General features: G+C 40.0%; 6 protein-coding genes across 9 annotated transcripts; 3 read left to right on the top strand and 3 right to left on the bottom strand.

The window, feature by feature from the left end:
- Nucleotides 1-22,911: 22,911 nt before the first annotated feature.
- COLEC11 (collectin subfamily member 11) lies at nucleotides 22,912-64,289 on the bottom strand. The gene is made up of 7 exons (XM_082480822.1): nucleotides 64,098-64,289; nucleotides 44,375-44,530; nucleotides 38,371-38,442; nucleotides 26,362-26,433; nucleotides 25,573-25,626; nucleotides 24,177-24,272; nucleotides 22,912-24,001 (listed from the first exon to the last, which is right to left on the bottom strand). The coding sequence occupies exons 2-7, from the start codon at nucleotides 44,502-44,504 to the stop codon at nucleotides 23,610-23,612; spliced, it is 816 nt and encodes a 271-aa protein (XP_082336948.1). The 5' UTR covers nucleotides 44,505-44,530; nucleotides 64,098-64,289; the 3' UTR covers nucleotides 22,912-23,609.
- A 7,755-nt stretch (nucleotides 64,290-72,044) lies between these two features.
- On the bottom strand, nucleotides 72,045-82,344 carry RPS7 (ribosomal protein S7). The gene is made up of 7 exons (XM_082481639.1): nucleotides 82,298-82,344; nucleotides 81,610-81,691; nucleotides 81,236-81,307; nucleotides 79,508-79,651; nucleotides 74,698-74,762; nucleotides 72,803-72,953; nucleotides 72,045-72,160 (listed from the first exon to the last, which is right to left on the bottom strand). Exons 2-7 carry the CDS (start codon nucleotides 81,682-81,684, stop codon nucleotides 72,083-72,085), a joined length of 585 nt encoding a protein of 194 aa, XP_082337765.1. The 5' UTR covers nucleotides 81,685-81,691; nucleotides 82,298-82,344; the 3' UTR covers nucleotides 72,045-72,082.
- Nucleotides 82,345-93,372: 11,028 nt separating this feature from the next.
- On the top strand, nucleotides 93,373-101,479 carry RNASEH1 (ribonuclease H1). Of its 3 annotated transcripts, XM_082481746.1 has the most exons (9): nucleotides 93,373-93,382; nucleotides 93,503-93,561; nucleotides 93,646-93,776; nucleotides 94,372-94,569; nucleotides 95,162-95,261; nucleotides 95,724-95,778; nucleotides 96,907-96,991; nucleotides 98,918-99,042; nucleotides 101,231-101,479. In XM_082481746.1, exons 2-9 carry the CDS (start codon nucleotides 93,512-93,514, stop codon nucleotides 101,315-101,317), a joined length of 831 nt encoding a protein of 276 aa, XP_082337872.1. In that variant the 5' UTR covers nucleotides 93,373-93,382; nucleotides 93,503-93,511; the 3' UTR covers nucleotides 101,318-101,479. The 3 variants fall into 3 exon arrangements, with proteins under 3 accessions (XP_082337872.1, XP_082337871.1, XP_082337870.1); XM_082481745.1 differs by lacking the exon at nucleotides 93,373-93,382 and having other exon boundaries at nucleotides 93,420-93,561; nucleotides 94,375-94,569; XM_082481744.1 differs by lacking the exon at nucleotides 93,373-93,382 and having other exon boundaries at nucleotides 93,420-93,561.
- A 2,836-nt stretch (nucleotides 101,480-104,315) lies between these two features.
- On the top strand, nucleotides 104,316-110,009 carry ADI1 (acireductone dioxygenase 1). Its single transcript, XM_082481028.1, has 4 exons — nucleotides 104,316-104,469; nucleotides 104,924-105,043; nucleotides 106,612-106,791; nucleotides 108,537-110,009. The coding sequence occupies exons 1-4, from the start codon at nucleotides 104,350-104,352 to the stop codon at nucleotides 108,657-108,659; spliced, it is 543 nt and encodes a 180-aa protein (XP_082337154.1). The 5' UTR covers nucleotides 104,316-104,349; the 3' UTR covers nucleotides 108,660-110,009.
- A 9,235-nt stretch (nucleotides 110,010-119,244) lies between these two features.
- TRAPPC12 (trafficking protein particle complex subunit 12) lies at nucleotides 119,245-170,517 on the bottom strand (the record flags this gene model as incomplete). Its single annotated transcript, XM_082481909.1, has 11 exons — nucleotides 119,245-119,557; nucleotides 120,966-121,053; nucleotides 121,861-121,961; nucleotides 125,090-125,188; nucleotides 132,508-132,581; nucleotides 136,313-136,385; nucleotides 142,864-142,976; nucleotides 154,129-154,267; nucleotides 155,132-155,245; nucleotides 164,569-164,685; nucleotides 169,306-170,517. 11 exons carry the CDS (start codon nucleotides 170,515-170,517, stop codon nucleotides 119,315-119,317), a joined length of 2,373 nt encoding a protein of 790 aa, XP_082338035.1. The 3' UTR covers nucleotides 119,245-119,314.
- A 784-nt stretch (nucleotides 170,518-171,301) lies between these two features.
- EIPR1 (EARP complex and GARP complex interacting protein 1) lies at nucleotides 171,302-269,863 on the top strand. Of its 2 annotated transcripts, XM_082480929.1 has the most exons (9): nucleotides 171,302-171,393; nucleotides 187,019-187,102; nucleotides 192,240-192,372; nucleotides 223,823-223,979; nucleotides 240,021-240,120; nucleotides 250,818-250,954; nucleotides 255,649-255,816; nucleotides 257,054-257,221; nucleotides 267,583-267,975. In XM_082480929.1, the coding sequence occupies exons 1-9, from the start codon at nucleotides 171,352-171,354 to the stop codon at nucleotides 267,755-267,757; spliced, it is 1,164 nt and encodes a 387-aa protein (XP_082337055.1). In that variant the 5' UTR covers nucleotides 171,302-171,351; the 3' UTR covers nucleotides 267,758-267,975. The 2 variants fall into 2 exon arrangements, with proteins under 2 accessions (XP_082337055.1, XP_082337054.1); XM_082480928.1 differs by lacking the exons at nucleotides 171,302-171,393; nucleotides 187,019-187,102; nucleotides 192,240-192,372; nucleotides 223,823-223,979 and adding an exon at nucleotides 268,312-269,863 and having other exon boundaries at nucleotides 240,034-240,120; nucleotides 267,583-267,802.
- The last annotated feature ends 18,495 nt before the right edge of the window (nucleotides 269,864-288,358 follow it).

Genomic DNA, 288,358 nt, shown 5'->3' with positions numbered 1-288,358 from the left:
TCACCACGCACTATGATGGCCCCTCATCACCCCAGCAAGCCCAGGGTGGGCACCACGCAGCCCTGCGGCCTCCCCTTGGGGCACAGCTGGGGCACCTTTCAGCCAGAAAATGGTTTCCTACCTACCCCCGCTGAGCCCACCCACTCAGCCTGAGGGAGCAGCCTTTTAACAGGGTCATTTTGGCGTGAAATGTCATTCGCATAACATTTCAGGTTGCGTGCACATGGGCTCTGCCAGGGTGAGATTTACAAAGGTGGTGGCAGTGTTAACACCTCCTGGGGTTAAATGTTAAATATCCCAAGTAACACCGAGAAGGGAAGACGGCAGTTCTGGTGTGGATGTTATGGACTGCTTCCCAGCTAACAGAAAATAAGCTTTTAAAGTTGTTGTAAGACCTACCTGAAATACGAGGCTTTTGTTTCTTTGCAAGAGTCATTCCTTTTTCCCATTTCATGCTTTTGTTTTGTATTTTTTCTCTGATAGGTGCGGAGAGGTGTTTATCGAGCGCTGAAGAGGGCAGCTGTCTTCTTGGAGCTGCAGAGAGGGCAAAGAACGGGGGAGCTCAGCTGGAGCTCGTGGAGAGACAACCATTAAAAAAGGTCATTTGGACTCGTAAAACAAATGATGACTTGCAAAATTTGTCCTTACACAGACAAAAAAAAAAAGTTATTCTTGTTTTATAACCAATGAATAAGTGTCTGCTTAAACAGAAACACTGAAAATGGAAACACAGATGAACTAAACCCCACCTTTTTATAGTAGCATTACACACTACATCATAGCCACAAACTGTAGCATGAACCAGAAAGGAACAGAACACCAGCTATGAAGACTAGGTCATTTCTAGCATGAGATACTAGATATATCTGATTACTAATAAGAAAGAAAAGTCCTGGTTAAAATGCTAATCTGGATCTGGAGATATGGAATCAAATCTCATATTTTCTACAGACTTCCTGTCTACCTGCTATAAATCACCTTGTTTCTGCCTTATTTCCCTGGACAAAATAGATATCCTTGCTCTTGCTTGTCACACAAGGTATTCCAAGCAGAAATATGTTAAAGATTTGCACTCCTTTAATACTATACAGTTTTTAGTTACACAGTCACATTATTATTTCTCAAGTTAGTAGTTTTATATAAACTTTCTCATGTATAAAAAAAACCAAACTATAGCTGTCATACCTATTGTGACAATTTATGTTTCCATATACATGCACAGAACAAATCAAACTAGGTAACAGAACAATATTATTCAGGATTAATTTTTAAATGTATAAAATGGCCAATTCTTCAGTGATAGTTACTTTTAACAAAATCTTCATGTAATAGGCAATTCATAATATACCTTCAGTGGTGGCAATCTTCATGCTATTTAAAATGCAAGTTTGGAAAACACCACATTGTATGTTATGTTGCATTTTACAACAAAGTCAGCGAGTGTCATTTTTAAAAGAAATGCTGGTTCAGAATAGTGTAAACACAACAAAGAACTTGCATTCCATAGCTATCACAAGATTAAAGAAGTGACACTGCATCACATCTGAATGGTCAAAACAGAAAATTATGTAGTAACATTTCATATGAAGGTCTGCCTGAGGTATTACCTCTTTTGGAAAAAAAAAAAAAATTATCTTAACTAATTCTTTTAAAGCAGCTTAGTTATTTGTTTTTACCTTTGCTGATAAAACCAGTTCCTTTATCAAGGCACAAAAGACTCCTTGGCAGTGAAGCCAGAGTAGATCTACCAGGCAAGAGAAAAATCTCAGAAGGAAATGTGGAAAACAAGTTCTGAAGGAAAACCACAGTGATACATGACACCCATGTGGCAAGGACTGTGTTCAAGCTGTTAGCATCTCAGCTATCAGGAAAGAAAAGGGAAGGAGACAGATAGGCAGATTTGCCCTATACTAATACCCCAGTCTGCTTCTGAGGGTGGTATTTAATTTGTTCTTATGTAAGCAACTCTGGGATCCTGTAAGGCAAGTGGTTGTCTGGATGGTTGCTGGTCGCTGGCCTTGTATCCTGTATAAAGGATTTTACTTCATATAGCCAAAAGATATAATCCTCTTTAAAACACTTATTAATGTCAGACCCCACATAAAAGATTTGTATATGTGGCAAAAAGCAATGAAATCAACAGATGTTTCTTCCCTCACTCATTCCCACTGCCATCTTGTCCTTGATACATTGTAGCTATTGCAAAAATACTGTTTTCCAAATGTCATGTTTTAAGGAATTGCTTAAGACATTTACGAACTCCGAAATCCACTTTCTCCTTAAATAACTGTCAACTTAACTACACAATGTAATGATCCAATAGCTCTTTCTCTATGATATCTAGGAAGTTTTCAGAAGTTAGCCTTTTACCTTGTTTCAAAAATTAGTCTTTTATGTTGCTTCAAACACGCTGCTTGAACTGATGCATGAGGAACACGGTTTCCGGCAAAGAAATATTTACCTCTCCTTAACAGATAATGCCAGCTGCTCACAGCTGGGCAACAATATTTCCTGGCTATAAGGGCCATTGTAGAATGGACTTGTGGCACCACAAAAAGTACTCATATATGCATGAAGCTCTTCACAGCCCAGCACAGATTAATTTTACCTACTGGTTAAACAGGAGAAGATGAAAAAAATATCAGTAGTTTCAGGAGTGTTTCATACTATAAAGTAGTTATTGCAAGCACAAGGAAAATTATTACAATCATCAAATAAGAACTGGAAAATATCACAATAAAATTACCCAGTATTATTGCTTCTTTCCATCTCTTTTGAGTGTCATGTAAAGACTACTGTTATTTATAATATGAATGGTATTCAGTTTATTACCTGAAATCCTTCTCCTTGTCTCCTATCTGTCCGTAGGCAGCTATTTATAATGTAATAAACAGAACAATTTTTCCCCCAACATTTAATGTCATAGCTAATTTGTAAGTTGCATCAAGCAAATTATTTATGTTGGTCTACATTAGAAGAAGTAGGGGATGCTCATTTCAGTATGTTAAATTTTGCTTTCAATTCCAAAATATAAATTCACCATAACCGTGCTGAGTTCAGTGAGAGAGTTATATATCTAATATTATAGGAATAGTTTACTTAAATAACAAAGCCTATCAGAGGTAAGGTGAAATTTTCATTTGCTTCTTCAAGGGAAGCCATCAGAAGGAGGAGGTGTCCCAATGATGGTTTTGCACTATTATTTACCCTGTGATGAAAGAAAATGGTAATTGAGGGACAAAACATCTCGTTTGATTCACAGAAATAATTTTCGGCTATATTGTTATGCCTGACTTCTGATTACAGATCAGTACCTTTCAGAAGTTGTTATTATGGCAGTAATGAGCCAGCAATTGAATTACTTCTGTAATCAAAAATCAGAAAGTTTTGTAATCATAATCAAGTTCGTACAAATTCTTTGTCAACTTGAAGAACAGCGACAAGCCAGAGGAAATACGTTTTAGCAGGCATCTGAGCATTTTCACTAGTGCGTTCACTGTAAAACCTACTTTACAGTCACTTTCACAAGAGTAAATGAGAGAAAAGACATTGCTAAATAAGGTCCTTCATTTTCAGACCTACATTACATGTTACTGTACTTGGTGCAATGTGAGTCCTACACAAATGCAAAGATTTTTACTTGGTTTTAGATTTGGAGCTTATCAGAAATTTCCCAGCAGCCGTGAGAAAATAATGGATTTGACAGGATCAAAGCATTCTTCAGGGATATACCAGTTATGTTGCAACCTTTGAAGAAAATATGCTCATTTTGGCCACTCTGCCACCTGCCCATCTCCTGGGTGCTAGGCTGCTAAAGCCCTTTATCTAGCCAACTCCTTCTTTGCTTAATCTCTTTGAGCTCTTTGGGGTTTCTATAAGCAGTCTGGTTGGCAGAGTTCTCAGCCACTATCCAACCTGGTAAAGGAGGTGGTAAGGCTTACCAGTTCCCTGAGCAGCTAGAAATCAAGATAGTACACCAAAGGTGAACTCTCTAGAGCTACTGTCCCACTCTGCAGCCAGCTGGCTCCAGCATGCCACTGACAGCACCAAACATGCTACCTAAACAGTCCCCCAAACCGTCTGAGCTACATGAGTAACCCGTTCTTTAATAACCAGCTCTCTGGATTTTCCCAGTAGCTTCCTTTATCAGCCCCTCATCTTCCTGGCAACACTGCTTCCCAGAAGCTGTTCTACGAGGGAGCTGGCAAAGCCAGGGGCTCATGAGGCGGACAAAAATTTGAAAAAGGCATTTTAATTTTACTTTTTTTTTTCTTCCTAGAAATTCTGCCTTATACTAATTGTTGTGCTTCTGAAATTTTGTCCCAGTATTGGATTTGTTATTTAAATGCAAAAAAATCCATTGCAAGGGCTTTGTGTTCCTATGGCCAACTGGAAGTTGGTTTTGATCTTGATAATTGTCAAATTTCATTGTTTCTCTCATTTTCACCTCACAATTCTCAAAGAATATGCCTACACTCCAAAATACATGTAGCTGTTTTCCTTGTCCAAAGAATAATAATCTTGCTGAAACATTGTCATTATCAAAAACAAAGGGGGATGTAGGAGCAAGAATGCAAGTATTGTTTAAATAATTAGCACATCCTCTATTGAAGTTTGCTCCCTGCAGCCTGCTTAGTTTGACAGTTGAAGTGAGGAGTGAAGAAATAGAGGTTAAACACTCCTAAACTTTCACACCATCTACTGTTTCAAAGACTTCATTGTCATATTGGTCATCGTTTCTCTATCTTATTGATCCTCTAGAGCCATTCATTCTTCCTTTACGTACTTAATGGTTTGATTTTCTTTGAGGAACTTTTGTTTCTTGCCATATTGGATGACAACCAGATGTTCCAAGCTTGCAGTGGAGCTCCAGGATGAAACATAATCTTTAGGAGAGGGAGGCAGCTTATCCTACCTCTGCTTATAGAGAATATATGGAGTTCAACCCATCTCACCTGGAGAGTTGAGATCCAAGAATAACAAACACGAGAAGTAAAGGAACACGAGTACAAAATCCTGATATGTATTGCATAGTTGCCAACTTCTGTGTAATACCAGCACGAACTGCCTACTTATTTATGCACGCCATGGTTACTTTTCCTCTCCCGCACCCCACTGTGATTTATTTGTTTTTTATAACATGCAAACTCTCCAGTCTGGGCAAGGTGAGCATCAACCTACTGCACCTTTAATAGATTTTCTGATGGAGCAAAAAGCTCACCTGTTGTAAACAATGTCTATTAAAAAAAAGAAGAATCCAGAAATTTAATACTTTGTGAAAACTTGTATGTCAAAAAAAAAAATGCATCTACACATCAACTTCCATGCACAACCAAGCACTTTTTCCTTTAAAAAAATCACCTTTCTGTCCCTTGTGTTCTTGGTCTATAAAAGTGAACTAGTCCTGAAGAGCACCTGAAAAAGAAAAGCTCCATGAAATCAGTTCACAGAGGAAATGTTAATGTCTGCCAGCGCACGTGCATAGCCCTGTGTGAAGTCAGCCTTGCTTTGAGCAGGAGGTTGGACCGGGTGACCTCCAAAGATCAGTCCAACCTCCTCTGCACTTCTGCATCTTACTGCGAAGGCCACTCAGCACATAGCATGTCTGCCGCTGCAAAAACACCCTGCCTGATAGCATGTATAATGGGCCCATTACAGGAACAGCGGGGGTGAAATGGCCCCTGATCTCCAGACTGAATGATGGGCTGGTAAGAACATTACCAGTCAGGCTCTTCCCCTTGTTTCTCAGACAGAAACTGCTGTCATTATCCCAGCAGCAAGAGAACCCAATGCTTGTCCACACTTCCGTCACCCCATTTCAGTGTATTAACCCCATCCACTGTGATGAGAGAATTCTGTTAATATGCAAGGTGTGACCAGGAGTGGGTGAACCTGTCCCATTTTGCCTCTTCTGCTAAGTGGTGGCAACCTGTCAGAAAAATAGGGCAGGCAGGAGAATTAACATTGGAAATTGCTGCAGCTAAATCTGTCAGAGCCTTTTCACCAATTTTTTAATATAGATAGGAAGGGTAATTTCTAGCCTGTGGTCCCAAAGCTGCATGTGTGTTTTCTCATGGTCATCAGCTTCTGTATGTGTAATTCCTACTTCTAATACTTTCAGTTAATTCACATGACATTTGCAAGCATTTCATTTCCAAGATACACTTCTGCCTACAACAGCAGCCACTTACCCTTTGTCTGGCAGATACCAGCTAGTTTGAGTTCTCCCCCTTTTGATTTATAAATGATTCAGTAATGCATCATTAAAACAATCTTTTCATTACAACTGATTTTAAAAAACAGTCTCTCTTTTTTCATGCAAACGGATGTAAGTGTGAGGTTTCATAACACAAAGCAATCCAGCAGGATATTTTTTCATCTTTTCATTAATAGTATCTCTCATTTATAGTACATAACTCCACTTACTCCAAAGGCACCCAAAAAACAGATTATGCTACTGACCTATAGGAATTTATGGTGAAGCTAGGGTGTAAAGGAGAGGGTTTTGCCAAGCAAAAAGTAACTCCTTTTTTATGAGCTCTGCTGTAGACTGTCCATGCCCACCCTCAGAAGACATGAACTTGATTTCCAAGCTTTCAAAAGATGTAATACATATTTCAATGACTAATATTAGAAGAATTTCAACCTGCATATATGCTAAAACACCTGAGAACTCTTAAGAAAGAACTTTAATTAAAGCAAAAGACTATGGTGAAGAGTTGCAGGTTTTATTCTGATCTTTAGCACAGGTTTGCAATGATATGGTTCATAAATCTGAAGATTTCTTTGTGCCTTAGTTCCTCCCACATGTAAAATTAGATCATTACCTAATGCACAGGGATGTTGAGAACCTTAATTTTTAGTCTGTAAAACATTTTTTGATCTTCACCTAGAAACCGAAGTTTACTTTTTTCCTTCACATGCTAAGTCATTCAGATATAGAAAGTCAGATAAATACTGAGTTTTTTCTGCTTTGAGATTACTGCCAGTTAAAGATCATTGGTTTAGCATGTCCACAACTTTTTCTCTGCCCTTTCAGCAGCCAAGAAAACTAATAGGCCTGGAATCACGGAATCACGGAGTTTCAGAGTTGGAAGGGACCTCTAGAGATCATCTAGTCCAACTCCCCTGCCAAAGCAGGATTGCCAGAGCACATTACTCAGGACTGCATCCAGGCGGGTCTTGAAAACCTCCAGAGAAGGGGACTCCACAACCTCCCTGGGCAGCCTGTTCCAGTGCTCTGTCACCCTCACCGTAAAGAAGTTTTTCTGCGTATTTGAACAGAACTTCCTGTGTTCTAACTTGTGCCCATTGCCCCTCGTCCTGTCACTGGGAACCACTGAAAAGAGCCTGGCTCCATCCTCCTTCAACCCACCCTTTAGATACTTGTACGCCATAATAAGGTCTCCCCTCAGCCTTCTCTTCTCCAGGCTAAAGAGTCCCAGTTCTCTCAGCCTTTCCTCATAAGGGAATTAGTTATTAGTTTCTAAAAAAGAATTTACACACGTACTCTTGTACTATCTACATGCTTAACAACATGCACATATTGAAAAACATAAAAGGCATGTATTAGGTGACATAGAATTGTAGAATTTAAGTTTTTAAAAAGTTATATTTCCCTCAAGGATGTAAGGCTGATCTACGCTTACTTTTTTATTGCTGAGTCATATTGTCAAAATATACTTTACCACACTCATAATTTTTACTAGTAAGGGTGATTTCCAGAGGGCTTGACAAGGTAGGAAGCACTAAACTAGGGCTGCAGGGCAAACAGGGGGCATCAATCCATGTCCTGCACAATTTAGACTCTAAGATGGCCCAGGTTAACGCTAGAAAATGTTTTTGTACTGGTGTAGGACATTATTGTCTGTGTCAGAGACGCAAGCAATAGATATAGGTAATGGCTGTGATCTTTCTTCGGTTAGAGATTTAGTAATGAACTTCCAGGGTTTGGAGCGTCAGTTGTCATAGCACCATTCTGGAGGACAACATAAAACTAAAGCGATGAGCATGGGGAGGTCCATTTGGAGGTTTTTGGAGCCCACTGAAGCCTTCTAAGAAAAATGTATCCTGTCTTACCTCTGCCTATTCTTTTGGTTGAGTCCAACGGTTGATGCCATCCATCACTTACTTCCCAAGCAGGAGGACATATGATAGTGTGGGAAAAGGAGTAGGGCAGTGGCAGAGAAAGAAGAAATTATAGGGTCATACTCACAGTCCTGAAACAGGGAAGCAAGATCTGAATAGGCTAGGAAGAGGGATGAGTTACAGTAGATGCTATAGAAATCTGTGGATTTGTGACGAGCACGTGCAGTATGGAAAAGACTGACTATTTGTGGTACCAACAGGTAGCAGATAAAGCTAGGTTGGAGTCATGGTCAATACAAGCAAATATTGTGAAACACTGCTTGAAACATTCACAAGATTTCTTCGAAATTACTTTAAAAAACAAATATTTTAAGTTGGAACAATTAATTCTAGTGGAAATGCCTTTATATTTCTGTGAAATGTAATTTACCCTCTCAAAAATATAAATTAGAAACATTAAAAAAAAAATTTATCTTATGCCTGTTTCAACTCCAGTACCCACTAGAGACAGTCTGTTAAGAGATCAAACTAGGGAAAACATTACAGAGATCCCAAAGCAAAATTATACATCTGAGCAGCAAGCAATCACTGGACTTAATATTGATTCTAAAAGGCCAAACATTAACAGTTTATATTTCCTTAATTTGGAGTGATATTGTATGTGTGGGGGTGTAATTCTTTTGGCAGAGTAAACACATATGGCTATTTATATCTTAATATTGCAGCAGTTAGCCTAACGTGCTCACAGTGAGATTTCATTCGGGGCACATATTCCTGGCTGCGGTTGGCCTGTGTTGCACCGCGCCAGGAGCACAGCACAGCACTACCGCTTGCATTACCAGCCACGGGAGACTCACCCGGTTATTACTTGATTTGCCCTTGGTGCTGAGCCAGCCCAAAGGCGCCTGAGCTACAAACAAGACCTGCGAGGGATTTGGACAGGAAAATCAACAAATTCCTCACCGCTGCTGAGTCAGCATAATTGTGCATCCTCGATGCTGGGCAGGCTTCGGTAGGTGGCCAGATCAGCGTGCAGCTGACTGAGAAAAAGACTCAAAATCCATTTTGCACGGTTCTGCTTCGTGCTCATTTTCAAGCACTGTCTCTGTCACGCTACACTCTGCCAGGAAAAGAAGTCATAGCATCACAGCATCACAGAAATACAGGTCCGGAGGGCACCAGACAAAACTATATGGCCCAGTGGCTTCCAAGGGGTGAGGTGTACCAGCCACGACACTCTCTTATGGGCATTTTTTGTTCCCAGGCACCGTTGCTGGAAGTGGCAATTAAGAAGCAAGCAGAAGACAGCGGCAGCGTAGGCTGGTGTGGGGAGGGCAGGACGGCAGCAGAAAGGAAAGGGCTGGGAGGCAGGCGGGGAGCAGCAGGAGTCAGAAGCGCTAGGGCATGGAAGAGGCAAAGGCAGCAGCAGGGAATTTTAGCTACAGCAGTATTAGGAATCACCAGTTTAGTCCGTCCCTTTGCACAGGGGTCAAATCCAGTTTATCTTGCTTTTAAAACAAGCCCAAAAGGGGTTTTTTTGCATTTAATGTGGAAATATTTCCAGTGAAGAACATGGAAATACTATATAGTGGTAGTAGTAGTAGCAGCAGTACTACTACTACTAATAATAATAAAATAAAGATATCACTGCTTCACTAGAAAACCTGGTTTAGATTTTAATTGTCCCTTTTGTTAGACTTTTTCCTGGTATCCAAACCAAACCTTGTTGGCTTCACATTTAACCTATTTTTTTAATGCCATGTCATCAGTGAGCATTGGAAATAATCAGTTATCATCTCCTTTATAGAAACCCTTTACATCTTGCGCCATACACTTCCTTACTTAACTCTTCTAGATTAAATGGAGCTCTTAGTCTTACTTCACAGGTTACAACTTCCAGTGTTGATCAATTTTGTTGCTTCACCTGTGGATTCCCAACATTTTGTCCATATCCACTGCTCAGAAGTGAGCCCCGTATTCCAGCTGAGGCCCCACCTACACAAGGGAAAAGAAAATAACTCCCTTCTATGTCTTTATATACAAGTACATCCCAGAATGAAATGACTTGACAAACCATCAGATCTTCAAATCTTTTGCTGTTTGACCGACGTTAACCCTTAAACCACACAATCTTTTCTGTCTTTCATATATTTTGGGGGCATTTGGTCACTTTTTTTTGATGTACAACACTTTTCCCTTTCTGTCATTGTATTTCATTGGTTCATATCAGGCATTTTTCCACTGAGTAAAAATCAATTTTAGACACGATCCTGTCTCCCACAGTTCTTGAAATCCTCCTTACTCTCTCGTTTTATCATTCAAAACATCACTTTAAATACTGAGTGACCTGGTTTGAGGTAAAGCAAGACCAAATTTGTTTAGTAACTTTGCTTCTTAGCTGGGCCTCTTCTAGCTACTGACATTAACTGCATATTGTGCAGACAGAGTTCACTCTCTCAGAGTGATAAGACCAATTGTTTATAGCTGATGCCCAGGCGTGGTGTGCAGAGAGGCTCTCGCTTATACTTATTGCTGTAACCCCCAAGGCCAACCGACTTTGTTATTTGCCACATTGGAGGGTCGGAAGCGGAAAAGCATAGTGGGGTTCCACTGGCGGGAAAGAGCGGACAGGACAGGTGACCCAAAACTGACCAAAGGGGTATTCCATCCCATCTGTCTCATGCCGAGTATAAAAGCTGAGGGGTCAAAGGATCAGCTCGCTCGCTCTCTCTTTCTTCAATAGCCGACATCTGAGAAGGACTCTGTCTCTTTGTTGCCTTTGACCCCGATCCTGAATCCAGATCCGGAATCCAGTTCCCGTCCATCACTGAGTCCAGTCTGGGACTTCCCCGGAGCCAGCCAGTGTCCTGATTGTCATCTTGGGAGCTTGATACGGTTTTGTATATATTTCATTATTTCCTTTTATTTTATTATTAATATGTCATTAAAGTAATTTTGTTCCTTCTAAACTCATAAGTCGCTTTTTCCCTCCTCTGCCTCTCTCTTTGAAAAGGGGTCGAGGGGAGCATCTGTCGGTCCCATCTGGGGTCCCCCATGTCCCAGTAGCCGATTTGGCCTAAACCACAACACTGAGTAGAATTCTTTTCAGGAGATACCTCACAGAACTCTGTCTTGAAATGCCCTCTCATTTTCATCCCAAAGCACTGATAATGTTTCTTTGATGGCAGTTTTTTAAGCACTGCACTCACTTTATAGGAACTAATCAAAGCTGTTCCCTATTTGGCATATGAGTATCAAGAAATACCACGTTTACTCGTTTTCTCCATCTACCAGACCAGCAAAGAAGTCAAAAATACAAAGGTGGTTTTAACATGACTCATTCTTGACAAATCCTCAGTGACTGCCTCCATCAATTTATTATCTAATTGCTGTCTTTACTTAATTGTTTAGCCATTTGCTCTGGTATCCCGGTTAAGCTGCCTGACGTGTTACTTTATTTTTCTTTTTCTTTAAATACGGGTATTATGTGAAAGATTCTCTAGGGCTCTGAGACCTCTGATCCTCCATAAGCATCTGAAGACAATCACTAATAGTTCAGCAATTGCTTTGGCAACTTTCTTAAGTATTCTGTACCAAATTTCACCTTACCCTGCTGACTAGAACATTTCTAACTCATCTAAATATTCTTTAACCTGCCCTTTCTCTCTTCTGGCCTGTTATTCTCTTTCCCTGTTAAAATTAATTGCACCAAAGATCTGATTGCAATTAACCTTGAGACAGTAAATCTTTCAGCTTTTCCTATTTCATCACAGCAGACCAAAGCTCTTCCCATCAAATTAAAAAGAAATACGTTGTCTATATAGTACCAGCACCTCCGTAAAGCATTTTCATGGTACACCACCAGGCATTTGTGCTCTCCAAGTGATGCTGCTGATTAGTCCTGCGGTGCCAGGACCACACGATGCCTTCGCACCCCTCCACAATGGCAATTTTCCCCAGTGGACACTTAAAAAGGCAGAGATACCACACGCACAGTGTGTTGTAGGGGATTCTTTGCAGCACGTGCCTCCCCTGGCAGCCTAAACCCTTTCAGAAAGGCCACCAAACCCAAATTCTGTTTCACAAAAAAAAAAAAAAAAAGGACAGGATTTTTTATCTCTTTTGTATTAAAAAGTGGTTTACATTATAAACACATTCATGCTTTCAACATACCTTTCACTAAGGAAAGTGTCCTTGGGCTCTTCCTGTCCGAAAGAGAAACAGCACTATGCTTGGTAGAGCTACAAGCACATCCTTCCAGAGACCTTTTGGGCAGTGGACTCCTTTTCTTTTCACCCCCATCAGCCATCTTGTCCTGAGAGCTTCAGGCATGCACTCAGATCTTCCCATCTGAGTTCTTCTTGCACTCTCCATGCAAAAGGAACCTTTTTTTTTTCTCCTCTGTCTCCTAGCTCACAGATTTAGATGAAGGGTTGAGGACCAGCTTATAAAAACCTAGTGCAGTCCTAGCTAGAGCTGAACTGGTGGAAGATGTTTGATTTTACATTTACAAGCAAGAAGCTGTAACCTTTTTAACATATTCAACATGGTATCTTCCCATCCGGGTTATGCAGCACACCCACAGCCCATCTCTGTCAAGCTTTTGTTACTGACACTAGTCAAGCAAGGCACTGTGCCTGGAAGTCACTGAAATGGTCTTTGCCATAGCTGTGCGTGTGGGTTCTTCTTCATGCTGCCCATTGTCTCTCCTGGAGGCTCTATTTATTGCTTTGCGACACAGACTAGGAAAGGCACACACTACAGGTGGCAGGGAAGGAAGAAACAATGCCAGGCAACCATTAATCTCTCTCTCTCATGCAAGAAAAAGAGGTAAGAAGAAATTCTGCTTGCCTCTAACACAGTGTTCATAACTACCAGTTTGGGAAGGTGAGAAAGGAGAGATTTTCTGCAGACAGAGCACTGATTATTTTTTTTCCTGAGTGTGACTCATGAGTCAGTACCATACTGAGCTGTGTGATAGAAGGGGCATCTGGATCCACCATGTGACAAAAAGTCACTTGTGGCAGGTCATGCTCTTCTAGTGGAGGGCACACCTCCTTCACAACCTCATATAGCCTTGTCTTCATAACCTTACATGACAAGCACAGCTGGTCAGCAGGGGAAACATCTGAGTGGCAGCTCTATATAATGGGGATTTTGAGGTGGAAGCTGCTGTGATTTGATGGGTGGGATTCATCTGATCAGACAGAAATGTCTGCATTTTAGCTTTTCACCTTGGTCTCACCTTAAGGCAATGGAAAGAAATGAGCAGTCAGAACAAGGAACATTCCCATCCCAATTTAGACATCTAAAATAGGACAGATGAATCATACCCTGAATGCACTTATTTCTCCCCACAGACTATAAAGAGAAACAGTGTGACTAGCTCAGATGCAGATACCTACAGTGCTGATGTTTAAAACCAGAAGAGACTACTCTCACCCAGCAAACCTGAGCCAAGGGTTCTGGGAAACCAGGAGCAGTCAGGGGAGCAAGGGGATCAGGACACCTCCATTTAAAAGTCTCTATTTAGGTGTTGGCCTATGTGTGTGGAGCATAAGCTCTCACAGCCAGAAGAAATCTCCTGTCAAAGCTGTTGATGGTAATTAGCAGGAGGCTAAACGGATCATCATGATGGGCTCAATTCAGCTGCCTCACACAGAGGCACCTAGTGCCCTTGGAGGGACTCTGAGACTTCCAAGGCTTTCAGCAAATTTATCCACTATCCTCTGTTCAAGGGATGCAAAAACTTGACCTTAGCTAAGCAAAACATCTCCCAGGCCAGGTTATGTACTGTAGTGGGGCTCCCGGCACAGTAAACCCTACACACTGTCACTTATAGCAGGTAATGAAGTCAGGGATTAAGAACATGCAAAGCAATCTGTAAGAATAAGCTAAAAAACTTACCTAATTTGAAGAAATGTTTTTTAAAAAGCCGCCCAGAGTAATTAAGGGTAAAATAGGCTCAACAAAAGCCACAAAAGTAAGGAACTGCCCAGTTAATTATGCCCCATGATTGCTTCCCCTCAATCCTTTTTACATGAAATATTACTTTCTCCTTTTCTAGACTAATTTCACACATAATACCTTAGTTAATATTGATTTCCTCTGTGTGTTTGTCTTTGATTTCTTTTCCTTTTCATTACATACCTAGCAATAAACCTAGTCTGCATAATCATTATCATACTCCTTAAGATCTTTAAAAATTTCATAACAGGTTTAAATATCCCTCTCTGTAATCTTACGACAAATTATTTTTCCCCATCTGCTCACTATTAAAAATGGATTTCTGTGAAGGCAGTTGCCTGTAGCCTCCAATCACACATGTACATTACTTGTTTAAACAGCAGAGAAGGCCTTTTTTTTTTTTGCCTCTCTCCCATCTCAGCATAAACAAGGTAAAGAGTAAGGGAAGAAAAATACAGCCAGTGGGAAAAAGCATAAAACATTGTATAAATACAAACATAAAGCATGCAGCATGCATCCAGCAGAAAAGGTGGGATGCATAGGACTCTACCCTTCCCAGCTCTGTCAATGCCCTGTCTTGCTCCCAGGAGAGCCAGGACACTGCTGACTGGTTTTGAAAATTCTGTCTTCATCCCTGGTTAGTGATCTCAACAAGGGGGGAAAAACGCATGGGATCAGTGTGGGATTAAGTAAAAAAAGGATCAAATATCATTTACACTCAAATCACAGCAAAGCTGATTCAAAGAGACACATATGGAAAATCTTCTCTTCTAGGATAAGAGGTGATCTAATGGTCCCTTTTCACTGCAGTCAGCATAGCATCAACTGGACATCATAGAACAGATGAGCTATTCTGTGAGCAACGGGACAGAGAGAGGCTGGTTCCCTATAGTATCTGCCACTATTATCTCAAGTCTTCAGTGCCTAAAAAGGACAATTTCTAATCAAATCTTTTCCTGGGGTTAGGATTTTGTATAGTCTGCCTCCAAGATGACTCTTTGGTGTTTAACAACAGATGAGTTCACGCTGCAGCCCATTTCCTGAGGAGGGACCGAGGGAAATCTTTGTTCATCACCCACTTACATCTTAACACAAAATGTTTAAAAACTTCAGATCCCTGAGACATTCTGACATGCCTGGTTGAAAATGACTAAAAGGTTCAAAAATTATTAGGAGGAAATATGGCATGGAATCGCATTAGCCTTGTTCTTGGAAAACTGGGCTAACACTGATGAGAGAAGGAGCGGCCAGTCAGGCGCTGCTAGTTAACGATCTGCAAGTGGCACCAGCAACGGAGATTTGGGCCCGTGTAAAGCTGGCCAAATGTGAGGCCCACAAAGCATGAGAGCAGGTATCGCTGGTGTCAGCTAATAGTGGATATGCCACGGTACAGCCTGGTGTCAGCAAACTCCGGCCCTGCTTTATCTGAACTATAAGGTCAAAGGACGCTGACTTCTCGTCTGTTAGCAACCAGCCCATTTCGGTTTAATTTAAAATCACAAAGCAGACTTGTCTCATGGGTTAGATTTGTTGATCTTCTATTTACTCTAAAGCAAAAACTGTCTAGACTTAAAGGAGATTTGTCTTAGCTAATCGCATAAACCATATTTTCAAAGAATTCATTTTAAATTGCTTATGATTCGAAATAACTGCGGAGGCAAATCAATTTACAAGATAATACAGTATGGAATATGTAATATGTTATAAAAGCATATAATTAACTTCCCTTGTGGGTCTGACAAAATGCAAAAAGAAGAGAAGCTTTAAGAAGAAAACTGAGGGCATTGTGGAGACCAGGACAGTGGTCTCAGAGAGTATTTTTAAAAAAGAGGTGTTATCACTAAGTGTTAGGCGTGGTGTCAACACATCAGCTGTAATGCATTTAAGCTTCTGCAGTGCCAGGTTAAGGGATCCAGAATTTATCTTCCACTTTCAGAAACTTCTAAATGGTAAGGCATACCCCAAAATCATCATGAAAATGGAATTGCCTACATCAAGGTCAACAATGAACTTTTCTGCTAATCCAGTGGGGGATATTTAGAAGAGATATTGAACTTTCCCTGAATAAGTCACAAGTTAATATATTAGATTTTTGTTATCTGAGAAGAAGGGAAGTGATGCTGGGGAAGAAGCAGGGAATGGGATTTAATAAAACAAGCTGATATGTATGTGTACAGGGTATTTTGTGACAAGGAAGTCAATATTTTGCATTTTATACCTTCTTTTATTTCAGTGTGTACTACAAACACAGTGAACTGAACATATCGCTCAGTGTCTCTCTTGCAGAACGTTTGTCTGTCCTTATCATTCCGATCATACTAAAGAATGAAGCAGGAACGAAGTTGGATTTGTGGCTCTTTAGATGTGCAACAAATCTTTTCTTCACTAGGTGGCACTCGTCTACTCCTACGATTTAATGTTGAGCGTGGCAAAAAGCGAAGGTTTAATTTTCATAGAATAATATAAAACGATAGAGGACTTATTCTTTATGTTGAATGCTTTTACTGCTTCTTTGTGTTCTGCATCATATCCCTTGTGTACTTTCAAGGGTAAAGTTTCACAGCATCCATCTACTTCAACTGTTTTATGTTCAATATTTGTGTCACAACTGATTACAGCCCAGAAATTCGCATGAGAGATGTACCCATTACACTGCATCAGACTTTGAATAACAGTGGTCAGAATAAATTAAAAACATCAAAATACCTCTCTCTCTCTTCCTTTCTGAAATAAGCATAAATCTAGCATTTATGAACATACTGTGCCAAATTCTCAGCAGGTATAAATCAATTTGGCTTCACTGATGGTGATTGATGCCAGGTGAAGATCTGCACCTGCAATTTTAGATGCTGGCCTGCAGAGCACAGCATGACTTGTTTTCTTTTTCTTAACTCCAAGGCATGATAATTGAACTCATTTGGGCACACTTCTCACTTCTTAGTCAAAACTCCCCCCTGGGCATTGGACTTAAACTCAGTGCACGTCTCTGTTATAAATCAAAACAATCTTTTCACAAAGAAGAGAAGAAAGCCGACTAAAGACTTCAGAGCTTGGAAATCAGTTGTTCAATACCACATCAGTGGTTGCACTCAATATCATGGTAAGTCTGATGCAAGCAGAAGCAAACTACTGCTCAGCTCCATCATTTTGCCTCTTACTGCCACTAGATGATAGTGTGGCAACGCACGTATCATTCAGCTGCACACCAGACCTTCCGCTGCTGAATTCTTGGCAGTGTTCATACATTCATATGTAGAGATTATACAGAAAGGCATCAATACTACATAGCTAGCCTTTGAATAGCAGTGCTTAATTATATCCCCAGTGATTTCAGACATTAATAGACCTCAAGACTAGTGGATGCTATTATTTGGCCACAGACTCAAACTGGGCTTTATTTAGACACAGACACTATGCTAAATTGGTCACCTTCCCCTATTTTTGTAGCTACCCATCCAGAGCTATAGTGAGACATTTTGATGGAAAGGGCAGGATAATTATATTTCCCCAGCAGGAAGCAGGAGAATAGCTGGAGTTAACATTTACATTCTGCCTCATGGGCATCCCGCTCGCTGCCGGTTCCGCACATCCACTCACCGATTCTCCTACCTTTTCCATTTCATGCTCTCCCTCTTGGGAGGACTCCCCACCTAATCCAATTGAAAAGCTCCCGGCTAGGAGGAGACACGCATCCAGAAGAACACCTTGAGCACACAGCTAGCATCCTCTCCACAAACCCCTTCTCTCCCAATTCACAGAGTTTGTACTCTCCTAACACAGCAAAATTAAAAACAAACTGTTCTTTCTCTCAGCTCCTCTGTAGAGTAAATAGTCAAAACCCTTCACTGCACAGTTTTTTCCCCTAAGTAAACCTTAAGACTCTGGTTTCTTTTTCCCACAATAACAGGGTCAGTTGTCCTCTGAGTAGGCTGGACTGCCTCTCCCAACCAGGAACAGGCACCCCATGGAATGGGTGAGTGGCCGGCTCCAGTCCGACACAATATCTCTCACATCACAGGTGGTTTCACGGATATGCTTCCATTTCACGGAGCATTTCCAGCTCCCCAGGTGGACAAAACCCACACCTCTTGGTCCATAATCTGTGGCAGACAGGTTGAGAGACATGGACCTGTTGGCACCACAAGGCAAGCCAAAAACTGAAAATCAGAATCTCCAGTGAAAAGAGATTGACCCTTAGGACAAATTCATGCACACATTTATATAGAGAGCTAAGTCAGCAGAATGCTTGAAAATAAAGGCTAAGGAGAAGCAGTCCAAAGAGTGTAAGGGGTAGAGTCATATATAATCAGTGTTTACAATGTAGGCTAATTTGTCTGCTCTAGGATTTGATTCAGCCACAAGCAGCACAAGTCACTGAGCTTCCAATCAAACCTGGAGCTGGATACAGACTTTGGGGAAACTTGGAATTTCCACTTTACCGGAAATTTGGTCACGTTGACATCTTGTTTTAATTCAGGATGGAATTACATTTGTAAGACTTTCATATTTAAAATGCTTGTATTTATTTGTTTCATATTATTTAATTATTGGAGTCTTGTAATAGTGCATAAACTGCTAGTTTTATGGCATAATCCTTAAATGAGTCATTTTCATAATCAGTATGAATATCTGCTACTTAATGTTACTTCAACTATCCATTGCTTGTATTCAGAGTGTTTACAGTGTCATCGAAGTCTCAGAAGGAGAAACCAATTCAAGTGTCAAACTTTCACTATGACAAACAACAGTACTCTCAAAAAGATAACTTGTTCCAATTGGAAATTAAAACATAAAGAATAAAGTAAAATATTTCAAGCATTATACTGCATGCCATTACTGACATGATATAAAATACATTAACAACAATATAAAAATCAAATCCTTTTATTGGTCAAAATGAAGCTTCAGAACTCAGAAGTGAAATTCTGAAAAATTCCAAAAGGCAACATCTTGGAAAATGTCTACTTCAAAACTTCTTTGTCCATTCTGAACATTCATCATGTTCTACAATAAAAATTATTGTAATTTCATCTTATTTCACTTTTCATCAAAAAATGTAACAAAAAAGTCCAACCAACCGCTATTTTGTAATGCACATTTGAACTGGCATTTCCTGAGCTATGAAAAATCAAGCGCTCCATTTTACTTATATGGATAAGGATGCTCTATATCCCATGTATAAGTATTAATTTTTACAGTTCTGTTCTGTGACATAAAATAGTTTAAAACTCACAGCCAGGGAGAAATTCTGCGCCTAACCTGCAACCTGTCATGAAACCGTATTTCCAGAGATAATCATGTCAGCTATTGGGGCACAGTGAGGACAGGCTGGTCCATGAGGGACAGCAAGCGGGATAATAAGGCAGGTGGGAGCAGCACCTTCCACCAAGGAGCCAGGATGCAGAGTGGCAAATCCAGGTGGCAATCAGGGTCAGACATTGTCCAATGATCTTCTGGGAAATCCACAGTAATGCAGGGCTCTCGCCAGCAAAGGAGCCCCCCTTGGACTCAGCCAGCTCAATGCCGTACCTTTGCCAAGTCATGTCCTGGAAGGGGCAATGCACACCTCGCCCTGACATCAATAACACTACAACATAGCCTTATCATCTAAAGGTACAGAATATACTTGAATGAAATATGGAGTTTATGTGAAGAAGTCATTCAAGAGGATGAACGGGTGACTATACAAAAAAAAAAAAATAATGCTGTTACTGTTGCCTTCTTGAAGCGCACCAACATGCCCCTTAATTAAGAATTATGGCTATATATTATGGAAATATTTATGAGGAAAAATCGTCCATCAAAAGTAAAACATATAAGAAAGGTCTGGGAAACCTCAGTGCATGCTTGCCAGACAAATATGTTCCAAAGGTTTCTGTAGAGCCACACTAAATAGTAATGATATTACAATGCAGGTTTTAATGCACATGGAAAATACCCCAAATAAAAGTAACTTGTTGTTTGATTTTTTACCTAAAACAGTAGTTTCATATTCCACTGACAGTAATGGAAAACTCGTGGGTTGATCCTGGCTGGACACCAGGTGCCCACCAAAGCCGCTCTATCACTCCCCCTCACTAGCTGGACAGGGGAGAGAAAATATAACAAAAAGCTCATGGGTCAAGATAGGGATAGGGAGATCACTCACTAGTTACTACCACGGGCAAACCAGACTCAACTTGGGGAAATTAGTTTAATTTATTACCAATGAAATCAGAGTAGGATACTGATAAATAAAACTAAATCTTAAAACACCTTCCCCCCACCCCTCCCTTCTTCCCAGCCTCAACTTCACTCCCCATTTCTCTCCGTCCTCTCCCCGAGCGGCGCAGGCGGACAGGGAATGGGGGTTGTGGTCAGTTCATCACACATTGTCTCTGCCGCTACTTTCTCTGCAGGGGGAGGACTCCTCACACTCTTCCCCTACTCCTGCATGGGATCCCTCCCACGGGAGACAGTCCTCCATGAACTTCTCCAATGTGAGTCCCTCCCACGGGCTACAGTTCTTCATGAACTGCTACAGTGTGGGTGCCCCACAGGGTCACAAGTCCTGCCAGAAAAACTGCTCCAGAGTGGGCTCCTCTCTCCGTGGGCCCACAGGCCCTGCCAGGAGCCTGCTCCACTGCAGGCTGCCCACAGGGTTGCAGCCTCCTTTGGACATCCACCTGCTCCAGCCTGGGGTCTTCCACAGGCTGCAGGTGGATATCTGCTCCACTGTTAATCCCCATGGGCTGCAGGGGGACAGCCTGCCTCACCATGGTCTTCACCACGGGCTGCAGGGCAATCTCTGCTCTTGCACCTGGAGCACTTCCTCTCCTTCCTTCTTCACTCACTTTGGTGTCTGCAGAGTTGTTTCTTCTCACTCCTCTCTCTGCCTGCAGTTTTCTCTTGCACAGTTTCTTTCCCCCCTTTTTAAATATGTTAACGCAGAGGCACTACCACCATCGCTGATGGGCTCAATGTTGGCCAGCAGTGGGTCCATCTTGGAGGCAGCTGGCATTGGCTTTGTCAGACACAGGGGAAGCTTCTGGTATCGTCTCACAGAAGCCACACCTGTAGCCCCCCCACTACCAAAACCTTGACATGCAAACCCAATACAAAATCTTGCCATGCAAGTTTGTCCTTGCAAGGACACACCAGCTTTGTTCCCATTGCCCAAATAGTAAAATAAGGACTGTTGCAGCCAATGTACACGGCTCTGAAAATACAACTAATTTCCTTTCTATCTTGTATACCAAGAGCTGCAAAAACATGTCCTGAAGAACACAAAAACTGGGGGAAATATTTTTTTTTCCATCGCCTTTATTTTTCATCTTAAATTTTAATAGAAATTGAGACTGCTTAAATGCTCTACACATCAAGGCAATCTTTATAAATGTGGTGTGACTTCCAACTGAAATAGGCGCATTTGGCATCTGAAAAAGCTTCTGACCTCCTCAAAAGGCCTCTTTTCACATTTCTGAGGAAATCAAACATTACAACAGTGACTTTCAAAACCTGAGTGAAAAATAAACAGTTAGCAACTGTAGCACATACACAATGAGGGAGCTCCAGATACCTGTAACTCAAGTTTGGACTGTTTCAATATAGCTACAATGATTTGACAAAAGTTTGTAGGAGATTTAAGCAGTTTCTGAGGATTTCTATAGCAGGCAGGAAACAATCATGATATTCAAAAGGCACTATTCTAACCAAACAAATTGCTCCACTGGAATTGTTAGCTCCATGCAAATTCTGTAAAGAGTCATTGAATATTAGTGTAGAACCATATCCACATTATTTAATAGATTTCAACAGACAGTTGGAAGAACGCCTAACAAATAGGAATCATACCTACCTTTAATAGAAGGAAAGTAAAGCAATCAAAGGACCATTCATTCCTTAGAGTGGTTGCTCTGGAGCTGGGCTGATATTCAAATACTATAGGAATTTGCTGCTGATCTTCAAAATTAATAGCAAACATATATATATACATATAATGGATTTAAATTCACAGAGTAAATATAGCAAGTAAAATGGTTTGTTTTCCTATGTATATAATAATAGCATCACATCAAATATTGCCAGACTCTGTGGATATGAACAGAATTGTATGGTCATTGACTGTTCATATACCACAGCACTGCAAAGTTGATATGAGTTGGTCTTGCCTTGCTGTAGGGAAATCTCTGGGACCCCATGTCAGATCCACTGTGGTTATCCTGTAGACCAATCTCCCATAATGATCAGATGTGTATTTTGGTTACAGTGTTATACAAAGGATCATTTCTGCTTAAAAATCATCTTGAAACACTGTGCAAGGTATTCCTGAAAAAACACAGACAGAGATTTTGCAGTCCTCTTTCTATGCATAACAGCAAGATAAGATGTCATGTAACTGGCTCCTAGGAAGACCCAAAGTAATTCACCATTTCCTTTGTGAAATTGTGGGGTTTGGTTTTTTAAATATACGTCATATTTTCCATCACTTGCAATTGTAAATTGGGTACATAAATTGTTTTTGCAAAATTACTTATTACTGCTATATACATGATCAGGAAAATTTTGGAAAACTTTGCTGCTTTTCAGGAGGTCATGCTTGCAATCTGAGTAAACATGTAAGATGTCTTCCTACCAAAAGGAACTACTAGCTAAACCGTTTTTACAAGATTCATTGTCTATTTATGAAGTCTGCCTTAAATTGTGGAGTGCTGGTATTTTGTTTGTTTTGTAACAAGATGCACCAAGATGATCTTAAACAAATGTGAAACGCGTTTACTTTAAGAAATTATTCGGGCCCTGAAATAGTTCAGGCACTGAATCATTCTCAGCTAAAGAATGCAGAAAAACAAAATCTTACTTTACCTTTAGCCAACCCCAAAACACCCATCTGGCTGGGATCCTACTTTCAGTACTAAATTATAAGACCTTTGTTCTCCCTGAGCACTAAAACTCAGTTTACTTAAGTGCCTCCTTGCCGTACATCTGTGAAGAGTTTAATAAAGAAACATTACAAAATTGGTGGGATTCCTGATTTGTTGGTTTTCTTTGGCTATTTTTCAAAAAAGAAGTTGTAACGTCTTCAACATCCAAAAACCTTAGAGTAATATTTGTACTTATTAACTGGAGTATACAAAATATTTGCCTTGTTGCTGAAATATCCCTGTAGCACTACAAGCAATTAACATTTAGAACTACAAATTTAGCTAAGATAAAAGACTATCAGGAGTCAAATTCTTCAGAAATAATCATTCTATCAACTAGAGGACAAATTCTGCCTTCCCTTACAGTCATGCAATTGCATTTGTTAACTGTTGTGAGGGCAGAATTTAGCCTCAAACCACATTTTTATCTAAATACATATATTTTCCTACAGAAAAAAACAAGCTATGTCTTATTACTGCTCTTCCCTTCTGAAGGGTAAATACTGATATTTGAAATACCTAAATTGTATTTACAGCTGTACAACACCGATGCCACACGCTTGCAAAATATCACTTGTACTCTATAAACATAGGGTAACTTGTACAATCAACTTAAAACCTTTTCTTAAAATAAAGAAAGAGCAGACAAGCTTAGACATTTTCTTTGTCAAATTCACACACGAAATACATGGTAATATGACACGCAACATCATTCCACCCTCCAGACGCCACCATCTCCACACAGTCCTCTTCGTCATAGGCATTGTTGGGCTCCCCGCTGCGCCATTTGTTGAAGGTCTGCATGGGTGACCGGTCAGAATAGACAAAATTTCCCTCTTTCTCTAGGTCGTTAATCCCAATGAAAACTCTGGTGAGCCCAGCTTGGTTGATGTAGGAGGCAATCAGATTGTTGGCAGTCTCATCCTTGGGCATGCTCAGCGTCCCTCCTCTTCCGTGGCAGTAGAGCTGGGCTTCCTTGTATCTTTTCTCTTCCTTCACCAGCAGATATATCTTATTATCTGTCTCACGCACACCAGCAACAGCTGCGGGGGAGGGCAGTGCTGAAAAGTGAGCACTCGCATTTCTATAAACCAACTTACTGTATACCCCAAAATAGCTTCACAAATCAGATGGTGGGACGGTGACGCTCTCTACGAGCAATTCCACCGGTAAAACGCAGCAATAAGAAAGGAAAATATTTATATAAAATTAACCTACCATTTTTTATGAATTTTAGTTCCGTTGTCAGCTGGGCCACTTGGATATCCATTTCACCAATAGCCTTCCTTAGCTGGCTGCACTCACAAGGGATGCCTGTGAAATAACACAGACACACCAAAATAAAAAAAAAACTGGCAGCCCTGGAGAAGGAGACCTGCCTTGCAAATAATGGTCAGAAACCCCCAGCCTTTGCTACCCTGCACCTTCATACGGTTCTTACGGGTGTCTGAGCCTATCCAGAACAGCTCAGGTCACTTCCCATGAAACTTCAGCCCTGCACGATCAGCGCTAACCTAAACACTGACAGATATTCTCTGAAAAAAAAATACAGTTTTTTTTTTTTAACTAACAACATTTGTCAAAATTTCCCATTTTGAGTAAAATTATTCTCTTCAGTCTTCTCTAAAGAGCAATTTTTCTACAGCAAAAATCCACACAGCTCATTGTTCACCTGTTCCTCACAAGGAACATAACACAGCAGATCCAAAAGGCTGATGTTCCAACCATGTAATGCACATAATTACCTGCAAAACATAGTTCTGTACTTTTGAAAGTACAGAATTTACTGTACCTCTTCCAATAAAATAAGAAAATAGAAAACCGTCTATTATCCCAAATTGATATTGGTTTGACAAGGATAATCTGAATGAGAATACTAAAAGGATAATTGTTACATCTATGAGCTCAAATCTCCAAATGAGGATCAATTAGAGTTTCCAGTTCTGTATGCAATTATTCAAATCTGCATTTGACTACTCAATTACTCAGTTTAGGTGTCTAAGTCAGTCTAACCACGGGGTACTTACACTGAAAAACTGTGCTAGATGACAAGGTATATGGTACTCTGGCTCAAGAATTAAGAGTGACAAATTATGTTCTCATGAGAAAACTAATTAGTGCACTTTTCGTGCACCCTGCCCTGAAAAGACAAATTGGGCAAAATCTGAATCTGCCACTTCTGTAAGGCTTGCGCTTCTTATGCCAGGCTTTTACCTTTTTCTCTGGAAGATCTCTATGCTTGGTAATCTTTTGCTCTATAGCAATAATTGATGGAGGGGCAGGAGCTTCCAACCTGCTCCTTTGTGTTGGCTGGAAGGCAGAGTAGGATATGCAGAGTTACCCCTTTGCACTTCAGTTCCCACTAATCTGTAGAGTGATCACACCTCTGAGGTGCTCTGAGACACTGTTTCGACAAATGCACTACAAGTCCCGAAAACACTGCAGCTTCAATAATTTTAAGTAATTTGAAAATATTACGGTGAAATATTACAGTGCCTATGCAAATATTTTTTTTTTCATTATTTCCCCCAGTATGTAAATAGACATATATTTTTGGTCATGATGCATGCATCTTGTAAAATCTTTCACATACAGAAAGTGTGTCATAGATTACCTGGGTCACCATTAGGACCCGGTGGTCCTATGTCACCATTATCTCCTTTTTCACCTAAAAACATGACAAGAATATAAATTTAAGACAGCTTTTTTGATCAACAGTTCATTTAGCTCTTCATTATTTTTTCTCTAGTAACATTCAAATGTGGAAAGTAGAAATATGCCCAAGCAAAAATAAGGATTTTTCTGTCCTTGCCATTCCACAACAAAGGCCAGCCAAAGCTATGAAAGTTGAACACAAAGAATATGTACCAATATCCATTTTTTGACATTCATGAACTTCACAGAACCAATAAGTTCAGATGCTGCAGAGAGAAAGGGGTTGGATACGCTACGCTAGTGCCTAAATTGAGATTCATAATCTAGATGCTTAAGTAGATATTGGTCCCAATGACTTTATCGAATTCACATAGAAAGCCTATGATCAGATCTGGCAAGATCAGAATTCAGGTCTTCTGACTCCTAAATGTCTGCCAAAACGCAGTGCACCTTCCCATCTGCTTCTCTTAATTGTCCACACTTGTGTGATGGTGTACAAAGGTCTTTATTTAGCTTTAAAGCAGGTTTCTCACCCTGATTTGAGGCTAAATGTACTGCTGTCAGAGCAAAAGGTAACTGGCTGTGAGATCTCAGTCATCTGTCTGACTGCTGTCTGAGAAACTCTCTATTATGGTAAACTCTGAGACTTGCTATACCATTTTTCAAGCCACGAAACTTTTCTCCAACATAAAGCATCACAGATTTTTCATCTGGAACACAAATGGAGAAACAATTGTGCTAAGCATACCTTTTGAACCAATAGGACCAATTTTTCCATGCCGTCCCATGGTGCCTTTCTGTCCTTTGTCCCCCATTTCTCCTATACAGAACAGAAAGATGAAAGACACACGGTAGCAATGTAGTCTGATTCATTCAGATGCTTGCAATATCAGTTTTTACAATGAGCAAAACCATGGTATAACCCCAATATTCATTGAACTCCAAAGGTCCAGCTCACTCCTTGTGAAGAAGTACAAGAACCTAGACAGTGATTTAATCTTTGCAAAGCAATTGACACTAAAGAGGCATACAAGTGCAAATGAAAACGGATCTTGGCTAAGAGCCGCTGGAAAAGCTTTTGCAAACTTCTCCCAGATGATCATGCCAGAATTATGTTTAAAATGAGGGGGGATTCCATTCAAACGTGGATCAGTGGATTAAAACTATCACTGAGTTGAGAAGACTTAGAGTATCCAAGCACAACTGATAATTTCATCTAATACAGTATCTCCACTGTAACCGAGGGCTGAATTTGGGCTTAATGGTTTATTTATACAATACAAACACTGTGGACGTAGTCACATCCTCATTCTTTGCTCTTGCATTTGAAGATTACATTAATGAAAAAGGAAAATTAAAGTAAATCTTACATAGACATATATACGTAGACACATACATATGTTCATGCAAAGTCTGACTCAAACCAGCAATGTTGAATGCTACCAATTTTAAAGACAGTTCCACACAATATTTCAAAGTGTAGTTGTAGCAAAGGACCTGCTAAAAAACCATTTTCCTTAACTGTGTTTTTACAAATAAAAGGCAACTATCCACCTCTTAAGGTCAATTGAAATTGTCAACAAATCTGCATGAACCAGCCACTGTCACCTACCTGTGTCCATGAGGCATACCCAGAAATCTAATGTAAGGCAACTTGATTCACTTACTTTGTCTGACTTTGACCTCTTTTCTATTAGTTGTACTTTACTGATGTAAAGTGAATATTAGAATGGCTTCAGGGGAAACAGAATTTGCGCTGGAACAGGCAGTTTCTTTGCCATCACTGTCTTGACAAGCCAAGCTGAAGCACTGTTACTGATAAAATACATGCCACAGTCCAGGTATTGATGTCATTGATCTGAGCTCCTCCAGAGCTCAAATAATAAAACAGATAAAACATGCCTGTTACACCATACATTTTTTCTGGATGGCATTTCTCAAACATCATGAAAATAATTATCTTAATGGTAGGAACCTGAGAGAAGAACTTTAGCCTGTAATAGCAAGGCCTTATTCAACCCCCTGTCTACAGTCCTCATCTGCAAGGTTAGGGGATCAGCAGTTGATATTAACAAGCACTACTCACCTAACAGAGCAAACACAGCAGGCTTACACGTGACTGAAGGTTTTGGCTTAAACCAAACCACTTATAGTCAATAAATTCTATGTAGCCTGAGCTTGTCAGATTATTATTTCTAAATGATACTTTTGTTCTGGCATCGGTTTACAGAAGATTGCCCAATTTGGTTTAGGCAGACTTTCTGAGACCTATCAAAGGAGACCTGTCATTTTGTTACACTCTGTAGTGAATGTGGCAGACTTTGCCTTATGCTGCAGTTCCTATGGCCTGAGAACCCTCAGGAAAGAACACCACACCTCAGTGTACATTGGTGATGCCCTTTCCTGGGTGCAACACCTGAGCAAATCAATGCTCTGCCATCAGATTCAGGACTCTTTGTATCATGATTTCAAGGAGAAACATGGTCTGGAGGCAGCTCAGCTGTACAGCTACATCGTACGAGATAGGTTTCCACTGTACCATACAGTATTAACAGAGAACACTTATGGAGGGACTACAGTGACAAGAAGCCAAATGCCTTCTGAGGCTCCCATCCTGCAGAAACCCAAGGCTGAGACTGCTTTAGGAAATATTGATGAAGTTTTTTCAATGATTGTTGAAAAGATTGTTTCTTTGCTCAAAGCAACATCTGTTATGCACTGTTCAGCTACCCAATGAGACAAGTTAGGAGGAAAATCTACCATAGGGATCCAGCAACTGAACTTGTGTAAATTGTCATACCTCAGCCCCAGTTGTTCATCTATGACAACTGAAGATCTGTTGACCTCTGTTGTTACTGCAACTGAACAGATAGTCATATATTTCCTCTAGTTATTTTTAGAAGCCGGACAATTTTATGAGCCATTTCACCATTACCTTTAACTTAAAAGTGCAATCAGTAACAAGTTTCAGAATATAAATTGACCACCACTGGGCTAAGAGATGTCCTCTGTATTACTCCATGAAGTCTCATGCAACTGTGATTTGATGGCATGAGGCAAGAAGAAATAACTTGCCCTGAACTGAGACATGCTGTATGTGTGTGGCTTGTTGGTCTAATTAATTACTGGTAAGTCCTACAGTCAATTATTTTCCTTTGTTTCCAACAAGGACCAAATTCAGTTACTACTGAACATGGACTCAATTAGGAAATTCTACCAGAAACCAAAAATATTCTTCTCTTATGCTATATATATATTCTGGAATATTCCTTCACTTTCAGAAGAGATTCATGGCTTGCCTTAAAGATGCAATCCGTTGGGCTGTGCACATTATAAAGGTACTATATTTATCCAATATAGATAGCATATTGAGAAGGTATTTCCTTGAAAATTGTTGAAGTATCAGCTTGTAATAAGTTTATCAAGTTCCTCTGAAAGTGATTTTTCTTGCTTTGCATATTTATGAATTGGGATTACCATAACAGATTGTCAGATATTTGAATGCTTTCTCTTTTTAGGCTGCTACACCTGAAATTAAATGAACACATAGATCTAATGCATAAATAAATATAATATATAAAATTACTTCACTTTCTTTCTCATAAATACTGCCTAGAAAATGAACTACATCTCCGTAATAGCCAGAAAAGCTGCGTGATCTGCTCAGAAGTAAAAAGTGTGTTATCTCAAACAATGAAGACATACATTAAGTCTCCTGTGCTCATTAAAAGAACTGTTTGGATTTGGTTTTCTCTTACAGTGACTAACCCCTGCTTCTACTCCAGGGGCTTGCTTATTCTGCTTCTTCTGCAGAATAAATCACAAGGTTCCAGGAGAGACCCATCTGCCTTGAGGGTTTCAAAAGTTTTAATACCTTTTGTAAAGTCCTTTTTAGTGACCCTGTGATTGCCAAAAATGCAGTCTAAAGAGTCTTAATGAAATCAGGAAGTGACAGCTGGAAAGAAATAAGGACAATGAAAGAAATTAAGTCTCCATAGACCAAAAGTAGGAAATCTAACAGAAAGTTTGAATGAAGAACATAAAGCAAGTCACCTATCATCTCGGAGATGAAGGTGCTATACACTGGAACCAATTATAGAAGACTTAAAGGATTTTGGAAGGAACTGAAGAGAAGAAAACTCTAAATGATCTTCTTGGTGGTCTTTTTAGGCACACAAACGAGAAGAAATAAAATACCTGAGATGAATGGTGAGCTGCACAACCAGTGAAAAAAATGAGGGTTTTGGCTCTGTGGAACACTATAAATGGGGGTCTTGACACAATATGGCCAATCTCTTCAGATAGGATTAATTGGAACAGACAAAAAGGAGCGTACCTCCTTAATCTTGCAGCAGTTGGTATTCCCAATGCAAATATTTACCTTGACTTGAATGCAAACAGTATTTTTAAAGGATATAATGATGTTACAGTATGGTAGCAATATATATTCGGGACATTTAATTTCTTAAAACTATTGGCAACTGGAAATCAGAAAATTGTGAATACACCCATAGACTACGGTACTGGTTTACACTAAATAATCTGAATTATCCACACCACAGAAAGTTGGTGATTGGCTAGGGAACAGTAGTTACAGCACAGTTACACCTTAAATGAACAAACAGTGGATAATCCCAGGTGGCATTTTACGTAGTTGGGGCAAATTAATTTCACCCAGTGTTAGCCACCTGAAAGTAAAGTTTTTTGTCTGAGCTATTTATCTAAGCTGCTTTGGTAGGCAATGGAGAAATAAACACCTCTCAGCAATGATCCATACCATTTCTGTTAGACAGGAATCTTAATGACAAAGTGAAACTTCAAAACTTTGCATAACAAACTGGGAATAAAAAAAAGGAAACTATTATGAATCCATATTGACTAGAAATCAGAAAGGCTAGAAAATTTGCAACGGAAACCAAAGATAGTAAGAAAAAAGCCAATCTAGGAAGGCAGCAGAAAAGTTTAAAGTATTTTAAAGTACATTCAAAATAAAATAAATGGAAATAGTATGGTCCTTTCCTGGATGGAAGAGTTTACATTCAGATGCACACAAATACAAACAAATGCCCTTACGAAACACATATCCTGCCAGAATTATGCTAACAACTTAATACCAAGCTTTTTGAGACTGGTGGTCCCCCTAGCCCAAGACTTTGATTACCACAGTGGCAGCAGAAGGTGCAATACAGGAAGATCATGCAGCCCCAGCTACTCTCTCCGCAGTCCATTGCAGATGGAGTTGCTGAATCATCCCCCAGGAGGTTCAGTGAGTGCCTCCAAGTTCAGGTATGATGGGATCTGGTGATTCTGTAACCTCGATCATATCCTTCTTAGGCTACTCTGTACAGATGCAAGAGTTTCAACCTGTCCAGTTTCTCCTTATGAAGCAGCTCCTCCATCTTCACATTTCTGGTGCCCCTCTCTAAACTCTCATGTCCTTCTTGAGAGACAGAGGCCAGAACCACACTCATTACTTGAGACAGCGAATGTCAGGCTTTTATACAGAGCAAAAACAGCTGCAAAAATGAGCTTCTGCTTTTGTCCTGGGTATCTTTTCTGATGATGGGCAGTGTTTTGTTTGCTTGAGGGCTGCTGCTAATGACTTCAGAGCAGTTCTTGAGTTTTAAGTGACAGTTCTGGTTTTTGGCATTGTGTAAGTATGGATTAAATTATGCATCCCTAATGTTCCTAGGTAATGTATTTATTTACACTGAAGCCCATCTGCCACCTTTTTGTCCACGCAGCCTAGCATGGATTTTCTCAAAATGCTGTTGAGTTCAGGTGGAACTGGAAGACAGTTTTGAACCAGATACCCACTTTGTGAATCCACAACTGTCAATGTCAGGACTTTTATATGGAATCCTGCCTGCAGCAGTCCTTAGTGAGCAATAAATTCATGTAAAAGTTGACTCAGAAATTTAAAGGATTGATTGATTACATATTAATGAACAATCAGTAATACTAAAATATAAATTAAGATATTATTACCTCTCTTTAGAATTTGATTATACAAATGACTGAGCACTCTGGCTCCAATCCAATTAAATTAATGAGTCTTCTCTCCTACTTAGGAGGCTATGCCTGTACTAGTAAACTAAATGCCTGGGACTGTTCCCTGGCAGTGGGAACCAGGTGGCAGAGAATGGTACACTCCACGATATTAAATTGTCTTACTCTTCAAGCCAGGATAATCACTTGCAAGCTGCTCATTGTGTTAGCTCCCAAAATATGCCCAAGAATTGCCTGGGAAAGTGTTAGCTGGCCAAAGCCAACATCACTGTGCTAACACTGCAAAGGTAGACAAGTCGTGTTCCAAGCCTAAGAACAGTATATGGCTGTTTCACCTACCATTATAATTAAGTATAAATGAAGTACAACGTATAAAGGCTGAAATTCAAATACTAAAATACTAGATTTTGAAATGGTTATGGCTCTAATAAAATTAAAATGTCTTGAAGAACACATTTTTAATGTGCTGTTCCTTTGATTATGCATTCCATCAGTAAATTCACCCTCTCCTCCTTACTTTGATTGCCATAAGCAGAATCCACACTACTCTGGGAATATTCACAGTATTATATTGTTATTAAAATTTCTGTGTTTAATTTGTATACATGGAAGTTATGGCCTCACAGATTGGATCATGACTCAGTTAAATAATTGAGTCCAATCCTAACATGGGAGTATGCAGTACAGCAATCAGCGCAAGGGGGAAAAGTTACATCTATTAACTTCACACCCCAAAACTTGCGCTGCAGGACACACTACTTTCATCTGAATCAGCCATTGCACTTGATCGAGTGCTCTATGCTTTATGAAAGGCCAACACAGTTTTATATTCTGCTGACATGCTATGCATCATAATTGACCTATACAATTAATTAAAACCAATGAGGAAAGTAAGTGGAATTTAACCTTAATCAGTGCCCAAAGACATTAGGATGTCTGATGTCACCCTGAAACATCAGGACACTCAGAACCAGATTTATTTCAGTTAAGCACCAGAGAGTTTTAATGTTTATCCATTTCTGAACTACCAAAATGTGAAAATATAATGAGGAAAGGATATGATAAAAACATTTGCAGCACTTTCTAGTCTTGATGTGTTCATTTCAGGTCAAATATACCATAAGAAAATCATTTCTCCTGTAAGTTATTTATTCACTGATTATTACATACCTAAGGAGTTCAAAGAAACTAAGCACATTTTCTTAGGATGATCTTGCTTGAGAAATGAAACAAAGAAAGGAAAAAGAGACAAAAAACAATTACCGTGATACTGGCAATGTAAATTAACACACCAAAAGCAGAAAACTCTACTAATGTTGCTGAAGAATTACAATTTCTCCCTCATGTAAACCATCACTTACTCAAATAGCAGAAAAATATAATGAAATTTAGCGGTTTCCATCAGCAGAAGGAGCCAAATAGTAGCCCAACAAGACAACAATTATCAGGTTTCAGTAGAAATACAGGGGGTCAAACACGTGTTAACACAGTGACTACAATTTAACTACTACTGCACAGAAACGGGGCTGCTGTGATCATCCATGTGTGCTCTTAGAAAGGGGCAAATGCAAAGTGAGATCACAATTTTATCCATCTTTCATTACTCACTAGGCTATGTGTTATGTAGCTGGATCACAGGTCTAAGTTTTACACCGAGATTTCAAAATACTTGGCCAGCACTTTAAAGGACATCAGCGGTGTATGCCCATCAAGAGTTCAAAAACAGAGCAAAAAAGCAAAGCCAGTAACAGGTCTCGAATGGCTATTAGATAATCTGCCCAGGAAAAAGGTGATGAACTGGTTATTTCTGAGAACAAAACCGTGAACAAATTATCAGCCTCCAAATGATACTTAGTTCTTACCCCACCATAATAAGACGAACAACCAAATATGAAAAAGACCTCAGTGTCTTGGATATTTCAGTGTTAGCGGCTCACATGATTTTTCCTAAGAATATTGTTATATTTTATTTTTGCCTCTAAGTTCCAGCTTCTGGATAACAAACTGGAAAACCTTGGACTGCTGGAAGAGAATACACAGTTGAGTCACTCTTATTCAGTTTGAGAGCCTAGAAAAGTATTTATACATGAGCTTAACTTCAGGTCTGGGCACTACACACTGCCTGTGAAGGTTAACCTGACTGAAAGGTCAGGGGACTGAAAGGTTTTTCTAGGTCAAGGCTGGATAGCCTTCTGTGTCCTTTCCACAAGGTAGAAATCACATCTGTGGAATCTGTTTGCTTATCCAGTCAACATTGTGACACTCAAAAAATACACTGGATGTAGTATCGTGACGAAATCTGGCACCATGTACTCCAAATTGGTTTTAAGGTAACAATTTCTTTTTCTTTGAAGAAGCATTTGTGGAAAGAGGTTGATGAAGATAAATATCTACAAAATGTACACCATTAATGAAAAGATTAGTTAATTAGAATTCATTTTAAACGGGAGCTTGCTTGTAGAAATTTCTTACTATGCTAAAATAAAGCTGTTTACCAAATATTCCAAGAACATACACATCAAGTCAAATCTGGATGGACAAAAGAAAGCAGAAAAAATACGTTGCTAAAGAAGCAGTAAGAAATTTTGCCTGTGTTTAAACTAAAAGCACTGCCTGGAAAAATACTGATATAGTATGCATTAATATTCAATTTTCTTTCATCACTTTTTCTGTTTCAAGTATGTTTTCTTGCAGTGAATTTTCACTTCAGTGTTTCTTCTTTCAGTCTCCTCAGATTTTTGGACTTTTGGAGGTATGGAAGACTGGAAAATTATCATTATTATTAGAGTTAATCAAGCATTCCTTATGAGAATGATTATCCAAATAAATGCAATTTTGCAGTATAAAATATATAAATGAGATGTTACATCATGGATTGGCCTCACTGAAAAGGAGTACCTCCACTTCTCAGATGGTCCTAAACATTTTGAATTGAATTGACAAAATGCCAAGCTACAGAAACATGCAAGACATTGCAATGGGAGAGGCTCTCAAGCTCCCCATGAGAAAGCAGTATGACCAGGTGCCCATCTCAAACACTTATACAAAATGATTACAGCTTGGGAATAAAACAGGAAGAACTGTGTGTCCATTTAATGACATCAATCACCCATGTATAATGGGACATCCAGAACATCAGGCGTGCTGCAGTGGATGGATATTGGCTCATAAGGAAGGACAGGCAGGGAAGAAAAGGCAAGGGTTATGCTCTGCACAGTGGACACCTCAAATGCATAGAGCTTTGCTTTCTAACAGGTGACTGGTCTGTTGAAAGCATGTAAGTCAGATTTAGAGGCGACGTCAGCAAGGGGATCATCATGGTGGGCATTCACTACAGACTGTCTCATCAAGAAGCAGGACTGGATGTGAAGAGCTCTTTTAGCAACTGCAAGAAGCTCCATAATTGGAGACTAGCTAGCATCTTCTGGGAGAGCAGCACCATAAGGAGCAATCAATCCAGAAAGTGCATGAGGGACAACTATCTAATGCAGGTCCTGGGTTTCCAGCTAGAGATGGTAGTCTCCTAGACCTGTTATTCACATAACCTCTCGTTGTGGATATGATAGTCAACAGCAGCCTTGGCTGCAGTGACCATGACTGTCTTCATGAGATGACAGCTTTCAAGATTCTGAGGGAAGAGAGGAAGGAAGGCAAGCAGCAGGCTAAAAGCCCTGGACTTCTGGACTTTGGCTTGTTCTGGGAACTCATAGGTAGGATCCTAATGGAGGCTCCTATGGAGTGCAGAGGGACCCAGAAAGAGCTTGTCAGTCTTAAGGAACAATTTTCTTAAAGCATAAGAACTATCCATTGCAATGTACAGTAAAATGAGCAGATATAGCAGAAGGTCAGCTTGGCTGAACAGGGAAGTGTTGACTGAGACCAAATGCAGAAAGGAAGCATGCAGGCGGTGGACACCAGGACAGGCTACCAAAGGGTAATACAGAAGTATTCCCTGTGCATACAGGGAGGAAGTGAGGAAGGCCGAAGTTCAGCTGGAGTTGAACTCAGCTAGGTGTATGAAGGACAACAGGAAAGACAGTACAGGTAAAGAAGCAGTAAAAGAGAGACCAAGGATAACATGGGCACTCTGCTCAGGAGGAAGGCAACCTAGGAGACAGGAAAGGCTAAGGTACTCAGTGCTTTCATTGCCTTGGTCTCTACTGGCAAGGTCTGCTCTCTGGCCTCCCAGTTCTTCATGGCTGGTAGCAAAGATTGGGGGAGGACATATTACTTACAGTAGAGGACAGTTGAGTTAGGGACTACTTCCCCTGGATGCGCACAGGTCCATGGCACTGGCCAGACAGTATTCAAGGGTGCTGAGAGGGCTATCTGATGCTGTTGCAAGGCTGCCAAAGTCTAATCAGCAGCTGATAATCAGTGCCATTCCTCAGGAACCAGTCCTTCATCACTGACAGGGAGGAAGAAGTGGAAGGAACCTCTGTGAGTCTGCAAGACACCCCACACAAGCAGAAATAGTTGGTACACTGGAGGGCAGAACTCCCAGTCAAGAGAAGATTGACAAGCTGCAGGAATGTGTTGACGGGAATATCAGGAGTTCAGCCAGACACTAAGTTCCTCACCTGTGATGTACTGATGAAGGCTGGCCAATGGCTGGCTAAAAATCCCCTTTGCACAAAAGGACCCAGAGATTTTTGGGCCCTCATACAAAAGAAGCAAACTAGAGTCCAGCTGAGGAAGATGGTTTTATTTAGCCTGGAGTAGAGAAAGGTAAAGGAGGACATAATTGCAGTCTTCCACTACCTACAAGTGGTTTGTAGAGAAGATGCAGCCCTCTCTTCTCAGAGAGACGTAGCAAAAGGACAAGAGGCAATGATCACAAGTTACAACAAGAAAAATTTCAGTTTGTCCTAAGGAAAAGGTCTTTCACGATAACACTGGTGAACAGACTGATCAAAAAGGATGTGGAATCTCCATCCTTGCAGATTTTCAAATGTCTCTGGACAAGACCTTGAGCAACCTGATCTAAATTTGAAGTCTGCCCTGTTTTAAGCAGGAGATTGGACTAGATGAGCTCTTTATGACCTTTTAACCTAAATTATTAGTACTTTAACTTCTCTTCATGCTGCATTACCTTGCGAGAGTTGAAATTTTAGTTTCCAATATTTTCTATAAGAGTCATCCTTGAAGAGTACATCTCCATATGGGAAATACACTGACTGAACACACACCACTTTCATGGGAGTTATAAATTTTTCAATGCATTGTAGGGGGAAGAACTCTAGCTATGGATTTTGGTCCCAGGGAAAACTGCAGGTATAAGACTCCCATAATTGCCCAACAGAAATACATAATGGATCACGCATCATCATAAGGAAGTATAAATTACCACTGTGATTGCTTTGAAGGGAAGCTTGTAAATTCTGTTCCGTAAAAACTAACTCACTCCATTGTTCCGATGACAGGAATGTCAAATGTTTAACTTCAATATTGAAATAAAAGGTTTTGACTACTCCTAATGTCAATTTTTCAGAATGTGCATCTCATGTAAAACTTACAAAGGCCACATTTCCTCCTTGCTCTAGGAGAAAAACAAATGTGAAAAGACAGAATTTTCTGTAAGACAGAAATGTCATGTTTCTCTCAGCTGTATGAATGAATGCTATGGAGCACCATTCCTCTCAAGAGCTCCAAATATTTTTTAACTTCAATGCAAACAGTGTTACCACCATCTTTCCATTTTTTTTTTCTGAACTGTGATCCAAAAATGTGGAATCACTCATGGCCATCTCTGTCTATTATGGCTTACTACCTTCCCTCAGTGGTTTTAATTCAGGTATTGTGAACGTTTACATTTACAAACAAAAGGAAACAAGAAAATTAAGCCTCGTGGTTCTTTCCCTCTGATCTAATATGAGGTTTTCATCTGCAGAAGGCATTTATGAAGAAGACATTATGATGACTTTCTTCACAGAGACCTTTCTAAAAAATCAAGGATTTTTTTTTTTCCAAAATGAATCATTTTGACCAGAAAGCAATAGTTACTGTACAAAAGAGCGCACACAATTGTACTGGTTTTGGCTAGGATAGAGTTAATTTTATTCCTAGTAGCTGGTAGGGTGTTATATTTTGGATTTGTGACCAAAACAGCGCTGATAACACAGGGTTTTTTTAGTTATTGCTGAGCAGTGCTTACACAGTGTCATGGCCTTTTCTGCTCCTCACAGTGCCCCACCAGAGAGTAGAGTGGGGGTACACAAGACATTGGGAAGGGACACAGTTGGCACAGCTGACCCCAACTGACCAAAGGGATATTCCATACCATGTGACATCATGCTCAGCATTAAAAGCTGGGGGAGGGAGGACGAAGGGGGAATGTTCAGAGTGATGGTGTTTGTCTTCCCAAGTCACCTTTACACGTGATAGAGCCCTGCTTTCCTGGGGATGGCTGAACACCTGCCTGCAACGGGAAGCGGTGAATTAATTCCTTGTTTGGCTTTGCTTGAGTGCACAGCTTTTGCTTTGTTTATTAAACTGCCTTTGTCTCAATCCACGAGTTTTCTCACTTTTACCCTTCCGATTCTCTCCCCCACCCCACCGCGGGGAGTGAGTGAGCGGCTGTGTGGGGCTGAGCTGCCTACTGGGGTAAAACACAACCATACATGAAAATGCCCAAGGATGATTTAGTCACCCAGCAAATGGCAAGAGGATCCCCATCATCGTGGCTTCACAAGAAAAGGCAGCAGTTGGTCAGGAATGACTTTCAAAACAACTTCTTTAACAAAGTTACCTTTTTCTCCTGGAGGCCCAACTCTGCCTGGACGACCTGGAGCACCTTTCTCCCCCTTTTCGCCAGCCTCCCCTGTTGACACAAAAGGAAACAAAAAGAACAATCATATTAAACCAGGACCATTTTCTGCTGGTGGCAGTGACAAGAGTGCCATTCTCCCCAATGAAAATAAAAACCTACTATAACAAGAGGGGAAAAAAATAAAAGCAGATACGATCTGAGTTAACAGCTTTACTTGATGCGTGGAGAACAGTCTCCTGCAATTGGCGCAGACACTGACAAAACCAAAGTGAATACATTACTGAATTCTCATACAATGGGTCTAGTTTTGCGGATGTTACCCATATCATCAACCTCCAAAAAGCCTAAGGGCACGATTCAGTTAAGTAGAAACTTCAGAATTAGGTCCCCAATTTAGCATATAAACTTCTGGGCCTGTGTTCACCAAACACTTCCTGAGTATCTGCTAAGGACATGCTTAAGTCTCAAGTAAAAATGGCTTAACTATAACCTCAAATTAAAAAAAAAAAAAAAAAGAAACAAGTTTATGCCATTTACGGAGTAAGGATGGATCAGGCCTATAGGAAGATATTGTTACATCCGTCATTTAGAGAATCATTTTTAAGCACAGAAGAGTATCTCCTAATCCATATGCTCAGTTATATACTGTGCCTTTTAATCTCTGTGGTACAAACCACTGTGCATTGTACTTACATGCACATGGCTCATGGTGCATTATTATATCCAGCATATTTAAACATCAGTTTCTGTAAACGTTTGCCTCTCTGGTGCCTTTCATTGGAAATTTGGGGATGTTTAGCTTATCTCACCCCCTACTATTGTACTACTGTTGTAGTTCTCCATGGACATAAAATTAAAATATCTTAAACAAATAGAAGTTTAAATAATGATTTACACAGACAAGTTTACAAAAAAAAAAAAAAATATTTATATGAAGGAGAAGAAAGTTCTGTGGCTTCCACAGAAAAGAAAACGCCAGGATCTAAAAGGCAGAGCTCGCACAACACACCTGCTGCCCCAGCGCTGTATTTCTACAGAGGAGAGGGAGCATTAGCTGCTCTCCAGGAGGCTGAAGGGAGCACCATAGAAGAAATGGTTATCAGGCACCCCTCAAGCTCTGCTCTCTGGCATAGCTGCCAGCACTGGTTCAGAGAGGGACCATAGAGGTGACATGTAAAAACAATCCACAACATGGCACGTTTCAAATACGCAGCCTCCGGCTCTCTCTCCCCCCTCATTGTAGACATAGGTGGTTGTGAGCTGAACTCGGCCCTCCATCTGTTATATTTTCCTTCTTCAGGCTGCCAGCAGGCTCCAGACCATCTTTCCTGTCTTCAGACATGCAAAAATAGGCCATTCTCTGACCTTAATGAGGACAAACTCCACATAATCCCCGGTGAATAATACTGTTAGTATGAAACAGGCTATTATTTGGCACATTTGGGAATGTCACTTTTTTTATTACCAGGTAACCAATAGGCTTTGTATGATTGCCTTTTCCCCCTCCGGGCTGGCTATGAGTTCTTTGCTTCCCAAAGATAAATCCTGACAATGACTTCTCCCTACTCTCCGGAGGCTGAGAGCAGGCTATTACAGCCTATTGCTTTACACGTTCTTCAGAGTGAAAGCTGTGCATTAGGGATCAATAAAATAGATCATTCTTGCTTCAGGCCATTACACTTGCCTGCATTTATTCCTATAATAAGATGACACTGCATTCCTTAGTGTGGGTGTTTAAGAAACTTTCCCTGGGAGGAGATTACCCCATTACAGGCCCAGCTACAGACCACTCTGCATTTTTTGTTATCAGCTGTTTTAAGGGGCAAGACTTTGGCCAAGAGGGACTGATCAGTGGTCCAGTTCAGCTTTGCTGTGGTAAAAACGAGTTAAAAATAAGTCCTTATTCTTGCTGTATGTACCCTGAGCACTGTGGAAGCTGAGGAAGCGAAGCCTGTGCAGGTGTCACGGGCAACAAAACAGTTTTCTGTCAAGGAATTTCAATCAATTTAAATTATCACCTATTAACACTAACTCTTAACTTTTGATTCCTGAATTAGGAAAAAAAAAAAGCAAACAAGTGTAGAGAAAGAGACCTCTGGGGCCCCCTTCTGGTCTTCGGCCCTTGTGCCACACATTACACCCAGTCCCTTTGGAGCAGGAGGTCGGGATCAGTGCATCGCAGGCCCTACCCTGTTGCTCTGCCGTGGCGTCCTCCACCAGCCACAGTCCCTTTGCAGTCACACCTCCTGCTCAGTCTCCTCTCCATCCCCTCCTGGGTGGCTCTTTGTTCCAGCCCTACTGCATGAAAGAGTACCGTCTTCCGCGGCGCAATGCAGCTCTTGCCCATGCAGCTGAGATGGGGCGAGGTGTGCCCAGCAGCGCTCCACAGTGTTGTGGTGCCCCACACCCCCAAAAGAAAAGAAATGGGGCTTTGAGCCACCAGGTCTAGTGGGAGGTGTCCCTGCCCATGGCAGGGGAGTTGGAACTAGATGATCTTTAAAGCCCCTTCTAACCTAAACCACTCTATGATTCTATGAAATTTAGCCCTGGTGCTGAACTGAGCTGCAGCAGGATCACAGGTATCAGGCACAACCCTGAGGCTACTAGAAGCTTCTTTGCCTGAGAGATCTTTCATAATTCAGATGATATATCTTACCATTGCTGTCAATTTGCCTCCTTTTGTGAATTCTTTGGGACAGGATTTGTCTCTGATTACATCTGCATCCAGCCTACCTTGAGCTGTAACGTCTACTGTAATGAAAATAGCATGTCAAATATGGTGATAACTTTCTTCCATCACTCATATTCCCTTTGTGAGTAGACACATGGGTGTAAAAAACAAATGGTTGTGTTTTATTTACATAACATCAACTCTTTTATATATGGAGACTATTAAGACAACTCCTGGTTTAGATTCTAGAAGGGAGACAAAACAAGGTGGCAAACCAAGAATTTAAGCTTTGAAGGATTGGTCCATGTTATTTTTTTCTCCACAATAGTAGTAACTTCAATCTCATTTGTCTATCAAAAGGAACTGGACTTTAGAAAGAGTATGAGTGAGCAATGTAGTGAGGCTTCATCATCCATCCCTTCTTCACACAGAACACAGTTTTCCCATTATTAATATTGTTGGCTTTCTAAAACACGGATCAGTCTGCTGTCTGGATTCTCAGAGCCACAGTATTTTTCCCTTCTACATTTCATCTCACTCCTTTATACTGTTGAGGTTATTAAAAAAAAAAAAAAATCGGTCCCTAAGACCTAAGCTGCTGACCTTAAACTCATTTGTGCCTTTTTCTGTTCTTGGTGTCTTTACTGGCTTTCTTCATTTTCTATTTTGACCTCCATTCTCATCTCATCCCCCTTCTGATTCCCCCTTTTATTGTGTGGGGTCCTAATTGGCTTTTTGTCATTTTCTTTTTTTTTTTTTTTCAGTTTCCAGTCTCTCCACTCAGTCTCATTCTTTGTGCCCTTCTTTTCTCTTTTCCCTTTATCTCTTCCTGCTCTTCTAAAATTTCTCCATTATGCTCCTCCACTTTTGGGTACTTTTCCCTGGTGTCTTTCTCCTTCACCACCCCACTGGGGCTCCACTTTCTGCACCACCTCTTAGGCTTTACCCTCCTGTCCTCCTATTTTTTCCCTTTCGCACATCCCTTGGTCTCCCTCATTTCTACCACTTCTTCCCTGTGCCTATTTTCCCAAATCCCAACAGGCTCATGCCCGGCAGTGGTGCTGGGCTTTGTTCCTCCAGCACTGGAGATGTTGCTGGCAGCCCAGCAGAGGAGAAGATGGGGCAGATCTGCAGTGAGCTGCAGTGAGCAAATCCCACCGCATGGGAGCTGAAATTTGGGCACGCGGCCACGTATATGCTCAGTTTAAAGGAAGCCTTGGCCACCGAATTGGGTTGGAGCTGTGCCAGTGAGGGACAGCAGTATCTCATTACCAATTCTCTGAGCCAGTCCCCCTGACAGCGTAGCTGGAGCGTTGATAGCTTTTTAGGGATTTCACATTAACTGGGGCTGTATCAGGCCATTTTGTGCTTCACTGAATTTGTACATCAATCTCTCTCACTTTTCAAGGCTTACATCTCATGAAGCGGAGTGAAATAGTTAACACATGATGGTTTTCAGGCCTCTTTGTTGTCTCCTGGCTCAGGATTGCCACCTGACAAAGGGCCAGGGTCCTCCACTGTTTACACATTTTAAAAAACTCTGCTGAAAATAATAATAATAATAATAATAATAATAATAATAATAATAATAATAATAATAATAATAATAATAACCGTCCTTTCGTAAAACTGGTAATCACAGATGTTAATTTTGACTGATTATATAAATAAGGAAATTAAGGCAAAGAAGTTACAAACCTTGCCAAAGCCTGTCAACTTCTTTGAAATGAAAAATCATTTCAAAGCTTCAGTCCTCAGTGCTGTCGAGTCTGACCCTTCAACTGATCTTCTGTGTAACTTTAGAAAACATATATTTAACTTGATTGTGTTCTCCTCTGTGAATCCCATCAACAGCACTATCTTATGCCTATTTCACAGCAAATATATCAAACAAATGAAACTACTTAAGGCTTACTCAAACCTCAGAAGACCTGGATATAGTGTTGTTCTTTCTAACTAGAACATCTGCAGAAGGTGTAAATATTATTAAGACTTCAAAGGCCACTTATTGAAGTAAAATAAAAACTATATAGATTTTGGTCCAGTTCAGGCATCCAAAGCTGCATCTATAATAAGAATAAACAAAACAGGAGAGGTTTTTTTTCGTCCTGAAGCCAACTGGCCAAGTGCAACCCACATCCCTACAGCTCAATTCCCTTGCTTCCAGCACAGGGCAGCCACAACCAAACTGGACAATGTCTGGAGAGGGCAGTTTACACCACAGCCAAACCTGTGGCCAGGCTGTGCTCACAATTTAACTGTATAGACAACTGCAGGATAGAAGTGAGCCTTGCCCTCACCAATCAATTAACCAGCACAGACAGTGCCTGCAGTCCGTACTGTGGTCCTCAGGCACAGGTAACATCCTTGTGCTACGTAACATTAATGGCATCAATATTGGTAGGTGAGTTTTGTGATACTATAATGCATAACTACCAGAAAAACTGGAAGGTTAGTTGTGCAGTTCTGAAACTATGCAATTTTTTTATTATTAATGATAAACTGGTGGATGTCACGGCGTTTTTTTTTGTCCTTAGTTAACAGGTATTTCCCCATGCTCATAGGTGTTACACTCCAATAGGACTACCATAGCCTACATAATGAGAATTACTGTTGTTGACTAAATAGGGGTAGGATTTCACACCATAATGGATGCTGTTGCTTTAAAATGCTAATTATTCCCAGCTGTTGACTTCCTGTCTAAAGTACTGTAACACATTTTTTGCTATGAAAAGATCAGTAATTTATTATGCTATCTTTTGGGGGCAATAGTTTGGGGGCATATTTTGTAAAAATGTTGATTTTGTCAACAGAAACTATAGAAATGCTAAAAAACTAACTCATTTTTTATTTCTTCTAAAAGGCATTTGAGCATTTAAAAATCAAGGGGAAACAAGCAGAAGCCTAGAAAATACAAAATACTTGCCATTATTACATCACAAAATGGCAATGAAAACCTCTCCAGATATAATGTAGGGCCTGTTTTTACAGTCTTTGGGTACATGCACCATTCATGAGTCTAAACACAGAGAAAGCAACCAGGCAGCGTAACAGGGTAACAAGTACTGGTCAGGAGCAAGTCTGGGAAACTTTGGCGTGCATTCTCTGAACCATGTTCTCATTTTAACAGACTTTAGTTCGTCTTACGAACCTTAAAACTCTGTTTTTAAGGAGGCTCCAAATTGGACAAATAAGAGTACAATTGAAAAGCACCTTATTTGTCTCTGTTAGAAACAGTCAGTGGTACAAATGAGCCTGTTTGTTAGAAGGAAAGGATTAGTATTTGAATGATGGAGTAGACTTCCACATTACCTTTGAGGCCTGGAACAAGAATTTGAACGGAGCAGGACTCCTCTGCAATGTGTTGAGGATATCCAGACCTTAGCAGTGACAGGAAGGCAAGGCTAATTAGAGTCACCAAGAAAACCAGATCTCTCTTCATAATGAGCACTTACAGGTCACTGACTCCTAAACAAAAGAATGAATAAACAGTTATAAGAATTCCAAAGACTTTCAACAGTTTCTGAACATATGCAGCATCCTACTATAAATACAATATACTTTGGCGTGCCATAACCCACACAGCATAAGAAGGACATATGCAGGTCCGCTGAGCAGGTTGTATGTTCCACGAACACGCATGACACATGCGGCAGCGCGTTCAGCAGTTTGTTTTGGTGTTAGGCTGAGTAAGATAAAGCTCAGAAGAAACTTAGTTAAGAAGTAGGAGAATAAGCAATGCTAAGAACAAGCGATGCTGTGTTCACGATTTCTCATTGGAGGCCGGGATCTGGAAAGTGAAAGGAGAAAATATAGCACAGGGGCTTGCACTGAAAGGTGTTAGTACTAAGTTGCCCCTTAGAAAGAGTGCACACTGCTCTGAAGAGGCATTTTGGTAGACACTGAGACCAACCTAAAGGCCTGAAATTTCACTTCCCATCTATCTGAGCACTGAAATTGTGCCCACCAAATTGTCTGATACAATAGCCCTCTTGTAACTCATTAAGGGTGGAAGGGAGATAGTATTTCACTATATAATGCAATGAAGTTACACCAGAGCCTTCAATAAATCCTGAAAAGATTCACTTCTGAAACTACCCTTGTCTAAGCCTACAAGTGAAATGGCTTGCCCAATATCAGGCTATGAACAGATCTCTCAAAAAACAACAGTACAGAAATGAAGTTTGTGCGAAAGGACCACCAAAAGCCGATATTTAGGGGGTCTGCAGACATACCCTTTGACAAAAGTGTTATTTATGTACTTCTGACACGTTTTTCCAGTCCTTCTTTCACCAAGGCTCTGCACTAAACAAACAAGCTGAAAGTCATATCAGGGTTTCGAGAGAAAGTACCTGTATATCATCTTTTATAGCCACAATACAGACACGTGCATTTTACATCCAGAGCAAGAAGATTGGCTGTATTACTCCCCACTTCCTGATTCCCTTGAAAAATAAGCCAAGTAGGATTAGGCAACGGTAGGACCAGTACATGGGTCTGTGTGTCTCAACATGCTGGGGGTCTGGGAGGGCGAGTTGGTTTTTTTGGGGATGACCTGAAGGCATAACTGCCCTTCAGCAGGGTCAGAATAATAAGGCGATTCAGGGTGAGAACAAGATGGTGAAACAGCTACCAAAACTTAAGGGACGAATGCAGCAAAATTCAGTTTCGGCTATGCTATTAAAAGGCCTTGTTCTAGTTTTAAATTCCACCATCAACTCTGATATATTTAATAGATGTCTTAGCAGCAAGGCTAAGTAGATGACTTTGGAGTTGAGGGAATAAATTATCCCTCTGAATTGCTGTCCAGTTGGTGCTTCCATTATCCCCTAGGAGATAAAATGAGTAGACTGCAGCAGGGGGGTCAGATGGGAGCAGGTTTTGCCTCCCTCCTCATGTGGGGAGGGCATGGCAGGAGTTACAGGAGAGACTGCTGCTGCCTCACAACATCCTTGCTGCACCATCTGGTGCTACATCCACACTGCAGGGCAGGGGTGCTCCACACACACACACCCCCCACGGTTCTCACTGATCGTCCACATTTGGGGCACAGACTGGTGTATGCTGTGAGCCCCTTTTGATTCAAATCTCTTACCCAGCTTTCCTTCCAAAGGACAGTACGGCGGAGCAGCAGGACCATGCCTGAAGAAGGTGGTGTCTATGCTTGGACCTGGGAAGAGCTCCTGGGTCAAGGGATCTTGATGTAGTCATAGTCTAATGGGCTAGTACAGTAGAGCAGGAAACCCTAGAGAAAATCATTGGTGCTGGGTAATCCTCCCATGAAGCCAGGGAGGAACAGGGGCTACCTGGGGATTTTCACAGCTCCTGTAATGGGACAGGCATGAACTACTTCATAGACAAGCTTTGCCAACCAGAAAGAAGACCCAGGAGAGTGTGGACCAAAAAAAAAAGGAAGTTTCCACTAAGCTGTAACGTAACAATTTTATTTTCAAGGCCTCTGTTTCAATTTCTTATTACCTTTTAGTCCAGCAGATGACAATATAGACAGTCTTACTAGAGATACATTTTGTACCCTTACCACACACTCCTGCCAGACTATTAAGTACTAATGTCATTTACAAAGTCTCATCTCATAACTTAGGGTGCAGGCTCTAGAGGGACAGCACTCAGTCATATACAGATGCTTACAGTATTTTTTTCCCCTTTCAGGAGCGCTCGGTTCCCAAAATTTTGCTTATGCTACCACAACTAAGATGACTGCAGCTCATACATACACGTCTGAATCAGCTTTAAAATAGCTAGCTCAGGTATCGCTAGGAGCACAGAAACCTACAGAAGTATAAACCTTGGCTGCTCAAAAATTTAGGCTATATTAAGTTTTTTCGCTATTGCAGCAACATCACTCAAGGCTTCTCAAGAGTGCAGGCAAAGCTGAATTTTGCCACCCAAGGATGAGGAACCAGAGCTGGAGAAGAAGGCACATCATAAAGGTGGACGTACAGAACAGCAATAGTTGGGAGGAAAGGAAAGACTAATGGCAATTTGGATGTAAAGCTTCTACTACCACGGGGAAGCAGCAACCAGCCCAGCTCCCCAGGGCTCTGACAGACAAAACCAGCAGGAAAACACCCACTACGTTGCTGTTTTCTGCTGTCTTGGGCTACTGCCTCCTTTGCCTATGCACAGAGCCAGCCTGGACTACTAAAAACCAGGTCAGGCCACTGGCCACTTTACAGCTATCTTCTAAGGTTATACAAACTATTTGACTTCAGTCTTGATATAGTTTTGAAGTATTAGATCTCTGTGATGGCACTCTTCTCCCAAACATCTTCATGCGCATATCAAACAAATTACTTTACATATACGAAGCTTGAATCTGGCCACATCTCTCCAAAATGATATTCCTAACCCCATGGTACAAGGCACCGCGCGTCTTGGTGCACTTTGTGGCCTAGAGGAGCTCACGGTGTCCATGGCAGACTGTCCTGACTCTTTTTGCCAAGTCCATGATTCACAACAGTCAGCAAGCAAAAAAGCTAGTAAAAACTAGCCAAGAGGAAAGGTTGAAGAGAAGGGTGTTTCTCCAGATCTTCCCTTCAAAGGCTTCTAGGACTGGACTTGGCACTTGCATAGCCCGTGCTGGTAGACTGGAAAGTGAGGGGGTCCATGGCAAACACAGGCTTCGCAATGCCAAGTTAGGGACCAACACTCCCTATGTGGGAAAGCAGTGAGTTGCCACTGCCTCAGCAAGCCAGGAGGACACGGCAGAGACTTGTGCCTGGAAGTCTCTTCCATACAAGTGAACATAGGTGTTTAACCCACGGCAGTAGCCACCTTTGAGGGACAGGGAGTGGGACCACCCTGGACACTGATGCTCTGTGGGCTGAGCAAACAGAGAACGTGGGTCTGACAGCCTGCAGCTCCCACCCCAGGAGAGCACCTGGCCACCAGCCTGCAGGGCATCCCACCTTTTCTTTGTAATTGGGCGCACTTCAGGATCCAGAAGAACAGACAGAAGATCAGACAAAGAGGTTTTCAAGCCAAGTGGTTCAGATGCACAGCTGAAAGACTGGAAATGAGACGGTTTCAGCATGAGCACCCAGCAGGCTGGTGATAAGGATTCTCAACTGATGAGTCAAAGAGGGGAATGAAATGGCCTGAGACATAAGAAGGAATTGTAATTAGGAGGGTGCTCCAGTCTCAGTATTAGTGAATAAAAAGGCAGCATCACTTCCTCTGAATGCATTTTATGAGGTTTTAGACGTATCCAGACTACAAGTGAAAGATCAAAGCCTCCAGGTACGTTAAATATTAATCTGCCTTTGCAAACTCCTACACAGCGGAGAGATGAGACGGGCATCGAGCAGCAGAGAACTGTCAGGGCTGCTTGGTGGCTCTGCTCAGCAGCCAGATACGAAGGATTTTCTAGGGAAAACAAAACATCCAATGAAGCTTCATCACATTCCCCACTGCCTGCTGCTGCAGGGTTTACAAGCCTCAGAGACACAAGGGATACACCTCATCCCACCTCGTGATAGCTCGACTCACAGAGAAAATGGACTCATTCTAGAAAACGGAGCTTCTTAGTGTCAGTCAGGTCACAACACCCGGACCCACATGAATACTCTGGAAATTACCTTGGTCTGAGAAGAGCCACTAACAGAGGAAATCTCTGAAGAGGTTGCAGATTAAATACTTTATAGAGTCTGCAGCTGCAGTAAAGGGACACATTAGTAGTAGAAATCAAACCAAAAGCACTTTGGATATCACTTTCTTCATTTTTTCGGCTTTAAAAAGAAACCTCTTCTGCAGCTAAAATTGCCTTACATGACTGAAATAAGGGTTTGATCTCTAGGTATGTGCTACAGCAGTACCTTTCATTTTAAAATCCTGGAAAATTCTTTGCCTTTCTGACCTACCTTCAAATGCTTTCAGATCCAGATTCATAAAAGCACTTAGAAAACTAAATCCCACTGAAATTGGTCCTCAGAAAAAAAAGTGCCAGCCTGTTTTTTCAAACACTGTCTTAGCCCCGGTATTTGGAGTGTCTTCAGCATTGGTAAAACCAATGCCAGAGAGAATCCTAGAGATGTTCAGCACTTGTAAAAGTATGAATATTTTCTCACTGTCTACGCAGGGTTCAGGAGTCAAATTTGCCACACTTATAGTGGCGGCCATCGAATCAGCGTAAGTTGAAAGCTTTGGGGGAAAAAAAGAAGTGAGAGGAAGAGAAGGAAAAGGGAGCATTTACATGGCCTTTCCTTTAGAAAAAAAAAAAAAAAAGTGAAATGCCTCTATTCCCATTAGGAATGGAAATGTACCAATGCAACCAGTACAATAATTTCAAAACAATTTTTGAGACCTGTCGGCTTTAGGGAATCTGCCTCAGTTGCCAAGAGAGAAGAGGTTTTTTAAGCCAGGCTTCAAGTGACAATTTCTTGAGAGGTCATTGGAGAATTCCAGAGGTACCACACGCTCTCTCAAAACCACTGCGGGACCAGCCGGGCCAGCTGGCACCCAGCACTGCCCCGCTTCCCCCCCAGCTGTGGATGGTCCCTTCAGCCAGCAAACACCTCCTGTGTGAAGACCCTGTATCTGCCAGCGGCTGTTCCACAAGGGACGGCGGCTTATAGCACGCCGTTGTTTTGGACCTAGAAGCAACAACACGGATGATCTGCCTAGCTGAATCCAAACGGCTGAGAAAGGCAGAAGGGAAATTATGCTCGCTGGCATTAATGCTCAGCCAGCAAACAGCTACAGAGCGGTTGTAATCCTCCGCATAATCCTACAGGACTCCTCTTTGAGCTGTTTTTATTTCACTATTACAGAGTTGTTTTCATTCTCATTATGATTTTTTTAATTATCATTATTTTTAAAACTATGCTTCATTCTCAGGAATCTGAGCCGAATGATCTGTGTTCTGAATTGAGTATGTCCCTGGTACAGAGAGGCACACAAATCTGCAGAGCCACAGCTGCGGTTGGTGGGCGATTCTCCCAAGCAGGTTTGAGTCAGCACTACAGACACACCAACAGCTTTCAACAGTTTTCACTCCCCTGACTTTTCAAGTCCTCGTCATCTACATCCTGACACCTCCCAGAACTCTCTGGCAGCCTGCGTATCCTCAAATGCCCTGGCCAGCCCTAAGCCCCATCCTAAGGGATGCAACACATGCCCACAGAATCATGCCAGTGAAATGCCAGGCTGTCAGGCTGTGACACAGCCCTCATGCTATTTCAAACATTTTGAACAGATAAAAGCCAAAAAAAAAGAAGGAAAAAAAAATGTAATTAAGTCCCAGGGCTACAAGGGTAACACCAGGGCCCAGCACAGATCAGGGATACGTTTCTGGGGGAAGCAGGAAGAGACAGAAGGGAGAAGCCTCCAGTGCTGTTCATCCAAGCTGCTTTTCACCCCTTGGCCTGAGGGTTGCAGATCCTCCCCTGGAGAAGATGTCTTTCACACGGGAGATGAAACCTGTGTCGCTGACCTCTTCTTTCACCATTACAGCCTTGCTGATCATCCTAACCTACAGATGTTTTGTGTAGCTATGCTTTTATTTTATCTAAGCGTTTTCTCGTTTGTCCTCCCAGCTCTCTCGTGCATTACCTTGGGCAAGCAAGAGTTCACCATTTAGCCAGAATAAAAAGTCAGAATCGATTATAAAGCTGCTATACAATGGATAATCATTTTCATAACATTGCAGTGCTCTGAAGCTAAAGTCTATGTGTTGATTTAAAGGTTAAAGCAATGGGCTTGAAAGATTAAAAAAAAAAAAAATCCCTAAATATTAATACCATAGAATTTCAAAAATGAGGACCATAACTGCTGCTGCAACGAAGTCTCTGTGGAATCTATGGAGCATGGAGTACCATAAAGCAAAGACATAACACATTTCAGGTCCTGATGACGCTGAAGAACAGCAAGGTTTGCTGCAGAGGACAAAAGAGTGAGTCTAAGCTGATGGGAAGCTAACGTTACCTAAAAGCCTAACTCATAGGAAGTCATTGGTTACTCCCCGAAGTACACTTTATTCTGGCTCAATAGAGCTATTTCCTCGGCTCATGTTTGTAAGGCGTAAGGGACTGTAAGTTCTGACTGTACAACACAGGTGTCCTTGTCATACGTAGGAATAGTAGCCTCACTTTTCATCGAGAAGAATGTTTTTAAAAATTGAGACAAATTTCTTCCTGATGTTGTTCTGCTGAAGCCAATGAGTTTATGTCAGAATCAACTTACTGTCATCTGTGCTGAAGATATAAAATCAGAGCTTCAGCAAGGGTAAGATGAAAATAGTGCCAGAAGGGGTTAAGTAAGTTTTCAAAACCTGTAACTAAAGGGAGATGGGACCCACGTAATTTCTTGCCCGAGTGGCAAATCTCTCATAATAGCTCTGTATGTTTTTTTAGATGGTAGAGGGTAATACTCAAGTAGAATTTTATCTTTGTCTGTGTATCTGTCAGAAATAACTAGAAATGCTAAACAAAATTTCTCCCACAGTGTTTTAATCAAAGTCCATATTAGATGACAAGATCTCTGCCGTAACCTGGTTTGCAGCTATAATTTACAGAAATAGTTTGAGATTTTGCGTGCCATTCTTGATATATGTCAAATCAAATTTTCAGTATTCTTAACTACAGCAAAATAAAAAAAAAAAAACAAACAAACAACAGGGTTCAAATATAGGTGTCGGTTCTTCTAAAACCTGTGCCTAAATTGTCTCAGTTCAGCCCCACTCCTATAAAGCATCCACGTGAGAACCTGACACTATCCCCACACACCTATCTGTAGGAACTAAAACACCAAGGATCAGTGAATGATATGGAGAATGTTTTAGGGTACATTTCTTCACATAAATAAGTACATATTATTTACACGTGCCTTTGTCATCTTATTTCTGAAGCTTTAAGGCATCGGTTTTCAGCCCTCCACATCCACAGAGGCTTAGGACTTGCTGCAGAAGTTGGGACATCCGTGCAGTATTTAAGTGCTTAATTCAACCAACTTATGCTTTCCAACATGTTCTCACCCTTCAGGTTTTCCAGGTGGGCCTGACAATTGCCTTCTGGAGGGCACTGGACAGGCTCAAGAGGCAAACTTAACCCAGGGAGGGTGGCCTCAGTCCCACAGCTACGTACTTGGAGGTGCAGAGAAGATGCAGAATAGCCTATCGAGGCCCCATCCAATCACTCCAGACATGTCAGCAGCGGCGCATGCCTTTTGCAAAACGGAAATACCACTCAAGTGTTGATCCGAAAGGTGAGAAGTACCAGCTATGGAACAGCCGTAACTTAAAAGGATTTGAACCCCCAGCTCCAGTTCCCCAGGAGAGTAATTGCTCCCATCAGATGGACGCAGAGGGTGAAATTAGACTATGCTCAGGCACGGCATATTAAAGGATGGAAGGCAAGCAGGGGAGAAGCCTAGTGAAGGTGCCAGCACACTAGACTAAAAAGGGGGAAAAATTAGTGTTCTCCCTTCCCTACTTTCTGGTTTTACATCTCACAATTGACTTGTGTAAACACATGGACAGGTCAGGAATGCCCAGGGAGAAGACAAAAATCTAAGCAAAGCAGTTTGTGAGGCTAGAGGAAGAGTAAAGACAAGAGAAGAGACATAGGATGTAGACTACTAGTGGGAGAAACACAAAGCAAAAGAGAAAAAAGAGAGGCCTGACCAGGGCAGAGTGGCAGAGAAAGGACAGAGAGGAGAGAGAGAGAGAGAGGGAGAGAAGGCACCACCCCAGAGTGCAAGTGGATGGGAGAAAGGTTTGCTTTTGGTTGCCCCAGCATCCTATGCCTCACTGAGGAAAGCAAACAAAACAGAGCAGAAACAGGTTTTGCCCCCATTTTCTCACCCATTAGATAGGTGACAGCTACATTTAAAGGAGGTCCGAAGAATAAAGGGAAGCCACTTGACTGCTGCCCACAGTCTTTCCCAGTGCTGCAAGTATGACACCTCAAAACCGAGCCACAAGACAGAGCACAGCTGGCATTAGGAGGTGCCTATTTATCGGGTTGACTTTGCTTAGATCCAGATCTCAAGCTAGCAGAAGTTATAAGCAGACCCTTGGGAGGGATTCAGCCATTCTGGCTTTGGTTCTCAGTCTGAGGAAAATCACCCTGAGCTCCCTGTACAATCAAGTCAGAGGAAGGCACCTTGGTGTGGCGATTCATTTCATCCTAAAACAGGACAGATAGTTGACTCTGGAGGTACCTATCCATTGCCCAGTATGACTAGCTCAGCCTTGCAGGCATGTAAAGTTAGGTGAGGGGAGTCCCACCATCACTAATTAGCTAAGCCAACCTATGGGAGGGCTAACAGCAGCCTGGGTCTCCCACTGCGGACCCACGTTACCTTCCCCTTCCCTGTACTGTCACCGAAGGCCAGCTGATCCCACCATCAGCTAGCACAAGCTGCTGCACCAGCAGAAAGCTATTCCTCTTTTTGTAATGTTATTTTGCAGTTGATTTAGTTCCTTGGTTCCTGGTGAGGATAAAATGCCCATCATTCCTGTGAAAAATGGTGCCAGCCATGGAAAGAAATGCCCTTGGCAGCAGCTGAGATGGCCTTCAGTGTGTTATAAAACTATGCCCTTGCATGCCAGCAGCACACAGAAAACAGAAAGATGGATAAGTAAAAGAATTAAAAGGACTAAATTCACCAGAAAAAAAAAAAAAAAAAACCCAGCACATAATTAGAGTGAGAACATTTTAAAAGGAGGAAAGATATGGCAACATACCAGGCTGCAATGGAAAATAATATCCAGCAAAAGACAGGGTGCATAGGAGATACAACAACATGAGGCATTTTGCAACAGCATGCAAGCCACCAAGAGTCATGGAAATGATCCAAGAGTGTTATCCTCAAATGACAAGGACATACTTCTCGGAATGATATCCTCAATATAACAACACACCATGGTACATAAGCATGCAGGATCAAAATTTTGCATTTGAACTAGGGCGGTGTCAATGCAATTTCAACAAGGTTATTTTTATTCTCAAGCTGGGGATGTACAGAGACCAAATAACACTCTACTTGTGACCCTACGCTGAACCATCATATCGGCTCCCAGGAGCCTGGGAAAAGGAGGGAAATAAAGCGTATTGGTGATAGAGAGACCAACACCACCTTCAGTAAAACGGCCAAGCCTCAATGCAAGAGAAAAACTTAAGAGCATCAGAGGAAAAAGCAACCCTCACAGGAAATAGTCATGTATCTTCACTGGACAAGTGAAGAGTGAACTTGATAGCAATACAATGTCCTTTCACTCCTAAAGCCCTGAAACAACTTTTCAAGTGCAGATAAGGGAAAGAAGACAAAAGTAAGGGGAACCTACCAAAGTAGCTCCCCAGATTAAGAGAAAATATATGGTTGGTATATACAGATGGTTGTAGAAGCAAAACACAGTGGAAAAAAAAAAAAAAACCCAAACCAGGTTTGTATGAATCTGATGTGACTGAGTAAAAGCACATGCAAAGATGTGTGATTCCTGCAGATAAATAGACATTAACGAACTTCCCAAAAGTAAAAGCATTCTTACACTTGTATGCTACAGCAGAATTTCACTAATCAGTCTATATCATTGGCAACAGTCATGATCCTACTTATAGGGTAGTATGGCAAATGGAAGCCAGCTGAAAGAATATCTTTCAGTGGTAAAGCATCTCCCAGAGCAGCTCTCATACCATGACATGTGCATTCAAAATCCTTTGCCATGCACAATGCCCTGGTCTACAAATATTTAAAAATACTGAGAAAAAGTATGTGATTGCATGTGGGTTTGAATGCTTTTGACAAACTTGTCTCATTTTTAAAAAGAAATGCAAATTCAGAAACAGAATGTGTAGGACACAATTTGCAAAGAAGGGTATTTATCTGACTTCATATAAACTGAAGGTGTTACTTCCCCTCCTATCCGTGTGCCAAGATGCTTCTACTACCAAAAGATTCTTGAGGATGACAACTTCTTTGGGATTTTTTTATTAACGTCCTTTCATCTAACCAACTGCCCTGAGAGATTATTTTAATAATGTACATTTCTAGGAGGGAATATAAACAGCTGTATTAAGTAAGCGATAACTACTGGCATCTCCACCTGCTTTGGTAATCACCATATTCTCTAACAAAAATGGGCAAACGCACATTTAAATATAGAGTTGCTTAGAAGATAGAGTAAAAACTATTATGACCAGGACCGTTAACAAAGCACGTGACAGACCCTGGCATTAAGTGCTCACAGATTTGTTACACGAGAAAGGAGGCACACACGTTGTTGTAGCTGATATAGCAACTTCCCTGGGTGTATCAAGTTGGCATTGCTTACACAAGCTTGACACACGCCATCCAGAAACTAAACTCAGGATTTGCAAGACATGGGATGCCCAAATAGTTTCTTTTCAGGTGGGAGGGTTCCAAGTTGATAGTAACACTGCCCCAGCATCTATAGAGAGCACTCTTTTTCAGCAGTGTATTATGTTCTCATTATACCCATAGCACTATAGAAGTAGATGTAGCAGTGGACATGGTCTGTGTAAAAAAATCCATGGTCATTTAAAGCACTTTTGGCATATAACCTATTTACCTATCTCCACAGAACTTGTGAAGATAACAGTTACCTCCATATATGACATATAGACAGTTTAAACTGAAATAGTCCAACCTGAATAATTCTGGAGACATGAAACTCAAGACATGAATATAGTTGGAAACTGGCAAAAATTCTCACATTCTATCTAAAAAGAACATCATATGGACTTCTTTAGACAAATCGGGTTCTTCTTCACTATTTCCTCAACAAAACAAGCAAAGATTATCTGTGAGTGCTCTGTGGAGAAATACATCTTGTCCTTTCAAAGACTGCCCTTGAAATTTCAAAAGAAAGATGGTACTGAAAAATCTGTAATTCTCCCTTAAGATTTAAACTTTAGGATTACATTCATATTTATTTAAATGGAGCAGACATAAGGAAATACCTATGTATGTTGTCTAAGGATTTTAAACTAATTTTGAACTATTTAATTATAAATTACTGTTAAATGTTCATGCATTCATGAAGATTTTATATAACCTTTATAAAAAAGAAAGGAAAGTAGAAAGTGACTGTAGATTTTTTGGCACTCCACAATTACACGAAAAGCAATTCTGACATAAAGATATTAAATTTTACACTGCCCAGTTGTGAAGGGATGGGGTCAGGAAGGCCAAGACACAGCTGGAGCCGAACTTGGCAAGGGACACAAAAAATAATAGGAAGGGCTTCTACAGGTACGTCAGCCAGAAAAGGAAGGTCAAAGAAAGTGTACCCCCTCTGATGAGCAAGACTGGCAAACTGGTAACAATGGACAAGAAGGCAGAGGTACTCAAGAACATTTTGCCTCAGTCTTCACTGGCAACCCTCTCCCCACACCTCTCAAGTGGATGGACCGCAAGGCAGGGACTGGGGGAGAAAAATCCCTCCCACTGTAAAAGAAGAGGTTCACAACCACCTGAGGAACCTGAACATACAGAATTCTATGGGACTTGATGAGATGCATCCCAGAGTCCTGAGGGAATGGGCTGAGGTAGTTGCCAACTCATTCTCTGTGATATTTGAAAATTCCTGGCAGTCAAGTGAAGTCCCCAGTGACTGGAAAAAGGGAAGCATTGCACCCAGTTTTAAAAAAGGCAGAAATGAGGACCCTGGGAATTACCAGCCTGTCAGCCTCACCTCTGTGCCTTGGAAAATCACGGAACAGATCTCCCTAGAAGCCATGATGAGGCACATGGAGGACATGGCACATTCAAGACAGCCAGCATGGCTTCATCAAGGGCAAGTCCTGCTTGACCAACCTAGTGGCCTTCTACGATGGAGTGACTCCATCAGTGGGCAAGGGAAGAGCTATGGATGTCACCTATCTGGACTCCCATAAGGCCTTTGACATCATAGACTAAATGATAGAATGACAATATCCTTCTCTCTAAATTGGAGAGAGATGGATTTGATGGGTGGACTGTTCAGGGGATAAGGAATTGGCTGGATCATTGCATCCATAGGATAGTGGTCAACAGCTCAATGCCCAGATGGAGATCAGTGAAAAGTGGGGTACCTCAGGGGTCCGTATTAGGACTAGTACTGTTCAATATCTTCATCAATGACAGTTCTGAGGTTCAACAAGGCCAAGTGCAGAATCCTGTACCTGGGTCAGGGCAATCCCCATTATCAATACAGGCTGGGGGATAAAAGGACCCCACCTGGAGTGCTGCATCCAGCTCTGGAGCCCTCAGCACAGGAAAGACATGGACCTGTTGCAGCGGGTCCAAAGGAGGGCCACGAAGATGATCAGAGGACTGGAGTACCTCTCCCACAAAGGCAGGCTGAGACAGTCGGGGTTGTTCAGCCTGGAGAAGACTCCAGGGAGACCTTATAACAGCTGTCCAGTATCTGAAAGGGGCCTAAAAGAAAGCTGGAGAGGGACTTTTTACAAGAGCATAGAATGGTTTAGGTTGGAAAGGACCTTGAAGATCATCGAGTTCCAACGCCCCTGCCATAGGCAGGGACACCTCCCACTAGACCAGGTCGCCCAAGGCCACATCCAGCCTGGCCTTGAACACCTCCAGGGATGGGGCCTCAACAACCTCTCTGGGCAACCTGCTCCAGTGCCTCATCACCCTTAAAGTGAAAAACTTCTTCCTCATGTTCAATCTGAAATTGCCCTCTTCCAGTTTAAAGCCATTCCCCCTCATCCTATTGCTACATGCCCTAGTGAAAAGTCCTTCCCCAGCTCTCCTGTAGGCCCCCTTTAGGTACTGGAAGGCCGCAATAAGATCTCCCCAGAGCCTTCTCTTCTTCAGGCTGAACAAAGATGTTGAACAGTACAGGCCCCAATACCAACCCCTGAGGAATGCCACTCGTCACTGCTCTCCACTTGCACATTGAGCCGTTGACCTCAACTCTTTGAATGCGACCGTCCAGACAGTTCTTTATCCACTGAGTGGTCCATTTGTCGGATCCATGTCTCTTCAATTTAGAGACCAGGATATCGCGTGGGACAGCGTCAAATGCTTTGCACAAATCCAAGTTGATGACAGCAGTTGGTCTTCCCTTATCCACTGCCGCTGTAACCCCTTCATAGAAGTCCACCATATTTGTCAGGCATGACTTGCCCTTGGTGAAGCCATGCTGGCTGTCACCAATCACCTCCTTGTTTTCTATGTGCCTCAGCAGAGTTTCCAGGAGGATCTGCTCCATGATCTTGCATGTAGTGATAAGTGATAGGACAAGGGGTAATGGCTTCAAACTAAAAGAGGGTTGATTTAGACTAGACATAAAGATAACTTTTGTTGGAATTTTCTTGGGGTTGGTGGGGTTTTTTGGGTTTGTTTTTTGTTGTTTTTTTGGTTGGTTGGTTTTTTGTTGTTTTGGGGGGGGTTGTTGTTTTTTTTTTTGTGTGTGTTTTTTTTTTTTTTGTGGTTTTTTTTTTTTTTTTTTTACAATGAGGGTAGTGAGACACTGGCACAGGTTGCCCAGAGAGGTGGGAGATGCCCCATCTCTGGAAACATTCCAGGTCAGGTTGGATGAGACTCTGAGCAACCTGATCTAGTTGAAGATGTCCCTGCTCATTGCAGGGTGGATTGGACTAGATGAACTTTAAAGGTCCCTTTCAACCCAAACTATTCTATGATACGGTGATTCTAACAGCAAAGGAAGAAAACCTCCGATAAAGAGTTTTTTCAGCTGCAGTTCACAACATGAGTCTCATTATATCATCTCACCTCATCTCTGCATTGGCTTTAAACTGCAAGTTCTTTGCACAACTAAAAAGAACGGTTGCAAACACATCTGTAGACACTGCTGACAGACCCACCACTCTGGAGTCTCTGCAGCAAGCAAGCGCGGCACTTCTCTTGCTCTGCCACATGTTCTTAGTGTCTGTTTGCTTTCATTTCTTGTACATAACTCCACTAACCAGTCAGCCATCAGAGACCTGTTTTCTTGTTAACACCCTTCTGATGAGAGAGCTCATTGAGAGACATTTTTCTTTTCCTATGTAATAAGACATTTTTTGTTGTTTCCTGTGCCAGGCCTTTATTACATTCTTGTCTATGTTTTTATTTTGATTGGCCGTAATTACCATGCCATCTAATATTGCCAGTTCCCTTACATATAAATTTTCTTTTTAAGCTCTATAATTCCCAAACTTCAGATGATCTCTTACAAATCCTTCTCTGACGATAATCATAAAATTCTACTTAGATTAAGTAATGTACTCACAAAAACTTCCATGCTTTCTTGTCTCCCCTTAACTCTGATATAACCAACAGCCTTTGCTGTACAAGATCCATTTAAAGAAAGAAGTACTTATGAAGCCTTTTAAAATGGACGTGAGTTATTTTGGTGCCTTCTTTAGTGAAGGTGAATGATTTACGAACCCTTCAGTCTCTGCACAGTGCATTCTTTAGCCAGCCAAGCACTACTGCATGTAAGCTTCATTGTCCAGCCCTCGCAGCACAGAAATGAGCAGACTGCTCCCAGCATTCAGATGAGATGGAGACCAAATCAACCCACGGTCCGTGGTCTCCTGAAGACCCGTAGGCTGTTTCTAAGGAGTCCACTACAGAGAATAAATACACGCCTGTTATCAGCAAGTTTCAATATCTGCTAAAGTCATCAGCACTATCGCAGGAGAATTTGGAGGGAACCACAACTAAGCCTGAAAATCACTCAAATTAAACTAAACATCTTAGAGTGCTATCTGTAGGATTTCTTGTTGTTATTATTTATGCTTGTTCCACAGTGCATTATACTATTGGGACAAAAAAAAAAAAAAAAAAACCAAACACACAAAAACCAGTGAGCCACGCTTAAGACCAAAGACAGGCACCAGGAACCTGAGCACAGCTAGGGACACACCTTCATTCTTCAAGGTCCCCACTCAAAACCAAGCCAGAGTTGAAGCAGTTTTTCTTCCCCATCTCCATCCCTTTCCCCCATTCTGCACCCCTAAACCTCCAGAGAGCTGCTTAAGTCAACACTGGCAACGTTACCGCTGAATCTGTATCTATGGCCTCTTCCCAAGTCCGAACAAAGCATTCAGAACTTTCTCCTAACAGTTCAGCCACCTTAAGAGGCAGGAGGTGCCTGTGGTTTTGTCCAAAAACTTACTTCAATGCCTAAGCATTTCTTACTGCACCAGCCAGAGATGGCCAACAATCTGCCTGAGGAGAGTGACAAGACACTGTTCTCCCACCTAGTCTGTTTATGCCCATTAAGGAAACACATCCAAACTCCTTCCGCCTCCTCTAAGCACACTGTAAGCAGAAAGTTTAAGAGAAAATGCTGCCATTCCCTTCCAAACCATGGTGGGGAGATGCCTCTCTTTTGCAGACTAGCTTCTTACAGGAGTACTCACGCCAAAGGAACAGACTTCCCCGGACTGTTTAGGCTTTCTCTTTTTTCTTTTCGAAAATCAGAGTCAACATCAGAAACTGCCTTGGGAGCTGTGGGCACAATCTTGGATGTTCAGTGGTCCAAATTACTGTGTCCGTCAGTGGCACCTTTCTAGAGGATGGGAGGTGGGGGTTTGAAGCAGTGCAGTGAGCTGTATGCAGATCTCCTGCTTCTCAGGTGAGTGCTCGTGGTGAGTAGATTACATGGCCGGTGAGTAGCAGCAGTCCATTCTTCAAAGAGAACTGTAGAAAACTGTTTTTTCAGAGCCAGTTTTCAGTCTCCACTGCTGAAGGACGACTGGACACATACAGAATCACAGAATGGTCAGGGTTGGAAGGTACCTCTGGAGATCATCTAGTCCAACCCCACCCACCCAGAGCAGGGTCACCTACAGCAGGTTGCACAGGACGGCGTCCAGGTGGGTTTTTAATGTCTCCAGAGTGGGAGACTCCACAACCTCTCTGGGCAGCCTGTTCCAGTGCTCTGCCACCCTCAAAGTAAAGAAGTTCCTCCTCATGTTAAGAAGGAACTTCCTATGTTCAAGTTTGTGCCCATTACCTCTTGTCCTATCACTTGGCACCACTGAAAAAAAAAAAAAAAAAAAGACTGTGGTACAGTCTTTTTTTCACCAATACATTCAAGGTGACGTTCCAGTTTCTGGAACTCATGTTCCTGCAGGCACTTGGCACTGAAGGTGGTGAATTTATCCACTCCCACATCCAGCAGAGGGAATCCCAGATCTCCCTCACAAGTATTTTCCAGCTGGCTGCTGTGGCCATCACACACTTTGCTGGCTGTGGTGAGTCACTTTCTTCAGCGCTTAGCAGTCCTCCATTCACTCCATATAGCACGTAAACATTGCGGATTCTTGGCCTGGAGCCACATATCTAACTTGCAGCACTGTGAAAGGATTTATTCATGTCCACTCTTCGTTCAGGTGCTTTATTGTTGAACTAGATGATCTTAAAAAGTCCCTTCCAACCCAAAACATTCTATGATTCACTGTAGAAGGAAAACAATGTAAACCCTAAAACTCCTCACCACCTGTCTTACTGCTCTGTTCTGGCCTCTGGGACACCTTATGGAACTCCTAACCAATCTTCTGACACAATTTTGAGGAAGCAGCATCCAAACAAGTCACAGCAGCTAAGGATTCTTGGATCCTAATAAACAAGTAAGAGACTGGTCCAGAGATGGAAGAACTTGAGCAGGTCAACTTCAGATCTCTTCTTGCCTACAGACATCACACAACTATAGGCAAATCAACCAGGACTAGTTTGTTTGTTTTTTTTTTTTTTTTTTTTTTTTAGAGGCACTTAGATGGGTGAGATGAGACCTTGTTGGGTTTTCAAAACCACCTCTTTCTAAAGTTTCAGATTCCTAGTAGGTTGTTTTCCACTTGAGTTATTTTCCACTTAAGAGTTTACCTAGCTCTCAAAATCCAGCCATACTCCCCTCCAGTTTTCAGTTCCCAATGTATAAAACAGAACATTTCTTACACAAAAGTTGGTGGAAGCACTAACAAAGTCTTAGAAACTTTTTTAAGTGTTCTCTCCCTTGTACAGGTGTTTCCGTGGCTAAAAACATCAGAAGGCTTTAAGCCTTTTACTGACATATCAAACCCTCTTAAAGGGTCCTACTCTCAAGGCCCACAAAGAGGACGGTCCATAGCTCACATGCAAACTAGAAGGAAGCACTTTAACTTTGGGAAGCTGCCAGCTAGTTATCAACCAGGAACGCAAGGGGCTTTTCCTACAGTTGACACCTCACCAGCCCGGTCTGTGACCCCTTCCACCAGGCCACCTTTCCCAAAATACATCCTAACGCTCCTCTCATCAAGGGAAATGAAAATAGCGAGCCCCTGACCACACGGCCCTACGGGAAACATGGTTCAGCTGTGAAGCCCAGCCAGTAATGAAATGCAACGCGAACCACAAACTACACTTCCCAGGAGACACCATGAGAATATTTTTGGCTAAACTCTTCTGGTTTTCAGCCAAAATACTTTGACAAAAGAACTAAACTACCCCGGAAAACTGATGCATTTCTTTAAAAAGCAAATTTGCCTAAAGCCTTCATACTTCAAAGGAATTCTGGTTCAAGAGTTTTTGGACACCCCTAAAAATGACTAAACAGAGCTTCAGAAACAGTGTAAAATCATTCAAAAGTAATTAGAAAAAAATAGCCTTCAATGTAACATACAATTTATAAATTGCACAGTAGATTTCTGCTGCTTCCACAGTGCAATTCTCTGCTGACTCCAGGACTACACCATGTTTAAAATGCCATTTTGACTATGAATTTAAGTTACATATTCTCTTTACTGTACTAATTAAAACAGTAAGTTCATTTTAACAGATACATCTAAGAATTTTCTGAAAGACAGTCCAAACATTTTCAAAGGAATACTCAACTTGGAAGTATTACTTCTTGTCTACAACATCTGCATACCTTATTTATGCCGCATCAGTAGCGTAATAAAATTTTAGGGATATGTCTAATGAGTTTCACAGATTTAAAGATCCTAATATCATCATTATAAGTGAGGCCTTTAAATCGGTGTTTGTTTTGTATTCTCTGATCACTGTAACGCCTTAAATGTCCATGATCATATAAATGATCATATAAATAAGAAATTTAAAAGATCTCAGCTACAGAGAAGGAAATGGCAATAGTTTCCTGCTACATTTTTAAAATCTTTCAATACCCAAGGATCAAAGTTGTAGTTTTTTTCAGTCCAGAGGCTCTTTCTCTTTCACTGTACAGCATATGAAGTTGGGTATTTCGGTTCTCCACAGTGATTTGATTTTGCTAGAAAACAATCCCTCTCCTAAATTTTACTGCCTGTATTGAGCACATACGCATGTATGCACAGAGGTCAGAATGGAAACTCACAAGTCCCTTTATGAATCCTACTTTCCCTATCTCCTGACTGAAAAGCAAGCACGCGGCCTTCTGGTTCCCAAAGTATGGCTTAGTGTCCTACCCCAGCTCATTTAGACCAAGATTTTACATCCTTAAATTTCATTAAGCATTCCTGCATACTACTTCCAACTTGATTTGGTTTTCACTGAGTTCACTCTTAATTACTCAGTGGTGTAATCTTAGCTCTTACTGGTACTTCTGTCATCCGCTTCACTTCTGCGATGTCAGTCTTTGCAGCTGTATTAAAAGCTCACTTTCTAAAGTAGAAAATAACCAGCTGCTTAGGAATAAAAGTAGAAGGATGGAGAAAAGCACATAATATTTCCAAAATTAAACTCACATAGTGATTATCTGTTACTGGGAGTCACAACCCGTTAATGAACTGCAAGAAGCTTCAATTGTAGGAAAAAATAAAATTCATACTCTGTTTTGTCCTTCTCTGCTCAAAGGAATGCGAGCTCTCTCAGTGGCATTTGTACATTTTAAATACAAACCCCACACTAAACAGGAATTCAGTGATCTAACCCACACGGGGGCTTCTCAACAGAAAGGTCCAACTTTATCCGATAGAATTGAGCGAGTCCTTATTTCCCTTACCTTCCCCTGCTATGTGGGGATCGTCAATCATACTCTGCCACTTACAAGGCAGCCCCCTAAAACCACCCAGGCTTTTTCCTCGACGGGCTTCTAAAGAGTGAAAGTATAAAAGTCTCTTACCTTACGGTTGCTGAGAAAACGGGAACTGCAGAACGCTCTGTGCCTGCAGGGACACTGCACAGATGAACCTCATTGCTGCTGTTTACAGAAGTCTGACAGTTTTTAATTTGAAAAGAGGTTGTCTTTTGCTTTTGGACAGTTCAACAAATCAGACAAAACAGTTGCAAGTGTTATCTGTAAACAGCTTCCTGTTTGAAATAGATCAGCTGTCCTGCAGGACAATAATTAGGGGAGAAGTGTGGGAAAGCTGAAGAGGTCCATGATGTAAGCTTTTTATTTTGGGAATGTACTTTTTTGGGAATGCACTCTTACTTTCCCCTCCTCCTCTCTAGCAGAGAACCCCTTTTTAACCATTTACATCTATCCAGCTCTAAGCCATGCAAAGCACACTGCCCCAGCACAGCACTTTTCTTGCTTTGCTTCAGCAGATATGAAAACACATGAGATGCAGCACTGAACGTGAGCATCTTATGGGGATAATTAACACACTCTCCCCTTACTGAAATTCTCTCCATTCTTGCACTTGGCTGTAGCATTATTGACTCCTTGAGTAAAACATCCAACTATTTCAGAGCTGAGTCTCAACACCGCACGATAACATAAACGCTAAATTATCCACATGGCAGGCTTCCGCACAAAATTTGGGCTTTGTTGGTTGGTTGTGCTTGTTGGTTTGGGTTTGTTTTTTTTTTTTTTTAAAAAAAAAAAAAATGCCTTTTGATATCACTTTCTGTGTCAATGGGAAGGGAAAACAAACAAACAAAAAAAGGAGTCTGAAATCCTTCACTATAGCTTCCAAAGAGCTGTACAATTCTGGGTTTCATGTTAAACAGCTAAACTAGTTTGAGCCCTGGGTAAACCACAGCATTTCACCTACATTTGGGCAGGAAAAAAATGGATCCAGCTGACTGTGGGATTTTGAGAACACCTCCTTTTCTTTGTTACAGCAGATATTACTGGCTTCACTCTCAATTTCCAGGGCGAATACAGACTACACCAATTAATACCCCCTAATGAATAGCTGCTATATTTGTAAAGGTGTAACTCTGATAAGCTTCTGCAACAAAAAAAGTCTTGCAAACCATCTGCCCCCACCACAGCTCATGTCACTGTCCCTCCTCCCAGTTTCTCCAGCTAGGGTTTGAGGGGTCATGCTGTAAGCAAGCACCCAGCGGGACAGGAGCCTGGGTCACTCCCAGTATGTGACCCCTTACTGGAAGACTAGGATTCCCTTTCCATCTTTCACAGTCCCAAGACAAGAAAAGTATCCGAACACCAGAAAAGCTTTTATACTGGGGGACTAGAGAAAGCTCTCATAGGATCATGTGCATGTGTTCACTTCTTTCCCACCCTTCCCCATTCTCACAGGAGGTGCAGGTCCATTCCGTTGAGGATTTCATGCTGTGGTAGGGACTGCAATACATACTGATGACACATCATCTGATGCACTCTTTCCCTGCTCTGCTCACATCATGTCATATCCCCTCTCCCAGCAAACCTCTCCCCGGCCCTGGGGTGTGCAACCTCCTTCCCCACCACAGCTCCTGCTCTGCCAGCCCACAGCACCACACACGCTGAGCAGCTCTGCTGGCAAAGAAGAGAAAAAACAGGTAACATAGATACCACAGCACTGCAGAGATAGTGGTGCCTCATACTCAGGACTCACTGTGGGCTACCTTCATAAAGGCAGACCTCTCCTAAACCACCATTTCCATGTTGGGCTGGAACCTAGCTACCCTCCTCCACTGCTATCAACCCCTGTGCTTTAACACACACCAAATGGTCATGAGAAGGACTCATGATCACTTCCAGATTACATCAGTAAAGAAAGGACACAATGGTAGAACACAAACACAACTGCACAAGGACCACACAGCTCTAATTTGGAAGCTCAGTTTTACACATACACAAGCCCCGTTAGTTCAGTGGGAGCAGAAGGCAATTAACAGCACTGGGCCCTTGAAGCACTCTGTTGGCAGCAACTTGCCAAGGGAAATGTTTGATGTAAAGAATGCAGCAAAATGACTGTAGTCCAAGCCTTTGAAGATCATATTACAATAGCAAAGGCAATGTCCATTTACATACATATCTACTCTCCCTGTAAACACAGGCAAATAACTTTGAGGCCAGAAACAGAACTCAAGGGAGAAATACAGACATTTCAGGGAAAGTTAGTAGAAAAGGTAGGATTAAACACTGGGGAAACAGAAGTGAAAAATAAACATAAATTACCAGAGTTCAAAAGAAAAGGGCAAACAGTACAAATGTAGTGGAAGTGTTTTCTCTGGGAAAGGAGAAAATAAGCAAGTACATGGCTTTCTTTCACCTAGGAGAGAGAAAAGGGCACAGCCCCCTTACAGAAAGGCATAGGCATCCTTCGCCCACCCAGAAAGCCAACTAGAAGCTGCGTGGTCACATTGGTGCACCATCTAAATCGGGCTATGTGCAAACTGGGGTACTGATCCATGGACTGCACGGGAGCAGCTTAAGCCATTACCAGGTCACAGTAGCTGTTGACTATTAAGCTAAAGCTTTTCATTACGTTAATATGCCTGTCTGAGAAACTGTAGCACTTCAGAAGCTGATTCACAAGTCTTTCAGCCACAGCTGGCAGATGGAGCGGGACAGCCTTCAGAGGCTGGGATACACAGGAAGACCAGCTACCTCATCTTGACTCACGGCACAACACTCACACAGCCTTTAAACTCAGGTTAAACACCACGCCGACACAACTACAGGTAGAAGTCTTGGATTGAAACCAACCAAAACCAGGTAAACAAAAGCAAGTTGGTTGTAAAAGGACAAGAACAAGTCTTCTGTTAGGAAACAGGAAAAAATTGTTTATACATTTCAGTAGCCTTCAGGCAAATTCTTCTACTCTTTCCAGTCAGTTGGCATTAACTTTGTGTCTGTAAGAGGATTAAACATAACATCTATTTTAAAACAAAATGGCTATCTAAAAATGTTGGTTTTATGAGAAAATTACAAGGCTCTAATTCTCCCCTTGGTTTGGCAAAACATCCAATGGCACCAGCAACATTCCCAAGCAGATTTTCGCAGGGGGTGGAAATTGGCAATGCCCAAACTCCTTAATAAATCAGTATCTGAGCTCAATTGCTGGAGCTCAGCTTATCACAGACCATCATAAATGCTGTTCCAGTTCTTGAAAGTTAATGGCTTAAGCCCTTAGCAAGCCTCCCAAGGCCAACTCCTGAAAGATGCAAAGAGATGCAGCAGATGCACAACTCCTCCAATAGTACTGATCTGCACACCTGCATGCTGAGTGCATCCCCTCCTCCGCTCCCAAGAGGACGTAATGATGTGTCCCATTCCCCTTGGCTTCACCTAAACAGGAATTGTTTAGCCAAGAAAATAGGAAACAACTTTATAAAACACCAAGGTACACCTAGGAAAAAACAGCCTGTACAGCTGTCCCTGTGAAGGTATCCATCTGAACTTCACTCCCTTAGCGCCGCCCCAGGGGACAGACAGCACCACTGCACCTCCATGGGCAGGGAGACACCAGAAGCTATCCCTACCACCTCTTCTGTAGATGTATGGTGGGAAAGGTCAGTGCAGAAACAGCAACACACGTTTAACTTTGCTTGCAGCTGCGTAAAATCTGCCCTTCAACTTCATTAATGGTGCTGCACTAACCTTTTTTGCATAAAACTTCTGAGTAGCATTCACTGCGGCAGTAGTACAGAAACCGCTTTTTCTGTTACTCCCCATCTCTAATTGGCATAATCTCTCTAGCCTGGCTTTAATTCTATCTTTGCTGCTCCAGGGGCAGATCAAAACTGAGCCAGACATGTCAGCACAATATCCAATATGAAAAACATTAGCTATTAATCATTCAGCAACACCTAGCAGCATCTGTTCATTGCTAAGCTTAGGAATGATTTTCCTGGAGAAAAAAAAAAAAAAAGTAACAGTAACTGGAGGGTAGAGGAGGGGATACCCGAACTTGCAAACTGCAACAAATCCAACAAACTTCATCCTCTTAATCACAAGACAAGATAAGTAAGAACCTTTACATGTAGCTCTCTGTAGGGAACAGAGCACTAGTACAGAGAGATGCTTGTCTCACTTCTTTCTCTCCCTCAGCAGAACGCAGGTTTTTCCACACGAGCGCTCTTAAGCTCTTAAGGCAGGCAGTAAGAGGCACAGCAAAGCCACTTTGTTATAACAGGGTCAACCACTCGCACTGATCAATGCCACAGGCAGGCCCGAACAGAGAACAGGAAAACTCACATTCCCTCAGCCTAACAAAAAGCCTTCTTTTTATGAGACTTCGTGACTTCCTGTAATCAGTATCTTTTTTTTTTTTCTGTCATTCTGATACACCTCTAGAGACCTGGAAAGCACAGCCCACAAAGAGGAAAAGCTCTAAGTTTTTGGCATTGCTCTAGCTTTCAGATATAACAGAGAATCACTCAGGCCTCCCACTTACAAAATTGGGTAAAAATGAAGGCATAGGAAATAGATTCCTTCAGTCCATAATGGACAAGTGATAGGATTTCCTTTTAATACTGCTCAGCCAGATGCTCCCACTTACACGCAAGAGGGGCTAATCCAACACGATGTTATCGTGCATCAAATTATCATATTAATACAACGTGGGTCAAGCACTTACCACCCAAAACTTCAAACAAGTTCTGCCACACTAGGAATTTTAACACATCTACACACCTTTTCAAAGGGAAATCAGCCAGGAGCAGCTTTCCCCACAGAGAAAAATATTCAAAGACATTTGCAAAGGATTCATATGGAATAAACAATGAAAGCTTGAATATAAGGTGCAAGTCTCAAGAGCACCAAACAGATGTAAAGGCCCTGCTCCTCTATCCTGCAGTAGCTCAAAATAAATCAGTCTTTTTATACTCTTCGGTATGTGACAGTCTCTTCACATTGACGCTACCCATGTACTACTGCTGCACAGGGTCTTGGTACAGAGTGCCCCACCGCTTTTTTTGCGGACCAGCTGATAAAGTCCTAAGGAATCACACGTTCAGAGTTCAACTGCACCAGCACATGAAGGGTATAGGAAAAGTCTAGCATCATCTCCTATGGAGTCTGTTTAGGTTAAGGTAACATTTGACACCAGTATTCCGGCAGCCTCATTAGCACTTGACCAGATGGCATCAACTGACTTTCCAGATTGCAGGCGTTCACTTGATGTGCTTGTCAAGGGACAGAGGGAGTTGTCTGACTGTATCACTGACACTTACACACAAGGGAGTCCGTGAATAAAGGTAAACTAGGACTAAAGTCTTTTGCAAAGCTCACAGCCTGGTATTTTTATGCCACAAAAATCCACCTTTACTTGCAGCTTAGTTGACGTAAGAACCATAAATGGCTTTGACAGCATTATCCTTTCACTCAAAAAATTTGCTTATGGGGCCATCATGGGCCTTTGCATTTCACACAGTTCAAAGGGCTTGCAACAAGAGCCAAGAAAAATCTATAGCCAGCTGGCAATGCCTGGGAACATTTGCAATCTTCATATTCAGTTTACTAGATTTCTCCTCCCCCGCTTACCCCCCTCCCGGTGCTTCAAAACTAGAAACGCCGCTGACATTTTTATTACTATGAAGAGATGAAACCCGAGTTGCATTTCACCATGAAACAAGAAATGCTGTCTACTGAAGCCGGCTGTCTGAGCATCACCTCTTCTTGCAGATGTTACACAGCCCCAGCAGACTCACCAACATCTAACTAAAGGTAGTTAACATCTGGTAAGTCTCCAAATACTCCCCAGGCTGCTTCTTCCAACACACACCCAGCAAATATCTATTTGCACAGGCTACCATCTGTCATTGCTGTAGCAGGCTTAGTAACACGTCTGACTTGAGACTAGAATTACTTTGGGGGTCTCGGGGTGGTGTTTCCAACCTGAATGCCCATTTTAACAAGGAAAACTTGAATTCTAAAGCTCTAGCACTCCTTTTGCTACAAAATCTTTTGTGATTACTCTCCACACAAGCAGCCAGGATTTGGGGTTATTATATACCTGCAACTCCCCTCACCTAATTCGAAGGGAAGCTGAATCATTCCAAGATGAACAACAGTCAAAAAATAAAGTTATACTCCAGAGGCAGAAGTCTGAAAAGGAGAAAAAGGCCCTAAGCTATGCCAAAGATACAGCCTGCTTTTTTGTGCCAACATTCAAGCCTTGTCAGTAAGTAGCAGGAAATTAACTACTAGTTGCAACAGGGCAGGTGTGTTTTCCTTGTTCTCTTTGCATTGTCTGCACCAAAAGTAACAGCATATCGCTACCTGTCCCACCCTACTAAACAGAAGTTACAGCATGACTTCAAAAGCTTCACTTTTTCCAATGCAAAAGCAATTGTTTTAACCTTTTAGGTCTTCCCAACCAAAGAAGAGAGGTATCGAATAGTAAGCAAACAAAACCACAGTAAATGGGAAAAGGAAATAAAGGTACAAAGATCCTCAGCCAGCAGCACTTGTCCTCCATCTACTCTCAGGTAGGAAGATGCACGTTATTAAGGGCTCCTGGTACACAGGCTGTTACCTACTAAGCTCTCCACCTAATAGGCTCTGTAATTAGTTGCCTTTCACTGTATTAACCACTTACTCCCAAGTAACAGAATAGAATCATAGAATCACAGAATTGTTGAGGTTGGAAGGGACCTTTAAGATCATCATGTCCGACCATTAACCTAACCTGACAAAACCACTTCTAAACCATGTCCCTAAGTACCATGTCTACCCTTTTTTTAAACACAACAGGATTGGCGAATTCACCACCTCCCTGGGCAGCCTATTCCAATGTTTAATAACACTTTCAGTGAAAAAGTGTTTCCTAATATTCAATCTAAATCTCGCCTGGCATAACTTGAACCCATTTCCTCTCATCCTATCACTTGTCACTTTAGTGAATAACCTGTTCAGTACAGTGAAGTACTAAATTCATATAAATTGCTGAGAGCACTTACATGCCCAATTCCATGCTCCCCCCAAGCTGGAAAAAAAAAAAAAAAAAAAAAAAAAAAACCAAAAAAAAAAAAAAAGAGAAGTTACTTGCTGAAAGTGTTTCTAAACAAATATCCAAGTCAAAACTGTAGTGTTTTCAGGACACTATCATGCAGCCTCCAACTGCTGGGATACAGCTAGTCCTTCCCCACCTCTCCCCATATCACCAAGCATGTACTATGTTAAAACACCATCTAAAAAACCCCCAAACATTCCAGCTTCACCCTGGCATACCTACCCCTGCCTTCAGTTATAAGCCATGAGGAAGGTTAACTCAACAGTGATACATCTACATACTGCTAATATATGGAGATTCAAAAATCCATTATTCCTGAAAGCAAGATCAATGTCTAAAAAAAACTGTAGTTTGTGTCCAGCAAGGCAGTCAAGCACGCAGAAGTAAAAATGTCTCCCCATTTCATGCTGATAAAGGTGAGAAGCTGCAGAACCCACTTTTGGGTAAGAACTGGAATGTAATTTTGCCATTCAAAGAGCAAGAAAGTTACCTCAAATTTAAACTATACCTCCCCCAACATATTTCCCAAAAATTCAACCCCCTTTTTCAGATGCTATCACTCCATGTTTCATAGGTCACACCACCTGCTAGGTAGACTTCTTCCAGTGTCAGGAACATGTAGGTCTCCATCTGGTGCTGTTGTGTGCAAAACTCAGGAGTTCCACTGCCCTACAGTAATTCTCCATTCTCCCCAAAAGGAACATATCAATTCAGTTTGGTTTTCAGTGACAATTATTTTTGCAGACTCTGGACTTTTTTGTCCAGAGTTGTGTTGTGACAGTGCCAAGAACAACCTATGAGGGCTACCATTAAAACGCTGGTGACTTAACATGTTGATACACAAATGTCACTCATCCAGACGGTAGAGAAGTCTCATGAACCGGTTAATCCCCACCTGTTTTTATGGAATTCAAAATTTAAATGAAATTACTCTGTTATATGAACAGTTGTTTATTCAGCCATTTTTTGCACTTTACAGCTGGAATTCTGGAAATTCAAACACCACATCTTTGCCTGTGAGCTTCTTGTAGACACCAGAAAATGTTTCCACCTGTAAAGACAAACAATCTTATTTATACATACTGTATAGGGAAGTAAAATCTATGTTAACATACTTTAGGTACTATACTATTTCCCCCTGTGCCTTCACTCTGAAGTGAACTCTCAAGCTGACCATTTTCTTCTAGATTAAGGCAGCTGAGCATTTCCACAGAAGACATGCTTTTCTGGAGAACATTTGGAACCTCTTTTATTTGCAACCGTAGGACATCCAGAGAGCTGAGCTGTCCTAAACATGTCCCCACAGAAAAAAACTAAGCAAAATGATGGGGGACTTCAGGTTGTACCAAGCACATCTGTTTAAGGTCAACACTAAGTGCTTGACTTAAAACAAACAGAAAAAAAAAATCCACAACACCCAAACAAACAAAAAAACCCTCAACAAAACACTGTCCGTTTCCATGAGGGAACCAATATATCTACTTTAGAATCCAGGGGTTTTGGCAAGTTGAACCAGAACTTTAGTTCAAAACTCTCTTGCCTCATCTTCAGCATCTCACTCTGAATACAAACAGAAGCATCTCCACTGCCACAAGCCAAAAGGCAGTCTTTTACTATATCACATAAGCAGCCTCTTCGTTATGTCAGAATGCTACCACAGCCTGCATGAAAAAGTAAAGATTTTTTCATTTACCTTGTGTTCAACATTGTTCTGTTGTGCTTTGTCCAAATGGACTTTTATGAGCCTGCTGCCGTCCAGTTTTACGCGGATTCTCTTGCCCACGATTTCACTTGGGAAGACCAGGTCTTCAAGAATGGCATCGTGCACTGCAGTAAGCGTACGGCTGAAATGCCATATTTGTATTGTTAAAACATGTCCTCTTGCCAAATTTTCCAGTTCGCTAAGCTTTAAACCTTCCACAGCATGCTTTACCTAAAATTCAGTTGTGTTTTGATTTGGGTTTGGTTTTGTTGTTGGGTTTTTTTTTTAATGCTGCAGTGTGATAATACCACACCATTTTGCAGATCATGCAAAAATAAAAGCTGAATTCGACAGTGCATACAGAAACTTAACGAGTGCATAAGAGGAAAAAGTCAGCAAACAGGTTTCTGACCTTTTAGATCACACGTTGCTTTGCAGCAACGGCCCTGAAACATTCTTTTATTTCTACACATTTAAGGAAAATTTTGTTTCAATCAGAACCAAGTTGTCCCATCTGCAATTCTACCAAAGACACTTAGCGGAAGAGTTTAAGGGTGCAAGTATCTTTAACTACATAGAGTACGTTCACAGGAAACCCAGTTTTGAAAACACTGGTTTCTGCATCTGCCTAAACCCAAGTGGTTTAAAACACCAAATGTATTACTGGAGAAATCTAACTGGTAAGTTTAATCCATGCTTAGAAGACTGACTGATGTCTACGTTTGTAGAAATGTCTGGAAGTGAGCCAAATTGAGAAAAATTAATCCAGGTTATTTTGTGTATGTGTCTAGATGACTAGTAAGATTTCCAGCTTCCCTATCTGCAGTTTTAAGGCAGCATCACCATTAACCAAGACCCGTGTCTACAGCAGCATTTCAAACTTGCAAAGGTCGAGATAGCTAAGGGAGACAAACTTCAATCATTTCTATACTTTGCAATATACATATCACATTTTTACAACACCACTAGTCTGATTTAGTCTCAGTCTGAGAAAGGGATAGCCCTGCACACCCTTTTTTTGCTCCTGCGGAAAGTGGCAGCATGCTAATCAGGTACACAGATGCCAACTTCTCTAGCTGCTGTCCAATAGTAGTTTTAATATAACACAGAGCCCTCCAAAGGCAGGACTTCAGCTAGAGCAGTAACATGAAACTGCACTTTTAAAATCCATGCCCAAAGAATTCAAAATACAGTAACAGATACGATACAGGTATAACACTGGGGCTGGGAGAAGTTACAGGAACACGCCACATGCCATAAAGAGGACAAACTTTTAAGACATGGACTACGTAATGATACAGTAAGATGAAGAACAGTCTACAAGAGGCACTGACATCCACATAGACATAGCAGTGTTGCACATCTAGCAATAAAGAGATTAGATGAGAGCAAGAAGGCCATTTAACACAAATGACTACACTACTGCTGTTAAACTCATGCCCAGCGAGACTACTCGTACCTACACCCTTCCTCAGCCATTCTCTCCCTCACTGCATCCCTTCAGTGTGCCAGCCCTGCCTTCTGTACAGTCTAACATGTGATGTGGGTCTTCCTACAACTTAAAAAAAAAAAATTCTTGTCAGCACACTGTGATAACAGAGACAGCAGGTTGGAGTTTCTTAAACCATTACTGCTGGCTAAAAATCAGCTACAGCTGTAGCTAGACATACAGATGGAGTTCTAAGAAATGCAACACAGCACCCAAAGTCAAGCTTATTACTGCATCCTTTAGCAGTCAAATGCCAGATACTATTTCAAGCAGTAAGGAATAGGACAAGACCACACAATTGCTTCAATGGCTTCTCAAAAAGTCAACTAAACATTACTTGACTTAGCTATCAAGTTACAAAAAAGGCTGTCATATTGAATCAATATTATTTACACACCTCCTGGGACGCTTTTGCTTGTTTTTTGTGCGGCTTTTTCTTGTTGGCTTGGGCAGAATCCTTCTCTGTTAAGGAAGAAAAAAAAAAAAAAAAAAAAAAGGCATTTCTCAGTAACTAATGTTTACAATCAACTCAAAAAACCCCAACCAATACACATGCAAGTTCCCCCCACACACTAGAAAGAAACACATGAAGCACCTAAAAAGGAGCTTGAAGTTTGCCTACAGCTACACCAGACATTGAAAGAAGCATGCGCTCAGTCTGCTAATACATGACTCTATGGCTGGTGTCACCGTCACAATTTTGGGTTTTTTTTGACAATGGGATGGCCTATGTGGCACCAGGCTTGCTGGCATCAGATGGGGTTCATTTTTCTCAAAAGGGAAAGAGGGTCTTTGCTCACGAGCTAGCGGGGCTAGCTTTAAACTAGACTTGATCGAGGGGAGGGTATCATCAGGCTTGCTCATGACAAGCTAAGGGACAATACTCCAAGGTTTGAGGGATGGGGTGCTAGCGAGGGCCTTCAACCTGTTGCTCCAAGATGTGCTGGGTACAGTGCAGCACACTCCAAGTCTTACGGAGATAAGCCAGGGGCTCCTGAGGCAATAGAAGCCAACAGGAAAACACGGATAAAACACCTCAAAGGAAGGCCACCTGGAGAGCAGCACGAAGGATTTGCAGCCACTCCAGCCAGTAAGTCAGCTTCAACAGGGTTAGAGATGTGCGCAAGCCTCCAGGGTTTTGATCTCATTGGCATCACAGAGACGTGGTGGGATGGCTCCTAAGACTAGAGTGTTGGAATGGAAGGATACAGGCTCTTTAGGAAGGACAGGCAGGGGAGACAAGGAGGGAGTGTTGCCCTATATGTCAATGAACAGCTGGAGTGTATGGAGCTCCATCTGGTGATGGATGAAGAGCCAACTGAGAGCTTATGGGCCAGAACTAAAGGGAATGCAGGGGCAGGAGACATTACAGTGAGGGTCTGCTACAGGCCACATGACCAGGATGATGGAGCAGATGAGGCCCTCTATAGACAGATAGGAGTGGCATTGCATTCATAGACGCTGATCCTCATGGGTGACTTCAACCACACCGCTATCTGTTGGAGGGACAACACAGTGGTGTACAAACAATCCAGGAAGTTCTTGGAATGCATCAAGGACAACTTCCTTCTCCAAGCTGTAGAGGAGCCAATGAGGAGGAGGACCTGAGCTATACTGGACCTTGTCCTTACCAACAAGGAGGGGCTAGTCAAGAATGTCAAGCTCAAGGGTAGCCTTGGCTGCAGTGATGATGAAATGATAGACTTCGAGATCCTTAGGGCAGCAAGAAGGGTGTGCAGCAAGCTCACTACCCTGGACTCCGGGAGAGCAGACTTTGGCCTCTTGAGAGATCTGCTTGGTAGGGTTCCATGGGATCAAGCACTGGAGAGGAGAGGGGCCCAAGGAAGCTGGTTAGTATTCAAGGATCACCTCCTCCAAGCCCAGGAGCAATCTATCCCAACTAAGAAGTCAGGCAAAAACACCAGGAGGCCTGCATGGATGAACAAGGAGCGCCTGGACATACTCAAAAGCAAAAAGGAAGCTGACAGAGGATGGAAGCTAGGACAGGTAGCCGTGAGGAATACAGAGAAACTGTGTGAGCAGCCACTGACCAGATTAGGCAAGCTAAAGCCCAGATAGAATTAAATCTGGCCAGGGATAAAGAACTGGCTGGACGGTCACACTCAAAGAGTTGTGGTCCAACCACTCAATGTAGACAGTAAATTATCCATGGCCCAGCAATGTGCCCTTGTCGCCAAAAAGGCCAATGGAATCCTGGGCTGCATAGGGAAGAGTGTGGCCAGTAGGTCGAGGGAGGTCATTCTCCCCCTCTACTCTGCACTGGTGAGGCCACAACTGGAATACTGTGTCCAGTTTTGGGCTCCCCAGTTCAAGAGGGACAGGGAACTGCTGGAGCGAGTCCAGCGAAGAGCAACTAAGATGATTAAGGGCTTGGAGCATCTGCCTTATGAGGAAAGGCTGAGAGAGCTGGGACTCTTTAGCCTGGAGAAGAGAAGGCTGAGGGGAGACCTTATTATGGCATATAAGTATCTAAAGGGTGGGTTGAAGGAGGATGGAGCCAGGCTCTTTTCAATGGTTCCAAGTAACAGGACGAGGGGCAATGGGCACAAGTTAGAACACAGGAAGTTCCGTTCAAATACATGGAAAAACTTCTTTACGGTGAGGGTGACAGAGCACTGGAACAGGCTGCCCAGGGAGGTTGTGGAGTCCCCTTCTCTGGAGATTTTCAAGACCCGCCTGGATGCAGTCCTGAGTAATGTGCTCTAGGCAATCCTGCTTTAGCAGGGGAGTTGGACTAGATGATCTCTAGAGGTCCCTTCCAACTCTGATGATTCTGTGATTCTGTCCATGTGGAGAGCAGTGACAAGTGGCATTCCTCAGGGGTCGGTACTGGGGCCTGTACTGTTCAACATCTTTGTTGGCGACATGGACAGTGGGATCGAGTGCACCCTCAGCAAGTTTGCCAATGACATCAAGCTGTGTGAGGCAGCTGACATGCTGGAGGGGAGGGATGCCATCCAGAGGGACCTGGACAGGCTGGAGAAGTGGGCCCATGCCAATCTCATGAAGTTCAACCAGGCCAAATGCAAGGTCCTGCACCTGGGTTGCAGCAACCCCAAGCACAAATACAGGCTGGGTGGATAATGGATTGAGAGCAGCCCTGAGAGGGATTTGGGGATGTTGGTGGATGAGAAGCTCAACATGAGCCAGTAATGTGTGCTTGCAGACCAGAAGGCAACCATATCCTGGGCTGCATCAAAAGAAGCATGGCCAGCAGGTCGAGGGAAGTGATTCTCCCCCTCTACTCCACTCTTGTGAGACGCCACCTGGAATATTGCGTCCAGCTCTGGAGTGATCAGCACAAGAAGGACATGGACTTGTTGGAGCAGGTCCAGAGGAGGGCCATGAAGATGATCAGAGGGTTGGAGCACCCTTCCTATGAAGGCAGGCTGAAAGAGTTGGGGTTGTTCAGCCTGGAAAAGAGAAGGCTCCAGGGAGACCTTACAGCAGCCTTCCAGTATCTGAAGGGGGCCTACAAGAAAGCTGAAGAGGGACTTTTTACAAGCACATGTACTGACAGCACGAGGGGGAATGGCTTCAAATTGGAAGAGGGGAGATTAAGATTAGGTATTAGGAAGACATTGTTCACTATGAGGTTTATGAGGCACTGGAACAAGTTGCCCAGAGAGGCGGTAGATGCCCCGTCCCTGGAGGTGTTCAAGACGAGGCTGAATGGGGCTTTGAGCAACCTGGTCTAGTGGGAGGTGTCCCTGTCCATGGTGGGGGGTTGGAACTAGATGATCTTTAAGGTCCCTTCCAACCTAAACCATATGATTAGAACCTGATATTACTTACAGTAGCTGAAGTACTCGTATTGATTTATTTCTTATCTACTGATCCTGTATTCAGCACACTGAAATAAAAGATTTGTATTTCATCCCACCCTGCCCCATGAATATCACCAGGGTAGTTTACTGTGTCATATTAGCCATCTGAACACATTTCTTTGGGAACAGAAATCTCAAAGAATTTGACAATTTCTGTTACATTGAGTTTACTACTCTGCTTCACAGCAGAGGCTATCTCAGTCCCACAGACAGCTAGCTGACATCTGAGATCGAAACACTAGTTTGAAGAATGAGATGTATTACACGATCCAATCAAACCCTGGCTTAAACGCAATCTGCTCCAAAGCAGCATCTACAGGTATTTATACCAGCTCAGATCAGAAAAACTAGTTTCATCTACCCTTGCAGACAGGGAAGCAGAAAACACTGAGATGCAGTTTAGATGAAACATTTTAGATGCAGTTGTAGCCAGCCACCTGCAGTATTTTCTACCAACACATCACAGCCTCTGCATGACTGTATTCATGATGATGCTACTGTAATCCAAACTGGGTCACGTCACGTTCAAAAGCAACAGCATTTCACCTACAGCAGAACAGCTGCACGTATTCCCTTCTAAAATTCAGATTACTAAAACAACAGGGAATTCTCAAGCACTTAGTTCAAGTGAGCCAGAGGCACTTCATTAAAAGAAGTCTTCTTGGCCACATAAAGATTCAGGGTAAGGTACTCTGGCTCTTAAAATCATGTTACAAAGAATTTTTGCTAAAAAGAGCTTCAGTCTAACAACCAACTGTCCACTCTGCAGACAGATCTTCAGAATTTGTCCACCCCTTAGTACTGCTCAGAGAGCCCTCTATCACCTTTTCACAGCTTAGCTCCTTCCATAAATTCAGAACTCGAGTCAAGTTTTTCCTTCCTCTCCTATTAACCTGAATTTTAAGTGCTTAGATTATGTAAGCATAGTAAAGTTCCTAATAGTATTTGCTCCCTTTAACTTTCAAGCTTTGCTTCTCAAACTTCTAAAGAAGAGAGGCCAGAACAAGTAAGTTACAACCTCTTCCAAAAAGCTTCACATCTCACCAAGCTTACATAGCCTTGGCTATTTTAGCTTACATCCACAGAAGGACATTCATTACATTTCCTGCTGGTACAAAAATATGCACTATATCATCGTTACCTTGAAATGACAAGACATGACAGGTAGTGCAGCACTGGCACAGGTTATCCAGAGACACTGTGGAATCTCTGTTCTTGGATGTTGTCAGGACTCAGCTAGACAAAACCATGGCTGACCTGATCTAATGTTGGCAACAGTCCTGCTTCAAGCATGAGGCTGGACTAGATGCCCTCAGGGATCCCTTCGAGTCAACATTTTTATGCTTCTAAGCATTTTACCTGAGCAATGAACACCACATGCTTTCCACTGAATTTCTTCTCCAGCTCACGAACTAGCCGCACCTGAATCTTCTGGAAAGATTTCAGCTGAGGAACTGGTACGAAGATAATGATGGCTTTTCTGCCACCACCCACTTCAATTTCCTGAAACAGAAGTAGAAAGTAAACATTATTTAGGGGTCAAGAAGCAGTGTTTGGTTTGATCGTGAATCCTCTGACAGAGATATTTGATAGGCTTGCTTACAACTTTGGAGCGGAGTGAGAAGGAGCATCAGAAAGCAGTACCTGTTTTAATGCCTTTAAGAGCAAGCATTAAACAGAAAAACCTCTGTCAGAGTGCTTGTTTTACTCTAAAGGAGTGATTGGGCAATCAATCCCACCACTCCTTTCACAGTCACATCCTTTGACTAGCAAAGCTCATTCTTTCTGCAGGATGGGACTCAGATGCTAGAATCCTAACTACACTGAATGCTTATCATCATATCTGCAGTGGTACTTAGATGATCATACAAAGTTTCAAAAATTATTTGCCTCTAATGCAGACTCCAGACAGTTTACAATAATAAATCTCTTATTTTTGAGCTGCTACTTCATGGAAGTCATCTTCTGTTCACCACTTGCCAAGGCCTGCATTGCCAGGTTTACAACACACCAACGTGGATTACTTTTTCCCCTGGTTTCTGTCTCCAGCAGTTGATCGAAACCAAAGAAGTTTGTATAGGCTTCTCCTATGACCCCAACTGCAGACATCCTCGTTCTCCTACAGAACGGAAAGCTGAACTGTTTTTCACCAGCTACGTTCCCACATGAGTTAACTCAGATGCCCACAGGAAATTTCTCACAAATAAAACTAAGCACGAACTAAACAACAAAGACATTTTAAGAACTCCTCGTTGAGGACAGTACACATTGCTGTACTTCAGCAGCAAAGCAATTTTTCTGAAGGCCCTTGAACTCATGCACCAAGCCAACTTCTGCATTTCCAGATTCTTAACTTTAAGCAGTCAAGCATCTGTGTCTGTGTGAATATTGGTGGGCCTGGGCAAGAACCAAAGAGCAACCTACTGAAGTTTTTGGTTATAGCAAGCAGCTTCACAAGTTCCATCCAGTCTCCAAGGCTGACAAATTCTAACACTAATTTTCTTCCTCCTTTTCCACTAGTTTTCTTCTTTTTCTTCCTTAAGGTTTCATTGCCTTTATAAACTAAAACTAAAATTTAAAAACAGGCTAACCTATGTGATCAAGTCAGTCTATTACTTCAATCCATCTCCTATCTATTACTTGGTACATAAAAGAGGATTTACAACAAACGGATTTTACAGAGAGTATTACAGTTCATGTTCCTGACAAAGATTCTGTAATGCCTACATTGCCGGCCAATATACACACATAAAAAGTGAGTTTCAGATCTCACGCTCAGTTTGCAGAGATAGAAAGTAGAGCTAGCTTTCTTTTAAATACATTTATTTAAAATACCAAACTACTGCCATTTGAGTTTTGACAATGACTTTTCAGACCAGTTCCAAAAAAAACCCAACCTATGACAAAATCCTACATGTTAACAGCAAATACCAGAAGATAAACCAAAACAGCATACAGGAAAACAATCACAGCCTGTAAGAAACAGCTAAAGACACCATTCAACTCATATGTTAACATTTGCAAAAGTTAAAACACATGCAAAGAGCAAGTCACCAAACCATTCTTTATGGAGAAGGTCTCCCCTACCTTAGCTGCTGTGATGTTTAACTCCCGCAGCTGAGCCTTTAAGTCAGAGTTCATTTCCAACTCCAGCAGAGCCTAGGAAAGTGAAGTTGCAGAATAATCCATTACATACCGTTCAATTCATAAGAACCCTTGGGACTGAGGCCTGTACATGGTGCCTGTAGAGCAGGTATATGCTTTTTACCACAGCCAATATCAAAGATTTAACAATGACAGATGCAACAAGTTCAACTGGTGGGAACACAAGCCCTCCATAAAATTAGGAAAGAGTACACGCTTAGACAGCATCACCCTCGAAGTTTAAGCTCCAGACAACTGTCACAACACTGTGTCTGTAATTTGCAGTTGGTAACCAAACAGCAGGAAAGGACACATACCTGGGATATACCAGACTCGAACTCATCTGGCTTCTCGCCATTAGGCTTCACAATCTTTGCGCTAGAGCTGAACATGGCCTTTCTGCAACGCAAAAGAACACCTCAGTTGTCACCAGCAACACGTCTTCTGCCACAAGCACCGCAAAGACTCTGCGATCCCGGCTGCTCGGCCACATGCTTCGAGCGAAGCCGGACAGAACCCCACACAAGCCCCAGCACGTCGCTCCGGGGCACGTCGACCACCCCAGGTGAAAACCATTCAGGTGAACGCGGGCCCGGCCTGCCCACCGCAGCGCCCCGCCTTATGGGGGCCGGGAGCACCGGGGAGGCCGCCCGGCCGCTCGCGGAGCCCCACGTGCCGCCGGGCGAACCGACCAGCGGCTCTCCCCGCCTCCCGGGGCTCCGCGCCCGGCCCCGGCCCCTTCCTCCCACCCGGCGGCCTAATGCTCCCAGCGCCGCGGCCTCCCTGAGGCCATCGCCGGAGGAGGGTGGAGGAAAAACCCCGCCGGCTCCCCTCCCCCAGCACCGGGCGCCCCGGCGACCATCGGGCCCCGGGCGGGCGGTAATCGGGAGCATCCCCACACCGGGACTGCGGCGGGGAGCGCCGCTCGGCGCCCGACACCCTATGGTGGCATCGGTGGGGAAGGAAAAGGCGGCGGCGGGGCCCGCGCAGAGCCCGGGCACCCACCTCTCTCCGCGCCGGCCTAGGAAAAGGGAGAGTTCTCGCGAGGCCGGCTCAGATCGCGGCCAGGGAAGGCGCTCGCCCCGCCCACGCAGGAGTGAAGCCGCACCAGGAAGAAGGGCAGAGCGAAAACCCGCCTGCGCCGCGGGATTACGACGGCTTCCGCCAGCGCGAAGCCCGGATCGATCGCTCAAAGTCCTGGCACGGCGCCCTCTGATTACGTCATCACCAACCGCTGGAGGCGGGGTGGCAGACGCCGCGGCATAGCGCATGCGCAGTGCTTAGCTGGCGACGCCTGAGGGAGGTTGTCCCCCGTCCTGCCGCCTGCGGGAGCAGTGCTGTCTTCCCGCCTCTCTCCTGCTCCTATGAGCGCTCTCCCTGCGACCGATCGAGGGAGGAGGGAGGCAGAAAAGCCTGCTCCGCTCTGTCCCCCGCTGTTGTGCCCAGCCTTCGCCGCCACTCGCTTCTCTGTGGGCCCGTGAGGCGGCCTCCACCGCCCTGCTGGCCTGAGGGGCTCCCGCCTGCTGGCTCCCCTCACGAGCCGCAGTTCTCGGCCTGCGGTGTGGAAATGCTGCTTCTGTAAATAGTCGGCAGGACCTCGGCCTCGGCAGTGCGGCGCATCTCTCGGCTTGCTCCAGCAATGGCAGGGCCCATAAGCAAAGCGTGTCTGTCTCTTTCTTGTGGAGCTCCCTCGCCCACCTCAGGTGCTGCACAAAACACAGCAGCACACACCAGCTTTAAAAGCAGAGTAGGAGAGCGGACGGTCTTTTTTCTCTGCCTGTCCCTGTTTCATGTCTTCACATTCAGTTTAGCCAGCTGAGAGTTCACCCATGATGTTCAGCCCTTTCAAGGAAGAAGAGACCCACTGGAGCAGTCTCTGGCACAGTCACCCCCTGACCCGTGGCAAGGTGTTGTGCCAAACAGGCTATGGTCAGAACCATGCAGGGGAGCCTGCTGACAACCAGAGAGGACAGGCAGTCGCCTGCCAGCTCAGATCCAAACCTGGGTTTTGTTTTGTATGCTCCTATAAACAGGACTCTTAGTTGCTTCTGCTGAGACAATATCACACCAATCAGAGTTACTAAACTGTCATTAGACTGGAAATAACACACGAGTCTTCAGCTGTGTTCAGGTACTAACTCAAGATACGAGAGCCTTGGGGTCCATGTGTTCTCTCATCACTGGAAGCACTTTTTATTATATATTGTGTTATTATATGACAAGGCATGATGAACACTTCCATTTGCATACTGCTAAAAAAAACAAGCTGTGCTCTAGTTTTGAAAGTGAGTTATATGTTCATTCAGGTTGTAATAAGTAATTTGGCAAAAATTTTGCTTCAGCTAAAATGAATGTGTGCTCGCTATGGCTTCAGCTAAGATGGGTGTGCGCTTGCTATGTTTGGAAAAGGGATAGTGTTAAATAGGATATCAGACGAAAGCAACAGTTAGAACTACCGAAAATTTGCAGAACAAAGGGTGGTGTAGTTAGCTAAAATAACTACAGGAGTGTAAAGAATGAAGAAGCCACAAGAAGAACATGGTGATAAAGACTTCAAGCCTCCCTCCAACGACTACCAGGAAGACCCCTGAAGAAGCATAATGCCTGCACCACTAGAAGGGAGGGGGCGTGCTCAGGGGTGGGTTGCATTCCAAGAACTTATTATGTAAATTGCAGGGTGGGTTGCATTCCAAGAACTCATTGATTATGTAATTGAGGGTGGGTTGTGTTCCGAAAACTCATTGATTATGCAAATTATGTTCCAAGAAGAAACATGAATAAGTATAAGGAATACAAAATAAAAACAAGGGTTTGTAAAGGAAAAATGAGCCACAGGAGGAGAAATCCCCTGTGTAACTCCCAGTGCTGTAATAAATATTCTTTGCTCCACCGAATTTGCCCCAGACTAAAATTCAATACAGTGAGTGCATTTCTCACAAGGTTAAAGTAAGTGTCTGGCTGTGCAGCTAAAGTGGAGCTAAAGTCTTGCCTTGCTGGGTCTGGGTACCCCAGATGAGATTGACACCTCAATGTTTCTCTGTTGGCTGATTTAGAGAAGTTCCTTGCTCAAGGGAAAGTCCTCCTCTAAGGCAGGTGTGCAGCTCTTGGCTAAACATAGGAATGCATTTCAGAGCCCTGCTTCTGTGCTTAGATTCCCTAAGAGCAGCCTTTAGCTTGTAATTCCATGTTCGCTGTTACTATATAGTCTGTTACTTTAAAAAAATATATATATTCCTGTAATAGGAGTAATGAGCTCTTGTAAACAAAAAAAACTGACAAAGACCACCCCCAACCTAATCAACCTTGGCATCTGCAGAAGGCAGCCTGTCATGTTCTCTAACATTTGTGGGCTTTCTGATGAATTTATGATAGTCATAAAAGCAGATCGTTCAGTTTCTATTTTTCTCCAAATTCACTTTTTTTCCTTACATGAATTCACAGAATGGGAAAAACTGCCCAGCTCATACTGATGGTGTCGTGGTTTGGCCTCAGCCAGCAACAAAGAACCACGCAGCCACTCGTACGACTCCCACAGCCGTGGGCAAAATCAGCAGAAAAGGGGAAAACTCATGGGTTGAAATATTATAATTTAACAGAACTGACAAAGGGGAGAAGAAAGAAAACCAATAACACCGGTAAAGGAATATAAGAACGCGATTACAGTACCGCCGCAAAGAGCATCGACCGGACCCGCACGGCCGCAGCCCGTCACCAAGTGGCGACTGACTTCCTCTCCCCGGCTAGCTGCTTTTATAGCGGGGCATGGGTCACGTGGTATGGAATGCTTGCCTCCCCTGCCGGCTCCTTGGGGAAATTAACCCCATCCTTCCCGGAACCAGGACATTATCCACCCCTTATTCCATACCATCTATGTCATGCCCAGATCTTTCAGTTCCCATAGTCTATGAGCCATCCCTTAAAAATGTCCATTAAGCTCACATAGTCCATGACGGTAGGCTCCAGCAGTGAGAACAGTCTCTCAGGGCACATAAGATGATGTGTAGTGCTGAACTGGTGGGTGCTGTATTTGAAGCTCGTGACTGGGGAACCCAATGCAGTCCATGCCCACGGTCCACAGGTTGAAGATGTCGATCTCAAGGAGATTGCTGGGCGCCAGATACTGAGATCAGTTCTTATTACATCATCACACACTTTACTCAGTCTCATCAAAGTCCATCTGTCATTGATTTGGGTGATTCTTCTGTGGTACCATTGATAGCAATGATAATGATAACATACACCAGCAAGGTTATTTAACATTTAACATCATAAAATTATTCACTGGCTATTCTCACCCAAAATCAAAACCCCATGAGGTACACATCGGACCTCCCCATCCTCTCGCATCACCCACCAAGTGCACCTGGGTCCTTGTGCAAAAGCAGTCCCACGGATGGGTTTGCCTTTGCCTGAGGCAGGGCTAACCCAGACTGTCATTCCTAACATATTCTTCATATGCACTACAGGGACTTTATCCCCTTCTACTGTACGTGGAAGTTTTGATTGGGCAGGGCCAGCTCGATTGGCAGATCCCCTAGTGTTAACTAACCAGGTGGCTTTTGCTAAGTGGGTATCCCAATGTTTGAAGGTCCCACCCCCCATGGCTCTCAGGTAGTCTTTAACAGTCCATTATATCGTTCTATCTTACCCGAGGCTGGTGCGTGATAAGGAATATGATATACCCACTCAATGCCATACTCTTTGGCCCAGGAGTCTATGAGGCTGCTTCGGAAGTGAGTTCCATTGTCCGACTCAATTCTTTCTGGGGTGCCATGTCGCCATAGGATTTGCTTTTCAAGGCCCAGGATAGTGTTACGGGCGGTGGCATGGGGCACAGGGTATGTTTCCAGCCATCCAGTGGTTGCTTCCACCATTGTGAGCACGTGGCGCTTGCCTTGGCGAGTTTGTGGGAGTGTGATATAATCAATCTGCCAGGCCTCCCCGTATTTATATTTTAGCCATCGTCCTCTGTACCAAAGAGGCTTTAACCGCTTGGCTTGCTTAATGGCAGCACACGTTTCACATTCGTGGATAACCTGTGCAATAGTGTCCATGGTCAAGTCCACCCCTCGGTCACGAGCCCATCTATATGTCGCATCTCTTCCTTGATGGCCTGAGGCATCGTGGGCCCACCGAGCTATGAATAGTTCACCCTTACGTTGCCAGTCCAGATCCACCTCAGCCACTTCAATTTTAGCAGCCTGATCTACCTGCTGGTTGTTTTGATGTTCCTCAGTGGCCCAATTCTTGGGGACGTGGGCATCTACATGACGTACTTTCACAACCAGATTCTCAATCCGGGCAGCAATATCTTGCCACAGTTCAGCAGCCCAGATGGGCTTACCTCTGCGCTGCCAGTTGTTCTGCTTCCACTGCTGTAACCACCCCCACAGAGCATTTGCCACCATCCATGAATCAGTATAGAGGTAAAGTACTGGCCATTTCTCTCGCTCAGCAAATTTCCAAAGCCAGCTGAATGGCTTTTACCTCTGCAAACTGACTCGACTCACCTTGTCCTTCGGTGGCTTCTGCAACTCGTCGTGTCAGACTCCATACAGCAGCCTTCCACTTTCGATGCTTTCCCACAATTCGGCAGAAACCATCAGTGAACAGGGCATGTTTCTTCTCATTTTCTGGCAGTTCATTATATGGTGGGGCCTCTTCTGCACGCATCACCTCTTCCTCTAGTGATATTCCGAAATCTTTGCCTTCTGGCCAGTCCATGATCACTTCCAGTATGCCTGGACGACTGGGGTTTCCCATTCGAGTTCGCTGGGTGATCAGTGCAATCCACTTACTCCACGTAGCATCAGTTGCATGATGTGTGGCAGGGACCCTTTCTTTGAACATCCAGCCCAGCACTGGCAGTCGAGGTGCTAAGAGGAGCTGTGCTTCAGTGCCAACCACCTCCGAAGCAGCTCGAACCCCCTCATATGCTGCCAGTATCTCCTTTTCCGTTGGGGTATAGCGGGCTTCGGATCCTCTGTATCCCCGACTCCAGAACCCCAGGGGTCGACCTTGAGTCTCCCCTGGTGCTTTTTGCCAAAGGCTCCAGGTAGGGCCATTCTCCCCGGCTGCAGTGTAGAGCACATTTTTAACGTCTTGTCCCGCCCTGACTGGCTCCAGGGCTACTGCATGAACTATTTCCTGCTTAATTTGTTCAAAAGCTTGTCGTTGCTCAGGACCCCACTTAAAATCATTCTTTTTCCGCGTCACTTGATATAGAGGGCTCACAATCAAACTGTAATTTGGAATATGCATCCTCCAAAAGCCCACAACACCTAAGAAAGCTTGTGTTTCCTTTTTACTAGTCGGTGGGGACATAGCTGCTATTTTGTTGATCACATCCATTGGGATCTGACGGCGTCCGTCTTGCCATTTTATTCCTAACAATTGGATCTCCTGTGCAGGTCCCTTAACCTTACTTCGTTTTATGGCAAAGCCAGCTTTCAGAAGGATTTGAACTATTTTATTCCCTTTCTCAAAAACTTCTTCTGCTGTGTCACCCCATACAATGATGTCATCAATGTACTGCAAATGTTCTGGAGCTTCACCCTGTTCCAGTATGGTCTGGATCAGTCCATGACAAATGGTGGGGCTGTGTTTCCACCCCTGGGGCAGTCGATTCCAGGTGTACTGGATGCCTTTCCAAGTGAAAGCAAACTGTGGCCTGCACTCTGCCGCCAAAGGGATTGAGAAGAATGCATTGGCGATATCAATCGTTGCATACCACTTGGCTGCCTTCGACTCCAGTTCGTATTGAAGCTCTAGCATGTCTGGCACGGCAGCGCTCAGCGGTGGTGTGACTTCATTCAGGCCACGATAATCTACTGTTAGCCTCCACTCTCCATTAGATTTTCGCACTGGCCATATGGGGCTATTAAAGGGTGAGCGAGTCTTGCTAATCACTCCTTGAGTCTCTAGTTGACGAATCAACTTATGGATGGGAATCACAGAGTCTCGGTTAGTGCGATATTGCCGTCGATGCACCGTTGTGGTAGCAATTGGCACCTGTTGTTCTTTGACCCTCAACAACCCTACCACAGAGGGGTTCTCTGAGAGACCAGGCAAGGTGGATAACTGTTCAATTTCTTCCGTCTCCAAGGCAGCTATGCCAAAAGCCCACCGGTATCCTTTTGGGTCCTTGAAGTATCCTCTCCTGAGATAGTCTATGCCAAGGATGCATGGAGCCTCTGGGCCAGTCACAATGGGATGCTCCTTGGGGGTATTAACCCCATCCTTGCCGGAACCAGGACAGATGGCCAGGGTCAGTATAGAGATTTGAAATTATCTAAACAACACTGATGAGGATCCAATAGAAGAGTGAAAAAAGAAAGAAAACAAGTAATCATCTCAGCAGTCCCATAGCCTGCATTCAGTTTGTACTGTGTAATCCTTTATGAGAGGGAGAAAGAATAGATGGTGTGCAGATGGAGCACAATTGAACTGTTCAGAGTGCCAATAAGGAAGTGAAGAAGCAACGTGACTGTCTGCAACTTCTCATCCACATCATACTGGTGCTACTGAATTGACCAGCGTGCTACATAAGAGCAATGAGAGAAGGAGGTGTGCAGAGATGTTTCCTTTCTGACACTGACTGGGCATTAGGGGGAGGATGCAGTGTCGAGATCTATGTGGGCTTTACCCAGGCAATGGTGTCTGGTATCCAAAGCAGCTGTCAGGTTTTCAAGAATCATTGTGGAAATGTGATCTTTAAAAGAAGTTATGTGATTACAAAATAATGTAATTAATGAGGGTGTCATGCCATGCGGACTCAGAATGGGGGAGGTGAAAAAGTGGAAAGAATAAATTAGTCAGGTGTGCTACAAAAGTATCCCAACAGCAATAGGACAAGGTCTCATGATGCTGTTAATAACATGATTTAATATAATAAGTGGAAGCAACAGAGACAGAAGGCAAGACTTGTCAGTGTCACATCTAACTCTAGAATCGGAAGCAAAACTGAGTCTGTTGCTAGTTCTCTTCTCTGAAAGAGGCTTGTATAACACCACCAAAGTTTCAAAGCTGTTCCAATGTCCTGGTTTGACATCCTTGGATGCTGTTCCTCTACAGGTCGACTGAAGGTTGTGACGATGCCAGGGGATTACTACTTTGCAGCTTCACTAACACATAGTTTTACACTGAAGTACAGGCAAGTTTTTTGTTCTGCAAGATCTCAGTTCTGAGAAGGAAGGTAAAACACCTCCTTTTTATCTCTATTTTTGGTCAAGGTAATGAGATGGCAATATAACTGATACTTGCAGGTTATGCTAGATAAAGTGACTACCTAGTGACCTACCTACCTAAAAGCTGAGTTTAAAATAGGAAATGCTTGATTCAGGTCATATCGAATTTTGCTTTAAAAGCTTATGTGGAGAACCATATTTTAGTTTAAATGTGTTTCAAGCTAAAATATTTCTCAAACAAGATTGAAATGCTTAGCTAATTTGTACATTACATGCGTTTACGTAGGACAAAGTAATCAGCTAACATTTACAGCGAGTTTAAGTAAAAAAGTCCTACAGACACATGCCCTTACTTAAGTGATGAGTGTATTTTTTGTATACCTACATTAAGTCCTATTTTTTTCTGCAGATTGTCAGTTATAAATACAGAAAAGGCTGCCAAGAATATGTTAAAAAATGTGTAAACAAGTTTTGGTTCACTTATCAGGAGGGGACACACGGGACCCCTTATAAGCTGAATAAGAGGGGCAGTAAAACACTGTGAATTTATAGTGCAATGTGTTGAGAGGAATGTTCACTATCAGGCTGTGGCTCAATGACCACTCTCATTAAACATGGGGCCACCATATTTCCACCAAAACAGGGGAGCTTGCTCTTCTGTCTTTTCCTGTAGCCGCTCATACCCAGTACCTCAGCTGTGGTAGCACAAGCGCTTTTGCAAGCTTTGATTTGGCAAAAATTGGCTAGATGTGTATATCTGATCAGACTATTCTATGATGGCTATACAGGGTTACCTTGCATACCTGCGGCATCAATAACAAATGCTAAATCATTTATGAAACTCACTATCCACCTACACATTTACATTATTCTGTATTCAGATGAGGAGAGCTTTTGTGACTGGACCCTTCAGCTTTTCAGGTGGGATCTAAACGGTTCACTTATTGGTGATTTTTTTCACTCACTCCACAAAACTGTGAGTTACAGAGCCTGAAATGCCCTCTCTGCCCCAGGCTGACTGGAAAACCCCACAAATCCACTAGTGCTACAGCAACCAGAGGGCAAGTACCACAAAGAAGGCACAGGTATTGCTGAGCTTCACGGTGCTAAACAGCAAAGCAGTAGAAATGCCAGCTGTCGCATGAGGAAAGGGATCCGTGTGTCCTGCCACTGCAACACGACAGCAAGGAAAAAAATCAGGAATGGAGATGCAGCGGTAAAGGTAGGGCTGGCTGACCATATGCAGCCTCTGTTTCACCAATGGGGAGCAAAAGCAATGAAGGTAATGTGTATGGTACCCAGTGGACTTCAAAAGTCATTTTATTTTGGTTTGAATCTGAGCTCTGCATGTTGGTCATGACATCGGGAGAGTTACTGTTCAGTCCTTGCATGTAAATTTGATGTATGAATCTGTCTGTTCAACCAGAGAATTAATGAGTGTAACAGAAGGTCTTTTCTTTCCCCATCACTTACTGCTCATTGCTCCTTTAGTAGGCATTGCCCAAAGAAGACTAAGAGTAATACAAATGTGTACACCTGTAAGGAATAAGAATTCCATCTGCTATAGAAAACCATAATTAAAAGAAAAGCTAACTAAGAGCAATAAAATAAAAATATCACAGGTAGGAAGTAGTGAAAAGCCTGAGAGTCTTGGTGGAAACCTTTACAGAGATAATTGATGTAAATAATCTTGATTGGAGAAAATCAGGAGTGTTTTGTAAGAGCAATATGAACTCTCATGAATATGCTGGAAGAAGCAAAATCATAGAATCATAGAATGGTTTAGGTTGGAAAGGACCTTGAAGATCATTGAATTCCAACCCCCCCTGCCATAGGCCTCCCACTAGACCAGGTTTCCCAAGGCCACATCCAGCCTGGCTTTGAACACCTCCAGGGATGGGGGCTCAACAACCTCTCTGGGCAACCTGTTCCAGTGCCTCACCACCCTCAAAGTGAAAAACTTCTTCCTAATGTTCAATCTGAACCTGCCCTCTTCTGGTTTAAAGACATTCTCCCTTGTTCTGTCACTACATGCCATAGTGAAAAGTCCTTCCCCAGCTCTCCTGTAGGTCCCCTTTAGGTACTGGAAGGCCGCAATAAGATCTCCCCGGAGCCTTCTCTTCTCCACGCTGAACAGCTCCAACTCTTTAGCCTCTCTTCATAGGAGAGGTGTTCCAGCCCTCGGATCATCCTCGTGGCTCTCTTCTGGACACGCTCCAGCAGGTCCATGTCCTTCTTATGTTGGGGACTCCAGAGCTGGATGCAGTACTCCAGGTGGGGTCTCACAAGAGTGGAGTAGAGGGGCAGAATCACCTCCTTTCACCTGCTGGCCACACTTCTTCTGATGCAGCCCCTGATACGGTTGGCCTTCTGGGCTGCGATCGCACATTGTTGGCTCATGTGGAGCTTCTCGTCAGTCAGCACCCCCAGGTCCTTCTCCTCAGGGCTGCTCTGCAGCCATTCCTCGCCGAGCCTGTATTTGTGCTTGGGATTACCCTGACCCAGATGTAAGACCTTGCACTTGGCCTTGTTGAACTGCATGAGGTTGGCTTGGGCCCACCTCTCCAGCCTGTCCAGGTCCCTCTGGATGGCATCCCTCCCCTCCAGCGTGTCTACCTCACCAAACAGCTTGGTATCATCGGCAAACTTGCTGAGGGTGCACTCGATCCACTGTCCATGTCGCCGACAAAGATGTTGAACAGTACAGGCCCCAGTACCGACCCCTGAGGAATGCCACTCGTCACATGGACGTTGAGCTGTTGACCGCAACTCTTTGAGTGCGACCGTCCAGCCAGTTCTTTATCCACCAAGTGGTCCATTTGTCGAATCCATGTCTCTTCAATTTAGAGACCAGGATATCATGTGGGACAGTGTCAAATGCTTTGCACAAGTCCGGATAGATGACAGCAGTTGGTCTTCCCTTGTCCACTGCTGCTGTAACCCCTTCGTAGAAGGCCACCAAATTTTTCAGGCATGACTTGCCCTTGGTGAAGCCATGCTGGCTGTCACCAATCACCTCCTTTTTTTCTATGTGCCTCAGCAGAGTTTCCAGGAGGATCTGCTCCATGATCTTGCCAGGCACAGAGGTGAGACTGACCGGCCTGTAGTTCCCTGGGTCTTCCTTGTTTCCCTTTTTAAAAATGGGGGTTATGTTTCCCCTTTTCCAGTCAGCAGGAACCTCACCAGACCTCCATGCAGCAATTATATTCTGAAAAAACAAATGCAGCAATTATATTCTGATACAACCCTGACCTAATTGTTTCTGTGTTCCACCAAGGCCTCTCAAATGTATGAGCTTTTGTTTGGGTTTTTTGTTGGTTTTGGGTTTGTTTTTTTTTTTGTTTTTTTGTTTTTTTTTTTTTTAAGGGAGGTGTCATCCAACTGATAGGCACGGTAATGTTGAACCTGTAACTGCCTTTGCAATGGAAGGCAAAATTAGTGTTTCATGTTCTTGGCATTTTACTGGGCCACCCTGGTGAGCCTGACCCCAGCGCTCCATGGCTGTGGCACCTTGACGTTGGCCTTGTCACAATACACTGCAGGTGACGGCGGGACCGGGACGGCACCGCGGGGCAGAACGTCAGCCGAGTGCGCTCCCGCGGCCTCCCCGGGGGCCTCTCAGAGCCGTGAGCTTGTGTCAACTGCCGTGACCTCGCACACCCTGTGCCCCCCTCCCAAAGCAAAAGCTGAGGTAGGTGGCTTTTTAAATACAATGATTATGGGGGAAAAACAAAAAACCCAAACCCTGGGCTTTTCCAGTAATTTAGGCCCCTCTCGGGGTCCGTAGCACAGCCCCCGCGCGCTCTCTGCTACTCTCACCGCGTCGGCCGCCGCGCGTGCGCAGGAAGGTGGGGGGAGGCTGCGGGGCGCATGCGCGGCGGCGGCCCGGCGGCGGCGGCGGGGTGTGGCGGCCGGGGGACGTGGGGGGAGCTGGCGGCGGGACGGGGTGCGCGGATGGCGGTGGGGCTGCGTCATGTTGCGGTGGCTCGTGGCGGTGCTCAGTCACTCCTGTTTTGTCTCCAAGGGCGACAGCATGTTCTACGCGGTGCGCAAGGGCCGGCGGACGGGCGTCTACCGCACCTGGTAAGGGCCGCGGCCGGGGCAGCACGGGGAGCCGCCGGCGGGCCGGCACCGGGCCGGCCTCACCCCCGCCCCATTGTGTTACAGGGCGGAGTGTCAGGAGCAAGTGAACAAGTTCCCCTCCGCCAGCTTCAAGAAGTTCGCCACTGAGAAGGACGCCTGGGCCTTCGTGCGCGCCGACCTCCCGGGGCAGCAGCAGCCGCCGCCCGAGCCGGCAGGTAGCTCTTCCTCCCCCCGCCCGGCAGGGAGGGGAGGGCGGCCCGATGGGGAGGGAGGGAGGGAGGGGAGGGCGGCCCGATGGGGAGGGAGGGAGGGAGGGGAGGGCGGCCCGATGGGGAGGGAGGGAGGGAGGGAGGGAGGCAGGGCGGCCCCGCTGCGCAGTGGCACTCTGTGTAAACACTGCGGCTTTTGGCTTCATCGTGGGTAGCAGCTTCGGTTTGTCCTTCTCCTCCTCCTCCTGCGGGGAAGGGCTGGTAACGGGCGGAACGCCGTGGTGGTAAGTGCGGCGGTGTCCCAGCGCTCCGGGCGCTGCTACGGACGTGTCAGTGCAGTAAGAGTGTTCCTGTAGGTGCCCGGAGAATGTTCTCTGTACCGTGTCCGTTGTGAGCGCCGTGATGTGTGTCTCTCCACTGCCGTTTGATCTGGAATCAAGAATGACTGGTGTATTCTGTAATATCTTTTGCATAATAGCTTGGGGTAGTGTCAGTTTAACGGGATAATAGGTGATAACAACTGTTGTCTTTAGAAGGAGTCATTTCAAATGAAACTTGATCTTGTATATAGTTATACTTTTTTTTTTTTTTCTTTTTCCGGAAGGGGCACACAGTCTTCTAGCTGTAACACAGGAAAATAGTAGCCAAAGGGAAGAACCAGAAATAAACATGTTGTGTTGCAATACATGCAAAAGGCCGTATGAACAGTCTACAAACGAAGAGCACATTGCAAAGCGTGTAAAACATGATGAAGTATACTCAGCACCAACAGTCAGTGAAGATAAATTTTCATATATGGGTGAGCGCTTTTATTGTTCCTGTATTTCTTTTGAGTTCTTTGTACTCTTTTCATAAATAATGGGTGTAATAATGAGAAAGCTTTAGGGACATTTGTGTATGGAAGCACAAGGCCCTGTGTAACCTTGTTTCTTTTTAAAATGGAAGCGTGAGCTGTGATGTATTTGTTCACATTGTCTTTCAGTGTAATATTAATTGGCTTTAATTGCTATCAACATATAGCTTAATCTGGTCATTATAAGTGTGATTTTATACGTGTCTAGATTACACACTATATAAATACAGATGTAGCTGGGAAGTCTTAAAGTTGACTCTTCTGAAGCAGGCAGAAATCATAGTGAGAATTTGGAAGGTGGGGCAGAGATGCTTTTTGAGGCCAACTAATTTGGGAGCAGTGAGGATGTGAAGTTGCAGTGGGACTTTTTGGTGTTCTGCATTACTAATTTATATGGCTTCTGTGGTTAATGTTTTGAAGGGCTCTCTGGGGATGGAAGTTTTGGGGACTAATCTGCTGGCAGACATTTCTTCCTGCTTGGAGAGACTATGTCTTTGAAGGAGTGCTTGAACTTCTGCTTTTGGTAATTCTTTTGTAGGTGACTTTGCAGTTGTTTATACAGATGGTTGTTGCTCAGGTAACGGACGTAATAGGGCACGTGCTGGAATAGGTGTCTACTGGGGACCAGGCCACCCTTTGTAAGTAGCTCGGTGGATTCTTTTTTAATAGGCACTAATGTTGCTTTTATGTGTATTTTACAATGTCAGTCTCCTTTTGAATATGAAACCTTGCTATTGAGACTCCATGACAGTGCTATGAAACTAGTGAGTTACTGAGGGGAAAAGAGAAATCAACTCTAGGAGGTAAGAATGTGGGGAAAATCAACTAGAAATAATACTTTTAGGCACTGAAGCTACAATTAAAGTGATGCAGAAAGTTTTAAAATAGGCGTGTGCAGAAGACAAAAGAAACTGCATATTGTTGGCAGGTTCGTATATGCTCGTTGCATTATGCAGATCAGGTTAGAGGTAGAGTCTTCATTCATCCTCCTTTATAAAAACAAAATTAGCATTCTTTTAGTTATTTTTTGACTACGTAGTCATTGTAGACCACTCTGAATATTTTGAGTAACTAATCTACTATTCATTCCTTGAACACAGAAATACCAGTGAAAGACTTCCTGGACGGCAGACAAACCAAAGAGCTGAAATACATGTAAGTAGTAAATGTCCTAAAATGCTTCTGCATGTTAGACCGCAGTGGCACGCATGATTATTTCAACTCTGGCCTTCAGAAACCAGTTATGGAGCTGTGGGGGAAGTACACAAGATACCAGGAGCTATGACTTGAAATGAATTGTTCCCTTCAAGTTCTATTGATCTTTACTGGTTTTGAGCAAGGAGTAATTCACCTTGAGAATTCCCAAATATCATTAGGCCAAGCACAGGTATTTTAAACAGCGTTGCATTAGGAAAGCCTGAGTTCGTATAGTATCCTTTGCATTTTTAATGTGTATGTCTCAGACCTTGGCGTGAGGGCTGCTGAGAAGTGGTTAAGAGGAGAATCGATTTCTTATTGCAATAGGATCAGAGTACCATATTCCTTAGATAAATATAACAAACAATTCCAGGCTCTCAGAGTAACTTCTGTTACTTCTGAGGTAAACTGTTGGCAATGGCAGATTTTCCATTCTCACCTCATCTTAATTCTGGTACTGCTGCTATCCTGCCTTGTGTGTTTGGAGATAAACTGAAACGGGGAATTGGACTGCTTAAAACATACAGGAAGTTTATTTTAATGAGGGACAAGCAGAGGTGATGATGGTGTGCTGGGGTCAAACTTGTCACTAGAGAGCTTTTCAGCTCTACATCCAGACCCAGCCACTTCTCCCTTTTATTATATTTCATAGCGCAAAAAAAAAAAAAAAAACCAAACCAACAAAAACCCCAACCCTTTTAGGGGTTCCAGACAGTTGGAACTGATATGAATCTTTGCTTCCCAAAGTTACAGAGAAAGTGCCTAAAACTTGATGTGCACTTGGTGGAGGCTTTAGTTATGAAATTTGGCAAAGAGCTGCTCCTGCAGTACAGGATTGAGCATCAGAACGTTTGTGAGTTTTTCGCCAGTGAAACATAAGTGGCATCCTGTTTGCCTGATGTATTAAGCAGTCATCTGCATGCATAATTTTGGAAAGCTCTGTCCTAAAGCATCTTGATACTTATTGATGGAGAGATTACAGTAATATTCTTTGTAGTTCTGTGTTAGCGTCAGGTACTTGGGTTATTTAATTGCATGTATTCAAAATACTGTTCTGAACTGTGATTCTATTGAAATGTTCTTAAGGCAGCCTGCAAAGCAATCGAGCAAGCAAAGAGTCAGAACATCAAAAAACTAATTATCTACACTGATAGCAAGTTCACTATTAATGGTAAGTTAACGATTTTAGTTTACCTGATTCTTAAAGATACAGTGCACGCGATTTCAGTACATGAGGCCCACAGAACATACTGAGGCCTGTGGCGAGGAATATAAAGAAGAGAATGCATAATTTCAATAGTCATGACTGCTTGGGGAAAGAGTTCAGAATATTGCAGGGATCAGTTGCTAAATGCATGAAATACAAGTAGAGACAAAGTGCCTGTTATGGTAAAGAATGACGGAAGTGGCTAAAGGATGTCTGTGTTAAGGCATTCAGTATTCAGTCTAGAAAAAATGTTGTTCTTGTATACTCTGTTAAGGATGTGCTTAGGAAGAAGGAAGAGCATCAGTTTTTTCCTTTTTCAGGTGGCTCATGTTTAGAAGTAAAACAAAACTTACCTTGAAAAACTCAATGTCACCTTAAGTAGCAATACCCCAGAAAGGACAGAAAGCTATTGAGTAGGAACAAGTGTCAAGGAAGGAGTTGCCGGAGCTGTCACTTGCTGCTTGTTTCAAATTCTGTTAGCTTGCATGTGCATGAAAGAGGTTCTGTCCAGAGATGAAAAGAGTCAAGGGCTTGTGCTCTGTCCTCCTGATTCTAGTTCGTAAGTTGAGGAAGGGACAGTAAATGTTAAGAAACAACTTAAAGAAATTTTCCATTGCTTCTCCCTAAGGATCTTCTCATAAATCTCTCCTCCGAGTAGCTTATTTTCCCCGAAAGATTTAGGTATAACATTTCCTATAGGAGCAGAATTTTTTGGTTTTGGTTTGGTGGTTTTTCTTGCTTCTTGTTGGTAGGGTTTTGGTTTTTTTCAGTCTCTGCCAGAAGCTTTCTGAAAAAGGAAAGAGTAGAAGGAAGAGTCTCTGCTCTTCAGGACTGGGTCCTGATCAATAGAATCAAAGTGCATAATTTGTTGCACGAAGCAAGTTGTTCAAAATATTGAGGTGCAGAGAAACATCTTTGCAACTCTTTGCTTTGTGGGAGAAAAGTCTATACCATCTTCTCTGTGCAACTGGTGTTATCAAGGATGAAGAGTTGCTGTGTCAGATAAAATTACTGTTAAACTTGGGTATGACACGTAAGTATGAGGGAGGAGAAGAAGAATCTTTAGGTGCAATATCTTGGTCTCTTTGGTTGCTTGCAGTTTGCTCTTGCATATTGGGTCACTGAGGTGCAGGTTCCACTCTTGCTTAATCAAAGCTATTTTGTAAATGTGTCTAGGAGTTTGGTTTTTTTTTTAAATACTAGAGAAGGAAGCTTGCAGTTAAGTACAAATGGATGTGGTTTGGTTTGTTTTCTAAGCGGTTTTGTGTGCAAGGTTGGTGATTCTCTTGTTTGGTTCAGGTCTGTTTGACATGAAAGCAGTAAGGATATCTTACATTGTCAAGACCAGCAAAACAAAACAAAAGATAGATCCTTATTTAAGGAGTAATATAGTAAATTTTCTGGCCAGCAAGGGATGGCCAGAATGTTAGATCTTGTTCTGTAGAAATCTGCTTACGTGGTCCTTCTCTGAAGGATTCTGTTTAGCATGCAGAAGCCATGAGTCAGGTAGCCATCACTTTTTCCTCTCTGCATGTGTGTCTCCAATTTCTCAAAACAAATAAAGCTGTAGAATTGTTCTAGCTCACTGTACCATCAAGCAAATCCTTAGCTTCAGTTTATTTGAAGTTCATGTCGTAATTTTGTGTGTAATGTGTATATAAGATTGTAGCCTTTACCCAACCTGAGCAGATATTTAATGTAATTCAAGTGATAATGGAAAAATACAATCCTGAAAGACAGTAGTAGAGAAGCAAACAAGAATATCTGTCTCCAGTGTCTTTGCCTGAGAGTTTGTACGGAGTTAATGTCTTGTTAAAAGGCTGTTTGCACTGTCTTGATCCTTGCTCGCTTCTTTAATAGCATTTTTATTGCAATGCTCCCTTTGCATAGGTATTACGAGCTGGGTTGACAACTGGAAAACGAATGGCTGGAGAACAAGTTCAGGAGGAAGTGTAATAAATAAAGAAGACTTTGAAAGACTTGATAATCTATCAAAAGGCATAGAAATTCAGTGGGTAAGCACCTCATTTCTTATTCTTAATGAAACCTTAAACGTGCTTCTTGTGTAATTAAAAAAAAAAAGAAAAACAAACCAAAAACAAAACAAAAAAAAAAACACAATCAAACAAACAAAAAACTCCCAACCTTACAAGTATGACCATAACTAAGAATTTTATAGAGCATATTATTGTACATTTATAAATACAGAGAAACTGCTTGTTCTATTTAAAGCAAGTAAGCAATATAACCTAGGCTTTTGGAAATAATATTTTATATATTTGTTTGCTGTCTTTTGTTACTACTTAGAAAATGCCTGCAATAATTACGTTTAGTTTGTCAGTACTGTTAGTAGATGAAAATTTTGTTCCTGGAAATCTAAGCTTAAAGCATAGCTGTCTCTTAGCTCAATTTCTGGATTTGCCTTTCAGAACTCTTAAGATGTTGGTTTGTTGGTGGAACTCAATCACATGAGTGTCTTTAAACTGGGAAAACTAAGAGAGCATAACTCCAAATAAAACAGCTTTAGTTTTCTGTACCTTAACTGTGCTTTTTCCAAGAATACTGGGCACAGAAAGGTCTTTAAAATACCTACATTTTTAAGTTTTAAATTGTTTAGCTCTCCAGTAAAGAAGTAAAACAACTTCTATACAGGTATTCCTGGTAAAACGTGTTTTTCTGTAACCTCTAACATCAGTGCTAAACATTGTAGGGGATATTTTTCCTCACTCCCCCCTTTCTAAATTTTAGTCTAATTGTGGTATAAGACTACAGATACTAGAAATAAATCTCTACTATTGACTTTGTGGCTGCTAATGGCATATTTGTTGGGCTTCTGTCTTTACTTTGTAGAAAACAGGATGGCATAGATCTTTAATGTGCGCTTTTTCTATGTGAAATGTATTGCAGATATTCTTCCATTGATGTTGTGTGTTCCAGAGTCGGCAACTCCACTTTAAAGGCTGACTAGATTTTATATAGTTACTTCTATTATCTGTTGAGGAGTAGAAAGTGTAAAAATCGAAAACTAAGACCAAAGTTCAGCTGTCCTTAAAGTATTTTACAAAATTTTTTAAAAAAAAAAAAAGTTGCTTTATGCACACTTATTACATCTGAATCTCTTAAACTTGGGAAGATGTTTCATTTCAGATGGAGAAATGTATGCAGGCACTTTGTTACAGTAATTTGCCTTTTGAGGCATGGGATCCTCCATGGGCTGGAGGGGGACAACCTGCTTCACTATGGTCTTCTCCACACGCTGCAGGGGAATCTCTGCCCTGGCACCTGGAGTACTTCCTCCCCCTCATTCTCCACTGACCTTGGTGACTGCAGAGTTGTTGCTCACGTACTTTCACTTTCTTTCTGGCTGCTGTGCAGCATTTTTACCCTTTCTTTGATATGTTATTACAGAGGAGCCACCAGCTTTGTTTATAGGCTCAGCTGTGTCCTGCAGTTGGGTCTATTATGGAGCCGACTGGAACTAGCACTCTCCCATGTGGGGGCAGCCCCTGGTGTCTTCTCACAATACGTCCCTGCAGCCCCCAACCCGGTACCAAAACCTTGCCATGTAATCCTAACAGCATCTTGCACACGCTTTGTGCTTTTCCCCTCTCGGATCTTGTCAAATAGCAAGCTTGATTTTTGTCTTCTCCTTCTTCCCCTACACTCCTCCATCATTACTTCTGACGAGGATAGGCTTAGGATTGAAAGTGTTTTCAGTTCCTAATTGAAGGATGGACAGTTAAGACACCTGAAAATTGAGAGATTCTTTTCATACCCTGTTTCTGTATCCTAAGCGAGAGCTATAACCACCAAGGCTGTTAGTAGCATAGGGGTCTCTGGCTTTCTGGGAAAAGATTAGCTTGGTTTAAGCACTGAATGCAGAGGGGGTTTTCTCTCTTCTCTGAAAGTGGGAATTTTGAGTCAGAGCTGTTCTCTGTGTTTCTGAAAGGCTAGATTAGGTGGTCTTTATACGGTTCACTACTTATCGTAAAGATGACTTCTACAATTTGGCAAGACTTTCCTAGAGGAAGGGAAACTACAGACATTCCTGGGAAGAACACATAAGGACTAAGTGTGAGGAGAGGGCCTCTAAGGAGGTGGTGCTCTACTATGAATTAAAGGGTGTTGTGTGATCAAATTTCATATATGTGCTTTTTTCTTGATTTCTTGCATATCTCACATCCTATGCTTTTGTCCTAATAGATGCATATTCCCGGTCACGCTGGCTTCCAAGGAAATGAAGAAGCTGATAGACTAGCAAGAGAAGGAGCTAGTAAACAAAAGTCCTGATGTACTGGGCCCAGAGACTATTGCAGTAGGAGGAAAAGGACTGACATCACAGTGACAGTTTGAACGACTGTAATTGTTTTGGAGTTGAACTTTGAACTGTACTTCTTTCTGGCCTGAAGTGTTAAATATATACCAACTTCTGGGGAGAGAAAAAAAAAACAAGTTTTCTTCTATAGCGTTTGTTTTACAATCGAGTCAATATTTAGTTGATGATATCAAGTGTTTGCTTTTTTGTATATAATGGAAGGGCCACGATCAGTGGTTTTTAGCTGTCATGTAGACTTCTGAATTCACCGTGAAGACAGACTTCTGAAGAAGTAATAGTAAATCTTTATCCTAAGTGTTCTGTATTTTCCTCATAATGAAATAAATTAATTTTTTGTACAGAGGTATATATTAACAGCCCAAAATAGTTGGGTGTGAGGGGACTTTGGGGTTGATTGGTTTGGTGAGAGGTCAGTGACCTAACACGGAGATGTCCATTAATATGCTTTGGCATTCTGGCACTAGCAGTAACCTCTCTCCAGATGGACTTACAACACTCATCTGTGCCTCACAGTATCATCAATTACAGCATCTGTAGATTTCTTTATAATGTTACTTACTTTCCAAGGCAGCGTGAACAAACTAAAAAGCCAGGTCACGGGAAAACTCGAACAATTAATTTTTACTGTTCTCTCTCTAGCTGCTTAATGTCCGAGCTCTTTGTTTCTGGCTTTCTGTTTCCATTAAGTAATTTTTTATGCATATGGGTTCTCATTAGCATTGTTAGTTGCTCTTCAGCGTTGTCCCAAAGGTAATAATTGGCCATTTTATCTGAAATGGAACTAGAAGGTGATCAGCTTCTCCAGATCTTCCGGGTGTCAAGTGTTTGACTTCATTTTTTCCAGTCAATGATGAGATTAATGGAATGGCTAATGTGCACTTGAATTAGAGAGTAATTACCAGTAATCAACTTAGCTTTATTTTCTATGCATCTATACGGGAAGAGGAAACAGGCTTGGTATATTATCTTTGTCAACTTCTTTGTAAGGTGCCTTCATACCATTGAATAGTAAGGCTCACGCTAGAAATCAGTGAATTTTTTTGTGTGTTAATGGCCATACAGAATGGCAGAGCTGCTGAAGCTTGATTTCTTCATAGTTCTCATGCATTATAGTATCTTTACTGAGGCAAAGTATGAGCTCTTACATATTTAGAGTCACACAAATTGCAATAGAATGAGGAAACTGGCTAGCTAGTAGTTAATAGACAAGTGAGGGGTTTTTTATTTTGTTTTCGCTCATCCAAAAGTGCACAGTGAAGCTCATGTAGGGGTAAGGTAGTCCACTGACTAGATTTTCCCCTCTGCTTCCTTTGTATATATGCACACAATTATCCATCTATTTATTTATCTTAGAAGTTTGGCTTGAAGGAAAACACCTCATCATCTGTGATCAGATCTCTAGTTGAGGCAGAACAGCGTGACAAATATACTGAAAAGGTGGCAGCGAATAATCTGCCTATCGTACATTTCCAGTTAAACATGTAGATCCTATTTCCTGTATGGAAATCTGTATGTTTTTGAAGCTGCAGCTGTGGGGAAAAAAAAAGCGTAGATAATGTTATGATTTTACCCACCATCAGTGTAATACTGAATTTAAGCAAGTTTACTATCTGGATCTAATAGGTAGATTATTATAGGAAGTCTAATAGGGAAGAGTTTTATGTTAGTTTGATACCAACGTTTATCATTCTTACTCGGGAAATTCAGGACAAAAGAAAGCTGAGAGGAAAGTTACAAGATTAAGGCTGATTAAAGGAGAGAAAGCAAGTAATACTTCCAAACAGGACTTAACAGGGGCTTGAGGATGCACAGAGGATGTCGGCTGTTTGACTTAGTCTTTTCAGGGAACTGAAACTTCAGGAGGGTATCGCCATTTAGCAGCCATGGCATTCAGTGGATAGGTGTTGAACTTCTGACTGGGTTTGTATGCGCTTCTAAAAATGTGGATGATACCAGTGTCAGACCAGCTCACCTGTAACTTCACGGGTTTTGTCCACCCCAGCTCGAGCAGGTCACCCAGAGCAGGTCACCCAGGATGTGAGCATCCCCAGGGATGGAGGCATCAACACAAGCTTTCTGAGCAGCAGGTATTGCCACTCTTCGTCCCCTGTCATCCCATCCGTCCCTCTCCCCTCCCACCCTTTTTCCCCTGAATTTATTTTTTATTTCTCCGTATTGTGGGCTTGCAATGCTGGTCTTTGTGAATTAGACCGGTCTTTGAGATAAGGTCTCGGGGGAGACCTTACCGCTCTCTACAACTACCCGAAAGGAGGCTGTAAAGGGGTGGGGGTAGATCTCTCCTCGCTAGTAACAAGCAATAGGAGAAGAGCAAATAGCCTCAATATGCCAGGGGAGGTTTAGATTGGGTATTAGGAAAAAGTTCTTCACAGAAGGGGTTGTCAAGCATTGGAACAGGCTGACCAAGGAAGTGGTGGTCGCCATCCCTGGAGGTATTTAAAAGATGGGTAGACATGGCGCTGAGGGATGTGGTTTAGTAGTGGTTTTGGCAGTGTTAGGTTGATGGTTGAACTTGATGATCTGAAAGGTCCCTTCCAACCTAGATGGTTCTGTGCTTCTATGAATTCATTCAAAGCATTTCTGCCAGGACAGCCCAGATGCAAACACCGTTGCTGTTGCAGTCGGGTGTGATGTGTGCTGTGCCCGAGAGGGCTCGTGCAGGTGAGAAGCCCCTCACCCCAGCAGGTCTCTCTCATAGAATCGTTAGGGTTAGAAGAGACCTTTAAGATCATCGACTCCAACCGTTAACCTATAGCCATACACTGAAACAACAGCTGTATCAGCGACACCGCGCACCCCATTCAGCGTGTTTTGGGTTGCAAATGGCGCCCGTCTCAGGCCCTCCCCATAGGCTGCCTGTGCGGGGCCGCTCCCTGCCCCGGCCCCTCCAGCCCCGCGGGGCGGGCCGCTCCCGCCCAGCACGGCCCGGCCCGGCCCGGCCTAGCGCAGCGCGGCGCCCGGCGGCGGGATGGTGGAGGCCTGGTACATGGACGAGTCCTCGGAGGACCAGCGGGCGCCACACCGCCTGCGGCCCAACCGCCCCGTCAGCCTGGAGCAGCTGCGCCGCCTCGGCGTCGTCTACCGCAAAGTAAATGGCGGGCGGGGAGGGGGGGTGGGAGCCGCCACGGCAGGTCTAGCCGCTCGGCAAGGGCCGTGCGGGGCCTGGCGGCGGCGCCTCCTCAGCCCGGCCCCGACAGCCGCCGGGGCGGGGAGAGCCCTGAGAGGGGCGGGCAGACCCGGGGCGGTGCTCGCCCGAGGAGGTTGGCGGTAGGTAGCGGCCATGTCCGCCCTGCCCGGGAAGGAGGGAGGCAGGAGGGGCCGCAGGCGGTGGCTGTGCGGGGCGGGCCGGGTGCGGGGCCCTGTAACGGAGCTGGCACACTTCCCGTACCGGTGGCAGCTATTTTGGCTACCCCTGGAGCGACCTGCCCCTCCACCGACACTCCTGGCAGCTCAGGCTTTTCTACCTTAAGCGTCCTGAACTTCAGCAATTATGTCTGAATGCATTTTCCCCCCCACCCTGCCTGTTTATTTTTTTTTTTTAGTTGGATGCTGATAACTATGAGACTGACCCATGTCTGAAAGAGATCCGGAAAGCGGAAAATTATTCTTGGATGGATATAATAACCATACATAAAGACAAGCTTCCAAACTATGAGGAAAAGGTATGCAAGCCTTTGCTGTGGAGGAGGATTTGCGCGCTGAAGCTGCCGCTAGAGTGTGCAGCCGGCTTCCAGCACCTGCACACCCCGAGCAGCAGCGCAGAGATGAGATTTCCAGGTGTAAAATACATCCTGTTCTCAAGTCCTTAACATTCAAAAAGCGGTTTTGGTATTATTTTAAAAGTAGCAGGGGCCTTTTGCTTCTCCAGGCTGCCTTCAAAGGTTTTAAGGATAGTTCCCATCACTGTGTCATTTCAAAACTAAGGTTTCTACCAGCAGAGCCCTGCCAATGCTGACATGTCCTCAGAGAGCCTCCCCGGCATAAAGGCGGGTAGTTGCCAGCTGGACGTGGGCTTTGAAGGCTGGAACATCCTACTGACTGCTTGCAAAATGCATCTTTTCAAAGTGATTGTTAACCTCACGTAATTGGAGGGGTATGTTCCCCATGCAAGAAGATTTTTTTAACTTGGAAAGCTGGCACCTTGTCAGTTTCAAAACAGCTGGGATGGGCTCTCAGATGAGCCTCCTAGAAGGAGTTTTCTCCTGCTGGCCTCAGGGTGGTGGCATGCTGCTCTGACCTGAGGACAGCAAACCAGTGGCACTTCCATGTTTTCATTAAATTTCCATTTACTGGTTTGGTTTAAGCCCATTGTGTTATACTGGTTTTAAATTGATGAGAAGAAAAATTAGGTAGTAACTCAGGTTGCCTGGGTGGGCTCTGTCTGACCCAAAGACAGGCTGTTATTGGCAGGGCGTGTGGACTTTTGCTCAGCTTGCCATGTTGGATCAGTACCAGCTCAGGGACACCTGCACTAGCATGGCTAAATAGCATCCAGACCTGAGCAGGCAGTACCTGGCATTGCACTGCTCTTTGTGCACTAACCTGCTCAGATCTCTGTTAATTGAACCTTTAAAGCATGTTTTGTTCTGTGCTGTGAAGTGTACAAAGAATTCAGCATTCTGGAAAAAAACAGAACATTATTGCTGCTGCTGCCTGGGAGGAGGGAGCCTGGAGCTGGGGCTCACTGTGTGGGGGCAGGCGTGACATGCTGTTTACATCAGATTGCCATAGATGGGCCATATTTGGCAAAAACTGCATTTTCACACACAGTTGTAGTAGCCTGTGGGGCTAATTCAACCTTACACCAGTGTAAAAGAGGGGGATAATCTGTAGCTCTGTTTTATTTTTGCATATCAGGGGAAAAAAAGGCACAAAAGGATCAAACTGGACGACTGCGAGGACCAAATGCTGCGGTGGGAAGCTTTAGCTGCCTCTCTCAAATGGGTGTAAGCTTTACTGTTGTTCAGAGACTGGTTATGTGCAGCTGTAGCCGCTGTTTCTTGTCAGATAAATTCCTGTCTTCCAAAGGAAATGTAGCAGCCTGCTTAGAATTGTCCTGAGACAGGGTCTGGCTGGCTGGATTGGCCATTTTAACCATGTTGGTCTAATTTGTTAGTTAAATCACCGTGCAGTTACCCTTTGAAAGCCTTTGCTTTGTCACACGTTTCTACCAGATTTCTTTGCAGTTTTTCCGTGTTCAGTAGTTTTAAGAGATACTTGCTATTCCTAGATAAAAACGTTTTACGAAGAACATTTACACCTAGACGATGAAATTCGCTACGTCTTAGATGGATCTGGCTATTTTGATGTTCGAGACAAGGATGACAAGTGGATCCGGATTTCCATGGAAAAAGGAGACATGATAACCCTCCCTGCTGGCATATATCACCGATTTACACTGGATGAGAACGTATGTTGTTATAGATTACCGTAAATTTTGATGACAAATCCATGTGAGTATATATATCACATTAGTAACTATGTGCCCTGAGACTTGCAGTTCATTAGCAAAACATATTAAATATGAAGTAGGAATATGAAAAATACTAAATAATTCACAGCATCTGAACCTTTCATCTCCAGGTCACAAATCCAGCTTCCTCTCTTCAGCTGTAACTGCAAGTCATTGCCACGTGATATCCGTAGCATATCTTATGTGACAGCGGCGTGAGAGCCAAGCCCTGCGGCTGTCCCTCACACAATTGCCCCCACTGTCAGCTGAGGTAGAGATGGTGGAGATGGATCCCTCTGTGTTTCCTTGTATGTCTTTGTGGGGATAGACAGGGCGTATCTGTGTCCAGCAGTGGCATTTTTCATGAGTGCTAAATTCACCTTCAGGGAAAGAAGGGTTTAAGGGTCCAGAGCCACTACTTGCAGCTAGCGTGTGCTAGACTTCACAGGAGGTGACCTGCTTTTGGGGGATATTTTTGGCAATAGGACTGTGAGACTGGCACATGGAGTCCTCATTTGTGTGTCTGTTCTTGTGGACTTTCATAAATCTGTAACCTCAGCATTGCACCTGGAAAATGCTGTCTCCCATGTAGTAAAATCCCATCTCTGACATAGTCTTGAGAGTGGTATTATTTTGAATCAGCTGGCCAGATAGCAGTTAATGTACATGTAAAAAGGGGATATGCTGCTTTGGTGAAAAACACGACTTTTCATGTTTGCATTTTGAGATCCACAGTGAATCAGCTACAATTGCTAGTTTAAGGCTTTTTCTTTACATAGACAAAAAGTTAGGGGCTATGGGTTGAATCCACAAGAAGTCTTAAATGTTTGTCCACTTCAGGAACTTTGATATAGAAGTGCCGTCTTCAAAGTAGAATCTGTAGGTGCTTCTAGACCTTTGCATTTTGCAGCTAAGTTCTTTAGGTACCTAACTTTATTCTTGACATTGTTGAGCACCTGGGTGCAAGATAAGCACTTAACAGTGTTTACGAAAGAATAGGTAGGGTCTAAACCTGTAGCATAGTTGACAGAGGAGAGGAGGGGGGAGGGGAGGGGAGTTCCCCATAATTCAGTGGTTGGAGCACTTCTGCAGGATGTAAAATCCCATTCTCTGCTGCCACAGCTGGACCTTTGCACTTGGCATGCTTTTGGTTAGCTGGTGGCAGGGGCTGTTGGTTTTCCTATTGGAATGTAGAGACTTTTCACTTCCCATAGCATTATTTTTTGGCTAGTTTATGCACCCCCCACATTCAGCTTTTATGGCTCTCACTTTGAAGCCTCTGGTATTCCTCAAAAGCACTCTGTGTAGCCATCTCAGGTATTCTGATTGCGCTTGTTTAACTAAGCAAGTAGGAATTAGATGCTGCATTGCTCAGTATTTTGGATCCAGTGCAAAATAGTTTGCATGAGACAAGATTTTTTTTGGTTTCTTTGAAACAGGGAGAAGTACTGTCTCTGCCTGACCTGGAGACACTGGTTGTGACACAACATATCACTGCATAGGTGCAAAATCTTCCACTGCAGTAGCTGGGAGCAGGAATGGCAGCATAGTGGTACAATTTTCTGGAATATGTGAAGCTTTCAGTCCATCTTGAAATGGTTTCAAAAATCGCTGCAGAAGTGCAAATGAAACTGTTAACATCAGAATTAAGCTCTAATGGAGAGGAACTTTTAAGTTACTTGTGACTTCTTATTCTTTGACAGAATTACGTGAAGGCAATGAGGCTATTCGTTGGAGAACCCGTCTGGACAGCATACAACAGGCCGGCTGATGATTTTCCTGCTCGGAAACAGTATATGAAGTTTTTGGCTGAAGAAGCACAGTAATGGTGTCTGAGACCTGACAGGTGGAGCAGCCTGAAGCCCTGCCAGAATAAATGTGACTGGTGGCTTTTCACTGATAGGACTTCTATTTACATATACACTTAGAATTACACAATCATGGAAAAATTTAGGTTGAAAGGTCATTTGGAGGTCATCTAGTCCAACCTCCTGCAAAGTACCAGACCATCTTCAAAGTTAGACCAAGTTGCTCAAAACCTAGAGGTTTGGAAACCTCCAGTGATGGAGGTTCCCCAGCCTGTCTGGGTGCCCATTCCAGCACTTAGGTGCTTTCATGGACACACATTTCTTCTTCACAGCCAGCTCCCTGATCGCAGCTTGCGACTGTTGTCTCTTGCTCTTTCATTGAATGCCTGAGAAGAGTCTGGCTCTGTGTTCTCCACAGTCCCTTCTGTAGTGACAAACTGCAGTTAGGTTTCCTCTCAGCCTTCTCCAGGACAGACAAACCGGTGTCCTTATCTGGGCTCTCTGCGCCTCAAATTGTTAAGGAAGATGTTCAACATGATTTGCCCTGGTTTTGACTATGGAATGTCACTTGTAACCATCTGACAGACTTGAACCACTGACTGTTTTGAGCCCGATGGTCCAGAGTTTTTCCACCTGCCTTGCAGTTCATATCCTCGGTCCGGATACAAGGCTGCTGTGGGACACACTGTTGAAAGCCTTGCTGTGGCCAAGGCCAATGATGTCTGCTGTTTCCCCTCAGCCACAGAGCCAGCCATTGCCTCCTCAATGGCAGTCAGGATGGTCAGGCAGAATGGGCCCTTGGTAAATTGGCGTTGACTGGTTGTTCCCCATCACCTGGTGTTTCCTGTGCCTGCAACGGCTTTCATAATAGCTTCTTCCGTAATTTTCCTGGGGACTGAAGTGAGGCTGGCCCGCCTGTGGTTCCCTAGATCCTCTTTCTCACCTTTTTGAAGGTGGCAGTATCATTTGCCTTTTTCCGGTCAAAAAGATTTCCCTGATCACTGTGACCTTTCAAAGATGCCAGCAGCCTTGCAGTGACTTTAGCCAGTTGCATTTACAGTTGCTCAGGAATCCGCTTTCTAACCTTTTTTTCCTTGATATTTCTGGCAGGTAGAATTGGGAGAGGTGGGCTACATTAATATTCATTCTGCTCTGAATCCATGCTAATGAACTATGTAGGATTCTGTTTTTAATTAAAGAAAATAAACCTTCCTTCATTCTTGTCTAAAAATGTTCATAAGATAAATTTGCATAATCGGCATTTCAGTATGCAGCTTCCCTAGTTCTGCCATGGTACATAAAGCTGTGGTTTTCTCTCAGTAAAATGTAGCAATTTGCTCGTGTGAGTTATTAATAAAATTACTTTGACTTGGGTGTCGGCTTTTTTTTTTCTTGTGCTGACATTAAGGACACATTGAACAACAGTGTTACTGTAATTGTTAATCAGCTTTTATCCCTTGTGCTGCTGCTGGCTTGCGCTGTAACGCGGGGCGAATCGTTAGCTGTGTGCCTCAGCTTCTTCAGCTGTGAGATGGAGGAGAGTAGACTTAGACGTGCTGGTCTAGTTTTCAGTAAATGCCTTGTGCTTGCGCAGGACGTGTAGCTCCTTGGCAATGAGCACCGAAGCATTTTGGTATGAATTTGCTCTTTACAATGATGAATTATATCGGCTGGGCAGATGTACTGCTTGCTCTGGCTCGCAATGGATGATGAGAGCGCGGGCTCTGCGCTGGCTGCAGCCTGTGTGCTGATTTCAGCCAGATGCAATACAAGCTCTGGCCTTGCCACTTCCCGAATAAACATGATTCTAGAAAGAAGTTGAAACTTAAGCTTATGTAAATTTTCATAATGTAGCAGACAGTAGATAATTGAACTTTCTCACTGTTCTTCCCTGTGGGTGTGCGTGCAGCCCTTCAGCAGGCAGCGTTTCCCTCGCTTTGGAGCAGCATTGCTTTTAACCAAGTCTAGGTGCTTGCTTGCTTTAAGTGCTTCTCAAAACAAAGTTGCGATCTTGAAGGGAAATTGTAGGAGCATTTATCTTAACAGTTGGAAAGGGTGAATAAAAAAGGCACGTGTTTCCTGCCTTAGGGTCTTGGGCTGCAAGCTAGGTGAGATGCAGGGACACAGCCGACCCTTCATTCTGCCAGTGGGGGCTCAGTTTGTGGGAGGGGGTGCAGGCACAGCACACACTTGCAAAATGCAAGCCCACCCAGCACGCCGTTCAGCTTATGCTGGTTTTTGTGCCGTGGTTCGTAAGCCTGGCTGAAAAATCAGTGTTGCAAGCAAATACGAGGTTTAACAACAGTCAGACAGACATCAGGTAGGCTCGTACGGATGCTGTGCTGTGCTGTGTCATGTGCCTCATCCGTTCGGGGGTTTGCATGCCTCTTGCCTGGAAGGAGCACTTGAGTGTCCTCTTGCGCAGCACACCGGGGCATCCCGGCCCCAGAGTAAACTTAGGGGATTTTTCAAGGTACAGCTACACAAATAAATGACAGTTACTGCCTGCGGCAAGTTTTATTCCTTTGACTTCTATGCCATAGAAAATTGTGTTTCCAAATGTAAAGTAAAATGACTGCTTTCTCCCGGTGCTGATAGCAGTCCCTGGTATGCGATTGAATATGACGTCTCTCTGCTTTTGTTTTCTTATTTTTTTTTTAACAAAAGTCAGCATAAGACTGTTCATTCCTCTTACGGGTCTCTGCATTTTGATCTCTCTCTCTGCAGAAGGAGGAGTGGAGGCAGCGGCGTGGGCTCTCGGGAACCCCATTTACAGCACAGCCAACCCATAACAGACCGGGGCAGCGACTGGGAAGAGAGAGCAGGTAACACACTCTCTTCAGGAGAGATTTACAGTTTGGAGGCTGTGATGAGGGATGGACAGTAAAGCGGCTGCCCGCAGCGATTGCTTTCAACAGCTCGCTGATGTCGGATGTGACCTGCGAAGCAGGACTGAACCACCTTGTTTTGTTGCCTCTCTGGAGGAATATATACACCCGGTACAGCTCCCATCTCCTGGCTGTCAAGAATAACACACGATCACCCCGCTGAAGATCGTTCATCATTTTGATAGCACAATGCATTCTGCCTCAGAGAGGTGGCGGGGGCTGTGGGGGTCTTACTGTCAACGCTTTTGAGTCCATGCCCTTTAGTGCTATAGGTGTCTTTGAAAGGATGAAAGTGTTTTTTGTCAGCCAGGAAAAAAGCAATTTGGGGCTGGTATAAAGATTCTACACCTGTGAAGAGATTACATGGGAGATTACACTGGGAGGAAACAGCTGGGCGGAAAAAAATGTTAATATTAATAGAAAACACTCCAGAGAGTGGAGAGAAGGGAGGGAGAACACGCCGTTCCTTCAGATGAAAAACACTGTTTATTTTCATGGCAATTTTTTAGTGTTTGTTTTTTCTCCCCCCACCCCCGCCCCACACACACACACATATCTGAAAGTGCAAAGTGAAATCGATTTTTGGTCCAAAACCATGAGTCTGTGCTACTGCAGCTAGTGGAAAATCTTGGTGCATTGATGTAGTATGAAAATTTATGTAAGTGGTTCCAGCAGCATCACGTTGGCAGCATTAACTCAGGCAAGGGGAATATTTTAACTCCTCCAGGATTAGAGTTAAAAAAAAAAAGAGAAAAAGTTGGAGAAATGGTACTAAATTGAAGGGTTTGAAGATAGCTTTTTTGGTACCTATGCATTATTTTCCACATTAATCCAAACTTTTCCCAAGTGACATACGCCTCAGTTTCTTATGACCGCCTTGAGAGACCTTCACTGTGAGGGGACTCAAAGCAAACCGTGGATGGTCAGTGGGATTTTTAATAAATTAGGTGGGCAAACAGGTGTCTGCAAAAGCTGTGATGCTGACCTCCCTTGTTACATGCCCTGGGCCGAGTGTCTTTGGTGGGATACCTTAACGCAAAGATATTTCACAGCGAGTTGGTAGTGAACTAGTAAGATCCCCAGCAGGTGCTTAGGGGTGCCTACGAATGGGTGACGGGAAATGCTGACGGCGAGGGGTGTCTCGCCCTGCGCTGCCGAGAGCGGGGGCTGTGCTGCTTTCCGGCAGCTGCAGGAGCTGGGAGCTGCCTGTCCTGGTTGCTGAACTTGACAGGTATAAAATCATGCACTCGGAGCATCGGGTCCCACTGGCAGAACAGGCACTCTCCTGCCTGTTTTCTGACTCCAGGATTTAGCCTGAACTAGGAACTTATGTGAGGGGACGGTTTCCTGACAAAGGCAATCATTTAATATCAGTCAGCAGACGCCACTGCACATAAAGACAGAGGTGGCAGCTGAGCACTGCTTTGAAGAATATCCCTAGTAGCCAAAACACGGATTTAGATATTTGGCCAGGCAGAGGCTGAGGACCTGACCTGTGTTATGCTCAAAAATTATATCGTCTGTTTGGGAATCTTCCCTGCGAAAATTATAGAAATTCTCAGATTCCTTCCCCTCTCCCCAAAATAGCGTCACTGCCAGTTGTCTTCTATTTTCTGAAGATAAATAAACATATCACCTCTTTGGGGGATGAATGAGTGTTACAATTAGAATATTCCTGGCTCAAAGATCCAGATTTGATCTCATCTGCTGCACTCATTGTGACTTTATAAAGTGATTCCCAAAACATTTTCTGTTTGCAAAAAGGTACTCTGCTATACCTGCAGTTTGAAAAACCTATTTTTTATGCGACTGAGTCACTAGCTCTCATTTTTTATTAACTGTATAAATACCCAGATAAGACAAGAAGCAAAATTTCAAAACCCAAAATGCTTGGGGAAAGATTGAGCAATTAAAGGGCTGTGGACCTCTTTCAATGCTGACTCCCCCCACTGCACTTCTCTCTGAGGTACACGCGCTAATTTTGAAAAGTGCCCCTCTGTTTCATTGCCTTCTACGCTGCTTGTCAGGGCACCAATAAATAACTGTTGTGCCTGTCAATGAGCTGTATTTGGCTGGTAGAAAATTGGGCTGGGTGTGCTCCGTGCCTCTGTGATGCTCCAGGATTGCCTTTGTTCATCGATACAGCCCTGAGCAACCAAGCCGTGCTCTGGGCGCCTGTTTCCCCTCTGATCACAGGCATTTCAGCCTGGAAAATTTGATTTGGGTTCACCCTCAGGCTTCCCCCCTGCCCCCGCCAAATGATTCAGGCAACTTGAAGCTGGTGGGAAAGAAGGAAACTGTTCTCGGTGGTGCTGTAGCAAGGGGACACAAAGCGGCGGCTGGGTTTTGCACAGGCTGCTGCTGCAGCCCCGGGCTGGGCTGGGGCTCGGTCCTGCTGCCTGCCACTGGAGCGTGTGCCAGCATCTGAAGTACTTGCTCCCACCCTGCTCTGCAAATCGTGGATTTTTTTTTTTTTTTTATAAACAGCTCTAGTAATTCTATTCTGCAGCTTTTAACTTCAGTATTTTCAATTTAGCACTGACAGTTTTGACAATTTTTCAAAGCCAGAGAGGAACCTTCTCCCTCATTCCTTCCCTGCCTCAAGCAAGTATCATCCCATTTTTTCGCTCTTTGTGAGCAAATTACAAGCCATTGTTGCTGGCTACCAGATGGATTGATTTTAATAACTCTCGTACATAGTAAACATCAGCAAATGACTGCCCAAAGCTAGGGCACGATCAGGTGTTGATCCAGAACAGCTCGGAAAGGCAGCACCTGGGTCCTCGTCCCCACCCACACCTTTCCGTTCCTCCCTAACACCAGGATTGTGACCATCTCACACACCCCTTGAAGATAAGAATCTCTAAGTTTGTAATTCCCAAGCTGAGTAGGAGATACGCAGGAAAGCAGCTTTCACCTGAGAGTTAGCACTGGAGCACATTTGCGTTCGGCGCTACTGAACTGCTGTTCAAACGCTGTTTGAACTCTGTGCAGGTTCCTACAATGTAAAGTACCTCACTGGCAAAATATATTTTCCCCTGACGTTTTATTAAGTGGGTAGAAAGCACAGTGGAAGAGGTGTATGGCATCTTCCTTTGAGCTTGTATTACAGGTATGAGCTAATGGATAAAATCTGCCTTGTTCTAACGCCTTTGGTTTCAGGAGAGCAGCAATCCAGGTTGCTACCTGGGCAACCTCAGAGAGGTTGATTCTGGCTGCTGTGGTTCTATCCATTTGGAATAAATTTAAATCTGTATTTGATGCTTCAGTTCTATTTTCACACATTTCTTGATTGCAAGTTGAAGTGGAGAGGGAATGTGTTTCTCACTACAGCTAAATACGACTGGAGGTGGGGGTACCACACATCTTGCAATCTTCTTTTGGACGGCTACAATGCGTGCGGTTGATTAAGCACATCAGCTGACATATAAGTAGGACAGACATAACTTAGCTATCACACAGACCTCGCTTATTCCCCTCTCAATTTGATTTGCAAGACACCTGCAGCAAAGGCTTCCGAAAAGGATTGTCTCTCTACCGCTTCTTAGACCGCTGTAGTGCAGAAAACCCGGCAGCCTGCCCAGGCGGGGTGGTTATTCCCAGCACATCCTTGTGTCGAAAGCCTCAGGATGAAGGTGAATCCGAAGAAGGTGTTTGCTGGCTTGGTGGGATTTTCCACCAGGCCAGTGAGCTCATCCGGCTTGCCCACGGCTGCACGAGCGCTCGTGCTGACAGGAAGGATGGGGTAATGGAAGAACGGTCATCCTTACCAGTACACCGGCTGAAGCCCATTGTGCAGTCTCAGGCACATCTGCACATGCCTTTTGGGGAACATTTAATGGGTCCAGTCTGCAAACGGAGGCACCAGGAAAATGTAAATGACCAGCTGGTTAGGGGATGCCGTTATCACCTGAACTGCCGTCAGGTGCTGGAAATGGCAGATAGATCCTCAAGTCCTCTTGAGGATCAGGGCCTCTGTGCATAATCTAATTATCTGAATGTCTGAAGTACAGCTTCTTTGCTCCTCTTTTAATAAAAGAGGAAATTTAAATGCAAAACTTCTGTTAAGGCACATTAAGCTTTAAGACTCGAATACAACAATCAGCTCATTCAGGCTGTACTTTCCACAGCTTTTCTCACTTAGCCAGATGACACGTGCATGCTGGGTTTTAGAACGGAGCTCTGCCCTCATTTACGCCAGGAACCCTCATTAAATTCAGCTGAATTCACTGAATTTAACAGGATTGCCTGGTGTAATTAATGTTTTGAGGACAAATTTTGTCCTTAGCGTTAATGCTTTAACACCATATACAGCATTCAGATGTGTAACTGGCTGGATATAGGAAAGTCAAACACTTGTATATACGTTAAATCCAAACCATAAAGTGACATTGACACACTTTCTTGCATTTTATAAACAGTTAACAATTTGCATACATCCAGCAGTGATAATATGCCTTTGCATTTAAATTTTAATTATTCTGCAAGCCTACCAGGATGTCACTTCTTTAATGGCTCACTGAGCTTAGAGGTCACCCAGTCCAAGTCTCCTCTACTGGCATTTTTATCTCAGCAAAAGCTTCTACTAATAGGAACACAGCAAACATACTGAAGTGAGACCTGTGTAGTAATACATATGAATTAGAATTTAGAGAAACTTGGAGAACAGGGGATTATGTTTTCAGAGTGTTTCTTTTTTAATGGTTATTTGACTCTGACTGGGATCATAAATTTTTATTCTCTGCCGATCAGAAGACAGGCTGTCATTTACACGTGCAGTGAGTATAAGGCACAACTGAACAAAAAAGGAAGCATTTTACTCCTTGATTGTAAAGAGGCAAGTGGCTTCAGCATGCAGGATGATGGTGGATCACGCTACTTTGACTTAGAATTGGAAAAGACAAATCAAACTTCCTGAAAGCGTAGACGATAGTATAACAATATAACTTGACACCTGACCTTCAGCTAAATGCACAGGAATCTCTGTTATATTAATTTACATATCATTGAAAAATATTTTAACTGGCATCACGGAATCATAGAATAGTTTGGGTTGGGAGGGACCTTTGAAGATCATCTAGCCCACACTCCCTGCCATGGTCAGAGACACGTTCCACTAGGCCAGGTTGCTCAAAAACCCATCCAGCCTGGCCTTGAACACCTCCAGGGATGGAGCTTCCACAGCTTCCCTGGGCAACCTGTTCCAGTGTCTCACCACCCTCATCATAAGTAATTTCTTCTTTATGTCCAATCTAAATCTACCCTCTTTCAGTTTAAAACCATTGCCCCTTGTCCTGTCACTACACGCCCTGCTAAATCGTTCAGTGCTCTCAAAGTCTTTGACAACAATGGTGGTTACATACCAGGATCTCTTCCTATCTCTTCAGAAACCCCATGCCCAAGAAAAGTGACCTATGCCGGAGAAAACGTACTACTAAAATTACTTATAATGAGTACAGTGAGTAACACACTGGATCAGATTAATAGTTGTGACAAACTGAAAACACCACTGATTTCAACTCAGTTATGACAGACAACCTAAACTGAGAATTTGTCCAATTACTGTTAAACCTTGTCTAAAATCATAGGAATATTTAACACAAATGTAAACCCTCATAAAGAGTAATGCAAAAGTAACCACTTTTACTTCACTGTATTTTAATACTCACTAAAGATAGGTAAATTGGGTTGAAACCCAACTGAAGCAGGTGGTGCTGAATCTTTCGTTTCAGAGTTTAGTAGTGGTGCCTTAGGAGACGTGTACTCAGGCACTGCACAAGTTTAATTCAGATCCAGCTGTGGGACCTCGAGGCCAAGCCAGAAACAGAAATACTGACCGATTCTGTTTTTTTTCAGTTGATTGGTACATAACTAGTCATTGTTTCAGTGTTGTCCTGGTTTGAGGTAAAACAGAACCAATTTTGTTCAGTAACTTCGCTTCTTAGCTGGGCCTCTTCTAACAACAAGTGTGACCTGTAAAACACACATATCCTGTAAAAATGGAACAAATTCTCTGTATGAGAAAAGCTGTAGGCTTACATCTTTCAAGGTGACTGGTGATTTTTAGGCATCCTCATTTTTTTGCATATCCAGCTTGCAGCAGTTTTCAAACAACCTGATTTTTGAGGACAACTGTTTGGTCCCTGTACAGTATCTCCAGTTGGACAAGCATAAAAATGAATTATTAGTTACTTAAAAATACAGGTGGGGGTATTTTAAGACGGTGAGAATTAATTAATGGATGTGGTATAAAAAAACGTAACAATTACAGTTACAGAATTGTCCCATGGCAGTGATTTATGACAAGAATCTACTCCAATTGCTAAACGTTAAATCTCAAAACAATAAAAACCCCAATGAACAGATGTATATATTGTATTCATGTACAAGGAATGGGAGTATCTGGATTGAATCTTTACAGTAACAGATGAAGGGATAAATGGGGGCAGAGATGTGAAATACAGCGATAACACAGTGGTACCGTGATTCCAAAAGTCTGCGTTCCAAGGGATGCCAGAATCACTGTATGCTGATACTGTCCCATCAGTGATAACTGCCTTCTGTCCTGCTCTGCATCACCCCATTTGCTTCTACTCTGTGGCTTAGCCCTTAGATACCTCTGCCTCAGTATTTCCCCAGGAAACACTTTCTGCACGGTGCTTTCCCTTGGTAACAGGAAAGGAGAGGAACTGAGCTGAACTGGGTTGTGCTTCCGCTCTGCCTAACTGGCAGTGCTCCTTTCCCTACCCACCAGAATGCCGGAGTGGAGCAGCTATGTCATTCTACACCAAGAGGAATCCACGGGCTCTAGGGTAGGCATGAGGAAGACAGCTGTAGTATAGTAAGAGCTGAAATAAATACACGTGCACAAGTTAAGCGGTTCCTAGAACAACCTTGTGGCATCTGCTGGTGACATCCAAGTGGAGATGTTGTCCAGAGAGTGGGGGAGAAAAAAATTACTGAAGCAAGGATTAGTTTGGGAATAGAGAAATCCTCCACTCCCACCTACAGCTTTCCAGATTCCAAATGTTTTAATCTGAAAGATTTAATGGTATCACAAACCTATGAAAGTATAGGGAGACCATTTAGTATCATTCAGATGACAGAGTCCCTCATACTGTGGGGAACTCATACTGTGGGGGACTGTATGACTCCCTCACATGCCGTCTGGGCAACCTGCCTTAGGTGGCCCTGCTTGACAGGGGGGCTGCACCAGATGACCTCCAGATGTCCCTTCCAACCCCAACCATGTTGCGATTCTATATGGTGGTTATCAAGCACCCTCCTTTGAGAGCAGTGGACATACAAAGGTATAATACTCAATAGTTTGATGGGGGCAAAATGAGACACACACAGTACAAGCAAGTGAAGAGAAGTGCATTCAGAATTTCATTTCTGTAATACACATACTGATATTCTGTCAGTAACTCTTAGCTGATGAAATTAGCTCATGTGTTTTGCTCACTAGTTACTGAAAAACAGTAACAATCATCAAGACAATATAAGGTCAAATTCAGTTTTTCTTATAAAAACAACCTGAGTAATTGTATATAAATAGTACACTGTAACGAAGAATACCTAAACAGTAATAGACTTGTAGGGATGAAGCTGGCTCTAAGTCAGCACAACGTCTTCACAATGATAGGATTGTTACAGACAACAAATTCTGTAGTAATGCCACTGAATATCCATAATTGAATAGATTTTATTGCACATTTACACATTAGCAAGAGTATATACAATTTAAAAAATCAGCCTTGCTGGAAAAAAATAGTTGGAAATGATCTATCCTAACTTGAGACACTGAGTATTAAAGCTATCGCCCTCTTTGATAGCTACAGCCTCTAGAAGCGCCTGCTTCTTCTGCATACTGCGAGATGACTCCAGTTCATACATCGTTGTCAAGTTGAAGAGAACACTCTCATGTAGGTAGTGTTTAGGGTCCTGCTGAACCATCCCTTCCAGTTGCCGGAGGGAATCCTTCAGTTTTCCCAGATAAAGAAGACAAACGGCAGCATTGTTATTAGCCTAGAGAAAAAATATATTGTAAATACAAACAAATAAGTGTGTATATGTATGTATGTATGTATGTATGTACTTACAAGTGATGAGAGAAAAGGAAAAAAAATATCTAGCATCTGGAGTTACAACAGATTTACTATGTGCTAAGAATTACTATTTTGTGTGTGTGTGTGCAGGTAACTAAAATACATTATCAATCATACAGCCCAATCCTTCTTGTTATTTTCAAGATTTATCCTGTGCCAGTAAGACTTGCTGACTTCTAAGAGCTGCAACTCTAAAAGACAGAGTCTAAACCGAAATATAAATAGTATAGGACATCAGTCAGTTAATTCTGAAAGTCAACTGAAACAGATTTCAGGAAATACATGAGCCTCTGCATGCTGTCATTTCCATAATTATTTTTTTTTTTAATGACTTCACTAAATCTTCAGAAGCGTTTTTCTCTCTGGCTTACATATAGAAGATCCACATAGGCAACAGGAAGAAATTATCACAAACGCATCTTCAACTGACTTCTAGTAAATTCAGCAGATAGGGCAGTCTAAATACATCATAAATGATCAAGTCAGGTTCCATTTCTTTTCCACACAAACCAGATTTTATGAGTTACCGAAAGATTCCAACAGTACAAAGTCATATAACATGTTTAGCAGCAGAAACTATCACACATTCAGAAACTAGCAGATAAAGGAAGAACACAACCTTTTTAAAAAAAATTCTTTTTCTCTCCCTTCAGGAAACCTTATTGATCTCACACGATTTATAATACGTACTATTTTACAGCCTGCAAAATGATGCAATTAATGTGCTGCTTAACCTCAGTCCCCTCAGTCTTTAAATGGTCTTGGATTGGGCTACTGGGGGTAAGCTGTCTCAGGTCTTAGGAACACTCTTATATTACCATGCACTGAAAGCTGCCAAATGTGGAAAACCCAAAAGTAAATAAACAGCTCTTCTTTGATCTCCTCTTGTGATGGGAATCCAAGGCTGTGATATGCAACGTGTTAAAAATGTCGTGTTTAAAATTACAATATCCCTTCAATGTTGTGTGAAATCAAGTTAATCTTATATACGTTGGCAGCTGCCATTTCTTTTTCTGACACGCATGTCTATGCTAAAAACAGCGAAAGCAAAAAAAAAAGTGCTTTTGCAAAGATCCCATAAAACATAATGTTTTGGAATTTCTACATGCATGCCTAAGCATTCATGCCCTTCATATAGAGTGGTTCTTCACTTCCCATCCCATTTTGTACCTAATCCTTATGTATACTAAAACCCCTTTGGCACACATGCCACATCCAATTTTTCTATAAAGCTTTGAGCATACTCTGGGTACTAATTAAATCCACACATGAAGCATTACAAGAATAATTTAGGTGTTCATTATAAATGTAGCAATTTGGAGATTTACCACAGCATTTGATGAGTCGATCCTTAAGATTTCTGTGAAAAATCGATGAGCTTCTGCAAAATTATTCTGACCAAGGTGGAGAAATGCTCTAGAAAGTAAGTGACATATGAGTGAGTTCTCCTCAAAAACCCAAGGTGATAATATATTTTATAAAGAACGGACACCATTTTTTACTTTTCCTGTTATAGATGTGAGAGTTTCTGACATTTGCTCTTCACGGTGTAATTACAACCAGCAAGGAGACGCTGATTTACAGACAAATGGAATGACAACTTGGATCATTTGGCTATTATATATTCTGCCTACTAAAGCAACAGTCTTCATTGTGTTTTCATTAATTTAAATGCAGATACTCTCTTCCTGGAATTATTTCTCTCCGTGAAATTAGCCATGCTATATAATTTTCAGAGCACTTTTGAATAGTATTTTCTAAATATATTGAGCCAATGTGCTAACCATTACAAACTGAGTCCCCCCCCCATCAAGCAGCTCGATTTACTACAACATATTCCAGCATTCTTGGAAACTACCAGGCGGTAACTTTACTAGCAAATCTGATTGTAGGGTTAGGGCTCAAAATAGCTTCTCCTCTCCTAAGAGTTATTTATGCAAATGTATATTGAAAAAGCAGAATGAAAATACGCAATGCCTGGAAGAATGAGAAAAAGCTTTGTAAAAATCAACTGAAGGATCACAATTTCAATCCAGGATAATATGACTGTACCGAGTAATACAGATCTCCTGGGTCTATATGCCATTCAGGCCCACTTATGACAGATGTAGTTACGTAAAAGACAGAAAGAAAATGGGATTGTCTCAAGGGTAGTTTAATGCTCACAACGCATACTTTGCAAAATTGTATTTTAAAGTTTTGTTTAGCTATTAAATTACCTACCTGTTCATTAAAACCATAATTTGGCTCTGTAGTCCATCCAATTTGTGAGTCACTTTCTCAACGTCTTGAAAATATTTTTCTGCCGTTTTTATGTCTCCAATCTAGACAGTAAAATCATAAGAAAGTTACCACAATATGAAGAAAAGAGATGCAACTTGATTATATCTGTTACAAAGGATAGGAACATGAAAACATATCAAAGTCCATTATCTAATTGTTTGGTACCAAGCTGACTGGGTAACGTCTGTTATGAAATAAGGTATTTGAAGAGCCATGTTAAGATCATGAAAAGAACCCCAAAAGCATGCACAGTTTTATCTCGGGCAGCGTTTCTCAGCTGTGGGTTATAGAGCATTCACAGACTGCATGGCAGGGGTCGCCCATCGCCTCATTTGGCTCTTGTTGTAACCGACTCCAGAGTTTATAAAATTAGCTGAAAATGAGAAAAGGTCAGAATTACTTCCAGTGAGACTGGGCGTTACTCTGCAGGAAGTGAAGAAAGACACTGCCCATGGGTGGAACTGGAATACAGTAGCCTGGTAGCTAGCAGAGGACCAGTACTCTGTTAACCCACAGCATATGGGTCATAGCCAGTGACCACAGGACGACTTCAGTGCATCAGGCCGAAATGTGTCAGAAAACAACCCCAATACAATGGGTCACTGACGGTATCAGGGAGACAGACTATTTGCAGATTGGAAAATACTGGTGAGTGGATTGTGCAGGCTGAAGGAATGAGGGATTTGAAAGCTGGCATAAAGAGGAACAGATTTTTTTGGGAGGGTATGGGGAAGGGGATTCCTAGAAACGAAAGGGTATTTCACCTAAGGGTATGTCACATACATTGCTATTTGAAATGAAAGAAAAAAAAATCTTTGAAGAAGGCCCCTTTGCTAAATAAGTTAGCAATGTACGTTTCATAGAAGGATACACTGATGCTTTTGGTAAAGTTTCACAACACAGTGTCTAATTTCTGGCTGGAGAGATGGAAGGAGAAGAAAACTTAGTACTGGGTAAAATAAATCTATTAAAAGGAGTAAAACTAAACTAGTTCAGGAGCATAAACCATGGAAACCAGTCAGCCCACAGGTGGGGAGATTCAGGGGGCCCTCAAAAGATCACCTGTTTATTCAAGAACAGGACCAACATTACCAAAAATGCTTGTGACAAATGTGTTGAAGACTCCTTAAAGCGCTCAGATGGTGAATATTACATAGCCTCCCTAGGAAACTCACTCCAGAATTCTTAAGCCTTAGTATTAAAAAATACACTTTATGTTGCTGCTGCACCCCAACCTTTTGTCCTATCCACAGTGGTCAGGGAGAGTAGTACAACTCTCCTTTTTTAACAGCCTTTAACATACTTGAAAATTTTTATTGCACTTTCTCCTATGTTTCCTCTTCTAGAATGAGAATCAGTTTTCAAGCAAATCAGGATGTTCATCCCTTTCCCACAGATAGTGTTTTCTGGATTCTCTGACCATTCCTGCTGTTCTTTTCTGAACTCTCTCCAGTGACTTCACATCCTCCCCGAGTGCTCGCTGACCTCAAACTGAGCTCTCACCAGCAGTGAGAATGGAAGAATCACTTTATGTTTCACACGTGAATATGAAGTTTGCTTTTATGCTACAGTATTTTGGAAGTCTGATTTGTTTACCCACGTGTAGTTTGATTACCCTTAGCCTAATTCCTTTCTACAGAGCAGTGTCTCGTTAATTGTTTCCCATTTTGTACTTACTTATTACTCCCAGTCTTTGGTAGTATTTTACCTTTGCTGTTTGAATCACGGCCAATTTAACATTTTGGTTTCTCAACTTGTCGAGATTACTTTGCATTCTGATCCTGCCCTTCATAGTGTCTGTACCACTCCCAGCTTGGTATTATCTGTACGTTTTACAAGGATGCTTCGAATTTCATCATACAAGCACCTAACCAAAAAATACAAGCACCTAACCAAAAAATACAAACACTGCAAACCCTAGAGATCCTTGTGGAAAAGATCATCTAGCAAGTCCTTCCAGTCTACCAGCGAATGACTTTCCAAGTACACTTTTCAGATGCTGCAAACATCCATCTTAAGGTTTCATCTAGGTATCTTCCCAATTTGCTTATGGGAGTATTATAGCGGCAGTATCCAAAGCCCGACTAACATCACTAATAAAACAGGTCCTGCTTTACCTCTAATCACAAGACCTCTCCCTTGACAACATAAAGAAATTATTATTCTTCTACCAAAGCATTTATGGAATACCTGTTAATATTCTATCTAATGGAACAGATGCATTTCTCTCAGATCTTAGGTAATGGGACTCAAACAAAACAAACATTCATTCTAAAAGTTTATACATTCAGTTAAAATGGCAAAGGATACAATTTCTCTCTATAAATACCACTAAATGTGTAAACCACCAGGAAAATAATTACATTTAACTAAAGGATAATACTGGAACAAGTGTAAATGAATCTGCAGTCAAATATTTTTAGCCTGGAAATTAGAAGGAAGCCCCTAACCATAAGAATAATGAATTTCTAAAGCAAACTACCAGTTTGGTCCACTGGGAGCCTGATGAGTCCAAATATAATATGCTTTGAGACTCATCACTGTATTTGTGGTCATGAAGAGTTCTCATTTCTTGTATCTTCTCAGCAAACATGTCAAACTTTTAATTCTCATTTTTTCCACTCGGGGAAACAGTTTACTCTTTTTTTTTTTTTTTTTTTCAGAACATTTAAAAGAAAGACTTAGCTTTAATTAGTCATTAAAATGTTAAATTTTTGAAGTGGTCTGCATCTCTTAACCCCAAATAATCATATTCTCTAACAAGGACCCTCCAATACACAATGCACTTAAGTTTGTTGTTTGCCTGTTAACCAAGCTCCCCGTCTTCTCAGGGATATAACCTGGACAAAAGAAGGAAACTCTCAAATTTCTTCTAGATGAAGGTGGCAGTTACATAGCATGACTGAGAGCTGCATGCAGTTTGAGACAGTGAGAAATTAGATTTTTAGTGAAATTCTGGCTCACTGAAGTCAATGGGAACTTTAGCACTAGTTTTAGGGAAAGCAGAATGTTGCTTTTTGACCTAACATCACATGGTATAAGATTTTTTTTTCGTTTTGACCACTGCCTCTACAATTTGATACATCCAACAATTTTTAAATGCAACAGTTATTCACTACATAGCTGTCAATAGCAATATTACCGAGCAGATTTAGAACAAAATGCATACCTGAAGAAAAATCCTTCCAATTCCACTCAACAGCTGAGGTTCTTGCTGTGGGTAGTATTTGACGACGGTGTGATAAGCATCTACAGCAAGCACATAGTCCTAAGAGGTGAAAAGCACGTGACCAGATATTTAAGCTCAGCATTCTTCAGTCTTTATGTTGCCTTCTTTTAAAAGACATATTAGTAACAGAAATGAAGTAACTGCAACTTGTCAGTGGGACAGAATTTCTATCTCTCCCAGTAGGCACTAGTAGTTGACTACATTGGTCTTTTCTCAGTTATACTGGAATTGCATACACAGGGGATTTTTTTTTTTCCCAACTGGATCATATTCTGTTTGTAGCTAAATGCCAAGAACCAAAAATCTGAACATTTACTTTTCAGTTTAGATTATGATTTAGGATGAAATAAAAAGCATTATGTGTGACTGGGGTATACGCACTTGAGAAGTGTCTCATGTTTCAAATGTATGTGTAATTTACATGGTTTAACAAATTATGCTCTAAAGCTTTGGGAACTGCTTGTGCACGCGCTTGTGAAAAATATAATGTGACAGGAGCTGAAATTCATGCACGTTTTCAGATCACAAACTAGCACTACTGCCAAGGGAAAGAAGACCTTTTCTATCCCTCCATCCTAACTCCTGTTCCCTCCTACCGTATCGTGTAAAAGCAAAATGGACAGGTAATCTAAATAGAAAAATGATTTGGGCTAAAACTAAGTGAGGGGTGGGCTGGTTTTGAAGTCCAGGAAGCTTTGCAAGTGACACCCCCCACACACACCTGCACAAAGACTGTGCTGGCAAGCGGCAGCTCTGAGATGCTCAAGATGCAGTGCAATCGTACCTTCCAGATGATGACTAGGGACAGAGGATTAAACAAAATCACGGTCCAATTTCCCACAGCAAAGAAACGCCCATGTGACTGGTTACTGCAGCCCAGCTGTTTCATGGTTAAACCACAGTAATTCAATGACCTGGGCAGTAAATGACTTTTAGAGCCTGGCTACACAGTCTTTGGCAGGCATACATGAGAAACTCTGCACGTGCTCTACGCTGACCAGAAGACATGCAGTAGATTCATGCACAGGGCACAGGACTGCGTTACCTTCAGCTACAGCATCTTGGAGCAATCCAAAGCAGAGAAAACCTGAATTTACTTATAAAAGCCAGGCATATGCAAAGACAGAAGACTCTCTGCGCAGTACTAATTTGGTGCTTCCTGAGAGTACTGCCCTTCAACTTAATACCAGAATTTGTAGTGGGTGTGAAGCAAAAGACATCAAAGAATAATCTTTCAAAACCACATAGACATCTTGGGATACTCTCTACCCTACCATTTTTCTTGGTCAAATTATAGTGCTCATTTAACTTGTCTCTAATATGATCACAGCTACCGGTAAAGGTACTTTTTCTTCATCTGCTGCTTAGTCTGAGGAGGCAATGTGCCCCAGGTGTAATGAATTTCTTTTCCCGAGGTCACACTTAAAAGGATTGAACCCTACTTGATCCATGCACCAGGTCACCATTCGGAACATATTAATTGTTTCATACACAGAAAAAAAAATCAAGAGAAGTCTTTGGAGTCTGATCTGTATATGAGAGAAATTACACATCCTATAATAGTAGAGGCTGACTTAAAGAGCCCAGGAAGCACTCTGCAGGACCTTTCTTTTGCAAACAACTTGCATGTTGTGGATATAATAAGGAATTCTGAACGGTTAATTATTAACATTCAGAGTTCATTCCAGTCCTAGTGTGCCATGCCATGTTCATGCTTATTATTTGTAATGGAAGGAGTTCAGAGCAAAGACAACCGGCCATATTCACAAGAATCTATTTATTTAAATTCTGATTTATTTAGCATTCAGAACTCAAATGTGACAAAGTTTATGCTACCAAAAATTTTTCATAAATTTATGACTTGGTAAAAACTCAATTTTCACTGTAACAGCTCTCACTAAAGGACGTCATTGATCATGGAGTCCCACTGTGTTAAGTAGGAATAAAAAACTTGGAACGGGGACCCTCTGAACTGGCTCCTTAGAGGAACCCCAGCCACGCTTGTATTAGCTATTAATACCTGCAGGAGTGTAATTTATAAAATCTGAAGGATTGTCTGTGACTGTGAATTTTATCCCATTAAGCCTAAAATGTGCTCACTGGAGAAATAATCTTGTTATATCAAATTCTAGCTCTTGTGCTCCATGTCTTCCATTCTGTGGTCTTAAGCCGCCCCTTACCCAGAGCTCAGTCTCATGCACGTTCTAAGGCTTAGACTACACAACCATGAGGGACGGGGGCTTCACAGCCACAGCCCCAAACTGATGCAGAAACAGCTCCCAGGAGACCATGCAGTCAAGCTGATAGAAAAATGCTTCTGTCAGCTGAGTTTACAGCTTAGCATGACTGCAGAAGAGCCTTGGCCAGAAGCAGCTGCACGAGGGGGCACTGTTTGCACAATTATAACATCACAGGGTCCCCAGTGCAGGCAGCAGCCAGCCTTGGTAGGGAGAAGCAGCCAAGTCTTGGTGGCCCAGGCTGCGGCGGCTTCATGGACGTGGCCTCGTCAGGCAAACCAACCCTCCGCTCCTTCTGCATTCCCTATCAAGTGACTGTACATCAGCATATGCATTATAACTAGGAGTACATAAACATTCACACCTCCTACAGTGTGAGTAGAGGTGAAGCATTAAGAGTCTATGCACTGTATTCGCGGATATGAGCTCTATGATTCTATATGGCACCCTGTTTCCATACAACAGCACAGCACACAGCATCCATGCTTATCTACCCCATGCCTTGCAGTACCTATCACAGGAATGGGGCCCATTTCTTACAGGAGATGACAAGAGACTAGGTTATATGTGTCCAAAGACACCCCCTAAGCATAGGCAAGGATGGCCCCCAGATGAAACTGTAAAACACTATCACAAAATCCAGGCTCACTTCTAAATACAATCTCATTTTGTAGTTTCTCAAGGATCCCACAGTGAGTTTTATATGCATTTACTCGTCCCCCCTACTGTCACAGAAGCAGATTTCTAGAGTATCCTCCACGTGATACAGACTGATACCATTCCATGGTAAGTTATAAAAGCATCTTACCTGACAGTTCCTTCTGAAGGAGCATATTGTAAAGTAGATGAGATTTGCTCTCATTTACTAAAGACTTTGTTTTCATTCCCAGCTTTGCTAACGTCACATGGTATAAGAAAAATTGTGAGAATGATAAATAGACACCCTCCCAGAGGAGCAAAGTCATGGTTGATACATGTTGTGGTTGATATAAGCTGCGGTTGTGAGGAGTAAGATGTATTAGGTACTGCCAATAAAAACCCCAATGACTGCAGCTTGTGATCTTAAGACCTAAAGGTGTAGCTGATGTATTGTCGTGGTCTTTAATTTCTAAAGATTGTGAACCTTCAGATTTTCCAAACTTTCATAAAAAAAAATCCCAAAAGAAGGACTGAAGTAACCCAATTCAGGATATGAATGAGAATTGGCCTGTTGTTTTATAATTCAGTATCTCTTTTATTATGAAAATTTGGAGCTAACATTAAATATACTCATCCAAAATAGTACTAGTAAGCCATCTACTTGCACAAAAATGGCAAGCGGGGTTGGTTTTTTCCTTTGATGCACTGCAGTATAAATGTATTACCCTTCATGGTCACTGCATTATACATTTTCACATTTCCCTCACCACCAGTGATGAGATATTTAGAAATAAGCATAAAAGACCATGATATGTAGAATGCTGAGAGTAGGTCCAATAAACCCTAGACTAAAAATCAGCTTTAGTTATACAAATTGTATATAGTTCATAAATACTACATTTTGGGAAGAGCGGGCAGGGATAACTTACCTTTCCTCTCTATCTAATGCACTTGTGGAAGGGTTACGAAAGCAGAGATTCACAGTGTTACGAATTCAAAGAGCACTACTGCAGTACAGTTAGGCAAAATACACGGTGATTCATGCAGTCTTTCTCCTTTAAATCATAGAGGAACCAAAGTCCTTCGGTATCAGTCCCTTGCGTCATTAGTACAAGCTGTTACCTCCTTCTTTGTACAGTTTTAATTACATTAGACCCAAATTAAAATCAATTATAGTGCTTTTGTTTTTATGATAGGCAAGTCCTACAAAAGCTAAGACAACACAGAAAAAAATCTAAAAAGTGCAAAATGTGCCTTTAATTAGAGTGCATTTATAATATATATGGAAAGTACTTAAGTGTTTATTCCTCAGAGAGGTAAAAGTCTGGTAAGAGAATGTCAAAACCAATTTTAGCTCAGATGAAACTCTAAAAGTTTTCAAGACACTTCCATGGTGATTTAGTAAAATGACAGATGTTTTGCAATTAGATTGTTGAAATGAAGCAATGCACATCATCAGTTTCATTTTAAATGAATATTCCCTCATGCTGCTACATTCAGGGTACGCTTTCAGAGTGACTTAAGCCCACAGCTCTTGTAAATGGAAGTCTACAGTGACATGTTATGTGTGTCCCCTTCCCTTCCCGCTGTATTTCCACCTCTTCCCTTAAGTTGCCCCATGTTCACATGAAACGGGAAAAGCTGATTCAGTTGATATGAATGAGATCCAGCATTTCTTCATTTTTGTCACTTGGTTAAGCCCAATAGTGATACATGGAAGGAAGCTAGAATACATTTAACAAAGGTTGCACAAAGAAAAGGGGATGAACAGGGAAAGACGATATAGTAAGACTGCCTCAACTGGATCATCAGTCACACAGATAGAAGGACACAGCAGACAGAATTCAGTACCTAGGAAAGATGGTCCCAGGGTAAAGGAGACGTGTGGTTAATTTCCTGTTCTACTAGAGGTTTCCTGTGCAAGTCTGGGTGAATCACTTCTTTGCACCTCACTCACTACCTCCGAAACAATATACCCTTCCATCTCAAGAGTTTAATGGGATGCTTAGCTGTGAAACTAATGAGGCCATATTTAAAAAGACAAAAATCATTGTGCTACATAAACAGAATTCCTTAAGTCAGATAAGTAATGCAGAAGAGAGATGACATGAAATAAACCTAATTGGAGGTAAGGATACCTGAAATAGATTTAAATAGTTATAGGTCCAACATTTAATCAAAGTCTTTTCAAGAGTCAATCCTGACAAGATTGTTCCCTATTATATACTACTGAAGTTTTTTGGCCGTAGAAAAAGGTTAGTAAAAATACAATAATATTTTTTTCTTTTTTTATACCGATGTCACATAATTTTACTTTAATAAATTATTATTATTATTCTACTAACAGCATAAGCCATTCCATTCACCTAATAGTACTTGGGGCTCAAATATGACCATATTGCAATATGGTAAATGCTCACTAGATGGCAATAGATGGCACTGACTAGGGGAATAAAATTTTTTTTTTTTTAATTACATACACTTGAAATACTTGAATAAAAACAAATGCAGTTTTTAAAGTGTATTACACAACAGCAAAACAAAATTATAAATATGTGGAACTCTGTTCAATTAATATAATTGTTCATGACAATTAACAAAAGTGTTTAAAGTTATTTGAAGAAATGGTTTCATACTGCATACTCTAGAAGGTGGAGATGATGATCATAGCATTGCTGCATGTTAGAATGGTCTTAAAAATTATTAAATTTATAAATAACCAATATAATTCTCTCACAAACAATCTGTCACATAAGTGGAAAAATTAGCTTTGTGTACTACTCTGATTTTAACCGCAACATGACTATGTTTGAAAAATTTTTCTTAAAAACTCTTCACTACTCCACACAGGGATATTTCTGAAAACTGAGAGACTCACAACTGCTCCATAGCCAATGCACCAAAATGCAAATTTGAGATGGAAGTAATTATGTATTAACATGCAGTTGTGGGTAATCTGGAAGTTATCGTGGAACCATAACTTTGTAACTAAACAGCTGTGAGATATGCCCTAAATACAATTGGTCTTAAGAATTATCTGAGCTGCAGCATTTCTGAAGTACCATTTCCAAAAAGGTGATACTCGGTATTCACAAATATATTTCTATTACTAGAAGAAAATAGCACTAAAAGGACCAAACCAGAAGAAAGGTGCGAACTGTGTATACACGTGGATTTGTGTTTACATGAGAAGAAAAACACTGGAAGTGTTTGAAACAATTCACAGCCAGAAGTAAAGTTAACTTCTTAAAAAGGAAAATGCTGGTAATATATTTTTTCATGTATTCTATTTTGTTTGGGATGGCAACTCGTGCTTTTGTCCACCTGCTTTTTGAAAAAGAAAGTTCCTTAAAACCTGAATCTATGTCAAGTACCTACTTCAAAACACAAATGCTTTCTAATTCTTAAAAATACCTCATGATTTAATGGACAATTATTTCTATTCAAGACAGAAATGTTCTGATCGTAATATCATTATGAATAAAAATTTCTGTTTTCTGTAATTCCCATAAAAAGGATATTCCATTTCATGTAAAGCAGTATTTGGGTAACTGGATCTTACCTAAAAAATGCATGCTTTTTGAGGTATTGTAATATTAAGAACGAAGCCCCATTTGGGAAGTATCTTAGTAAATATCACAGGGTCAAGTTTGGCATGACCTTGGGCAACCAAACCACAGGAAGCAAGGAGTGCAAATCTTGGCCCCTGAAGATTATACTGCTGACAGCTCTGCTCTGAGGCTGTTGCTACTAATTGATTTGTGAAGTACAGTTAAGCTCAGGGTAAGAGCAGTTTGCCGCAAGAACAGCAATATCCCGGTTTCCTTGACCATGGGCAGAAAAAAGTTTTATTTCTACTTCCTAAATATAAGGAGAAGCTAAAAGTGTTGCACCAAATGGAATAGGATTGGTAAAAAAATTAGGAGGAATCAAGGGAGAAAAAACCCCAACAGTGGAAGCTAGTTACTTTTGCTTTTATTCCTTTCTCTTCTGCATCTACCCACTAGTGAGGACTTAAACTTGAAAGAAGATATCTTACAATTGAGATAAGTTGACAAGGGAGGATGTATTTAGATGTTTTGGATTTTCATCACATACAAAGGCTACAGTATGCTCACAAACAGAACAACATTCTTAGTGCACAGTTTGAAAAAGACAGAGCACATAATTGCTTTTAATTACAGCATTTAGTTAAGTGTTTGAAAAATTCAATTTAAAAATGCAAATTCTGTATTGTTATTGCATGTTCTCTGAGATGATTTGGGGAGAAATAAGTACAGATATGTTCCCAAAGAACATTACTGCAAATGGTTATCTATTAAATAAGACATTATTAAGGCTAATTAATTCTTCACTGAGAAAAAACCTCTATGTACAGCCAGGTAGTTTTCCCTTATCTATGCGCCAGTAATTCTCTTGCACTTTCTATGGCACTCTATTCTGGAATATACGGTACCTCTGCAGTTGCTGCCACCCACGTACCTTCATCATTAGCAGACAGTTTGCCATGGAGTACATCACCCGGCCCAGACGTGACCTCCACAGCTGAACAGAGGCTGCAAAGTAAGAGCAGCTTGTGAATTTGCACAAATAAATTAGAGGTTCTTTCTTGCCATCAATTATTGGTCCTAGGAATTACGATTTTGAAAGATCCCCCTCATTAACACCCCTGGGTTTTGGCCTAGAATTTTTAATTTTCAGCCATGCCGCACCATCAGATCGAAAATTCTGCATCTCTCCAAGGGAACTGCTCGAGCGGCTCTGGGGACCGTACGCGATGCAACAACGCAGAGCACTAGCCAGCCGCTCCGCTTGGAGCTCAGGCCAAACATTAAATGCTAAAAGAAGCCACACATTTTCCATTATCAGAACAAAAGGTGCATAAAAAGATCCAAGTGATAACGAGCATCAGTTTAAAAACATGCAATCTACAGCATTAAATGTGATAAACTCAAAAAAATCAAACACAACTAAAATGTCATTTCAGAGCCAAAACACGCAGGGTGAGAACGGTGTGAGTCTGGGACTGTTTGTGCTTGCCTCTGGCTTAGAGATATGCTGGAAAAAATCTGCCAAGCCTGTCTGCTTTCCCCATGCTCCTGGAGCTTGCAGGCATTAAAAGCTGCAGCAGCAGATTTCTCTCTCTTGCTTTGCAGACAGACTCCTGATGTTGTAAGGGAACGGTTCACAAAGATCCTTATTTTTCTCTTGTGTTACAGTACCATAGATCAACGCTAGAAATATTCCTCTAATCCTCAAAAATAAACATTAGGAGTATTAATTTAGTACATTTGGAAAATAAATGTATCTCAGTCAATCAGCTGTCAAGGTCACTGTAATGATTTGAAAGGGGGGGAGGAACGGGAGAAGAGGCTATTTCAATGAGATTGTGATAACTGAGACCACTCATTTGTATCAATAATGTAGTCTCTGATGAAAGCATGGCAGGTCACATAGATAATTCTTTCAGCACACATAAATGCCATTACAAATAAGGACAGAGCTTGGTGAAATGTCTACTCCCTTTCCTAAAAAGAAAAACTCCTTCAATCCTCTCCAACAACAAAACAAAAAAACCCAATCCATGAATATTTCCACATTATCTTTGTCAAGGGGAGCATAATGTGGGGGCCAAGAGTGAACCCACTGTACCTTGAAATCATTCATTACTCCCAGCTTTTGTTTAGAAATTCCCCCTAGACTGCACATCCCTACTGCTATTAATGGAGAGGATGCTGTAAACCACAAGCAAATATTTTATGCTACATTTCTGTTTTTCTTTCTTTGTGGGTGTCTGTAAAACCTGGACATAATTAAATAACTCTCCTTTATTATTTCACTTATGTTAGTATCTCCTTTTTGCACGTCCTCATAGTTTGGTAGCCACGTTCAGCTTTTTAGGACTTAGGTGACAAATCAGATGTTAATTCCTGCAGCAGAGATATCTAGGTTTCCTGTTAACAATGCAATAGCACCAGCCACAGTTCTCAAAAAGGACTACAAAGCAGAGAGAGCGGGTGTCTTCAGTCTGTGCTATAAACTGAACAGGAACCTGATCTGGCAATGCTGTAGCCCTGTGGGATGAGGCTTCTCAGCACTGGCAGAGAGGGGTTAAAGAAAACCTGCAAATCGGTAAACAAAATCAAAACCCCAACAGCTGATCATTGTGTGTTACTGAAATGCCTGAAACCCACTCTGCAGGTCCATGCAGCCATGCTTCCACACTAAGCATTTGTTTTTCCTTGTTATTTATCAAGGACTTCGTACTCCACACTGCCATTCATTTCAATAGGAGCTCTGTGCACGGAGAACTCACAAAATTGGCCTCTTATAGAATGTGTTACCAGGCAAGTGGTGCAACACTAAATCTCTCTGCCTGTTGAAAAACTGGTGCTGTGCTCCTGACTAGAGGAAATGTGCATGGTAAGTCGATTGGTGTGGCACCTTCTTACACCAGCAATAAGGAAATTACATGGTAAGCATAATCCCTATAATGAATTAAGGCCGTCTTCACATAAAGTTAATAAGGTTTAATTCAGCTAGTCTCACATGAAAAAAACCAAACCCATTATCAGTCTCCTGGAGCTCCAAATGCAGCGAAGAAGCAGACAGGGAGCAGACCTGGCTGACCTCCACAGACAACAGCAGTCAACAGTCTCTGCAAAGGTCCCGTGGGCTTTTTGGTAGTCTTAAACCTACAGGCAGCTGCACAGTAGACATGTGAAGACCTCTCCAAATTTTCAGCAGCCTTGTCCCTTGGTAACTACTAGCTGCTGCTTTTCTAACTACGCCTCCTCCTGAGCTCATCTCAGCTCTAAAGCAGCAGCAGAGAGAAAAAGCAAGGAGCCAGAAACTACAGACTGCAGGACACACGATTATGACACAGCTAGGAAAAAGTCCTTTTACCTTAAAGGGGGATCAGTGTCTTGATTTTAAAGGGGTAAAAAGGAGAAGAATGTGAGGATAATAAGGACAAAAATGAGGGTAGAAAGGGGATGACGGGGAAAAGTAGGTATGAGAACAGAGGCAAGAAGAATAGTAGATACAAGGAGAGAAGAACAGAAACTCCTGGAGCGCTATGGATAAATCTTCAATACCAGATGTTTTTTTCTTAACCCTTTTGAGAAGAGTAGTAAATGTATTCATTTGACGATATTTGCAAATGCCTTTATGATATATGCTGCTTACATTTGCGTTCATTTTCTTAGGATGTATCCAGATGGTGTCAAGTACAGTAACACGTGAAAGCTGCTTTACCTCCAGTCAATTTGAAGATCAGGCAGAAGAGTTCAGACAGCTCTGCACCCTTCCATATCAACACTGTTTTGGGGAACTGTTTATAATAATGTTTTAACTCTGCTAACAACTTTACTCGGCCTCTTCCTGTCTCTGAGACAGACTTTTACTTCCGACAGGCTCTAGATGAATGTTACCCTAGAAGGAACCTGGTAAGATTTCCTTAGACTGTTAGCTGAAGCTGAAAGGTTTTCGTTTTCTTGGCATGATGTTTTTAACTTGCGAGGCACCATGACTCGTTCATGTAATCCATAACAATGCCCCAAATGTCACCTCTTGTCCAATTCTTAAGTGTACTCAAATGACCTCAGTGGTATAAATTCAGTCAAAACAAAACAAAAAACCGCTTGGACAACTATTTGTCCTGATGACCCTTCTTTTCTGCAGTGATGTATCCTATACTATTGAAGTTAAACAACTAAGACAGAAGGAACAAGAAAATAAGATAATTGGATATAAAATAATAAAAATGAAGATGTAGATTAATATGATCTAAATCTTATTCTAAAAAGTGACTTAGGTATTTCAGGAGTCTAAGTACCATGCAGCTACAGTGAGACTCAGCCATCTATGGCCATCCTAGGCCAGTGCAGCCCTTGTATGATGGCAGTTTGATCTAAAGAATTTTACTGGATTTCAGACATAAGGACTGAGAGGAGCCAGTCAGCCAAGGCTTAAGATGAAACATCAATCTAGCCACGACAGCAATACGCTTATATATTCATCACTGAACAATAGCAGCCATGTTCTTTGTTTCTTCTAAGTAGGAAAAAAAATTGATTTAGTACATCAGTTTGATCAAGGGCAAAACTGTGAAATTAATTCCAGCAAACAGAAGTACAAGGTGTATTATCCCAGAGGCTGAGTAGGCTATGAGATTACAAAAATACTGTTTTAACAACTCTGGAGCAGTCTTGTGAAAACTTCTGGCATACTTAAGCAAGCGATAAAAACACACTGCCTGTGAAAAAAATGTTTAAAGAATACCTACCTTGTCTGTTCTCCTGTGTAATGTTAGTCATACTTCCATCTTCAGCTAAGCCTTGTTCCAAATTTTCTAATATCTGTAGTAAATTTTTTAAAGTAACCAACATGAGTTTAAACAGCACTATATATTAAATGCAAATTATCTACAATTGACACTCTACATGTAAACCAATTCAGGCAGGACTGCTTCACCTAGGTACAATTCAACATTACTGATTACCATAGCTAGTTCAATTGCACAAAGCAAGAAAGCCACTGTACTGTAGAAGGATGTTAAGAGTTCAGGTTTATGATACTTACAGAACATTAAATGTCAGCACACTCTAGGGACATGCACATTTTGTTAAGCAAAACATGAAATATGCTTCACCAGAGAATGAATGTTAATGATCACAAAGAAAGTGAAACTGATTTTTCATAGGAAACCACTGCCTCTTGACTCCCCCCGCCAAATATGTACTCTGGTTTCATCCTTTGGTCCTTAGTGAAATACACCTCTTAGTTCTTACTGCATTTTCCTTCTCAAAGTTTGGGTTTTATTGCTTCTTTTTATTTATTATAGATTTTAAATCATATAAATTGTTGAGTGAATGAAACATTTGTTGTGTTATTAGAAGAATGAAAACGTATACTTAATGAAGCTTGCGTCTTAAGCACTTTTAAAATATGTATGCAAGGTTCCATTTGAAATGCAAGTCAACTTTCCTTTTTCTAATCCCATTACAGTTTCTCCAAATTTGTTTTCTGATTCTCATAGATCACCCCATTTTTCCTGTTACAGATTTATAACTTTGGTTGTAAACCAAAGCTTGAGATTTCCTTCAAAAAAGCATTAAGGCCACTTGCTCTTTAACCAGCCACTGTGATTAGTCAATTAGGGAAATACAAGGTGCTTCCTCTTCCAGGGACTGAGTGCACTTCCGAACGCAGAGCTCTCAGCTTCTGTTACTATAAGCAGTAATTGTTTTTTCCTACACCAGCAAAGCATTCCAATTGTGCTCAGTGCTTTTTAAGCAAACACTTAAAAACCACACAGGAAAACCTCCAAAGCAAAGACTGATAGAATTAATCTGGCCTCGCGACAGCATGTTGGTGCCTTCTACAGCCAATGAAGAGCAATTGGTAGCTCCAGGAAGCGAGTTCATCCCACCTGTTTTAGACATCTCAGGGCAGAAGGAATTGCCCTAAGAGATACCAAGCTCTTTTCACAGGCTAGAATGAAAGCTTGAAGTTAGGTGCCATAAATTTTGCTACAAGGAACTTAAGAGCAAGGAGAGACATATGATGAAATGACAGCAGTTACCATATGCCAGCTGAGCCAGGGTAATTTTCCTGCTAAGAATTGTTAGCCTGTGACAAATACAAGGTAATATGATTTAGTGTAAACCTTGTTCATGGAGGACTAGGCTAAGTTGCCTTACCTCAAATTCTGAGAGGCTGTGAGCATACACCAGTAGATACTGCAGCTTAGTTGATACGTAGCAATTTATGCGATCACAGTGGCACACCTGCGAGACTGAATCTCAGTCCCACTTTCAAAAGCAGTGTAGCCACTTAGAAATCACTTAGGAACTGAAGCACCCCATTGAAGTGTTAAATGCCTAATGTATAATGAGGCACCCTGTCAGAGAAAAAAACCCCACTCTTCTCTCCCACAAACTAAAACCACCTTATGGGCTATTTTCTGTCCAGTCTGAAAAACACAATCTTCCTCTTCCCCTAAAAAACCTCTAGTGACCACTTCTCATTCCCAGTAAGGGTCCATGGTCTTATTCTTGAAATGGTCTAAACATAACAAGGTGCCTTCATCAATGAGACATGCTGTCTTTTTCAAAAAGAAAACAGGTTTGTTTTACAAAGCCCTTCTCTGAATACGTGCTCACTAACACCATCAAAAAAGAAAGAATTGGATATTAGCATACAATTAGAGTACTACATTAACCATTCTGTGACATTACTTGGGGATATCTAGCCATCACCTCAAGCTCAACGTAATTAAAACAGAACTCAGTGCTGATTTGAGGCTAATTGGTTTATTCCCTAGGTTTATCTCCTTTTGCCCTTCTTAAATATAGGAACATAATCTGCAGTCTTTCAATATTTGGGTATTTCCTCAGTTTTCCAAGAATTGTTTAATAATAATTGATAATTTACTAATGATTCAGGTAGTTCCTCAGTGTAAGATATCTGAGTTAGATTTAATTTTAGCAAATCCCTTCATCCCACTTTTCCACGGATGGTAAAATGTTTATTCTAGCAATATCACATGGGATAGCTCTAAACATTCCTGTTTGCAATATGAAGAGAAATATGATTGAACACTCCTACAATCGACTTTAAACATCAGTTTTATGTATGACCTATGCTTTTTCTTGTTTTGAATATTTATAAACACACATTCATTAGTTTTACTGGCTAGTATTATTTCACTGATTCTTCCATTTCATTCCCAATCAATTGCCTGTATAGCTTTAACTACTAACCTATATGCACCACCAAAGCAAAAACAATCAGTAGCTAAGAGACTGAAAAGTTCATCAATTTGGAAGCAAAACAGAAGACCGGGAGATATGAAGAGTGTGTATGGAAGGGCCAGGGAGGAACATAACTACGCAAGAAGAAGAGTGGTGGAACGACAGAGGTAGTGGCTGATGGACAAATGGCACAAGGTATTTTTGAAGAGTTTTGCAGAGGTAACACTTACAGAGGCTTTTTTAGTGAGCAAGACTGTTAACCCACTTGCCACTGCTCCACCCACATGGTAGAAGAGCCCAGTACAGCTCTACCACTTGTAGGATTAGGGTTAAAATGTAAAATACAGTACAGGATGAGATGTGTGCACTTCCAGGAGCTCTCTCTTGATCGTCTAGAAAGCTTAGGTACAAACAAGGGAGGAGTTTAGTTGAAGCTCGATTGTTGTTCTTTTCACATTTTGGCTTCCAGGTAAGTATCTATTAGCATGTCCTCAACAGCATTAGCACTAAAGTGATCACACCTATGTTTTTAAAGGAATACATGAAAAGAACAAACGCTTTTGTGATTTAAATGACAATTTTTACTCTTACAGCTTGGCTGTTTGGAGACCATTTATTTCAAAGTAGACTTACAAGGGAAACGATTCATTGGGGCAATTAATGGAAAGTCATCGAGGCTGGCTGGGAAGACCAGCAATTCCACAAAGACAGTAACAATCTCACTGGGTTCCTGCCCCAAGCTATAATAGGTATTTGGCATTACAGATTATCTCTTTCCCAAATGTTGTACTTATAGACAGAAATGTAAAATATTGCAGCAGGTCTTGATTACAAATTTGCAGGAATACTGGAAAAGGCAAAACCATTATTGCCTATACAAGGAAAAAAAATTATATTTTTGCATTCAACCTCCAATCCTGCTTCAGGTACCAGAAATACGTAAGGAAATGGGAGCTGAAAAGACCAAGATACCAAAATAGTGACAAAATAAACATGGTTACATCCTGAAGTCGAATGGCTAATCCAAAATTGACGAGTATCTGTAGAATGTGTACAACAAAAAGCAAGAGGGAATGTAGTAGGTTAAAAAGAGGTATCAGATAGGAATAACACAATTAGATTAGGGAAGAGAAACAAAATAGAAAGACAGATTTTCTTATGACAGAAATGCATTAGCATTAGCCTGGAATAGCCTCCCAGGGGATGTGGCCTCAGCTCCATAGGATGGCTCATTAAAAACTAGAAAACAACCTTGCATTGCAGAGAGACAGACTAGGTGAGCTAATAGGTCTTTTCTCTCTTCTAGCTTTTATGACTCCAAGATCATCTCATTTACATAATGACTATTTCATATGCCCTTCTGTAAATACGGATGACCAAAGATTATTTTTCCACTTTTTAAAATAGAGAAATAAAACACTAGAGGCTTTTGGTTGAAAGCTCCCCAATTAATTCTGTTATAACCCAAATGGTTCCCAAGTGTCATATATGAATATTAAGACTAATGACTGTACATCCTTTATGTTATTTTCTCAGTTATGCCACGGGTTTTCGTAAGTATTATGCACTTTATTCTTGAACACTCCAGGTGAGATTGAGATTATTAGATTAATATCATTCTATAGAAAAATCAAAACATATATCTAAACAATGTTTTTTGTCAGCCAACCCTGACTTCAAATGGTTAAATTATCACCAATTTACAACTGTCTTTTAAAAACATATTTATCTTTACAAAAAGCTGTCCTTTTTCACACTCTTTATTCTACAGTTGTCTTTGAATTGCTCCAGAAGACAAGGTATTTAATTGAATGCAAACAAATGAAGTAATCTGCAATGAGGCATCTGGAATAACTAATCAGAAATATTCCCTGGAGAAGGATGGTATGTTTTATTTTTTCGTTTGTAGTTTTCTGTGTACTGTACTTTGAAAAGGAGCATCCATCAGCACAGACAACGGCTTGTCCTAGCTCTAGTGGTAACTTTTAGAAAAAAGGGGAGATCATTCTCTTTCTGACCACAATTGAACACAATAACCCAGGAGAATCTTTGCAAACTCAGACACAGGAAGGCAGAGAGAAAGAGATGGCAATCTGCGAATGAACAGCAAGTGCAGAGAACAGGGGACTCCTGAGAAGAGCTTGTGGAAGTCACACAGTCAGCCTCAAAGAAGTTTTCCCCAAGGGCACAAGGGATCACACAGAATTTGTAGTGACCTAGGCCACTAGAAGTTGCTGGAGTGAGAACATGAGTAAATAGACCTGTTCTTCAAGAACTTAGCAGGCAGGGAGATATGTATACATTAATTTGTAAATCTCCTTTATTTCTATTTAATCTTCTCCAGCACATCCAGTTTCCCTTATTTAAACAAATAATCAGCATAGTTCATGTTCAAACAAGATCTTGTATTACAGTTTGAAAGCCTCCTTGGGACAGTGGGTATACTCTAAGGATATGCACTTCAAGGAAAAGAGCTCAGGCAGAGCCAACTCAAGGTAGTAGATGACTTTAGGGTCTTTTAAAGAAGGGTGGCTTAATTTCTTTCCTTTCTTTCCTTTTCTTTCATTTCTCTGATAACCTTTTATCTGTGGAGAATCATGGCTAATCACACTGTAACTGAGATATGGTCATTTCAATAAAGTTAACCAGATGGCTGATGAACGCCCCCGCTCAGCAGTCGCTTCCTCATTCACATTCATACAATTTTTTCTATTACAAATTAAAGGAACTCAGAAACTGGTTAAGTTTTTGGAATCTAGTGGCACCTTCATGACTGAGGGGGGACAACGCAGCACTTAATACCAGACTGCATAAAAACAAGACATGAAACAGCTGATCTGCTGCAGACTGGGGTAGGGAAATGTCAGTAGAAGCACTGTGAAATCCTGCAACGGAGGGATATGACATTTCCTAGAAGAAAAAAATTACTTCAAATTGAGGATGACTGTTTATGAAGGAAAAGGCTGCAGAGAGCCGCCTGCCAGTAATATTATTAGATGAGATGGTCATGAACAGGTAACAGCACTCATGAAGTGCTAAAAAGTATCACTTCTTGGCCAAATTGGATAGATCTCTCAACTGTTTCCAAATCAATGCTTTCCAACACTGTAACAAATACCACATTCATCTTTTATTACTTAAACCTTTCATCTTTTTCCCTCATAATACAAAGAACTGACTTTTTTTACTGTAATCATTTGGTCATCCTAGTCGCTACTGTGCTAGAAGCAAGTTGATTTTATATACATAAGGCCATTATAGCTACACAATTGGCAATTATCAAATGCCTTCTCTTCTGTTATCCACACTATTTTCAGGAGTAAATATAGGAAGCTTCCAAGGAATGCTGAAAACAAAAATTAATCACATGTATTTATCTTACATATAGTTTTGAACTTTCAAGTGGTCACAGAAAAAACACTAATGCTGCATTTCTTCTAGAGTTTACCATATTGGCAACATCCATAGTCACTGTTGCATTAGACTACTTGGGAAAGATTTCTGTAAAAAAACTTTCAAGGATGAATGATTGATAGGGTGTTGGGTTTAGTGGATAAAATTAGTGCTCACACCACCATCGCTCCAGTTTCAGCACTGACAAATCCCATGTCACAACTCAGGCCATAATTTTATATTATAGCACTTGACAAAACAAAACAAAAACCCCAAAACAAACTCAGCAGGTTGTATTTATAGTCCCAAATGACTGTTGTTTCCAAAACCAGCTACTCAGACTGTTTCTGAAGGATCAAAATCATTAACAACTGTGTTTTGAGCTAGCTGGACACAGCTAGCTGAGGGAAGAAAGCTCTCCTACTTGCCCTTAAACACATCCGCTTACTGTCCTCCATGTCTTGTCTGGCAAAAACATGAAAGCAAGAGAACTACGCGCCCTCTGTTCTACTCACTCTGTTCAGGGCTACCCCAGACGAGAGGCACTTAATTACTTTTATTAGTAACTTCCTTATTTGTATCAAGGTGGATTAATAAATGTCATAATTGAAACTCTATGTTCTTTGTAAAGACAATAAAATATGTTTCTTAGAAGTTGAGAAATGTTAGTACATAGGGAAGCTGTTACCTTGGCGCAGATTATCTTCATACTATGCAGTCTGTCAAGTGATTCCTGAGGATTACCTAGGTACTGAGGAAGTTCAGCATGTAAAATTCGCATGGAGAAAGGAACCATGGAACCTAGAAACATAATTAATTTTATGAAATGTGTTTGCTATAACAGTCAATTTGTGATTTGCCTACATTAGACAAAGTATTTCTCTCTTGTATATGACGCAAAGTCCATTTTACCTTCGTACCTTTTTCTTCTCCTGATGAAAGATGTGAAAAATGAGAAAATAGAAAACTTCCTCAGCTATAACATGTAATGTATTGTAAAATGTTTTAAATAGGTACACACGTATGTAACCATAATCAAGAAGGCAAGAAAAAGGCGCACCTAATTCAAATTTTCAGAAACAAGTTGTGCATGGAAGTACAATGTTTCATTGAAGATGTTTATAAACTAATTAAAATGAAAGATTAAAATGGAAGTTTACTCAAGTTGCAGCTACATTACTCCTAACATTTAATAATTATGCATATTTTACAATCAACACAGAAGCAGTAAGATGAAATTATTGGCCTTAAAAGCATGCTTGTGAGAGAGTTATAACCAGGGTATGCAAAACTGCTTCTAAGTAATCCTTTTCCAAATAAAGCTGATCTGAAGGGCCCCTATATTATAGAAAAAGATAGGAACAGAAAACCAACATGAGTCAAACGAAATAAAAAATAAAAATTGTATAATGGAAAACAAAAATAATAATACTATAATAGACATATTAAGTCTAAAAATATATCAAGTCCTCTGGGAAATTAAAATGTTACAAAATATTACAAAATATTTTGTTTCTATTTTCTATCAATATCTGTAGGTTTGTGTAAAGGTCTGAGTCCACTATGCTGAGCAGCGACTGTTCCATTGCTCTAAAGATGACTTTTGGTCCGAGTTTTACTTTGTTAATGTTAGCTCTTCCACAAAGAGTTACTAAATGACTGATTCTTCATAAAGATGGTGTATTTGTGGATTTTCTGGTTTATTGAAAACATCAAAGAATAGGGAAAGATTTTAAGCAACATTTGGGGAGAAAAGTAAAATTTCTTCCTTTTCACATTAGTTTACTTTTATCTTTATTATTATTATAATATTTACCAAAGCCCCAATCCTCTAAGTTTATGAGCATCCTGGGTGACTTCAGGGGAAGTTTCAGGAGCTTTAGGGAATCCTAGTGCGTGCAACATCTTAAAAAGGTTACCTGAACATCTTGAAAAGCTACCCGAAAAGGTAACTGCATATCCTGATACACAGACAATAATACTGAACATAAAATAAATGCTACTATTAAAAACAAATCAGAACTAGCATAACGGGAAAACAGGCCTTGCAAAACACCATGCTACAGTTCTAATATTTTAACATAACACATTTGATTAGTTTAGACATATTCTAAGGGGATTTCCCTCTCAAGTCACCTCTTGCCTCACTTTTTCTCAAAAACAGGACTTGGGAGCTTTTTAGAAAGATTTTTGCACCTGTTCTTAACAGGCTTGTATTTCAAAGAGGTAAATGCTATATACTATGCTGACAAAATTTTAATCACAAAACTCACTAATTATGACCTTCAGAGTAAGCCACTTACATCTACAGAAATTCTCTTTTGCCAGTGCTAACTATTCCCCATGGCCTCCGTGACTGCATTCCCAGAACGGATGTACACACAAGTTTCATGCATCATCGTATGTGGAATATAGATTAAGAAAACAAAACTGTCTTTGAAAGTCTATCAAGAAAGTGTAAAAGGTTATTCAATCAGTAACAAAAGATATGAAATACTTTATGTACGTATCCTACTAGTATCTAACATGACACACGTAAAAATACATAGTCAGAGTGTGGGGGGTGAGCAACAATCAAAAGGAAGGCGAAAATAATTTAAGAGTAAATTCTGTGCCAGAACACCACAGAAAAATTGCTTTGTAGACACATTGTGACCTTAAGAACCTGCACTGCAAACCTACGGAAGCAAACGTGACCTGCAGCTGGTTCCATCTCTACTACCCCTTTGCTGACCAAGTTCTAACTCCACCATCCAACAGTCATCTTGCCAAAAAAGCAGTGCCTAAAACCAGCTAGTTTGGTACTGTTCTTTTGGAGAAATTAGTCTTAATTTACTGCAAATACATGAACCATGCACCTACTGACGCACTCAACAGGATTTCTGAGGCAAAGGTAAAAAAAAGGAAAAGTTTTGTTCATCAGTAAAGCTTTGGAAAATCTGAGATATAAACCAAAAGGAATCTAAAATTTTAGCAACATTTTTGGTTAATGACTGTGTTCTAGCATTTTCAACTCTGAACAAGCTTGTATCATTACATTCTCTTGTAAAATGCCGCTAAAGGTCAACTCAATAAATACTCATACAGAAAATCTGAATTGGTAAGAGAACAGCTCAACGTATAGATAGACGGGTATTTAATGGAGCGCAGATGAAATCTCTCACGTTATCCATTTTTATAAAATTTATATAGTGTTTTGTAAAACACTTTTGGGGATTGCATATTTTGCGAAGTATTGATCTTATATATTGCTGAATGAAGGCACGCTATTATGATCCATGCGAGGGGAAGGAATAACCCATTACCAATCTACATCATCAGAAGTGGTGTCAGAGGATGTCAGAATGATGAATGCAACACCAGGCCAACTTAGACTCCATAAGAATCTGATTTATTTCCTATCACAACTAAGACCTCAGTTGTAATAGGCATTCAGAACTATATTACTTCAAAATGTACTTTATTAATGTTTTATTTCGCAACCACTTAGTATTTCAATCACAGCATGTGACCAAAAACCATTCCAGTGTGATCCTTACTAGTTATGTCAAGGGTGATGACAGGTCTCTCAAACAAAACCAAAAGGAAGCTGGCCCATGGTGTAAGGGTAGTCAGTGTAATGACTTTTCAAACCATAATTTATATTACTATTTCATGCAGGAGGATCGGATCTAAAACTCTAGCATCTGTTTCTTCTCTTTCTTTTTGAAACTCATGACATAACTAGTATCGTGCAAGAAATTTTACTGCAAGCATCCAGCAAATCCATCCAGTGAATTTCCGTTACTTACTGCTTATTAAACAGGCTGCTAACTTTATTTAAAATCTCAGAAACACCAACTGTTTCTGCCCTCTTCCTCAGTTTCCTTGTAATCCTTCTGAATAGCAGAAGATTTTTTTTTTTTTGGAAGAAAGCACAAAACTGTATGCATGCTCTCACATAAGTGTGGTAACTGGGGAAAACAGAAGAGAAAAGAAACATGCAGAAAACAGAAACAGAAGAGAAAAAAAATGCATGTGAAGAGAACTCTTCACCAAAATAATCCTGTAACTCCTGGTTAACTCTTGTGCAAAACCCCCCGCCCCAGAATACCCTAGTACTGTATAGTCTCCTGCATCCAACATCTGGATCTTCTCAATCATCTCAATCTAGGAAAACGGAACAATCATCTTTGGACTTGTCTGAAACAAAAATGTCGAGAGCGAGCCTGACAGAAGCAACAGCAAGTTACTAAAAATCTTTTCAGAGGGTGGATGGTTACGAACCTTTGTTATCAAAGGACCTGTGTGTGTACCACGGTGGAAGAGAACATGTGAGCATAATGGGTTGGAAATGCAGCCCAACACAGCTTCATGGGGTGAATGGGAGATGAAAAAGGCAAAGGCAAACCATAATACGACTTTTGTGAATCTTCATCAAAGCCACATCAGGTCACTGATAAAAAGGTAAAAAGGCAAAAAATAAGAGAGTCCTAGAAAGTGCTGACTTCTAACACTTAAATGAGTGCTGAGCTCATAACGAATTTTCGTCTAAACAACAGGATGTGGATTTGTTGTTCTATGACATCACCATATGATGCATCAAAGGCCCATCATCCAGCCTTTTTTTGCTGAAAGAACAACAGTGTGGAGGAGCTCATTCCTGTTGTTAAAAAAAAACGTATGAGAGAAAAAGAAACTGCACACAAATCTACAAAAACACATCTTCCATTCTGTCTTGCAAGACACAGAAGTTGAGCCTTCTGATTAAAACAGTATTCCCTAACATTTTATTATGAAGATGACAAATGAAAAAGAGTTGAGATCTAAAAAAGGTATGTTGGATATTTTAGAAAACACTGTAATTTTAATTTCATATTGTCTAGGTTAATAAGAAAACAGTTGGGAAGAGGTAAATGACATTTGTTGATGACTCTAGTAGATCAATAATAATAGTGTTATGAAGGTCTGAAAGGCAGGTTGTAGAATTCAGAGTACAAAATTTAATTAAAAAACAGATTAACACTAGGGGAAAAAACCCTATACTTGCCTCAATAAACACAGTTACTTTGGGAAAAATAAAACCAAGACAAGAAAGTAAGATTGACTACATTAACACTAAGCTGTAACAGAAACACATGTGCTTGTTAGATTAAGAATTACAGTATATTGTCCGAAAGGTTTCACCTACATGCTTACTATTAGGCCACATATTTAAGGCACACAGTGTAACACATATTTCTTTGTAATAGGTTCCTAATATATAGGGCATATATATTCCTGCGATATCTCACTAGGGATAAGAGAATTTTACATAAAATAAAACGGATTTTGGCATGTGCTGCCTTTTGCAAAACTATTTGGAATCAAACCCATGTCCTCTATTATATTTCACTCGGTACTGAATTTAAGAAAGCAACATGTGAAAAAAATATTTAAAACATGCCGCATATCTTGTAATTAAATTGTTTACTTAAAAGCACAGCAGAATGGCTTTTGCTCTCTATTTCATGCTTTGGATTTCTAAAGAAGTAATGTTCTTGTACACAGCAAATCCATGTCAACTAAGCCTAGTCGATTTCAACCAAGGCAATACCCCTACAGTTACTGATATGTATTGAGATTTTATTTTTAAGTTAACTAAGTCGTCTTCTAGTTGGTGTTTTACAGTTGACCTCTGTTGCTCCTCTTTAGGGGTTTCATAATAATTTTATCTATAAGAAATTAATAATGGAAAAATGGTTTAATTTTAAGACAATTATTTTCTTAAGTATTGCTTTTAAATACAGTAGAGAATTTTTTTCTGAAGAATACAATTTTTGATTGTCACTTTGGCATAAATTAATCTCATTCCTACATGTATTATCAGCATACAAAAGGCAAAAATAAAAAGTACAAAAAGGCCCGCTGAAAGGAAAATGGATACACCCAAAAGCATGGGAACAGATGGAGTAAATAGTAAGATCAGGTAGAATTTTCTAAGACCACAGATTTTAATTTCTATTTTTTTATGAACAGCTGCACATTTTCATAACTGTCATAACATAAACATCACCTCATGCCAATCAAATTCAAACTGCAGCCCTCATCTGCAGCCCTTTTAGAGGAGAAAATCTAGGATTCCAATGGCTAGCCATATTATCTTCCTATTTTCTTGTTGCAGAATCAGTAACCAGAAATGCTTTCTGATCTGCCTTCTACAGCTTATTCAACAAATCTTAAATACCAAAAAGCAGCAGTAGGGCAAAATTATCATTTACTATTAGTATAAAGTGGGATCTTATGACAGTAAAAAAAAATAAAAACAAACCCTTCCTTCACTGGGTAAAAGAGAAACACAAAAAAAATGGTGTCAGAAAGATATTCTGGTTTATACATGTGTACACACAGAGATATATATCCTTGCATTTATACACACATACTTTTACATATTTCTACAACAGCACATGGGTATAATTTATAAGGGAATTTTTAAGAGTGATGATGTAGTAACTTTGAATCCTAGTCTCACTGGCTATCAATTAAAAGCACACTTAAAAATCCAGATTCGACAGACTAGTTACCAAGTTTATTACTTTCATTCCAGAGAGACTGAAGAAGAAATAGGAGCGTAGATGTTTGTAACCATGGAAGGAAAACGTTTTGAAAATTTTATCTGAAATGGCATGTTTTCATATATATCACAATTTAAGTGCTCATGACCTAAGAACACAGATATTCTGAATTAAGATCTGGTTTTAAAAGGTTTCAAAAATACTTTTTCAGTAATCTGGAGTTCTTATTTACACTGAAGCAAGAAAAACATAAGAGAAAGAATGCAGAAAACCCCTGCAACAATTGCCCTATCACAAAGGGATCACCATAAATCTTACTTAGTGATAACTAGTAAGGAAGAATTTAGAAATGAGTTACTCACTCACTTAAGAAATACTATATAAAGCTGGTACTGTCTACAATGAGACTACATAGCCTTGGGAAAGAAAGCACAATTAAATGCAGCACTCTACCCACTTAAAATTACACATACATTTCTTTCCTAAAATATCTATATTATTTTAGAAAAATTTCTATTTGCAAGTCTGACTACTCTGAAAAGTCAAGTGGAACCACAACATTTGAGTGGTATTTATTCAAGTTGAATTAGCTGATTTCATAGGTAGAAGGTAGCTCTGAAGCAACAGAACAGATAGTGAATTTAAAGAGAAAATAGAGAGATGTACATAGAACTGTAAATAAAATAATTGGCAAACCTGTTCCTCTAGGGGCTTTAATATGTTTTTTACTGTCAACATGAGCTTGAATGAAGAACTCTTCCAAGCAACTGCCAAGACTGAAGCAGTCTGACATGAAAGCACAAGTTCAGGCATAGCAGTATTTGTGGCAACATCAGAAAACCAACACCACATATAACAATGATTGGAGTCTTTTTTCTACTTCTGTTTTCCTGCAAAATTTATTAACAGATAGGAGCAGTCTATATGCTACAATTTCTTTAGTCTGTGCATTTCTTCTCTTATCCATTTTTACCTTGATTACTCCTTTTTGCCTCCCCACACACCACAATTATTTTTCTTTTTTCCCCCCATACCACTTTCCATTCTGCTACAGTTCTCCCACTAACCAAAAGTTGACAAAGATGAAAATGAAAGGGCATTTCATTTATAGCATCATCCAAAACCACGCTGAGAAAAAATGAAAGGAAGCTTTAGCAAGGCTGCACCCTACTAGCATAGAGAAGTAGGAGAGAAAAGAAGAAAGGAAGACAGTAAACTCAAAATGATGAAGTGTCACTGTAGAGGCATCACTATGTTTACTGTGAAAGCATGTAAGAGGTAATTTCCCCAATCCACGCCTGTTCTTCCCTATGGTATAGTCTGATATTCAGAAGCAGGACCAAGCTTCAGAGAGCAGGCAGACCTTGGAGCTGTACAGTCCTCTGCATTACACACAGTCCAGATGTCTGTAAAATGCCTTCTGTGGGTATTAGAGAAAAATTGTCGATGAGCATTTTCACAGTAAGCATGTCTCTGCATCAACAGACACATACAGGTTTCCTATTACATCTTTTGCTATTTTATAAGCTTATTAAATGTAATAATAATAATTTACTACATTTCACCTTAGACATCGGCACTAAAAACTTGTTTACAACGTGGGTTTGAATGACAGTTCTAGACCACGTATGATAGGATTCCTTTAGGGAAATCTGAATTTCAAAACTGAATAAAAGAAACAAATTAAAAGCACTGCTTGAGTAAATAAGGACATGTAAAAAATGAAATCTCACACAGCCCAACTATTTTTTGTATCAATATTTTCATGTATTTCTGCTAAAACTTCTAACTACAGTGGATATTAGTAAAGTCAGAAAAGTAGGACAGACCTAAAACAATAGTTGAGTGATGTCTAGACTCGCACTACTTTGAGAGAAATATATATATTTTATATATACATTATATATATGCTTTTTTTTAAACTGTCACTATCCATCTGAAACTATCAACATATTGCAGCACACACTAGTGTATCCCTATGGTTGCACACAGCCACACCTTAAAAAAACCCCTTCTGTTAGAATTAGTAACAGAGTTAATGGAAAGGTATACAGTATGAAATAAGCTTCTAGAGCACATACAATATGTTCCTTATTTAGGCACATTCCACCAGACAAAAGAAGACTGGTTTCATGTTAGATGATGCTGTATCATCACAGGGAAAATGAAAAGGGGAAAGGAAAAAACCCACCCTATACACATAAACCTCTGGTCAGGGGAATAAAAGTCCTATTTTTACTTGTGCACAGGTGTTTTTTTCCTTCGTAATTCAGAATAAATTATTCTCAATTATTGTAGCTTTAGAACACTGATTTTAGTAGCATTAACTTTTCTGTAACTTACTGGTCTATTTAGCAGAAACAAGAGCAAATTATCTCATAAAAGAATGAAATATCATTTTAATGTTCCATTTTAATTGTTGGCTCTCACTCTTTAGAAATGCATAGGCATTACCAATGGAAAGGTGGAAAGGATATCTCAGGTTAGCTGATCTATCATATGAGAGACTTCATGAAGTATCATGAGAAACACAGAAATAAACAATATGAATAGAAGGGGGTCAGACTGTGTAAATATAAAGATAACCCCCTAAAAAAAAAAAAAGATCCTGAAATCCATTAGTCATGAGAACGATGACAAAAATTCAGCCTTATATACCCCACAGAGTACAATGGAGATGTGCAAGAAGCGATCTGGAACAGAGTTCCTGACCTAAGTACCTACCTATTACAAAACAAAAGAAATTATATATAAAATAAGACTTTTTGGCTTCTCTCCGCAGATGAATTTAGAAGAAATAAAGTCATAGCAGATTTTACTAGAAAATCAGAATGCTGTGCTCTCTGCCCTGTATCAAACCGGAATGATCAAAGAGTGACTTATCCAATTTCACTGGGTGATACAAGGATCCCAGCAGATTCCACTCCCCCAGATGGTGCACACCTACAGGCAATGGAGATGACCAAAGAAAGAGACTGTAGAACCCAGGAAAGGAAGATTTCAGAAAGACTAAATCTAACGGCCGTAATGAAGACAACAGTAATGGGATCAACACACAGCATGGCTGCAAGTGCCATACAAAATCTCAGGACAAAACAGAGACTAGTAGCATTGCCAAAAGGGAATGAGCATTGGGAGAGCTTCAGAGGAAAATTAAAAGGATATATTGGCCACATTAAGTTAAATTAATGGAAAAAACATCTTCCACTCCTCATACGTTTACTTGCAATTTAAATTCTTTGAGGTATATTTCTCAGAGATTAATGGATGAAGGACTATCCTCACTGCTGGAAGAAGCTCAGCTATATAAACTTTCTTTACTTCAAGCATAGAAAACACAGGAAACTTTCTAATTTATTACATTTCTTATTATGAATATTTTGAATAGAAACAAATGATGCAAGATATTGTATGTATTACAATTAATGTATACATCATTTATATCTATACACTTATTTCTTAAATTGATTTTGAAGTGCTTACTCCATTTATATACCATGAATCAAAATTAAAATGTTGAAACAAAACTCTTCCTTTTATGCTTGTTACACCACAAAATGATATGCAAAATTACCAAACAGCAGTGGATTGTGGATTCATACTAATACATTTAAACCAAAATATACGAATGATTTATATCTATTTTATTATTCAAATTAGTGGGTTAACGATGCATGTATACAAAATTTCCCTATTCATAATCCAGCACCGTGTAGTTGAATGTTAGCCAGAAGAGAACTGCTTGTTCTCTCCTACCTCCCTGCATCTCTCTCTCCTCAAAACCACGTAAGGGAAGTTTGATAGCTGTTCCCACATCTTAATCACATTGTATTTATATGATGTATCTACAACCAGCAGGTCAGCTCCATCCAACCTTGATCTTATTTTCCTTACAGATGAGCAGATTATGGTCCCGGTTGGTATGCTCAGCTGTTAAAAATGAACTGAGGCATATAATCACAAAATAGGATATTTTCCTTATGCTCACCTCTTTACCATAGACACTTTCATAATTTGAATGAAATAGCTGTAGTGGTTGAGTGGTGGCTGCAAAGACAGTTTGGATCCAAAGTTCAGTCACAGGACACATGTTTGCAACAGCTGTCCAGACTGTCCAGAACTGTTGCCACCTTTATGCTCTGTGGCAAGAGGACTGCAATGCCTCAAATATTGACATGACCTTCAAGGATTCTTTTCTTCAGCAAAATAACTTAATTTTAATGCTGAAAAAAGATGTGGAGACATACATATAGCTGGGGGAAGACTACACCGGTGCAGCATTTCATCATGTGCAAAGCTGCCAAAATACAACCAGATCCAAAGAGCTGTCCAACCTGATGACCAAAACCTCTCTCTCAAAAATAACAGTTTCTTCTCAGTGCATTGAATATATTGAAGGCAAAACATGAAATTTTTGCCTGTGATTGCTTGAAAGATGCTGAGTAATGTCAGATGGACTTCCTCTAGGCAGTCCACATTGGCCATGCTGGGCTACAACTGATCCTTACATCACTAAAAAGAAGAAACCATCTTCTGCGAAAGATGCTGAACTTTCTTGACACCAACTCCCCTTCCTTAGCAACCTCAAAACCTCTGTGTCTTTCTAGCTTTCCTCATTGAGACTATCAGCATCTATGTAAAATAGACTACACTTTTTTCAGAGAATGGCGCTGCCTATTACAACTGTTACAAGCATTTTATTATATGCTGTGGTTCAAATACGAAAGCCAAAGAACAGTAAGATCAGTCAACAGTGTACTTGCATCAGAGAGTTATTTATTTCTAAATCACAGATCTAGAAAAAATAAAATTTCAGAACATCCTGAACGGGAGTGAAATTTCTCCTAAAACCAGAAATTTTTCAAATCCAGACCCTGAGAGGACTAAAATATTCTGGGTAGTGGAACTATCTGGTTAACCTATTGGCTATTGGGAGCAGCAGGAAGTAGTGCATGTATAACTCGAGATAAACCACTTACAAAGAATTGAGGCTAGCAGTGTCTGTTTTCCTTTTTAACAATGGGATACATAGTATATTACTGATTTTTATTTTGTTTGAATTACTGAGATAACAATGTTACATTTAACAAGTATTTTTTTTATTACGGAAAATTATCAAATTAGCTCTATTTTTTTATATTTTATTTTAAATCCTAGAAACCAGGAAACCTAAGAAAATAATACCTGCATCAGCACATGTGCATGGACATGCGAGTGTTAAAAATAGCATATTGGTAGTACCTGGATGAACTTAAGAGGAAATAATATAGTTAATCATGCTCTTCTGGGAAAAAAAATAAAAAAGAAATAATCCAAAGCTCACCAAGTGCTTTAGAATCGAAAACCCCTGAATCCATTATTTTATAACAACTGGTAAAAATGGCAAAAATAAAAAGCATTTTATAAATCACGTATCTTACCTTTTCGTCCAGGGTATACATGAGGGTAATATTCATAATAAAGATCAGGCTGGTCTAAATTTCCAAATGGTTCAAATTCCATTTCTGCATTTTGGAATAGATTCAGTTTTACCAGCAATGCTAGTCTCACAAACCACAACTAAAAATTAAAACATACAAAAAACAAAAAAAAAAAAAAGGAAAACACAAAGTTTGTTATTAGCTTCAATCTCAAGCCATATCCGAACACAATTTCAACTAAGTTTTTCTGATAAAGTTCAGTAAAGATTTTCTATGTTGCTCGCTAATAAGAATCAGGATTTCTATTTACACACGCTTTTTCACAGAACACTTTTCATAAGATCATTAAAATAAAACCAGGAGGACTGATGCTTTAACTGTTTGCAAAGGTACTGAGATTTTGAAGAAGTTGTTTAAAAACTAGCCTGCTTCAAAATTAGAACATCTCTCTTTAAATTGAGTTAGCATGTAAGAATTATCAGTCTGATTTTTAATTGTTTTTCCAATTTTATGCAATTATTTAAATCTATTATGATTTTGTTGAAACTCCATTACTTGGGCCAGAATCACGACTTGTTACCTGGTCACATTTTATTCAGTAAAACTCTCGTAATGTTTCCTGAACCTTTATTAATTTGGGTTCTTGGTTTTTTATCATCATGAAACATACTTCTAACATTTGAAATCTTACTACAAAGTTCACAATCTAGATAGTGTCCACGAAGTTTAGCACAGTGAGTCTTCCAAGACAACAAAATATATTCCTTTTGACTAGTGTGTTTACCTTTAAGAACACACTATCAAGATAGAATATACTTTGAAAAATATTTTGGTTTAAATAAGGACCTACTTTACATAAGCAAACAGAAAATGTGACTTGCTACAATGCTTTAATAAGTTCAGTTATTAGATAACAATTAGGAAAAGAAGTTTGGTCATGTTAAAACAACACCACTGTGAATATTTTTGGAAAAAAATGACAAGGTTGTATATTTAAGCATACCTGTAAAGAATCTGTTGTATGGTTAGTAGGTAGCCCACTTTTTTTATAGCCTTGACCATGTGCAGTTAGAAGACGCCCACACAAGTCAACTGCTGCCCTCCAGTTTTTACTGCTCTGGGAAGAAAAAAAGAGTAAGTAGCAAAATCATAAAGTCCCTAAAATGCCCAACTGCTTATTTTGCCTGAAGCAGCTACATGTACCCATCAGTAATAATGACAAGGTCAGGAGAGCTGGCCGGTGAGCAGCAGAATGTCATTTGTCAAAGCTGCACATCTAATTAGGCAAAAAGTGAAATCAAGCATGAGAGAGAGTTAATATTATCAGATCACTAAAACAAAAGAATACACAACGCCATATGGGATTCTAAACTTAAAGCTATATCATGTTTGCTAATATACCTGAATATACTATAATATTCACAATTTTGTTTTCTCTTCAAAAGAGAAAAAAATTGCCAGCCAAATTTCAATAACCACATCCAACTTAGTCTACGGTTATAAAGCATTTAACATCTATTCCTACCTCACTGACTTCAGTATTTCAGATTATAAACCCTAATGCAGTTCATTTAATGAAAACAGACTTTCCTAACATTGCTCAGAACACAGAATTCCTATCAATTAAGAACAAAGGACAAGAAACAATACAATGCATAAAATGATAAATTCAGAACAATAACAATTGTTTCACCTATAAAATGTAAACATTTGCATTTCCACTGCATGGCTAACTTAAAAATACTCTTATATAAATATTTTCATTCATAAAACAAATCATTCCTAGTTAGACAAATGAAACTGTCTTGTCACACGATCATCCTATTAATGCTTCTGCCTTGTGTATGCTAATGTAGCCATGTAAATAGCTAACACTAGCAAACAAAACACAGACTAATGCTTCATGGGTTTTAAGCTATCATACTTTTCTATCATACAGAAGAGTTTTCCAAGAGACATGTAGGCAGCAGGTTATTATAAAACAAACATATCTTTTTCCTGAAAGTAATCTTTTTTCAAATAGTTTCTTAAATACACAAAAAAAATAATGATAAATGTAATAGAAAACTGGCATGTTGTCTGATGAAATGTAAAGGAATAGAATATATTTATATTGGTGCTTGCAAAGTTCAGGTATTCGCCTTGAATTGGTATTTTATTAAACTCTTTCCAATGTTTAGAGTTTAGAAAACATGTCAACACAGCAAACAAAAACTAGTAGTAACAGCTGAAGAGTTTTCATACACTCTGGCCCCCAACTTGCAGCCATATAGTTCAAGGGGCCACTACGCTGATCACTGTGCAATGACCACCTCATCTCTCCCCTGCCTTGTCAAATCCCAGATAAAAATTTGAGTTCCACTGAAAACACAGAAGTTGGCTGACAGCAAGACCACAAAGCAGCACAGCAGCTTTTGAGATCTCTACGCCCTTATGGAGGAGCAGGAATTGATAATGCATTTATAACATCCTTCAACATATATCAGTATCAATTTAGAAAAGCTGAAAGACACTGCCATGGATTACCTGAAATTTATTCCTCTTCTGCAGAGGCAAATTAATTTCTTATTATACTTAGAACAGAAGCAGACACAGACTCTAAAACTGTTTAACTTTTCTTCCCAAATGAGAGTCAGGATCCAAAAATAATAACAGAACATTTATGACAAACGTAGGTGCTACAATTCTTAAAATTCTATTTCAGGCATGGACAAAAAAAATAGAACAAGACAGACAGGAGAAGCAAGTCTGATGACCATTGTAAAAACAGTCTTTGCTGGAAAATGCAACATTATATTCTTCATGATTTCAAAATTAGAGCTGCCTGCTGGTCGTGGAGCATAATTCTCTGTGGAAGCTTAACAGAAGGCTGCTGGCAGCATAAGTTAATTTGAAATTAGTAGGACACATTATTGTCTCTGGCAATTTGTACCAGACTTACAGTTGCCAGAGTTGCCAGCTCACCAGAAATGTGCTAGTTATTTCAAACACCCCTCAAAACCTTGCAGGTCAGTCATGTTCACATTTCCTTTGGTCTACAGCCACACAGTCCTTCCAACCCAGGTCCCTTGTTCTTGAAAGCGGGATGAACTTTGTAAGTCGTAACTAGAAGCTCAAAGCAAATATGGATACTACAGCTTCAGATATAGCATCAAAAATACTGAAGAATATTCTCAAAGAATAAAATAAACACTCTATGATGATCAGGACATGGTCCTCCAGCAGCAGTGTGAAAACATTACTTTCCCTTAGAAAAAATACCATCAACCAAATACTATTGCCAAATAGTTCACTAACACAGTATCACCCTGGCAGAAGAGAACTTCTTTCTACACATGACATTAGCAAATCTTTTTTTCACAAAAAATATGGAGCTGTTGTTCTTTTAATGAAAGGCACCAGCTTGTACGTTTTCTGTGCTTTTTACACACTACTAGTCCAGATTTTTAACTCATTAAGGAATATTTTTGGGTCCATATAACATAAACAAAAATTAAAAAAAGAAAACCAAACCAAACCAATTCAATATTGACTGCTGGACATCCACCAAAGCTAGGACAAGCAGATCAGCCAACCAATAGACAATGTAATTGCATTAGTCCTTGAAGAACTTCTCTCTTCTTCACAATATCAGAAGAGGTCCTGGAGGAAGTTTACATACAGATGAGGAAACAGCATAATAAAACAGGTTTCAGATGAAAAGGATTTTCTTTTTTTTCTTTAAGAAAGACAGAACCAGCTTAATAATTTTTTATCTTTTCTTTGAACTTTGTAAGTTGTCCAAGTTTTGAATACAATGATTCTAGGTTTAAATAAAAAAAAGTAGACATCAGTGCCAGAATTTTGTCAGGCTATTACCCCATAGAGGTAGGAACTAAATTTTTTCTGTAGCTTAAGGTGATAGACTTCTGTGCTACAGAGCATCCCCCGACCACACTTTTTTACCCTTCTCTCTTCAATAAAAGCAGTGCGAACAGTTTCTGCACAATATGCTGTTAATTTCAGTAGTTAGAAGAGGCTTAGCTGCAAAGTAAAATTACTGAACAGAAAATTGGTTCTGTTTTACTTCAAACCAGGACACTTGCACAAAATCTGATGTGCCATATTTGGAACAAAACCAGTATGCCTATTATCTCACTGCTTCTTTTGATCACACGTCCAACCTAACCAAATACTGTATCCACAGCTTTGAGAGATAAAAATGACAGTGTAAGGGGATCAACTCTCAACTCCTCATTTTACTGACTTTCCATCATTTTCAAAATAAGAACCCAACTAAGACTATCATCATCCCCTTTTATTAAAAGCAATAAAAGGAAACAGCCTAAAAAAACATCTGAAATGCAGTACAAAATAGGAGTTATAAATTCTGATAAACCCATGTCTAAAGATCTGGTAATGCTTCTAGTCCATTTGGACACAGTTAAAACCAACTGAGATATTCTGTACATCCCAATGTCTTCAACATGCTTCTTTTCTACAAAGGGGGATGAAGGAATGCGATGTAGGGTAGAAAAGAATTCCAGTGACTAAAACTAGAATGTTACTCCTTCAAATACAAGAATAGCACTGATGGTGCTATATTTTTCAGATTCGGAAGTGAAGAAATCTTCCAATTGAGTAAAATGACCCAATACAAGCCAAAACGGTAGTCTGTCCAGAAAAAAGATTTATTTACATTTCTTCCTTTCTGAATAAAGTGTCATAAGAACTTTAATTATCAGAGTTTTCACTGTATCTGAAAGAATGTGTTTTCATTCAATTGTGAAGTTTTTCACTGATTTGGACTGGAAAAATACTGCTGAATAGCTGAATACCACTGTCTCATATGCATAACTGTTTCTTCGAAGTCTCCTTGTGCAGGTCTTTTAATTACGGTTGAACAAAGATCTTCGACACACGATTGCAAAAATGTTCATATTTCTCCTTTGTATACAATACTGTACATTGGTTTCCTGAATTAAAGCAGTGAAGCTCTGGTGATGCAACAAATACGGCCAATACCCAGGCAGAATTCTTCTGTCAAGCAAAGAGAGTCATGCAGACTGGACGTCTACAAAAAACGTGTTCAATGGAAAGGGAACTCACCTGATACACAAAGAGAATTTGTAACATTATTCAGTCTCTCATAAAAACAATTTTGACTTGGCGGTTAGCCACTGAAATTTCACTCAATAAAATGATGCTTTTTAGTGTAGATATGCAACCACCCCCACAAGCCCCCAATTACTGTTTGTGCTACTTGTGTCTCCCATCTTCTCTCAAATCAGCTACAAAAACATTGGAAATTGCTCACTGATTTAGAAATCAAGGAACACAGCCCCCTCCCCTATTTTTAAGGATAATTTCTAATTTATTAAAGTGAATATGTACACCATACCACTGTATCCATGTTACTTATATCTGAAAATATATGTATGAATACAACATTAATCACATGCAAAAGTAACAGTATATGATTTTTTTTTTTAAATAGACTCAAAGGGAGTCATTAAGTTTACATGTAACACCATTAAAGTGATTAAAATGTCCTCCTCCACTAGCTATGACATTCTTCTCCCCTGTAAATTACATTGGTAGAGCACTTTCACATCAGTTAAGAAAATGTAGTTAGTAACCCTTTCCTGGTCTAGTAGCTTGAAGAAATGATTGCATGCTTAGAGCAAACTTTGTGTATTTATAGTGGCAAGATACAGTAGTTGTTTTTTAGGTTTGACAACTACCAAAGACATAATTTTCCTATGGCTGCAAACACCTTAAAACTCAAAATATCAAAAGGTCTCTAGTAAGAAATACTGTGCTATTTGTTCAAACGATGGTAAAAAATTAACCTAAAATATGGAATAACAGGAACTAACATAATTGCAGCTTGCACCTTGTACGTGTAATTTTTATTTGCTGCTGTAAAACAAAGCAACGCTGTGAAGACAAGCTCTTGCTTACATTTGTTTGCTCTAGAGGTGAATGCCTGTTCCTATACCAAATTAATAAAACTTTTCAGAAACTGAAATCTCAGATTTTCTGTTTTCAGTTGAATAATATAAACACTTAGCCTCTACAGATGTGTAACTATTGACAAGTTATCACTTCAATGATAAGCACATCGATTTATAGAATTGTTTTGCTGGACTGCTCCAGCACTCCCATATTTCTTAAAAGCCTCGAAGCTCTAAAACTAGTTCAACTGCACAACCTCTTCACCATTAGCCTACAAGTAAAGCATTTCCAATTCACCCATTCCACAGCAGAATTTTAAAATGTGGAAGTACAGTTGTTCAATAAAACAACTATGCATCTTTGGGTTACTGGTATAGATCTCACTCAAATCAACTAGAGACCAAATTCATGCTGAACAAACAATTTTGTTAGCGGAGCTTAACCTGAGTTCAGTTCCTGGTGAACAACTGTGCCTTAGAAATGCTGCTGCTGTTGGTGGTCTTATCAGAAAAGGTGCACCTTTGGAAGTTCAGCTTACCACCTTCTTGATAACATTTGTTTTCCGGCAACTAATTGCACTTGAAGAAACTTTTGCAGACTGTTTGCACTATGATTCCCCAAAAAGGACTTCAATCTCCAACATTCTTTTCTGTGAGCACTAACTTCATCTTACCCACAGAATTGTCTTTTAACTTGTACAAGTAAATGTTTTTTACTGGAACTTTTATAAGGAAGGTGTGAAGTTCCTATTCAAGGATGTATACTGCAATCAATCCAATTTAAGATATTCTGTTGTGACCCTGATGAATGGAGCTGGTATCTGCATTTGCAGATGTCATCTAGGAAGTATTGTCAATGTACGTAAGGACCACATCACCAAACAGGGATCAGATGATTTACAATATCAGAATAATAGAAAAGATAAAACACAATCATTAACGGGGAAAGTTACAAAACTTAGAATATAACGTGTTGAGTTCTAGACAACGCTAATAAAAAGATGGTAGCTTCAATTGGAAAAGATTCTGAGAAGAGCTCCTACGATGATTACGAAGACATCCACGATGAGATGACTAGAAGAATTATCTTTGCCTTTAAAAAGAAAATCTGAGAAGTGGCAATGTCACTGCTGTCTATCCATACAAAGTACCAGGGAAGAGGAAGCAAATATTGAGAAAAGAAAATGACTTAAAAAGCAACATGAGATCAAAACACTTAAATCGCTGTAAACAATTTTATCTTTTATTAGAAAAAAAGATTTTGAGAGAAGATTGATTAGAATTCCTTTGATTAACCACCAAAGGAAAGTTCTGGAATAGCCTTGAAAGTAGTAGCAATCTGTATTTGTTAAAACCGCTAAATAAGCTAACAGAAGAAACTGTATAGTAGAATAGAGGAATTCCAGAGGTGCAGCTGAAGACCTGTGGTATGAAGATTTGGGATACTTATGAGCCACTTACTGTGCTTTTCCCATTCACACAGGATTAATACAGTAACTAGATACAAATGAAGCATTTTCCTCTGGAGCAGAGAGACTTGGAATATTACTTTTTTTTTTTTTTCTCCCTTTTCTTTCCTTCACGTAATAGGATGGAGTTCACCCAAGATCATCTGAGATTTTTAACCTAACAAATTTATTCATAACAGGACTTAACATTCACTTTTGCTTTCAGCTGCCACTGGTGCCTTCCTACAGCAAGTGACAGTTCTTGAGAATTTTAGATGGGATCCCAGATTTACACATCTAAATTTAGATGTGATTGGTAACTGTATTGATTAGATCTCTTTTGACTTGAGAGTTCAGACATCAGCTCACATGTAAACACCTAAATAACAGGTATCAGCCTGAAGCTGAAGTCTACCCTAATTCTATGCGTTTCTCTTCTGTACTGTGGACCCCTTTGAAATAAACTCTTATCCATGAGCAAGCAATGTGCCCTTGTTGCCAAAAAGGCCAATGGAATCCTGGGCTGCATAGGGAAGAGTGTGGCCAGTAGGTCGAGGGAGGTCATTCTCCCCCTCTACTCTGCACTGGTGAGGCCACAACTGGAATACTGTGTCCAGTTTTGGGCTCCCCAGTTCAAGAGGGACAGGGAACTGCTGGAGCGAGTCCAGCAAAGGGCAACTAAGATGATTAAGGGCTTGGAGCATCTGCCTTATGAGGAAAGGCTGAGAGAGCTGGGACTCTTTAGCCTGGAGAAGAGAAGGCTGAGGGGAGACCTTATTATGGCATATAAGTATCTAAAGGGTGGGCTGAAGGAGGATGGAGCCAGGCTCTTTTCAGTGGTTCCCAGTGACAGGACGAGGGGTAATGGGCACAAGTTAGAACACAGGAAGTTCCGTTCAAATACGCAGAAAAACTTCTTTACGGTGAGGGTGACAGAGCACTGGAACAGGCTGGCCAGGGAGGTTGTGGAGTCCCCTTCTCTGGAGATTTTCAAGACCCGCCTGGATGCAGTCCTGAGTAATGTGCTCTGGCAATCCTGCTTTAGCAGGGGAGTTGGACTAGATGTTCTCTAGAGGTCCCTTCCAACTCTGAAACTCCGTGATTCCGTGAAGTGGCTGTCCGTTGCTGCAAGGGACTTAATTGGGTGACTGAAACAATCTCATTAATTCTCATGTTCATGTGTAGTTTACATGGATACCAAACAAACAGCTAAGGAAAAAACATCTTAACTTTATGGAAACTGCATAGCAACATTTCCAACTTTTACCAGTTTTTATTTGAATGTTAATGAAAATATTCCCTGTAAGTGGCTGTTTGCATGAAAAGACATATTCACTCAACATACGTGGTCAGGAATTCACTAATAAAGAAAGTAAAATTGGTAGTTGATAACAGAGCACTTATTATATGTCATTCTGGCCTACTGTGTATGTAAAAAGCACACATCTTTTTAATTAATATTATCTAGCATGGGATTTTAATGTTCCTTACTCTGAAATACCTTTTACTTTTAGGACTGTTGCCAATCAGAAATAAGTTTTCCACATTAAGAATTTCAGAAAAAAACAGCAATGTTTGCAAGGAAAAAAACCCCAAACCCCCTAATTCTTGTCATAAAAAGAAACAGAGTTCTGCAAACAAAACTGAGAAATATTTATACTGCATACTCAATAATAACCAACAGCTAATGATTGGAAGCCTTGAAAAATTAAGAACAACCTGATATCTGGCTGAATGGCTGCAATTTTACCAAAAAACACCCTATCTAATAAGACAAGTTTTTAAAAAAATCTGCTACAGGTAGCAAAAAAATCTGACAGCAGCAGATTGCCTCCTTGTCTTCTCTGCTTTGATCCTAAAAGCCTTAACACTGCTCTTCTGGAGCTTAAGAGCACACTCAAAGCTAAAACAGTATCAGTGGCAGCACTGTATTAAAGGTACAAGATGGTCTGCAGCACAGAATAACATTTCTCATCCACACAGCTACCAGGCCAAATAAAAAAAGATTTCCTATATGTCAAAACTCCTCTTCTGGAAGAGGGAAAGGAAGTGCTGAAAAAGACTTTTCCTACTTCGACACTGATAGGGATGACATTTTTTAATAAGATTTTTTTTCCCCCTCCAAACTCTCAAGTTAAGAAAAACATTGAGACAAACAGAAAAACATCTACCTCCAGGATGTAGAACACAATCTGTTTTTTGAGGTTTAATTTCAAAAATTACCTCTGAATTCCTTTAACAATGCTTGAGGAGACCACCTAGAGTTTTCCTAACATAACAAAAAGTCTCTTCTGAAGCTTTACATGTAACACAAAAGATGTTAAATACTAAATACAGACTGCCCTAACACTTATTTTCCTCACTACTTTTCTTCAGTAATTTTTCATCCATTTAAAAAAAAAAAGCCTGAAATATTTTGATATTTCAACAGATTAAATAAGGCTCAGTCATGTAACAGTAATTAGTTTTGTACAGGAACACAATGATTGAAAGAACAAGGCAATATTCACAAGGCTACTAGATGTAACTATTTTCAGGTCCGAAATATTTACATTAAGGAAAGGATTTTAACTTAGAGAAAATTAACCTTTCATTTGGAAGTCATTAAGTTTAGTTTTCCTGCATCGAAATAAAAAATTAAAGCAGTTGAAATTATCACATCAGAACATCTAACCTTTTGTAAAGCAATAAGGTGAAAACATGAATAATACATATGCCGATAAACAAAAAATCCACTAAAATCTGTTTTGCAATCATTTACATTACATCATTACATAAAAATTAACAGCTGATATAACTCACACTAACTTAAAATTACCTTTTTTCCAACCTTTGCATATAAAAAACTGTGTACTCCATCATTTACAACCCGATATTTAAAACCTAGTGTCATTCCCACTAAAAACTACTGGACTTTGGCTCATACTTTTGCAGGATCCCGAACAGACTGATATGCAGATTTTTTTTTTTTAGTTTCCCTTCACAGTCAGTAGCTCCCAGCGGTATTGGGAAGCATGGTATTTAATACATATTGAATTATGAAGATTGTTACTTACAATTAGCTGTTTCAAGCCTACAAATGACTGTTCCACAGAGTTGGCGTTTAAAACTTGTCTCTTCACCGCAGCTTGCTCCCCCAGGAAGCGAAGCATTAAGTCTTTTACTGCATCTCCCTTGGTGTTCATGGAACACAAAAAGAAGAAACATAACAAGACACTTTTAAACGTTATTTTAGCAAAATAAAATGTTGAATTAAAGCTAAGCAACAGTTTTTTCAAAAAAACAGGTTTTTTAAAACCGGTTTTTCCCCTTTGAGAAATGCTTGTTTTCCAGTACTTTTTGTGTGAAATGAATATAAATGTGTCTATATTTACAGCATTTTAATGAATACTTCCAGATTTACTACACGTTATTTGCTATATTCTTATTTGCAATGTTTAGGTTTCAGTTAGCATAGAAACATCCAGGCTTATTTGCTTCTCGTATTATTGTCCTTCAAAGATCTTACAAAATACTCTTCAAAGATCTTACAAAACACAGTAAGTTTTACAGGCTTTTATAATGGAATTAATGTTGAAAGGTGCAATCTACTGACCAAAGATAAGCATGCACACGATCGAATAGCTTTAAGTATCCACAGAAAATAAACTTTGAGAGATCATAAAACCAACTAAACAGCAACTCTTCAACACATATTCTTAATTTCAAAAGAATTAACTGCAGGAATCAGTCAGAGAAATTGGGTTATCTGAGCTCAGTAATTTGAAGACTTGAGACTAGTTGAGACACAGATATTTGAAAGAGATTTCTAAAGTTAGGCAAGATTACTTCTACATTTTATGAAATGCAGCAGCCAAGAGGAATAGTGTTCAAAACCAGGTTCTATTTCTAGCTTTGCCAACAATAAACTGAGTAACTCCATATATGGCACCCTCTGTGCCTCAATTTCCCCTCTAGTCTTTGTTAAACGATTGACTTCCATGCCTTCCCATCTGTTGGCTGACAACCTTGTGTTTCTGTGTACTACAGATTTTCAACAGGTAATCAAGAAATTCAAGCTTAATGTCAAGCAGCTACTGAAAAACTGTGAACCACATACTGGCAGATGTTTAAAACTGTGCTGCTATTGTCTGCACACTCTTCAGGTACCACGTCTGCCAATACACAGTGTGGGACAGGGTGCAGGGGAGTCCTAGTCTTGCTGGGACTATACACACTCCTGTATCCAAGAGAATCCCCTATGGCTTCAGAAGTTACCATGTGCCAAAAGCAGGTACAGAAATTATTTCTGTAAGATTTTGGCCGATCTTATGTTTTTATGCATTTTAATCTAGAAAAGCAAACACCTGAAAAGAAGGAAAATTATCAGCAATATATTAACAAGATACTTATATTTTTATTTTTAAACAGAAAGCAATTTGTAACCCACATTTGGCCAGAGTAAAGATCTGTCTGGTTCACTGTCCTGTCAGTGAATAGCAGATGTTCACAGAAACAGCCTAAAAAACACAAAAAGCTCATACTGGTCTTTCTCAACTTAAAGCAGACAGAACTTTATGGCCCACCTGCACCAGGGGACTTATTTGCCTACCATTTTTAAACACCCACTGACAGACATACCTCCTATGACATTTGTCTTGCTCATTTTTCGGTCTGTTTTTCTCAATATCCGAGGGCAATGAATTCTACAACTTATGAACAGTTACATGGGCTGCAGAATAGTATCTCCTTTTGTTATGCTTATTACTCAACAGTTCTTTTGCCATAAAACCAGTAAGTCATAATCCTCTATTTACTTTAATTCTTTTATGAGTTTTAGATCATTATTGCTCTTGTAAGTCAAAAGGTCCTCTTCTTTTTAGCTACCACTCACAAGTGAGAACGTCTGCACTCCTTACCATCCCTCCTCTCTCTCCATTTTAATTCCATTATATCTTTTCACATCTGTGTTAACTAGAACGGTATGCAATATTTAAGATGTTAAAGCAGAAAGCAATTATGCAAAAATGTAAGCATACAAAGGGATATCTGCAAAAATCCCACTAAAGGAATATGAAAACATTCACTTGAAGAACTGAGAAAGGAAGCTGTTAGCACGGCGAGCAGAAAGTAAGTCACAAAGCCTTTTGCCTAAAAAAGGTGAGCTGCACAAAATACAGTAAACTTAGATACGATAAAGATAAATGATATTATTTGCACTTTCCACATGGACAGTGATGGGAAATATGTTTGTGTTTCTCTGTTCTGTTCTGTGTGTCTGTTTCTTGAGGAATGAGACTGTAACTACTGTTTCACCACGTGGAAAATTTTACCTCTAATGCTGTCACCTATCCTACGAATAAACTGGATTTTCATCTTTTGGACAGAAGAATCTGAAGGATTAAGAAAAGACAGCGTGTGCAAAATGACATAATACTAAAGAATTTTTAATCCCCCTCCCCCCAACAGTACTTTGGAGGAGGAAACATTACAAATTAATGGAATGAAACAAAGGACATCATGACAGCAGACAGTAACTGATGAAGAAAGGCATAATGGAAAGAGCATAGGAAGCAGTACTCCAATTTGTTCCCACACTCAGAAAGCACAGGTACAGATAATCTGTACCATACACAATCCAAGACAGTTTAACAAAAATAATGTGTCGTGAATGATCAGCAAAAAGCAGCATGCAGCTGAAATAGAGAACATCTAGTATTTTTCTTGGTGTGATTTATCCACTTAACTCTTAAGACAACACTAGTACTAAGAACAAACACTTTCTGAGTGAGCAGGGGAAAAAAAAAGTACCGAACTCTTCAATATACATCATACCAAATTCCAGTCCTTCCCTGCAGCACACTTACACTTCACTGTATATGCAATTTTCAACTAACTTCTTTGTCAACTGCAGGCAGCCTGGTTTAACATCTTGCATTAACATTTAGCATTAGCAAACTATTCACACCAAAGCAGTTATGACCATTGTTGGAAGCTGATTTAACATTGAAAACATGCCTCCCACAATGTTTCAGTTGACATTTCAAGTACTCTACAATTATAGTTTTAGTTAAACGCACAATTGGCAGTACTAGAAGCATATGGAACAATGATACCAAACCAGGGGATGTCAGGTCAGTCAAGGCACACGCTCAGGCCACTGAAAAGCAGTAACTGGAAGTGAGGAAAGTTGTATAAACATAAAGCACTTCAAAACTTATCCCTGCTGACATGCCTGTCTGATTGTTCATAAATTATAAACAATGAAGAAAGCAGCAGGAATCCCCTTTAATTCCCCTGATGATTTTACATCAGGTCTTACTGTAGAAATACATCACATGGACAACATTGTAACGTCTTCTTTTCAATTACATGCTAAACGGTAGATCTGCATATATGCATGTGTCCAGATTCAGGGAATCGTCAGTAAAAAAGAGCCTTTAATCATTGACTGGATTGAGGAAGGTGAAAGAGAACTATTGTGAAAAAGGAGGCCTGCATCCTTGGGGCCTGAGGAAGGGATCATTCCTTCTGTCCATCCCATTACCCATTATCTGTCAGGAGAGAAATACTACAAGCTCTCGAATCACTCATCAAGGTTTAAGGGATTTTTTGGGAAAGGTGGGAAGGACCCTTCCATTATTTTTCAGAGGGAGCAGAGAAGGAGTAGCTTCCTATTACAGTGTTTTCTTTCATGCTCATTATTGGGCCCTGTGACAAGGAACATGTATTTTAAGAGAAAGCCAACACATGAAGTAGCAGCAGCATGGAAGATATCTAAAACTGGTATAATTTGTTGCTCGCGACAGAAACCTAAGATTTGTCAGGTAATTCAGCTACAAGTCTGCACTTGATTCACTCCAGAAACTTTTCTGATAGTTCCTGCAGATTGGGAAGTTACTGCAGACTGCTCACTGCTTGTATTTGACTATTGACTGATAATCTTTGTTATGCTACAATTAAGGATTGAAGTATCCAAAACCTCAACACCATCTCTCTACACAACAATTCTATTATCCAGAGACATAAAGAGTAGGATTAGCCTATTAAAAGTCCATTACGATAGTTAGCCTTGGCTGACCAGCCAGGATAAAACTGCTTCATGAGAAATACTGAATAGATCCGAGTGAAATTTCTCAAATTCTGAAAAAAACGCTTTATGCCTTCTCACTAGTTGGGAACTCTGATAGAAGAGATGGAAATGAGATCATGGAGATAAACAATAGTGGAAACCCATTTGGAGTTTTCCCTTTAATTCTGAGGTTATCCTTTCCCAGTAGATTGCTCCAGCACTCAATTTTCTTACAAGTTATACCTTTCCACTGCTTAGGAAAGATACAAATGATGCGATTTCTGTCAGTGTTAACATTATTGAGAGTACTGTGAACATCAGTGAAAAATGTTATTTCCCACTTGCTTGCAACAGCAAATTCCAAAAGCAAACAAAGCCTTCAGACTTTGTAGTACAGCATACTGATTTTGCATATATTCCAAATGCAAACATTATCTTACTAACTAGGAGGACCAGAAACAAACTACTTAAAAATACAACCAGCTTTGAATTCTGTGGAAACTGTCAACACTGGTTTTCAATGTACCTGACAAATTTCACTATGAACAAACCAGACCTGGTTTTAGCCCTTTCACGTATGAGTAGGCAGTGACATTAAATTTTCTAACAAGGATTGAAGTAATACACACAAGGTGACCATCAGCTACAATATGAAGCACTATGATATACAGATTATTGGGCAGGTCTTACACAGTATTTCTAAAATATATTCATACATTAAGATACAATAGTAGACTCTTACCTGGATATTATCAAATTTTAATCCAGGCATGGTGAGATTCTCTTTATCTATGAACACGGTGCTGTACTGTTGTGTGGCAACTGAAATGAGAACATTTCTGGTTTCCTCACTAGGAAGCCAAGCATCATTTCTTCTATCTAGTTCACTCATATTTAAGGCTGTGGCAAACGGATCATCACTCCCAGCAAAAACAGCCTGGATTTGTGAGAACGGCTTGGGGGACTGAGTTATTTCTAGAGATGATGGAGGACCACCTGCTTCAGGTCTCCCATTTTGCACAGAGAAAGTAGGGTTAGATGAAGAACAAGAACTGTCTCCACCATTAGAAAGAGAGGACATTTGTTCTGGAACTGAAGAACTTGCATTGGGATTACTAATAGAAATAAAATTGGATGTGGTAAATGAATCGAAAAAATCAGAAGCTAAAGTATTAGTGTTAACAGTATCGCCAAAGAACTTGCTTAGACTAGGACTTGGTTGAACCACCTGTGGATTCGATTTCACTGGAGTCTCAATTATGCTACTAAAACTGGGAGATTTTACCATCTGAGGCTCAAAACCGTCAGGTAGGAAGAACTGTGGCTGGGTATTGACATTGTTTGCTTGGCTGAAGATGGTACACACAGGAATAGGCTCAACCTCTGAAGAGGGTTTGCTAGTACTGGGTGACGATATCTGATCCTCCCGTTTGCTTTCATCAGTATTATTTGGTTTTGTTTCAACAGGAATATTGTTTCCCAACTTTGGTTCCTCCTTCACTGCTTCCTGAATTAATTCTTCCTTTAAAGATGCCTGATCATCTGTTCCAATCTCAGAAATGTCTTTGGGTGTTTCTTCGTGTTCAGTTTCACTCTCATTACTTAAAAACTCTTCTTTATCCCCTTCTGCTTGTGTTTTTTGATTATCTTTAGCTTCCATTTGTTCTACAATCTCCTGGAGACAACCAAGTTCACCAGTGTCATCTTCACTGTTGTTTGGAGAATCTGAAATAATGACACTTTCCATCATTTGTTCATTAAGTTTATCTACAAAATTATTTGAATCTTCTGATACAGTTTCATTCCCTTCTGACTCAAATTCATCTCCACCAAGATCAATGGTTTCCTCGTGAAAGAGAATTTCTTCCTGAGTTTTCTGCTGAACTATGTCTCCGCTGTCATCTTCATCTGAGGTGCTCTTTGCATCCTTAGCACTAGTTTCATTATTCTCCATGGTAGCTAAAGAGAGAAAAATCCCCACCAAAACAAGCATTAGTTTTATTACTCAGGTATTGCTCCGATGCCACCCGGAAACCCTTAAATATCAGTATTAAGAACTGAAATTCTTGCTTTAAAAATATAGTCATTTCATTATTTGACATCTGTCATTTAACGTCTACCCAAAGAATTAATTCATTCTGAAAAGGGTCTTCTCTTTGTCGCAAAAAATATCGGGATTGAAGAGCAAACGCCTCCCACTAAACACCGACAAAACGCTATGTGCTTTTCCGCTCGCGAAGACGCGCTCGGTCCCCACTGAGGCACAGGGAAGGGCGGGTTCACGGCTGCCACCACTGCGGGCTGCCCAGCCCGGCGCCGGCTGCTTCTGCCTCTGCTTCCGCCCCCGCCGTCACCGGCCCCGCGGCCCCGGGCTGCCGGGGAGCGGCCCCCTCCTCCAGCGCCACCGCGGGCCCCCCAGGCCCTGACCGCCCCGCGGCGCAGGTGGGCGCGGCCTCCCCCACAGCCTCCGCCTGGCGCAGCCCGGGGGGTCCCCACCGCCCTCTCTCCCTCAGGGCCGGGGCCCCGAAGCTGCCTCAGCACCCGGGAGCCCCTCAGCCAGCACAAGAGCCGCACCGGCGGACCGCCCTCCCCTCACCTCCGCGCCCGGAGGCAACACCCCCACTCCGCCACCGCGCCGAGAGCCGCTCACCCACCGCGCCTGCGCCGCAGGCCGGGGCGGGTGGGAGTGCGCATGCGCAAACTCGCCTCCCGGAAGCGGGGAGCGACGGGCAGCGCCGAGGGCCAGAAAGGCCGGCGGACGGCGGGGTGTGCCGTGGGGCAGGCTGCGATGGAGGACGACGCGCCGGTGATCTACGGGTTGGAGTTCCAGGTGGGTGCGGGGGAGGCTGAAGGAGGGCTGGTAGGTGTCGGTCCTGCCTCCGGGAAGGCGGTGGCTGCGGGGCTGGGTGCGTGTAGCGGAGTAGGGGAGTGCCGGGGCGGGCTGTGGGGCCCTCTCACAGGGAGACCGGCGGCCCCTCGGCCCCCTGAGGCGGTACCGGTTGCACCACGGGCTCTTGGTAGATCTTGGTACCTGCCTGCCGCGTTGGGGTTTTTAAAAGCGGCTGATCAGGGCGTAGGAGTTAGGTCCCTGTTCCAAAAACTTGCTGTTTGCAGGGCAGGTGCGCCAGTGTGGGCGCAGGGGCCGAGGGCAGGGGTCGTTCCCCTCATGGTCGTGAGTAGCCCGGCTGGTGGGGCTCCTGCGCTGCCACCGGTCCCTGGTTTGCCTCTGGAGAAGTGTTGTCTTGCTCTGGAGAAGTCTTCGTCTTGCTCTGGAGTGGCAGGAAAATACTAGCAGTTGCAAAGGGGTTCTTGTACTTGTTTGTTCCTTTTCAGAAATTAAAAAAAAACAAAACATATATATATCAAAATACTTCTGTGAGGAGAGGGCATGAAACTGCTTCCAAATTTTATTTGGTTGTACTTGACTGTAAAGCTACTTGATGTTTGTGGGATCTCTTGCTGTGGGTTCCATGTGTTCCAAACCAGGACAGTGTGCATTTGTTGCATAGGACAAGTATGTCCATCATATTAATGACTATAAGGAAATGGGACTGTTGTTGGACTGTCTAACTTAGGAACTTATTGATCATCTTCACAGAGTAACACAAGTCTTGCATTTAATAAAGTTTTTACAAGTTCTGGGAAAATAAAAAGCTAGGTAGCTGGATGGGTGAGAGAGACCTTAGTTTATGATTTGTTCCTACAATAAGGGTTTTATGGAGCTGTTACGTGTTCTCTTTGGCAACAGCTGGCTTACCATCATTGCCATTATAGCAGTAATAGGAGGCGCTGTGTTTCTTTTGCAGTTCACAGGGCAATGTTTTCATTCTACAGTGGATGTATTAATATAAATATGTAAACATCCACTTTTTTTTTTTCTCACCTTTACCAAGTGCTTGCGGAAAGTAATATATGAAGCTTCTTTGTAACAGATTTGGATGTCCTAACCACTGAGTTGTGTGCTCTGTAATCCTGACTATACCAATAGATCTCCTTAGCAAATTGTATATTTGTTTGGTTTTCCTCTTATATAGGAGCTAGTGTGTAATATTCATCTGTACTAAATGTTAAATCTACTGAAGTGTGATAATACTCTATAATTTTGTGATTGGCTAGAGATAGCTGTAACTTGTACTTCAAAATTAATAAAACTTGAACTTAAATTCTATTCTGCAAAAGAGATTTAAGAATATATCCTGTACTTAATAGATTTTATAGTTTTTTTTTTTTTTTTTTCTAATAGGTCATATATAATAGGTCTTCCAGAATTTTGGAAAGCTAATCTCTGTGTTGTCTGGGACCCCATGGATCTATGCCCCCCCCCCCCCCCAAATCATACACCTGTACAGACCTCTCCTCTTTTTCTGCAAAGTATGTAACAGGGCTGTCTGGTGGGAGGACAAAGCAAAAGAGCTGAGAGAATGGCTGTAATCAAAGGGAATTACTGTTAATACAGATCATTTAGAGAGAAGGTAGGTAAAGGAAAGATTGTTTATGGCTAAGTTGGAAAAGGAGCATAGAGATGAAGGTTCTATTTCTTATCTCCATTAACTGCCAGAGTGGCTTTAAAACACTGCATCTTTGTACTTTCTGAAAAAGGCTCTGATGGAGACAGACTGATGAAAACTGATATGGTTTTTCCAACTTGCATCTCCAGGTCTAGAAAGAAAGATTGTTTTTCTTTTTAAGCCTGGTTTCTTGTATGTTGCGAGATAATGGTTAGCTGCACCATCACAACTACTGCTTTTTTCCCAGTGTTTGTCAGAAGCACTGTGACTGAAAACATCTCTTCAGACGACTTTTTCAGCCTCATTTAAATAATTTTGTTGTTTCTTATGTTTGGTGTTTTTTTTATTTCCAATCTTCATTCAGCTCTATGACAAACTTATTCAAAGTTGAGATTTGAAATGAAAGAATTTAAAAAGAGGGAGGGATCTTCTTTCTCTTGTTACGAATAAAAATTATATGTCACAAAACCATGACACCTAGAAGCTACATGAGGGATCTCAGTCTAAGAAGCTACATGTAGCTCCAGCAGTCAGTAAGAATCTCTGTCTTTGGCCACTGCCAGAGAAAATGTAGTTGTGCAGATATGCCTTTCATCTGATCCAATGTGGCCAGGTTTATAAGAACATAAAGCTGATTCCTCCTAGGGTGCTATCCACCAACTGTGTTTTGATGTATCGGCATAAGTAAGGTAACTTAGAATAATGAGCAAATACTTATTTCTTTTTTTTGAGTCCAGTTTTCATCAAAAAAAGGCTTAGTGGAACGGGGAAGTCTTACTTAGAAGAACCACATCACCCACACTTCTAACACATGAGAATGGATGTTAAAGATACAAAGCCTGAACACTTATACAACCGTGTTTAATTACTTAGCATGTGTAACTACTGGGCAGAAAGTTTTACCTAGTAACACTGAGAAATAGTTTTGGGGTTTTTTTTATCTGGGGTGGAGGGAGGAAGCTAAGCATATAACAGAAAAACAAGATTAAAACTAGTGATGAATTCAGTTTTCTGCATGATTAGTTGAATTTTTTGACCTTATTAGTTGATTTTTTTTTTTTTTGACCTGATTAGTTCTCCCTGTTTTACTAGATGTCTGCAACTCTTTCTGCTGTTTATAACATTCATATAACCCCAAAAATGTAGATTCCCAGAGTGGGGTTTTTGACTCTTCAGTGTGTCTGTGAGCTATATTAACATTGTACAGGCATACAAAATATATGTGAATTTTAGGGTGTGTGATTCTTTTTGTAGCTTCTTTTTTTAAAAAAGACAATATCTCACCATAGTTGCTCTGATCATCCAAGTGTAGTGAAAATGAGAAAATTACAGAGGAACAGGTGGTGAGTGAAAATGCGAGATGCTGGTTGAGTTGAGGACTGAGTGATGCGACTGTGCCTCATAATGATGAATATGAGGAAATGGCAGTAGCTGCAGGGTATTTCAATACTGAAAGGTGGTGGTTCTAAAAGGAATCTTGGTAGACTTCACCAATATCCTGAATTATGAGAATGTGGTAAGTGGGTTCCCAGGAGTATCTCTAAGTGCTATTTTTTGTCAGTGAAATTATGTGCTTCTTACTTGTCCAGTGTAGAGTTGACCTATGTTTACTATCTAACCTGGAGTACACGGTATGTTTAACTCTGTGTTGAAGAGGATTCATTTTCAAGTATTAACAATTTTCACCATCCTGTTCTTTGTGTGTTTAAACAGTGATATTTTGAGTAGGTACGTAAGCACTACCGAATGTCTGGAAATAGTGTACTGGCCTTAGTTTAAGGTTGACTGGATGATGCTTATACCCCTGGAAATGAGCTGTGTGGAGGGGTCCTTTCCAGGAGAGGTACTTGGCTCACTTGCAATGCCAACTGTAATTCCTGGGGGGACAGCCTACATCTCATTTGTTTACAAGCATACAGAAGATAGCCAGCATCATGGGGGGAGGGAGGAGGAACATTGCTTGTTCCAGAGAGTGATAATTATGGAGCATGTGTTTGGCACATTTAATTGATTTTGGGGATACCATAATACTGAGCTGAATTTCAGCATGCCAGATATTCCTACTGCATGTTATATGTCAAAAATACACAGACTTGCAAGGGAGAAGCATAATGAGCAGGAGGGATGGACAGTAGAAAGCCTGCTGGCTGACCGCAGGGCCATACTACACAAGGGTAGCTCCAGCTGCACCTTGAGATGGGGTCTGGCTGAAGTAGGCTTAAAAAAACTCACTAATGCTTTGTCAGAGTTTGTGTACTGTATTGTGGTCCTGCTATGCTTATTGAATAAGTGATACGTGGCCCATATTGTATTGTCAGTTAGTTGTTAACGGGTTTTACGAATCTGAACAGAAACTGTTGATTTTTAGGACTTTGTTGTGTGTTTGCAAGAGTAAGGTGAAACTTAATTTCCGTAAAGCCAAATGTAACTTCTTATTCTAAGAATCTGAAAACAGTGCAAAATACCAACTAAAATAGGTGGGTCACAGGTCTCATACAATGTGTATATATGTATAATAACAGTATGCATTGAGAATAGCTCAATTGACCTACCTTTGATCAAGTAGAAGGCAGGTGAAGATTTATTGGAAGGACGGTGAAAAGGGGACTTTATAGAATGGTGTGTGTTACTTGTGCAGTAATCTGGGAAACCTGTGCTGCTTCTCAGGCTCGGCTGTGCTCCCAGTATGGGAGTGGAGCAAATGCAGAGACCATAGCTCCTACTGGCAGTGGAGTTCTCTTCCCTGGGAGAGCTTTTCTGGTCTCTTGTGGGGTGAGAGAGAAAGGTCTAAGCAGAATGAAGGATCTAGTTTTGATATAGCTTTAGAGATGTCTTTGGAGAATTTATTTTGCAAATTGAACCAGTTCAAGAAACTGCATGATAATGTCCTAATGAAATTCCAAGTTTTTGTCTCGGTCCTCTTTCTTTTCTAAGATTACTTGCCCTGTGAGTGTCAGTCCTGTGTATTTTATTCCAGGCTGAGCGTCTCTTCTCTCACTTGTTTTCCTACCTGCCTCTCCAGCACCCTTCTTGAGAGCAGCATCTCAGTTGGGAGGACCTCTTGTGGAACTTCAATCTAACATATTGTTAGCTTTAAAGTTCTACTGAGGGGAAAAAATAGCTAAGTGGCAAAACTCTCTTAACTAATCCCCCAAGGATCTTCATTCCATATGAAGTGGATCAGGTGGAAGCTATTTCTCTTATGATCCTTAAGCAATTAGCAGCATCTTGGTAATGTTAGGTATGGTACAAACTAATGACAAAATGAGAACACGGTTATATGAACTTGAAGGAAAAAGATCATTGTGACCATTATGGTGCACGAGAAATGAACAGTGACAGTGTGAAAGTGGGATTTCTAAGGATGATTGTGCTATGCAAGGTTTTGTGTGATGGTTGCTTTTGTTACTGTGAGGGTTTCCAGAATCTGTTTTTGGAATAGGGTCAGTGCTCTAAACATGTTAGTGGTGGGAATTCTTGTGCTGTTAAAGACTTGAAGAAAGCTGTCTGAGAGCGCTAAAGGTCACCTGGGCACATGTGCTGCCAGCCTCTTCACTCAGAGTCACTGCAGCTTATTACAGTTGATGATAGAGGGTCTCCTACTGTGGTGAGAGGAACACGGCTGTCCTACCTAAGTAAAGATCAAAGTGAACCTACTTGAAAATTGAAATTATGCCAGAATGCAGAAAAAATATTCATGACATTATCAGCCTAGGGCTTCTCGGGAGGCGGGGGAGAACTCTTGTATTTTGCCTCCAGAAGGAGGCGTCAGCAAAGCCAGCATTCTTCCCCTTCCCTTCTCTGCTCCCACCCTCCCAAGTAGCAGTAAACTATTTCTGGGTTTGAGCATAAGCAGATGGTCAAATAACTTTAAATTCAGATTTGGGAACTGCAAGCCAACTACTGCGTCCTTTACATCTTGTATTGCAAGTTCACTGCTTGTTAGTACAGATTGATTGTATGAATTTCAAGTAATAAATGGGTTGCAGAAATTCTTTTGATAGTATTACCCTTAATGCAAATATTCAAATGTTTGGGTCAGTGTATGTTTTCTTGTTTGTTGGTACCAATCCAGTACAATGCATCAGCAAGACAAAATATGTAATGGAGAAGTACCAATCCTTTTTTCTTTGCCCACTAATGCCCTAAGTATTAACAGTCTAATTAAAAAAGAAATTTAGTGTATTTGGCTGGTATGTCAAAAGAGGTGGGTGGAGGAAATTTTCAGCAGTACTTATGAATGAAGTGTAAAGATTCAATGCGTTACAGTTGCATAAAGCACTTACTTTAAACCAACCTTCTTTATCTCTTTGAGGTTTGTCATTGTGTTCCTTTGGATCATCTCTTGCTGTTGTCAAGGTCTCTTCTCTCTGCAGGCTTTGTTCTATTTTTCTCTCAGAGATTTTTATTATTTTGTGGGTGGTCTAAATTGTCATGGTGTTGCGTTAAGGGGAAAAGTGATTTGGCAGAAAATAAACCTCCTTGCATTTCAACCTGTCCTCAGGTATCAGAGGGGCTGGGGTCGGCTAGGCTTAGATTCTGAGTGATGCCCAGTGTGGCATCAGAAGTCCGGTCGCCTTCAATATGTATATCTAACTATGACGATTACGGATGCACTAAAAACACCATATACAATTCAATCTAGTGGTGTTCCATGAACCAGCACAGCCACACTTAAAGAGTTTGGTCGCGTTCACTAAGAACTCTCACAGCTGTATTAATGAAAAGTGTAGTTTGCTGAAGCAACAGATGCACAAGTTCTTTTGGATTGCAGGTGATAAAGTTACTGTCTGCAAAGCATGTGCAAATACTAAGGATGTTAGTAATACAGCCTGGCTACAAACACGTTGAGTTATAAAGCAACTCTGTAGAGATTTCTAAGTTTCCCAGGGAAGCACTTGGTGTAGCCAAGTATTTGAATCTTTCCCACAAGCAACCTTATGGGGAAGAAAGAGACTCAGCCCATTGGCTGATGCCATGTCAGGGGAGGTCAGCGATGGTATTTCCCTGATTGTGATGGTATCTTCCCTCCTCTCTTAAGCTATTTTTTTACTATTTTTTACCTTTCTGGTGGAGCTTGAGGGACTCTAGTCATACATAATTTTATGATTCGTGTAAAACTTTCTCACTTCACTTTTAAAAGTATAGACTATGAAAAATTCAGAGCGCAGGCTCTGTGAGGAGTGATCACACCTTGGAGGCGGGTAGCTTTTGGGATGGAGGTGTGTTTTGGTATTATAATGAAATGATAACGAGCAAAGTTCACCTAGAGGATAGCATTTTGTCAAAAAATGACAGATTGTTGGCCCAGGGTAGCAATTAGGCAGTTTATCAGTTCCATAAGACCTTCAAGTTCCCACTTTATCATAGAGTTTTGGCCACTGTGTCTCCACTCCGCTCCATGCACTGCACAACTTCTCTTAGAGTCAGCACACCAGACTCCCCTGATGTTACCAACATCTAAGGTTGCCTACAGAACCTCTGTGGCATGTGTCCCTTACACACCAGCTGGACTCTGCCCTGAAAGTTTCTTTGATGCTGTACCTTTCCTTAAAATATGAGCTTAAATTCTAAGTCACCTCCAGCAATTATTCCACACAGAGTAAGATTAAAGGTGGTCTTTGCCCAACATCACACTGAGCTTGTTGTAGGCATGAACATGATGCCAGTCTCCAGTTAGTCATTCCTGCATTCTGACGCAATGATTGCTGTTTCTTCTGCTTTATCTTTATAATCCTGTTTCTTACACTTGTATTCTAGTTTTTTGCATGCCCTTTGCATTGCATAAATAAATGTCTAATTTTGCGGTTAAGTCTTTGTTGTCATTTTCCTTTACGTGTCATGCATTTCAGGACCTGTTTCTAAGACAAGGGAGTAACTGCCTTATGTGGTGTCAAAGCTGTGTCTTGATTCAATGTGAGCCTGTTATTATTTTGACCATAATTACTATGTACGCACTAGGGTCTGTTAAGCAGGTGTGCCTGAGAGGAATAACTTTTCAGGGACTGAGTTTCTTCTGATGAGTACATCTGTGTTTTTTGGAGGGGGGTTGGGTTAGGTTTGTGGTCGGGTTTGTTTTTTTTTTTTTTTTTTTTGGAGTAGGAGTTTGCTCAAAAATCTTTGCTCAAGCCTGCCTCTGTTTCCTTATAGTTTGTGGAAGTGTGTGTTGGTGTGTTTTTTTTTTTTTTTTTTTTTTTTTTTCTTGGGTTGACTTGTCCCTGATAGAATCATAAAATCATAGAATGGTTTAGGTTGGAAAGGACCTTGAAGATCATCAAGTTCCACCCCCCCTACCATAGGCAGGGACACCTCCCACTAGACCAGGTTGCCCAAGGCCATGTCCAGCCTGGCCTTGAACACCTCCAGGGATGGGGGCTCAACAACTGCTCTGGGCAACCTCTTCCAGTGACTTACCACCCTCAAAGGGAAAAACTTCTTCCTAATGTTTAATCTGAACCTGCCCTCTTCCAGTTTAAAGCCATTCCCCCTTGTCCTATCACTACATGCCCTAGTAAAAAGTCCTTCCCCAGCTCTCCTGTAGGCCCCCTTTAGGTACTGGAAGGCTGCAATAAGATCTCCCCAGAGCCTTCTCTTCTCCACGCTGAACAGCCCCAACTCTTTCAGCCTCTCCTCATAGGAGAGGTGCTCTAGCCCTCGGGTCATCCTTGTGGCTCTCCTCTGGACACGCTCTAGCAGGTCCATGTCCTTCTTATGTTGGGGACTCCAGAGCTGGATGCAGCATTCCAGGTGGGGTCTCACAAGAGTGGAGTAGAGGGGCAGAATCGCCTCCTTTCACCTGCTGGACACAGTTCTTCTGATGCAGCCCAGGATACGGTTGGCCTTCTGGGCTGCGATTGCACATTGCTGTTGAACTTCTTGTCAATCAGCACCCCCAGGTCCTTCTCCTCAGGGCTGCTCTCCAGCCATTCCCCGTATTTGTGCTTGGGATTGCCCTGACCCAGATGTAAGACCTTGCACTTGGCCTTGTTGAACTGCATGAGGTTGGCTTGGGCCCACCTCTCCAGCCTGTCCAGGTCCCTCTGGATGGCATCCTTCCCCTCCAGCGTGTCTACCTCACCAAACAGCTTGGTATCATCGGCAAACTTGCTGAGGGTGCACTCGATCCACTGTCCATGTCGCCGACAAAGATGTTGAACAGTACAGGCCCCAGTACTGACCCCTGAGGAACACCACTCGTCACTGCTCTCCACTTGGACACTGAGCCGTTGACCGCAACTCTTTGAGTGCGATTGTCCAGCCCGTTCTTTATCCACTAAGTGGTCCATTTGTCAAATCCATGTCTCTTCAATTTAGAGATCAGTATATCATGTGGACAGTGTCAAACGCTTTGCACAAGTCTGGATAGATGACATCAGTTGATCTTCCCTTGTCCACTGCCGCTGTCACCCCTTGGTAGAAGGCCACCAAATTTGTCAGGTGTGACTTGCTCTTGATGAAGCCATGCTGGCTGTCATCAGTCACCTCCTTGTTTTCTATGTGCCTCAGCAGAGTTTCCAGGAGGAGATGTGTAGCTGCACCTGTCTCCCCATCACCATCACTAGGTAAAAAAATTTGGTCATGTTCCTTGTTAATTTTATTTATTGTCTTATGGAAACCAGACTACATAGTTGGTTACCTAACCTATGAACTTGTGGGAACATCCTACTAGCTTCCTATGAGTCAGGTTTTGTTGTTTTTTTTTTTTGTTTGTTTTCTTTGCCTACCCTTTGAGGATAATATTTGAAGTCAATGTAGAACTTAAACGATTTTTTCCCACAGTTTAGGAAAACTTTTTTCCCCCATTTGCCTTTCTCTTCCTTAGATTGATCTTAAATGTTCTTGTTGGGATTAGCTCTTCCTAGCCTTAGGCTGAATGGCTTTCTCTGGAAGTTCAAACTTGCTCTAGGAAACAGTAAGAATTTCTTTCCATTAATATATCTCAGTTTTTTTCATTTCCCTCTCAAGCATGTTTTGCTGTATCTTCATTAGGCAATTTGATGGCCTCCTGCATATTAACAGGATCTCCGTCCTTTGCCCACAGAGCACTCAGCAAAATCTGATTCACAAAGGTACATGGCTGGTTCCAAACTTTGTCCTTTCTCCTGTGAATAATTTTCACAGATGTTCTTACAAAATGGTAGCTGGTTCATGGTAGGTGATATGCTATTCCTTTCATTTTCATTTGCCCACAAATAAGCAATATAAATCTGGTCTTATTTCAGATGGATGTAGCAAGGCTTTCTTCATATTGGTATAAATTTGGTCTTCTCAAAATATATTGGAATAAGTCTCTGGAGCCTTCATGGTATCAATATCTGACCCTTTTTTTTTTTTTTTTTTTACCCATTTTATATTCCTTTTTATATTCCCCGATGAATCTCTTTTCTGTGTCTTGTCAGGGAGATGTATCTACATCTTTGTCTTTGATAAGGGCAATGCAGCCTGGCATGAGTCTGTTAGTCTACAAATAAAATTGGCAATTTACTAGACACCAGAATCTCTAGCACTTCTGGGATCTGGTACTCTCTTTTCTGTTGTGGATTAGCAAATTGCTCAATTCTGTGGCACAGATTCAACTAAGCACGTAAAGGGATGTTTAACTTTCTATAGTGGAGTCACCCCTCTGAAGTGAACAACATCAGGGATATGTCAGCACTATGCTTCTGCTCAATCCACTCTATTCAAACAAGTGCACTGTAGAAGTAAGGTGTTCTAATCCAGTGGGTGTGTAACTTACTGTGTTGGAGATATAGACAGAAATCTATTATATCAGCTCCCATCAAAAGGTGCTGTCACAGCCCTGCGTATAATTGTGCAAATTGCATCACCAGCTCAATTTACTTTGCAAGAGTTTCATAGGATTGCAAACTAACATAGGTTTGAAGGGACCTTTGGAGATCATCTCTTCCAACATGCTTCTGAAGTAGATTCAATAGATGAGGTTGTTTAGGGGCCTTGGCCAACTGAGTATTTTCATGCTTGAAGAATTCCACAACATATGTGAGCATCCTGCTCCAGTGTTTGACTACTTTCACTGAAATTTTTTCCTAATGTCTACTCTGAATATTCCCATGTTGCAACGCATGTTCACTGCCTCTCATCATGTTGCTGTACACCTCAAAGAGTCTGTCTTTTCTATAGCCTCCCTTTAGATAGTTTAAACTAATCCACTGATTTTTTTGTTTGTTTTTTTTTTTTTTATTTCTTTCTTTTTTTTTTTCAACTGAAACAAAGGAGATCTCCGTGTTTCACTTTAATGGTAGAGTTAGAATGGTGACTAACTGGGAAAGGGCAGTAACTGCTGCTGCTGAAGCAGTCTGCCTGCAAAGACCCAACTTTGAGAGGAAAAATAAATACCCTTACATTTCAGGTCATTGAAGGAAATTTAAGCCCAGAATGTCAAACCGAAGAAGTGATGCAGTCTAAGAGTGAGTGTGGACACCAGTGCAGCAGTATGTAGTCATGTTTCCAAGTCTCTAATCCCTCAATGCACATAGTAAAGTAAGGATGTGTCTTCTGGTAATGGGGTAGGTGGTGTTTGCTTTCTAGCTACATGTGCACTAGCTACAGTTTCCATGATAGGAATAGCAGTAGGATAAAAAGTTTTCTATATAATTCGTTACTTACATATTTGCATATGGGGAGGTGGTGTGAAGTCTTAAATCTCAACTGTTCCATCTCCAGTAGGAAATGCTAACACAGGATTTCGATCACGTGTAAAACTAATAAATATTTAAGTTCTTGTTTTCTCCAGTAAACTTCCTACAGTCAGTAGTGACTCATTACCACTCCCACCCCTCTCTTTTTTGATCTTTGTTCCTCTAAGGTGGTGGTGGTCTTCACTATGGGATTAGTTTTACTTTCTTTCTGCTTTGCTGGAAGTATAGCATGTTCAAAGTTCACACAGAATTTGTGGTTCTGATACTAAAAACATGGCAGCTGTACTGTCTTAGAAACAGATGATGCATTATGAACACTTCTAATTTTTATTTTTGCATGCATGCATATGGTTATTCCTCTCTAGTTATGTAAATTAAAGCCCTATAAGGTACTTCAGGGTGCAGTAAATGAAAGCACCTTTTTTTTGTGTGTGTGTGTTTGCCTGACTGGATTCTGTCTCCCTGACCCGTACTGAACTTCAGTGTGACCGTTGGGATAGGCTATTCAGTTCTGTATTTCTCTTTAAGTATGAATTCACACATTGTTTTAGAAAGTTTTTAAAAAACGGTATATGAGTTTTAACTGTACTACAGCATGCCACCATGCTCTTCAAAAAAAAAAAAAGTGTCATTTCAGTGTGGCTTGTGGAACCTAGTATTTCTCATTAACACGTTAAATGTATTTAAGTATTTGAGTACATGCAATATTCCTTACACCGGAGTCCTAAGATATTTTTTTTTTTTTCTCCTCTTCTTTCTACCTCAGCCTTAACTTTTTTTTTCAAATTGATTTTTGTCACCTTGAAAGATTCAGCGTGGGTAAGAGTGTCTTGCCCTACGATGTACGGAGTACTGGTCAGGAATACCTTTGGAGCATGGTGATGCTATTTCCTGCATCTCTGCAACAGTTGCTCAGCATCTGTTGTTACCCACAGAGATAGATTTCTTTTTTTTTTTTTTTTTTTTGCCTCCTGGAAATGCAGGGATGAATTGATAATTGTTGCATTCTGTTGGTTTTCTGTTTTGTGATTGTGTGCAACCCCTAATTTAGTGGAATAAATGAGAACTGGGGAAGCTAGAGACTACTATGCAGAATAAATACATAGACTTTGAAAAGCCTCTAAGGAGGGGTGGTTCGTTCAGATTCGTTGGTAGACTTTATGGCATTGAGAAGTCTTTGGTGTTTGCTTTCCAAAGGCAGGATTTCCTTTGTGTTAGCTGAGTGGGATTTTGACTGCATATTTATAAACTTTCTTCTAGATTGTTAAAATATTCGGTTAGAGCATCAACCATAATCAAGTTGCGTGTGTATCACCGCTGTTTTATAAATCTTTACCTGCTTTATTCCTGCTTTAAACCATGCACATTTCCTCATAGAGCTGCTGGTGAATATGAAATTTGGACATGTAACCAAAAGGTTCTTTGTGGTTCACAATGTTTTAGTCTTTGCTTCCTGATGTTTTTTTCCTAGTCTTGGGCCGCCTTTAAAAGTGAAGCAATCTAATTATGTGTGTTGTTGCATTGTCTAGAAGCATCAGTTAGGTGGGGCTTTGCTGTGATGGTGTGTGTAAGGACAACTTGTTTTCTCACTGTTTGCATCTTTCAGATGTGTGTTCTGGGTATTTTCTACGCATGAAGGCAATTTTCTTAGTAATTGATACTTGAATATCTTAGGTAATAAATTCTTTTTGGGACTATATGCATTTTAGTGTTCTGTGGATGCTGACTTTTTGTACAAATAATAAGCTGTATTGGCTTAGATTAACTGATAGTTATTTTACTATGCTTTTTGTTTATTTTCTGTCTAGTAGCTGTAGTCGTGAGGCAAGATGCTTTTGTGAAATATATTGTTTGCAACCTGCTCTGACAGGTTACAGTACAAGATGACAAACTTAAGGCACTCTTCTTTGTCTTGACAGCACTCCAAATTCAGTTATGTTGTTCATCACGAGAGTTACTTGGTGTCTTCATCATCTGTTGAAATAACTTTTGTTTCTCTAAAAGTAACTCAAAGTAGACAAAATTAGCGATATCTTTGTGCAGGAGACAACTGAAAGTCCATTGTACTGTTATTGCTATCATGAAACAGATTTTCCTGATTTATGAATGCTTGATGAGTTTGAACCTTATATTCTACGGATATTGTAGACTTTTATGATAGAGAAAAAAACAGCAGTGTGTTTCTTGTTGTGAAATGTGTTTAAATATTTTTCTTAGGCCTTTGATTTTTTTTTTTTTTTTTTCCCCTGCAAAATAGGAAATAATTTAAAAATATTTTAAAGAAGGGATAGTGAAGCTGATGACAGAAATGTTAGTATGTATTGACATAATTTTATTTTGGGTACTTTGTGTCTAACCTGATGCATTTTTGAAAGGAGCATGATAAGACCTACTAGAAAGGCTTTAAAAGGGGTGAAATGCCCCTTTATTTCTTTATTTTATTGAAGAACCTGGAGGTCTCTTCTTCTGTTTGATTATAGAAACAATAGAAGCTTGCTTGATTGAAACAGATACATAGCTGTTGGCTTATTTCTAGTGTTTTCTTCAAAACAATTGAAAGCAGATCTGAAATGAAAAGGAGCTCTTGCCAAAGATCTGCAAATGTAAATGCTGTTCAAGACACAAGAAAAGCTTTTCTGCAACCTTCTTGGTGAACTTTAGTTGTTTCTGTCAATCAGAAACACTGTCTAGGCTTGTTGTAGGTAAGTGCTGCATAAATAGGAGAGTACAAACAAATCAGTACAGATTCACACTGATCTCTGATCTGCATTTGGGTATGTTTTGAACACAGACTACTCATTGAATCATGTTCTCTAGTGCTTTTTTTCGATATAAATGTTACACTACTAGCTTATACTTACTAAGCTCATTGCATTTTTTAACTTTTTATGCTCGAACTTAAGCAAAATATTACATTGTCTAAATCACACATTTCAGATGAAAGATAAGAGGTCTCTGCTCCATAGGAGTTCAGAGCTTATTCTGAAAAATGAGTTGGTTCTTACTGCCAGGCAAGGGCTTGAATTGCTTTGCCTTATTTAAGAAACATCAAATCTCTTCAAGTTGCTATTCTAGAATTAAATTGTTCTAAATTTATGTATTGTGATATAATGTATTTTAATATTCCATTCCAAGCTTCTAGTCATCTTTCTGATATTAATTTTAAAATAAGTTTCAAACAGGACTATATTGAAGCTAAATGTTCCTGAATCCAGAATGTAATCATTAGCTGGCTGCACAACAAGATGGCAGTAGGAAGGGGCATTCAACGGTTACCCGAATCCTCCTGAAGTATTTACTTGCAATACGGGCTTTAGTGTCTGAAGAGATCTGAGCTATTTTATGTCAAATAGGATGCGAATTGTAAAGGTTTATTTTTCTGTTTCAATAAAAAATTCATATTGAACAATATTATCAGGGTATCTTTTGCATGGGAAGTAGTGGATATTCCTTACAGTTAACTTAGAGTTGCTAAATGTGCCTTTGAGTTTTAGTTTACCTCCCATTTATTCAAAATTAGCCAAGAGAGTCTCTACTGATGACTAGTTCAAACTAGCAATTGTGGTTTTGGTTCAAGCTATACTTTATTTCTTAGTGTCTGTCATGGCCCTTAACTGTTTTGTTTTGCCTGTGGTTGGTGCAAGCTGAAGAAGCAAGGCAGAGAGTCTAGCATTCTCATTAACAATAATACAACAGAATAATAAAATTATGTCAAAATTTTGATAGGTAAATAGCAAATAATTTCTCTTGTCATTCAGATAATTCTTGTCTCTAATGGCCTGGAGTGGAAAAGAAGGGGTTTGGTTTTTAACTTTCTTCTAAACTTGGTGGTTAATGGTGAAAGAAAGAATTAATTTTTATGCAGGCATCTTCAGTCTGAAAACTTCTGCAAGAACAGCCTAATATAGTAGCTAGTATCTATATTATATATATACACACTCTATATAGTGGAAAATTGTTAAATGTATTAGCTACTATAGTTACTGTTCTATGGAGTTTTTTCAGTTGATAAAGGAGAATTAGTTTGGAAGAAATGTAATATTGAATATTATCACTGTTATAATGAAGGTGAGATAATGTACTTCACACCTGCATGTTCCACGCACCTCACAAATGTGAGAAACTCCACAAAAATGTATTAACCAAAATAAATATAAAGGGCACGAAAGTCTGCAGATTGTAAGAATATAATGCTTAAAATGGTAACTGATATGTAAGCTTCCAGATTTTTGCTGAAATTAATGGATTGTATTAATTGGACTTTTCTAATGGATTTCTTCTTCTCTAGGCGCGAGCTTTAACACCTCAGACAGCAGAAACGGATGCAATAAGATTTTTGGTTGGAACACAGTCTCTTAGATATGATAATCAGGTAATTTTTCTGTCAAATGTCAGTTGTAATTTTTTTTTTTTTAACATTGTTTCGATATCATTCTTCCTCCTTTCTCCCCCCTGTTGAATTTGAACAATAAGTGATAGTCAAGCTGAAGACTTCTGTGAGTAGAATGTAAAGATGTCGGTAAGAAATGTAGGTGAATGAAAGCTGTGTGTTTTCTGAAAATGAAATTACTCTTCTAAATTGTGTGACTAAATCAGATTGGTTTTGTAAAGGAACTGCCATATTTTTGTTAGCTTAAATCTATAGATTCTCTGGAGCTATCTTTAAACCACAGAAGAGATGCAAAGTAAAACAGAAGTCTTTAAGCCTTGATTGCCTCTAATGGGACTCCTGGTACGTGCACAGTTCTGTGTGTATGAAGCTTCATAAACTGGATTTTTCATTATTAATTGTTGGCAATCAGCTATGTCTGTTCTGATCATAATTTTAACAACAACTGAAACTAAAATTTGAGTGACTTGTGGCTCAATTTCTATTGGGCTGTTTCTTCTGCAGTTAAGAGTACAGAACTTCTAACTGTACAGCAATTTTATTTTTTGTGACTGAATTTCAGTAAATACTTTCATACTGAAAGAAAGTCTTGAGGCCAGCAGAACTGGAAAGCCATACTGAGTGCGGGTGGAAAGACTTGGGTAGCAGGGGAGCTGTAGGGGTGGCCTCTGTGAGAAGAAGCCAGGGGTTGCCCATGCCAGACGTGGCTGGTTCCAGTGAACCTGCCACAGGACACAGCTGACCAGTCAGCATGGTGGCACCTCTGTGAAAACACTTACAAAAGGTAATGCTGAATGAATAGAGGAGGAGGGAACAAAGACTGAGAAACAGTGGAGGAAACGACAGAGGTAAGACCAAGGTCAGGAGGAGCAGAAGATTCTCCATGATGTAGTAGGTATCCACTGCAGCCTGTGGAGCATTTGTGCCGGAGCAGATAGGTCTCTTGAAAGAGGTGTGGCCCATGAAGACCCTACACTGGAGCAGAGGAAAAGAGTGAGATGGAAAGAGCATCAGAGAGAAAACACTATGTACTGACCATAACCACCACTGCCCCACACCCCCCTGTGCTGCTTGAATGGAGTTAGAGGAGTTTGAAGTTAAGCCTGGGGAAGCGGGGAGAGAAGGTGCTGGTTTAAGGTTTGTCTTTTTCTTTCCCACTACCCAAATTAGTAATTACATTTTAATTTTATTAATTAATTTACCCAAATCAAGTCTGGTTTGCGTGCAACAGTAATTGGTAAGCGATCTCCCTGTCTTTAGCTTGGCCCATGAGCTTTCTCATTCCTATTCTTTCTATTTTCTCTTTTGTTTCTATCTTCTCCCCGTGTCCTGCTTGGGGAGAACAAGTGACTGGGTGGTTAGCCAAGGCTAACGCCTACCACAGAAGCCTCTAAAATGGATATAGTCACAGAGTCCTCTGAAACTGGTCTATAATGGACTGCACAAAATCAACTTGAAACCTTAGCTCTGGGAGATGGGAGCTGTCAATTTCCAGTGAGGTTTTGAGTTTGTTCCTCAATGATAATACTGGATGAGGCTCAAGGAAAAAAATATTCAAAGGTATAAGGGGGATGGAGTATTCAGTTTTCTTTACATTTCAGGTAATGCTTGTGAGACCAGTAACAAAAGAAGTGGCAGACAGACTTAGTTAAGAATAAATACACACAATTATATTTTTGGATTGTGCTGTCTCAGATGTTCTTCAGACATTTGGTTACAATGCGGTTTTCTGCTATGACTTCTGTGTGCTTTTTTTATGTCTTGGTTCAACTAATTAAATCCTGATACAAAATTGTAGTTGGAGAACAATTGTCACATCAGTTGATATTCAGCAGATCTTCAATAATTTAAATGTTCTGTTTTAGGTAAGTTAATTTGGCACAGACTACAAATTTGAGAAATATTTACACACATTTCAACTTCATTGAGTATGCTTTTCTGATGAATAACATTAATAATAGAAATGCAGGACACTTCATGGTGTATTAACAAACATTTGGGGGTTATTTGCCTTTAGCTGTGCCTCAGGCTGTCAGCTCCTCTCAGCTAGTTGCTAATCCCCAAGAAGTGCTCTAGGCCTCCATTCATTATTGCTTAATTCAGTACTGGGTTCTCCAGATTTGCTTAAAAACTTTTTTAGTTACCAAACTGAACTTATGAGTTAGCTTGCAACCTCTAGTGCTTCACTGCACAGTCTGGTCATGGACAGGTGTAGTGCAAATAAAAAAGCAATAGTTGTACAGCTGACATGGTAACTTCTGCCTCGTTGAGTTCTATTGCTGTATGAAGCAATTTAGACATTCATAGGAGATCTGGTGAAAATATTTCGCTATTAACACTCGTATTTCAAAGTAAAGGAAAATGTTTGTAAGATTTTATATTCTGTGAATATTTGAGATATTAAAAGTGTGTAGTACTTGGCATTTGGACATCATAACTGGCTGGAAGTTAAGTAGTTTCTCTTTGCACTGTGTTCTACACAGTGTTGGTTTGGAACTCTTGTCCGCAGCACTTTTATTGTTGCTAAACTGTTTTTTTTTTATACTGTTCTTAGTTTGATACATTTACTGTATGCTTTTGGAGATTTATAAAGGAAGTATATGTCACTTACTCTTTTCTCATCTCTCATTCTCAGAACTCTCCAAGTTCCTTTCAGTGTTGTGTTTTAGAACCTAAAATATTTTTATAGTGTACCTTAATGCACGGCACTATATAGGCACAAAACAGGGCATTGGCCAAACTAAAGCAATTCTCCAGTCTTTGCTGCCCATGAGTACCTGATGAAAGAAAATAAATTATGGAGATTGCATAACTGAAGAAAAAGAGATATTTTGTGTTGAAATTGGTTAGTTTTAGTCTCCCTTCCTTAGGAATTTCATTTGCAATTAGTAATTCCTCCAGATTTTGAGGACAACTAAATAGTTATTTATTCTCATTCAAATCTCACTATTTTTTCCTCAATGCTTACGCTTGTGTTCAGTGGGAACTTTTCTCAGTGTAATTAAAGCAGGTTAGTAACTCATTTGTTTAGTTACTGGTAATAAAACCAGTCACTTCTAAGAGGTGTTTTCCACAAGGATTGTGTTCCACAAGAGTTATGATTACATATATCATTAACTTTTACACTACAGTCATGTTGAGAAAGTTCTCTGTGTGGACTTAGCTTACTTACACTTACCATTTTCTATATCTTTGTCTATGGTATCCATATGCTGCACTAATTTTCTGTAATACTGTGTAGCTAAGATGTTGCAGTGATTCAGTAGTTGATTCAGTAGAATTAATTCAATCATTATGATAGGATATCTTTTTGTTTTTTCTCTTCATTGTTCACCCATCTTTGCTAATGAATTTTTAATGAGGATACAGTTCTTTAAAAACTGTGGGTCTTCTAGAATTTATTTGTTCACTGTTAAGGTTAGTGGAATTAGTCCCATGAGTAAAATTACTTGTGTATGTTGTGCTGGGCTAGGATCTTTCTCAATTTGTTCTACTTCTGAAGCAACTATAGAAAAAGAGCTAACTAAAAAAAAAAAAAAAAAAGACGGAAAAATGAGAGTAACATAGAATCATAGAATCATTATGGCTAGAAAAGACCTTTAAGATCATCAAGTCCAACTGTTATCTAACTACTGGATCCACTTCTAAACTGTGTCCCTGAGCACCACGTCTACCTGTCTTTTTAAATACATCCAAGCATGGCAATTCAACCACTTCCTTGGGCATCCTGTTCCAGTCTTTGATAACCCTTTAAGTGTAGAAGTTTTGTCCTAATGTCTAACCTAAACCTCCCCAGCGCAACTTGAAGCCATTTTTTCTTGTCCTATCATTTTTAACTTGTGAGAAGAGACCAACACTCACCTCTCTACAACGTCTTTTTGGATAGTTGTAGAGAACAATAAGGTCTCCTCTGAGCTTCCTTTTCTTCAGACTAACCAACCCCAGTTCCCTCAGCCGTTCCTCATCGGACTTATTCTCAAGACCCCTCACCAGCTTCATTGCCCTTCTCTGGACCCTCTCCAGCACCTCAATGTCCTTCTTATACTGTGGTGCCCAAAACTGAACACAGTACTCAATGTGCGTCCTCACCAGTGCCGAGTACAGTGGGACAATCACTTCCCTAGTCCTGCTGGCTACACTACACTGTTGGGCTTGGCCACCTGGGCATACTACTGGCTCATGTTCAGCTAGCTGTCAATCAGGACTCCCAGATCCTTTTCTGCTGGGCAGCTTTTCAGCCACTCTTCCCCAAGCCTGTAGCATTTCATGTGGTTTTTATGACCAAAGTGCAGGACCTGGTACTTGGCCTCGTTGAAGCTCATACCACTGGCCTCGGCCCATCAATCCAGCCTGTCTAGATCCCTCTGAAGAGCCCTCCTACCCTCAAGCAGATGAACACTCCCACTTAACTTGGTGTCGCCAGCAAACTTACTGAGGGTAACCTATTTAAAACAAACCTGCAAATAAAAATGTAAATCACAAAAAGCAAACCTAGCTGTATGTATTTTAAAAATATTTTATATATATTTAAACATTATTGTTTTTCTTAATCTTTCGGCTCAATGTTTTATTTTGCCACATAGTATAAAAAGTATTACAAATTTATAATTGGTACAGATATGTGATTGCTGAAGCGAACTCTAAGTTTCTTACTGCGGATTACAGTATTTGTTTCAAATAAGTGTAATTTCCCTCTCTCCCCTTCTTTCTTCATAGGTTGTTTCTAGTCAATGATTTGGATACAGAATTAGTGCAGACATTTAGACTAAAGATTGTAATGTTGTTATTTCTCTTTATTGCTATGAGAAGTGTTGAATTGCAATACGAGTGACTGACTTAATATTAGCCATAAAATGAAAAATATCCTTCAAGCTTTTAGTTGCAAAATTGAGAAGAATAAACATGGTATTTCCTCAAAACAGGGAAATTGCTTGTATTTTTCTAGAGAAGTATTTCCTGCATGAAATCAATGATGTACTAAATTGTTAGTATAACAATTAATTAAAGTAGATATTGGTTATAAAATTCTCATTAAATTGTCCTGTGCAGTCTTCGTGTATAATTAAGACCCACAGGAAAACATTTGAAACCCTAATTTTCTCTTTTATTGTATTTTCAGATTCACATCATAGATTTTGATGATGAAAACAACATTATAAACAAAAATGTTCTCCTTCATCAAGTGGGTGAAATTTGGCACATTAGTACAAGTCCTGCAGATAAAGGTGTACTAGCAACCTGCTACAATAAAAGTAAGTCCTTTCTAACCACGTTAAACTTGTTTAAGTGTTTTGATATTTTTGAATGTGCAAAGATTGAACATCTAGTTGTGTATAAACACTTTAAATTGGAATTATAAACACAGACATTTTTTCGAAAAATGCGCTGTACCTTTACCTGTACCTCATTTTACCCTTGGGTCATCTTGGTTAGTAGTCTACTTTTTCATTCACGTCAAGAAAAGCAGCAAAATAAAAGTATTGTTTGCCTGATAAATGCAAAGCATGGCAAATAAAATATATTCCTGTTATTTTAGGCTTCATTCTTTTTACTGTTTGATATGTTTGTTTTTGAAAGTGGAAGTAAATGTCTTTCAAAACAGCATCATATCAGCATCAAGCTCTCCTTAAAATTGCAGCTGAAGTTTGTATACAATTTGTCATATGTTTAACACAGATATGACCACAGAGAACTGTAAATTCTTACCTAAATTTCTCATCAGAAACAGTAGAAATGCTCCTTGTGTAACCTAATACTAAATGCACAGCGTTAAGATTAAGGATCTCTCTGTTTCCTAGGGGAAACAGGTGTGAAGATTTTTTTTGTCATGAGGCTTGAAAAATCTATTTGCATGGCTTGGGGAAGGGAGTACTTTTTCTCTCTGACAAGCAAGAAATCTCTGTTGTCAATTGGACTAAATATTATTTCTTCTAGTAAACTTAGTCCATTCTTTCATGGAAATACAGTCCAAGAATATAAGAATAAAGCAGTGAGTTTCAGACTTCGTGCATCGGTGGACAGCTGTAGAGATGTGAATTCCTGCTGCTCAACCTTGTGACTATGTTAGAGAGAAGGTTCCAGGAGTGCTCAGTTCTCCTGCTTCTTTTGGATTAAAATAAAAGTGCTAAAATTTGAATTTCTTTCACAATTCTTAAATGAGTCTTTTAAAGACAATTATAGAAGATAAGTAGAATAATAAAGAGCTTTTCCTGTTTTCTTCACTGAAAATGATTGTGGGTATTTTGACTAAGAGAGAGGCCTGAAATGGTATTGGCTTGTTTTTTGATTACTTTTTACTCCCTGGTTCACTTCCTGGACGTAAATTCCTCACCCTGCCAGTGATCCATGGAGAAAATGAGAAAGCAGTAATGGGGACTGAAATTCTAAAGTTGTCTTAGTAATTTTCTGACTAGTTTCAGAGAAGAATCTGAGAAAGTTGGCTGAAGTCTCTTTTAAAGAAAACCAGAGAGTTTCTAAGTTTCCTTCTCTAGCCTTTCTGAGTTGATTGCATTTTTTTTTTTTCTTAAAGAATATTGTGCTGCATGGAATAGTGTGAAACACTTTAAAGAATTTACCTCTCTTTCCCTACATAATTGGACAGCAAGGTGATGGGAGATTACATACATAAAGTACTGGACTTGGTAAGCTATGTACTATGTAATGCTAACCAGTCTTTATTTATTCAATTTCTATCTATTTTTGAGCTCAAGTATTGTTCTAGAAAGTATGGTGAAAACAAATTATTTTATACTCTTTTTCTCAAAAAGGCCCATATTTAAGTTTTATGTTCCTTATAGCAACGTGCGTATTAATTGAAACTCCTTTTTGGGAGAGAGCTTACTGAGGTTACTAGAATTCAGCTTCTATCCAAACACTCTAAATTTCTGTGAGAATTCTGATTTCCATTATTGGACCTATTAATTTGTACTCATGTTTTCTTTTCTAGCTTCTTTGTGTTCTAGATTTAGTTGACTTTACCTAGTTTCTGAACATTAAGCTTTATTGTTTGTACTTCATGTATCTTCATTTAGAATCATTAGCCATAAACTTTTGGCAGAAAACAAGATCTGATTCTTAAATGATTATTGATGACTCTAAATAGCAATGTGTAGAACAGAAAGCACACAGCATGGAGTTCTAATAATAAGGAATATTGAGTTTAGCAGACTACTTATTTCAAGTAGTAATGCAACCAAATTAAGCAATCGAAACCTTTAAAACCCTTATGTATTGCATTTCTTTAGTTATTTTAGAAAGACTCTAACTATTTTCCTCATTGAAGTACCAGTCAAATGAAATGATGTTGTCAGGGTTGTAGGTATTGTGACCATCTCTTGTGTCTGAGCCCAGTACTTCTGTCAAATCTTATCTGTTGTTGAAACTGGGAGATTGAAGAAATGTGATGTGTGTCCATTATTGTAGCTATTTTTGAAGTAGCTTAAATATGTGCTGAAACATGGCATTGAAGAAGAGTAGAATCATGTACATTTTGCATTTCATAGCTCATTGAAGTAAGCTAATGGAATAGGGTGAAGCACTCGTAAAAGAAAAAATTTCATTTTTTTCATATTGGGAGAGATAGCGAGTTGTCTTTTACTTTCTCATGCTTATAGGCAGTTAGCATAACCAAGGTATGAATAAGGTCTTTTGTTACTAAAGAAAAAAAATGTAGTAGGTGCAAACAAAAGAGCACTTTTTTCACAGCTCTCCTCCTCTTTGTTTTTTGTCTAAGAGAAGTATGCCTTTCATATAGGAAGTTGGGGAATGTAGTAATGGTTGAACTGAGAGAGTGATACTGCATACCTACTTTGAAGAGAGATTTTGAGTCCTGATTAACTTTTTAAAAGCTTTTTGCAGCTAGTGATACAGAAAAATATTGATTCCTGAATAATTTGTTTGTTTTAGTGTTTGTAATCTGGATTTGCTGTTCCTCATGCCACAGATTAGTTCTTTTTCTAGAACTAACATGCAAGACCCAAGCTTTCTTTTTAAACACTTTCTCCAGATTTTAGCTACCCTTCCTTTTTTTTATCATGCTGTATTTCAAAATGCAGTGAAAAATCTTTCTGCAGTATCCAGTTATCATCCCCTGTAATATAATTGAGACATTCAAACTCTTTTTTACTTAATTAACTACTTGATACTTAATACTACTGCCTCAAAAAGTCAAAGAAAACACTAGCAGACTTGCTGCATGTTTTGAAATAGAAGGGATCTGATGTTATTTGCTTCTCTTTTCTCTTGTAGGGCTAGAAGTTAGCAAAATAATGTAGTATACAAAGCTTTTTGTTAATTTTTGCTGAGCGCTAAGAATTGCGTGAGGGAAAATGATACTCGTATTCAGCTGGTAACAGTAGGTTATTTTTGGAGTCAAGAATCAAATGGAAAATTCTAAGCCCTCTGCGTGTGTTTGAGAAGGATGCCGATATAATTATGTTTTTTTACTGTTCTGGTTGAGAGGCCTTGAATTGATGTGATGGGTCTCTTAAAAGTTGAAAGATTGTCTTGGATGGGGAAGTTCCTATCTTTATTTTTTTAATCCTTTTTTTTTTTTTTTCCTTCCAAGAAGGCATTTAAGCTACTTCTGTACATCACGGTGTGGGATTTTGCATATCTGAAGCTTTTTTCATGTGTGTGGATATGTATATAGGTAAGGGGTTTTTCGCCCTGATGTATATACAGCATCTGCTCCCAAAGTCATAGTTATGAGGCTTTTTTATCATGAATCATAAAAGTAGGAAGCTTCCTTCACAAGGAGTAATACTAATGTAGAAGCAGCTTGCCCCTGTCGCTCTCTGGGGGATTTACAAATTATTTTCCTGCTTCATGGATACGTAAAATCTTGTCCTTGACACATATAAGTGAAAGAAACATAAGGTGGTAGAACTTCAAATGTACATTGTTGTTATTATTATTATTGATACACCTACTGAAGAGCAAAGTCATGTGCTCACAAGTCATAATGGCAAGGCTTCCATGTCAGTGAAAATAAAATAAAAAAATAACAAAAATCAAGTGGACAACAAGGACATTAAAATGCTGACTTCTGCTAAATTCATAAATGTCTAAACTTGCAAGTGACCGCAATCCAGTCATTTTGAGATGAGCATTTATTTTTGAGAAACTCTAGGCAAGATCGGTCGAAAGTGCCCGTTGTGGTTTAACCCCAGCCAGCAACTACAACTACACAGCTGCTCGACCACACAGCTGCTCACCCACCCTCCTGGTTTGGATAGGAGAGACAATTGGAAAACAAAAACTGAGGAAAAAAAAAAAAACTCATGGATTGAGATCAAGACAGTTTAATAAGTAAAACAAAAGCCATGCATGCAAGAAAAACAAATCAAGGAACTAATTCACTACTTCCCATCAGCAGGCAGGTGTTCAGCCATCTGCAGGAAAGCAGGGCTCCATCATGTGTAATGGTGACGTGAGAAGATATGCCATCACTCCAAACGACCCCTCCCTTCCTTCTTTTCCCAGCTTTATATACTGAGCGTGACGTCACATAGTATGGAATACCCCTTTGGTCAGTTGAGGTCCGATCTCCTGGCTGCCTCCCCTCCCAACTTCTTGTGCCCTTCAGCCTGCTCGCTGGCAGGGCGGTATGAGGAGCAGAAAAGGCCTTGAGCAGTTAGCAGCAGCCCAAAACCACCAGTGTCCTATTGACAGGGTTTCTCATCTCAAATCCAAGACATAGCACTACACCAGCTGCTAGCAAGAAAGTTAACTCTATCCCAGCTGAAACATGACAGTGCCAAATACATCATATTGCAACAATTGGAAACAGACTCTGCGTTCCTATTTTTGGTAGACAGGTCATGGAATCACGGAGTTTCAGAGCTGGAAGGGACCTCTAGGGATCATCTAGTCCTACTCCACTGCTAAAGCAGATTGCCCAGAGCACATTACTCAGGACTGCATCCAGGCGGGTCTTGAAAATCTCCAGAGAAGGGGACTCCACAGCCTCCCTGGGCAGCCTGTGCCAGTGCTCTGTCACCCTCACCGTAAAGAAGTTTTTCCGTGTATTTGAACGGAACTTCCTGTGTTCTAACTTGTGCCCAATGCCCCTCGTCCTGTCACTGGGAACCACTGAAAAGAGCCTGGCTCCATCCTCCTTCAACCCACCCTTCAGATACTTGTAAGCATTAATAAGGTCTCCCCCCAGCCTTCTCTTCTCCAGGCTAAAGAGTCCCAGCTCTCTCAGCCTTTCCTCATAAGGGAGATGCTCCAATCCCTTAATCATCTTAGCTGCCCTTCGCTGGACTCGCTCCAGCAGTTCCCTGTCCCTCTTGAACTGGGGAGCCCAAAACTGGACACAGTATTCCAGTTGTGGCCTCACCAGTGCCGAGTAGAGGGGGAGAATGACCTCCCTCGACCTACTGGCCACACTCTTCCCTATGCAGCCCAGGATTCCATTGGCCTTTTTGGCAACAAGGGCACGTTGCTGGCTCATGGATAATTTACTGTCTACTAGGACCCCCAGATCCTTCTCCTCAGAGCTACTTCCCAGCAGGTCTGCCCCTAACCTATACTGGTGCCTAGCATTCTTCCTCCCCAGGTGCAGGACCTTGCACTTGCTTTTGTTGAACCTCATTAGGTTCTTCTCTGCCCAGCTCTCCAGCCTGTCCAGGTCACGCTGCATGGCAGCACGGCCCTCTGGGGTGTCAGCCACCCCACCCAGTTTGGTATCATCAGCAAACTTGCTGAGGATACGCTCTGTCCCCTCATCCAGGTCATTAACGAATACATTAAACAAGATTGGACCAAGTATTGACCCCTGGGGGACACCACTGGTTACAGGCCTCCAACTAGACTCTGTGCCGCTGATCACAACCCTCTGAGTTCCGTCACGCAGCCAACTCAATCCACCTCGCTGTCGACTCATCTAGCTCATACTTCCTCAGCTTCCTAATGAGGATGTTATGGGAGACAGTGTCAAAAGCCTTGCTCAGTAAGAGTTACTGTCCAAATAAGGCTTAAAGCCCATTGGAATATTTACTATTTACTGGCATATTGATTCTGCTTTCTCTTTAAATTTTTATGCTTTCAAGAAAAGTAACTTCCCTAAAAAGTAATATAAGGTGATTTAGTTAACTTTCTTTTTCTCTGTGACTTCTTGAGAACTTTAAATTCTTGCTGAATATGCAGTTTGGGAACTATGTTCTCTAAACAATGAATGAAGTTAATTTAAATGCTGCTCTGTATTCTTTTGTTCAAGGTATTTTATTAGGGTATCGTTTTATAAGTAGGTTTTCAAAAGGAAAAAAAAAACTTTTCTCTCAAGTTAAAACTCAGGAAAACTTTTCTTGTTAGCGTCAGTATTTACTACTTCGATTTGTAATTTTGATGTTGCATCATTAATAAAGCCTTGTATTTTTTCATTCTGGATGGTGATATTAACTGGAATAACAAATACATCTTTGGATATTAACCAGAAATTCTGTTTTCTAGGCCATTTTGTCTTAATATAAAGACAAAATTGTTCAACTATCTCTCCACCCCTTCCCATGCACACACATTAAAAATACCGATTTAGAAAAATTGCATAATTGAAAAGGGAAAACTTATTCTACTTGGTTCCTGTCTTGATTATAGTGGTCTCCCATCCCACAAATGATGAATATATCAGTTAGGGAATTATATACTGTTACTACTGATGTTATAGGAAGATGATTTTTATTACCAAGTGATAGTTCTACTCGTTATGTGTATTCTTGCCGAACTTTCATCGAAGATCAGAAATTTGCTATGCTGGAGGCATAGTGCTTGCCTGTGCTACACGTTTCTGAAGTACGCAGCGATATTGTATGCTAGAAATGTATTAAGACCGTTCCTGTGTAACTTGCATTGCTAATAGGCGAAATGTGTAGTTGGTAGATCTAGTAATTTATCAGAGGTGATGTTGGTTTTCTGCTTTCTGTCCTTTGCCACCTTTGCCGTTAAAAATTGCTTGTCTCATTTTCAAATGGTATTCTGGATGTAGCCAAAGCATAGAATCATAGAATCGTCTAGGTTGGAAGAGACCCTTGGGATCATCGAGTCCAACCATCTACCCTACTCTACAGAGTTCTCCCCTACACCATGTCCCCCAACACCACGTCTAAATGTCTCTTAAACACATCCAGGGATGGTGACTCAACCACCTCATGATAAAACTTTAAATGTTTTGTTGTTTTTTTTTTTTTTTTCATAAAACATTAAAACTAATTATTAACAGGTAACATTTTGTAAGATTAATTTTGCATCTCTATTTCAATAAATAAATATGTTTTCCTAGGGTTTTAAAAAAAAAAAAACCAAAAACACCTTTATGGTGGTGGAGGGGGAGATACCAGCATAGCAAGCTGTGAACTTAGTGGCTTTCCTATGTTTCAGTAACATAATTGGATCCTTCAGATCCATGGTGTAAAATAAATAAAAATCCATGACACATAAGAGACCTATTTCAGGCAGTTATTACACTGAGAAGTAACTTTTTTTTGCAGATCTCTTTAGCAGCTATTTGATATTGTGAGCATTGTAAGAATTAGGAACGTTGTGTTTTATCCCAGATTCCCTAACTGAAGGGGAAAAAGGCACATAAATATTTGAGAGAATCTAGGTATATGAGGGAAAAGAAGAATTAAAATCTGAATATCTCAGGGATGGGGGAAGAACGCTTTGTAAAATTGATACTTGAGATATCAAGATGAATTTAGGCATCATTCCCTCTCTTGCAGCAAGTCAAATGAATTAAAATAGGGGTGTGTTGTGTTGTTTTTTTTGTTTTTTCTTGAACAGGGTAAAATTTTTTTTTTTTTTTAAAGGACAGCTTTAAAGAAGTTAAGAATTAAAGAGAAGAATGAGTTTGGTAGTCTTCTAGCTTTAGAAGTTAAATTAGATTGTTCAAGTTCAGTATGATACAGATTAGTGGTGTGTGTGGTTTTTTTTTTTCTTTTTAAAAAGCTAAAAGGATGGATTGTTGAGAGAAGGATACAATGTACAGGGGTTTTGGGGTGATAATAAATGTGGCTATTAGCTAGAGCGCTACAGTTATGTTTTAATTGGTTAATGCTCAGTCTCTGAAAACTTATATGTACTTATTTGCCTCTAATATTTATGAATATCTTAGTTGTTCAGCAAAGCAGAAATCAAATAATTTGCTTCACAGTGGCCCAGAAATAAAACAGAGGATGCTGTATTCAGTGGAAAAACCCTGTCAGAACAATTCTAGGGACTTTCCACCTTCCTTCTTTTTTGCTATTCTGACTAGCTGTAGTCTGTTGACTATTAATTTTTTAACTTTCTTTAAATTAAAATGTGGCAGGAGTGACACTTTTAAAAAAGGGAATAAGAAAGGTGACAAAGTAATTAAGGCGATTATACCATCTTAGTAGAAATGCACTTTTAAATATCAGAAAAGAATAATGATGGGGTGTGGTGAGGGTCAAGAATGTACCCTCCAAAGAATGATATAAACCAATGAAAATAATGACACACTAAATATAATAATAAATTAAAAAATGGAGATAAATTAGTCTTCAAATGTGCAAGAAGTTGGTAGCTATCCAAGAGCTCTATTCACCTGCTAGGGAGAAAATCTTTTCACATGTGTATTACTGCTTAAAGTTTGAAAGAAGTGTTGCTTCAGTATTCAAAAGAGCATCACAGCCTATGCTAGGATAAATTTTTCATTGTGATGAGGTAAAATGCCAAAACCCTGTAGGTCACACCAGAGTGGAGTCACTTGGGAACTAGAACAATGAAAACCTAACAAAACTCTAGACCTCATTGGAATATGAACCATAAGCGGTCTTGGTATTGCTGACGTTTCAGGCTACAGGAAGGGAAATAGGAAAGCCATTTGAATGGACTTTTAATAGTGTTCTGAGGCAGGGAGAAATGCCAACAGACAGCATTTTTGTATGCAAAGTAGGTGATGGAAGCCTCAGCTCTAGGGTTGCCTGAAAAAGTGTGATCCCTGGATCAAGATGAAGTTGGGGAATACTTGTAAATATGTCAATTTCTGAATGATGCCCTGTTTGTCAGTCTAGTTTATAATACTCTGTAAAAAATTATCAGTTAGGTGGATGCGCAGTGGTAGGTACAGGTTGTATGTGTCTTTTGTGAGTGTGCTTTTGTGTCTTGCTTGTGCTTTTTTTCATATAGAACTTAATTTTAATCTGCTCTCTTGTTTATACATCCCTCCCCCTTCTTTCACCTGCCATTTTAGGATACTGTTAAAATGGAGGCGGACTATTTCCTAAGAACTTAGAAAGTGCTGTAGAAAGCAAATTTCAGCTACATCATTAAAGGAATAGGGAATGCAGAGGGATTTTTCTGTGGGCCATTTGAAAAGTTTTGCAGCCATGCCAGTTTGTCAACAATGGATGGCTTCTTCCTGAATGAGTTGGGTTTGGTCTCTGCACAGCAGAATATTCCATAAAGAGGGTGAATGCTCATGATGATGTTTTTGGGAAAAAGTATAATTCTAACATATTTTTTTATAAATATAAAGGAAATTCTTAATCCAGTAGTTTCTATTTTATTCTTTGCAGAAGCCGAATGTAGCTTTCATTATATCCTATAACCTAGAATAAAACCTCACATTTATGCATTGTTCTGATATACCAACAAATCTATTTAGAATGTCATCAAGAAAGTAGTGGTTTGTTTAAATTTTGATGTTCTACAGATGCTTAGAAGAGATGGCAAAATCATTTGAGAAGTCAAGGGGTATGGCGAACTGGTGGGTTTGCATGAAATGATGGGGAGATATAGGGGAAGAAATAAAGAAATGATCCAGACTAAAAATCTGATCTGTTTGATTAGTGGCTTCTATTTTGCATTTTGTTTCTTCATATGTGGCAACTCCCCTTACTTTCCTCGATTTTATGTTCTTCTTTCCATGCCAGTTACTGAAATGATCAGTGCAGTAATTTGTTGATTCTTAAATTTGTTGAGTCTAACTTTTAGATTTGATGCTGCTATAAGATGAACAGCAGTCTGGAAACTTCAACTTCTCTTTTTACGCTTTCAAACTGCACTGGCAAACTAAACAAGGTATTTATGCTGATTGTTTTTGCAGTTGTGAATTGGGTTGCAAGGGTATTTTCACAGCCACAAGAGTACCTTTATGTAATTGAAAATTTGAAAATTAGAATGTGACATAATGGGACACAAAAATAAAAGCATTAAAGTCTGACGTTTGAAATGATTTACTTTAATAATGTCAAGCGTGATTAAATGCTTGGGTGTGGAAGGTGTGTGTGTGTGTGAGCTATATCAACACTGAAAATGATTTAAGAAGAAAGCAACCCTTACCTGATAGCTTTTGAGGGATGAAGCCTGCTAACATCGAATAATCAGTTTTTGGTATTGGACAGCTGGCTGCTCTTGGTGTTTTGCATCAGTGTAACTATAATTATAACTTTTGCTGGAAATTATAACCCATAGAGTAAAATAAATAGTCTCAGGATATTAGACTAAGGTCAGATATGTGTTCCAGTAACTTTAACGGGGCCATAGTGTTGACCTATGGACTGACTTGCAGTAGTGCCTACTGTTAAACTGTTAGGATGCTTCCTGAGCAGTTTTGGTGGGGGCCATCTAGCACTTTGAGACAATGATGCCCAGAGGTAGTCAAAGAAAATAATGAGTAATTAGAGTGTAGCCCTCTTCCAGCTTACCCTGCAAAAAATTTGAGTTTAACTGTGTTAGCTGGCCTCAGGGCTGGAGAGCTGTACCGGGCTTTATTTTAAGGAAGTTGCCAAAAAATTATTTTCTGTTTCAGATTGTTATAAAATACACAGATTGTTTTGGGGAATTTATTGCAGGGAAATATGCAAGTACTTCAAAAATCAGACAAAAAAACATGATAAAGATATATACAAAATAAATTAAGGTATGAAGATATGGTGAAGCATTTCTGTTCTGCTCTCTCAATGGCGTGATGGTTCTTTTGTGCAGCTTATTTCACAAAATTGAGAGAAATAATTTTAGAGGCAATTTGATCCTTCTAGAGAAGAGGATGTTTTGGAACAGTTATCCTTTTTGTATAGTGTTTGTACAGTGTCTAGTGCTATGGGATGGTTGTGTTGTGATTAGGATTGCTAGGTACTGTGCAGGTATGTCTTAAAGAATGCTGATGAATTAGAGAAAGCTTCGCACTTCTCAATTTGAAGTGAATTTTTGTTTAATTTTTGTTTTGTTTAATTACTGGATATTAGGTGCACACATTCGTTGAGGCAAAATATGTGTCTAATGATGATAACTGTCTAATTTATCCTAGCTCTTGCTTCTGAAAAGGATACTTTTTTCCTAGCTTCTTTCAGATACTAAATTCTGAATTAGATTGGAGACAAGAGCTCTTTGCCAGCATGGTAATTTCTGAGTTTATGGTAAGGTTCTGAGTAATCTGAAATCTAACAAATGTTCGTGCCTTGACTGGTTAAAAGGGAATAATTCAAACTCTCAAATATCAATAATTTATGTAGAATATACTGAAGAATGGTTTTAGGAGTTGCATGTGATTCTTTCACATGTACTTTTCATTGTTGAATGATCTTCAGCAGAACTTCAAGGGAAATTGTTCTTTTTTGTTTCTGTTTTTTTTTTTTTTTTTTTTTTGTGTGTGTGTGTGTTTGTTTGTTTTTTAAAAAAAAAAAAGAGCTGACATCTCTTCTTGTTCCTGATAACATTGAGACCATAGGCAGTCCTGAGCAAAGTTACTGGTGTCATGTGCTGTCTGGTGCTTCTGTCAACCTCAAAATGTGTGAATTTAGTCTCATCAAGTACAATTAAAAAATGACAGCTGTTTTGAAGGAAGGCAGTCTTTCACACAATGCTTTATCCTGTACTGCTTGGAGAAGAATGCTCATCGGTTATTTCTCTTTGGGTTTTCTTCTTAAAAATTCCTGTGGGAACAGAGGATGAGAGACATATTACGTGCAGCTACACATGGTAATGCAAGGCTGAAAAGAAAGATGTGAATGTGTGTTTTTGATAGATTTATTTATGTAATTTAAGCCGACAGTCACAGTTCTTAAAAACATTACGAAGAATACTTTTCGCCTTGTTCTTTGGATGTCTTGTGTAGTAGTTCATGAAAGAAATACTTAAACAATGTGTAAAGAAAAGCGTTAGCAGGAAAATCAGCCCTAAAATGTTTAAATGCTCATTGATATCTGGTTACTCTTAATTGTTACTGGAAATGCACCATCAAGGTGAAGGCGAAAATGAACACTTAAATAGTTTAACTTGTATGCTTTACCTGAAACTACACCTGCTGCTGTACTAACATAACTAATGTAACTGTCTGGTGGCAGTGTACAAGTAGATTTAAAATTATTTTATCCTAGTGGTGTATCAACATATCTTACCAAGCATTTGACTTAAGGACAAAATTTTATTCCTAGCTTTCTCTACCTTGCATTTGTAATATATGCTCTAGCTGTACTTGTTACATACAATTTACTGATAAAATGTAATACTGTTGAAATATTTTTATTTCTGAATTTGCATAAGTTTATTCCTATGGCCCTCTAGAAATGTATTAAAAATTTTATTTGTTAAATTCTTATTATCAATTTTAGCAGTTTAAACAACCAAAAAGAACAATGTTCTCTTCAGTAATTCTACTTTTCAGCTAAGCCTCTTCTAACTGAACTCTCTGAAATTAACAGCATATTTTCAGACACTGATGGCTTCTAGCAGAGATAAGGCCTGATGTTTATAATTAATACCAAGGAATGGGATACAGAGAGGCTCATGCTTATACCTATTGCTGTAACCCCTAAGGGCAGCTCACTTTGTTATATGCCCTGTTGGAGGGTCAGAAGCGGAGAAGTGTAGAGGGGTCGCACCTGCGGGGAGGAGCGGACAGGACAGGTGACCCAAAACTGACTAACAGGGTATTCCATCCCATCTGCCTCATGCTCAGTATAAAAGCTGAGGTCAGCCCTCTTTTTTCAATGGCCATTGTCCGAGGAGGACTCTGGCTGTTTGTCCGCCTTTGATCCTGATCCGGAATCCAGTTCCTGTCCATCACTGAGTCCAGTCTGTGACTTCCCCAGTGCCAGCTGGTGGTGTGATCATGATCCTGGGAGCTCGATTATGGGTTACATGTCTTGTATATATTTCATTATTTTCTTTTTTGATATTATCTTATTTTTATTATTAATATTTCATTAGTTTCTTTTCAACTCACAAGTCTTTCTCATCCTTCTCTCCCTGAAGGGCAGAGGTTGGGGAGAGCATCTGTCATGCGTTTTAGTGGCCAGCCCAGCCCAAACCATAACAGATTTACCCAAACCATGACAAGTGATTTTAAATTCCACTTTCTCACTTGTGGAATAAAATTGCTTACACTCAGGAAAATGTCTCCTCAAGAAGGCATAAGCTCTGATGCTCTAAGGCCTGGGGTTTTGATACATTCAACACTGTGAATAAGAGTTCCTTCAAACTTGATCCATCTTTGTTATATCCCAGTTTCACAGATGTGAAGCAAATCACTGTGGCTATTTTGAAATTTTTAAAAAATACGAAGTAGGCAAGCCATATGATCATTTTTAATTAATTTGTTCTTTGAGCGGTATACTAGCATGCTTATGGAAATGAAAATTTATTTCATGCTATTGCAGATTCTTAGGTAGACTTGTTACATTAATAAGCATCTATCGTACTGATGGCATCAGTATATGCCATTGTATCTGTTCTGACTCATATTTGTTGTTAATGAAACTATAGATTTTTTTCAAAGGAGGGAAATGTGATTGCAGTCTATCAATTGCAGAGCTGTTTAAAATCTAAACCAGCTATCAGTGAAGGTCTCTTGTATATTTATAAATGAAAAAAAAATTTAAAATCAGTTTGTGAAAGGAAAAAGAGGGTGGTCATTTTTTTTTCCTCCCATTCCCTCCATAAAAGCAAGCAAACAAAATCCCGTTTTTTGCTTGTCTCCTTTTAACATTTTCCTCCTTCAAATCAGATCTTGTCCTGATGATTAGTGAAACTGGCATCCCGGGATGTGTGTGCTGAGGAAGGAAGGGCTACTGATCAGTCTGTTTTCAGACTACCGCTTTGTTGAGCAGCTACTCAGCTTCAATGACTGAGGAAAACCTGGAGGAATTTTAAATACTGTTGGGAAAAGTCAGAATGTCTTTAGTGCTGTAAATTAATCTGTGTGTCTTTTATTCCCTGTCTGTGCCTTCCTTTTGTTTTGAAATATGCCTTGTTTAAGAACTGGTTATCGCAAAGCCTTCCCATCCATTTTTGCTTTGGGGTTGAGGGAAACAGAGGAAGAGCTGCTGAGAGATCATTCCTATTTATTTCCAAAATATATCAGGAGGAAAGGGAACCTACTTATCCTGATTGATTATCAGGATAACCTTTGCCTGTATAGAATTAAAAATTTTCTTGGACATAACAGTCAGTTTTAGTGGAAAACCTAAAGAGGTGTGGGTGAGGGTGGGGAGGAATGACACAATGACTTCTTGTTTGTTAGTGTGAGCTATTTTTGGTATGGAGCAGATGGGTGAGATGCAGCAAGGCGTTTTACCTTCATGCTGCCGTTTCTGAGAGAGTTAACCTCAAGTATACAAGAATTACCTTTACCTTTTCCTTCCAAATGGAATAGTGTCAACCTATTGATCAGAGCAATGATTGGTTCATCTGTACCAGTATCGTGACTCCTACAGCAGCAACAGGAGATCCTACGTAGAACAGCATAGACAGGTTTATAGACAGGTCTTTAATCCCTTTTCGAACCAGTTGAGACTGCCTTCAAACTTTTTGTAATGTCAGTTTTCAGTTTGCTACTCACTGGTCAAACTCCCCATCCTTTCTCTTTAAACTTACCTTGTACCATTTCAGTGAGTGCCACAAAGACTGCAAGATTTGGCCTATAATAGCAATTCTTTCACCTTGCCAGTGCTTTTCTCTTTCTGTAAACTTAGGTCATGTTCTTCCCAAGGTGTTTTACTTCCAAACGAAATCGGCTTAACCTGTTGAACATCTAAGGCAACAGTTGTATCATCTTCATTTATGTTGTCCTTCTCCAACTCTGGTATGCCCTTCTTCAGATGCAAACACTAGACTTGCACTCTCCATTTGAGATATGGGCATATCAAGTTTTTATGGGGCTGTGAAACAATTTTCTATTTTATTCTCAGTGCCCTTTGTAAGGATGCCCAATGTTTTGCTGTCTTCTGTAGCTACTGCTGCTTCACATTAGGTTCAGAGAACTGTCACTCTTGACACAAAGGGATTTTCCCCAAGTTTTAACTACCACTTCTGAGTGCAGCATCATGTCAGGATGGCTTAAATTATTTTTCTCTACATGCATTAACTAACTTTTGTATACAGAGAAGCTCATCTGTTGCCTTTTTGACCACCAAGTCTTCAGGGGTCCTTCAGTTGTTCTCACCTTTAGCGTGGCATGGAATTACCTGAAAGTGTCAACTCCTTTAAGACTAGGAGTTGACACTGTGACACTAATAACGCTATTTAGGGAGCTCGCGGTGGAATGCCTCTTCTGTTTTTAACCTTTAGCCTTTCAGATAAATCCTTGTTTAAAATCCATGGGATAAAGCTAGATGAATTCCTCTCAATAAGAAGAGGAAAAAATAAATTTAAAAGCAAAATCTCTATCAAGCGTAACAGTACTGAGATTTTTTTTTTTAAGTTAGGTTGTTACCACTGCTGCAAAAATAGATTCCATATGTAAAGCGAGTGACTAATGGAAGCAGCACTCTTACAGTTGTTTAAAAACCTTTCCAGACTAATTTGAAATTAAATACTTGAAAAATAATTTTCAATGTTGCTGTCGTCTTCTGTGTCTACGCTTGCCTCTCCTTCTCTTAAGAATTCAATTTCTTCTTCAAATTAATTGAAATATATGTGGAAACCGATTTATTTTCCCAGTGCCAGTGTGTTTTTCAACTCCTACAAAAATAGGTTCTGCACTTCCATTACATGTAGGGACCTACAGAGCCACCAGAGGGCAGAAGAAAGTGCGAATGGAGAAGGCTGTTAGCTGCAACTTTACACATGTAGGCAGGCACGTGCAAACACACGTCTTGCTTTTCTGTTTTATTTTTCCAAACAAGATAGGTGCCACTGTGCAGCAGTTATGAAGACTCAATATATGTAGTCTGGGTTTGTAGATCCAGAACATACAGACATACAAACACAAAACTGCTGTTTAATTTTAATGGAAAGGGAAACAAAGTTTGTATTTAAAATCCATTAATTTAAAACATTAAGTCTGCTATGAGTTGTGGCTCTCTGGTGCATCGCACTTACCACACAGTAAACTTGTGTATTAAAAAAACTTCCTGCAGAGAAAATTCCTCAGTAAGGCTACTGGAAATAATGCTGCTGGTGGTGCTTTCAGCTGCCTGGTATTGAAGACAGCGGGTGACACTGACTTCACTGGTTTCACTTTGCTGTAATGAAAACAGTGCATGTAGGGGAATCATTGGTACAGCCATGTGATATACTGCAGTCATTAAAATGGGGAGGGAAGTTGAATGCATCTCTCTAAATATTCTCCAGTGCTCTTCTTGGCGGTAGTGTTGGGATGTACAGAAGAAAGTTTATTCCCATAGTTTGAGGGAAGAAGTAGATGTGCTTGGTGTCCTCCTAATGTTCTCTGTAGGTTATAACTGCTGTTTTTCTAGGAATTCTAGCTGTTACATGTAACTTATAGTGTTCCTTTCTAAGTACTCTTCTATAAGCTTTTAAGTGAAATGATTGATATCTGATCATATGATGGAAAACCACTACAGAAGTAGTGAATGGCTTGAGAAATTGTTCCATATTAATTATTGCCGTTCAAGTTTGAAGGCCTCTGTGCATACATGCATATTGAGTTCAGTCCAAACGACAGGTAACATAACGTAAACATAACATAAATCTTAGTATGTGCTATAATATTCATATGTAACAGTGCTGTAGGAGTCAAGCTCAGTAGTGTCTCAGCCAGTGTGTAAGAGCAGATACATAGGGAAAAGTGTAAGAACTGGGGGAGCGTATATAATATAATTAAATTTGAAGCACAGATACTTGTTATCCCTTGATTTAAGATTTCATCTTTATTTGACAACCATCATCAGGATAATTGTAATGTTTGTGCTATGAAGCAAAATAGAACTAATGTCAAAAAGAAGAGGGAGGAGAAAAAATGACTGAAATCGAAGTATTACAGGATGGTCATGATATTGAAAAGAGTGCTTCTAACAGACAGTGGAAAAAAATGCTTCTGAATTAGAACTGTCACTGGGAGAGAATCTGTTGAATTATCAGGCTGCTCTATCCTTAGAAGGTTTCATTCTCCTCCCCCCCCCCCCTTTTTTTTTTTGAGCTTAGAACAAGAAAAATGGTTTTCCTTCTCCAATTTCAAAGAGCTTTTTTAACTCAAAAATTTCAAATATTGAACTGAACTAGTATAATAAACTGAAAGAACATGTATTCTTTCTTCATCTCTAGTCAATGCTGTTGTTGCAGTAAATAACATTTTGCAGATACGTATAAGGTCTTACAGTATGTGTTTAGGCATTCTTGTCCAAATAGGTTGTTAAATAAGTGAAACTTAGAAGCTTGTGTTTTTCTGGTTTGTATAAAACTTCAGAGTCATTCCTGAATCATGCAAGTGAAACCAAGTATACTGTGCAATTTCCTTCCAGTAAATGTTAAGAGATTTTGCGATTTCACCTTTTTTGCATTGTTTTCTGTGGCCTTTTTTCTACCATGCTTTAGCTTCCCCATAGCCCATCTTTCTTGGAAAGCTGGAGAGGCTGCTGGAGAATCACTTGCTTGATAGACTCTTTAAGAGAACACTAAATATTTTTTCCTCTTTTTTTTTTTCCCTCCTTTTTTTTCCTGTTGACTTGTATCAACACCACACTTCAAGTCCTAGCCATATCTTAAATATTTAGCTAATTGATAATTTTTTGATAAAGTAGCAAAATTAGAATTCATTTTAGTCATCTGATAACACTAAATCTGTAGATTATTCTCTACAGTGCTTGCGTGAAAATGTGTTAAAATGTTTTGAAGACTATTTTAATTCGAGTTTTTTTTCTAATTTTTAGGTGGTAGTTTGCAACCTTAATTCTCTTGTGTGAGTGTTTTTTAAAAGGAAACTGATTATATAGACTACATTTGTCATCAAACAAGCATCAACGTTTCTGAGCTTTAGATATAAAACTTAAGAACCATTGCAGATGTTTCTGCTACTGTAGCTACTGGAGTGACAGATAGCTACAGGGAGTATGAGAATTAGAGGTTAATGTTTATGTGCCTTTTCTGGAATTGTGAAGACTACTTTGCAGCTCAGCATAGTTTTATGATGTCCACTGTGGGTGCATGTGCCATCTAACAGCACTTCTCCACTGTTTAAGAATCATAGGGTAATTCAACCCTCTGGCATTCCTTACAACCTCTAAGGGATGCTGAACTAGAGTTCAACCTCCTACCTGAAGCAGAATCAGCAGTGATATCAAATGAGGTTTTTCAGGGTCTTGTATATTTTTTTTTTCTTAGGCTGAAGTGGAGTTTTCCTTTATTTTAACTTGTGCCTATTGCCTCTTACCCTGTCACTGGGTGCTCCTGAGAGAGTTTGACTCAGTCTTCTTTAGTTTCTAACATCATTATTTATTCACTTTAGTAAGACTCATCTTGTGCCTTCTCTGTTTTGAGTCTCCAATCCCATCATCATCTCTGTGGCCTTTACCTGCACTTGCTCCAGTATGTCTGCATTTCTCTTGTACTGGGGAGCCCAGAACTGGATTCAGTACTCTGTATGTGGCCTGCCCAGGACTGTGTAGAAGGAAAGGATCACATCCCTTCACCTGCTGGTGATGATGTGTCTAATGCAGCCCAGGAGGCTGTTGGCTTTCTTTGCCACAAGCGTGCAGCTGGCTCATGTTCAAATGTGGCTGCCAGGACCCCCAGGGCCTTTTCTGCAGAGCTGTTCTCCAGCAGGTCAACCCTCAGTGTGTACTGGAGCACAAAGTTATTCCTCCCCAGGTGCAAGGCCTTGCGTTTCACTCTGTTGAACTTCATGAGGTTCCTGTTGGTCCATTTCTCCAGCCTGTTGTGGTCCCTCTGAGGTTTCCTGAGGTCATTAAAGAAGATTACAAGTGGTGTTGGCCACACTGTCAGCCCTTGGGATATACCACTAGTGGCTGGCCTCCAGATGGATTTCATGCCACTGATCGCAATCCTTTGAGAATGGCAGTTCAACCACTTTTCAACCCACTGTGTTGTCCACCTGTACTTCATCAGCTTGTTTGTGAGGATGTTATGGGAGACTGTATCAAGGGCTTCTTAAAGTAGACAACAGCAACTCTCCCCATGTTCACCAAGCCTGTATTTTCAAGTCATTCATCAGGCATGATGTCCCCTTCATAAATCTGTACTGAGTACTCCCAGTCACCTTATGTTTGGAAATGTTTTTCAGGTTCACCTAATCTATCACGTTCCTAGGGACTGAGGGGGAGGCTGATTAGCATGTAGATCTTTCTTCTTGCCCATCTTAAGATAGGAATGACATTTACTTTCTTAAAGTCCTCAGGAACCTCTCCCCATCATCATGACCTTTCAAAGATAATTGAAAGTGGCCTCATAATTACATTGGCCAGCTTCTTCAGTTCTTGTGGATGCATCCACTCAGGTTCCATTTGTTTAAATATTCCCTAACTTGATGCTCCTCTATGGAGGGTGAGTCTTTATTGCTCCAGACTTTCCCACTGGTCTTGGGGGCCTGGGATCCCTGAATCCTGAGAGTAGTAGAAACTAGGATAAAGAAAACGTTCAGTACTGTGGACTTTTTTTGTGTTCTCTGTCATCAGGTCCCCTGCCCTATTCAGCATTGGGCCCATATTTTCTCAAGGCTTCCCTGTGCTGCTGATAAATCTGTAGAAGCCCTTTTTGTTGACTTTTGTCTCTTGCCAGATTCAACTCCAGATGAGATCTGGCTTCTCCACCACAGTCTTGTGGGATGAGATATTGTTTCTATATTCTTCCCAAGTCACCTGTCCCTTCTTCCACCTCCTGTATGCTTTCTTTTTATGTTTCAATTTAGTCAGGAACTTCTTGTTCACCTATGTAAGTCTCCTGCAACTTCTGTTCCACTTCCTACTTGTCTGGATGGACCATTCTTAAGCTTGGAGGAGGTAAACCTGGAAAATCAACCTGCTCTCCTGGATCCCTTTTCTCTCCAGGACTGTCTTTCATAGGACTCTTTGAAGCTGATCCCTGACCAGGTCAAAGTCTGCTCTCCTGGAGCCCAGGGTGTGTGATTGTGCTATCTGCCTTATTCCTTCATGTCAAGGAACAAGGTGAACCCTTCCATCTCATGATCTTTGTAGCCCAGGGTGCCCTCAGCCTTCACATCTCTGACCAGTTCTTTGATATTTGTAACTGTGAGGTCCAGCAGAACACATCCCCATTGTCTCATTGATCATTGCTGTTAGTTATTGTCAATGTACTGCAGAAATCTCCTGTATCCTGATGCGTTTCCTTTTCAGTAGGCACTGAGGTGGTTAAAGTCCCACACAAGGACCAGGGCCTATGAATATGAAGCTCCTTCTTGTTGTCCAAAGTTTGTGTTATCCTTTGCTTCATCCTTCCTGTAGCAGACACCAACTTCAATGTTTCCGTATCAGTCTATCTTCAAATCATAAGCTCTCACCTGGCCCTCATCCCGCCACAGAGCTCCATGTACTCTAGTTGCTGTTGTCCATGAAGAGCAATTCTCCCTTCTCGCTTTCCTGATCTGTCCCACCTAAAGGGCCATCCCTCTCTGATCCCAGTGAGACTGCGCATACAATAAGATTCCACATTTGGAATAAATGTAATTTGGTCAGTACTAGCAAAGAAATTGTATCCTGTCTCTAAGATGAATATCTGACTGTGGGATGGCTTAGGGCTTAAAAAAAAAAACCAAGACTTTTTTGGGTAGTTTTTATTTGGTTATATTTTCATGATTTTTCTTCTTAGATTATAAGCTTTTTAGGGAAGATCTGTATGTCTTTCTCCACTTGAGTTCAATAAAAAAATCTTATGGTGGGGTTTCTCTCCTATGAGTAATTCTGACCTATGAACAGATGAGGAGAACCGCATAGTCATTCGCAGCTGACTAGCAACAACATGTATTGCGTGAATGCCCCAAGTTGAGAAAACTGCTGAGTAGCATAGGGCAATATTGATTCTTTTTTTTTTCTCTGGACTTTCTGGGTGTGCTAGCTGTTGGTATCTTGAGACATCAGGTAAGTGGAATTCAACTTAAACCCAAACACATGAGTAACTTATTTTTCTTGTATTAGTAAAACTAGCTTTCTTACTGTAGCAGTTGTGACTGACTTCATGAACAGGAAATCAAATGATACTGTATCTAGCTGCTAATTGTTTATAATTATTTTCTTCCATTATTTACTTGCGCTTGATGTATGAGCACATCTGACAGCTACCCAAATCAGCCAGATAATGTAAAGGTATAAGTAGATTATGACTCTGAGATCTAAACTCTCAATGACAAGTTATTGCTGGAAGAAAGTTTGCGTGTGTTGATAGTGGCTGTACATCTGGGTTTCTGTTGAGGGAAAGTCACAGTCTCCACTTTGTAAAGGCTGGTATAAGGGGTAGTGGACCTGCCTTTTCAAATCAAGCTAGTGGCTAGAACTTGGTCCACCAAGCTTGAGGCGGCCTCATAAACTGCACATGTTGGACATAGTGGCATTTGTCCTGTTTGAAGTAGATTTCAATGAACTGTCAAGTCATTATATTTGTCTTTGAAACTCCTACAGAGTAGAATGGGAATGCTAAAGGTTATTTAGATAGACCATTGAATATGCAACTGTCTAGTTAGGTGCTTGATTTGATGGGGGGATAAGTGGTTTGCAGTTCCCATTAACTTGGTAAGGAGTATAGTGTTTTAATACCTCATGAAACATCAAGTGGGAACCTTAGTGCATTGCTGTCATCTAGCCCTACTTAACTGATGGCTGCAGTGACTTTGTTGGTGATGAAAGTAAGCGCCTCAATAAGACTTTTACTTTCTCTTTGCCTTCTTTTGTGTGTGTAAAAGTATTAACATTCATAATGGTGTTCAGCTTCACTAGCCTCAGTGATGATGGAAGCCAACATGTAAATATGATTCATTGGCTTTTATTGGTGTATTGTGCAGCTCTCCTCAGCACAGGGTTAAATCTCACAATGCTTTTTATATGGCCAGCTGCTACCTTGCTTCTTGTATGTCTCCCACTGTTGCGGTTATGGTGTGCTAACACTAGCAATAGCAGGAAGATTATCACAAACAAACAAAAGCGTGCAGTTAGTGCTAGTTTGTTTGTTCTTTTCTACTCTGTTAATACCTAGAAAGATATGTCTGAGATATCAAATAAGCCATAAGTCGTTGTTGTGACTTCTGAGATATGGTCACGTGAAGTGTCAGAAAGAAAGCGTGCCCATTTGTGCTGCTGAGCAGCTTTCAGTGTTGCAGCCAAATTCTGCCTGAAGAGCAAAGTTCGGCTCATAAATACAGCGGTGGTTGTGGTTCTTCACTTAGGCTGTCCCTGTATGGCAGAGTTCCAGAAATGCAGTCAGTAAATGTTGAGCTCCCTCAAATAAGGGATCTGCTGAGCATATCCCCCCAAAAAGGTATGTGCTGGAACATTGTCTCAAATCACCTCTAGATAGCATAAGAAACATCAGACTACAAAAAAGTGCAATTTATGCCTTCTCCAGTTTTTCAGCCTGCTGACTGCCTGCTTTCTGTGGGTTCTGTCTCCCATTTCCGTTCAACGTGATGGGTTTACTCGTCTCCCCGTGTCATACCCCACGTCTTCACACACACTTTGATTGTACTCTCTGTTGTACTGTCCAGCATGAGGTTTTTAAAACCTTGACAGACATCTGTATATACAATGCAAACATGGGAGCCTCTTGTCTAAGAGACCTAAGCCATATCTGTGTTGCACTGGTTGCAGTAAATGCAAATTTATGGTCACCTGTCACTTGCTTGCTAACAGGAAAGCTTCTGTTATGCAGTGCTTTCCACAGGTTGGAGTAATAAGAGAACAGCTAAGTGTGGAAGATGTCCCATGTATGAATATATCTGGACTGTTGCATGTTACTGTTTTTCTACTAATTATTCCTAGTTTCAGCTTCACTTGAAAATATATCTCTATTAGGATACAGAGTGAGCTGCTGTGTTATGTTTCTGCTGTTTCCATGTTTATATTTTTCAAAAATCAAAAGCTGTCATTTGGTAGCTAAAAAGTGCATCTAAGTGATGGAAAGAAAAATTAAACTGCCTACAACTCTTTATTCCTACGTATATCTCAACCCATGTATTTCAGAAAAATGTAGAATGAAAGACTACACAGTTTTTTAGGACAAAAGATGAAATTCTTAACCCAGAAAAAGAATGGTTTGTTGTTTCCCCCCCCTTCTTTTGCCTGTGAAGGACATGTTGTCGAATAAATGGAATATGTTTTATCTTGTTATGGATTGACTAAAAGGGCTACAAGGTCATTCTTTTTTTTTTTTTTTAAAAAAAAGCGTACTTGAATCATTTTTGTTTTCATTTTTTCATTTTATTAAACTAGGAGAAGTATGTTTACATTCAATAATACGGCAGAGTGATAACTGTCAATGTTAAGAAGGAGGCTTCTGAACACTAGCTGCTTGTTCCTGTCATACCGAGAGCATTAATGGGCACCAGCTGGGCTGTAGCTATAGCAGCTTCCCCACTTCAGCCTCGCACAGCAAGAGCTGCTGTGGCAATGCTGCAGAAGGGCCTCCTGTGCAGATTTAGGAAGTATACACTTCAGTTGTTGTTCCCTGGGCAACAGAATAACTGCAGCCAGCTGGCTTTGCACCACCTGAGCTGATCAGAGAGCAGACCCTGTCAGGCACTGAGGCTTCAGCTCCTCCAGCTTCAGCGTGAGTGTCTGCAGGCAGCAATGTAGGAAGCGTTGCCATTCGGGTTTCAAGGTTAAACACAGGGGAATGAAGTAGAATGACAGCGGAAAGTAAAATGAAAACATCGTTCCTGTAGATACCACCATCTGATTTGTATAGCTATCAATTATATAAAATTAATTTGAAAATACTGATGCACTAACGTACCTCTAAAATGCATTTTGAAATGATTCGAAAAGAGAACAGGAGACTAGCAATAACCGGCTTGAATATATTCTTTTGGGACAAAGGAAAACAATCAAGGGTGATTTATCATATGTGTTTAGATAAGAAAGACCATAAAGAAGGATTGAACACAAAGATTAAAATGCTTTGTACAATGATATAATTAGGGAGAACTGAGCAGAGCTGGATCTGGTCTGCTTTGGACGACTGCTGTAAGCTTCTGACAGGTCAAGACTGCACTTGTTATATATGTCAGAATATACTTCAGTGGCATGGTAGGTTTTATTCAGCAAGTGGCGCCAGAAGAATGAAAGGTAAATGATTGAACAGCAGTGAACCGTAATGTTGGCTGAGGTGGATCTGTATAATTGGGATCGAAATCCACTTGGGTCTGTTGGATGGGGGGGATGCAGGGGTGGGAGGGGCAGGTGGTAGTATTTATTGTATGTCCATTTAACTCTATTCTTATACTTTTTTCCTGTTATATTATAGCAAGACATACTTAACACTTTGCTGAAGAAGGAGATTAACTTCTTAAAATCCTGTTTTAAACTTTGTTATCAACTAATAGAGATTGATATGGTTTTAATCACTTCCTTAAAATAAGTTTTTCCTTTATTTTTTCTAACGTCTCTTTTTACTGCCTATAAAAGATACTAACTTCCCTTTTAGAGAAATTACTCCAGTAGGTGAACTGGTGGCAGGCAGAACCATGGATAGGTGATAGTATTTACTGACATTTGACAAGTTCTGGGTGTGCCTCAACCCTGAGGTACCTGAAAGAGGAAGACAAATAGAACTGGTGGGTTTCTGGATGTACTCAGAACTCTTTGCTGAAACTGCAGAGTATTGATTAGCATCCACACTTCTGATGAAGATTTGTTTTTTATATTCCATATATTCTTTTTGTTGTTCTATTTCATGTTTGTTTTAGTAATATTTGACTGACGGAAGCATCTCTAAAGTAGTTTCAGGTGGGATATTTTTTGGGGGGTGTGTGTTTAGTTGTTCGGGTTTTCTTTTTTTGGTGGTGGTTTTTTTTTTTTTTTTGGTTAAAACTCAAACCATCAAGCTTTTAAATAGAATAGTTTCTTTCTCTAGCTTCCATACAAAAACCCACATATTTATGGAGGGAGAATTTCAGTAAAGGGATTCAGTGCGAGAAAACAATGAAATTACTGGGTTGTTTTCAATTGGAAAATCACTTACAGCTCCAACATAACAACTATGGCTTTTTGTTCTCAATAATATAAAAGCAAATAGAGGTCTAAGTGAGAACGCTTACTCTCCACAGTGACAAACTAGACTGTGACTTTCTTGTTCATCTATTCTGATTTATTGCATCAGTTGTCCACATATCAATTGGTTTCTTAGTATGTTTACTAGGTTTGTGTTATGTCCTTTTTAAGCTGTTATTTATTAAAGAGAATAAACTGTATCTTTCAAGAAGTCTGAATAAACAGATTTTTATGACAATTGATGTTCAGTTGAATTCTTTGTAGATTTGCATTCTGTGGCATTTTCTGAAGGAATTTTTATAATAATTCTGAATGACTTAAAATTTTACATTCTTCTCTCTAAATCTGGAGATGTGACAGAGCTCACTTCTTTCATTATATAAGTCTTTAACTGTAAGAATTTCTGAAGCACAATTAAAGGTTGTGTGAAGTGCATAGACAAGCTTAAAAATCTGCAAATTCGTTAAAAACTGTAATTTTCCAGAAGGGCAGAAATGACTTCGTCGTGAGCAAATGTATTGCATCTGGAATCAGCAGTCTGTGTTCTTATATCCACATTTTTCTTTTTGCATCTAGTTCTGAAATGATTGTATAGTTTTTAAGGAATGTCTGCTGGCTATTGTGTTCCAGCAGCAACAGTACAGTGAATTGATCTGTTGTGTGTGACATAACTCTATAAAGGAGTAACAAGTACTTGTAGTTAATGTTACCATACGTGTTTCTTCTCCAACTCTCATTAATAACTTCCTGTTATGCTTACCTTTCAGGCAGATTTTCTTTTTTCCAGGTTTATTTCTTTCTTGGAGCAACTCTCCAATGGGAACGGTGTTTGGAGGAAGATAAACGGGATTCTTCACCTGTCTACAACTTTTACTTTCTTTTCTGTGTTGGAACAGCTGGTAGTGGAAAGTTGAAAACTGTCATGGAAATAACCCTCATTGAAAAGTCCTTTTGAGTGCTGCAGTGAAAATTGGTATCGATTTGACCAAGTTGTGACCCTTTGCAAATTGCACGCTCTGCACGAGGAGAATTTTCTCACTTGCTCGACTTGTAAAGTAGACATCTAAAGAGGGCCTCGTGCTCTGTAGCCGCGGTTATCTCTCTTAGGCTTTGACTGAACTTGCCAAAGTTTGTTTCCTGAAGTTGGTTCTGCACCCTCATTGCTGTCAGCATCGTGTATAGTTGCTTCCTAACTCAGTGCTGTCAAGTTGTGGGATTATCTGCTTATTTCTTGAATTCTGGTTTGCTTGTTTGTAAGCCTGAATCATTTAAACAGAACCAGGTAGATGAAACTGTGTATAGTCACTCTAGCAGATGGCATCCTCTGCCCAGGAGATAGTATTAATGAGCCTGGGGAAACAGTGCTTAATAGGGGGTTGTTGCAGTTGGAACAGTACATCTAGCTCCATCTTTACCTATACCTAGCAAAAGGTATACTGAAGATGAGTGATGAATTCGATAAGGGATTTCTCTTGAATGAGGACTAACAAATGTGACAAAGATTAAACAATTCATTGCCTCATCCCTGGATCATTTTACATGAACAGTGCTTTAGGAATACAGTGGGACTCCCTTCAGCAAACCTTTCATTTGTTCTCTATGAAAGTGTAACTTTCAGGTTCACAAGAGAGGTTCAGTAGTGCTTAGTTAAACCCACTAACGTTTTTCTTAATACACTCAGTGATAAGACTACAACAGAAACTAGCTTAACCTTATCCATTGTCTTCTGCATTGGTGCTGTGACATAAATAAAAATTCTGGTTTCAATATGAGGTAGGAATGGAAAAGTGGTTTTCAACTATGTAAAAAACTAAAGAACTTTAAGGAAAGTGTAGAGGCATGACTTAAACAGACACTGTGTTTTGCTTGTTTTCCTTTCTTTTACAGAATAACTGGCATTGTCATTTAAATATTACATTTATATTGGTCTCAAGAAATAATACAAGAGTTGGTAGATAAAAACATTGTCATCTTGTATGTATATGCGCAGTCGGGTGATGTGAAGGTAGTAAAAGGGAAAATTTGGAGTTTCTCTTTGCCAGTAGGTATTCTAGGTAAGCAATGGCACTATAGAGGTGGTAGTGAAATTACTTAGTAATACCGGGTTATTAAATTTTAATATGATCACTTGGGAAATCAGGCTATACAGGTAATTCTACAAATACTGTGTACTGCTGGCGATCTTGCCATACAGCCATGAGAAGCTTGTTGTGGGACTTGGATTTCTATGCAATGAGACTTATCTCGTGTCTGTGGGTTCCTGTAGATTTTCTACTAGTGGTTATTTGATTAAGAGGAATTGTGACCCACAAAAAATCATGACCCACCCTTCATCTGTCACAACGGAGTGACACTTTCTCTCAGCACTAGTGTTTGCCCTCTCTTTTACCAGGGAGAAAATGGTATCTTTTAAAAAATTTCTTATATAAAGGGAAATTAAGCCTTGCTTAAGGCAAGTCATATCTAAAATTACTTCTATGGGAGGCCATGGCAATTCCATTTTGTTTTCACACATCTGGGGATTAATAAAGTGTCAGAACTGCAGATAAGTACATAGAAAGCGCAAGGAGAAATTAATAGTGCTCTGAATCAAGTCTCTGCTCTACAGATTTCAGCTGTGTATCGAATTCCAGAATCTGTCCAAAGTTTAAAAATAGACTCTGAAGATTTGTGATTCACATACAGTTGTTCATGATGGATGGTCATTCAACATCTGGAAGGCTGTCTGTCATTTTCCATGACCGTCTTTGAATCCAGCTGAAAGCATAGGATGTCTGTGCTGAGTGTCGAGGGGTTTTGCGTGTGTTGGCTTTTAGTATTGTCCCTTTCTGATGCACAACAAATTTTATCCTTTACCACCACTCCTAATGAGGTGAAACAGGCATGGAATAGCACAGAATTCTGCATGTGAAATTCTGTGCCTTCAGACCCTTTTACTGTTACCAGTTGTTTACAGGAATATCTATGTTTTAAGAGGAAGTGGGGATAATAATACTGTTTTTTATACTTGTACAACAGCAATGTGAGAAGAAAGTTTTAGTAAGTACCAAAACAAAAAGAATGTAGGTCTTGAAGGAAGTAAAATTTTTCTATTTAGAATCATAGAATGGTTTAGAGTTGGAAAGGACCTTGAAGATCATCGAGTTCCAACCCCCCTGCCATAGGCAGGGACACCTCCCACTAGACCAGGTTGCCCAAGGCCACGTCCAGCCTGGCCTTGAACACCTCCAGGGATGGGGCCTCAACAACCTCTCTGGGCAACCTGGGCCAGTGCCTTACCACCCTCAAAGTAAAAAACTTCTTCCTAATGTTTAATCTGAACCTGCCCTCTTCCAGTTTAAAACCATTCCTCTTTGTCCTATCGCTACATGCCCTAGTAAAAAGTCCTTCCCCAGCTCTCCTGTAGGCCCCCTTTAGGTACTGGAAGGCCGCATCAGCTACCTCACTGAGCCTTTCTTAATGTTAATTAAAAACAGACAGATTTTTTTTTTTCTATTTCTGTAAATGTGGACAGAAGAAAATAACAATTCCACTGTTTGAGAAAGAATGAATGACTGCTGTGCTGTTGGGTTCCCTAGTAAGTTTGGCAGGTATCCTTAATTTTAAAATTGTGTTTTAAGGATATGTGCTAATATGTAAGATTTGGAGCCATTTTTTAATGATAAAAACTGAATATTAAAAAAAAAATGCCTACATAATAACAGCCATTAATACAGAAATCTACTGTGCTCAAATTACATTTCAAAAAGATAAGATTCTCTTGAGTATTGGAAGAGCAAATGGCATCTGATATGCATCATATCATCAGAGCAGCTGAACAGCTTTCCAGAGAGGACACTATACGCTGGGCTCCAAGGGATCGCATAGATAGGTCAAAATGTGGAAATCTGATAAACTTGTTTTCACTACTCAAGCAAATCTCTTCTGCCTGGAGCATCAAGGTGCATTTCAATCTCGCTCCTTAGCAGCATCTGTAGTAATAATTTGAAAACAAATATGAAATCTATGTAGAATTGCTACAGACATTAAAAATGCACACAGATTCATTTCATTGCTGGCTTTTGACAATTTTCAAAACACCAAAGTGTTACAGGAGCATGGGTTACATCAAGTTTCAGGGAGATTTCAATATACGTATATATTTTCTTCAGCCTCCCTCAGTCTTCAAACCAATGCTTGTTTACTTGTTTTAGAGTTTTCAATCTGGAAATCTGATTGTACAAGAAACTAAAGATTTTTTTGAGAGCTATTCGTAGGAGCACACCATCACAATTTCAAAATGTTCCTGTTTTAATAAGTTAAAATGACATTTCGAGGCTGTCTTATGACTTGTCGTGCTGTGCTGAGAGGAAAGATGGCTTGAGAAACGTGTACTTTCTTTTCCATTATTTGTTTTTGTGTTTCTCTGCATAGATCTTGATGATCTTGATGGAAAAGCTAACACGTTGTATGCATGGTACAGACCTTTCAGTAATTATAATCTACCAGAAACTTCTTTGTGGTGTTCTTCAATGTTTTGTCACATAATGAGTATTGAGGAGAAACATTAGATAAGTGTCACCTTCTTGAATTCTATTGCACTTTCAGTTTAGGTTATGTTTTTATTTGTATGGTGTATAATACATGCTGTACATTGATGTCCCCTTTCCTAAAGAAAGGTAGCCATCTGCTGCTGCTTCCTCCTCTTCTTTCGGTGGCACATGGATTTGGAGTAAAGGATTTGCCTCAAATGATTTGGAAATAACTGTTAAGTTAGCATGCACTACAATTAGTAAAAGCTCAATTAAGTGTTAATAAGTAAGGGATTATCCATCATCTTTAGATGTGTGGTCTCCTGATACTGTATGCAACTTGTATATGCTAGATTATTATAGAACACTTATGTGCATCATACATACATTTTATGTTTAGTACAATCTATCAAATACCCAGTGCTTGTATGTTCTGAATTCTGTGCTTGAATTTGAAGTCCTCCTCCTACCTCTGTTTCCTTCTCAAAAAAAATGGTCTTTTTCTCTTGCTTGTTTGACCTAACTACCTATGGTTTTTATTTCATATGGCTACTTCTGAAACGTTTCTGCATTCTTGCATTTTGGGCTTATTTACTGTGTATCACCATGAATCGATTGATAATTTTTTTTTTGTCCAGTTTTCTGTTGTTTGAGTGCTTTTTTTGCATATAGAATATCTAGATTGATGACCTTTACATATAGAGACTTTTTCCACCCCGTTAATGTCATTTTAGCCTAAGAAGGCCTTTTTCAGATTTACCACCCTTCCTCTATGAAAACACTCTCATTAGAATTGTTCCTGTTTTCCTTTCCCCTGATGTAAGTTGGTCACGTCTGCTCATGGTTCTAATCAGGCAGTCAGCACTAAAATCAGCTAAAATGTACTTGGTGACAGAGCTGTGAGAAAGAGGCATGCGAAATGACCTCGGAACAGAAAACATGTCGTTTGTTGCTGCTTATCCTCTGGACTTCTCATTTAACACATCCTCCAGCAGGTAGTCGCTCCCCCTGCTTTTGCCTAACACTGCTGTGGCTGGCTTCTTTGTTCCTGCTGTAGTGGATCATACTGACCTATTTGTCTTCTGTGAACCCTGGACCGGCGGCTGCAACAACGTGAACAGATGCAATGCTGCTCTGGTCTCCTCCTGTTCTGCACTCCTAAAAATTGCTATACTGGGTGATGGGCAATGCCATATGTACATAGACCATATGGTATTTTCTCCTTAATCTACGGTGTGCTTGTTCATCATACATTGTAATATTTTGCTATATGCTTGTAAGTTGTTTGTCTTTTGGAAGCTATTTTTATTTGCTGGAGTTAGAGGAGTGTACTTACATGGAAAACTTGATTTTGTAATAAACAGTTATTGGTAGTTAAGGAAACAACATAATGCTATAGATTCAACAGAAGATAGCTCTTAAAAGGAAAATATTAAAATGATATCTAAAACTTTATTGTTAAGGAATTGAGCTGTGTAACTTGTGAGTCATTTTCATTAACATCAATATGAGGAATGAAGCTTGGAAAACTTGCCTCCCAAAGAGTTATTTTATCACGAGCACTAAATTTTGCCTTTAAACAGGAAGAAGTGCATTAAGTGTGCGCTAATTAGGAGTTTTGCAGCAACTTGACCGCTAACTTGAGGTCTGTGTCTGTATCCGCGTTCTGCATTCTTTGAATTCATCTTGGTATAATATTTTTAAATATTTTAAATGGCAGATGTGCATTGCTTATAGATTTGTGTAAATGTTGACGCGCTGTATACAAAATATGTCTCCCATACAATGATCTGTTGACATTATTCTCTGTTGCTTAGCTTCAGACAGTAAAGTCATGACATGTGCTGCTGTTTGGAGGATGCCGAAGGAATTGGAATCAGGCAGTCATGAATCCCCTGATGATTCATCAAGCAACACTCAAACCCTGGAGCTACTCTGTCACCTTGACAACACAGCCCATGGCAATATGGCCTGGTAGGATTCTGCATATTTTATACTCCTAGAAAAAGCCTAAAGGATAGACCCATGCTGTTAGTTTTGTGCAGATTTATATTGTAGAAGCTATGCTATGCACTTTAAAACTATTCCATCTTTAAAAAAGAAAAGGTACAAATTGGATTTTTAGTCCCAGATGTTTCATAGATTAAAAACATTTATTATAGTCCTGCAAACACATATGGAGTAACAGCCTGTGTACTGTTTTAATGTGTTTCTTCCCACCTGCCCCCATCTAAAACCTTTGTTGCACAAAGGTATTATAGTTAGCATTTCAATCTTTTTATGGAATATAAATTTGATGCTACACTTTGGTCTTTGTTTTTCAGTCTTTACTCGACTGATTTGCCATAAGCGCAAGCAATTTGTTGTTTGTTAAGGATAAGAATTCATTATATTATATGGTACCTGTTTAACTACTCTTTTCTGTTGCCTAAGAAAAGACAAGGAGAGCTGCACTGCTACAGAGGGTATTACAGAGGTTTGTTTCCCTTTTCTTTCTGCTATTTAAAAGAAAGTTAAATTTGTCCGTTGTGTATTTGCAAGTTCTTTGCTTTATGATGGGTATGTATATGATGTGTTCCCACTGCTTCCTAAACAGATGCAGGGCAAAAAAATGTTAATGCACTCAGTCCATATTTAACAACTACAATGTTGTTTGACATAATTTTGGGACCACCTTACCATTTTCCTCTGGCAGGAAAAGTTGGAACTGTAAGAATATGGTCTGCTCTAGTCCTAGGAATGTCTTGTCTGTCAGCAAGAATGCAGAGTAGGAGGTGATCATGCAAGCTGTGCAGTCCCTTTCACAATTATTAGAGGATTTTAAGAAAAAAATGTGGAATAAGACAGCAGATTTTTCTAAATGAAATGTGACAACTCTGAAATGAAATTGAACAAGGATACGGCAACATCAATGTCGGATATTGCTGTAAGTGCCTTACATGAGTGTGGAAAGGGCGTCTTTGGTTTCTGTATTCAGACACCTGCTGTGTAAGGTATCCATCATAATCTCATTATACTTAAATATATTCTAGTAGGAGCAATTTTAAATTATATCAAAAGGGAACAATACTTAAAATAAGTCGCAGTTCCTTTTAAAAGTCTGGCCGCATAAAAGTTTCTATTCATTAACTAACTAGTAAAAAAAAATCGTAGAATTTAAAAGTGATAGCTAATTCAGTTGACTTTTAGTTATGTCATGCATTGTACTGTAAGTTTTACGCATCTACTTCTAGCCACTGATTTCTAGTTTGAGCCTTGTAGATCAAATTTTGACCAAAAAAAAAACCTAACTAGGAGGTAGTATTTATTAGGTGGTTCTTGATTACACTGATATGTCCAGTCTTATCCAAGTGTGTTGTCTAGGCTACTTTTTTTTTTTTTCTAAAATCTCAGCTTCCTGAGTGTTAAATTTCTTCATGGTAGTATCTTTTAATTCTTTGCTACTCATTTTTGTATGATCTCTTTATGATATATCATATCTTTATAACTCTTCCATTATATTAAACAAGTCCCTCTTTATCGTTGAAACCTTTTGATAATTAGTTTCCAATATAGTTGGGAATATTATTTTTCCTTTGTTTTACTCTTCACCTTTTGCCCTTTAAAATTCGTACTTTTTGTTGTTGAATCTTCCATAATCTGTTTCTATCTGATGCTGGGATGCCAGAACTCTGTGTGGTAGCTTGATCACCAGAGGAGAAATAAGGGAACATAGCACTGCTTTATATCAGGACATAAATGCCCAAAATCAATTTTTTCCTCTGATTTTCCTTAATTTTCTGTCTCTTGCTGTCTGACTTTGATCAGTACTAGTGCTTACAAATACCTGTTGCCACATAATACTCATTATCTATGTCTGTGTGTATACGTATGCATAAAGATTTGAAAATGTCCTGTGTTACAGACGAATAAAAGGTATAAATGGAATACTTGGCATTAGTACCCCTCACATCATCTGAGGCAAGCGCAGCTCGGTTAAAGGATCTTGTTCTAGAGCAGGCTTTTCTATTCCTGCCTCAATCATAGTGGAAACAGCTTACATAAATGAGTAAAATAAATGTTTTGTGCCAAATGTGTGTCACTTAACAGGCCATGTTCCACTGAGTGCTGTTGACTACAAATAGCAACTTAAATATTTTTTTTTCTATTAGGCATTTCAGATGTTTCAAAAATACTAAACTACTTTAGACACTTATGGTACAATCGTTGTTAGAACCAACTGTAAATCAGAAAAGCAATTTTCCTCAATACAAGGTGGAAATACTTTTCCAACTTCAACATAAGACCAACATTCTAGCGTACACAGTCACTTTGTATGATGAGATCAGTGGCAGGCTGGCATCATACACTCGCAGTAAGAAAGGCAGTGCTTATTCTGGCTCTGTCATTTGCCTTGCCATTAGAGCATACTCTCATACATCTTGCTGACAAAACACAGGCTGGACACTGGGCCTAGGGGTTCAGTGAGCTCTGAGTATCTGGGAAGCTACAGCATGTGGAATAACTATTTTAGTTGAGTTTTATGCTAAAACCCTCGGCAAGACATAACTCGGGGGTTCAGTGTGACCACATACGCTTTAAGGAGGCTGTTTAATCCACAGAGCGCAGTAGAGCAACGTACCACAACAATGTACCACCCTTGTTAAGGGTGGAAAAGTTTTTAAGTCATGATAGCTTTTGAAACTATACACTTTAGACTTGATAAAGACTTATTTTTTTAAAGTTAGTTTTTAAAACCATTAGGCAGAATGCATGCCTAAAACAAACAAGCAAACAAGTTAAAAACACATACTGGGCTTCTATCACATCTTCATGGGCTGGGCAGGGAAGAGTGCCATAGTTGACAGTACAGTTTAGAGATGCAGGGTGTAATGTTGATCTCAGCCTTTGTGGCACCTAGCGTGAACTTCTGTCATTCCAGATAGTAGCTTATGGGAAGGTATTATCTGTGTCTTGGTATCCATAGCACAGTTGCTTCACAATATTCTGGATCTGGGTTGCAGATCATAAGTAATTGAGATTTAACTGTAATTAAAGGGAAAAAACCAAAACTGGTTTGAAAATGCAACTGGTTATGTACTCTGGCACCCACTGTCTGTCTCAGGGCTTTATTTGCTTGTACTTCAGTTCATGTTTTGCCTGCCTGCTCTGCTTTATTTCTTAACTTCTTTTCTTTAAAGATTATCTTCTTGCATTGTTTTTCTCTTCCATTAAAAAAGTCGGATAGCTGAAAAATTACCTTATAGATTTTTTTATTTCTAATATCCTGTATTAGGGAATGCAAGGGGGGATTTTTTTTCAAGGTCTGGTGTGTCAGGTATTGGTTTTGCTCAATTGTTTACTGGCATTAAGAAGAACTGATCCTGTGGTTTTGCTTACCATTATTTTGTCTCCTTTATGGAATACTGTGCTCAAATGTCTCTGAAATTTCTTATTTAAAAACTATCAGAGACATGTTTAATAACAGTTTTCTTTTCTGTGAGCCAAGACTTCCTTTTGTCAGAAGTGAAACTGCAACTTTGCACCTTTTCCCCTGGCATCTGCTGAAAGCAGGCTTGCCTATGTCTGCCTAACATCCTACTCTTCACTTTCTGAATCTGGCAGGTATAAAATAGGATAGATGCTGCTAGGTATGTGCTTCGGAATAGAGGTGGAAAAAGTGAACTAAGTTGGATGGTGGTCCACAGAGTAAATTTGGAATAAAATAAAAGCAAAATAAATAACGGTGAAGTGTTAGATGGACAACATAGGTACAACTCTAAAGAGAAAATAAATGGAGATTAGAGACAAGAAAAGTGAAAGCTGAATTGCCTGAAAGGTGAGGAATGAAGAATTCACGTTTTATATAGAAAACAATAGTTAGCTGCTGAAAAAAGTTTGAAAGGAACGAATATGTTACAAATAATGATAGATTACTTCATTAAGCTTCTCTGCTTGCTGAAGTTGAATTTTTTTTAGGGTACCCTACTCAACCAATCGTAAATATGGACTTGTGAATATTACCACATCTAAGAGAAACTAGCCAGGAAGACAAATTATAACTTCTTTTTAAAAAATCACAGATGTTTCAAGAGTTCTGGGATGTTTATCACTAAAGTATTAAACTAGAATTTTGAATTCACAAAGGAGGAAGTGACTATAAATGAGCTATTCCCACAAACTTTTTAAGTATTTACATTTTATTTGGTATTTCATATAAGGTCTTCAAATAGAGTACCGAGAAGTACCATCTCTTCTTTGGCTCTGTGATTGCACAATATGGAGCAACCACATTAGGTTCAGCTTTCTACAAAAGTACAAATTGGTTATAACAGTTCTTTCGACTTGAATGTTAGTTTATTTTATTTAAGATACATAAGATACTATACAGAACATACTATTGCTTCACTATCATCATGTTCATTCCATTAGTGAACACAGTCACCTGATGAAAATTAAGCATGTTTGTAATTGATGCCCTGAAGACAGGTAAGTGCATTCCAGAAGTGAGGTCCAGAAGTGTTTTACTTTTTGGCCTTTAAAATAGTATTTAAAAAAAAAAAAAATCCCCAAAACCAAAACATCACAAAACATTGTCTCAAGTAAAAAAGCCAAGAAGCAAGAGAATCTGAAACTCAAAAGAAAAGTGAAAATGGTGTTTTTAATGGCTCTAAAATTGCATTTTGTTTCCTGTCATGATGTTGGTAATAATTCTTCTACAGTACACGTCTGTTAGGCATCAGGATATAGATGTTAAAATTCTGCCTTAGTGTTTCATTTAAAAAAGTCTGAAACAATTTAATGATCTAATGAATCTAATGAATCTAATGAATTTAAACCTGAAAGTAACACTTCTTTTAGGAGGATCATATGGTCCTCAATATATGCTTTATAGCAAGGGCATGTAATAAATGCAACTGTCACTATTTTAGTATGAAAACCTTATTTTAACACTTCATATGTCCCAGTACCAGAAACATAATTGTGAGGAAGTAGATCCCTCTGGTATTTGTATAGAGGTTTCTTTGAGAGCATCAGGAGTGCCAATTGCATGGGCTGGGGTATAAACTGAACTCCAGGATTTTTTAGGTTTTTTGTAACAGATGCCCAGCTGATACTAATTATTTGTGTCATAGGCCTTTCAATTTGCTCACATAGTGCAGAAAAATTCAGAGCTATCAGGAGAAACACATCAGTGAAGCTGATCAATTACAGACAGATTAAAAAAATTATCAGCATTTAAGAATAATTCTTCCACACCTCATTCATTCCATGCATTTACATTCTCCATCAACCACCTCTGATATTACAAAGATGAAGCATAGAGAAAGTTTTTTTGGAAAAAGTTAGTGTGACAAGTTTTTTCACTGGGAATGTAACTTACAGCTCCTTATTGGTACTGTCACTCTCCCCTTTATATTCTGATCCTTTCTGAAATGGTAAAAAATTAAACTGTATCTACTTCTCTCCTGTCTCCCTGCTTATTTCTATGTGATATCCTGAATTCTTTACAGGATTTTGCTCTCTTGAATCTTTGATTATCCTTTATTGTAAATAAATCATCCTTTATTGTAAATAAATCCATGTATTATATCTAAACCTAAATGTTCAACCATTTTTTATCTCTTTCTCACATTTTTGATCTCATTTTCCCCCTTTTATCATCCAGTAAAATGTGACTGGAACCAGTAGAGTAATTTATAACTCCCATGTCTCTTTTTCATTCCCTTGAATGTTTTTGGTAATTTTGAGCGGTTAGTATTGTGCAAGTTTAAAACTTTGTTATTCAATGTAATTGCATATACTAGGGAATAATTGTGATTCATTAATTGGACAGTGAAATAATAAAACATTGTGTTATGTGCCCAGTCTATTATGTTAGTTTTTTGATCAGAATTTATTTGACTAGTCTTGTAAAGCTGTGGGAAACTTAATGAAATTAAAATCTGACATTGAAGCAAACAGTAAGGGAAAATAGGCTTTATTTCATGTATGTGAACTTGCTGTATGTATTCAGTTAACTTATGACCACTTCCAAGAATTTCAATAATTTTCATGTGCTTAAAATGAAAATTAGTTTTTTTGAAGTCTTTGCAGTTGTTTGTGTTTACCTTGGATTCGTAAATCATGATAAAGAAAATAATACAGAAATTGCTACCCTACAAGTTAAAAAATAATGGGTTTGTAGAGTACTACTTCACTTCTCCTTCCCACCTTGAATGTAGTTTTTTGCTTCAGTTCTCACTGTGCTGTCATATTCCCTATTTTTACTGCCAAATTGGTTGAGATTTCTCCCCACTGAAAGAAAATTGAGCTATTTTTAACAGGCTTGTTTTTCCTATTTATAATGCTACTTTAGCTATTCTTAGCACTAAAAAAAATTAGGGTTGTAGTCTGCCTCAACTGATTTTGCAGGTTAAATGTATACCAGCTGGTTTTATTTTCAGTTTTTATTGAATTCCTTAAAAGGTTGTGGGAAACGTTAAAGTTATGTTGCATAACTGTGGAAAAAATTAGTTAAGCAGGAGAATTTTAAATGTTCATAAGGAACTAGCTTTGAACAGGTATCCCTGTTTTCTTGGTCTTGGACTCCAGATTGCTCTCTAAAACCCCATTAAACATTTAATATTTAGAATATATTTGTTCCTCAGAGGGGAATTCTTTCCTAGCACAATGTTCTGGGGTGATTATAGATGAAGTAATATTGCTGACACTTGCTTACACGGCAGTTAAAAATTCAGGGCTTTGACATGTCTTTTGAATGTCTCTTGGATAAAAAAATTGATCCTGTACATTTGTAATTAAGTGCATCTATTTGGTAAAACGTATGTGGGAACGTAAGAGGTGCCCTGCAACCTCAAACACTCTGTCCAGCCCAGTGTTCAGTCTCAGGCAGTGGTGATGGAGAGGTTATTTAGTGAGGCCACACAAGCTAGAGTCCCAGCCGCTTCTTGCAGTCTGTTCACCTCAAATTCCCCCAGTATCCACAGTTACTGGATTAGGGTTGTTAGAGGGTACATCTAGGCTAGGTCCACGTAAACCTTTATCATTCTTGGTTTTGCTGTTCTTTTGAACAGAAGGGCTGGTGATTTTCCTCAACCGTCAATGGCAATCATAATTTTTGTCTTAGGCCCACTCCAGCTCTTTCACAAATAAGCTTGTTTCAGCCCTTAATCTTTACATTAGTACGTGGAAAGAAGTATTGGCACCAGAGGCTGGGCAGGACTTTTACCTGACAGCTCCCTGTGTGCTTTCCTGTCCAACATTCAAACTACTAAAAAGTTTTTGCCTAAGTTGACCACCGTACTGATCTTTTGACAGACAAGCTGGCTATATGCTTCTTTCATGACGTGTCACATATCCATAATATTCACTTTGGGGTTTTTTCATCCCTGTTCAGGCAACAGAATGGAAATGGTGTCCATGGCAGCAGCTTCCCCACGAGCAGTCTGTTGTAGAATGATAGATGTTATGTGACTTCTGTCCATCTGCTTTGGAAATGAATCCTAGCTTTACACACAGTCTTCTCCCCCCCCAGATTTCATTGAAGAAACTCATGTATATGCTGGGGGTTTCTGTTCTTCTACATGTGCTGTTTATATAGCAGTTAACTCTGGGTGACAGTAATTTATCAGTGACTGCTTACATGAAATGTGTTACTCCTTACTTTGAAACTTTTCCTGTTGGTGTTAAGAAAGAAGGTGAAAACTACTTCTAATACTCACGTAGCTCTTTAAACTGTAGATACTTTTCCAAATAGTGCTTATTTGACTCTTTAGCCACGTTTCTTGTCCAAAGCATGTTGTCGATTCTTTTTCATATTAATAAATAGGTTTCAGCTCCTCGGTGAGTTGTTTCTAAGACTGTTAAAAAGGTTTGTCTGTGTAATAGTATCTGCAAATCCTCCAAGCAGATACACAGCTTTATGCTTAGTAAAGTGCTTTTTCTGGCATGGGATATAGATTTCAACAGGTACCATAAACTATGCTGCCAAAACACTGCATTCCTACAGTAATTTAACTGCATATATTCTAGACCTTTTGTTATTGTAGATATGTCACCAAAAAAACCCTACAGCTATAATGCATTCTGCTGTCTCAGCACACATTTCTCATACAGACTTGTTCTAGAACACTTGCAAAAAGAAAAAAGAACTTCCAAAATGTTTTAAAATAGCCATTGAATTCTCAGATATTTCAGCTGTCAGTAACAGTAGGATAATTAATATACTACTGTAAAATATTAGTAGTGGTAATGTGACAGAAACTTAACAAAACTTTTGCAAGAGCTGTCCTACATGTAGACATGTATTTCGCATTTGAGCAATAAGGGAAGGCATGGATGAAACGTAATGAAGTTAAAAGGGTTTTGCATATTTGCCTTAGACTATTATTTGTGAGTGTTTCTGCCATAATATTTAAGTATTCTTGTTGTAAATAATCCAATATTAATGACTTTGAAGAAATACTAACTTTCTTAATCTATTGTATTCTTTAGACTATATTTGATGTTTCATAGAATGTCAGAAATGATGCAGAACCTTTTTAATTAAAGTTTCCCAAAGCTCTTCTCTCTCCTCCAAAAGAGAATAAGGAGAATAAAACAGTCCCCCTGCGTTAAAGAAAAAAACAAACCCAAACCAACTACAACCAAAAAAACCCAACAAAAACCACTCCATAACAAACAAACAAAAATACTGGGAGATATATTGGTAAGCTATCTTTTATATAGTAGAGATGTTATGAAAATAGACTGTGACAGTGCGCTTTTGATCTTGATTAAAGACATATTAGTCTTTACAAGTACTACTCTGGTCAAACCAGTGCTATAAATTCCAATGTAATGGAAATCACCAGAACAGGGGAAGCCAGGGGTTATAGTCTCTTCTTGTACCCTGATATTGTTATAACTGTATTTAACAACACTTAAAAGACTAGGAAATATGTTGTCTGTATGTGATAATTCACTTACCAGTTACTCAGGTTGGATAGACAAAACAGCTGCAGACAAAACTGCGAAGAGTACTGAGGCTTTTTAGGGACTTGATGATCTTAAAAGTCCCTTCCAACCTCAGCGATTCTATGAAGGACAGGCTGGGATGATGATGAGAAAAGTTGTCCTCTGTATGAGAGAACTGCTGGAGTTCATGGGGCCTGGGGTTGGATGATGATCCAAATGAGAGCTTGTGAGTAAGGATTAAAGAGCAGATGACTATGGGTGACACAGTAATGGGTGTCTGCTGTAGGCTAACTCATCAGGAAGAACAATTAGATGAGGTCTTCTGCAGACAGCTATAAGTAGCCTTATATTTGCAGGGCCTGGCCCTCGTGGGGGACTTCAACCACCCCAGAATCTGCTGGAGGGCCAACACAGCAGGGCACAGCAAACAAATGAGTTCCTGGAAAGCATCCATGGCTTTCTGACCTGAGTGACAGAGGAGCCAATGAGGAGAGATACTCTTCTGGACCTCATAAAGAAGGAAGAGCTGGTTGTGGATGGGAAGGTCAAAGGCAGCCTTGGCTGCAATGACCATGAGATAGCAGAGTTCAGGATCCTGAGATGAGGGAGCAGGGCAAAAACCAAGCTCACAATCCGTGACTTCAGGAGAGCAGGCTTTGGCCTCTTCACGGATCTGCTTGAATAAGTCGCATGTGATAGGGCCTGAGAGGGAAGAGGATTCCAAGATGCTGTTTAATATTTAAGGATCACCTCCTCCGAGCTCAAGAACAATCTACCTCAACAAGCATGAAGTTGAGCAAAAATCCAGGATATCTAGTAATATGTTGGATGTGCTAGTAAGACAGACCTTAGAGGTGAAGGCAGTGTCCTAAAAAATCTAATATACCTTTTATATCTTTGAAAGCAGAACATTTTCTGGAAAGATGAATTAATATTCCTCCTCTGTCTGGAATAAGTACATGTGACGACAAACAGATAAAATTAGCCTCATAATATTGTTAATCAACTGTAAGGACTTGTCTGCAGTACCAAATGAACGTGGAGAAACCTCCCTGACCTTGTTAAGACCATACTACAAAACTACTTTGTAGCGTGGATTCCAATTAGTGCTACCCATGGGTTTCTTACTCTGTGGCATTTTCATATGGACTTTCTTTCTGAACACAGAAGAATTGGCTTCACCCACATGTTGATGGGAAGGAGTTTGGGATTTCTTAGGTTACTGCAGTCTGAAGAACTGTAGGTTACACTTGTAAGAACTCTCACCGCATGATCTGCAAGAACTGTCTGTGTATAGACCTTGTGTATTTCATTGCTTTAAAAATAAACCGATGTTTATGTCTTAAGTCAGAAAAGTGTTAGTCACGGCTTTCTTTCTATAAAGTAGGTCTTACTATTTACGGTTTCACCCATTTGGTTGCATAGATCTTATTGGGCTGCAGGTGTCTACAGAATGTAGGTAAGTTGGTTTAACTACAAACTAAAGATATTAATTCCTATCTATAATGTTTCATGACTTGAAATGTTGCCAGTGACAGCTTTTGTCAGCTTAGTTCATATGTAGAGTCTGTATAATCAATTTGCATGATTTTGCTTTGCTGTTTTAAGCATTATTGATATGTAAACCCATGGCCAACCAGACAGAAGTCTGAGATTATTAATGAACTATGAAGGTGGTCACCTGTTGGTCATCACTTAAAATCATGAATAGCTCAACAGGAGCTGAATAGTTGTTTCTATTACATGGATATTTAGGAGCTCCTACTTAAAATCAGTGAGTCCTATATCTTGCTTTCTTGTAACAAATTCACTACCATGCTTTCTGTAAGATTATGAACTCCTAGGATTCAGACTGTCTTTATTATGTTTACGTGTATATAAATACCTTTCCAATGATGAAATTAATTGGGCCATAAAGCAAGAATCACAATTCTCTTTCTCACTATAAACTTGTTTAATTGCAGCTGTAGTAGACAGGGAAATGCTGTGAATATTGAAGATGACTCTTTGTTATTTTGCATTCTGCTTTATGATTTTTTTTCAAAGACTTTATGGGGTTGCCAACACTGTAGTATAATGATAATTTAAGGAAAAAAAAATAAAAATATTTTAGAGGCAAGTGCTTTTTATGTGTCACCTCCTTCTTGGGATACTCTTGTATTTGTTTGTACAGTAGTTTTATTTTTCTGAATGTAAAAATAATTTGAGCCAGAGTAAAGTCCAGCTGTGTTTGGGCTTCCTGTCCAAAATAATCTGTAACTTCATTTCTCATTCTTCTCATCAGCCTCTTAGCTAAAAAGGTGCCTAAAATAAATTCACCTTATCTTTCAGGTTTTTTTAGGAAGCTGTGGTTCTTATTTTACTGTGTCTTGAGGAGTTGGACACCAAAATGTATCTCTGTGGCTGAGAATTTTGAGACAAAACATAACTTATACGTGCTTCCTCCAGCAGGGACTTCAATACACTACAAAATTGCCAGAACTGTGTGTGTTCAGAAATGTGGCCACTCTGTAGAGCACTTGGATAAGGAGTAAGAATTGTGGGTTCCAGGTTGTCCAAGTCTGATCACCTACCTCTTAGAATCATGTCCTAATTGCCTGATCAGCTGAGTTGCCTTTAAATTTGAATCATTGTACTGCAAAGAAGGCAGGATATATGTGTCTATAACACATCAGTTTTTCAGATGGGCTACATTGAGGCTGCAGAGTGTTCTACTGAGTTACCAAATATTTGGGTGTACTTTCCATTTTGCAGTGCATAAGAATTTTCAGTCTAGCAAAATTTTTCCACTTACAGAAATAAATGGTTGTCACCTCTATAATTATGGTTAAGCAGTAGTTAATGCTTGCTTTGTGGCTGGACTGCAGTTCACATCTATGAAAGCATTTGTATGTTGCTTTATTCTTCTTTAGTCTATAATGGAGAACTTTGAATTGTTCATTTGTAAAAGCTCAGTACGTTAATAAATGATGGTGTTAACTATCTTTTCAGCATAAAACAGAGATAATAGAGTACTTTCATGTGTGCATTTGAGTGAATATTTTAAATTCTCTTTTTTCTTTACTAGGAAAACGTTCTCTGTAGGATTTAATTTTTTTACCAGAAACTACTAGCTAGAAGCTAATTTGAAGCATCAGGAGTCAGATGATAACAAAATAGGGTAAAAGGCAACAAATATAATTGCTTGTCTGCTGTTTATAGATTATCTAAAGAGCAGTGGTGAAGTTGACACTCAGTTTCTGAGTGGCAGCTGTGAATTTGACAATTATCTTGTCCATTTCTGAAAACTGTAAGCATCAGCAACTGTTGGCACACTCGGGAAAATGGTATTGCCTGGTTTATCTGTTTTCCTTTTTAAAGATTATCACTACCTCTGCTGTGTCTGAAAATCGTTCTGAATGAAAACTTCATTTTTTCCAAAATTTATATCTTGCTTCAAAAGCCAGGTTTTTTTTTCAGTCACTAGTATTTATTTTTATTTTTATTTTTCCTCCACGGTGTTTCATGTTTAACATTCAGTCGTGGTTTAAACCCAGCCAGCAGATAGGACTACACAGCCACACACTTACTCCCTGCAGTTGCGATGGAGGAGAGAATTAGAAGAGTAAAAGTGAGGAAAAAAACTCCTGGATTGAGATCAGGACAGTTTAATAGGCAGAGCAAAAGCTGTGCGTGTAAGCAAAGCAAAACAAGGAATTAATTCACTGCTTCCCATGGGCAGGCAGGTGTTCAGCCATCTCCAGGAAAGCAGGGTGCCATCACATGTGATGGTTACTTGGGAAGACAAATGCCAGCACTCCGAATGTTCCCCCCCTTCCTTCTTCTTCCCCCAGTTTTCTATATTGAGCATGGCATCGCATGGTATGGAATAGCCCTTTGGTCAGTTGAGGTCAGCTCTCCTGGCTGTGTCTCCTCCCAGCTTCTTGTGCCCTCCCAGCCTGCTCACTGCTGGGGTGGTGTGTGGAGCAGAAAGAGCTTAGCAACAACCCAGAACACCAGTGTGCTATCAATGCTATTTCTCATCCCAAATCCAAGACATAGCACTATGCCAGCTGCTAGCAACCTAGCTGAAATCATGACATGTTCAGTCATGACTACAGCATACAGCTGAACATGTTACAAAGAGTTATTTGGGTAGTGTTTGCTTAGATTGTAAAATGAATGATCACTGCTACCACACCCATAAACCAATGAACTTTCATAAAAGGCAAATTAAATAGAATCAAAATTGGCATCTCACAAGGACAGAGTGAATGTGGAGAGACCTTTTCATTCCAAAGTATGTCACCTGGGTTATAATTGGCTCTAATTAGCACATGGTATTCGGCTATAAAAATTTTTACCTTGAAGCTCAGTGATGCTCAAAGATGTGAAATTTCTTCCTACCTTTGAAAACATCAAAGAAAGTGCTAGTCCATTCTAGCTTTTACAACTGAAAGTTCAAGGATCAGTGCAGGAAAGGTGCAAATATGTCAACAAGCATAAAGAATATTGCTCTCTGGCTGGAAGAACTCTTTAAGAGTTAATTGGTCAAACCAGATTTCATTGTCTATAATTAAAAATATATCAATATATATGAACACCACATGCCAGTTACACTTTCAGCAATATGTAAGAATGACGGACTTTAAATAAATGTGATTAGAATCAACTTGAAAATTTCTTAGTTACTTATTCAGTGCTGTGATGATCCTGATGTCTTTTAATTTCACTTTAGAAAGCTGGGCTGTGGAAGGTTAGATGTGATCACATGCAGGTTATGATGCATTAAATTTTTTTTATCCTGTTCTATGTGTTCCTAAAATGTTTTCATCTCTTTGAAGGATTTAATTGATATATCTGTGCAGCAGAACTATATGAAATTCTGAAATACCCTTGCCAGTGCTAGTTGGTTACTTCTCATTATTATGGGCAAAATGATGGTTGAACGTGTAACTGAAACTGCTTCATCATTTTTATTATCAACATTCATTTTCAGTTGTTTATAAGTTTTTCCAAGTTGTACCATACAACTTTAACAAGAAACACTTTTGAAAATAAGATTGGCAATACCACAGACAAAACAGCCCAATTTAAAGCAAATCATAGAATCATTCTAGTTCCATGTCCTTGTTAAAGCCCATTTAACAACATGATGGTAGCTTAATGTACTAAATGAAGTGATTTTGTCCTAATACAAGAGACCTCATTACAAATGAACTTTTATAAGTAGTTAATTTCCATGGATTGACAACATAATAAGGATGCAGGTCATGGTTCCAGCAGAAAATACATGCAGAAGCTCGTCCTTTCTTTGATCTGCTCTGTTGCCTTAGGGAAAAATTCAATGGGTGAGGAGTCAGCCAATGCACCCGTTTAGTTATAGTTCTAGCTTTTTCATCTACTTGGTGTTAATTTTCTTTTTTGGCATAGTTCTACCTTATCTGCATAGTCTAGCTTCTTTATAACAGCAAACAGGTGCAGTGCATCTGCCTGCGTATCTAATGCTTCTTTTACCAAAAGTGCAGAGTAAAAAGCAATGAAACTGTTAATGGAAGAAGCAAGAGGATTTTGAGAGGAAGGTATCACCTGAGAATAACCGAGGTTGTATTTCACTGATAGTGTGAAAAAAATGACACTGTGTCACTCTCTTCTGTTACCTGCAACTTCCTATTTTCTTTTCCTTGTGTGTTATACCATAAGATTAGATGGAGTTCTGTGGCTTAGGTCTGGGGCCGGCTGGGTCATACCCACTCTCTTAGGAAGGTAGGAGTAATGCAAAATTGGGGGTAAAATAGGAGCATGCATAGCGCGCAGCACTGAGTTAGGAAGGTAGGTAGTGGCTGCCTAATGTTGGGGTCACCTACCCAAAGCTGTATCTACTCATGCAACCTTCTTTCATCTCTTCAGTCCAGATACTGAACTGATTCATACAGAAAGTAAACAGACTAGAAAACTTATGTTTAGTGATGGACTCTTGACAAACCTCAAGAGATACTTCTTCATACATGCACTGAGGATGAGAAAAGCATATCAAATGCCTTTGAATAACTTATGTTTTTTTCTAGAGATGGAAAGAAGTTTCTTCATGTAGCTATTGATACAAAAGTTGTGGTCTCTGCCTTCAGCTATATTCTGTCACTGTAAGATGATTGGGAGGTTGCACAACTTTCTTTTAAAAGCGTTGGGTATGGAAGCCTATTCTCATCAAATGACAAGTATTATTCCTTTAACCTTACTCTTATTTCCAGCAAATTTATTAGGGTTATAGTGCATATACTTAGCTGTGCTGCCCATACTGACTGGCTTGAATATACTGCTTCTCATAGGCAGAACTAGAGATGAGGACTGATTTCTTGCATTCCTTCATATATAGCATGAAACTGGTGAATCACAGGTAAAAGTATATGTTGATTGAGTTATGATGACAGCTGTTGAACTGGAAGAGGTTTGCAGCAAAGCTCTGAGGCTTATGATTTTTGGTGTGTCTTCAAAAAGGTTGCACAACATTACATGTGAAGAACTGAGCTTTCAAGCTAAAGTATTCAAAAGTGAGTGTATGTCAAGGTCTCTTTTTTTTCCTGTGTATGTATGCAGAATGCTAGAATGCCACGATCGCTGTTTGTTTTGCATGATCGTTGTATGTTGCAGTATTTGGAATGGACAACAAGTGGAGTAAGGATTTTGAGAAGCTCTCTTTTTACAGTTAGGCTAGTATCTAGTGAAGCTGGATGGCATTCCTTTTTCTGACAGATTTGGATGGGATGTCAAAGGGCACTCAAAAGAAAAGGTTGTGTACATTAGTACTAAAATATTCCATAAGCAAGAACAAGTTTGCTATCACATAGCTTTTAAGTAGCTAATGCTGCAATAATATTCATCTAGTATGTATAAAAAAATATTGCTATATTGCTAGTTAATGGCAGATTTTGCACTTAAAATATGGGATGGATTTCAGCTGAAGGAAACCATAAGGAATATGGTTTAAAATGTTTTGGAATAGATTTAGATCCACAGAGTTAAAATGGTTTTCTAGTGCAAATTGTGATTGGTCTTAATGTTAGGTTGTTTTTTTTGTTTTCTGTTTCTGTTTTACAGTGTTATGTGGGAACCAATGGGAGACGGTAAAAAGATTATTTCGCTGGCTGATAATAACATATTATTGTGGGATTTGCAGGAAAGTTCAGCCAAAGCTGTGGTAAGAATTTTTTTTTTTTTTTAACAAATCATGATATACTTGAACATAGTACAAACAACAACATTCACTGGCCTAGAATTTGCTAATCTTTTAACTACACCTTCAGAAATATCTTGTTGCCTTAATGTGAGTGGGGGAAATGAGTACTCTATCAGTTAACTTGAATACGAGTGTTTAAAAGTAGTATTTTGTATCTGTTGTTAGGGGCTAAATATTTTCCTTCTTCTGGAGTTCTCTTTACTTTCCTACTCGTTTTACAGTGAATAATCTAAAGTAAAGCAATGCTAATTTGATAAATGTGCACAAGGGAGAAATTGGTGATTGATAAAGCTAAAGGTTATTGAAATCGGATAATAGTGTATTAACTCATGTTAGTTAATACAATGCAGCCCTCTATTTAATTTGCAACCCTTGTTGTATGTATAAGCATAATATAAATTTCGCTATTTACTATGCGCTGCTTTGAGTTCTCAGTATTCATTTAATTTAGTACTATGCTGTCTATTCGAATTATTTCACTAATTGTTAAAACTTTCTTATTCAGGAACATATAAAAAGGTGTCATTGGCATAGACAAAAAAGTTTGTTTATTTAGGTAAAATGACATAGATTGTATATAGAAAACTTTGAATGTTTCTGAATAGAGTAATTTAGGTCAGTGTCTGTCCTTAAAAGTGGAAACTGATTATGTCAAGGATATTATTCAGTTGATCTGTTGTCACTTCTTGAATTAACTGCTCAGTTTGACTTGTTCAGGATTAGTTTCTTTTCTTGGATGCTGCAGAATCGGACTTTTCAACTGGCGGTTGCTTAAAGAGTCAAGACATTGTGTCTTTGAGTTTCCCTCACTAAATGAGGAAACTTTTTCAGCCTGGAACTTCAGTCAGTGTTATGTTACCTTCCAAGGCTTCTTCAAAGTAGTGTTTGTTTTTATCAAATTGACGTTGGGAATTTCTGAAGGCCGGCCTTCAGGAGCTTGTCTGTAGCAGCATATCCACTGGGTTTGCGTTACTCCTACATTAGTCAGTATTTCTTTTCTAATGCCTGTGTAGCATACAGACTTTTTTGGAATGCCCTCTTTAAGCCTGGTGAAAAACTGGTTTTGGGGGTGGTGCTGCTTCCATACTGCAGCTCTTCATGTCTCTTTGAAGTGCTGGGACTGCAAGACTACTTAGCATTTTCCCTTTCTGTCTTTGGGCAGCTCTGTCCTCTCTTGCTGAAGTTCTTTTGAATGTTAATTAGTTTTTTCACTGTCCCAACCAAAGTCTCAAATTTTTTCCTAATCTCTCTGAAGTATGATTTACTTTGGGATGTTGTCTGGTGTGTTTACCCGTCCCTCTATAGGTGTGTGTGGGAATCTTGTGAAGAAAGCCAAATTCTTTTTTTTTTTTTTCCTCATTTTATTTTGCTTGAGATTTATTTACCAAAATATTGCATGTTGTGTCTTCCTTTTACTATTCCTTTCCTCAAAACTAACCTCACTCTGTCACACAAATATTTGTGAATGTAACTATGATTTCTACTTTCTTTTCCTTCCATTGCTGGAACTGGGATCTGCATAATTTTGGAGGGGAATAGACTCTTCACCAAACTATGTAATTTCAGCATCATTTTGGAAGTCAGTATTTCTGTCCTCAAAGCAATATGCAGCTTGCTGATCCCTTCAGTATTTCAATTAGTGTTCCTTACCTAGAATATCTTTTCATTTGTTACTTTTAATTTATGCCTGTACTGCATCAAATATTGATGGCAAAATAAGGACTCCAAAAGGCAAAGTAAGTGATAAAGGAACTAAGAGGATTTAATCTGTGACATTTGTTATATGCTTATATTTGATAAAAGGAAACAAGAAAAACCAAAAGTGAAATTCTGCATCCAAAATCCTGCTTCATCTAATGAAGCAAAGACTATGAAAGCAGATATATCAGTGCTTGACTGACATCTTCAGATAGGAGCATTTTGAAAGGTCTGTTAGAAACCTTTGTTTGCAGAAGTTAGGAGTGTCATTTAGACTTCACAGTCAGGCTCTCAGGAGACCCGATACAGAATTTGACTGATTTTCTGTATTTCTGTCTAAAATAATCTAGTATCTCATGTGAGTGCACTGTAAATTACTATTGGTTGTGATTAAAATTTTACCTGGAAATAACTGTTTACCATTACCAGTCTTCTGCTCTAGCAATTTTTAGGTTACTCTTAGACAATATTTGCTCCACCACTGAGTCAGTGACCACTTTTAAAGTCAAGTTTAATAGTGAAAGTCTATGGAAACATGACTCTCGGAAAACATAAATCTTAAGTCAGGTAGATCTCTTCTAAGGTGATTGATATTGTTGCATTTCTGTTGAATTTTGTCTGCAACAAATTTGTCTTACATATGTCTGTGGGTTCCTGAGTTAACCAGAGTCCAGCCGAACAAGACTGAGGAAAGCATGGGCATCTCTTAAAAATGCCTACCTTAGGTGCTCTAGTAATTAAAATGATGACAACCTAAAGTCCAGTATAACAGACGTTTTCAGGCCTAGAATAAACTGCTGTGTGTTTCTGAAATCTTTGAATATTACCTCCTTCCTAAGAGAGAAACTCCCTCTTAGAATCCATAGAAGGCTGAAAAACAGTAATCGTTATTCAGTAGCAATCTTATTGGTAAAAATTATGTAGGCCTGACAGTTACAGGAAGCAATGAAAAAAATAAGAAATGTTTCATTACTGAGACATCTTTCTGTTTAGAAAAACAAGCAAAAAGAAACAAAAAATTAACACTCTACCCTGTCCTTTGTTGCTATAATATTTAGAATGTGAGAGAAAAATCTGTGAGAACAGATTGGTTAGAAGACAGATAGCATTGGGAGGGGTAAGCAATAGATATATTTTTCCATTGGTTATCACCATGTACAAGGAGTGTTTGTAGGCCAATAAGCTGTTTGCGAAATAGTGATTTCTTTCTATATATATCCTGTTTATAAGGGACTGTTGAATGCAAAATATGTAGTAAGCCTAAAAAGCATATTATTGTATTTTAATGCTTTTTAATCAGAGTGTAAAGCACACTTTTCTGGGATATTAATATAAAGAACTTTTTTTTTTAGCCTTGAAAACAGGTGTAGACAGACTACAGCAAAAGTAAGTCAACTCTCACCAGCATTAAAAACAGGGCATGTATTTAAAAAAAAAAAAAGACAAGGAAGAAAACCCCAAGATTTTCTGATGAAGGCCATTGAAATTGTTCACAGTTCCTTTGGAAATTTTAGCTGATTATACAAGGCACCAATTGGTGCTATGTAGAAAATTCTTGCCAGGAAGTCCACATTTGCTTTATATGCAGATACACAGGGAGATTATTTAAATTATAAGAAATGTTGTGGTTATTGTTTATTAGGATAAAAGGTTGTCCATTTTTTGGCATGTCTTAACCACCTGATGTCTTATCACCTAACATGCTGTTTGGTTCTAGCACATGGTTACAAAGTAGTAAGTAGCTAGTAAACTTCTATATTCGGTAGGGACTGTTGAGGGGGGAAAAAGTTTTTACAAAATATTCCCATTGCTATAGAGTTATAAGTGAAATAACCTATGCACACAGGTACATGGTTATTTTAACTGAGTAAATCAATAGCCTAGGATTAAGATAATAAAAATGTCAGTGTATTTTAATTTTTTTCCCATTTTGTCAAAAACATGATGGATCTGGTCTTCCTGTTTTAATAACATATTTCAATTGCTTCCTTTTTCGATAGGTATGCATTATAGGCAACATTAATTGTAATGGCAAGAGGTAAACCCAATGCTACTCTTTATGGACTTTTTGTGTTTGAAAAAGTTCATCTAAAACTCAAGTGTAGTATTGGTGAAAAACCGAAAATTTATGTGTCTTTAAAATTTTGCGTAGGCCAAAACTTCTGCTTGCCTATGCTGATCACAACTTTGGAGTCTTTTATTGGGTGCGTCTCCTCTATCTGCCTGGGAGTCACAAGTCACATTGTTTAATTGGAATTAGCCCGAAGAATTTTAGGATATTTTCAGAGCTTCGGTGTAATAAAATTACTGGTATGTTCATTCTCTGAATTAATCTGGTGAACCTGTCATAGGAAACATTTACTAACCGTAACTTACTGTACAATTCTGTGGGTTTGTTAGGGTTTTTTTTCCATTTTCAATGTTTTTTGCTAACTTGATACTTCATTACAGTATTTAATACAAGAATATTTGCCTGTATTTGCTTTAAGACAAGCTTCTCCTCTCTTTTTGATCACTCCTGTTATTATTGTTTTGAGGATATTACCTTCTGGGGTGAAACTAATCTTATGCTCACTGCATCATTACCTTTTGCAATTAAATTGGCTATTCTTTGCCATTTATAATCATTAGCTGAACCCAAGAGAAGCCCAACCAATCCACAAGGTCTGGGTAGATTCTGCTGAAAAGATGACAGTTAATATTACTGTATACAGACTTTAGGTCAGATGTCACCAAATCACTAAAACTTTTCCTTGGGTAAATGCAGTATGTTTGGAACAGCAGATGAGTGCAAGTGGAGGTGTTAACTTATAGATATTTTTCTGTTTGCCTTATGTTTTCACTAAGTGGAGCAGCAGAGTTGTGGTTTTGATAATTTTTATCCAAATGATTAATTAGGTTGCTCTTAGATTTCTTGTCCCCTCTGGATTCTTTAGCAGCATTTAATCATAATAGGTGATCTTAATTCAGAACAACAGAAGATATCTGGCAGTGGTGTTCCAGGCAAGACAGAAGATCTTGCGGGGAAGATTTCACAGACTATCCAAAGTAATTTATCCAAATACAGGAGGATGTTAGGAATAAGCATGAGATGCTTTCTTGGCAAGATGGCTGCTGTTCCTCAAGGCAGGAAATAGATTGTGGATTTTAGTGGAGAACTTTATAAAATGTCCCATAATTACTGCAACTAGAAGAAAATGAAAGAAACTGAAGAGAAAAAAAAAGAAAGAGAAATTACTGGATCAGAAAGAGGATAGAAGACCAGTTCCTAGAGTTGGTGTTGGGATCAATTTTATTTAATGGTCTCCTTAACAATAACATAGAAGTAGAAGTGAAATGATGAAAATTGATGATGACAAGTACTTGGAATGCATCATCAGTATATAAGAGTAACTATATTTCAGAGGATGAACTTGATGTTTAGTTTAATTTTTGTAATATAAAGCAGAAAACTTGTGTTTTTAAGGAATAAAAATATTTTCTTGCTGCAACGTAGAAACTCGGTGCTTAAATATGTAGGTTCTGTTACTTAGCTATTCTGAGGATGACTCTGAGCTGCCAGTATGATGAGGCTATATGAAAAGCCAAATAATTGTAAGGTGGTTCAGGAGACAAGAACAGTTATGAAAGGACTACATGGCATGGTTGCCTGCAATGGGAGGAATTAAATTCAGTGAGTTAAAAGTCCTCATCAGTATTTCTATTTCTGTCAATAACAAGCCAGAACAACACTCATCCCTTCTTAATGTGGATCTCAAAATAGTCTTTCAATGGCTTTGTTACTGTGGTTATTACGAGGACATCTCCTTGAGACAGTCTCCAGCATGAACAAATTTGCGGCCTATTTCCAGTTGATGAGGATATGGTTAAAAAGGAAAAAAAAAAAAAAAAAAGCGTATGATTTATCTCAATGAGTTTAGTAATCGTTACCATGAGTTAACTTCTTCCAGTTGCTGCTCTCTAGAAATTCTAAATATTTATGGACTTAATTAAGAAGTCTTCACTACCCTGTCTTCACTGGGGAGGCAGTCAAGATCAAACAAACAAGTTCAGTGTAGGCCTATGAATATTTCATAAATGGAATAATGACTTAGTGATCTTATCTAGAATGCACTTGAATGCCCATCAGATTTTTAGTCTTACGACCTCTCGGGTAAGATGGGAGAGCTCTATTCTGTTCACTTTTTTGTGTTGGGTGGTTTTTTTTTTTGTTTGTTTGGTTTTTTTTTATTTATTCTGATAAAAGCACAGCTGCTGCTGGAGGGGTAAGAAAAATAAAGGTATTACATAAACTTTTTTTTTTTTTTTTAAAAAGGCATTCACAAGTCAAAAAACAAGTTTTGTCATTTATCAAGTAAAAGATTTCTGGGTTTTTATCTCCCAAGTAATTTCTAAGTGTTTAAAAAAACCCAACAATATATTTAATGTACTTCAAATTGTAACGGCCATTTTTATCAAGAAAGGAAAACAAAGTCATTTCCTTCAAGAAAATGCAGGATATCGATATATTAATAAATATTTAGTAGATTGCTGCAGTTGTTAAACCTTTACATAGAAATTTGCATCTTTTGCCCTCCCTATGTAATGACTGATAATCCTGTTTCTTCAAATAAGAAAATTCTGAAACTAAGATACTAATCTGTACGCCAATATTACATGGTCTACCAAGTGAATTGTTTTTAATCAACAGAAAAGAAAACTTCATGTTTTTAACATTTTTATGCTAGCCTTTAATTTCTTGTAAGAACATTGCTTGATTATTGCTGATAATCATTCATATGTACTAAGAAATGTAGCATTTACTTTAATTTGGTACTTTTTTGTTATCCAGAAAGATGTTGTATGAATTTCTAAATTAATCAAATTAGAGCATTAGAACGTTCTCTAATTTTCTAAATATTTTTTCTCTTGGTAGGTTTTTTCTAATGGCTTGTGTCAAAGTCTGCTTGAGGGAAACGACTGACCTTCCAAGTGCATGACATAATTACTAGTTTTTAGCCATTCTACCTTAGAATTAGTTCATACATTAAAAAAATAAAAAAAGGAAGAAAGGGGGGAAAAAAAAAACCAAGTTGTGCATATAAAAACTTATTTATTAGATGAAGATAGTTTAGTGAGGGAACAGAACTACATGTTTCCCGTTACCATTTCATCCAGAAGTTTATGGAACTTTCAAACTCATCCTCTCACATTGTGTTTCATACATTGTGAGAGAAGGAGAGTACAGTTCCCTCAGAAGAAAAGTTGTAAAAATTCTGCCATTTGTCTCCTTCATGCTGCTCACTTCTAAGAATGGTTATGCTGGTCCATACCCGAGTCTGTCCAGCTCCAGTCTTCTGCTTGAAACAGTGGCCATAGTGAACTCCAAGGAAAAGTTCAGTGGAGCAGATGTATTGGATACTTTGCCCTTAACACTCAGACAGTCTTCTACTCTTTTCAATCCAAGGATTTTTCTGACCCTGGTTTGCTTTGTCTACTTAGTATAACCCTCAATAGATGTTTCTTCCAAACACTTTTCCTGTTCTCTTCTTGGACATAAGTAAGCTTTATGCATTCGAGTGTCTTTTGTCAAGAGGTCCATTGGGTGGAGAACCGCTTTTTTTTTTTTTTTTTTTGTATAATTTTGAATCTGACTTCTACATGCTTCATTCAATAGCCCATAGCTCGTTTTATGGAAGAGAGCATGAACAATTGGTTCTCTGTCCCCATGCTGCTTGTGTTTTTTCTAGACAATTTCTGTACCCACTAGAGGTTAATATATGTGGGTTTGGGTTTTTTTTTTTTTTTAAGGATACTGCCCATCCTTTCCTCTTTCCAAATTAGTCCTTATGAGATCAGAATTTGAAGAGAAAGAGGCATCTCAGTCCTTATTGATGTTTTGATAAAAATAAGTTGGAGTAATTGATGTTTTAATTTGAATACACAGAAATCAGTCCTTCAAAGCTAGGATGGACTTTCTCATATTCACATATTTTGGTTTTGTAAAACCCATTCCTTCATTGAGGGTAACATACACAGCTCTATTCCAATCATATTATGTTGCTTTATTTTTCTCAGAGCCTTTTTTTTTTTTTTTTTTTCAAATCATTGATCTCATGCAAGGTAGTATAATATCATACTGCCCTTTTATTATTGTTCTTATGTCACCAACTTTAGGCAATGATCCACTTATGAACAGTGTTAAATCCATCCATATTCTGATAACCATTTTACACTGTTCAAAATTTCATTTTGTCCAGACTTTTTTCTAAAGTCAACGTGTGAACTTTGCACAATGCAAGAACAATAGCTAATTCTGTTGTCTAAAAGCAGACATCAGCTCTTACTTCCTTTTTATTTTTCCTTAATTTAAGTCACATTTTGTGTGTAAAAATATTACCATGATTTGTTTTCCTTCAATATCCAGTGAGGCCCTCATAGCTGCATGTCTTCATCTTCTGGGCAGCACAAATCCAAATCCTCATGTGAGATTAATATCTAAAATATGCCTTTCATGTTTTCCTTTCTTTTTGTAGTCAACATTTCTGCCTTTAAAGAATTGGAGGGAGGAGTTCAAGAAAGCTTGCTTACCTGTCTGTACATTTAGATAAAACTAAAGCTAAGGTTTTTCTTTGAACCTGCATTTGTGATACCAAACTACCAGCTTTGTTTCCTTTAAGCTTATTTCTTGGATTTCCAGGAAGGAAACTTCTGTTACATAAGGATTCCTTCTTGTATATGAAAATTTCCCTCCCTTACCTCTTAGCTTTTGTTTAAATCCATGCAGTTCCTTTCAGGCTTATAGAAAACATGCAAAAGAACATTGAATAAAAACCTATTCAGTAACTTCTGGGATTTCATTTTATTAGCAGAAGTCTGCCCTGAGTTGATTGGGAACTTGGCTGTATACACAGTTGGACATCCATATGAGGAAAGATGTCATTTAATTCCTGCAGGTACTTAAGAATTACTTGGGAAGGCAAGGATGACTTGGCCAATCTAACCTGTATGTGATTTTTTTTCATATGTGTTGTTAAGAAATAGTGCAGGATGCGTATGCTGACCTCACCCCTGAACTTCTGACTGAAAAGAAAAAAATTTTGATCTTTTTATAATAGTCTACACAATAAAAGTTGAAATGAAGACTTAAAAAAATAAAATATGGCTGGAATGCTGGAGAAAGTGTTGTCTACTGCTTACAAAGACCACCTTCCCTGGGTCATATTTTGTATACGTGATGCTTTCTGTATCAAGAACAGATTTTGGAAATACCTGATAAGAGATACTGGTTTTGTTGGCACTGTGTCTTACTGTCAGTGTTTGCATTCGCTGCCCTCCTCTCCCCCGAGTCTGAGCTTGGTAAGCAGTCTCTGCCATACAAAAGAAACTTAATTTTTGAAATGACCCACTCAAGCTCTGCATACTCTCTTGTGCCTGGAATCTAGTATGTGTCAAAAAATAATCAGTGCGGTTTAGTTTATTATGCTGCATCCAGTGTCCTGTGAAGTATTTTTCTTTATGTTGATAACCTGCAAGTTATAGAAAGGCTTTCAGTGGTTTTTGTACTTAAGGAGGAATGGTGCTAGGGGAACAGGTTTGGCCACAGTGTTATTCATTAACAGATAAGCAATATATGATCTTGCATGCTAGAAATTCTACATTCTTTTAAAAAAAAAAATCTGAAAAATTTTTGGAAGACCGCACTACTTAGGTAGCATAGACTTCAGTGATAGAAGATTGTAAATCTGAATGCTAAAAAAATATGATATTCTTGGTGGAATACAAGAGTAAAAAGTTAGCAAAATACAGAAATGGACATTGATATCATATACAAATAGATTTAAGCAGTCTTGTATTGACAGTGTATTTTTCTGTTGATGTCAATTGAAGTTTATGTAAGTAGTACGTATGTTTTAGTCTTTTTCATCCATTAAAGTGTAATATTTCTGCTGAGAAATCCTCTATTTAATAGAATATTTATGATGTGTTAGGATTTAGGTAAGGGAGAAAAGTGAGCCAACGAAATCCACTGCAGTAATCTGCTTTTGTGAAATACCTCTTAATGAAACATTTTGAAATAGGAACATCGTGTGAAAGATGACCAAATAAGTCTGGTGTCTGCCTAGCCACTTGAAATTTGTATAAATTTTATATCTGATTAAAATGCAAGAATTCTGGTTTTCCTGCCCTCCCCCCCCTTTAGATATTAATCAGTTTCAGTATGTGATTAGAAGTAAAAGTAATTTGCAGTGTCTGCAGCTTCGTTTTTCCCCATGTTTACATGGAATTGGAGTATTACTTGCTGCACAAATTCAAAGAGAAGGTTGATTAATTCGTACCTTCTTTTTATTAACTGTGGAGGTGCAGAGCTGGCTGCTCAATGACATGCAAGCCTGGTTTTGGAACTGAAATCTCTAATTCTCACAGATTGTAGATTTGTGATCTAGTACCTGCTGTTATTTTAATAGGCATGTATGTGACGACATGGGCATCTAGGCCTAGATTTTTTTTTTTATTTTTAAAAGCTGCTATGCCTTTATCAAAGAGTCTTTGACACTATGATTCTGTTTCTACAGATAAAATTTGGCATTTTAACGTGGAAAAACAGTCTTGTAAGACTGTTTATGAAACTAAATAGGTGTGTGTATTTGTCTGAGGCAGCTACAAATTTGTGCATTGTGCCCATATTGTCTATCTACTGTTTCAACAAATGATCTGAAACTCTTTATCTTAGTTTATAAAGTAGTACAGTACTTCTGATACTTGTGAATACATTGCACTGCATAAGCCTTTGTAAAAATTATTTTGTGACGTACAAAATCAGCTCTAGCTTTTAATTTTTTCCATTTTTTTATCCTAGGATATTGGTAGCCTGTTACACTTGGAACAGTAGGCTATTGTGCAGTTTTTCTCTTCAGCAGAACTAATTTAATGTTAGTATTACATTTAGAAACATTGCCAGCTTTGTTTTGTTATTTTAGCTCTCTAGTTCTGCTGCCTTGGAAGGGAAAGGACAATTAAAATTTACTTCTGGAAGATGGAGTCCACACCACAATTGTACACAGATTGCAACAGCCAATGATACCACTGTTCGAGGATGGGATACACGAAGCATGAGGTAATGAGAAATTTCAGCCTCGTTCCCTAAAAAAGACAAATCTCCTTTGGAGATAGTTATTTGTTTTGTTTTGTTTTCATTGCTCCTAATATTTAATTTTTTTTTTTTAATATTAGAAATGTGGCAAAGCTATCACTTATAAAAGGAACGCTTGGGCTTGCATAGCTGGTATATTTAGAAGCTGGTAAAGAGTTTTCTCTGTTTTTTCCCCCCTCAGCTTCGATTCTAACTTGTATGTTGAGTTTTACTGAACTATGTACTAGTCTCAAGATGATTTGCTCAATACATAGGCATTACCTGAATTAAGCTGTTCTGTAATTCAGCCTGAAAATGATTTAACAGCAGTCCTGGCTATGCTATGAACTGTCTTCATGGCATACTATTTAAAGGTAACTTCAATCTCTGAAGGTAATTCACAGGTTAAGTTCAATCTTTTCTGATTTTAACAAATAGCATACTATACTATATTAAAGATTGTACCATGCTAGTTATATGAAACTACTGAATCTATCAAAGTCATAACCAAATCAATTAAAGCTTTGAATATACCTAATAAGGTGTTTCCCCCCCTGCTCAGTTGTGATTTTGATAAGCAAAGGAGTGATGTTGTGCACATCTGTTGCCATGACTACTAAAGCCTGTGCAAGCTTTTTTAAGATACGCTTTATCCCCTTAGCACATAGTAATTTATCACTAAACCGAGAAGACTGATGTCTTGTAATAACTTTTGTTGCCTTAAAGGGGGATGACTTTAAATTTAGTTCTATGGTTCCTGCCAGCTCAGGGGTGTAGCAATAAATCCCCATGTTTGCCAGCCTTATGTGTTTTTCCCCAAAAGGTTTATTTAATTTAAGAAACAAAAGCTAAAAATACAAATATAATAATTAAAAGTCACTTCCTGTATGCTTGTCATCCGGTTTGAAAGTCCTGTTCTTTGCCTTGTAAAGGGATGTATAAAAATCTAACTTGATATATATATGTGTATATTTTCATTTATGAAGATTCCTTTAAATGAAGGGTACAAGAGAGGAAAGAAAAGTCAAAGGAGAAAGGTTGTTTTTTTAAGTTCCATTTTTAAATGTTTTTGTAATCATCCTATTTCTAACATTTAGTATGCAGACCTTAAGATTAGAGCCTGTGTTTCTAAGTTTTTCACAGTTTAAATACTGTGAAGTCTGCTTCATGCTCCATCTCATTAGAAAAAGCATCTCTATCTGGCATTAAATGAATACTTTGAGTAACTTTTATGAAAGATAGGTTGTCCAGATATCAAGATCCTCAATGAAAGGGTAGCTTGGTTAACAAAAGCAAACCCCGCAATTCTAATTACTTTAAGTGAAGCTCAGTTAGATAGTCCTTGAACCAATTTACGAGTACTAGGCTATGCCAATTGCTGTTTGCAATGTACTTGAAAAATATGTGCAAGAATAAATCTCATCTGCAATTACACTGTAATATGTCTAGAATGATGTGAATATTTGATAATGACTAGTTAGGCTCGAAGTAGGAGTTTAAAGTCAGGGCAGCATAAACTGCGGCATATAAGAAGCAAAAAATGAGAGGGGAAACAAAATCAAGGACAGAAAACTGCTATACCAGCAAACAACAGGAGAGGAGAGATACTAAAGAAGTAGCTAGAATAGCTGCTTCTGTGGAGTGTGATTATGATAGCTGTGAGATAGAGGGAGTAAATGATTTTGGACACAACAAACAAAGAAGGGCAGGAAAAATTGAGGTTGGTGGGAAGACTCCTAGACTAGACTAGGAAGCAATCTTAATCAGAGAAGAGGTTGTGAAGCAGAGGAGACAGACAGTAGGCTGAACGGATTTAGAGAGAGAGTTGTATCAGGACTCGAAGAGTAAATTCTAAAAAATATGGAAGAAGAAATGAGAAGGTGGATCCAGTAGATGGAGAAAATGTTCATGTGGTCTGGCCTTAATCTTAATTATAAGTGGGAAATTCAGTGTGGGTATTATGCTGTAGGTAGGATGATATAGTGAAAGAAAAGAATATTCATCTTTGGGAAGGAAAGGGATCAATTGGTCACAATAATAGTTATGTTGCCATAAAGGCTTTCTTGGTAAGCACTACTGAATATACATTGGACAGTGGTATTTCTTTTTAAGCCCTTATGTACATCTCCATGAGCAGTGCAAGAAGTGCAAGAAAGAAGTGAAAGGTGCAATAAAGGAGAAAAGAAGTGTTTTATTGCTGCGAGCATGCTTGAGATTTAAAAAAATTCCCATAAAGATGTTTCAAGAAATTAAGCCGAAGTGTTAAATTCAGCTCCCAGAATACCCTGTAGAAAGGCGTACCTGAGTAATATCCTTAACATCTCAAACTCTGAGAATAATGTTGACATTGGGTATCTAAATTTAAATACCCTCTATAGAATAGTTTGGGTTGGAAGGGACCTTTAAAGGTCATCTAGTCCAACCCCCCTGCAATGAGCAGGGACATCTTCAACTCTCACCACCCTTACAGTAAAAAATTTCTTCCTTATATCTAGTCTAAATCTTCCTCCTTTTAGTTTAAAACCAGTACCCCTTGTCCTATTGCAACAGGCCCTACTAAAAAGTTTGTCCCCATCTTTCATGTAGGCCCCCTTTAAGTACGGGAAGGCTGCAGTAAGGTCTCCATGGAGCCTTCTCTTCTCCAGGCTGCACAACCCCGACTCTCTCAGCCTGTCCTCATAGGAGAGGTGCTCCAGCCCTCAGATTATTTTTGTGGCCCTCCTCTGGACTTGTTCCAACAGGTTCATGTCCTTATGTTGAGGGCTCCAGAGCGGTATGCAGTACAGCAGGCAGGATCACTATCCCAAGAGACTGCCATAGCTGTCAGGATAGGGCTTAGTATAGACCTGGTATACTTTGAATCTCTCCTTATGGAGTTACTTTGCTTTGTATTAGTAGTTAGGTATTAACAGCAAGAGACTTCTCTATCTGGACTTGACAGGAGACCATATGTAGAGTGCAAAAAATACGAAATTTTGGTCAGTCTAAGTTTTCTGAAGAGAAAAATTTGTTTAAGAAAAGAAAAAAGCTCACAAAGTGTTGACAAGTTCTGGTGAAGATTGCAGGAGACTGTCAAACCTAAGCAGAACTTTGGTAGACGGTGGCTTTGAGAAAATTGGTAATGCAATAGTATAAACAAAAGAAACCCCAAATCTCAAGTTTAAGAGGTGAGGTAGGGAGACAAACTGATTGAACGTGATGTTTTGAGTAAGGATGCTAGGTTGTTAGCAGCACTACAAATGTTTTCTGAAGTGATCCAGATGGATGAGTATGCACATGGCTGAGTAGGTTTAAGGGCCACAGGTAAATTAATGATCACAGAATCACAGAATCACAGAATTATCAGAGTTGGAAGGGACCTCTAGAGATCATCTAGTCCAACTCCCCTGCCAAAGCAGGATTGCCAGAGCACATTACTCAGGACTGCATCCAGGCGGGTCTTGAAAATCTCCAGAGAAGGGGACTCCACAACCTCCCTGGGCAGCCTGTTCCAGTGCTCTGTCACCCGAACCGTAAAGAACTGTTTCCGTGTTTTTGAACGGAACTTCCTGTGTTCTAACTTGTGCCCATTGCCCCTCGTCCTGTCACTTGGAACCAGTGAAAAGAGCCTGGCTCCATCCTCCTTCAGCCCACCCTTTAGATACTTGTACGCCATAATAAGGTCTCCCCTCAGCCTTCTCTTCTCCAGGCTAAAGAGTCCCAGCTCTCTCAGCCTTTCCTCATAAGGCAGGTGCTCCAAGCCCTTAATCATCTTAGTTGCCCTTCGCTGGACTCGCTCCAGCAGTTCCCTGTCCCTCTTGAACTGGGGAGCCCAAAACTGGACACAGTATTCCAGTTGTGGCCTCACCAGTGCCGAGTAGAGGGGGAGAATGACCTCCTTTGACCTACTGGCCACACTCTTCCCTATGCAGCCCAGGATTCCATTGGCCTTTTTGGCGACAAGGGCACATTGCTGGGCCATGGATAATTTACTGTCTACCACAACCCCCAGATCCTTCTCCTCCAAGCTACTTCCCAGCAGGTCCGCCCCTAACCTGTACTGGTGCCTAGCATTCTTCTTCCCCAGGTGCAGGACCTTGCACTTGGTTTTGTTGAACCTCATTAGGTTCTTCTCTGCCCAGCTCTCCAGCCTGTCCAGGTCACGCTGGATGGCAGCACGGCCCTCTGGGGTGTCAGCCACCCCACCCAGTTATAAATGCCAGAGTTTAAGAAGGTAAGTTCAAAATAGAGCAATAATAAAAAGCTGTTGTTCATATCTGTTGCATCCCTTGTATCTCAGCTTTTCATATAGGGAGAACTAGATGTCATAAATACAGAATTAGTATAACTACTTAGGTGGGTGGAGAAGCTGTTACTGGAAAATATTGTGGTTCAGTAGCAGACATTTCATGACAGTTGTTAAAGAGCTTTGCTAGAATCATCTGGAACTACTGTTTCCTTTTAGCTCCAGATGATCCTAATGCAAACAAGGAAAGAGCAAAGCTTCAGAGCAAGCTGAGAAATCTATACGAGACGCTGTTGTTAACAGCTGGGATTTCCCTGAACTGTGCAGTAGCAATGGGAACTCTAGGTATGCGGGTGCTAAGGGGATTATGCAAGTTTCCAGGGAAACAGATTCCTGTCAGTGGAGTGCAGTTAGCTTTTTATAGACCATTTAATTTTTTTAATGTGTTTTACAGACAGATATATTGCATAGAAAATGCACACGGACAGCTGGTACGAGACCTAGACTTTAATCCCAATAAACAGTACTACCTGGCTAGCTGTGGAGATGACTGCAAGGTGAAATTCTGGGACACAAGAAATGTCACTGAACCAGTGAAGACACTAGAGGAGCATTCCCACTGGTAGAACAAATTATTTGCATGCTGTTTTGTGGGTGGATGGCTTATGTAATTTATTCAGCTAATTATTTTACTGTTTAGGAACAATGCAAGCTAACTTTGTTTGTGCTATTGTGAATAATCATTTTTCTGCACAGAGGAAAGGTTTCAACATGTGAATGTTACTCGTGTGATTGTAAATTAAGAGTTTTAGAGAATGTTAGTCTAATTGGCAAGAAGTTGTTGTTAACCTTGTTGGGGCATAGGGTATGCCTTTTGAGAAGCACAGCTCAGACTTTGGCTTGTAGGGGCCAGCTGGGACAAGGTGCGCCTTCCCAAATTGAGCCTCATCTGCTGCACCTGACTTGCAGAAAAGCAGCTGCTATCTGTCCTTCCGTTGTTGAATGGTTGAAATGCTCAATAATTCAGCCCCACTTTTTTTCATGCTTTTTACAGCCCTTAAGCCAGAATACGCAAGTCATTTTATTCTCTGAGATAATATTTAGAGCCTGTATCACTGCTCTCGCCTTTGGCTGGAGCAAGGAGAGAATCTTGTCGGACGTTTGCAGACTTCAGTGATTAAGAAGAGATGAGCAGTTCATATTTTATAAAATTTGGGTTGGAGTAATTCTTGCAAAATAAATCTGGACCCTGAAGCTACTTTGAGGGGAATGAAGATGTAAATTAACAGAAGCAGCGTTTGTACTTTTTTCCAGAAGATTAAAAGAAAAAGAATAAAACAAGAACCATAAGACATTTGGTATTAACTTGATATGTAAAACGTAAAAATTGAAGAGAAATATAATCCTACTTTTGTTTTAGGGTCTATTTTAAACTTTACTGTAAGAACGTTGTGAGATTTTTGTTTAACGGGTTATTTCTAATCTGTATTTTGCTTTGGGGAAATTTTTATATTTAGAACTTAAATATTTATCTGATTTACTAAACAATGAATTGGCATGTACCCTCAAGGAATGATACCACTGAATGGTGTGTTTTGTTCTTTGGATTATTTTTTTTCAGAACTGATTTGTTGAATTTTAAAGACACCTCATGTAAAACAGATGATGTGCAAGCTTAAAAGCCAGATGAAGATGGCAAAAAACAGTCTTTGGAATGAAGCATGTCACTTCTATGTGTCCTTACAACACCTAATTCAAAGATCAATTTTTAATGCTGTTTTTAAAAAAAAAAAAAAAATTAATGTTGATGCACTACCTGCCAAGAATAGCCTTTTGTTGATTCTGATTTCATTTTTTAGGGTCTGGAACGTCAGATACAATCATTCTCATGATCAGCTGATCCTTACAGGAAGCAGTGATAGCAGAGTTATCCTGTCTAATATGGTATCAATTTCTTCTGAACCATTTGGGCATATGGTAGATGATGATGAACTAAGTGACCAAGAGGACCAGCATCAGGAAGAGAAGTATGAAGTTTCCTGAGTTTTATGCAGATGCTTAATAGTTTGTCTTTACACTGTAAAGGTTTAACATGGTATTTTTTTGCTGACCAGGATTTTTGTATACAGGCCTTTCAGGTAAGTAGTTCTGGTTCCTACTTCATTCTTCTTTACTCAGAGTCTTGGGAGGAATGCACTCTTTAAATCTGATGAGCACGGTTACTGTATGTTCACTGGTAGGAAGGGGGTAGTGGTGCTGAAGACCAGTCCTGAGGACCACCGGATCGGTGAAAAGATTCACTTTAAGGGAGCTTTGGGTCAAGTCAAGCACATAAAATGATCTGGGTTAAGCGAGAGTTGAAAATCTGCTTTTAGCATTTTCTGTGTATGTGTTGTAACCTTTAGGAAACGTTACCAATCTAACGGTGAGTTTCTCTGTAGATGGAAGAAAGGAAGCATAAATTTTTGTAAGTTTTGCTCTTAATATAGCTGACTGCTCTAGAAACCACTAACTCATCAGACTTACTTCAAGCAAAAAAGAAAATTGTTTTTGACACTCTTGGTAGAGAATAATGCATGTTACTGCAGGCATCTGTAAACACCATACATTTGAGTGTGTAAGGAATCATATATTTTCCACGTGAATTTTGAAGGGATGGGGTTTTTAGTAAAGAGTTAACGGAAATGCTGAAATAATAGTTTTTCATTCTCATGTTTGTCTGCATTAAACTTTTTCATTGTGCAATATATGATGCTTGTTTTCCTCTCTGTGCTTCTTTATGAATATATATACATGTATATAGGGAGTTATGCAGATCTAGTGTGGGCTGAGGCTTTCTCATTTTGCAACTAGCTTACAAAGTGATCTTCAGCAACACTGGAACTCGTAAAATATTTTGAGACCAACAGGCTTTATTCTATATTTTTCTATTTTTTTCAGCTGTGAATATCCGTTATCCACATGTCTGCACTGACTAGTTGTTTTGTTACTTCTGTTAATTTATTTTAATACACAAAGCTGTCTGCAGCGAAATAGGCAGATTACCTCCTGAACTATCTTTTCAAGTGAAGAACAGTCAGATGGGATGAGAAACAAGGAAATTACAAAAAAGATCCCCCACTTTCTCAGCTGTTTGCTAAAAGTTTCAGTTAAAATTCAAAATAAAGTTTAGGTTTTTTAAGGTTGCTCTTGCACCTTTATTTTATTAATAAAGATCTAGTTTTACTCCAAATAGTTTTGACATTTTGGCTTCACTTAAAGGACTTGGAAACCATTTTTTTTAATATTAAATAAGGAAGCTATCCCATATATAGAAATGGTTAATCTTAAATGTACAAGATGTCTCTAGAGGCAATAGGTGATGTAAATGCTTGGAAAATCAAGGTGTATCAAATTAAGTACCTAAAAAAATTGCTCACATCAACAGTACGTACCAACTGTCTGGAACGTAACTAAACTACAGCATTTTAAATATGATTTACCTTTTGTTTCCTTACCTTTGGCTGGGGATTGCAATTATTCTGTTCTGAATGGAAGGTAAATAACATTAATGGAAGTGAGAAAGAGACTACATTTTTATATATATATATGGTGGGAATGTATTAACATAAATAACTTCACAAGTAAATACTGTTCTGACAGGTGTTGTATAGTAGGTTATCTGGAGTTCTGGATTTCTGCTGATTGTAGACCATATTGGTTATCTCATTAAAACACAAGTGATTGTTTATAATAGGAATTTTTGAAACCAAGAATATGCAGAGCAATACAACAAATGTAACATATTTTTTCCTTTGGCTATGGGATAGATGTCAACCACATCATGAATGACTTGCAATGATATAGAGCCCTTGCCTTTTCCCAAAGGCTACAAGGGTATCAATACTGCATTTGCTTTTTAAATATATACTTTTCAGCTACTAATCTGTTCTCTATAAAACCTGGGAAAGCACGTTAGCTTTTGTAACATTTGCTTGGTACTGTGACAGTCTTAGTTTTGGTTTTTTTCCCCCTGCTTGTTATGAGTTGAGCTGGAAGGATGTTTGCAAGGTGCTCACCAGCCTTGAACTGTTGCCAGATGAATGTCTGTTTAGTTCTGAGTGCACTAATGAAGCAGGTAATAACAGCTGTTGAGAATACTTCTTGTTAGTCAACGACTAGTGCAAAATATTTAGAGTTTAGTACCGGTTTCCCTCCTGGAGACCTCTTTGAAGAGTCTTTGGGTTTTTTGCTTGGGTATGTTCTAGACTTTCAAGAAAGTGTTATATTCTCATGGGCTTCATCTTTATCCTGTTTTGGAGAACCTCTGGTTTGCTATTAAATAGCACACAGATCTTGAAAAAGAAAACGTCTTTTTTGAGTGTGTCTTGAAATACACCAGGAAGAGCAGGTGTGCATATAACTAGTATCTCCAGCCAGTTACCTTCAGACTGAGTAACCAAATGTCTCTCAAAAGAAGGTTGAAATATGAAGTGGAAAGAAGAAAGGCTCTTTCCTCATGGGCTACCTATTTTTTGTGTTCTGAATAAAATAACTTGTAAAAATACTCCTTGGATTAAATATAAAAATAAAGAGAATGTATCAGTTATATCTTCAAAGTTTTGTGGTTTTTTTTTCTACTTAGCAAAAATCCCCATATTTTAAAAATGTTGACTTGCAATACTATTATACACAGCTAGGACTTCTGAGATATTTAAGACTCATGTTAATTTTAAATATATTTTGGAGTGAACTTGCTAATTTTTATTGTATTTCTTGGCTGGAGACAAAAGCAAGTAATACGCCAGTTTAACCCTTGATTATTCAGCCATGTAGAACTATGCATGAGTCAACCCACTCATTTATTCTTGCCAGATTTTCTGTAATAACTGCGTACTTAAGATTCGCAAATGAAAAATAGTTATTTGGAGATAACTTTTTTTTTAAGAAAAAATACAGTTTCACCAAGTAATGAATAGACAACAAATCAAAAGTTGCTGTATTCTATTCTTACTAAGGAATTATTCTTTGAGGTTTTTCCTTTGGGTGTTTGTCCATGTATGTATTGACATCTTGGAACTTTATATGCTCCCATCTTGGGGACCAGAACACGCTTGCATAAGCAGTATAACTAGGACTATTGCATGAGGATCTGTCTCTTGTTGCAATTGAGTGACCTTCAGTTGCTCTTAACTGCTGATTCAGATCAGAGCAACTAGTTTGCTGTCTCTTCCCTTCTTTTTAACTGCTGTTGTTGTTGTTTCTCTCATCAATCATAAAGTAAGAGCAGCCTCCCTGGATCGTATCAAAGGTCTCCCTCGCCTGTATCATGTTTCTGATAGGCGGCCAAGAGGAAAGATTATAAAAACAGGAAAAGGAGATACTTCCCCTGGGTATGCTTCTAGCTCCTGACTATTTGCAGCTCAGGGACCTGTACTGCCTTCTAAATCATCTTTGGAGACTTCTGATTCTTCCCTTTAGGATTTTCTTCTGCTGTCAGGCTTATTCTTGAGTTTAGCTCTTCTCACTAACTGTGTTTTTGTTTGTTCCAAAACATGCTAGCTGAGCACACACTACCTTTGTGAAATATGTCTAGGAGAAATATGCACACTGTGTTTGGCTGTTTTTTTTTTTTTGTTGTTTGTTTGTTTTTTTGTTTGCACTGAATAAGGAAAGGCTTCGGTGCTTTCTCACTGGAAAGACCAAAGCCTCTGGCATAAGTATGTAGTCTAAAGAGGATCGAGCTGTCCCCAGAGAGGAGATATGGGCCTGTGGCCAGAGGAGAGCTGTGGTGTATTCTGTTCAAGTCCCTAGTCTGGATAATTCAATGCAAAATTCAAATATGGGAAAAAAATTAGCTGAGAAATGGGGAACAATGCTCTACTCATAGCTTAATTTCTAGCACATTGATACACAGGTAGAAAAGCAAATGAAAATAGAACAGATGAGGTGAATATTTTCATCCCCAAAGCTGATGTTTCTGGGTAAGAACATAGGTGGTGCTTTTCGAGGCCTCAGTTTGAACAAAATGTTTAAAACTTGGTCATTGCACATCTATGGATACAACCAATTAAGGCAGGCTTCTCCTTGGCCTCTCCTTCTTTAATGGCTTTGCACTCTGATGTTGCACGGACTTCCTCCCCGCAACACGGGACTTGCCTTAACTCCAGTGCTCCTGAATGTACCTGTTGATTCGCTTTGACATCTGCAGAGCACTGAGAACTGTCTTCCTCCAAAGGGGGATGATGACTGTCTTGTATCCTTTCTTCATTCTTTGGTCATCCAAAATCCTTATGTCAGTGAGTAAGTCTATATTTGATTGTATTAAAGTAGTCTGTCATTTTAATTCTACGTTGCTATTTCTAACAAGAAACAAAACCTGCTAGGTTCTTGCAGTTTAGTGTGACCATCTTTAGTCACTAATCAAGGTTCATTTTCTTTAGTTATTGCAATATATTTGTTTGCCTTATAGGTTTGAATTTTAAACGTTGCAGGTCTGTGTTTGGTATGTTGATAGTACGCTGCATGAGAAGACCGCTTGCTACCTTAGGAGAAAATCTACAACAATGCTTTCAGTCTTCATGACTTCTATGCCCAGAACTTCATTACAAGTCTCAATTGATAATGGAGAACTTCTTTTTTAAGAAAAAAAACTTTTCTGTATCCATACCAATGAAAAGATTTCTATGGTCCATAGCACTTAGAGCTTATACATCAGTCCTGAAGAGGAAGCCATCCTTAAACTTGAATTTTGCAGAATGAGCTATCTGCTCCCTTAGATGTCTTTGGAGTTTACAGACTTAAGATATCTGTGGTGTTTTCACTGGCAGAACTTAGTAATAAGGTCACTATGCTGCCTTCTCCCTTATACTATATTTTTTGACAATATGTTCTAAGCTTATCATTATCTTTGTTATCTATTGAAGATTGTACCAAAAATTCACATTAGGAAATATTTCTTTTTTTTAGTTTTCCTGAAATCTTATGTTTCCATCTTTTTCACTATAGATGTTAGCCACACTGTGCTTTGATACAAACAGAACAAGATCTAAACCAAGCAGTTCTCACCATTTTGCAATTAAAGCTGAGAGATGTAAAAGATTAGTCCTTACAGTACAGAGTATCTCTCATTGAGATAGTGAAGTTTTTAATGAGGTTTTAAGTGTATGAACATCTTCAGCATTCAGAATAGACCAGAGAGAAAATGGTGACTGGTGTCTCCGTAGAAAGAGATTTTCTTCAAAATTCCATCTAAAGGAGGTGGTGGTTTCTACTTTTTCCAATAAAAATACGATTTGGAGCCTTTTGAATAGTAAATTAGATGTTTTCACGATAATGCATACAAACTGCATGACCTAACGTAACAGCTTTATATACACATCTGTGACTTGAGGAGACTGAATTGTCAGCATTGATATTTTGAAAAGTATTTGCCAAACTTTCGTGATAGGGCAGGCTTTCAGGGTATTTTCACACAACTGCCAATAGTGTTAATTTTGATTGTATTTTTCATGTGGTATTTATGTCTTGGAGAAATCTAGAAATCATAGGATTATGCTACAGAATCGACCAAGAGACTCAATTAATTAAAACAGCTTAAATAGTTTCTGTTTTGGGGAATGCCAGTATTCAGGACTTTACTTGGTTGGATGCCGAAGAAGCTGGGCCAAATATACTGCAGCATCACTTTCCAATTCCTAGAATTTTGCTTTAAAAATGTATTTTTTTTTTCTGTGCTATTTCTTTCTTTAACCCTCATTAGCAGACATACCCTCCTTAGTTTATTTTGCGCATTAGAACAACTATGGAACCTGCTATATTAAAATATGCATTTCCTGTTTTTAAAGATGACATTTTCCTGTAGAAGAGTTCAGAAGGCTGTTTTTTTGAGTTAAAAAAAATAGTGCTTACAATAGTATGAATGGCCAATTATTATATATAAAAATTGTGTTCCGATATAAACATCCTTGAATTCTGTTTTCCTTAAGAGAGTGAAAAAGGAAGTAGTGTGTTGTCTAAGCTTACCAGACACAAAACCTTACGGTTGCTGAGTTTTCTCCTGCAGTTAAAGGGAAGGGGCATCTATGGGGCTTATTCTGGAATCCACTGGCATGCTTTTCAGGATTCATTTTGGACACTGCAGTCCATGTTTCTGCTCTGTAGAGTCACATCTATTTCATAGTAGTTTTAGATTGAAGAGGGTTTAATTTTGGCTGTGATAAGGAATTAATGATTTTTGGTGACTCTGAAAAGCATATTTTATTGAACATTGCGGTGACAAAACAGAATGGCAAGCACTGCAAACTCAAGTGGTTGTTAGCATGAGAAGTAATTGGAAATAACAGCTCTCTACATGAAAACAATTATCCAAGGCTTAACAGGCTTCTCTCTCAAGTCTGTAACACAATTAACCTCAAAGTTATCTAGTAAAATGAAAGCTCTTCTCCTTTCATAGGAGAAGCTGGTAGGGGTCATGCTACGTGAATAAGAGTACAAAGAGAAAGCAGTCCAGTTTCAGCTCTGTGTGGCACAGGTCTTAAATTTATGCAGGATGTAGGCAGAGATTAAAAATTTACTATGAGTTCTTGATGACATAAGAGTTTGATGCCTTGTCAGTTGATGCAATGCAAGAACATATGTAAGGAAAGAAAAAGGTGCTTTAGTCTGGCCAGAGAAAGTCTTTAAAATACTACAGGAAAATGCAAAACTGAAGAAACTTTTTAAGGGGCAGGGAGATTTAGGACCAGGAAGAAAATAATTTACTAATCTTGCCAGGCATAACAATTGGTTACCAAGTGTGCTTATCAAATATAGTCTAGTCAGACTACTCTCTCAAGGGGTCAATAGGCCAAGTACCTACACCTGTGGTACTCTAAACTAACTATAGCTTAGCAAAACCCTTTTTACACCCGTAACCTGCAGCTTTCATGTAAGAACAGAAATCTCTGTGTTTTGGCACCGATCTGAATTGTGCATATTGAAGTAGCATAGAAGAAAATTTACTTCATATCTGCCCCTGTATAGGTGCTCCTCCTGTTTCTCACCTTTTCTAACTGGTGAGAAATTGAAGGTCCTGAACTCTCCTCCCTGTTCCAAAACCTACCAAAGGTCTGCTGACTGTCCTGGTATCCAGTCCACTTTGAATGCTCTCCTCTTCTGTGTCCGGTGTTATGCACCTAACATAAGACGGCAAATAACCTGGGCGTTGTCATCAGGGGTTGGTAACTATGAAATGGAAAGTTTCTGAGCTAAGAATCATGCACGTGCAGGTATAGCAATATGCTTTTACTCATTGCTACGTTATGACTAGCATATTAGAAAAAATACGCTCGTCAGTGCTATGATATCTTAGGCTCTGAGATTACCTACTGTATGTTAAGGAGAAATAAAATTGTAGCAGCTGATAAAAACAGAAGGATAATTAAAATATCTAAATAGACAAAAACATCTTAAGATAAATATAAGTTGTTTAGTGTGTGTTCCACTAGTATGTGCTGTAGCCAAAATAATCTTTTTCGTAGACTCTGTTTTTTTTAATATATATATATATATATATTTTTTTTTTTTTTTTTTGGAAAAGTTATTTGTTACCTCGCTTAAGTAAATGTTGGTGTCATAGCTGTTAAGTCTGTAACTTCTTGCATTAACCAAACTATATCTAATATCATGGGAGTTAGGAGAGTTTGACTTAATTCTTTAATAAATAAAAATGTGCAAAAGCTGTGTAAAATTTCATTGAGAGTAAATTGTTGTGGAACTCAAACTGAACAATTCTAAATATCCTAGATTCATGTAGATTCAAAAATAGTATTCTCAGCCTATTCTTAGTTTGCCAAAAAAAGCACGCACATAGCCAAAATGCAGACAAAACTGAAGCGTTTTCTTGGAAGTCTCTTAGCGTGGGGTAAGATGGTCTGTCTCCAAGAGATTCCTGTTGTGAGGAAAAAAGCACACCACAACCAACCTTGCTGCTTCTATTTTTTTAATTATTTTTAACAGTCTTTCACATGTATTAAATAAATTCTATTCTTTATTCCACCAGTAGAATAATTGTGGGCTTATTACCCATTACATCGTTTAAAGGCTACTCTATTTTCATTCATAGTGTTTGTAAAGGATGATCATGGACCATTTCTTTTGGATTTTCTGTGTTGTTCCTGAGACACATATCATTTTGAAAAGATTTTTTTCCTCCCTGATTATCTTGTGTAGTATCTAGCTCTTTTACACTAAGCGATCACTTCCATAAGAATTTTATCAGATTCTCAATAACTGTCTCAAGGTTATGCCATTCTTATGCACAAGTAGTCTACACATAATATTATCACAGATCTACACCATTTAAAACAAACAAACAAGCAAAAAACCACTAAAAACGGAACTCACACGGGCTGCAGAACCATATGGAATAGCATGCTTTCTTTTTCTGGGAAGGCACAAAATCACTTTTGTACCCAAGGAGAAATTCAGCGTATAGACAATAATAAAAGACAGTGAAAAATTGTAGTCATAAATGGAAATGGCAAACAGAAGTTCATCTACGGGCTTCTTTCCTGAACACTCATTCCCCTATGACTTCTGTAAATTAAATTAGATGAACTGTGTTATTTAAATGAAACGCTGAAACAACTCGGAGCATACAGAAAATAGTATAATCTAGAAGCTTATTTGTCCTTGTTTATCCAACCTTTGGTTAACCGAGACTCCTGGTTAACTGAAAGTCGGTCGTGTCCCCTGACAGCCATGTGCACCGTGCATTACTCCCCTGCTTATCCGGAGAGACATCTGAAGCCTTCAGAATAATGGAGTTGTGGGTAAGTGGGTGAGCACCGCGTGAAGCACATTGCTGTCTGGGGACATGACCAACTTTCACTTAACCAGGCATGTCAGTTAACAGGAAGTTAGAAAAACACATTGCGGGAGATGAAGTGCCTGTGTGTGTGCGTGTTTATTAGCTCTCTGCTGTTAGATGGTTTGGATCAAAGTACGTATTCAGGAGGGCTGCAAAACAAGCCTGCTCTTTGCAATTAACCAGGGGTTGCTATGACCTTTTTTTGTCAGTTGACCTTAAACGCAGCATAAGTAAATGATAAAAGTCCTTGAAACTAAATATCTGAAGCCGTTCTGCAGTATCAGGCTGCTTTTCGTTTATTCATTAAATTCAATTGAATTTTAATTGCGGTGTTAGACTCACAGCTGGTTGGGCTGGCTAGGTGGAGCGGCGACATCCTGCAAGCGATTCAGATGTGGTACCACGTACTCTTTGTGACTGTCGAGACTCGCGCTTTCAGAGAGCAGCGGTAAAGGGCGAAGACGGCCAATAACGACACTTTGTTCCTGTAGCAGCATCTGTTTAAATGATTGAGTGGCATTCACAAGGCTCTTTGGCTGTGCTTTCTGTTAGGAGGATTGCAGCCTTAATACGAGGCTGTTTCTGGGAGGCAGGGGGATGCTTCTGAAAGGCCGACTGATTTCTGTCAGACAGAGGTGATCCTCTGTGGGTGAAGGAGCTCTAAGGTCATCCTCTGAAAACTTACCTACCCTGCAGCTACAGAATAATGTGCTGTGGTGTTGCTGTGAGAGGAGGGATTGGCTCTGTGAGTGAAGGGGAGAAGGGCTGTTCTCAGCTAGCAGAGCACAATCGATGGCTCTTGGGCGGTTTGGACCTCGGAGAATAGCCTGAATCTGTTCTTAAATATTTACAATGAAAAAGAGAATCTGTCTGTCCCTTGTGATGTAGGTGACCAGGAGCTGTGGGTGTTGCAATGAGAGGTGAGGTATATGACAATAGATGAGAATCCGGTGTTGGTATAACCCTAGGAATGGGAGATAAAAACTGGAGTGTCTGGAGTGGTGTCTCCATCTCCCTTCCACTGCTCTGGAGAGAATGGGTCCAGGATGGCAGCACAGGAGAGATTGCAGTCCTTAACATCACAACTTCTTACCTACCTACGCGTCTCTAATAAGATGATGTATTACTTTAAGAATTCAATTAACAGCAAAGGGGGAAAGGAAGGGGTGGAGCATGGTGAGAGAAAAGGCGTTGATAAAAATGCGTATTTAAGTGGATTTAGATCATACTTTGTGGTTTAACTTGCTTTAGAGAGACAGAGGTGCTTAGTGTAGGTTCTGAGAGACTTGGAAACGCACTGAAATTGAGAATAACAGGTACTTTGTCCCTGCAAATGTTCCCTTTAACATTGACTTAACTCAGCTGTGTTAATCTAAAACATAGGTACGTGCGGATATCTAGTATAAAATATTTCCTTAGAGCCTACTACTGCATTCTTATACTTTAAATGGGAGGTTGTGTATCTAGATGTGACACTTAATATTGCCTTTTAAATCAAGTGTGTTCACAGATCCTTACTATTTTCATTTTTTTCTTTTCTTTTTCCTTCAATTTTAGGATTAAAGAGCCCCTTCAGGACAGTGTAATAGCTACCTATGAAGAACATGAAGATAGTGTATATGCAGTTGAATGGTCCTCAGCAGACCCATGGCTATTTGCCTCTTTAAGTTATGATGGCAGACTTGTTATTAACAGGGTTCCCAGAGCTCTTAAATATCACATACTGTTATAATTTGTTTGGATTGTGGTGGAGTTGTTATCTTGCTGTACACAGTCGGTAGGTATTGTTTGGGTTTTTTCAGGATCTATTTTTATTAAGTATAAATGTTAAAATTTTGTTAAGAATATCTGTATTAATACAGACACTTTTAATTTGTCTTTTGTATTTGCCTTGGAAAACTATGATGCATTTTCTGAAGGCTGTGCTAGGTAGATTTTTTTTTTTTTTTTTTTTTTTGAGGGATTAATCACTTTGTGAATTATAACATTTCTGGAGATATTGGGTGCTTCCTGTACTATTGCTTTATTACTTCAGCTTTATTGCAAATATAGTGGGTTACAGAGGTGGTGTTATGCTGATATAAAACTGGAACAATGTAGGGTGCATGTAGCAAAAGTGATCTACTCATTTACAATAATAATATTTTATCTTTCTGATATAAACAGCCTTCTGTTCTTAGCTAGGGCCACATTCTGTTAACTATTCTGGTCATTCTTCAATGTTTATAGATACAGTTGGGAATGGTCTTAAAAGACTTCCTTAATTCAGTCTAATATTTTAAACAGGTTTTTCTTCAATTTTGCATATCCTAAGAAGAAATCTTAATCGTGAAGGTGCAACCTTCAAAATATATTTTTCATTTAAGCCTTATGGTAGTATCAAAAAATTACCATGCTGTAATTTGCAAACTAAATGCAATTTTGAGCTATGTGTTGTTATTGGAAACGATATTAGTCCTTAGCGAAATCTCTTATACACTCATGTATTATCCCATGTTTATAAAACTTAGTTGTGCCGTCGTATATTTTGAGAGGCTCTGGAGCTATGCCATTGTTAACCTGAAAAATCTCTACTGTTTGTAAGTAGTCTCTCATTCTTATCCGTTTGGCTCTGTGCCATTCTGCAGCACGCGGACATGATGTAACAAGCTTTCAACTAAGCACAAAACATCCTTTGCTATATCCTACTCTTTGCAATACCTGACCCAGGCATTGGTGACTCTCTTGTTACAAATGCTGAGAACAGGCAGATGCTGCCCTGCAGGAGAATGCACAGAAAACGTGAGATGTAAATGGAAGGCATGGAGATGCACGCCTGTACGTACTGACACCCCCCTTCCTCTGGTGTAGCGTGCTGTTAAGATGAAAATTCTGCAGCCTGTTCTTTGTGTACTCAGGCTAACCGCAGCAGTAATTATTCCCTGTTCCTTTTCATCGCTATTATTTCCCATTAACTTCAGAACCTGGGTATGCGCGATGGTGTTGGTTGTGGCAGCATTGTGTAAGACCACTCTGAAGAAATGGCAAGAACATGGGATGGAAAGATCAATACCGGCCTCTTTCCGTGATTCCTCCCGTTGCTATGGCAACCATTGGTGGTAGTGTTGAGGGCCAGCCTGCTGTTCACCTCTGCTTGTCCTTACTCACTCTTGGATCGAAACATGTCCAAATGTGATTTGTTGTGTATACACAGCTGCTTCTGTGAGAACACGCTTTGAGAGCATGACTGACTGCCATAGGCCAAAACATCCAGAAAAGATGAAAGTTGTATTCTATTTCTGGCATTCTTAAAGAGCTTGTTTGGAAGAATTCATGGGAGTGAAGTAATCTAATTAAATCATCTGTACTATTGTTTGTATTTGTGTTACGATGCTGCCTGTGTGCTCCGGAATGAATGCTTCATTGGAAATTCTGATGGTCTGATCTTCTGCGTTAAGATTTTAAACTTGTGCTATTTCAAATTGTCTCAATCTGTAATTAGGCATGAGCTATTCACCTGTATACTGTAAGAAAAATTACATTTACAAATCAGCAGTGCTTCAGTTGTCTGAATATCAAAATCCTTGGTTGGGCTGCAGCTTTATATGCGGAGCTTTCAGTTTTGAGACACAAAACCTTGTTCATTTGTCCCCCCCCCCAAAACCCTGCAGTATATCTTTAGTATACAGCAGAACTCTCTAAAACTTTCTTCACGTTAGCAATAAAGGTCTAATGAAGCTTTATTGTCGGTTAATGTATATGGCTTGCAGTCTGAAGGTGATGGGAAATTACATAACAGTATGTGGAAATTGATTTCATTTTTAACATGTAATAAATGCGGGACAGATTTCAGACTGATTTTGATGTGGCTGTATTTCCTTTAATATTGTAAGCTTATGCAAGTTGGAAAGCTCTGTAAACAAATAATATCAAGAAATATTTTCTTTTGGTTTAGTTTTGTTGAATGTGTATAACATTGCTCAGTCGGGAAGAAGGGAGGGGATGAACACTGGGAAGGAAGGGAGTAGCAGGTCGAATTTGAATGAAACGTGTTACAGTAGAATCAGAAGAGCAGGAAGGGTCAAGTTTTAATCATTTCCAGCTGCCTGTAAAGCAGGGTCTGAGCTACATGTACAGCACTGGCAGCAATATGGAAATGACCTTCAGAAAGGGAAAGCTTTTGACAAGGTTCCATCCCAGGCTGTTAGAGAAAGCAAGCTGCTGTAGGATAAGAGGAAGGGTTCAAAGATGGTTAAATAACTGATTAAAAGATAGCAAATAGGAAGCAGGAATAAATCGTCACGTTTCATGGCAAAAAGAAATTAGCAATGACGTCTTGCAAGGGTCTGTGCCTAGGCCTGTGCTTTACAGTATACTCGTGACCTTTTGGGGAAAAGGGCTGCATAGAAATACAGCAAAGTTTGCAGATGATATTCGGAGTAGTAAAGATGACTGACTGAAGAATTATGGAAGGGCCTTACCTCACTGGATGATAAAATGGTAGATGGAATTCAGTGCAGGAAATGTGAAGTAACGGATATAGGAGAAAACAGGCATTTTACGTAACTCCTGGAGACCATCAGTGTGTGGCTATTCCTACTTGGAAGTAAGATCTTAGGTTTTTCATAGATCTTTAAAAATGTCAGCTTAATAGAGGTTAAAATTTTAATTAAAATGTTGGGAATTACTATAAAGCAAATAGAGAAGAAAATAAACCATTGTTAATCCATTAAATAATTTATATTCATAAATCTGCTGTGTATGTGCATCTTGAATATTGTGTGGTTCTGGTTTCTTCCATTGCAAACCAAACGTAGTAAAACTGGGAAAGATTTTAGAGGAGGGTGACAGGAATGATGGATAGCGTGCAACACCTGTATAAGGATAACTAAATAGACTGAAAGGCAGATGGTTGAGAGGGAATGATAAAAGTCCATAAAATCACAAGTGGCAGAGGGAGAGGATGAATAGGGAGTGATTGTTCACTGTCTTTCCTGATACCAGATACCAGGACTAGAGGTTATTAACTGGAACCTGCAGGTGGTGGCTCAAAGCATACAAAATGAGGTGGTCTCCACAGGCGTGAAGGTGAGCTATGGCACTCATCTTAACAACCCCTTCCTCCTGGAAAAAAAAAAACAAAACAAACCAACAAAGCTAAACACCCACAGAAACAAAAAAACTCATTAATGGTAAAGATTACATGACTTGAAAATAACTGAACCAGTACTTGAAAAACGAATCCATTAAAGGCTGCTAAATATAAAGGCAGCATCTCTGGGTTAGAAAATCCTTTTGAACCCTGAGTCGCTGGACACTACAGAGTACTGGCAGAGAATCCCTGTGTGCTTGTCCGGTCTTTACTTACCTCCCTGGACATGTGCTATTTGCCTATAAAGGTAGAAAATAGACATTAAAAATAATAACTTACTCTCTAAAGCTTTGCCTCTACTGCTGAGACAGCATGTTGCTCCTGCGTGTTTCTCTCTCACGGCTGTTTACTTTGGTCATGAGTTCTGTTTTAGGGGATTTCAGAAAACACTTATGTCTCAGATGAATTTCTTACAGAACCTTAGTATTATTTCTGGAACCTACCTCGTTGCAAAACACTCCTTGGCAGTAAGACTGTAGAGGCAAGCTGATTTCCGTACAGCAAGTCATCCATCACCGCTTCAGAAATTCAAATCATGGTCTAACTGATTTCGCAGCACTGGGTTGTTCCAGTGTCTCATAGAGAATGCTGTTTATACATTCCCATATCAGCATTGGTAAGTGCATAATTGTCGTGTTTTCAAACAAATGCTTCTTACATGTTTTTTCTTTCTTTGCAGGTTGTGTCCAGGTGAGAAGCTTAAATAGTTTTTGGGGTTGAAAAAGTGAATTATGGTTTTCCTTGAAAATGTCAGATTGTCAATGTTGCCATCTAAAACCTTGTTTTATTCCAGATTTGGTGCTGAAAATCTTTCCTTTGTCACCAATCTAATATATGTGTCTGGTATGGCATTACACAAATGCTTGATATGCGGTATTTTTATTCCACAGAAAGTGAACTGTTGAAGGAGAAAAGAATTGATAATTTTTTTAAAAGGGTTTGAGTATGGCCATTTAATGAGAAGCTTGAAATAACAATCTGTTTGACTTGAACTAAAAATGGTGCTAACTTCAAGTTAAAAAAAAAAAATAATATCACAGAACACCAGAAAAGCAAAACCCCTCAGTACTGACCTGGACTTTGCCTGTGGTATCAGTGCTAAAATTAGCCTGACCTGTACTGAAGCTCATGAAGTTAATGAACTGCTTGTCAGCCTTAGAACTAATGAAGAACATGTATTGGATGGCATGGGAAAACTTAACATTTGCTCCAGACCAATTCTCCTTTCCTCATACCTTTTCCTTTCACAAAGGTGAGCGGAGAGAAGCCGCCATATGATCTGGTTTATGCTCAACACTAAAATTAGTTGGAAACAGTGCTTTGTAAAGAATTAAGCTGCCTGACCATTGTCTTTTCCAACTGACACCAAAAGCATTAGTTGTGTATTTGCCTCTTCCTTTCTAATTCTTACAGCCTGGTACCTCTTGCAGTATTTGAGGCTGAAATTCTGCAGCTTGTTTAAGGTGGCCTTCAACAGTATCGTCTGTCTATAGCCTGCCATGGTAAGACAGCATGAAGTAGATATGCCTTTGACATAACTGAAGCAATGAAAAGCGGGTAATGATAACTGTTAAGATCAGTATTTGGATACAAGCTCATAATGCTACAGAGCTGCTATTTGGCTTCACAGAGGATGTCGAGGGTTTGTGGTTTTGGTTTTTGGTTTTTTTTTTTTTTTCTTTTTCTAGAGGACGTGAAGAAAGCGCTTAAGGCTTTGTTGTGGAGCCTGTGGTATGAATGCCATTCTGAGACTGCAGAAAGCCTATGACTTCTGGAATAGCAAGTGACGTGACTGAGAGAAAAGCGCAAATCAGTTTTTAGGGAAGCCTGGCCTTCCCATAAAGGGAGCTGCTGAGTGTGAAGCCATGGATACTCTCCAGAACAATTTGCACATTGCTCCTGCTCATTCCACCTGCCACTTTGGTCAGCGAGGAACTAGTGAAGTGAGGAGAAAATGACACATAAAGATTTGGAGAAAAAGACAAAGGAGAAAAAAAAATAAAAGGAAGACTGACAAATACAGAGTGAAAAGTGAATTGAAAAAGACAACATCAGGGAAAGATCAGTTTGGGAAACAGAAGTAGGAAAGACGGAAGAAATTGGCAGTCATTGAAGAGAAAGATACAGAGATAAGGAGTAAAAAAAATGGAGAATAATTTTTGTTTGCTTGTTTTAGCTATGATACTAAAGGTCCTTAAAATCTTCCATGTTACTCTCCCCGTGTTAACTGATTCAAGTGCTAAAGAATTGCTGGTTTACACTGCAGCATTTCAGTTCTGATATTGGAGATGGTTCATTCAGGGTAGTTGCTGTCATGTTTGGCATAAAGAAACACGTTCTTGTTGATCCATAAGTTATTAGCCCTAACTCACAGGTTTCAAGGGGTTAGGATTTTCAGCTGGTCGTTGTTCTTTTCAGAGATGAGGTTTGCAACTGCACACGTGAGCAGTTGTTATCAACCGGAGCAGCAGTTCCCTGAGAGGCAGGAAGAAAATTTCAAGTGTTTCTTGAGTCACACGAGTTAGATCTGCAAAAGCATCTGCTTATGACAGACGCTGTTTCTCCCCCTGTTTATAACTTCAGGGGAGTATCCTAGTGAGAACAACTCAAGATACTAGATGCGATTAATAAAGTGTCTGAGGCACATCCTCCCTTCCACACTGACTTACCTTATAGCAAGAGAATTTTGAGCAGTTCTTGAGAAAATCCTCCCTTTTTTGATGATACAGTTTTTTGGTGCTACAGCAGCCCCAACTTCATAAAGGGTTTTTAGTGCTCCAGCACAGAAGATAGCTTTGGGGAGAAAGAGATGAATGAGTCTTACTAAATCCAGGAGCCAAGCTCCCTGCGTGGAGATGCATGGCGAATATGTGGGTTGCTGTTGCCCTGGAGCTTATAGCAACAGCTGCCAAGCAGCTGGGCTGAGCAGGGAGGACCTCTAATGTACCTTCTCAGCAAATTGTCCATTTATTCTGATGCTGCCCTGAGTTCAGGATTTTGGCAGGAGGAACTATGGAAAAGCTTTTAAACAGAATGAATTTAGAAGAGTATGGGAAACCTCGGAAAACCCAAAGATACCACATACTAATCGGCAAGTCTAGATGAGCCGAATCCTGGGGTGGTAATAGACTTGGCAGACAAATTCTCTGAACCACTGCCAGTCTCTAAAAATTTGCAGAGGACTGAGAAGACAAGAAATGGTACTGATTTTTGGAGCTATGTGGAACAGCAGTGCCTGGAGTTGGATAAGGAAACGTGTTTCAGAGTGAGGAAATTTTTCACCAAATTAGGAATGTTTTATTTGGATTTTTTCTTACTTAAATTTTTATTTATAAATGCCGGTCAAAATACTAGCAAATATCAGAAATTCTGTGATCGCATCCATGCAACGAAGTATGGATTATCCATTGCGTTACACAGAATAGCCAGAATTATAATCTGAATGTTTGTGTGATTTCCCTTACACCTCTCTGTTTTCCAAAGAGCATGGGTGGAAGATAGTATATAATGGTAAATTTAACTTGTCTTTTAACACACATGGGAAAAAAAAAAAAACCCAAACATACCCTCGTAGTTTCTTACAATGGGAAAGAGTGTCCCCTTAAAGTAAGTAATGAACCATCCTTTGACTCTGTGCCTGGAAGTTGGGGCGGGAGGAGAGGGATACCTGGAATGTGACTTTGCAGAGATTGTGGACAAGAATGATCTGTTTCCAGCATGCTGCTGGTGGCATAAAACACTCACTTCAGTACCGTCAGCCATATCTCAGTATACACATACCGGTATTTTAAGCAGAAGTTACCTATCTAAAATTGCTTCCAAAGATCAGTTACGCTGCTCAGGATAGTGATATACCAGCACAGACAGGAAAGCATCTTCTCAAAATTAAGAATATTTCCTTATTCTTAAGAGAGTACCTGCATAACACATTTATTTGCAACTACAAAAGGGTTAGGCTTGGGTACATATGTATCTGCTGATAGCAGCTGGTAGATAGATGGAGCCATAGATACTTTGATGCCGTTGCTTTTTTTTCTGTAAATCAGTCTGGGTAAAATGGGAGGAATCTGGTAGATGTGTTATTATTGGAAAGTCTGTTAGGAAAAGCACAAATGAAAGCTTCATCATAATGGGAGCTGTTTAATCCTTCGCAAAGCAACTACCAGAGAGCTTCAACAACTGTTCTGACCATCCTGTCAGACGTGAGTGACAGTTACTTGGATTTGGTTTCCTAGATAGAGGCATATTTCTGATGTGTGTTTTAATCATCTATTTTCAGTGTTAATGCTGTTTGAATATCTTCAATCTATTGTTTGAATGACTTGGATAAATGCTGTACAATTTTCTGTTGCAGTTCATAGGTGCTTCTTGTAAGACAGAGAGAAAAGCTGCTTTGGTTTTTAAGGCTCTTCATGCTGCTGTATCAGGAGGTATTCTGGTTTCTATTCTTGTGTCCTACACCTCAAGGCTCAAATCACGATTTAAATTCTGCAGGTTTTGGACTGGTCATTGCTGAGGGCTGAGGAGAGCTGTGGATGAAGGCTGAGCGTGACCGACGTGTTCAGATTCATCAGAAAACAGAGTCAGCTGGAGAGAGCGAGGGAGTAATTGCTGGAGCGCTCCCTCCCTCACTGCTTGCGCAGAAAGACATAGGCTGCGGGGAGGAAGCTACCTGAGGTTATTAAGATTAATACTGCTAGAAATTCCAATCAACTCACACAAGGCTGCTCCTCAAGGCTGTCAGATGCCTACTGCTTTCTCTGATTCAGGCGGGGCCGCATCAATTTCGAATTTCCCAACAGAGATTGCTATGATTTATGAGTTTAGGAGGCTGATAAATGTGGTTAGTTGAAGTGTTCATGAAATAATTGAATCAGAATAATTTCAGTCAGCTGTGCTCAATTTATTTTCTCTCCTAACCACAGGAGGGTGCAGTTTTGGATTGGGAGCTTCATCTCAAGGATTCCTGTCACAGGAAAGACATTGTGGAACCTGGAATAAGAGCAACTTAATTTTGCTGCCAGGCATGTATGACAGCCTTACGAGCTGGCTTATGACCCATCAGAACTGGAGAGTAAGTACCTTGAGCTCTTCTGGTATTGCCCATGACAGAGGCTGAGTCAGTTCTGGCTTATGCATTGTGGGATCGTGTCTGCTGGGAAGGATAATGAGAGTTTTACTGTTGAGTGCTTGAAAACCACTTTACCGTTCAGTTGGGAGGGCGTTGTTCTTTACACTTGTTTGTAGCAGATTATTTTCAGATGACAAGTTTTATGAATATTTCACTTCTGGGTTTTGTGAATTTTTGCAGGAGTGGTGATCAGCCTCTGTTCTGTCCTTACAGTGAAGGGAGCGCCCATGCATCCCTGAAGAGTGTTACATGAAACTTTTAAAAATAAGTTTGTCCCTACGCGTTTATCATTTGTCTGCTGTAACTTTCCCCCACAGCCGAAAAAGGATTACATTTTGGGTGGGTTGTCCTAGAAAGAGTACTGAATGTAAAGGGGGCTGTGAAACGGGAAGGTGAGCAGGTTCCAGTGTGGTGATGACTGGCTGAGGTCGGTAGAGGATGGGAGAGCCTAGCGAGCAGAGCTAGGGAGCAAGCGCGTTGCAGACAAATATCGTACTGTTGTCACGAACAAGATACTTAGAATAATCTGAGAGCTGCAAGCAGGGGAGGGTATGTGGGAAAAGGCAGTGGCTCGTGTCTGCCTCCGTGTTAGTCAGTTTGGGTATCTTTTGAAATGTGTGGAGAGTCTGCAAGCAGGATACAGGCAAAAATTTAACAGGCTACTGGGTCCAGCATTAAGACACATGAAGTGAATTTTGCTGGCCGGGAAGGTGTCAGTAGACGGGGGAAGGGTTGTCCTCTGTGCTGCTTGGAACAGAGTCGTATAGTTGCCGTCTTCCAGCTCCATTTATCCCATTAGGGTTTTATACCTTTGCATTTTGGTGTCTTTTCCCTATTGAATCTTTGAGCTGCTAATGTTTCCCACCACAATAGTATTACCTCTGTCTGCAATTTTATGTTTATTGTGTGTGGCTTTTCCCCATAGACTTTCATACAGCCTTTTCTCACAACTCGTCAGCTTTCTCAGAAGTCATAACCAAAGCTGGGCAGCATGCCACGGATGGCAAAGGGTTGCCAAGAGAGCAGCTTTCCCAAGAGTCCTAATCTGTGTAAGATAAAAATGGACAGGTTTATTCTATGGTGAGCCAGGAACGTAGGCTGCTAGAGATATGTGTTACCCCAGATGGTTTGTATCAGTGTGGATATACCAACGATCATATGACATAACCTGGCTGTGTAGGAACTATTCTCTTGTCACCCATGGCTGGAGAGCTGTGGGTGGGTCCTTTTGCCATGTGGTGAAGAGCCCTACGCTTGCATAGGAAGAAATAAATCTCTCCAAGCTATTATTCTCAGAGTTCCCTTGCCTCAGAACTCAAACATTTTAAGATTTTTCATAAAGTTTTGTTTTTTGTTTTTTAATTCTGTCTGTGATCTTCAGTTGGGGGGGAGGGGTGTCAGAATATGGGGGAACCAGTAGGATTTGGGGGTGAGGTATGGGTGTGACCCTGATGTAAAGTAGTACACGCTTTAGAGCCCATTATGGCAATCTGTGTAGTGGGGTAGGTCGGACTCAAGTGTTGCAGACACATCGAGCAGATGTATTGAAAAAGAAGCCACTGCACTCATTTTGTATTGGAGAATAAGTGATATTCTAAATAACTAAGTCCTGCTAAAATTCAGCTACCCAAGTTTGATGACTTTTCCGTGAGTACATGTTAATTCCTGGAATTAATTCACAATGGTTCTTCTGTCTCTAATGGTGGTTTCTTTTGTCTCCAGATAAGTTGTTACCAGCCCTACCTGCTGTAACTTATTTCTGTAGATTGTATAAACGCCTGTTTTGTATAGTTTAAAGAATGTTCTCTGGGGTGCAGGATCTTTTAGTTACATGTGCTCAGTATTGTGGCAGCACTATCCTATCCAGGAGCACAGTAGAAGTAAGTTAACTTAAAACTGTCTGCTAAGGTTTCACCTACTTCCCTTTTTTACTGCTCAGCAGTTGAGAAGATGCTTCTGTGAATAACTCTCACTGAATCTCCTTGTTGAGGTCTCCTTGCCATGAAGTGCACACTGTGTCAGAGAATGGTGGGGACAACACTGTGAAAAATCTGCTGCTTAGTCGGGATGTAGATATAAACCACAGAACGTTTTCCAAATCAAATTTGGATTTGAGGCTTAGCATAAAATCAGGGCACAAAATAACTATACTCTGTGCAGAAAATGTTAATAGAAAAAGTCAGGATTACAGTAATGCGTTCTGTGTGGTCTTTGGTGAGTAGAGAACAGCAGAAAGGCATGTGGCAGGACTGTCTCACTTGTGTTTTTGCTTCTACTGCCGTGAAAAGCATTTTCAATACTTGCATAATTTAGAGCATGACATTATGATTTTCAAAGCTTCAAACTGGAGTAAAGCATTTACATAATCTAATTAAATCATGTAAATGTTTTATGATAATATTCAAGTAAGTGCAAAACTTGTTCCGCAGATGCATCCCATTCTTAGACCATTGGGGAAACCCAATTTACACATGCAGATGTGTGTTTCTCACCCTGCATGCTCTGGGAGGTCAACAGGGTACTTACTGAACGCTCTGTTCTTAGTATAACCTCCGAAACCTGCTTCGCAGAGCATCGTCTCTCTAAGAAGCTTGAAGGTAGGCTGGTACCGGAGGGAAAGGCAAAGCAGATTTAAAAGGCTACTTGCAACCTCTTATAATTTGAATGAAAGCAATGCTACTGCAGTATGTAATAAATTGCTTCCATTTCAGTGAACATTAAACTAATCCCATGGTGACCCTCTTAGCAGCAGCCCTGCCACATGTAGTATCAGATCTCACAAAGCACGCGTCGTACTTGGATGGGAAGCTACCAGGGGAAGTCCCGCAAATCCTCCTGGTGACTGTTGGGTTTGTTTTTGCCTCTGGCTGCACTAACTCGCAAAATATTGGAAGCGCTTGGCCAGCATCCATGATGAGAGATGCTGTCTTGTAGTGAGATTATTTAAATAATATTTTTTTATCAGCACGTTTTCACTAAGCTGGCTTCAACAGTAGTTCTTAGTGAACCCTGTCTTTGCTAGGCCATACTGCTGCAATAAGCAAGTGAATCGAATCCGGTTTTCCAAATGTAGCCAAGCTAATGCTTCAGCTTGTACTAACGAGATTCTTTTAGAAAGCAGAGCACTGCTTTGCTAAAATGAATTCAGGTACTTGGCAGAGGTAAGTTCTTCAAGACCAGGTCCCTGTCTGTTTTAAATAAGCTCATTGCCATTGACTTTTATCGGTGCCATGCTGATTTACTCTAACTGATGACAGAAATGTGTGTGTATACACTGCCAGGTGTTCTGTGCTTTCACAGTAATTATGGTGGTTAGGAAGCACTTGGACTTGATCTGTGCCAGGCTGTTGATGAAGCCCGTGTGCTGTTAGAAACATAGGGCTGCCTGCGCACACGGTGTTGACCGGGTTTGTGCATACACTGTGACCGTGGTGAGTCCAGCAGCTCTGATTTTTATCTGAAGATGTGGATGGTTTAAGGGAAGCCTGGGTCTAACGTGCCTCTAAATCTGGGGATTCTATTATTTACTGTTACAGTACATAATAATATCCAAAGTTTGTAAATTAGCTTGGCGCTCAGTGGTATGGAAAGCTCTGAATATGTGAAAGTCACTGCTAAAGTAGCTCACAGAAAGGTGAAATATATCAGTAGTGAATTAAGTCTTCGCTAATTAGACATAGAAATCTAATTACTTTGCAAATTTTTCCTCTAATTTTTAAGGGAGTGAAGCTAGTGTAAATTTAAAATGGAAGCTGAGATGTTCAGCACATAGTGTTAACTGCCAAGGAGAACAGCACAGTGACCTTATTTGCAGCTGCACATGCATCATGTGTAGGAATGCCTGTCATAGCCATAATGATTTAACATCAGGGCAGGCCAATATTTCTTGGTTCTTCCTCCGCAGTGTAGGCAGTTTCCTTTATAGGTGGAATGGGAAGCTGTAGGTGTTTCTGGTGAAAAATGGTAATGCTAGAGAGGTGCCCTTTACTACAAATCCAGCAACGTTCGCTTTAGTTCACCTCCTGAAAAAGAATTTGCAAAGTCACAGCCTGGGGAATGAAGTCACAGCTGGGTGAAGTTTAAGTTTTGGCATGGTTGGATTCTGCTTTTTTGGATTACTCCGAGGTTGATTATACAATGTTTAAGCATAGTAGGTGACACTGGGGAATTTGAAAGCTGCTGAATTTTTTTTCGAAGTGCCAAGACTATTTCATTGCAGAAAAGCATGTTTTTCGTTTAAAACCTGCAATATTTTGGTTCTCGTAGCTCTACGAGCTTTCATGTCTAAGTGTAAAGTGTCTAAGTTTAACTCCAAGCACTAAAACATTTACCTTAGTACAGCTATTCATACTAAAGGCATTTTGTAAGAGTACAAGTATTAACTGCCACTAAATATCCTGTGTGAATTGCTGTTAACAGTTCCATAATAAAATCCCTTTCAATTACCTTTCAATCCTATATTGACTCTGAGCCTGATCTATTACCTCTTTAAACTCTACTAAAGGATCTCAGGTGGCAATCTTTAAAAATGTGTGGGCGCTTACCCATCAGGCTGATGCACCAGCATCTGTGGTCACTGGGTCACTTCTGAAGTCCACAGCTGCTCTCTTAAACTCTTCATGGTTTATATTCCTATCACTTCTCGCCTGAGGCATCCGCACTTCAACAGGAGGCAGAGCGTTTAAGTCTATTTATTTTAATTGCTGAAACTTGTAATTTAGGTTGCAGATTGGTGGTGCTTGTAAATCCTTCTTTCCAAACCATTATAATTTTTGAGAAGAATTTGATCTGAAAAGTTTGGTAGAAGGTAGAATAAATGGAAGAACAGCTAAGACAAACTTTAATCCTCTCTACACACATACAGAAAACTTTTTCAACCTTAGCAATATCCCCAGATGTGTATTAACTATCTCTGCAACTATGAGATGTAGCTCATAAAATAGAATTATTGTAAGAAAAAACAATGCTGAGGAGTAAAATGAACAGTGAGGAGTCTCTCTGTTTCTCACAGCGCGTCCCGTGAAAATACAAGGCAGCAAGTTTAAAACAATGTTTTTTCTCATAGCAGATCATTTTCTTGGTGGAACTTACCATTGATGGAGTGAAAACCAAAGGAAGAAAGGAATTAAAAAAGGCTTAGGCATGTTCATGGACAGTAGTTTCAAGGGTAGCTTTCTTAGCGACTAGTCCCCACACAACTTCTGCCTCCGAGGTCTTTACTCTGGATTGCTGGGAACCGAACAGGTGATAACTGCTGAACTGGCCATGTTCTTTCGTGCTGTTGAAGCGTTTCTACGGGCCTGTCGTGGAGGTGGGGTACAGGTTAGATGTCTTTGATATGAAGCAATGCAGCGATTCTCTGTCTTCCCTAGGAGTGAAATCTGACCTCCATAAATAACAGTTTCCTTACTTAAAGCCAGGCTCTTTGCCACATTTTAATTAATAATTTTTGAGAGCTTTATTAAATTTGTGTGCATGTCTGTATTGGGATCATGAGACTATATAACCTTGTCTGGGGCATATATGAAAACTACCATCACCATAGAAGTGCAAGCAGGAGAACTTGATACAAAGCTCATTGATGATGATGAAACTTTTGCTGTGGCTGCAGTAGTTGTTGGGTTAGTTACAATACTTGTAAAATAGTTGTAAAATACATGCCTTCTACCAAGGTGTACAAGCTGAGGTTTGCACTTGTAGAGTCAATGAATCCATAAAACTAAGTAGACTTGTGTTTAAGTCTTTGGAGAATGATCATTAACATTGTCTGCTTAAATAGAAAAGAATATCTAACCAAATACTAATACCGAGAGAGAGTACTAAATTTTTTTCCTCCACTTTACCATGTTTCATAAAAAAAAAAAAAATCTTAACTTTGCGTCTCACCAAAATTTAGAAAAGGATTCCTAAATATCCTGTACACCAAAAGGCAATCTTTCTCAGTTTCTGTGTTGACTTCAGTTTAAAAAGAAAATAAAAATCTTAACTTGGTTTAAGTTTGGCTTTTTTTTTTTTACTTAATTTTTGATTTTTTTTTTTAGTATAAAGCAAAAACCTACAACGTGAGGGATAAAAATTCTCCTTTTGGTGCAAAGCTGTGAGATTCCATTACCCTGAATTCAAAACCAGCTCAACCAAGGTTGTTCACACTTGGGGTGGGAGCGGGGGGAAGAGGGAAGAAACATTTTTAGACTAGAAAAGAATAACACTAATAATGCTGTTGCTGCTCAGTAAAAAATGGGAGAAACTTTTATTGCCATATCATATTATTGATCCTGTTCTTTTCCAGATTGTGTGAGCTGTCGTTGAAACTTTTGAACATTGAACACTTTCTGTATTCAAACAGGAAGGACTCTGACAGCAAAGTATAAACTATGAAAAGTCCGACAGTTTTCTGATCAACTTGAAAAGGATAATAAATTGATTTTAAGCAAACACATGTTAACACAGACTCATGGCCCCATCTGACATGAATCTATACAGATTCAAGGACTTTGAACGCGTTGCGCTGTTTCTTTTTATTCTTTCTCTTGCTTTCCCCTCCATTTGCTCCAGTCCACCACTGCAGATAACATATTTACTTCTCATAAGAATATGGCCCCTGTTGCAAGGGAAAAAATTTGGGGCTTAATTTAATTTCCCAGTCTTTGTCTTTAATTTGTTTGTGCATAATCTTGCAAATGAGACCAACATTTCCATGGGGCAAGAAGAATTCCAGTTGAGTCTTACCCAAAAAATTAGTGAACCCAACTCTAGTGTCGCTGGCTGTGTACCTGCAACTGCTTAAGAGAGTGAAGAAGCCACGTGGAAATATTGCAAGAAAGTAGAGTATCATAGCAGTACTTGATAACTCTCAAAAATTTCTGGAGGAGAGTATAAATTAATTTGTATTAAAAATTTTCTGTGATTATTCACCTCTGGTTTGTTGCCACCAATCATTTTTAACCATGACAATTCCAAAATGCAAACAGAACTAACTTGATCACATTATTGGCGTAGTCTGTATTTGCCTTTGTACATTGTTCCCAGCATAAGAGAGCCTGGTTGCAAAAGAAGTAGTAGTTCTGTCTTCCTGGAGACTGGCGTAGGTTCATTCAGTATTTTGTCTGAAGGTTTTGATACCTTTGTTAATGCAACCTTAGCATGGTCACTACAGCTTTTTAGCGTGTTCACGACTTTTCCTTTTGCTGCTATCTTTTAAGATGGTTTTACAAATGCCATAGTTAGTGTCACTGACAGCAGACTTAACACAAATAAAACCAGAGGGCATGGTCTAATCTTCAGCAAACCCTGAGTCTAACATGACTCTCCTCTTGTCCTTGATCAAACTGATTGGCATGTTATTCTAGTTTGCTGTAGCTGTATGGTTTTTTTTTTTTTTTTTATATCTTGGGAATGCTCTGGGTCCTCTTAATCTTTGTATTCTGAATATAGAATCCGTTTTGTCTTCTACAACTACAGTGTCTGTACACATAAAACAGTTAATTTTATTTGCATAATATACAACTGTAAGAGAGAGAAGGAAGGATCCCCATTGTAATAACAGAAAACAAAGGCGCAAGGTGATTTAAGTGACTTACTCGGGTAAATCAAACAGAAGGTGTCTGTGCATGTGCTTGAAAATGTACCCCCGGGGTCTTGAGATTCTGCCCAAAAACTCAGGTTTTAGGTCATCCTTTTCAGCATTATAGAAACATTACATTCTGTTGGTATTTATTAATAGCATCACGATTCAGGGAAACGCCTGTTGGTACAGTTTTATGTTAGATAAACGTATAATTGGAAGAAAGTAGTTAGATGATCAGTTACTTTTAAATGTCTGGATCAGTTCAGCGGCCAAGATCATGTCTGCGAGAACATCCTTACCAAAGCAAAATGTCTGTTCAGAGATGGAAACAATCTGTCTCCTGTGCTCCATAGCTGGTTGTAGGTCGTGGAGCCCTTTGCCATGCTCTATGATCACAGTCCCATCAGTTTTTCTCTCACCCTTGGAGAACACAAAGATCACCTCAAATGAACAGAAGAACGGCAGTGCATTATAAGAATAAAACCTCTGCTCTGTAATTCAGAATTAAATAGTCTTTCATGATCTACTCTTGCAAAGTATGGTCAGTTACTGCTCCATTATGATGGCATGTGATCTTAAGTGTTGGGAAGGGAGTTTAATTAAAAAAAAAAAAAAAGACTTCAGTGCATCTGGCAATGGAAAAAAATTAATTTTGTTTAATTTTTAATCAGACAGCCTGAGACAACCACTGAGCACTACTTGACAATTAGAATACTAATGAACTGCACACTGGGTTAGCCTGGTTTTAAAGGACAGCAAACAGTGCACTCCGAGTTGAGGGATTCCATTTCGTTCCAGTCGAGTCTTCACATGTTTACTTTCTCACTTCGTAAGAATTCAGGAAATATTTGCTTTATTGTCTTCTCTAAAAATCCCACCCCGTGGTTAATTATTTTTCAAATGCAAAAAGCACAGACAGTGGTAAGTGGCTTTCTTGAAAGCATCCTTCAAAAATATATAAACAATGTAAAACATTAATCTTCACTGTTTGGCACACCTTCAGCGCCTTAAGCGTATTCTTCTTGTTTGTTTGTTTGTTTTCAGTCTTCCTCTAGCATATTTGCAACTCTCTACCATTCTGCAACAGTTTGAAGTCTTCGGTTTTCATGCTTTCTATAGATATTGTATTTATTGCTCTATAGCACGCAATTTCACAAAAGACAGTCAGGTTGAAGGAAGAAATAAATTGCCCATACCTAAAGTGTTTATTTCCTATAACCTTTATAAGCAGCTCTCTGTAGCAAGGCTGAATATAGTAGGAAATGTTTAATGAATTCAGATGAGTTCTGAAACATAAATTAAGTAGCCTAACCATCCATAGTAGCCATGTCATACCAACCTCACTGTGAAATGGATATTTTATTGCCCCCTCTATGTCACATTGTCAAGCAGAATGATATAATTATACCCTAGCTGGGATGAAGGATTCGAACTAGCTCACATTAGACTCTCTTCCAGTTCCAGCTTTAAAAGTTTGTGGAGGCTGTGGGTGACTCTTCTGGGACGTAATCCTTTTGGATGTCATCCTTCTGTTGGCTCTTCCAGCATGTGACCTCTGAAATCTGAACTCTGGCACTTCCCTGAGGCCCTGACCCGAGGCTTGGCTCTCAGCACATGATGTGCTGAGGCTGTGTTTGGGGCAGATGTTTTCTGAGGGTGGCAAATCAGCTTAGGGGGGCTGACAGCTCTGCTTCATCCAGGGCCCCAGAAAGCCAGGCTTGCTGCATCTCCTCTCGGTAGCAGAAGCTGAGTTGAGGCGAGGCCGCTATCACTAAGAGGAGGGAGGCCGGTGTTACCCAAAGGAGAGTCGTTGGCCTGCACACCTCATGGTGCACATCGGGGAGCAGAGCAACAAGCCTGACTCTTCAGGGCTTTTGGTCCTTTTTTCAATTAGCTCTTCGTTCTCCTCTCCGTCTCTCCTCGCAGCAGGAGCTGTCAGTAACCATCACCTCAGGCTTGCGAGGCAAAACGCTGCTGAGATCTGCAGATTCCTGGTTTACCAAGCAGGTAGTACTCGCTGCCCTGCATTTGCAGGATCCGTGTGGTCCCGCTCCAGTCTAATCTATTTCAGTTCTGGAGGTGTCCCTGTGGGAGGCAGAGCCGAGTCTACAGCAGGGAATACTCTAACTGATTCAAAAGGACACCAGCCAGGGATGGAAATACAAACCAAGCTGACATGTCCTGCCTTACACGGGAGTTCTACTACAGGTGTTGACAGAGATGCATGCCTCAACTTCTAATGACGTGAGTAAACTTTGGTTCCAATACCTAGCAAACAGGCTGAAGCCCGAATCATCCAGGTCAAACTGGGATATACCAAGCCAACAGCTGTCAGTCGTAACAGAGAGGTTTGCTCACCGCTTGTGAATTTGCTTATGAGATGGTGTACAGGGAAGTTTTCTGTTAAGAAAGGGCTGCTTAAATGTGATTTCTTTGTAAGATTGTTTCAGTCTTGCCTCTACTTTGCAAGAAGAGCATGTGGGAAAATTCTGATCCATATCCTCACTCTGATATTTTTTCCATAATACTGTGCTGAACTAAAATGATTTAGTAAATGAAAGCAAGAGTTTTGATTTTTAGGGTTTTCTGTAAAACCTGAAATTTAGAACTTTAAAAATTGAACAAAAGAGTTTAAATCAAACCTCAAAATTAAATTTGTTAAAAAAACACAGATCAATTTCTATTATGCCAGTGTATAAAAACAATCCGTCTTATATCTTTCTGCACGTTGTTTTCCACTAAAAAATAAAATCTTCATTTACGATTACATTGTCTTACATATGTATTCCTCATGTCAAGGGGTTCAGTTTCTGTTAAGATTTCTCCTTGTACAATTCCCGATTCTGGGGGCTATCACTGGTTTTCCTGTTTCTTTGGAAGATGTGAAAACATCTGTCTTGGTGGACTGGGGGAGAATTGGCAGGGGGTACTTTTGCTATAGACAGTGGCTTTGTATTTCAAGAGAAGATGCATTTTTAGCAGCTGGAATCCAGGTTTTGTGGTAGAATATGTATGTATCCTTATTTTTTGGAAAGAAATGAAAACTTTCTTACTTTGATTAGATAAATAAAGTTAGTATTGTATTTTCATATTCTTTAATTTTTTCCCCAACTGACATTACTTCAGGAATAGACAGTTGTGTGAGCAGTCATTGTATAGTAACAGCGCTATGTGCAGCTAGGTAAATTTTAATGCAATGAGGAATAGCTGTTTTTTTCTTTCAGTTGTATATACTAAACAATTAAAAAACTAACAGTTAACACAGGAGAGACAGAATATTACCTAAGTATGATACACACGCTTTTGGAATATAGAAGCAGTTGGCCATGTGTTGGAAATAAAACTCTGCCTCACTTAAACTGCCAGCACCAATAAATGAAGACCACTGTGTTGGAAGAAGTATTCAATATGTAATAGCGGGTAACTAAGATATTTAAGTGAGTAACCTTTCTAAGATCTTGCCTGGGGTATGAATAATCCGGCAGTGAAAGTGGAAGTTAAGGAGTAAAGACGAAATTCTAAAAAGAATTGGGAGAATACTTTGTCCTCCAAAGAAGGTGTAGCAGCCCATGGATGACTGTAGAGGTTTTCATTGTGAACTGGGGGTCAGATGAGCAGGAAGGCATGCATTTTAAATGATAAAAGCTTATAAACAGAAACTCGCTGGAATAAGAACTTCATATTCTGTTCAGTGTGTCGGTTTTGCTCCTGTAAAAGTCAGTATGTGGGATCTAGTACATAATAAAGGTTGAACCAGTGCCAAAGAGGACGAAAAAGAAGAGGTGTGGTGTCACATCTAGGAGTTACTTTCTCATGCACAGGCAGTGTTCCAGCTCACTGCTGTATGAGGTGGCTGCTCCTCCAGTGCAGGGATGTGAGGTGGGCGCTGCTGTATTTTTTTTTTTTTGAAATCTGGTGAGCAGCTCCGTATGAGGCAGTAGCTCCTGCTAAAGGGCAACTATTTGCCAGAGACAGTGAAAAATAACATTGGTACTAAAGAGTGGATCATATGGCATATGGGTACGTGCTGCATTACTGAGAGGCACAGAGCTCCCTGCCTGTTAGACAGCACTCACGCTTCAGAGCACTGCTTGCTTTTTTGTCAATCTGTAATTCTCAGTAGTAAATGAGTAGACACTGAATTTACATTAGAAAGAGTGGGAATTCAGAACGATGTCCCTTGATGCTAGTAGTCTAATCAGGCACTCTGGCTTCATTTGGGGTTTTTTGTGAAGGTGTAATAATATATTGAGGTACCGCACTGGGCAAAGCAAGACAAAGAAGTAACATTTCCTTGTTTAGCAAGCTGAGACTATCTTCAGCTAGATAATAGAGACTTTCCCCCTTTTCCTTCCCCAACCTCTGCTCTCTTGGCCATCAAAGCTACAGTGAAAGCAATTGCACATTTGTTACTGCCCTGACCGCTGTGCTGCTCTGTGGTGATTTGTACTGCTCTGTCATCCTAATCTATTTTTCAACCTTGCTGCAGTATATGTATGTGAAA

This window comes from Vanellus vanellus (genome assembly GCF_965231255.1).
Source record: "Vanellus vanellus genome assembly, chromosome: 3".
NCBI lineage: Eukaryota > Metazoa > Chordata > Aves > Charadriiformes > Charadriidae > Vanellus > Vanellus vanellus.
The sequence above is the reverse complement of the archived record's forward strand: the minus strand, read 5'-3'. Positions and strand labels throughout refer to the sequence as shown.

What these genes read in the sequence shown, in the direction of transcription:
- COLEC11 (XM_082480822.1), bottom strand. Translation starts at nt 44,504, where the DNA reads ATGAAGAGAGATCTGGTTTTCTTGGTGACTCTAATTAGCCTTGCCTTC. An exon ending in TGGGCCTCCAGGAGAAAAAG is followed by an intron (nt 26,434 to 38,370) that starts GTAACTTTGTTA and finishes TGTTCTGTATAG; the next exon opens with GAGAAATGGGGGACAAAGGA. An exon ending in GGGTCCTAATGGTGACCCAG is followed by an intron (nt 24,273 to 25,572) that starts GTAATCTATGAC and finishes GTTATTTCACAG; the next exon opens with GCATCCCTTGTGAGTGCAGC.
- RPS7 (XM_082481639.1), bottom strand. Translation starts at nt 81,684, where the DNA reads ATGTTCAGCTCTAGCGCAAAGATTGTGAAGCCTAATGGCGAGAAGCCA. An exon ending in TCGAGTCTGGTATATCCCAG is followed by an intron (nt 81,308 to 81,609) that starts GTATGTGTCCTT and finishes TCACTTTCCTAG; the next exon opens with GCTCTGCTGGAGTTGGAAAT. An exon ending in ATGTGGTGTTCATTGCTCAG is followed by an intron (nt 74,763 to 79,507) that starts GTAAAATGCTTA and finishes CTTCCTTAACAG; the next exon opens with AGAAGGATTCTGCCCAAGCC.
- RNASEH1 (XM_082481744.1), top strand. Translation starts at nt 93,452, where the DNA reads ATGTTGCGGTGGCTCGTGGCGGTGCTCAGTCACTCCTGTTTTGTCTCC. An exon ending in GCCGCCGCCCGAGCCGGCAG is followed by an intron (nt 93,777 to 94,371) that starts GTAGCTCTTCCT and finishes TTCTTTTTCCGG; the next exon opens with AAGGGGCACACAGTCTTCTA. An exon ending in AGATAAATTTTCATATATGG is followed by an intron (nt 94,570 to 95,161) that starts GTGAGCGCTTTT and finishes ATTCTTTTGTAG; the next exon opens with GTGACTTTGCAGTTGTTTAT.
- ADI1 (XM_082481028.1), top strand. Translation starts at nt 104,350, where the DNA reads ATGGTGGAGGCCTGGTACATGGACGAGTCCTCGGAGGACCAGCGGGCG. An exon ending in TCGGCGTCGTCTACCGCAAA is followed by an intron (nt 104,470 to 104,923) that starts GTAAATGGCGGG and finishes TTTTTTTTTTAG; the next exon opens with TTGGATGCTGATAACTATGA. An exon ending in GATTTACACTGGATGAGAAC is followed by an intron (nt 106,792 to 108,536) that starts GTATGTTGTTAT and finishes ATTCTTTGACAG; the next exon opens with AATTACGTGAAGGCAATGAG.
- EIPR1 (XM_082480929.1), top strand. Translation starts at nt 171,352, where the DNA reads ATGGAGGACGACGCGCCGGTGATCTACGGGTTGGAGTTCCAG. An exon ending in CTCTTAGATATGATAATCAG is followed by an intron (nt 187,103 to 192,239) that starts GTAATTTTTCTG and finishes TTGTATTTTCAG; the next exon opens with ATTCACATCATAGATTTTGA. An exon ending in CTAGAGGAGCATTCCCACTG is followed by an intron (nt 255,817 to 257,053) that starts GTAGAACAAATT and finishes TTCATTTTTTAG; the next exon opens with GGTCTGGAACGTCAGATACA.